Here is a 288358-nt window from a genome sequence, read left to right on the forward strand (position 1 = left end):
TGGTGTAATTTGTCCAGATAAAACCTGTCTAGAAATGACCTTATGGTCTGGGTATGATGCTGATAGAGGATACGCACACGCTTATGCTCCCACGATGTCAAACAGCGATGCTTGGCCAAAGATCAGCTCCATGGATGCAGCAGACAAGCACCCCTGCACAATCTGCAGGTCTGATCCTGCTCTGGGTGCACTCTCATGAGAGGTGAAATCAGTCCCACCAAGGAGAGCACAAGCATAGTCCCTGGCTGTTGTGGCAGCGCACACCTGGCAGCAATGCCAAACCTGCTGATGGCAGCGGGACATACGTCAGAATAGATCAGTGCCTGTCAGAGCACCGTGAAGACTCATCTCCTGTTTGGAAGTCCTCACTACCTTAATGCTGGAGAGTTTATCCAGGCAAGACCAGATTATCTCCAGGAGCAAATAGCGTTGGCACTTTCAGGGAGCCCAGGCCAGCTTCTACTAGCTGACAATCTGTCTGTAGGTTCAAAGTCAGTGGAAAAGTTTTTGGAGCATATTAATAATTGAAATTAGTGCTGAGGATATTCATCTTCATATGGATGGACCTCGGCAGTGTGAGGTGGGTCTTAAAAGGAGCATCCATGTGGCACCCACAAGGAGACTTGTAGTTGATACTTCACTACGCAAGGTAGATCCTCCGTGGCAAAAGCTGGCAGCTCAAGCAAAGAAGGGCTGCAGCCCTCAGGTGTCCCTCTGAGATGGAATTACCATACAGACACTTAAATAAAAATGAGACTGGCGCTCAAAACTGACATCACATCTCAATCCAAGCTGTGCTGATTTACACCAGCCAAAAAGAGACCCGACCTGCAGGGCCAAATCTGGCCCATGGCTATATCCAGGCAGCTGCAGTGATTTAAAAGCTCTGTCACTGTCAGTCACCAATGGGTCTCACTGAAAGCCAGATTTATCTTGTAATCTGCACTAGGAGGCGTAAACTGCTACTGCTGCTCCCACGCAAAATAAATCAGACCAACGCAGCTGAGAGCTGGTAGCTTCAAGCATCAGCCCTCGCTCTCCCGTCTCTCTGATTTATATGTCCTCACGCTAAAGTCAGTGGTGGCCAAACGCCGGCAGAGCCCTTCCCCTCTCGCCGACATATTTTACACCTCAGGTTAACGTCAGAGGGACTCCTCCTGGAGTGGGGTGGCACTGGGGTCAGCACGGGGACCTGCCTCCTCTGTGGACTATGGCCAAGGTGGTTTGTAAGCTCTTTGGGGGCAGGAACAAGGCTTTTGGTCAGGCTCATGCTATACCTGGCACCTCCAGGCTGCCAGTCCCCAGCTGGAGTCTCTCCATGCCGTGGTGGTGTGGGCAAGTGCTGCTGCAAGGAGTGCAATGGAGCGGCATTGCTGTCCTGCCCGGGGAGGGGACTCCGCTTTGCTTGGCAGAGCCTGTGGGAATGCGTGGGCACATGGGGTTAACTCAACCTTTAGGCTCACAGTTATTTTAGGCATCCTTCTCTGGTACTGAAACACAGGCTGACGAAACTCAGGAAGAAAGATAGTAGTATAATAACCACCCAAATGTAGTCACAGGGAATATATGCCTCCAATTCTTCACATCCCAACTGTGAGCTTATTATTTCAGCATCTCTCCCCTTTGGGATTTTTTCTTATCACATAAAATGAAGAATGCTCTTTTTTTTCAGTCCTGCACAGCACACACCTCCACCGCCCCATCGCTACCCTGGATCACTCACTTTGGAGAACAAAGCAAAACCCACAGGACACGGGTGAATGTTGAAGCCCACCCAGTAAAGGGAGTACAGGATTTTGGGGGCACATCAGCAAAATGGCGATTGCCACCGGTCCAACAGCCGTGGGCCATTGCAAGGGGTGATCCAGGAGCTGGAGAGAGGACGATGCCATTCACCTGGCCATGCCATGCAGGCTGGTGGCGAAAGCCCACGCCATTAAAATGAGTCTTCAAGGGTTGTGCTGGAGTTTGCGCATTCCTCAGTGTCAGGTGAAGCTGCAGGGGTTTGGCAGAGCGGATGCAGCTACGCCCAGTCCCTCCGCAAATAGTGTTGGCAATTTCAGGGAGCAAAATAATGTCCCGGCACTGCCAAAAGCCACAGTGATTATCAACAGTGTAAGTAATCAAGTAAAAGCACTTTTCCACATCTGAATGACCAGATTGTCAAGCATGCAAAGAGTAGTAGCTAAAATTGATTGCAGCTCACATGGATAATTTCTACCAGAATTATGTTATTGTATTGAAACAGTAATGCATAATGTATGGCTGTGCATCTCTGCAATAAACATTTTACATTTAATTTAGAAATCTCTGAGTCATTAGAAAAGTTCTCTCATTATGTTGCAGAGACCTTTGTGGAGTCAGAAATAGCAGAGTCTTTAAAAAAAAAAGTTAATGATGAAGGGAATCAGACAGATGCGAAATACCTGAGCTGGGAATGGGAGTAGGAGCCAAGCACTGCATGCCAGCCTGCCCCGCATGCCGTCCTGCGTGGGACAGCCCATCCTGGGGGGACCCGGCCACCCCACCTTCGGCACCCAAACCATGCTGCTGCACCAGGACGCTCCATGTACTGTCAGGGAAGAGACAAAGGAGGCAATTCCCCGGGGCAGTTCAGCGAACCTAACATTTAAATCACCTTATAGGGTTGCCTACATCTCTGCACTGGCTGCAGAGGAGACACCCTGGAGCAGGTGAATGGGAGGCAGGAACACCCCCCAGGGGCCAAGAGCTACGCAGAAAGTGGAGGTCTGTCCTCAGCACTGAAGGCATGTTGTCGTGCAACAGGCTCATAGCAGCAGAGGAAAAATCAGCATGTCTGACCCTGAAGCTTTTGCATATGTTTAACTTCCATGGGACTCAAATCCTGTGCTGGCTGCCTTGCACCCCAGGTGAAATTGCCAGCTGGGTGGAGAGTTGCACCCAACGTGCACCCAAGATGGTTCCCATTGGAACTTGCTATGAGTTGTGGGCTGGTACACAGAGACATCCGTAGTCACTGCATTTCACAGGAGGGAGATTCACCCCGTTCTGCATAAAAGTCACTCTCCTCCATGTGTTAGGTCATCTCTCCTTGCCAGTGCACAATAACTCTTCACATCTCCCAGAGGACTTTTTCCTTCAGTAGTTTTCCAGGGCTCCAGCATGAGGATCAACACCACAAGGGAGCAGCCAAATGGATCTTATTGTTTGGGTCCTTCCTCTGAGCCCTTCGTGCTGATGGCAGCTCATGTAGTCTGCTTGCCGCTGCTCAGCAGAGTAGATCAGCTGGACACGACAGCAAGCTTGTCCAAAACGTGGAGCTCGGTGCTTGATTCAACATGAAAACCACCTCCATCAGCTGGGGAACTAGGTCTGAATAGCCCGTGTGATTTTTTTGCCATCTGAAAATGGGACGATCAAAATGCTGCTTGCAGGTAGAGCCGCAGAATGTGGTCCGGCAGTGCTGCAGAGCACTCCGTGGACCTGTAGGAAACCACAGGTCCCTGAAATCAGTGTGCATTTGCCAGAGTCAGCAAAAGCAGCCTACAGACATGAACTTTAATATTTCTTACATTCATATACTCTTTAAATTGATCTCTTTTTTTTCTTCCCCCAAGTTTTACATCCTTGAGTTTTACTTGGTAATCTTTCGTCTCCATGGATAAGGAAGGTTTTAGGAGCTTTAGGATAATAAAAGCATTGGGAAAAAGAAAACCTGGGGTTTTCAGGTACTGTGAAGCATTGCCCAATGGCAGTTTGGAGATACAAGTGCTATTTCTAGCTCAAATGCTGCTCTGCCCTGGGACCTCTTCCTCCATCATTTCTGCTTCCACCTGCATGGAGGGGCTCATGCTGCTCCCCTCTCTGCAGAGGCACTTACTGTCCATCAAGGTACTTCACACAGCACAAAAGAGGCATTTTCATTATGAGCGTGAGGAAATGGAGATCTTTGCCATTATCTAAACATTAGCAGATTTGATAACTGTTGCTCTCGGATTCTTGCCCAACAGCCTGTGCAGCTTTCCATATAAAGACAAAGAGTCGATCGATATTTAGCGCAGCCACAACATGCTATTAATTCCTCCCCGAGAGGGGGTTTTACTAAAGTTGAATTACAGGAAAGACGTGCAGAAATGATAGCAATTCCAGACTTCAGTGGATATTACTGGGAAACAGGGTGGCTGTATGGACTTCCCACCTGCCATCAGTTACTAGCAACATAACACACTTCACTCTTGAGATGCACACTTAGTTTTGCATTAAAAATAAGTAAAGAAAGGAAAGAAAACCATAGTGATTATTTGTGTGTAGCTGATTGGCACACTTGCTGACTCAGCAAGAAAGGCAACGCAGCAGGGTCAATCCGGTTCAGCCCCTCAGCAAGGGGCTGTGTCTTTGCCCCCTCCTCCTGGAAGATGCTGCTTAGTGAGGCAAGGGATAAAATACAATGGGGTGTAACAGCAAAGCAAAGTGCGATTCTGATAAGGTCTAATAAAATGCAGTTCTGACGTACAAGGCCTGTAGGGAGCTCCTGTGCATGGTGCCAAAGCCTCATGTTAAATGCCTTAGCTAGAAGATGGGGACAATGATACTTCACTCCTCCATGTTTGAGATGAATGGAGAATGCCTGCACCACGCCTGCCCTGAGCAAGCAAATGCCCTCACCCCGACGACCACTCATGCGAGGGTCTGCTCAGCTGAGAGGGGAGGTGTCCTGATTTGGGCTGGGATAGAATTAATTTTCTTCCTAGTAGCTGGTACAGTGCTGTGTGTTGGATTTAGGATGAGAACAATGTTGAAGTTTTAGTTGTTGCTAGGTAATGCTTACACTAGTCAAGGACTTTCCAGCTTCCCATGCTCTACCGACTGAGAAGGCGGGAGGTGCACAAGGAGCTGGGAGGGGGCACAGCCAGGACAGCTGACCCCAACTGGCCAAAGGGACATTCCATACCATGTGACGTCATGCTCAGTACATAAACTGGAGGAAAGCTGGCCGGGGGGGGCCGCTGCTCAGGGACTGGCTGGGCATCAGTTGGCGGGTGGTGAGCAACTGCATTGTGCATCACTTGCTTTGTGTATTTTTTTATTATTTATTATTATTATTATTATTATTACTATTACTATTATTACTATTACTATTACTATTGCTATTTTAATTTATTTTATTTCAATTATTAAACTGTTCTTATCTCAACCCATGAGTTTTCTCACTTTTACTCTTCCGATTCTCTCCCCAATCCCACCAGGGGGGCGGGGAGTGAGTGAGTGGCTGTGTGGTGCTCAGTTGCCAGCTGAGGTTAAACCATGACAGTCCTTTTTGGCGCCCAACATGGGGCTCGAAGGGTTTGAGATAACAACAGATTAACCAGAGCATATTAAGGAATTTATATCTGTTAACAGTTCCGGGTCACAATATTGATTCATCTGTTCTCGATATTAGTTTATCTGATCTGCACCATGCTCTTTTTTTTGCTGTACATGTTAAAGATCGGTGTTGTTTTTTGCAGTTTGCTGTGGTCTGCAGTGATTAGTGATGTTTTGCCTAGGAGATTTGTTATTAAAACACTGGCCTTGAGCTTAATTTGGTATTTGAGCTTTGTACTGAAGCCATTACTGTACTTCAGGTACTACCTCGTGGAGACAATTAGCAATTATAGTTCTTCCTCTGAGAGGTTTTTTATGGAGGAAATGCAGAATGGCAGTGTCACTACCTTCTTCTATGATGTTTCCTCCTTCATTACAGTAACTTTTCAGTATCTTGAACATCCTTGGGCAGTTAAGATACTTCTGTTGGTATCTCTTGGGAATATTGTTTTGGTTTTGTCTAAGGTTAATAAGCAATTTAAGACTATCATCCAGAGATCTGCCCCAAGGCTGGATAGTTATGAGTGGCAGGGTGTGTGGGATAGCATGGGCAAATGCCTAGGCCAGTGGGCACCCCCAGTGTTTTGGAACTTCACCCCTGAGCAAGTGCAGAATCCTGAAAAATTAGTAGAATATTTGGAAAAAGTATGCTGTGACCCTGGCAACTCCAGAGAGACACAGATCACTGCAGCGTCTGGGGCCTGGCCCATGCCTACCGAGCCCTGTTCAACACTATTCAGTACCCTCAAGGGGAAGAGAAGGTCTCTGGATCTGATGATAAAATGACAGGCCCTGCGGCCACTCCGACCCCGGCAACAGGCCCTGCGGCTGAACCGAAGAGCCAACCCTTGCCCCCTGTACACAAGAAGAAATGTTGGAAATGAAAGTCAGCTCGTTTCGTAAGGGATGATGAAAAAGCAGGGCCATCACGAGGAGAGGAGGAGGAAGAGGAACAGCTCATAAGCGAAGCAGTAACCACCCGATCCCTATCCCTGAGTGAGCTGCGAGATGTGCAAAAAGATTTCAGTTGTCATCCAGGTGAGCACATTGTCACCTGGCTGCTCCGATGCTGGGATAATGGGGCCAGTAGCCTGGAATTGGAGGGTAGGGAAGCCAAGCAGCTGGGATCCCTTTCTAGGGAAGGGGGCATTGACAAAGCGATTGGAAAAGGGGCACAAGCCCTCAGCCTCTGGAGGCAACTACTGTCAGGTATGAAGGAAAGGTATCTATTCAAGGAAGATGTTATATATCACCTAGGCAAGTGGACCACCATGGAGAGAGGTATCCAGTTCCTGAGGGAATTAGCTGTGCTGGAGGTGATTTACAGTGACCTGAACAACGAGCAGTTATCCAAAGATCCAGATGAAGTCAAGTGCACACGACCCACGTGGTGGAAGTTTGTACGGAGCGCACTAGCGTTGTATGCCAACTCATTGGCAGTGATGACCTGGAAGGACAGAGAGGAACAAACGGTGGATGAATTGGCTGGCCAACTCTGGGAATATGAAGAAAGTCTCTCTTCCTCCCTCATCTCAGAGGTGGAGAAACTGTCCCAGAAGCTCCAGCAACTCAAAGAGGATAGGTCCTACTTCCCACCTGTATGTACCAGTATCTCAGCTATTAGGAGTCAGCATTCTTCTGCTCGAGAGAGAGGATGTAAAGGGTACACACCACGGGCCACCCTGTGGTTTTACCTGCACGACCACGGAGAGGACATGAGGAAGCAGGATGGAAAGACTACCTCAGCCCGAGAGGCACAGGTACGTGAGTTGCAAGGAAAAACAATCACAAAAGGGGGTTCTTCCAGAAAAATTGCTGCTCCAGTTTCTAGTGGGCAGTTCCTCAGACAAAGTAGAAGGGCTGATCTTACTTCTGATCTTAATGAAGAAACTTATGACTCATATTTACAAGAAGTGAGTAATGAATACTATGATGAGGACTAGAGGGACCCTGCCTCCAGCCAGGGGGAGGAAAGGGACAACCGGGTTTACTGGACTGTGTGGATTCGGTGGCCTGGCACATCGGACCCACAGGAGTATAAGGCTCTAGTAGACACCGGTGCGCAGTGTACCCTAATGCCATCAAGCTATAAAGGGGCAGAACCCATCAGTATTTCTGGGGTGACGGGGGGATCCCAACAGCTAACTGTATTGGAGGCTGAAGTGAGCCTAACCGGGAATGAGTGGCGAAAGCTCCCCGTTGTGACTGGCCCAGAGGCTCCGTGCATCCTTGGCATAGACTACCTCAGGAGAGGGTAGTTCAAGGACCCAAAAGGGTACCGGTGGGCTTTTGGTATAGCTGCCTTGGAGATGGAGGAAATTAAACAGCTGTCTACCTTGCCTGGTCTCTCAGAAGACCCTTCTGTTGTGGGGTTGCTGAAGGTCGAAGACCAACAGGTGCCAATCGCCACCACAACGGTGCACCAGCGGCAGTATCGCACCGAGACTCCCTGATTCCCATCCATGAGCTGATTTGTCAACTGGAGAGCCAAGGAGTGATCAGCAAGATTCACTCACCCTTTAGCAGTCCCATATGGCCAGTGTGGAAATCTAATGGAGAGTGGAGACTAACAGTAGACTATCATGGCCTAAATGAAGTCACGCTGCCTCTGAGTGCTGCTGTGCCGGATATGCTAGAACTTCCACATGAACTGGAGTCAAAGGCAGCCAAGTGGTATGCCGCAATTGATATCGCTAATGCGTTTTTCTCAATCCCTTTGGTGGCAGAATGCAGGCCACAATTTGCTTTCACTTGGAGGGTCGTCCAGTACACCTGGAACCGACTGCCCCAGGGGTGGAAACACAGCCCTACCATTTGCCATGGACTGATCCAGACTGCACTGGAACAGGGTGAGGCTCCGGAACATCTGCAATACATTGATGACATGTGGGGGGCAACACAGCAGGAGAAGTTTTTGAGAAAGGGAAGAAAATAGTCCAAATCCTTCCGAAAGCCGGTTTTGCCATAAAACAAAGTAAAGTCAAGGGACCTGCACAGGAGATCCAGTTTTTAGGAATAAAATGGCAAGATGGACGTTGTCAGATCCCAATGGATGTGATCAACAAAATAACAGCCATGCCTCCACCAACTAGCAAAAAGGAAACACAAGCTTTCTTACGTGTTGTGGGATTTTGGAGAATGCATATTCCAAATTACAGTCTGATCGTAAGCCCTCTCTATCAAGTGACCCGGAAGAAGAACGATTTCAGATGGGGCCCTGAGCAACGACAAGCCTTTGAACAAATTAAACAGGAGACAGTCCATGCAGTAGCCCTTGGGCCAGTCCGGGCAGGACAAGACGTAAAAAATGTGCTCTACACCGCAGCCGGGGAGAATGGCCCCACCTGGAGCCTCTGGCAGAAAGCACCAGGGGAGACTTGAGGTCGACCCCTAGGGTTTTGGAGTCAGGGATACAGAGGATCTGAGCCCCACTATACTCCAACTGAAAAAGAGATATTGGCAGCATATGAAGGGGTTCGAGCTGCTTCAGAAGGGATCGGCACTGAAGCACAGCTCCTCCTGGCACCCCGACTGCCAGTGTTGGGCTGGATGTTCAGAGGGAGGGTCCCCTGTACACATCATGCAACTGATGCTACGTGGAGTAAGTGGGTTGCACTGACCACACGACAAGCTCGAACAGGAAACCCCAGTCGCCCAGGAATCCTGGAAGTGATCATGGATTGGCGAGAAGGCAAAGATTTTGGAATATCGCCAGAGGAGGAGATGATATGTGCTGAAGAGGCCCCAATGTATAATAAACTATCAGAAAATGAGAAGCAACGTGCCCTGTTCACTGATGGGTCCTGTCGTATTGTGGGAAAGCATCGGAGGTGGAAGGGTGCTGTATGGAGTCCCATGTGACAAGCTGCAGAAACTGCTGAAGGAGAAGGTGAATCAAGTCAGTTTGCAGAGGTGAAAGCCATCCAGCTGGCTTTAGACATTGCTGACCGAGAAAAGTGGCCAGTGCTCTTATCTCTAGACTGACTCATGGATGGTGGCAAATGCCCTGTGGGGGTGGTTGCAGCAATGGAAGCAGAGCAATTGGCAGCGCAGAGGCAAACCCATGTGGGCTGCCGCATTGTGGCAAGATATTGCTGCCCGGGTGGAGAACCTGGTTGTAAAAGTCCGTCATGTAGGTAGATGCTCACGTACCCAAGAGTCGGGCCACTGAAGAACATCAAAACAACCAGCAGGTGGATCAGGCTGCTAAGATTGAAGTGGCTCAGGTGGATCTGGACTGGCAACACAAGGGTGAATTATTTATAGCTCGGTGGGCCCATGACACCCCAGGCCATCAAGAAAGAGATGCAACATATAGATGGGCTTGTGATCAAGGGCTGGATTTGACCATGGACACTATTTGCACAGGTTATCCATAAATGTGAAACATGCGCTGCAATTAAACAGGCCAAGCAGTTAAAGCCTCTGTGGTATGAAGGACGATGGCTGAAATATAAATCTGGGGAGGCCTGGCAGATCGATTATATCACACTCCCACAAACCCACCAAGGCAAGCGCCACGTGCTTACAATGGTGGAAGCAGCCACCAGATGGCTGGAAACATATCCCGTGCCCCATGCCACTGCCCGGAACACTATCCTGGGCCTTGAAAAGCAAGTCTTATGGCGACATGGCACCCCAGAAAGAATTGAGTCAGACAACGGGACTCATTTCTGAAACAACCTCATAGCCTATGCCTGAGTGTTTTGCTGTTATTTATTATGATCCCAATCAATGTGGTACGTGAGTCAGCAGGAATCTGTTTGGCTGTGGCAGAAAAGGCAGTGTCATGTACATGAGTCCAGCAATGAGGTTTTGTCTCCTACCTGGGAGGTCACCCACCGGTCCCAGTAGTCCCAGTGGTCCCACTGGCGGCACAGCAACAGCTGCCCGGGACACCTGACGCCAGAGCCGCCTGGCACGTGGATTTGGTATCGTAATAAAGCCGTCGGTGCCAGGCAGCTGCTTAGCAGGAATGCCAATGAGGATGCTGGGCTTTGGGGCACAGCGTGGCACAGGGGACCCTCATCCCTGGGGCGTCTGTGGATGGGGGCGGTGTGAGAACACGCAGCATGTGACCCACCCTCAACCTCCAGCATGCTCAGAGCTGGGCTTTTGATGGCCCTTGTCTCTAATTTGAGCAATCAAAGTGTGAATGCTGGGTGCCCTCATACAGCCTTCCTGAGTCAGTGGGGTGGGAGCGCTGTGGGGATGGGGATGTGCAAGTGGAGGGGATGGAGAGGAAAACAGAGACATCAGTGTGTGTGCATGGGAGGGGGGGGCACTTCAGGCACCACCTCATGTCCCTGCTTTATTTATTCCATGGAATAAATTCCACTTCCACATGGAAGATGTTTGAGGTTATCTGAATGTTGAGGTTATCTGAATGTTAATCTCTCCTAAAGAAATTATCTACTTCTGACTCATTTCTAAGAAACTTGGGCTTGTATGACCCAACTTCCTTTACAGTCATCAGTGAATTTTAAATTATAAACCAAGAGGACATAATTTTCAGTGAAAGATGCCTCCCGTGCATTTGTGGGTTTGATTTAACAGCAGGAAGACAATACTGAAATATTTGAGTCCATAACAATTAATGATTATATTCTGGGGTTTATAGCCGTATCACAGTTCCCACCATGGGTCCCCTTTGTTTTTTTGCACTGTTAACAAACACAAAGGTTGCATATCTTTACACCCAGTAATTGCCTCCACGTTCATGCTAACTTCATGGGGATGCACTGTTTTTCAAGATCAACGAAAGGCCTTGACCTATAAAATTCAATTTCAAATGGTAAAAATCCCCTGGCCACCATAGACGCTGGTGACAAACTAATGTGTTATGTTCCATAACGGTCTGTTTTGAGTACTGGCTTGACCTGTAAGTGTTCTGGATACAGCCTGACTAAAATGGGTTTTATTATTTTCCATTAGTGCCTGCCGCAAGAAAATCAACTGGCAGTCCACAGGGGAAATAAAAGTATTTTTCTCCTCTAGATAGCATCTGCTGCAAATGTAAATGGACGCTTTCCCAGCCCTCTCCTTCCTTCGGTTTCCTTCCACTCCTCTGATGTGATCGAATTTCCCAAGATTTGTGCTTCGGTTGCAAGCTCAGAGGCAGGGCGAGGCGGGCAGGCGATGCTCCCTGGCCCCCCAGGACCCACTGCTGCGGTTGAGTGATGCTTGGTCAAATCCCTGGCCGGGAGCTGGTCGAGGAGACGCACTGTCATGCCGAACTGGGCGGCACAGCAGGAGGAGTGCGGCTGAGCGTCATTTCCCATATTTGCAGTTGGACTCACTGAGATTAGGAACTTCCTTTTCTTCCTCTACGCTACGCACACTCATGCTGCTGTGCAGACCCATGCACCCACAGTATGCCCCATCATGCCACGCAATTTTGGGCATACCCCCATGTCGCGCGAGCGCGCCTCATTGTGCAGGCACTGTGGGACAGGGTTGATGGCACGCCTTCCCTGGCCTCATCTGCGCTCGGGCATCGCAGCCACACGGGGTACCGCCTGCCCTCTCCCAATGGAAACACCCAGCTACAGCCTGACCCTGCCTGGTGCTTCCTCCCTGTCCCAGGAGGAACGTGTGCTCTCGGGCGCTGCTTCCACCCGTTTTTTTCTGCCCCTTCCCAGAGAGAGCTTCCCAGCAGCACCCACCAAGCTCGTCTGCCCTCATTTCATTTCCCAAAACTTTTTTTTTTAAGGCAAATTATTCAGTTAAAAAAATCCCCTGGCATTAAAACCTGCCTCACGTCATCTTGTCTTGGTAAAACAATGACATTTTCCCCTCTTTGATGCTCAGATTGAGCTCCGCAGGAAATTTTACTACCATGACTCTTTCATCTCTCTCCTGGTTTGAAGATAAATGATCCTTGGACTCTTCTGGACCTGCATAAATCACAAAAGCAATCTACTAAGAGAGCTTCCTGTGGCACCAACTTCAGCTGGAATTGAAAAGGACAGTCAAAAATATGCATAGTGCTTACACAAAGAGTAGCAAAGCCAGGGTAATCCAAGCACCGTCTTCTCCTTTTGCTAAGCAGGACCATGGCATGGAGAAGAGGATGATGGTGGGACCATGGCACTGGGGCGATGACAGCCCTGGGACGCCATCCTTGGAGGCGCTGAGCATTACCAGAGAGAAACCACAAAATTGGGTGACTTCCAAGGTCACGGGACTTGCTCCCAAAGACAAACAGGTCCCAGTGCATCCTCCTGGGCCACTGAATTCGGTCCCAGGTGTCAGATGCATGTGACACTATCCCTTTCCTAACTGCATCCAGCTCTGCTTGCAACTTGCAGGGGGGGGTCCCCATTCGATCTCTGAACAAGACGCTGAGGCCAGGATGGTGTCGCCTTTGGGGACTCAAGTCTGGGGTTTAGGAGAGACAGCTCGCCTTATATTGCAAACCAATTTCCGCCTTTGCTGAGGTTTTTGTATGCAAGATGGAGAAACGCAAACGGCTGCTGCTGTGTTGGTCTCAGCATCAACTTTTCTATTCTAAGAAACTTCCCTGAGGGTCTGATGTGATGGAAATGACAACCAAAGCACCCAAAACTTGTCTCGGGAGTGGGGTGACAGCGTCCAGGCAAGACCTCTCCTGCTTGGAAACTCCATGAGAAACTACGGGGGAAGAAGGGCAGCACATGCCCCAGGGAAAAGCCGGTGGTTAATCTCACATCACCTCACTCAAGGCTGATTTGGCTGAGCTGGAGCTGGGAGCATGCAGGGAAAAATACCCCATGCACGGTGCTTCCTTGAGAGATGGCTACAGGGTGGGCAATGGTGGCCAGCTCACGCGCTGCCAGAGCAAATGTAGTTTCAGCTGCACCTGGAGTAAAGCAAATCCTCTGTTGCATGAAAGTTTGGGCACTAATGAGAGCATGGTCCTTGTCCCCAAGCGCAGCTGCAACCTGCCAGCGCCATCCCTCGGTCCCCGTCCCAGGGCACTGGCAGCTTGCAGCTGCAGCAAACGCTGCTCCAGCAGCCACCGATGCAGCAAGCAACTGCTCCTGGGTGACTTGTGCTTTTCCGTGGGTGGGAATGTGGGCTGCAGAGCTATTTTTGTGTCTCTCCTCGCTTTCACCCAATTGCAACTGGCTACTGCAAGACCCATCAACCCCGAGCAGAGCGCGTGGCATCACTAATGTAAAGCACCGTATGCTTGCAGGCAGGAGATGGGGTTTCTCACTTCTTTTTTTTGACTTAAGCAAATTTTTTAAGCCCTACTTGCCAATTAGTTGCATTGCTTGTCACTCCTCATAATTTGGGAACCTCTGCGGAGATCATTCATGCAGCGTTGCTCCTCATTAACGAAGGCATTATCTTGAAACTGGATTTAACACAGACCCCCATGACACTCTGTTCCTTCCAGTCTGATACAGCACTTCATGATCCTTTTTCCAGTCATAAGACTCCGATCCATGGCAAAATCATCTCAGTGCATAAACATACCCAGCTATTAAAATACCCTTTTACAATAAAGCATCACCACCCAGTACGGTGACCACCCTACCGATGAGTTACCAAGCACCCTTGATGTGTAGCAAGGAGCATATGTGACAGCTGGGACATGGGGACACCTGGCATAAAGCATAACAAATTATGCCCTCTGTTCACTACCTTGCTCCATCTCGTTTGGTGTTGCATGGGCATCCCTCACTATCCCATCTGCTTTATTCAACTCTGACCACCTTCATTTAAGAAGTAGAGAAACAGAAGCTAGTATGTCTCATGAGAGCTGGTTTTTGGAATAATTCTCCTTTTTTCCATCACAGAGCTGCAAACAGAAGCAGCATCTCACTCTGAGCTCTAAGCCCTTCTCCTTAGATAATCAAATCAATAACTCAAAGCTCTTCACACAAGTTTAGGGATTCCCACACCGGGATATCTCTACCGAAGCTTGTGAAAATCAGGCCTGATTTTAACGGCTGCTTGATTTTTCCCCTTCTCTTTTCTGACTTAGAAAAACTTGGAAGTGTTTACGTGGCATTTTCCACACATGGAATTACTGGTCTAATTTTGGTTTCTTCTGTCCTTTTATTTGGGTACAGCCAAATAATGGCCTCTCTCCACAGTGAATTTGTGGGAAATGACGAAGGGACGTCAGCCCGGAATGAAATCTCATGAGCAGGAGGAGAGCAGTCAGAGAAAATGGCCTGAAAAGCAATGGATGGAAAGACAGGAGGAGGAGGAGGAGGGATGAACATTTCCACTTCAGCAGGGTGTTGCAGGCACAGAAGGGAGAACACAGGCCATGAGACTTTGCTCTCTTCAAGACTGATTTCTGCAAAGTCTTTGTGTCCCCATTAACACTATGGTCACTGGGACCATCAGGCTCCACAGCTCACCCCTGAAATGAAGCTCTCCCAGCCTCTTACTGCAGCCCGTGGAAGCATTTGCCTGTTGTGCTCACCTCATGGGGGGGTTTGCAAAGAGGCGTGAGAGGATTTTCAGGTTTTAAGTGATTTGCACAACGTCTTCACTACAAAACAGAGGGACCTACATGAAATAAAACCTATGGGAGTCAAGGGAGGCTTGCTTGGGCTCCTATATGTGACATATTTGTAGAATGCTGCATAAAAATATGTAATTCTTTTTGTGCTGGTGCTATGGAAATTCAGAGCAGACTCTCACCTGCTGTAAATCAATGGATCTGATAAGATCTGCCCTCTGTGAAGTAGATCGACCTTCTCTGGCAGAAGAATATGATAAATCTACCAGTCCATGCCCACAAGTGAAAGATAAATACGCAGGACACAAGCTAGATGTATGAGACACAGGCAGCACATCCCTCCTGGTCTGTGCTTTCTTCAGGGTAGAACGTACGAGGGTCTTTGAATCTTTTAGTGACTTCATTTGCATGGTATGAAATCTTTAGGTCCTGAAAAAAAGCACGTTGCAATGCAGAAGATAGAGCTGCAAACTGGCATAACCAGTCCGTAGATACATCCCATACTTTGACATCAATTTTCACCGAGAACAGGGGAAAAAAACAAAAGTCAAGGTCTTCCATGAGCCCCCCGTGATGGCTGGACCACTGCTGTGATTCACTGAGAGCAGCCCACGAGGTGACACAAGAAGGGCCGGCAGGGCAGGGGTGTTAACCTAGGGACAGGGCTCAGAGTTGTGCGCTTGGGTCTTTTTCACAAACCAAGTGTGTTGATTTGGCAGAAATTTCCTCTTTCTTCGGGTAATTTTCAATGAGAAAAATACCGCTGGGCTTCAAGGCTTACTGAATTGCTCAGGGAATGAGTGCTGGTTGAGTCCAGCAACCAGTCCAGGAGGCTTAGCTAGTGGCCAACACCAGTTTTCTTGCTCAGATGGTTAGGTAGGTGTTTTCAGAGCTGGGGGACTACAGACCCAGCCTTCATCCTGCATTCAGTTGTGTGTTTGTGATTTATCTAGCAAATCTCTGTGGACTCTAGGGTGCCGTTTTATTAAAATGTCCTTTTTCCCTAACTCAAGAGGATGGTTACAAAACATACTGAAATTTGTTTTTCACTCTTTAGGGCTTCCAGAACTTCGTGCTCATCTATCTTATGTTATTTTTCTTTCTATTTGTGGTTTTGAGGTCATGGCTCCAGAAATGTTAACTCTTCAAGTGAAGTTCAGAGCCAAAACCAAATCCTTCTTGGAGGAAATACCGAAATTTCTACTGGTGCCTCACAGCTGAAAAACATGGAAATGAATACATGGTAATTGATCTATCTCTCTGATCAAAAGGTACCTCAGCGAAGTTATGTACTCATAGAAAACACTGCACGATAGTGTTGGGTGGATAGTGCAAACAAACACAAACTTTCCCACAAATATTTGCTTGTCTTAAATTAATCTGCTTGGCTCTGCTCATGGCTCTCTGGAGTTTATTTTCCACAAACATTCTAACAAGAGCTTGTTGGCAAGAATACACACAGAAACCGCTCAAGGTAATATCTGAGGAAACTATTTTTGAAGGTCCGTTTTAAGGCCAGCAACCCTAAAACCCTGCTATTTTCATGCCTTTGGACTTACCAGCCCTGAGGAAAGGGCAGCATTACCCTTGGAGGAGGCCAGGCACGGGGATGTGGCTCTGAGTCATGAGTCGGATCCTCATTCCCCCTCTGCTCTGGGTAAGATGTTGATTAACCAGTGACAGCTGGAGAACTGAGACTGCATTTCCATGGTCGGAGGAGAAGGACTCTGCTCTTCCCCGCTCCCTGCCTTTGCATGACGTGAAGGCAGGAGAACCAGGGATCTCCCTTCCTCCCTCGTCCTTGGATGCAGATGACAGCTCAGTGCTGAAGTCCTGGGTGGTATTGCAACCACAGGATGCAGCAAGGGTCCCAAACATGCAGGGTGTATGGCCTGGCTGTCCCCCAGTTTTGCCATCCCTGGTTTTGGCAGGAAGACAGTGGTGCACAGCCTGGCAGGGAGCTCCCCTTCCCTTTCCTTCCCTTTCCTTCCCTGGATGCTTAGGAGACCAAGATCCTGCTGGAGCAGGCTGCAACATGAATCCTCCAGGCAGTTTATATATTGCTTGAGAGAACCAAACAGCATTATTTTAAGTTAATGAACTAGTCTCCATATTCCTTGTAGCAACCACAAAGCGGCTCGAGTCAGACTTGCACTGTGAATGCAAGGCTGGGGGCATCTTCTCTCTTCGGTGCTTGAGCAATGGAGCAGATCCCCGGGGAAGCCCCGCAGTGCACTTAACTTGTACTGCAAAACTGGGCTGCTGGGGTTGCATCTTCCAGCTCACTGCAGAGCCTGACATCTTCAAGCCTAGCTTAATTTTGATTCAGAAGAAAATTTCTGAAACTCTGCTCAAAGCCAAAGGGAAGACCACTCTGGATAGATCAAAGAATTTCATTTTTATTGAGACTCATTTATTTTCTATTATTATAATATATAATAAACAATAAAACTGGAAAGACATTCCAGAGTGGAAAAAAAAATATTTCAGTGTGTTTGCTGTTTTTTCTTTTTTTTTTTTTAACCTGGTTACTATTTGGGGAAACATGCATGATTTTGAAAGCATTGTGATGGAAGTAGGTATTTCACTAGCAAAGAGTTTCAAACTTATCCTATCAGCTCTATTAACAGTACTTAGCACTTATTCAGGTATCTTAACCAGAGTTTCTCAAAGCACATTATAAAAGTATATCATTAGTCCTATTCTAGATTGATCCATCTAAAGCTGAGCTGGAAAGTTTTTAATTTCACTTCTAAATCACCATTGCCAATAGACCTCTGTGAGTTACACTTGCGCAGTCAGGAAACTAAACAATTTCTCATGACGTACATCAAAATTGGGCAGCGTGAACTGGCTACAGCCCCCTGGACAGGACAGAACACTGCACCAGCAATCAAAGGATTCTTCTCTGCCACCACCTTTCCATGGGGCCATTTTTTTCCTCCTCCTTTAGGCTGCCGGGTGTGTTTAGACTGGAAGTCCTCTGGAAAAAGCATGGTGGCCTCCCGCTGCCATTGCCACTAATGCTAGAGGGTGGAAGAGCTGTGCAAATCATCTCAGAACAGGAGATGTGACAAGGTCGAAGCAAAAATCACAAGCATTTTTGCGGAAGCGCTGCTTGAAAGCATTTTAACAACTCTTTTGGTTTTTAACATCTTTCAAAAAAAATTAAACAGCACAAAAATTACTCATTGGACTTACAGAAAAGAATGACTCTTGCAAAACATGATCACAAGCAGTCGTGATATTAGCAACTACCCCTTCAACATTAGGGTTACGTAGGCATTGAATGAGAAAGGCAGAAGGGTATGTTTGTAAAGGAAACCGATTTTTCATAGGTTACTCCCTCCACAGTGGGACACCACAGACTGAGAAGAGCTGACTACCCTTCCGGTAGCAGTAATGCAATTACGCTATTCATAGCGAGAGAGAAAAACACCGTTTGATTTTCTTTGCATCATAATCTGTTAACCTTGGAGTTAACCTTCCTGGACACAGCTCTGTTAACTTTTACCACGCTTCTCCAATTAAACTATTGAAGTCTGAGACAGAAATAGCTACCCACAGCTGTTACGAATTGATATGTTCCCTGATGATGCTTGGCACTGCCTGCAGAAAAAAGAAAAGTTTCTTATTTTATTCTTTGCCATGAAGTTAACTTTTTCTTTCTTTTTTTTTACTACTTTTAATATTCTTTCATTGCAAACTGATGGTATTAGACTGCTCTGCTTTGCTTTGCTTGGAATGGAAGGCAGACATGCTACTTGAGTACACTCCGTAATGGTAACTTCATATCTGATATTTTTGTTTTAGAAAAAGGAAGGGTGGAGGGCGCTCGCAGGGCTGCATAGCTCTAAGTGCATCAAGTTACACCAGAGCACGCATTGCACTTCCAGCACTAACAGGGAGCTGCAGACCCTTAGATGTCCTCTGCCAGCTGGTAATGATGGAAAGAAAGGGATAGATCCACTTGAGGCCAACATCCTGAAAACGCCTGCTCACATGCAGCAGCAGCCATGGTTTTAGTGTGTGCTCAGAACGGAAATCTCCAAATCTGCAAACGGCAGAAAAACGGCAAAATCCCCAAATCTGCAAAGCCACCTCTGCAAACTGTTTTATGTATGTACCAAGGAAACGTAGATCTTTAGAAACACATTAAGTGAGGTCTCTTTGATCTTTCCCACACCCGTTCAGGGCTCCTGCTCCTGACAGCTGGCCATCATGGCTGAAGGACATTTAAGCAGCGGTTGAATGTCACATCCGCAAAGTAAAGCTTTCATATCTGTTTTGGAGCCTTGGTTGAAAAATTAACTTAATTACCAACAGTCAGATTATGTCCTTGGGACATAAAGCATGATTAGAGAAAACAAAGTATGGGAAGATGTTTAAAGTGAGAACAGTGACAGCAAAAACCACACGAACTGCTGACTCGGTGGCAAAAACATTTCTACGGTACAGACAAAGCAGCCCAACTACCAGGAGAATCTACACAGCCCTTGGCAATGAGACGTCCAGACACAAGGGACTTGCCCGCAACCTTCTTGGACTACAAAATACCCAAACCTGCTCATTCATGGGGCCAAGCAGCAGTAGCGGCATTTTGGGAAGCCGCATCATTTCAGGGCACCCTAGGGTGGGAAACCCACCCACCCCAGATCCATGCACCCCACTCGTACAGCTGTGTCCTGTGCTGTCTGCAGGCTGCCCTCATGGGTGGGAGCCACCTGGCACACAGCTGCTTTGCCAACCGGCACAAAACCAGCCACAACCTTCCACCTGCAGATGGGCTGATGTGTAATACTGATGGGGCTTGGTTTTCTTTTCCATAATCTCCAATGTTGCCTTGATTCAGAACAAATTGAAGCATTGAGTGCCTCCAAAAGCTCCAAATAACTTGTGTTTTCTCATCTTATGCCCCCTGCTCCGTGCATTAGTCTTTTGTTTGTCTTCCCTTGCCCTGCATTGAGAGGAGCGATTACAAGTTGCACCATCAGCAGCCAAGCAAGGTCTAAGCCACAAGGAAGGATCTGAGTCATCTCCCTGAGAGAATATTTTAGCTATACATCATTGTTTGTTTTCAGGCAAACCAGTACAATTATGCAACATAAATTCTTTTAAAGCATTTGGGACTTCAGTTCAATTTAAAATCCTGTAGGTTTTATGGCCAGAATGAGTGATTACTAAGTGTGTGCATACAAATGAAGACTTAGGAAGAAGCATGTGGGGAGGATTAAAGGGCATGTGGAGCCTCATGTACACGCTGGGCAAGCTCCAGCCAGGCTGTAACAGAGGATGGGAGATCTGAAGAGCCCATGTCAAAAGGTGGGTTATGATATTTACGGCTCCAGAGCACAGTTTTGCTCTCCCAGTGCGGTGAGCGTTTTCTGCAAGCAAAAGGCCTGATTGCGATCTCCTGCAAGTGCCTTTCCATGGGCTTCAGTAGAGCCGTGTGACTTTGCCTAGATTAACTCCTGATTTATGCTGGCTTAAATGGGGATGAAAATCTGATCTATTTAAAAACAAGACTCGGTTACAACAGGAATAGAGTGAGACATTAAAATGTCTCCAATCTGAATATTTTATCGCTCCAGGAAAGTGTTAAGCCAGAGGTATAAGGCTGCCTGTTTGCCCTCGGGCAGGGAGGAGGGCCCGGAGTGGGGACACAACCCTGGCACCTTGAGCCCATTTGACTCCTTGCTCTGTCACAGAGTTGCCTCAGCCATTGCTGAGATGCTTTTACCACCACCCTCTGCCTCCTTCCCCTCCCAAGGCAGGAGACCGCATGGGATTTTTGTCCCTTTGACCTCACAGGGTGACAAAGGCCCCTGTCTTACCTTCCTTTTACTTTGCTTTAATTAATAGATGGAAAACAAATCCCTCCCTTCAAGCACAAACTCCATGCAATCCGTTCCTGCGTGAGCAAGACGCAAAGCCCAGGTGTGTAACCTCAAAAGCTGCATGCACATCCAAAGAGCTCAGCACCTGCGCTGAGCGCCGGCAGGACCTGCTTGGTGCAGAGCGTAACCACCAGTCCCGGGGCCGGTGGGGCAGGAGGCAACTGGGAGGAAACACACACCCAACCCGTCCCCCCCAGCGCCCAGCTCAGCCTTGGCACTCATCGGCACTGCCTGCTGTGGTGAAAAACGTACACAGTTATTAAAACATCACCAGGAGCAGGATGAAAGAAATCAGTAATTCAGCACTTGCAAAGAAAACCAAATTATCAGCAATAGTTTTTTTATCATCATCATCATCACTACTATTTAAAGACACAGTGCTCACTGTCGTGCTGCTATGTGAGACTCGGCCGCCACTGTACAAACAAGGTCTTGGTCCTTCTGAACTGCAGACCCCAGCGAGAGAACCAGGAGCTAGAGATGCAACAAGCAGAAAGCAAAGAAAAAGATCCCAAAGCTTGGCTTAACATGCTTTTTTTGAAATGTACTCTCATGGTTTTGGGAGGCCTGGCAAATAAATCAGAGTTTACAATGCCAGCTACCTATTTATTTATTTCTCCTTCTGTATAAAGGAGTGGAGTCTACAGTATTTTTTTTTCACTGTTTTTAGGGGAATATACAGACAGATTTGTATCTCCACATTCATTTTTTACTTACACAGATGTAAACTCCACTAAAGCTGGGGGAATTATTGACAACTGATACTGAGGCAATCCAAGGCCAGACTCTGACCTATTGATTTCCCCGAGATTGCACAGGACGTATGTAGTTCATTGCAGAATACAGTCTTTGTTTGTTTTGTTTATTACTCAATATATAAAAATGTGGAATAAAGAACAACGCCGAACTGCAGAAATGCCTGAGGATTTCTCTTTAATTGAAATCAGGACTGGGAACATCCTTGTAAATCAAGAGCAGTCAGCCTTTGAGAAAATTCATTGCTTTTGCAAAGTTTACTTTCAAATGAAATTTAGCTTTAACTCTTTGTCTCTCACACCGGCTCAGCTAAGTAATTTTTAACGATTTCTCTGAAGCGGCTACGTGCTGTTCAATAGTCTGAAAACTTCCAGGCACAACAGATGCTGGGCAGGATTCTTATTTATACTAAAGCTGTGAACAGTAGTTGAGAAAAATCAAATACACGCAATTATTGGAGATATTCCTGATATCGGTCCAAATCCATATTTTTAAAAAGCTGGATGCTGTTCTGAATCAGGATTTTGGTTCAGTCCATTAAGAAGCTACGGGCTCTCCTTGTAAAATTATGACCTAGATCTGAATTTTACTTAAGTTTGATGCTGCTTTAGATTAACTTTTAAGTCAGAGCCCTATAATTGCAATGCAGAGTGCAGGCCACAGAGAGCACTTAACTCGAACTACAGCCCTCTCTGAGAGCGCTTCAGCCCCCAATAAATGGGTGCCAACCACAGTAAGCAGAAGACACGTCTAAGCTCTGATGTCCTAATTACAGTCCCCTCATTTCCCACATTGGAGCTCCCTGTGCGTTATGAAACATCCAAACAACAGTGTTCCTGCTTAGCTAAAGATTTCACAATGGGACTTTCCTTCTTCAGCTGTATTTTTCCAAACTCACATTTTCAGAGGCTCTCGTTTCAGTGCGTTTATTGGATTGAGATGTCTCGTAATTATTTATAACAAAAGGGTTCGGCCTTCCAGCTTATTGTAAATGGACAGCACACTAAACGCCAAGTTAGCAGCAGCAGGCTGCAAGATGATCAGGCTATTAAGATTAATGCAACAAATTTGAATTCTTCCATCCCCTCCCTCCAGTAACCCATCTGCGTGTGTATCCATGTGGCTGGGAAGGAAAAGAAAGGGCTCCTGTGCTCCAGGATAATAGCGAACACTACCGAAGAGGAAAAAGGAAAACACTGTTTATCCCTAGCAGGAAGATAATTGATCTACAGTCTGCGCACAACTGGTCTCAAAGCAGCCAGTAGCTACACAGAAGAGACTGTAGCTAACCAGAGCCCAAACTAGCCTGTCAAACAAAAGCTTTATAGGGACACCAGGGAGAACAAAAGTAGCCCATTTCATTCCTTCATAATAAATCTTCCATCTTCATTGTGCAGAGATGTTTTGCTCCTGAGCATGCCATGTTTCGGAGCGGGGCTCGCCCCTGCCACCCCCACCAAAATGCTTGACGGCGACCCAGAGCATCCAGCCTGAGCCGAGCTGCTTTATCAGGCTTTGGGTTTTATTTTTGTTGTGCACAGCCAGGCCCAGCTGTTCTCCGCATCCTCAGACAGCGGCAGCTCCTGGGCTCCAGCTCTATCACTCTCTCTTTTATGTGCGCTAAAGGTAATAAAATAACCATTTCTAAATTTAACTAGCATTACATAATGCAGCTATTTATTATGTAAAGCTGCTGCTTACAATGCCCAGAATATTGATCACTATAAAAAATGCAATGCAGCTAGAGCTCGTATAAATTAATGTTACTGTTTTCCTTTCTTTTTGTTTAAAGGATCAATCAAAGATCTAATTTGTTCTCATGAATTCACCTCTGCAAAGCATGCAAAGCACTAGGCAGCGCATTGTTTACTGTCATTCAGGCTCGTGTGCAGCACTCAGCTCGGAATCTGGCAGAGGATATGTAAAGATGACAATTTGTTCATTATCCGAACCATTGGAAAAGGCAAATAAAGCATACTAACCTGCTTTATTTCAAATCGGGTCATTTTTTTTTTCCTCAGCTATAAAGCAGCAGTGGCAACCACTTAAGAATTCCAGCATTATGACTGTATATCATCATTATCACCTACAGTAGATTATGAATAGGTATTTTCTTACAATAGCAGATGAAGCCTAAGAAAATGAAAGATGTTTTCCTATTCTTTAGGCCTTTTGGGCGTAGGAAGAGGGATGGAAAAAGATAATTAAATATTAACAGAGTGAAGAGATCACTGAGCAAAAAACAATTAAATAGCACAGCATCCATTCAGCAATAACACCAAATCATGATGCAACTGCTGAGCGTGGGGTGACATACTAATCATGGATTAAAGGGACTGATTTGTGTCTCATGAGTATTCATGGACAAAACCTGATACGTGCAAACTGATCTCGGGGAAATATGTTTTGTGGGAAACATGAGGTTATACTAGTGTCTGAGCAAAATGATGATGGCTTTTCTTGACTGTGCCTTAGGGAGAAAGGAAGTATTTACCTTTTCATCTCCTATTTTCTTTTTTCGTGGAGTTGTTTTCGTCCTCTCTACAAATGAGACACATTTTTTTTCTCATCTACCTGCCCATTCTTGTACTTGCCTGTACAAATACAGGTGATCATAAAAAACCACTCCCATCATTTGATGTCACCCAGAAAATCAAAGGTTAGAATGAACCATGGAGCGTGACATCATGGGCAATATTCCTCTAACGGCATCCAGTAGCCAGTGTTTCTGAAGATGAATCACCCCTATAAACAGAGAATGAGATGGTGTAAATCCAGCCCCGTACCAGATGTGCTGTCAGCAATTGCACATGGCTCGTCACATGGGGAAGAGGCCATGGAACAGCAAATAGAAAAATGTTCTACCTAGGTGGGAGTATCTTTTCTGTACCATTAGAGTTGCCTGGCTCAGCTTCAGTGCCAAGATTGCTGTTAGTCATACAGTACTATGCAACCTTTTTTCTTCCAGTTACCTTCAGCTCAGGATGTAGGAAAAATAAAAACACTAATGGGCCAAATTATGGTCTCCTGGAGAAATTTCCTTCATAGGCCAGAGAAGACCCCAAGAAACCAATTACTGCAACTAGTCCTGTACTGAGAAAAGGTCAAATATACTAAATCGCTTTCTCTCCACTCACTCCACGGGGGTGAAGAAGGTCACAGCCCCCTCGTGGAAAGCCACAGAGCTCTACAGCTCTTCCAGGATCAGTCCTGTCTCCTACTCCTACTGCTCCTGGGCCTTGCATCATGGCACTGGAAGTCTTCTGCTGGCCTCCAGCCACTGCTGAAGCCATCAGGCAGGATACACAAGAGGAGTAGTGCTGCCAAGGCCATCTTAACTCCTGGAGTCAAGAATCAATGTGCCTTCTCTGCTCTGCTCTTCGTTCTCCACTCACATTCATCACTCACCGGCCACCTGCCTTTCCCCAGTCTCCATTCAGCCCCAGGTGTCTCTAGTGGTGTCTGAACACCAGCTATTGCCATGTAGGTAGGGGGCCATGTGCTTTGTGCAAAAGACTCTCGGGAAATAATCCTTCACAGTATTTTCCACTAAACTACTCTAAAACAAGGAGGAGGTCACTCGTGACTTCAGCGTCACTGAGGAGGCCATTGCTGGGTATCCTGAGGTGCCTGACTTACGTAGCTCCAGCCCTCGTAGAGCAGACTGGTTTCTTTTCCCCATTTTACAATTTGGAAAGTCCCCAATTCCTCCATCTACATCCTCATCTCTGCCATCAATCAACAATGTCGGCGCATTAACTGTTTGTTAATACTGAGATTGCTCTTCTCCATCAGCCTCTGAGCAGTTGTCTTCCTTTCAGCACAGTGAAAAATCCAGCAGCTAAGGCAGTACATTTTTATAATCTTAATGGAGCTCATACTTTAAAGTTTAAAGGAGCTTAAACAGTGGGAAAGCCCCTGTGGAAAATCCAGTGTTTTCATATGCAAGTCAGGTTTTTGGTTGTGTGTTAGCTGTTGTTATTTTCAGTAGCCGGTGTTTCATTTCTGTTCAGAAGCAAATGTGAAAAAGCAAGTGAGCAATTTATAATGAAATAATCAATGCTGGTGGTGAATTCGCTGGTGCCTGTGCACTTAGCCTTGCCTATGATCAGAAATTTCTCTTGGGGGCAGCATTTCTTACAGAGACAGATGGATTTATTTTCCGTCTTCAAAATGTTTACTAGCACATCTAGATCTCCTGCTCCAGCCATTCTGCTGGTTGAGGGCCAAGAGCTCCCCCTGCTAATGCCAGCAGGGGAGAGTAGAGGCATCATAAGGTGGAACAGCAACCCAAAGACAACCCAAAGGCAGGCCACTGGCCCTTTCACTTCCCCTGAACACCACCCCCCCCCCTCCCCCTTAGCAGCCCTGGGTGGAGCATTCATGAGAAGCTTGCAGTCCACCCAACCTACCCTTCGTGGGGCTTCAGAGCCCCTCTGTCCCGCCCAGGGTGGGCTTCATGGGAGCGCCAAAGCTCAGGTTGCCCCTAGTGACACCAAGTACCAGGGGATAACTAATGCTGGTGACTATCCGAAGCTGTGTTGCCACAGCAAGATGAAGCGTATGGAGCTGACTTTAGGCTGCCAAGAGCCCTAAGTCACCTAATGTCTGCCCACATCGCTTGCTTTAGTGCACTAGGGATGCCCTCGGCCTCAGGTGAGTAGTGTTTAAAACCTGTTTAGGAAAAGCAATAAAAATGCCACTGCCGCAAGCTCCAGTGGGCACAAGGAGCTGTCGCGGTGGACAGGGATGTCTTCTGTGACGAGACCTGTGTGCACCTCAGCTACCCCAGGGGCATGAGTGAGAGCCCGAGCCTCGGCATGGGCAGGACTCTGCCTCCTGCCCTAAGCCTTTAAGGGGCTTGTTTTAATGGTGTGGGATACAGACAGGTCTGCTGGTCAGTAGGCTGGGGACCACACCAAGCTGATGAAGAAAATGCAGCCAAGTCATGCTCTGTGTAGGTCAGATGCAGGGGGCTGCCCCACAGACATGCCAGGAGGTTACAGAGCTATAAATGTTTAATTACTTTCCCCATGTCAGTCCCAGTAGGTGAATGAAGCCCTGCAAGGTGGATGGGAGAAGCAGATGCAGTGTTTGCTTTAATGCTCAGGACCGTGGACTCTCAAACCTGCTGGTTTCTCAGAAGCATGCATCCAAACTAGGTGAAAAATATAGCTGAGGATAGCTAATTAACTGTGTGGCCGTTAGCAGTCCGTGAGGATTCAACCCTCCTGTGAACTAAACATGTGAAGAATATGGCTGAGGTTCAACATCTTGGAAAGACAGTGTTGATGAGCGAAGGACTGAAGAAACTAAGCTGCACATTGTGAGAGAAATGAGAGTAAGAGCAGAAGGGTGTTCCTGCAGGGAATAGTCCCAGAAACCTGAATGATTACACAGCACAAAATAAACTGAGGAGCTTTACATCAACAAAACTTCACAAAACTTGCCAGGCGGGATGTCAGGAGTTCAGTATTTATCAACAAAGCCGTGGGGACAGTTGTACTTACAGCTAGCCTAATCATGGGAGCTCCAAAATAGATGCTTCTGAAAGCAGGCAGAGATAAACCCAGGCCATTTTTGGAAACCGTCCTCTTCTTTTTCCCTCTCATTAGTTCCAGACCGTCTGGAAACTGAGGTGACTGATTTTCATCTTGCTTATGCGACCGTAAATCAGAAGCAAATTTAGCAGAGGCAAGAAGGTGATGTGGGTGTAGAGGGCTGGAATGCCTGAGAACCATCTTTATTGTTATTATTAAGCTATAACTGCATGTAGGACTATAAATCAGCCCACCCTGCTCATAATGGAGTGTAGGTAGCACTACACTTTCCTAACCAGCCTGAGACTGGTACGGTTTTGTGGCAACCCACACTAGCGAATGCCTGAGCTCCTCCTCTGTTAGGAAGAGCCGTGGCTCTTCCCTTCCCGTCAGTGGTGTGGCTGGGCCACTAAAACCCCTCTGCTTTCTTCCCTGACGTCCAGATCTTTGTCCCTGCCTGAGTTTTGCAGTGCTTCTCTGAGCAGACAGTCTATTCTGCAGACTTTTGGGCTTGTTAAATACAGCAGCTTTTCACAGGCAGAGCAGAAGACTTTCCTGCAGAAATGAAGCATAGCAAAGTGTAGCCTGCCTGAATTTATGCTGGATATGGCTGGTTACCTTTACTCATTGTCCATAGGTTTGGAGAAGATGAGAATCTTGCTGCAGAGACGTGCAGTTCTGTTTGGTGCTGTGGAAGATGCTTCTGGCCTTATATTCCTCTCCCCATCCATCCATCATAGGGCAATTTTCTTTCTTTCGTTTTCTTGCCGGTAATCCCCCCATCCCTGCTCTGCACAATGCTTCTTGCTCATATCAACAGCATCAGGGATCTAACCTGGGGTATCCCAGTGTCAAAACCACGAGGCTGAACTGACTGATAGAAGTCCCAGCAGCAGTAATCAAGCAGGTAGTGGGCTTACAGACATCTCTGCGTGGGGCAACGACCGGCAGGTGAGACAACATGCCGGCAGAGAGGGGTCCCTCGTCCCCAGCTTCCTGGGGCCACTGCCAGCCACCCTGGGCCACGAAACCATCTATGGCTTCTTACAGGACACTCCTGGGAGGGCCTCAGAAGCATGGATCAGACCTGCTATGTCTGGGTGTGAAACAAAGGTCATCTTGCAGCCTCCATATGTGTTGTAAGCTGATCGTCTTGGCTTCACGGCCAACGAAGGGGCCTCTTTTCGCCTGCTGTCTGTCTTCACATCCTTCGCTTCAAATGCCAGGGCACTGTTTTCCAACTGCAATACTCTGTCAGGTCTTGGGGGAAGGGCGAATAAGTCCTTATCTTTAGTATCATAAAAAAGAGCTACAGAAAACATCTTGAAGGGTGTCTAATCCTCCCCCTCTCAGTCTACATGAGTAAACATCCTCACTTAGGTGTGCCTTTTACCATATTAATAGCTACTTCCCTTTCCGTAATCACTGGGTTATTGCTAAAGAAATTGCAGCAATGTTAATAGCCAGTGACCCACAAATTCAACACACCACCAAAGGTCAGAGAGTTATCTCACGCAACGAACTTACTTTTGATGAATTGGTACCATTCCCTGGAACATTTTTACAGTGACTTTAAGAGCCATAACATCTTACCACGTGCTGCTTCAACTTTTTGACATGCAGCTAAAAATAGCAAGCACTGCAAAGCCTGGGAGAACAGCTTCAAGTTCAGATCTGAGCTGAAAATCCCCAGCGTTTCAGGATGTTCGCATGAGTGTTTTGATTTCAATGCACCATAAAGACAAGGTTAAACCGAGAAGTTTGGATATGAGTCCAGAGCAGGAAGGGGACAGGTACAAAAAATGGGTGCCCGCCTTCATCCTATTTCTATTTAAGGAATTGCTACCAAAAGCCTGGCAACTGATTTGAACGCAGAGGCCAACTCAAAACGATAAGTGATTAGAAGCAGATGCTGCTCGGGCTTCGGTTGCTGTGCTGTTTGCTGCCTGCACTGCGTCACCACACAGGTGTAGTCCCCCGTCTTGGGCCTTGCTCACCCACTATGCAATGTATAATACTGCTCGCTTGTCTCACCGGGGTGATGATAGGAGGGCATATTAGTGGCTTTGTTTTTGCCAAGCACTTTGAGACCCTTGGATGAAAGGTGCCATTATTACTATTATTGATTGTAGCGATTTGCTGGCTCTCTCCTAATTCACCACCCTACTGGGAAGGCAGACACTTGGGGAGGTTTTGAGCTCGGAGGAAAAACAGGCACTCAGCAGACGTGTACCAGGAGGCGTGACGAGCGAGGGGTGGTGTGAACTCTGCGTCCTGTGACCCCACGGAAGGCCAAGCCGGGGCTTACAGCCCTCTGCCATGGCCTTTCCTGCACTGCCCTGACTGCTTGGGTAAGGGAGAGGACCCCTGAGCTTTTTGTGTATCTGATTCCTGAGAAAATGTGGAAGCTTGGACCATTTTTGTTTGTGTTTCCAAAACTCCCCTCCAAAACACGTCTGCTCTTCTTTGATTTGGCCTGGCTAATCTCACGCGGCGGGTTGTTCCAGCCCCCCCGGGACGCGGGGTGACTGCATTCGAAGCGGCGAGGAGGAGGCTCTGCCTTGTTTACGTTTCAGAGCATGAATGCTAGCTTGCAATCCTGTGGGCTGTTCCGGTTATCAGGCATGGCACTGCTCTGCTGGCAGCTCCCCCATCTCGAGCTGTAGCGAGCGATGCGACGTGTTAGGTAATCCACAGTGTGGGAAGGGTGAACACCCTGCCATTTACTGGTTATTTATACACCCAGATTGGCTTTCTCTGCCTGCCTATTTCCTTTTTTTTAAAGCAGATTGTGAAAATTCAAAAGGTTTTTTTTGAAACCGTTCTCTCTCCCCTGGCCTGGAGGCAGCCAAAGGCATTTTCTCCTGTAGCCCCCACCGCTCCCACCGAAACCTCCAAGACACATTGCCGTGCCAAAGCCACTGTGACACAGCACCCCCACCACCAGGACGTGATGTGAGGGGAAGACTGGGGATGAGCAGAAGGACCACGGCTGCAGAGGTGCCAGGCAGTCCAGCCAGGGGAGAGTAGCACAGCGTTTGGGCTTTTCCAAGGGTTTAAGAGCTAAGGCTGGAAAATCAATCCTTTCACTAAGGCTTAAAGGCACATTTTGAGACTGCGCGTGCTGTGAAACCCAGGTGGATAGGTGCAGATGTTATTCATTGGGCTTGGATCGGACCAGCATGTCTGCTGCTCCACCGTTCTTGCCATCCACTGTTACATCTGCTCTATGCAGGCACTGTGGATCCCAGTCATTAAATCCAGGGCAAGTTCGCATGTGATGTTTTGGCGTAATTCAATCCAAGCTTGTGTTGTGTTTGCTGGGCTATAGACAGAAAAGACAACCATTACATAGTCCTCTTCTTCTACCCATCTATCCACTCTTCCTTTTATAACAGGGATTTCTGTATCATTTCCCTCACAGAATATTATCATGCAAACACCACCGAAAAAAGTAACAGCAGAGTGAAGTTTAACACTGCCCTGGTCCCGTTGTTCGACATGGATTAGGTACCCAGGCTGCTCTTTTCAGCCACAGAAGGCTCCTAGGCAAAACCAATAAAATGCAGAGGAAAACATTGTGCACTTGCACAATGTCTTTTGGGCCAGGAGCTCTCAACGTCATACCCACAACAATGAATCGGGCCTCACAACGCTCCTTTGGGGCGGATTAGCACAATCACACACTTTTTGGATAGCTATGTTAGAGCCAGTTAAGGTCAAAATCATTAATTCCAGTATGTTCTGCTTTGTGGTAACTGGATCAGCTCATTGGGGCACCTGATCTGTGGGTCACGGGGCCCTTTTCCTGACTGCCCACAACATCAGTATGAAGCAGGTGGATGCTCAGGCGTTCCCTTAAGCTATTTCCCAGATGCTGAAAAACACCGGGATTCTGAAGGGACTCACGCGGCAGAAAGTGATTAGCAGGTGAAGCAGAGAAGCTGGAAAACCCGATAAATTCCCAATGTCTACTTACTTCCCCCTGAGGATCTATACAGCGGAAAAAGTGCCCTCCTGTGGGACTTTTCTGCCAACCGTGGCCCCACTGGAGGACCTGTGTGCTGCCAGTGGCTCCCGTGGGTCCGTGTCACCAGAGGGCATCACTGAGACTCTGCAGAGCCCAAACTCGACTTGGGTTAGACCAAGAATGCTGTGGGGACAATAAACGGGGCAATTTCGTGGATTACACTGTTAACACTATATCGAGCCTACAGGCACCACCCTACAAGTACCCCTTGTGCCTCAGGCCCAGAGCTGCCTGCAAAGAGCAGCAGCAATCAAGATCGCGCAGGTGTCGGGGTTGGGACGGGAGCTGTACCAGCTGTGGAGATTGGGGCTGCACCTCCTGATTCTCCTCGTCACCACGTGGCCATTGTCCTTCTGCAGGGCCAGCAGCCTAGGAGTAATTAAAATTAAAAAAATAAATAAATGAACAAAATAAATGCATAAACAAACACTGATCCTCGCAATGCAAATTAAGGCCATATTGCAGGAGAAATTGAATCCAAAGAATGCAAACAGCCAACCAAACAAACAAACAAGCAGCAAAAGAAAACCAATTATTTTTTGAGAGAGTCACAAATGAGTAAACAAAACAATGAATGCCTCTGGCCTCCAGCATCCATGCACTGGCACTATCACAGCTCCCTGGGAGCAAGGCCTGGGCTTCCTTTTGGAGTCACTCCTGCCTCACCGTGATGCCCCTCTACCCTGTGGCTTGTTTATCGCAGATTAGAATGATTTAATTGTGACACACGGCTTTGTCTGATGGGCCTGGCACCATTTTTTTTCAGTTAAAGCCATACGTTAGACAAACTCCCAGAAGGACGAGGATTTTTTTCATTTTCCTTGTAGCATCCACTTTAGAAGAAACTAATTTCTCCCCCCCTTCTTGATTGGCCGTGCAGTCTTACAAGATTTCCCTGCATCGTTTGAAAACCAGTGGAAACGGTTGGTCTATTGTGAAAAACAACAGAGAGTTTTTAAGCTGTTGCATCACAGTTACCAGCTTTAGCTTCTCCAGGATGAAAATAGACAATAGCGAGAGGAAGGGGGTCCTGGAGATCTCCAGCTCACTGTTTCCAATTAGGAAGCGACTTCGGCTCATTCCACCACTGCAGCCAATCTTCGTTTGTAGCACAAATTGTTCGAATCCTTGCTCAGGCTCTGATTCAAGGAAACTTCCCTGTTCAGCAAAGCACTTCAGCATACGCCCCAGTCCTGCTGAAGTCAATGAGGTTGATGCAAATGCTCCAAGTGGATCACAAGCTTCTCGGCCTTCTCCAAACCAACGTCCCCCAGCCTGCGGGACAGGGAGGGTGGAGGGAGTCCTCCGGTCCCCACCATGCGGCCTCAGTGCTCCCTTGCACCACCTCTGTGGCTGCAAGACCTGACTCGAGCACTCTTGGCTCCTCGTACTTTGATCCAAGCTTAGCTTAAGCATAGGCCGTCCTGCTGCTTTTGGCACCTCATTGCCCAAAAGGGGAGTACAGTCTGCGTCGATCTGTGTGTTGTAATGAACCAGCCAGTGATAAATTTACTATTTACCCCACTCTTGGCTAATTTTATTGATTTTAGACAGGAATTATTCAAGCTTTCTGGCCGAGTACTATTCCATGTCAGTGCGGGTGGCAGGATCTGCCCCTCATTTATTGTCCCTCCTAGTTTATTGCCTTTGTTTCTCTTTTCACAGATTAATTACAAACATCTCAACTCTGTGGAGTGAACTCCCACTGTATGGTGGTTGTGTGATCTCAGCGCCATGAATTATAGATGCCTGACATATCACACCGAGCTATTATGATTTTTTTTCCACAAGCAAGCTATGAATTATGAAGAAGATCTATTAAATTTGTAATATTCTCTCTCTTTGGTATAGGAATGGGAAGGCACAGCCTGACGATGCCTTTATATCGCACTCCCCTCCCCCTCTGGGCTCGGGCAGAGCAGACAACATAAGTCGCAATACGGACTTGTATATTTAGGAAAAATGATTGATGTCGTAGAGGTGTCGGCCCTGGAGTCCCTCCTGTTAGTTGTGGGAGCCTATCTATCTCACAGGTTTAGTCGGATTGCTGGGGGGCTGCTGCGGGCCCGGGACCCCCTGCACGAGGGGCTGCAGGCGACATGGCCCCACAGAAACAGCACCATCACTCGCTCCCGCAGCCTCCCTGCTCCTTCCCTTGGCTTGTTTTGTGGGAAGGCTGGTGGTGGGGTGGGGTGTTTAAATGGAGGAATGGAGGGAGGTTTGAAAGGACTGTGAACACCAGAGGCCGCATGAGAAGAGGCTATGGACACCCAGAGACAAGAGCAGTGGCCCTCAGCCACCTCCTCTCTGCCATTTCCCCTCAGGGGTCTCCCCTCGGCATCCTCCCTGCAGCCATTTCCCTCAGTTGCCTTCCCCCAACCGCTTCCCCTCACCCATTTCCCCTCAGGGGTCTCCCCTCGGCATCCTCCCTGCAGCCATTTCCCTCAGTTGCCTTCCCCCAACCGCTTCCCCTCACCCATTTCCCCTCAGGGGTCTCCCCTCGGCATCCTCCCTGCAGCCATTTCCCTCAGTTGCCTTCCCCCAACCGCTTCCCCTCACCCATTTCCCCTCAGGGGTCTCCCCTGTGCCATTTCCCTTCAGTGGCCCCTCCTCAACCGCTTCTTCTCAAGGCTATCCCCTCACTCCCCCCGGGGCTCTCCCTTCAGCCACGTCCCCCCAATGGCTCTCCCCTCAGCCATGGCCCCCCAATGGCTCTCCCCTCAGCCATGGCCCCCCGGGGCTCTCCCTTCAGCCCCCCCGGGCTCTCCCCTCAGCCCCCCCGGGGCTCTCCCTTCAGCCATGTCTCCCCAATGGCTCTCCCCTCAGCCATGGCCCCCCCGGGCTCTCCCCGCAGCCCCCCCGGGCTCTCCGCTCAGCCCCCCCGGGGCTCTCCCTTCAGCCATGTCCCCCCAATGGCTCTCCCCTCAGCCATGGCCCCCCGGGGCTCTCCCTTCAGCCCCCCCGGGCTCTCCCCTCAGCCCCCCCGGGGCTCTCCCTTCAGCCATGTCTCCCCAATGGCTCTCCCCTCAGCCATGGCCCCCCCGGGCTCTCCCCGCAGCCCCCCCGGGCTCTCCGCTCAGCCATGGCCCCCCAGGACTCTCCCCTCAGCGCCCCCAGGGGCGCTCCACCGCGGGCAGCGCGGGCCGGGGGCGTTGCCCCGCCCCCCGCCTCGCGCCTCCCCTCCTCCCGCGCGGCGGCCCCGCCGGCAGCCCCGCGCCGTGCCCGCGCGCCGCTGGTGATGTCAGCGTGTTATTGACTCTCCCAGTCTGAATGACTGAGCACCAGGGAGGGGGCGGGGAGGCCGCGCCGCGCGGCGCCCGGCCAGGCGGAAATGGGCGCGCAGGCCGGGGCGGGGGAGGGGCGCGCCGCCGCCGCGCGGGGGGGGGGGGGGAGGGGCGGGCGGCAGGTGGGGCGGGCCCGGCCGCTGGCGGGAGGCGCCGCGAAATGGCGGCGGGCGGGCGGCCGGGAGTCGGCTCTCCGCTGCACCTCGCCGGGCAGGCCGGGGCGGGTCAGGCCGGGGCAGCCCCGGCGCCCGAGGGGGCCTTGTGCCCGGCGGTGGGCAGCCCCGTTCCCTTCTGGAAACATGGGATGGGGAAACGCTGCAGGCGCGTGGAAACCAGATTTACACCTTCCTGTGTTCGTAGATGGCCCTTAGCAAAACGCTGACGTCTTCAGAGGTTGGGGCATGAGGAGCCCCATCCAAAATCGTCTGCGTGTGCCCGGCTCCGCTTGTCAGTTGCTGCTGTCCGTAACAACGTAGCACTTCTGGCTGGCATCTGCGGTTAAGTTACCAGCAAACTGTGAACGTCCTTACCTTATCCTAAACCTCCGGGCTATGTCTAAGACATGCAGATTTTTTTCTGGATTGCATCTCTATGGTACGGCCTCTTCCATATTCCTGCCCAGCTCCCACTCCTACCCAGCCTGTCGGTGTCTTCCCGGCAGCCCGGTTGCTGCAACATCCTTTTTCTCTCTCGCCCTGACAGGTCCGAGCCTGCTCTGTTCCGCTCCATCCAGAACGCAGCTGCAGAGATCACCTTCCTTAGCCCATCCCGTTGACCGCGTCACCCTTGGCGCACCTCCACCAGTTCACCTGCTTTATCACAGCACACGTGTACGTGTCTTGTTCTCACTTTCCCAGCCAGCTGCGCTGTGCCCGCACCGTCTCTCATTCAGGATCAAATGGAATCTATCACCTACTTCTTCGGTGTTCAAACAAGCCATTTTAAGCTTTCTCATGTGTTTCCAACTTGGCTTTGCCATAAGGCTTACAATTTATTGCAGCGGTGAGGCTGCTGGGGTGCTGTGTGCCCCACTCGTCAGTGTTGCCTCATCCCATTTTCCCGTATGCCTCTTCCCATGCATCGCCTCCACACTCGTAGCTAGGTTGGAAGCTCCTTGAGATGGGGAGTTGCGTTTCTCCTTGGGAGAAAGGCATGGAAAGGGTGTGCTGGCTGCGGGGCACATTTCCCTGCCCAGCTTGGGTCAAAGCAAAGGATTAAGCAAGAAATAGCCTCTGCCTGTAGCGCTTGGTCACTACCACTGGTATTTTTTCCTGCCCAGCAAGCCACGGCTGGTGGCAGGAGCTGTGAGCAGTGCTGTGGCTTTGTCAGGCACGGGTGTCTGGAGCTGAGGCTTCTCCCCCAACCCAGACCCAGAGGATATAAATTTCTCGGGCCATTCAGATCACTCGGAGCTTCCCCACCGACTCCACGTGAGGCAGGATTGGACACAGGGTGCCAGCCCTCGCGGTGGTGGGAATCGCCTGCACTGAGAGCAATTTGCCCTGCTGGTGGGGTGTAACAGGCGGCAGCACAGTTCAATGAGGGACATGGGGAGAAGATGATCGCACTTAATTTTTAGGCTAGCTCAATGCTATCATTGCGAACAGCAGGCATCCATTCTGAGCATTTGGCCAATATTTATGGGATCAAATATCTGCTAATAGCAGGGAGGTTTAAATTGTGGGATACGGAAACACTCCAGAAGCAAATGCCCCAGTCTTCCTTTCAGTGCACATGCAGAGTGATTAAAGCCCAGACTCTCATTTACGACCTGAAAGCTGGCTCTCACGGGATAAAGCACAGGGAGAAATATCTGCAGTGTAGCCGAATCCTCTTGTCCGTGCCCAACAGGAAGGTAGGGGCTTTACCCGTGTGCAATGCCTCTGGGAGCTGTCGGAGCCAAACGAGATGGACACAACAAATGCCTTCTGGATATAATTGTTCACAGGCACAGCAGAAGGAAAGGAAGACTTTTATAAACAATTATCTATGCAAGCTGCAAGAGTAGCATTTGCGTTAGCTCTCCAGGGCCCTGATAATACTCCCTGAGACATGCCGAGATGGATAGGATTTATAAACTGTGGATGGGTATTTCCTACGTTGCAGCTCTCTCGGCAGTATTATTCCATGAAGCTCTCTGTAGAAGACATATATGTTCATGAAAACATTTTATAGCCCTGTTGTGCTGGGATTAATATCAGACAAGAAAGTCCAGACCACGTGTACTTTGTTCTTCCGAGCACATTTCTGAGTCCACAAATAGAAAGGAGCTCACAGGAGCATATGACTATTAAGTAACTAATATTCTTTCAACTTGATGCAATTTTGGCATTTCATACACAGTTTTCACAATAATTTACAGGCGATGCATTTCTTCAGAAGCACGCAGCAGTTATGTACGCTTCCAAAGACGGTGTCTCAATCTATAGATGTACAGGTATAAATAATATTTCTTGGTATATAAAAGCTATTAGTCAGTGTCGCATGCAACATTATGCATAAAGTCACTGGTTGAACCCAGTGAACGGTTTTCAGTCACCCAAAATGTGTTGCAGGTTGCCCTGCTATGGGGGTGTATCTAATAAGGCATCACACCTCCTTGCAGTGGTGGTATTGTGTAAAACCCTACAAACACCCACCCCGTCCTCGCCCCTGAGGTCCCCCGCACTGACCACTCTCACTCTCCTCCTTTTTTAGAAATGTGGTCTTTAGGAACACCTGTTTGTAGATGCTGCTTAGTAGTGATCACAGAGCACCTTCAAGTAGCAGAGAAGGATGTGAGTTGAGCAGAACATTTTTGGAAGTGGCCGTCAGTTGGATGAAACTACCAAGGGCAGAGATGGGTTCTCCATTTTGGTGCCTTCAAACCGGGCTGTACGTGCCTTTCTGAGAGGAACTGACTACCCAGCGCAACACAGTATAGGGAACTTACTGGACAACACAACCCTGTAACTGGAGGGAATTGAAGGAGATGTGACATTCAGGAGGTCAGATTAGAAACCCATCTGCCCTTGTGACCGCAAACTCCGGGGTGAGAGGTGATAGCAATATATCAGCTCCAGTTGCAACTACTGACACTGAACCAGTCCACCTCATTTTTGAAACAACTACTCTATTATACTCATGACAGCCTGTTTTGTTGAAAATGCCAGGATCTATTTCATGAATAACATATACGAAGACTGTGGAGTCAGAAGCTTCCTCAACAGAGGAAGACTGATTCATCTTTAACAGGCTAGTATGGACCCGTTTTGACTTACACCACTGCGAGAACAAGCAGGCCCATCTCCAGAGATCCGATTCCCCTTCCATAAGAAGGGGAATATTGCTGCCTTGCAATATTATCCACACACAGAACTTCTTCATGTGGAGGGAGCTGCAGGATTAGCATGGCAGAGCCTTCTCTCTTCAATATGATGATGAAATCTTCTTACACGCTTTGAACAACCCCATCAACATCTGCTCTCAGCTCCGCCACTGTATGACCAGAGTGTCCCTGTGCATTGCACAGTCAGTGGTGTGCAGAGCCTTTCCACCTGCCTGTGGGAACCTATAGTATCTTTAGGCCATGCCCTGTTTTAAGGGAGTCGGTATTTGAGGCAACCAAGGACGCACAAGCTACGCCTGTCTCGACTGCAGCCCTCTTCCCGGGCAGGAGCGCTGTCAGATGAGCGCCTTGCAGGGAAGCTCCTAAAAGGGGAACTGAACATGTTGTGCCGAACATGTTTTGTTTTACATTAGGCTTATAATTTTAGGTCTAATGTTTGGTTTGGAAGCTCAAAGCCATGCTCGAGCCCACAGCTGCCAGCTCTAGAGCAGGCAGTGTTGTAATAGTCATTTAATTCCTCTGTACTGTAATCTGATGGTGGGATGTGCTCCCAAGCTGCTTTTAGGTCTGACTGGGGAACGAAATCAATCACAGAATGCACATTACAAGAAAAGCGCTGTTGGTGTCAATTACCTAAGCTCTGCAAACGTAACTCTTCTAATTTCCTGTTAAATCAGTAATGTTACCAATCTCAGTCTATTATTTTAATTAGGACTGTGACTGCAGTTGCTAGGAGCTGAGCGAGTGCAGACAAATGCGAATGTGTAATTAGTCCCACAAACGAGTGGCAAGTTGAATGTGTCAACATCATGGATAGTTACAACATGGGGTGCAGCAGGAGGCCAAGTGATTTGGGCCAGATTCTGATCTCACTGGCCTCGGCGCCAGCCCCGGCGACTCCGCTGAGGTCAGAATTACACCAGACGTGAGCTGGGGTTAGGGAATCTGGATCTGGCCCCTGGTCATCACAGTTTCTTGGAGCTTCACCCTGGGTTATTTTTAAAATGTCTGTTGTCCCATCTTGTTTGATTAATTTATTTTTTTCTCGCTGTAATGCCTCCTCAGAGCCAATTATCCTGCAGCGAACGCTGCAGTCAGGTTAGCTGAACGTGGGTGTTCCCAGCGCCAGTCAGCATCGGATTCCAGCCCTCACCAGGGACCGGAGCTCCAGGGGTGGGTATGGAAATGCTTGGCTCCCTCCTCTCCCTTCCTAGCTGTGAAAGAAACCTCTCAGCTTCTGTCACATCTGACTGCCTCATGCATCCCAAGAACAGCCTGCGCATTGACAAGGGAGGCAGGCGTACCGACAGCAGAGCAGCGTTAGCTACCAACCTCGCCGAAAAAAATAAGCCGACAGAATCCCTGGCTAAATATAGAGCTGAGCTGGAAGAGAAAACAATGTGGCAATGCAGTTCCATCAAAATTAAGAATGAAAATCTTAAGCCGCTGCTGGTTGATGACCCCAGGCTGCTCACAGCGAGCACCGTATGCCCAAAGGTCCAGCCCGCCTCCAGTACATAGCGCAGAATGGCACAGGAGGGAGAACGCTGCTTTTATTAGCACTTGGCCATCGGTCAGCGGTCCACGCTCCACAAATAAACGAATGGTCTGGGTGCATGTCACCCCAGTTCACGTGTTACAGAAATAACACTGGACTGGAACCAGAGTTAACACAGCTGAGATTTGGGATGCAGCTGATTTTGAGAGAGGATGACAGAGCCTAGTTAGGCTATACCTGCCGTTGGAGGCAAACCTGATTTACAGCTCAATCCATCTTCTACACTCTAATTTCCCTGCTTTAGTAGGTGACTCTCCCACTCCACTTCACAAGGTACTTCTTTTGGAACAAATAGACTAGGAAAAAGTGAAGGGTTTAATGTATATTAGATGGACTGATTCAGTCACCTTTCCAAGACAAAAATGTTACAGAAGTAGTATGATAAAGAGAGAGAGCACCTTGAGGTTTTTGTGTGAAGGTTATTCAGGGGGGACCTGAGGACCATGTAGTGATACTGTGGCAACGTGACCATTGCAATGCTGTAGGTCCCAGTACCTCATTTGGGGCTGGCTATGGCTCCATGCTCTCACTCATGGGTTGGTTGGGTTGGTTTTTTTCCTCCTCTCTCGTGACTTTTAAACAGTGGTCAGGCACCATTACTGGATGCATTAATCTTTGAGCCCGGTTCCTCAGTGACGGAGCCTCTGCCATTGTCTTGTAACAGCCACTGTGATTTTGCAGAGGGTGCCTTACCTGAGCTGTTGTTTTCTTCCCACTTACTTTCCTCTAGTCCTACAGGAAATCATTTTAACCAAAACCACATTGCATATGCGATATATATAATAATAATAATCCATTGTTACTGTCACCGATGGGTTTTCAGACTTCAGCCCTAGCCCAAAGCATGTGTGTCCTTGTGACGGAAAAGCCAGCAGGCCACCGTCTGAGCAGGGAACAGAGGAAGGAACTGAGGCTCATCACTTGTGATGATCAGGTGCCTGGCCCATCCCAGAGAGAGCCCTGGATGGGGTGGCTGTCACTGCAGGCCTGTGCTCGGCCCCCGAGTTGTTGCAAGTCAACATACTCGTAGCCTGAATCAAAGAGCCCAGGAGCTGGGTAGAGCTCCCCGCTGCCTACACACACCACGAGACGCCTGTTTTGTGCAGGAAACACTTGTCTGTAGAGAATTGCCATCCCCACGCCCTTCTGGCCTGAACGCAGCATGGACACTGCAGGAGCCGCAGCTGATGGCATGCTGCAGCACGGCACGTGCTCCAGTGATCTGTTACTCCAGCTTTCTGCAGGAGGGGAGGTGTAAAGCAGCTGTACTGTCACAGCTCTGGGCTGGCTGGGCAGGTTCCTTCAACCGCCACGCAGCCCTTTGAGGTGAACAACGGTTACCCCGTGATTAAAGTCTGTGTGATGTCATGTATGTATAAAGACATCCATAGCCATAAGATTGTGCAACTAGCTTGTAATGTGCATGTTAATAAGGCTATTAAGGTTTACAAATATTCTGCTCTTCCTTACAGTTTATAATTTAATTAATTGCCAGTTAATTGTCTTATTTTCCCCCTGTGATTGATGTCACTGAGTGGGATTAGGCAGCATCAGATGACAGAAGACGGAGGAATGAATGCAGCATCCTATGACGGTATGAGAGGAGATGTTTTTATGGACAAATCCTTTCCGACATGGATGAATAGCTCAATGAGATATCACAGAGTATCAGCTCAATACATATTGTAATGGGATCATTAGTGGAAGTACCAGCTGTGTGAGGTTTGTATTCACAAGCCACGAGTAAGTAACAGGGAAATATTGGCTCCTTGGAAATGCTTGCCAAGCATAAATCTTTCCCTTTTTACAGAGCTGGTGCTCAGTTTGCATAAAATGGGAAAATATTCTCTAAGTCTTTAAGTGGGACTGCTCCAGCTACCCCTGAAGTCAGTCACGGCATGGGAGCCTTTGGCTCCTATGGTGGAGGAAAGGAACCTAACCGCAGCCCTATTTGGCAATATTATTCCATGGGGAAAACGTAAAGAGGAGGGTCTTCCATCAGTGTGCGTGAGCCAGGCAATTTCTCTGTCCCTAAAACAAGAGGCATCTATTTCTAAGCAGGGAAGGTGGGATGCCTGAGCAGACACTGTGTCTTCTTCTCTCCCAGGAACAGGATTTTGAGTCTCTCACCAGGCTTGTTCGCACCCTGCCCACCCCCAAATGCATGTTTGATTGACTTGGTCTGTGCACCAAAGGCGTCCACACGTGCCGGGAACATCACTCCTTCAGGTGCCATTATGCATGCAGGCTGGGGAAACTTGTAACCACGTCAGCCAAGTGGGTGGCTGATCCTCAGGTTGGCACTCTGCAGAGTATAAACCTGGAGATGCTGCAGAAAGTACTTCAGAGATTTTGCTTTCCCTGAGTCATTCTGGGTGACCAAAGGCAACCAGCTCTGAATGGGAAAGGCATGCCCTTAGCTCCCAAAGCCTGCAGTGGTGCCAAGCAAGGAGATCCAGGGTAAATGAAAACCCAGTCTTAATGCGACTTTTGACCAGACTTTGATCGCATTTCAACGGAATAAACCTGGAGCAATTCCAGTGGCTTTGGTGTGAGCGGGATCAGACTGTGAAACCGGGCTGAGCAGCAAATAACCTCTGTGCTCCCGTCTAAGTGGGTGTGTGGCATATGTGAACCCCTGCATAAATCGGCATGAACTAACTAGGTTATTTCTGAGGCTGTAATCAGAACAAAGAGTCAGCCAAACCGCATCCGTCCCTTTTAATTCATGCCTTCCATTTTGGGGACTTAGCCTTTAGAAACAGCTATCGGTGATTACATAAAAGAGATTAGCTAACATTTCTGCATAAATCAAGGCCAGCGCAAGATGTTTCCTACGCGCGTTGCGAAACCCGGGGCTTGTGGAGAGCAAGTTCCTCCTCAGGGAGCGAGGCTCCCCTCGCCCAGCACGGCAGGCGGTGCAGGAGCTCGGTGGGGCCAAGGACGAAACCTTCCTGCTTCTCAAAATGGCCTTTCAGAAAAAAAAAACTCTCAAAGAAAACATGTGCATGGTGGGGAATGGTCTGCCCCGGGTTTGTCTGGTGTGTTTTTTTTCACGAGAGCAGATTTTCTAGCCAAGATACATGATGGAAACAATGAAAGAAAGGAAGGGGAAGGAGAAAACGTTGTTGTAAACCAGATTTCCATGTGTGAATGCAAATCAATCTTGCTGTTAAAGGAAGAGCCAAACTAGAATGTGTTACATTTACTCTTTTAGCGCAGTTGCTAACAAAATATCTTGATGTGAACACTGTTGGATGACTCAACAAATCTTTGTTTCTTTTTTCATTTTGAGGCAATTTCATCATTTTTCCTCTGTTTGTTGCTCTGTTAACATGAAGGGTGAGGTTGTCCCAGTGTCAGGGAGTTGGAATTTCCCTTCCAGTGTTGTCTTACTGCTCCTCTGCTTTTTTTCTTTCTTTTTTTGCTGCAGGCCAGAGCAGATCTATAATGAAGTTGGTGGGTGAAGGCTCAGCCCTGCTCTCCCATTCGATCTGCCCTGGATAGTGCCAGTCCCTTGACGGGAGAGCGCCTGACTCGGCGTTGTCCTTCCACCCCATCATCAATATATCTGCATCCCGGCTTCCCTAATGAGTTTTTAAGCCAAAAATACCAAAAGCAGTCTCAAGTTTTTGATTCCTTCATTTTTGAGGAACTGAACTTGAGACACTGCAGCTGAGTTTCAATGCTGCTGAACACCATTAGCTGCTGAGTACTCATCGCTTCTTGAAATCAGGCCTAGAGTATCTCATAATGGTATTTATTGCTTAGAGTAGAATTGTGCTTCAAACCTGAGCAAGACCTGGGAGAAACTGAAGAAAGGAAGATTCACACTCCTTTCTTTTCAGGTGGGAAACTGAAATAAAGTGCAATTTAAGGTCTGCCATTTAAACGTACATTGGCTCCTCATGAAGAAACCACTACCCAAAGGCATTTAGTAATTTAAAAAAAAAAAGCACAAGGGTGCCCATTTCCTATTGAAATGTGCAGGAAATATGTGCCCAGGAATAGATCTGAAAATGAAGCTGGTTATCTTTCTTCATCCTTTGATCTCTAACATCTCTCAAAATCTGGCCTCCCAAGTAATATGCCCAAGGATGCATGAAATCAAGTGCTGAGTCTTTATCTCCTCCACTTGTGTGTCTCTGCACTGCAATTCACAACGCAGATACGTTCCTCCTCGGGACTAGTCTTGACTAATGGCAATCAACAAGACTAATCCCAGAAATAAGGACACTGGACAGACATTCACGGGGCAGAGGGGAATGAGTGGTCCCTGGGAAGCGTCCACGCTCCGAATGACACGACGGTGAGTGATTGTCCTGCACAAACGCCCTCCCTGTTTCCTCCCATCCAGGTTGCAGCTGCATCTGGCCCTCGATTCTCCCCAGATGTGTGATCAATTTAAAGATCTGTCCCAGTCCTTGACCTACACTGAGGACCACGGAGCTAGTAATTTCTGAAATAACACCCACAGAGAATCTGAGACCTTTTCATGCTAGAAATACCGCAGGGAGGAGAGTGCCTGTAGACACCAACCGCCTCTGTAGTGAAGGGAAATCTGAAGTTTCCCCTCTGCTTTTTCGTGCATAACAGCATCTGTATGCCTCATTTCCATCTTCACAGCTCCTGTAATTTACATAATGAACATTTGCAGAGCCTGAGATCTGGGTTCACTTTGTATCACATTTACTGTAGATGACCTTCAATGTATCATCAGAAAAGTTTCCCAGGCAATTTTCCCTAAGGGTATGAATGTGAAACATAAGACCATCAGGAAAGGAGAAAAGGGAATAAAATCAGATTTCTGAGATATCCATCATTCAAATTTATATTTTCTCTTCTGCAGCAGGACAAAAATATTTGACTTTAAAAAGAAGGAGTTTTGGCTTTAACAACTTGCTTCTTTAAAGCAAGTGTTGGTATAAGGTCCCTCAATAAAGTAACTTTAATTAGGTTTGCCTTCCTAGATCTGCAGAAAGAATATTTCCATAATAAAATGCATTTGAAGAAATGTTAAGTAGAGAAAAAAAAATAATCCGAGAGCCAGTTTTATTTGCATTCCTTCATACACAATGGCTATAAAATGAGTTTATCCATTTTGGTCCCCTGATCAGGTAATGAATCTGACAAAGTCTGGTGGCAAATAATTGGCAATCTAGGCAGAGATTCACGACTGAGGAGGAATCCTGACCTCAAGGGATAGGAACAGGACATCAGGGTGAGAACAAGCAGCTACAACACTACCTCTGCCTCCTCTGAAGGTGTCAGGTACAGTTCTGATTGCTCCTCCTGATAGTGCTGCAACAATCACAAGGTGATAAACCAGGAACTGACCTATTTTTGCTTCTGACACCCATCCTCAGCGAACTGTCCTTTTCAGCCCCCTTGCAAGTGCCAGCAGAGCGTGTCTGACAGCGTCCTTGGAAACTGCATCTCTAATATTATATTGAAGTTTATATTTTACTGATGTGGGGTAGCAGGATAGAAACTTCTACAGATGTTGGTTGGGTTCTGGATAAGCATAACTCAGGGATAATCCCTCATCTGAGGAGTGCCTGTGAGTTTTCTTTTTCTTTTCTTTTCTTTTCTTTTCTTTTCTTTTCTTTTCTTTTCTTTTCTTTTCTTTTCTTTTCTTTTCTTTTCTTTTCTTTTCTTTTCTTTTCTTTTCTTTTCTTTTTTCTTTTCTTTTCTTTTCTTTTCTTTTCTTTTCTTTTCTTTTCTTTTCTTTTCTTTTCTTTTCTTCTTTTCTTTTTTCTTTTTTCTTTTTTCTTTCTCCTTTCCTTTCCTTTCCTTTCCTTTCCTTTCCTTTCCTTTCCTTTCCTTTCCTTTCCTTTCCTTTCCTTTCCTTTCCTTTCCTTTCCTTTCCTTTCCTTTCCTTTCCTTTCCTTTCCTTTCCTTTCCTTTCCTTGTCCTGCTTGAGCTATCAAGCTGGTTATTGTTCACTGAAGCAATAGAGGATGCTTTGAAAGAAGAGGTGCATTTTGTAACTGACTCAGGACTTCTGTTTGCATAGAAAATGAAATGAAAGCTGAAATACAGAGACTTATTCTGGTGATGAAGAAAGGATCTCATGTCATGAGACTCTTCAGATAAAATGGATCTTAAACGCACCATGATAGGCATGCTGGAAATGCCTAAAGTAGATAAATCTGACACCGTTCCCATTGCCGTAGGCTGAGCATATATGAAGTATTGCTCTACACAGTAAGCTTGAGAAAGAATGAAAGCTTTTTAGAGTCCTTTGTTCTTTTAAAAGTGACCTGTGTGCCCTCCTTTTAGGGCAGATCTGTATATTTGCATACTGTCAGGTAATTACAACGTGAGCGGTATTAGCTTGTATCTTCCTACCTCTTATGTGTTGCAAGAGGTTTATCCATGTATCCTGTATGGCTTGATGCTACCATTATAGGGTCAACGTATGGGTGAAAACTACAATCTGGGTGAATCTTCACCAGCTTGATTCTTTTAGCGTGGTCTGGCTCTTGGACTCTAGTCATTAGCTTGGTCTATAGATAATTGTATAATTTAAGAGTCCAGAACATAGGCTGCATGTTGCAAACTTTCCACCTTGGGACGAAAAAGGAAAGAGGGGGGTTTGGAGGGAGAAGAGGAACATCTCTGTTCGAGGGGCCCTGTGAGGGACCTCCTGTCCTCGGTGGCTGCTGCGTCTGGCACAGCAAATGGGATTGGAAGAGAAGCGTGTGTGTGTTGGATGAGGCCTTTGGTATAACGTTATCCTGAGCCAAATATGGGTTCTCTGCAGCTCCCCTATCTGTCATCCTAAAATGGCGTGAATCTGCTATAGTTGCAGTTCAGGGCTGCTGGACCTTCCTTTTGGATTGGGAAGGTTTATGCTTTTAGTCTTCAAACCTCCCCAGATGGTGGTCGCCAGAGAAGCGCCGTGCTGAAGTCGCGAACAAATGGTTAATGTAGCTGCATGGCAGCCAGAGAAGCTGTTCCTTGGGCTTAGGAATGTTTCCTCCTTTCATCCTGCCTTTTTTTTCCTTTATTTTTTTATGGTACCATATAGTGTTTAATAATTCAAATATATACATAATCCAAAATAAACACACTAATTAACCTTTGTTTTGAGAAATTTAATTAGTTAATGCTTAGTCTCTGTTCAGATTCCAAACAGTTTGGAGTGGGAAAGGTGCCATGGGGAAAGCATGGCAAAATATGTTTAATGTTGAGCACCTTCAATTATTTAAGCAGTAACGTGGGCTGGACCAATTAAAAAAAAAGTTATTATACAGGCATGTACATGCCGAAGTATCTTCATGCAGTGTTCCCGAACTCCAGTCTTGCTGCAGAATGGTAAAATATATCCACACCTAAAGCAACTGTATGGAGGAGGAAGTGCAGTGGCTTAGGAGCGATTCTGCTGCTTGCCAGGAACCCCAAAACCTTCCTGCTGAGGCTCAGGGGACACGAGGGGTGAGGGAGGTACTAAAACTGTTGCTGACGGTGACTGCCCAGCCTGGCTGGGTGAAGCTGGAGGGCAAATCCCACTCTACATCCCCAAATAAACGATGAGTTTTCTGAAAGGTCAAATGCTGTGCTCTGACTCACTAGTACTAGTCATCTACAGCTCAAATGCCTTCAAAATATATTACTGTAGGATAATAATTTTACCCAAATACTCAAGCTTTAATGTTCTTCCCCAGCTGAACTGTAAATAAAATTATTTCCTAAGAGCACTTATTTGAGCTTGATTATTAAATACATTGCCAAAATCTGGTCGGTTAATATACTGCCTGCTACTTGAGCTGAAGTATCTAAAAGACAAAGAACGAAGTAAACGAAAAGGAAATCAACATTTTGCTAAATTGCATGTTTTTAAAAATCCTATAATTGAGGCTGCTACTTCATTTCCATTTGTAAAACAGATTGAGTTCCCTTCCATCTACTAATGGATCTGGTTTATCTCTGATACTAATTGCAGCATTTGCATGGTTTGCACAGGCTGCTGGTAACAGGACGTTGTGTAAGAAAAGTCAAACTGCTCCTGCTGAGCTCCGGGGTGTCACTTAGGAGTGATACTTGGCACCGAGCTCCGCTGAACTTCAAGCCCTTGTTCTTTTTCCTATGGCTCCAAAGTCTGGGTCAATCAAGCAAGATAAACTTGTTAATTCGTTGTCAGGATTATGTGCCTCAGGTCTCACTTGAGAAGCGGTGGGAAGGTTCAGGTGATAATAAAGCAACACCAGACAGTCTGGATGTTTAATTAAACTTGTCTGTGCTCTCTTTGACCTAGTGACTGGGCTGGAAATGTCACCAGAACAAAGGTTGCTCATGAGGTTTGCACATGGGCCCTTCTGCTGTGCAGGGCTTTGGAGAGAGGTGGGGTTTTGCAGCGTCTTTTCTCATTCTTTCACATTATCATTGGGAAGGGAATTGTGCTCTGAAGGTCTGGAGGAAAAGAAGACAAGGGGTTTTTTAGATGAATGAGCCTTTTCTTGGAACTTGCTGGAACAAATCTGTGCACACACCTGAATTAAGCAATTCTGGGCCTGGGCCTGGTGAAAACATGCTGCTTTCAACCAACCCAGCGCTCAGCTCCTAGTTAGCAGCCACTCAAGAGTATACTTTTTTTTTTATTGCTGAGGTGGGGAGGGAAAGCAGCTTTTCAGAGGATTGTACCCAGGAATGTAAGCCGGAGACCTCTCCCTCTCCCCTGCCCCACGGTCTCTGCAGCCTGGACACTTTTCCTGGTACCCACGTGCACAGATCTATGATAAAAGCCTCCATGGTGTTCTTCAGCCTCTAACACTGCATCGGTATCAACACACACAGAACCAAACTGAGGCTTCATCCTTTGCCTTCCATTGTTTCATTTTATGTTTACAAACACAGATTTTTTTTTTTTAAGACACTCTTGAAAGCAATCCATCAGATTCCCAGGGAGCTCGGTATGGCAGAGGGAGCCCCCGTTACAGAGTGTCCTTTGTGGAGCAGGTCCGCGGGCTCTCTGCCACTGGCACCGCGGGGGAGCCTTGTAATAACGACACCAGCATCGACCAGATGTCTTCTAGAGGATTTGGTTTCAAGATGCATGGCTGCTAGTTCAGGAGAACTTGTGGGGGGTTTTCTGCTCTAATATACATGATTTGTTTAAAAAGTTTGCAGGTGTTAGAATTTTTATTGAAGTCAGGGAGCTGAGAAATTATATCCAGTCGGTGAGGTAATGCTTGCTCCACGCAGACTGGGAGTGGGGAGTACACACAATCTGCATTAAATAAAGGGCAGCTGTGTTGCCAGCACAATTTTACACATATGAAAACTAATCTGAGCCATACCAAGCCAGAGCTCCGTTCCTGCAAATCCTTGTAGAGAACAAGAAAATCCACTGATTGCTTGCTGCTTTTCCTCCAAAAGCTGGTGGGGACTTGCAAGGCAGACCCTCCCTGCGGTGGTGGGAGCCCCTGTCCCGGCTGGCATCGCTCCATAGGCTGCACCCCGACAGCTGTGGGGATGAGCTGGGGGGATCAGGGATGCTGCTGCGGTGGAGCCATCCCTGCAGCTTGGCACGGGCTTTGGGGGAGCGGGAACAGCTGCTTCCTCTGTCATCACCCGGCTAATGCCTGTAACATGTGGTCCCGGTGGGACCCAGGTAGAGATGGGTCCTCGCTTCTGCTCCAGCTGCAGGGTTTTGCTCTCCTAAGCCAGAGAAAAAGGAGGAGAGCACACACCAGCAGTTGTTCCCATGGAGCTATTCAAAGGTTTTGGGTTTTTTTTCTCTTTCTCTGGGCTCAGTTTTGCTACTTGCTGAAGCCCCAGTAAAGATTTGAGATTTTTTTTTTTTTTTTTTTTTTAATATAGGTAGGTTGTGATGTCAGGATATGAGGTTGAAAGGGCAGGTCTGAGTCAACTCTCGGATGAATTCTGAGTATTTCCTTTCTACATGGATGAGGTCCAGGAATTTATTTCAGTTCAATAAACCCCACTTATTTCTGATGCTCATTCAAATAGACTTTGAATCCTTTGTGCCTACAGACCAGGGCTGGTCATTCAGGTTCTGCACAGCTCTCTTCAGAGAGGACAGGACATGCAGAGTCAGCAGGCAGAATATTTTTGGGGTGGCAGCTGAGGCGGGCTTTTTTATTTTTTTTTATATATATATAAAAGCAGGCCCACCCACTTTTGCCATCTGTACGTCTCTTAGTGGCAGGAGAAGTTTGCCATGTGGCGGTTGGGATGTGTGTCGTTTCCCTTTGGGTTTGCAGAGAGCGATGCACAACCCTGCCTGTGTCAGGCACCGTAAGTGATGGTGGTTTGGCAGATGGGGGTATTGGCTGACTGGACAAAACAGTTTCATTTGTCACATCTACCACTTGTCAGGATACAGCCTGTAAGACTCAGGTAGCATCCTTTCAAGTACTGTCTGTATCCAGCGCTTAGGGGCAGAAGGACCCTGGCGGACACGAGTACTGCTTTAGGGGTGCGGGTACAGGCTTTGTCCTCAGCACAGTCTCTCCAGGAATGTTGCACCTTACCCCCATGACAGAGGTTACAAAAATAGGGCTAAAATTAGAGCAAATGATGCTTCACAGGTGGAAATTTGTCCCCAGGGGCTTGCAGAGCTTCTACCAGCTGGGTCTAAGGAACGCGCAGCCACAGTGTGGGGCTCCGGTGCCTGCAGGGACAGCTGTGGGGGACCACGGTGCTTTGGTTGGGGCCCCTCTGCCAGAGCCCTCTGTGCCCCACCGTGCTGCCCCCAACATCCTCCGCATCTCTGGGCCTGGGCTGAGCAAGTCCCACGGGGTCTTTCAGCTACCTGAAGTAAATTTTCTCTTATTTCCCTCCAGGCTGTCTTTTCCCCTATTGCTGAATTTCGCTCAGCATAATGATTTCAAGGGCACCATTTTCAATTGCCTCTACAGAGCCAAAATTAATACTAAGTTTATGCCACAGTGTAGCAGAGCTTTAAGCATCCACCAACAGCGTGCATATTTCAAAATAATGTAATGGCTCCTAAACACAAATACTGCTTAAAAACAGCACCATACTCCACTGTAAATATCAGCAATGCCTGCCTGAACTGCAGCGCCAGTAATAATGACTCTGTTGGTAGTATTTATGTGCACATTAACATCCCACCGCGATGACCATTTCAATACCACCAGGAGCGTAAGCATGTGCGGACGCTGGGGCCATGGTCAGATACTGCTGTGGGGCAGGGAGAGGTGCTGGTCCTCGCCTGTGGGAGGGGAAGGGTCTGGTGGCACCACTGTTGGTGATCTTCCCTGGAAGAAGGTGTCTGGGGGATTTCTGAAAGTGTTGAAATTAAAGTCCTGTTTATGAAAAGGATGTGGCTGCAGCGTGTCTTGTTGCAGAGCAGAGGTTGTCTCCCTGGGGATGTGGCACTGCTTGTTTTGGAATGCAGATGGAGCAAACGTGTGGCTCTGTGTGTGCCTTTGAGCATGGCATGGCTAGAGGCCAGGATGGAGCTGGAGATCTCTCGATAGTGCTGGCCGAGATGTTGCTGAGATGATGCCGGCATGCTGTTAAGCTGACTTTAATAGTTTGCGTGCCGAGTCTGACCAGAACAACCCTCCCTCCTGATCCCCGTGGAAGCTGGCCAGACCTTGCCCGTGAAGGACAGGCTCAGCCCCTCGGATTGCCTTGCCTGGGCGCAGCACTCCAGAGGGATGTTTTGGGAAGCCTCATTTGCAGTGCGGCGCCTGTGCGTCCTTTGGCAGCAGTGATGTGAATGGCCAGGCTCTGACGGGGCTGGACCAGAGGGTGCTCGGCCGCATCTTCCCAGCCTGAACCCTTCTGTGATTGCACAAGAAACTGTGGATCTGTTGGGCTTGGCGGGGAAACTCCCTGTGACTCCAAATGAAGCAAGGCTTTGACTTGAGCTCTCCAGAGGTCAAAGCTGGAGGAGCAGCCGCCCTACCCAAGCCACGGTGAGGGCCCTCTCTCCTCTGTGCCGGAGTTACTGCTATGAAAGGGTTTCCACTGCTCCTCTTGGGAGACTTTCCTCTCCATCAGACCTTGCAGCAAGGAGCTTCTCCTGCTAGGAAAGACTCACTTACAGCTTGCATTTTTCTCTTTCCCTTTTCAGCCTTGTCTGCGGAAGGAAGCCCCTCTCCTCTTGCTTCCATCACTTCTCTCTCATTACAGCTCTAGCTAAAGGTTAGATCCAGGCAAGAAAATTTGGCTCTGCTTTCCTTGGTCCCTAAACCTTGTGGGCAAATTTTTGAGATGAAGAATTTTATTTGGGTTACGACTTCAGTGTATGCCCTTCTGTTTATGCCTTGCCCCTTACAAGGGAGATGGCCACATTTTTTTTTAAGAAATACATATAGGTGGGAGGAAAGTTTGTCAAAAGAACAGGTTATAAGTGATTGCCAAGACTATGGATTTACTGAGCACGTTCGCTGCCTTGAGCCGGTGATTTTGACTCTGTTTAGAGAGGAGCAGAGGGATTATAAGGACCCGTGTGTGCAAAAGTACACAAGACATTAATTATGGCGACTGCTTTGCGATACGGTCTAGCAAGAGCTAATGGACCACGAGAAACCTGTGGAAAATGTTTGCGAGAGCTGTCAGGATGTTTGTCTTACAAGCTGCTCTGGATGATCTCATCTCTCCCAACGTTTCAGAGGGCGAGGGGTGTGCCGGGTCAGCTGGAGGCAGCGGGCAGACGCCCCAGCCGTGGGAGGAGGGCAATGGGGTGGAGGCATGGGGTCTGCATGAGCTGATGCACAAAGAGAGGTCGCAGGGACCCGAGGTACTTGTTGCTGTGCTCTGCTGCTGGAGATGAAAAATACGATGGAAAGAGTATGACTTGAGGGCGTTTGGAAAGCATAAAATTATGTCTTTTCTTTCTGCTCCTCTGAAACAGCCTAAATAAAAAGTCATTTGCCATTGCATAACCAGGCAAGCGTGGAGCCTGGGGAGCAGCTCAGAGAGGGCAGCACTGGAGCCCCCGGGCGAGGGGCCACAGCGGGCAGGAGGGATGCAGCTGGGCTGGGGAGATGCCGCATCAATGCGTGCGAGGCAAGGATGCTTCCTCAGGGGAATTCCTTCTGTTCCCACCCCTTCTCCGCACCGTGGCTCACAGAGACGATGCCTGGGGGACCGACCGATGACAAACAAACAGGCCAAAAATGGTGGCTTGGTGATATCAGGGCTGGGGGTCAGCTCTCTGTCGTGATTTATAAGAGATCTTGCTCGCTGTGTCCCAGGGCTGCCTTGGCTTTTCATTCATGCTGGCGGTGACGAAGAGCCATGCTTAAACAGCATTACCGTGCTGGCACGGGCTGCTTTTAGGAGCAGGAAACCGCTCCCTTTATCCTCGCTTGATCTTTCAGACTGAAATATGTGCAGTCCCCTTGTTGGCAGTAAGAGCCTCCTAAGGAAAAAAAGAAAGGTTAGCAAGCAGAAACAGATGTTTACCTTTAACTTCTCGCTTTGTGTGAACTAGGGAAACTGGAGGAGGGAGGCGTTAAGGGAGGGAGGTCTGCAGTGCAGCAGAAAATGCTCTCTGAAAGCCTGAGAAAGTTGTGTCGGATTGAATCTGCCTTTCCCTTGACTTTGCTGTGGCTTTTATTTGGCCCGGCATTTTTTTATTGTTATTATTATTTTTTAAATGCGCTGTTCTATTAAGAGAAAGATAATTGCTTTTTCTTTCTGCTGCCTGAGCTTCTCAACACAGTTAAGATACAGAAAACAAATGCCTGGACATGAAGATGATCTAATAGGCACCAACCAGCCCAAGTCACTGTGGCCCAGTTTAAAAACATGGCACTTTTCCAGGAACTGTTTGTTTCTCATAATACGGTGATTTGTTTTTCTATATTGGTCTCTATAATTATCATCACACTGCGTATTCACTGGCTCTAGGTTCAGTGTAATATAAATCTGGAATTAGTCTACTGAAGTCAATGTCAGATACATTTGCTTTAACAACTAAACTAGGTCTCAGTCTCATTTATCCTACTGTAGCTCCAAACTAACTCCACCAAAGTAAATACAGCTTCTCTCTCACCAGTGTTCTCCAAAAAGTCCTTGCCGCAGTTCTTGGCTACACCTTCCACCCTTGTGCTAAACGGCACGCTGCTGCAAGATAACTCTTGTGGCATCTTGCTATGCCTTCACACTGAGCCTTGCTTTAAACCCCTGCTGAAAGCTGTGTGCGTTTGACCTAGCTGGAGACGAAAGGATGGCTGGGTCGGAGCCATCGCTTCCCTCTGTGCCACTGGCGATGCAGGTTGGCATTCCTTCGTTGCTTTAGTTCAGCCTCCTGCCTAAACTCTGGGTAGACCTGGGCTTAGGCTGCTCTTAAATCTGGTGCTTGAATCTTTTGTTTTTATCTGGACTGCCAGGTCGGGAAACGGCTTTTACAGGCCCATGAGATCCCTTGGTTTCTTTGTCTCCCCACATAACATGTGCCTGGTTAGTGCTGAATTGGGGTTTATCCTTAATGTCCAATAATTATCCTTCCCAAGCTTGTTTTGAGTAGCTTAGGGGGGAAAATTCAAAGAAAAATACTGGAAGGCAAAAAAGTAGGCCTGGTTTAAAAACAAACAACAAAAAAATCAGTGTTATTACTGTTAGTAGGCTTGACATCTGCTAGTCAAAGCTGTTGAATCGGAAATTTCAATTCTAAATCTTTGCGTTTTGGGATTAAACACGGGGGGAGCACAAAGGTCGCTTCTTTTCACTGTCGGGCTCAGTCCCGACTCTCTCCCCTCCTGGTGAGCTGGCTGACACCTGGCAGAGGCTGTTTTCATCCTTGGATGAGAACTGAAGCCATGCAGCAGAGCTGACCCTCGCAAGCCCTCCTGGACCTAGCATATGGCTAAACCGGCTCCGCTGGGCTAACTGTGTGCTGCACCCGTAACTAGATGGGGTCATCACAGCCCTGGAAATTTCCCCCCAAAATTCATTGCCAAAAAAAGTTGAGTTTTACATTCAGAGGACTCTACTTCTTCGTTACAGAAATATTATAGTGTCAGTGCGTACGTCTGCTGTGGACAGCAGCTCTTAAATGATGTGTGTGTCCCCTGCCCGAGCAGTCTGTGCTGTGCTGCCTGGCTGCCCGCATCGGCAGCGGGTTCCCTCTCCTGCTCGGGAAGGAGCATCCGAGGCATCAATGACTGGTCCCTGTCCCCTGGTGTGAGCCACCTCTCAGTTTGCCGGGGGGTGCCGCCAGCCCCAGGGGGTGACTGCACGAGCACCCCTGGACCTGGTGGGCGCACGATGTCCCTTCTCGGGAGGGATGCTGCAGCCTGCGCCGTGCACTGCAGTCACCTGGCACGGTCACCTGGGTGTCCCCTGGAGGTGAAAGGTTCCCTCCGGGTGTAGCTTTTTTTTTAGCAAGTTTCAGTTGGAGATGGCCACAGGGATGAGATGCAGCCTGAAAAGCAACAAAACACATGGGATAGGATTGATCTCCAGCCACACACGCTGTGAAGCCAATGCCAAAAACAGGGTGGTCATACATAACTGTCGTATCTGAGCAACGTGCTCTGTGGCCTCAGTTGTTATCTGGGGAAATGGGTGCTAAAGTTGGGGGTACAGGGCCTGCCTGCACAGCTGAGCTTGGGAAAAACCCTAGTAACTCTGGGGAACGTGCAAGAGGAGAGTAAGAGGACTGTGAATATTGAAGATGATGCTGAGGGCCAGGGAAGCAGCGGGCCAGCAGTCAAGCTGAGTTTGAGAAAACCTCTGCCGGCTGGACAGGGGCCGCGGTGGCTGGAAACCATTGCAGCCCCGCAGGCAAGTGCTGGGGGCACAGGGAGCTGGAGGGCAGACGCACATCGTGGCTTACCTGCGTATGCAAAGTCAATGGTGTTGGATGGAGGACTTGGCCTCTACTCAGATTTGCTCTTACATGGATATATGTGTGGAAATTATCATGGAAAACGCAGGTTGCTGTGCTGCACTCGATGGCCACGGTGCTGACCCGCCTTGGGTAGAGGGACCACAGACGGTCCCTGCTCTTCCCCTGGAAGCAGCCAAGCGCTCTCCTGCAGACTCCGGTAGGCATTTCTTTAAAATAAGGAGAAAAAAAAAATACAACTTTTCAATTTCTTCCAATTTTCAATTCTGGTAATCTGGAGAAATTCTGATATAGCTGAGGGATTTTATTTTTTTTCCCTTCTCAGATGGAGCCTGTGTACATCGATGGCTGCCCAAAACACGCCTCATGCTTCCCAGTGTTTTCCCCAAACTTCTTCAGTCGCTGCACAATAAGTGCACTTCACAGCTCTGTGCTGATACTTGGTAAGACAGCTGGAGAGAAGCTATTTTCTGATTTTCAGATACCATAGTTTATCTCTAATGCTAGTTTTCACTGGCAGTTTAAGAACTTCTTAGAAAACTCTTCAACTTCCCCCTTAGTACCAAGATGGTAAGAGGCAGAAAAAACTTATCATTTACTAGTAACCAGCAAAAAAGTTTAGAGGTTTTTTTAGATGCAAACTGGGGGCCTATTATTTGGGTTTTTTGAGATGACACGTGGCTCACCCCTACCCCAAGAAGAAAGGGAAATGATTAGCAGTCCTTTCTACTGCACTTAAAAAAAAAAATACCCAAAGAATGTAGAGTTTTTACTGAAAAGTTGAAACTTGAATATTTGGGGGCAAAAGCTTTCAATTCAAAGCTTAAAGTTGTGATTGGGAAATTTCCCCAAGGGGAGTTTCTCGCCGGGGAGTTTTGTTGGCCAGGCCGTACGTCCCGTGTCACCCCGTGATGCCCTTTCAAAAGGGAATGAAGATGTTCCCAGCCATGGTGCCTTATCAGGGATGAGGTTGGGCTTGGGAGCTCTCCCCATGACGGAAAAGGGAAACATTTTTTGTTAGGGAAAAAAATACTATTTTCCATAGGACAGCAGGCCTGTCTCTAAAGATTTCTGTTACAATAGCACCATTTTTCCGGAAAACATTGTTCCCACTGGCTACGTGCATCACTTCAGAGCAGAGAGCTTTTGGTCATTCCCTAAGCGTGCCCCAAACCGGCAATATCTGACCAGCTCCTGCTCCCCATTAAAATTCAAAACGCAGCCTTTCTCGCCATTCCTTTTCTCAGATGACATTTAAACCTGTCAGTGGTTACAACTGGTGTCATGTAATCTTTGTAACCAATGCAAAAATTGCTCTCTTGCTTCATGATGGCTTCTAAAAACAGAAAAAGAAAAAGGGTAGCTAAGAATGGACATAAATACACCAAAATGCCCGTGTGCTGCTTTCCTTGTCGCTGGTCTGACAGCATTTCCACTGTTGCTCCCCTCAGAAAGCAAAATAAACCCAGGCAGCAGTGAGTAATAACACGCAATAATCAGGGATCACAAATACATTTATCAGCAGTCAAACAACATGGACAATGTGTCAGCCCTGTCCCCACGCCACGTTTGGTGTCACGTAAGTATCATTACGGATAAGGAGACGGTGCTGGGACATGTCTGCTGAGAAGTCAGAGTTCATCCCTGAGACCAGCTGGAAGGGGATCCCTAAAGGGATCCTCAAAGATCCCCTGAAGAGATTCTTTCACCCACGGGCTCGACCCTGGCATTTTGGTGCCAGGCTGGTCGCATCCCTATGGGCTCGGGATGGGTCCTTAGGTGCCTGCTGGCATCCCCTGCCACGCGGCGCGCTCATCTGCCCCCTGAGAACGGCCAAAGCTGGGGGGGGCCGGATCCAGGCCACGGGGTGGTTCTGCACGGGGAGGAGGTGAAGGGCGGCAGCGACTCATGGCGTGACGTGAAACCCAGCAGCTCTAAGGCAGATACCTTGTATATATGGACACTTATTCCATATATAGTCTAGGTATAGAGTACCTGGGCATGTTTCTGGGTAAGCATACCATAGACAGCAACAGCTGACCTGTCTGCACACAAAGCCAGCGCTGGTCAGTATATGGCCATGCACCAATACTGCTTTGAGCTTTGAATACACATGTGAACCATTTTAATTGCTTTCATCTGGTATGCCCACTGGTAAACAGTGACCTATGGTTGTTTATATAAAGCACAAAGGGTGCTAGACAGTCCTATCGAGCTGTTTCCATTTCTCTGTGATTAATGTATTCAAGTCTATAGTCACTTGTTTTTATAAACTTCACAAACAAAAACTTAATGTTGATGTTTTGGTGCCAAGCTCAAATATGGGAACAATTTTATTCTCAACGCCAGCATTTCTGATGCGAGAACTGAAAGGCATCCAGAAATGCTGTGTTTTCACTGAATATTCTTCGGTCCCAAGATATAGCATTTTTAAAACATTACAGAAGCAAAAACAATCCCAGTGCCTTGAAAGCTTTTTATACTGACTCTGCTTCATGGAAATACTGACTCAGGGCCAAGTGGCTGATTATATCGTATGATGTAAGAAGGAGTTAGAAAGCTTAGCAGGGAATTAGAATAATGCAGTTTGTGTGTGCCTGTGTGCAGTGAAGGGAGGTACACAGCATTTATTAGAAAGCTTTAAATCTTTTGCAGCTAGCTATATGTTAGTCGCTTGCAAAACTATCGCAGACCCTGTTGAAAGCTATGGGGATTCGATGTTTGACAAGCTCTTAGCTGCTGAACTGAGCTTCTGGTTGAGATCTTTTCAGTTCATTTAAAAGCTGCAAAATCTCCCTTGCTGGGGTGTGGAGGAAGCAAACGCCACTGCTGCTGTGTAGACAAGAAAGAAAAGGACTTTGCTGTGTTATTCTTCTGGAAGGGGAATGAAGGATGTAGCAGTGTCGGGGGGTTAAAGTCTGGCCTGGCTTCTGCTGTCACACTGAACTAAAGGTGGAGATTTGGGGATTGGACACTGGAGTGGTGCAGCACTCCCTGGATGCGGATGCTGGCAATGGGAGGGTGCAATGCAAGGGAACCCCCAGCCCTGCCCCCTCCCTGCTCTGGCCCTCGCTGCTGGGAGCCATTGCACTGGGGAAGACTTTATGGTTTACTTTATCTTGTTGTCCTGCCAGGGAGAAAAGCCATTCATTGCAAGCATGAACTCTGAGATGAGTAAAAATCAAAGATGACCCAAGTGCCTGGAGGCATAAAACCAGCTACTGTTTAATGAAATGGAGCAGCACAAAGACACAGTTCACGTATAGATTTATATATACAGCAACACTGGCACTCAAACAATTTACGGAGCTCATCGCAAATTGTAAGATGGGGAAGCCTGGCTGTTGTCAACTGTTTGACAGGGGTTTGGGATGGAAAGTCCTATCAGAAAACCTGCCCTTGCTGTAGTGCTGTGATGACAGAACATGAAGGAGCTGGGGACACACCAACTCGCAGCTGCTGTTGAAGATCGAGGGTAAGTTGCTGCTTAAACATCGGGTCTGGCTGCAGCAAAGTACCTCTTGCTGTCGTCGTCTTGCCCTTGAGTAGAGGGGGCAATTACCCTGTAGAGCCGGAGGGTAACTTGCTGTCCCTGCTGCACCTGCAGGACAGACAGAGCTATGAGGCAGATCTGCTGCAGTTCGCTCCTGCTTTCTAAATATACGTATTATATACATACACGTGCATATACACATGCCACGGCAGACCATGCCGTCCCTTCCTTTGCAGCCGCCCCCGGTTCCCAGCAGAGTGGCTGTGAGTGGGCAGCCAGCTGCCCTCGCTGCCCTCACCCTGCCTGCCGCCGCCTGCCTGCAGGTGCTCCCGCTCTGCCTGCGGCGCAGCCCCTGCTGCCTCTCCTGCCCACAAGGCAGCTGCGCTCGGCCCCACGGCCGTGTTTTCTGCCAGCCGGTTACTGGCGTGGAGGGTGGATGAGGCTGTCTCATCGCGCCACTTCCCACCTCGAGTGAGTCATCGGACGAGCTGAGATGCAAGCACTGAACTATATTCGATGCCTGTATCTGAAACACAGGGTTCAAATGATGGTGCAGGTCATTAGGTCCTTAATTTCCTCTTTAATGGATTTTCTAATGCGTTTGATGAATAAATAGGTGCTCAATAGTAAAGAGAGATACCATTTGCAATCTTGGACTTGAAACAGGGCCTTAATGTTGCCATTATTTATGTTTACAGAAGTCCTGTAGACCTCACGGGAGGTGGAATACATGCAAATGCTGAAATGACTGGGGCTGGAAGCGGACAGCAGTGTCAGCCCAGGCCGCTGCCAAAGGAACAACTCGAGTGTGCGCACGGTTTTCGGAACATGAATGATCCCATTGATTCCTGATCGCCTGAGGATGCGACCCGGGCTGAATGCGTCTTGTGTTTGCACGGAAAGACAGTCCAGAAGGAACCGAGAACGTTTCCAAGCAGACATTGCTGAATGTTGCTTTGTATGTGCAGAGTACGTACCCCCAGCCATGAGCTGGGTTACCGGCGAGGGGGTCCTGGGTGCCATCATGCAAGCCTGGGGCTGTGCTCGGGGAGGAGGAGGTATGAGCAGAACCCTGCCTGTGTCCTGACCCTCTCTGTAGACTGGACTCAGCCCCTCAACAGGGATCACACTCACTGCGCAGGTTCTGCTGTCCCTCGGCAGCCTCCTACCTAGATCGGAGCTGTCTGCCCTGACCGTACAGCAATTTGAGCCTCTTGGTTTACAAGTACCACGTTGGTGCAGAGTAATGCGATTATACATTCACATCAATTTGTGTAAAGCTGGCAGCATCCTCGGTGAATATTGTTGTACCTCCAGTTTCTAAATGGCATTACTGTTAAGAGCAATGTATCATCATTACCAGCAAGGCTTTAGAGGATGCACGAGCAAAGTGTGATATTACTTAAACCTCTGCACGTACTGCGTGATAATTAATCAGACATGGGTTGGTTATGTTTTCACCTTACTCGGTAGAGAATAATGCAATGTAATGGAGCAGGTTTTTGGTTAAAATTCTCCGGTGAGCTGATCCCCCCCAGGTCAGGATAGCTGTCTCCCCGCATGTATACGAGAGCACCGCAGGCCAGAAGCCTTGTGTGAGTCTTTTTCTTCCTGCTGAAGCATCAGGTAGTGCCAGGTTGGTTCCAGAGGTGAGATCCAGCCCAGAGGACCAAGGGTCCCGTCCAAGACTGCAGACCCCCAGCCCTTGCTGGGCCCAGATGTCATTTGATTTTCGGGGTCTCATCCTGCAGCTACTTTGGCTACGGCGCTCCCTCCAGTCATGCTGTTGTGTATTAATAGGGGACAGAGCTGGCAGCAGGAAAGGGTAGCAGAAGCAGGCATTTGTCTTGCTGTCCAGTAAGCCACATAACGAATATCGATGCCAAGTGTAATCCTGCTTCAGTTAAAACTGTTGCTTTGGTTTGTCATCATTCATTGTTCGGAGTACAGCTGCTTAATGACAGGATGTGGGAAATGAAAAGTTTTTTATGTCCTCGTAGACTTTTGAAAATAAAAATTCCTGAGCAACGGAGGGAGAGAAGGCACTCGCACAGAAACACCTGGGTTTGAATGCTGAGACGCAGCCTGGCCAGAGCGAGCCTCCTCTCAACAAGGCGCAGGAGATGGAGGTTTTGCTCTTAGCTTTAAAAATAACCTGCTGTGTAAAGCCGGGCAGTATCCACGCCTTGGCTTTGTTTGCTTACGTTACACATCTGGTGCAGCTGTCTCTGCCCAGTGCCTTGCAGAACGGGGCCTGTGTTTGATAGGAAGAAATGAAAAATAAAAGACAAATGCCATGTATCTGCATGGGGCCACTTCTTTGCAAAATGCCCCGTGTCCAATTAAGTTAGCAAATGTTAGATTTCGATCCTAAATATAGGGGAACAGAGGGAATTATGCATACAGACTATGAGCAAGCGGATGAAATCTGAGGCGGCCAGAGGAGGCTTCATTAAGCCTGTAATGGAAGAGACAACACCAGCCCTGCCGAAAGCCGGGGTGCCTGGGGTGCCTTTTTAATTTTTGGCTCCATTTTAATAATGATCTTAATTTTCATACAGGCCACGGTGGGGCTCCACCCCTTCTGCATGCTAATTGCTTCTAGTTGACGGCGCAGAATTACCAGCGGGCGCATGATCTTTGCTCTCGGTGGGAACTCTCTTACCTGGGTGCGCTGCACATCATGTAAGCAAATAGGGAAGCTGACGGGTTTGGTGGGAGATGCATTTCATCCAGGCATTAAACTCATTTCTGGCAGGCACAGCCCTTGAAGAACCACTAAAGGCTGGGACATGGCCAACAAGTCTGCATAATTGCTAGCCCATCCCCTGCTTCACTCTGCCTCTAGAAATATTCTCTCTCCTCCTCTATGTATATTTATTAAGCCCTGTCCTGAACTATGTGAAATCAGTGTGGAATTTGCCTGAGGTTCCTCTCTGCCCGGCCCAGGGCTTCTCAGCAGTGTAAGCAAAATTAAAGGAGGTGCTGGGGTTGGGATGAAACCACTCCTGCTTATCGGAGAGGGAGAAAGAGAGGAGTCGGGGTGCTGCACTCTCTGCCCTCAGCACTGCAGGAGGGATGGGGAGCTGCTGAAATCCCCGCTGTGGGCTTCCTGCATACCTGGGATTTTCCATGTTTTACAATCTCAGATAAATGTCACTTTTTTTAGGATTATTTGATATATTCTTACAGTAATCTATTACCAGCAGATCACCGCCATGCTCATGACCACTCTCTCAGTCCAAAAGTTTTTTTTTTTGTATCCCTTGAAAATGTCTATTTCCAACAAGCCTACTGTTATCTCACTTTTGCTATTTTAAGTTCCGTGGCACAAAAAGGCTGACTCACAGAAAGCCGTGGTGTAGGAAATATTGGCTCAGCTGAGGAAATAATTCTCAGTTCATTCTTCCACTGTGTGCTTTGGGTTTTTTTCTGTCCCTCTTTTTTTTTTTTTGTGCGTGTGTCTTTTGCTCTCCTGTTATGGCACATATCTAGCACTATGAAAGATTGAGAGCTATTTCTAATGCACTGGTCTACCCAGTCAAATGTCTCTTTCTGTATATGCCCCGAAGTGTTTTATGTACCTGCTAGAAATGTTACACAGGATGCTCACACAGCTCATAAAATTTGGTCTCCTATTGGAAATGTTTTGTGGAAATATGCTGCTTAATCTACTGCAGCCATTCACAGTTAACGTTGTCGCAGTGCGCATCGGACGGGGTGAAGATTACAACCAGCTCAGGGAAGTTTGATATGTTATCAGAAGTCCTCAAGAATAAAACTGAAAGAAATGGATGTTCAGTGAAATGTAGATAATTGACTAAAAAAGGGGAAATATGGGAGGCCCGGGCAAAGTCGTCCTTCTGGCTGGACTTGTGCTGCAGTCAGCTCTTTCCGATGAGTACCTGCAAACACCCTTTCACAGCTGAGGGACTGTATAACATAAATCCAGGGTGTGCTTTAATTGAGTGTTAAGCGCATCAGTGATGTGCAGTGAAAGACAAGGCTGGAGATCCAGGATGAAATCCTAGCCCAGCGGGGTGGGGAAAAAAAAAACCCAACCCAACAACTGCAAAACCTCTATTGACTTCAAGGGCTTTAATCACTGGAGCAAGTTGTGTAATAACATACTGCAGGGTGTGCTTTGGCACTACCATGTGCTTCATTCATTTTACATTTAATATGCCAGAAAATAATGCTTAACGTCTTGTAGATGTGGATATAGCATATCTATCTACAGGAAAGCAGCTGATACCAATAATAGAATAAGAAAAATCAGGGACTTCTGAATGTACCTATTGATTTTTTTTTCTAAACCTTTTTGACACTATCATTAGCAAAACCTAATTAGAAGGTGGTTTTCAACAATTGCTGTCCTTAGGACATAAAGTATAGCCCTCAGATAAATAATATTATAATCTTTAAAATACTTTAGAAACACTAATTTACCCTCCCAATTTTCTTGTGAGATAGATAGATAATTATGTGTTAACAATAATATCATCATCATTAGTAGCTATGTTAGTCCTCTCTTTTTATAGATGGAAGCTCATGCCCTGATAATAAACAGCTTGCTGAAGGCCACATGAGGAGTCTTTCAGGACTCTGATCGGGAACCAAACAGCCCTGGCTCCGTCCTCTGCTCACATAAAGAACCAGAACAATGTAGGTGTAATGAAAGAAAAGCGGGGCTTTAAGTACGGGCAAGAAAAGGGAATCCTCTTCAAGTTGGCTGGATTCCTGGGCTGCCAGGAAATTTTAAAATAGTATGTGACAGAGATAAAGGTAAATACCTAATAAATATTATACCTTTTGTACCTTTATTTACTCTGCAGTAATTATACTGAGTAATGTAGATTATATTATGAATCATGATGACACTTACAATACTGAATTTTTGCAACCACATCCTGGCCCTGTGAGATAATCCGTTTTGATCTCATACGAGAGCCAGATACATCTTGCTTGAAACCTCAGAGGTGTGTGATAGCAGCTGGTACACACCCTTTTTCGTAACCTTGTTAAAATAAAACAAGTTTGGATTTGCTTAGCCATTGAAGGATTTAACATCTGAGTTACAACCCTGCCGTGAAGGGAACTTTGCCATTACCATGGAGTTAACAGGGCTCTCTTCAGTATTTCTATTTGAGAAGTAACATTTTTTTTCCATTTTAAGAAATGTGGATATTTACATATCCAACTGCAAAAAAAAAAAAGGAAAAACAAAGTTAAACCAATCCTTAGAGAGCGATTAAAGCCAAAAAATACATTTGTTCCCATGTCTCTAACTCAGCTCGCTGTGTCTAAACTAATTACCACAGGAACTCGGAGGCAGTCTGGTCTTGCATTGCTGGGTGTGCTCGCAGAGAGGTTGTTTAACAACAGCCTGCCTGCTGTCATGGTATCTGCTGTCAGAGCATCGCCTCTCAAGGAAACAACCCCAGTTCACATTGAAACTACAGCTCTGCACCTGCGACAACTAAACCCGCCGGGGTCAGCCCACGATGAGCAACGTGTTGCTTTCCAGAGTCAGGTCTGTATCAGCATCTTTCTGTGTTGTTCACTCATTTTTCTCTTCTCCACAATTGTGCGAAACATCCACAAATCCTCCTGGGGCCAGATTCTGGGTAGCAAGGGATGATATTCAGGGCTTTCAACATGACACTAATCGTGCCGGCTGGTGGCCCTGGGACAGCTTTCACTTTGCCCTCCCTCTTGTGCCAGGAACCGCTTTGGGAGCCCAAGGGGACGGTGACATCCTTTGCCCACAATGGCAGCCATCTGCGGCCAGGGAGGCCCTGGGACAGCAGCAATAAAACCCATTGTTTTTCCTCTCCCAGAAAAAGGGAAAACATGCCCCAGTGGGAGCGGCCGTTCCCCTGCAGGAAGACAAGGTGCAGGAGCCCTTGCTTGAAGGGGGCTGAAGCAGCTGGCATCTCTTCTCCTTTGTTTCTCTCACTTTTCCTTTAAAAATATGTTCCTCTGGCACTGATTTCGAGGCTCTCCTTGGTGTGGCACGTTCACACACACATTTGTGTTCCTCTTAAAGCCTTTTGGGTATGCTGGGCCTCTGGGGAGGAGGTCAGCAGCAATGAGACAATAAGGCCAATGGCTTGCCTTGGTGAATATCCCAATCCTGCAGCAGCCGTTCTTAACTTTGTCATCTGTGGGCTATGTTATTTTTTGGGGGCCTGCTGGTAGCTTTTAAAAGTAGAAACATGAAATTGCCCCTGTGCAGAAGGGCCAGGACGAGCAGTCCATGCCCCACTGAAGCTCTGTATACCAGGGAGATGCTAACAGGCTCACATGTCTTAACACCACCGATTTACAGCAGTGCTGAACGTGCTCTAAGGAGCGTAACTTGTGTCCTGAAATTTCTGAAAGAGCCACTTCATGGCTTTGGATCACACAGTTCATCCATCAACTGTCTATGAATGAGGGACTATTCACCTGGTCACGCTGTTCCTCCACTCTTGCTGTTTATTCTGGGAAGCAGAAGCCTTCGAGATCGATCTGGGTAAGTGTATCAATGTGATGATTGTTTTGGGATCGAATCCTCTCTGCCTTATGGAGATCTACAACGTCTCTGCGTGTATACTTTAAAGCAACCGATGAAAATAAAAAGTAGTGCCACAGGCACGTTAATCACCAACATGTTATATGTTTTTTACCATGTGTCCACTGATCAATTACTGATCGAATTGTACACCAAGGTAGTGGCAGATGCTCCCTACTCAGAAACAAGTCCCTTTCCCAGCATGTCCTCTCCTGCAAACATTGTCAGGAGCTGCAAAAAGAATAAAGCCAGTCCCTTCAAACTGGTGAACTTCCATTTCCTTTCTCGATATGTACTACACACAGACAAATAATTTAGAGAGTTTTTTTAGAAGTTGGTATCTTCCTCACATTAAAGGAAAACAAAAAAGTCTTAGCGTATGAAAGCCACTGGCCTTAACTGTTCAGTGCTCTAGATTCAGAGCTCACAGACACAGGGGAGTCATGGGGAAGTCATGGGGAAACTGCTAGGGTGTGGGTGTACCTCCCTCTCCTCTTTCCTATTTTTTTCTGGTGCGGCAGCATTATTAGGACTAAAGGTGCCTTTGTGGTTTGCATTAATCCACTTTGGGACGCAAACTGAAAGACGCATCTTCGTGGGGAATCGGACCGTCCGTGCAGGGAGCCCGACTCCAGCATTTGTCCCTCCTCTGCCCCAGCAAGCCCGGAGCCAGGGTGCTCCCCCAGTGGGAGCCTGCCCGTTCTTCCATTTAAGTCAACAGGGTTTAAGTCCCACTTGTTTAAATATCAGGTTTAACTGGGGCTTGCCTGCATATCAAAGGCAGTATGGTAATTTTTACGAGGGAAAGGGTTTGCCCTGGTGCTGGCCAGACTTGTCTCTGCTCTCCCTGTTGCACAAGGTGGTGCTGAGTCACTGCCATTTCTCACCCAGTAAGTGCTTGCATTTTCTTGGTGCTGTGTTTGTATAGGATGGGGTCCCGTAATGCATGCCGTAACTGGGGGAGCCTTTGCGTAAGCAAGAGCTAAAAATGAACAAAGAAAGAGCCTTCCTGGTTCGCCGGTATTTATGTATGCATTGCCACGCGTGGCAAGTTTCATTCTGGCACCTAGATTGTGTGGTGGACCGGGCTTGAACTGTTTTTTCTGTAGTCAGTCATCCAGTTCCTGCTGATGTACTGGCATCGCACTGGGCCTTCAGTCTCACCCCAATCTGCAAAAGATTTATGGATAGATATTATATAGATTTAACATAATACGATGGCTTTTATTATTTGCTGGAAAATGTTAATAAAAAACAAGTATTACAGATGCATTTTAATCCCTGCAGTGATTTTTGAGCAGAATGCATGAATTATTAATTGTTGTTATTGTTGTTATTGCAGTGCATACCTATCTCACAGGACATTGTGAGGATTAATTAATTCTTGTAAAGATGTAAAAGGCCATATAGGTGTCAAGGGTTATGACTAAAGTTCTTTGAAAATGGAAACCACTCTGTGAGTGCCAAGTATTATTATTTACGGAGTCTGTGCAGTGTGCTTGGTGCTGTGCAAACACTGGTCCAGTTATTGCAAATATTTGCGTATATGTGCTTAGTAGGCCGAGCACTTGCTGTTACAAGCATTTTCAACTATTTTAAGGATATGTCTTACTAATATGGCCGTGAGAAGACTTTCCAGTAGTTGGGGTGACGGGGCCACAGAACGTGAGCAGCCCTGTTACTGAAGCACTTTGAAGGCACGCTTTTATTCAAACATGTGGATGAACCAAGACCTCAGATCCGCTCCAGTTCTGCATCCAAAGGTTAGGGTTTGGTCCCATCTTTCTTGCTGCTAGGAGAATTTGGGAAAGGAAACGTAACAAGTTATTGTTTAAAAGCGCCTCTCCCGGCTCAAGGCAAAGCCAACTCCCTAAGCTCGGCTCACTCACTGAACAACCCGCCATAAACCATAACCTGCTCAACTGTCCTGTTACCCAACATCCGTTCTTGGAAACCCCTGAAAGCGAGAACCTCCCTCCCGTACTGTCTGGAAGTGGCCCCCGTAACTCTGAGCCCAGCTGTGTATTTGGGCAACAGAACTACAAAGTCTAAAGCTCATCACGGAAAGTAAGGCCTTTGTGCAGTCCTGTGAGGTGTTCGCTTTCACAAAGAAAGGGAAACCGGAACAAAATGGATGGGCTAAAATTATTAAAGCATAAATCTGCCAGAGTGCACTTTGCAGATTCTGCAGAGCAGAATGTATACTCGGGTAATCACCCAGTCGAGTACATCATCACGTTAAAAACGAGAGCCTAGCACCCTGGAGTCGTGACTGAACATTTGGAGAACACTAGACCACGGAAACCTTCAGCCAGATGACTTCAGTTCAGCACGCTGTCGCTGCTCAGCAGATGGATGGGAAGACGGTGTTCATAGTTCCTGTAGTTGTTTGACGCACACTTGAGGGGTTTTCCCTCCTCCATTTCTCACACAAGCTTTCTGAACATTACACCTCCTGCTCCTATTTCATGGACTTCTCACAGCTCCTTCCATGCCCTTCTTCAGGCCCCCGGTGTCCCGCAGTCCCCTATATGAGGTCCCTTATCTTCTTTCCTCTTGCCTTTGGCTATGTGCATACTCCCATTCCCCCTTCCTCCACCCATTGTTATTGCTTAACTTCTTTTACCTAGGAAATAAATCATTCAAGAGGTTAAACTCCTTTAGAAGCATGGACAGATGTAAGGTTATAATGTAGGAAGGTGTTAATGAATCCCTTGCCACCTTTTTCCTGCCTTTTAAATGTCCCAACTTTCAGCAAAGCAGTCAAATTTTGGAATTGGACTGGATATGCTCTTCAAAAATTATTGCATCTTTACATCTCTAAAGCAGACAACCTACACACCATTATTGAGAAGAGAAAGTTGCCCACCTGAACCATCAAAATCATTACAGAAATAAATGTTGAACATCAAGTGGTTTGCAATTACAAATATGCTCCCTGGCTTTCTAGAGAGACTTTGGTTTCCTCATGTAACTCAGGCCTCTTCAAGCAAATGGATTGAAGGCCCAGGGCCTTCTCAGAATTAAACGATTGTGCAGTACTAATGTTTTCTCCAAGTATTTAAAATATTATTTTTCATAAAAGAAGGGAAAGCGCATGGGCCTGACCCTGAAAAAAAAGAGCACTGTAAGGTGATCCTACACCCAGAGACCCACCCATCTGCTTTCATCAAGGGTTTGTGGAGTCAAGGGGTCCCATCTGCTTGTGAGACGAAGCACAGGTAGGTGAAATCTGCCCATGGTATGTCCCAGCCATTAGGCTGAAAGTAAAATCCACCCTTAACTTCGGAACTGCCACCTTAGGACTAGCGTAATTCTCCAGCAATGCTGAGCTCTGTTCACATACACACACACACACACACACACAAAAGAAAAATAAGAGCTACATTTGTGGCCCATCTCCCTACTTTCCTGTTTTGCCAGCCGCAGTAAAAGCAAGTTCTGCAGAAGCATGGTGATGTGGAGGCCCCATTCGGGCAGCCTCAGACGTGGGTTTACGCGTGTGGAGAGCCTTTGGCACAAGCAGGAATGACACCTGATGTTGCCGTCAGATCTGTGCATGGTTTGTGGTCATCGGGACTCTGCATGAGTGCCAATGTCCGGACATGAGTGTTGGACCAACGCCCGAGTGTGAAATGCTATTGCAAAACCATTTTAAGATGGAAAGGACTGCCTAGTGATGAATGTGGTTTTGATTAACAAAGCTCGCTTTAAAAAATATACAAACCTGCGATGTAAATGATAAATAGCATTTCAATTCCAAAAATGAACAGCACCCAGGTAGGACACAACATTATTACTGTAGAGGATTATTTTCATTAAATAAAATTACAGAGTAGATGCAGTAACAGTCCCAGGCGTAAGCTTCAAGCTGTGCCCCGCACCTGCGCAGGCCTGGATCCCCAATGCCAGGTACCATCGCCAACCGCGACGTGCTACAAAAAAGAAGTAAAACCACCATGTTAAATCCTGCATTTACATAAGCACTTTTGGCAGCGGGGCGCAATTAATGGCTTTCCTAGAAAAACTTCCAGGACCGCACCACGCCGTGCGGTCGCACGGGTCGCTGCGGGGCCTGCCGTGCCCGCCGGCCCTTCCCCGGCCCCCCGCTCCCTCAGGGTCCGACCACCAGCACCCCGGGCCGCGGGCGCAGGCCCCGGGCGGCTGCCTGGGCCCCGCACCCGGCGGCAGGCCCGGGCGGCCTCCCCTTCCTGTCAGGGCCGGCGGGCGGCCTCCCCGCAGCCCGCCTCCCCTCACGCACGCCCGGCCGCCGCTGCGCCTGCCCGGAGAGCGCGGGGGGGGGGTGGGGGTGCGTGTGGGGAGAGGGAGGGAGGGGGTCCCCCCGCCCCGGCCGCCGACCCCCGCGCTGCCAGGGCGGCGGGTTTGTTTTGCCGGGCAGCCGCAGCAGGCCGGCCCCGCTCCTCCTCGCCTGGCCTCGCCTCCCGGCTCCGCTCCTTCCCTTCCCTTCCCTTCCCTTCCCTCCCTTCCCTTCCCTTCCCTTCCCTCAGCGGCGGCGCTTTCTCTGGCGCCCATTTCCGTGCGGCTGGCCACCCTCTCCCCGCGCGGAGTGTCTGAGGGCCGCTGGCTGCTCCGAGCCGCTTGGCTCCTTCCCTTAGTAACAGCTTTTACATTCTGCCTCAATTCCTCCTCAATCTAAATCACACACACACACACACAGATATTACTTTTTTTTCCCCCCTCCTTCCTCGGGACTTAATCTCTAACCCCCCCTCTCTCCCCACCCTCCCCCTCCCCCCGGCCCCTGGCTCGGGATATAATTGAATATCACAGCACTACTCGCTGGTTATTTTTTTTTTCCTTCCTCCTCCTGTGTGTGTGTGGTGGTGTTTTTTTTTTTTTTTCCTTTTTTGTTTTTTTCCTCCTCCTCCTCCTCTTGGTGTGGACACCTCAGCTAAAAAAAAAATATTATCGATACATTTACGTGTGTACACACACACACACACAGAGACACACAGATGTGTATGTATATATATATGGCTGTATAAAAAAAGGAGGAGAGACAAACAGGGGTGAATTTCTTGTGTCTCCATTCCCAAGGAAGGGGGGGAGCAGCCGCTCCGCCGCCACTCGCAAGGTAAGGACCGGGGCGCTCCGCCGCCGAGCCCCCGCGGGCCGAGTGCGGGGCGGGAAGGGGCCGCGGCCGGGCCGGGCCGGGCTGGGCCGGGGGGGGGGAGGGCGCCCTGTTTGTCTCTGTGGCGGTTGGAGGCGGGAGGGGGATGGGCGCCCGCCTAACGCCTGCCGCGGCCCCCCCTCACCGTCCCCCCCTTTTTTTATTCATGCTTGTGGGGTGCGGGGGGGGGGGGCGCTCCCGTGGGTCTGGGTGGCGGGGGGGGTGGGTGGTTTGTTTTTTTTTTTTTTTAAAAGCAAACGGCACCCCTCTTCCCCTCCCCCCTTCCGCGCCGCTGGCCTCCCCTCCCCCCACCCGGCTTCATTTTTTTTAAAGGGTTTAGTGTGTGTGGGGGAAACGGCCTCGGCAGCGAATGGCACACGGGAGCCATGGCGAGCGGCCTATTTTTAGCCCGATTTGTGTGGAGAAGCGCCCTCCCCTCCCCCTCCCCGCATTTTTACTTATTGGGGGGGAGGGGGGGCGGGCCGGGCCGGGCCGGGGGCGAACTCCGCCGAGCGGGGGAGGGGCGGCTGCCCCTCCCCCGCTCGGCGGAGTTCGCCCCCGGCTCGGCCCTGCCCTTCCTTGGGGGGACACACACCCCCCCGAGCCGTGGCGGACGTGTGCTCCCCCCGAGGGCGAAGCAGCCAAGTTATTGATCAGTTTTCCTGCGAAGTTCAGGGCGGAACGTGAAATACCCCGCGGTGGCAGGGAGCGGGCTTGGTTTTGGGGAAAAAAACAAGCTTTTTTGCACTTCACAGGGACTCTCTCTTCCTGGGCTAATACCTGTCCGAAACCCTGGTGCAAATTGTGCATTGCATCTTTTAGAAGGGCTTGGACGGTTGATGCTATGTGTACATTTTCTTGGTAGAGGCTATAGGTCCTGCAGTAGCATGACATGTGGCTTGTTATTATTGTACCCCCGAAAGGGTTAAATTTATCGTGTTGTTCCAGGTGAATTTAATCTTTCATCACCGAATTTCCTTTTAAGGCAGCTTGAGAGAATAAAAGTCCCCCCTCGCTTGTCTTTTGCTTTATCCCCTGAACGGCAAACTTTATGTGTGCTTTATGGCAGAGGCTTGTTGCTGCAGATGACACGTGAGTCTGGAGGAAAGTTTGGTTTGTAGGTCGCTGTGTAGGAAAGTGAAGTTTGCTAGTGAAGTTTTTACTACTCTCCAGTGTGCTCAACTTCCTCGTTTTCCTGTCTGTGTGACTCAAATTCCTAACTGATTTATGGGGGGGATCACAAAACATATTCTTTCTTTATTATTAAGGCATGAGAGGCATGATCAGGAGAACAAAGTCTTTGTCGCGTAAAAAAAAAAAAAAAAAAAATCTATTCTGGGCTTGTCTGATTCTCTTTCCTGTCCTGCGGTACTAAAATAAATGTCTGAGGATGTTGAGCGTATGAACAAGGTCCTTTGGTGTTGGCGGTCTCTACCCTTTGGGTGTTCACCGAGGCTATAGTTTGTGCCCCTTTGAGAGAGAGGGCACCACTTGCAAAATTGATGTTTGGGTTTTGAGTTGTACCTGAGCTTTCGGGTGCACTGGGCAGTTTTGGGCCCTCGTCTTGCTCTGAGCAACCTGAAGACTCGTCCGCATGAGGCTCATGCTGGATTTGGGGCCTTCCTTTGGACTCATGTATGTTAACCGTCTTCTCGGAATACGTTTCAAATGAGGACTGATCCTGCAAACTCTTTTGTGTGTCCTTGAATTTAAGTAAGTGGGTACGTGTTTGTAGATGAGCGTATGAAGGGTTTTTTCCTCTTAGCCATAGAAAAAAAGGGCCACACGTTATGGTGATGGCGCTTAGGATGCAGGTGGTGCCCTGTAAATGATCGTAGCAAACTTTCTGTGGTTTCTTTTAGTGATTTTTTTTTTTTCTTTGCATTTGGTTAAGGTCTAATGGAATAGCAATGTATCATATTATTTACCTAAGATCACCTGAGCCTGTACACTGTCACTGTCTTTAAGTTTTCTTAGGGGAAGGTGGATTTGTCTCCATGAGAACAAAGTTCATGTGGTACTGTGTCTTGGGAACTTGGTGGCATGCCTCCCAAACTGTTATTGAGAACACCTGGAAAATACTTAGTTCTCACTCCACGAGGAAAGGGGAAGGAAATGTAATTTAAATGTATGAAAGCAGTTGGGGTTTGGCTTTTGGGCTTTTTAATTTATTTTTAAGACTGTGCAAGAGTTTATGATTTTTATTCATTTAAACGTGCACAGCCATAATGCATGTGCGTAGCATAAAGAATGCAATAATTACAGGAGATTCTGTTGCTTAAGCTTTTTTTCGCCCCCTTCAAACAGGTAATTATGACTTTTTTTTTTTCCCCTGTGAGATTTTTTTATATGAATATTTCTTTCAGTTTTACTCTATATATGGTAATTATTGATGTTTGTGTAATGCTTTGAAGTTGTAAGGCATGGTATAAGTGCTAAGTACCCAACAGCAGTACTTCATAGTCATTTTCCCATCATGAAAGAGTTTGATGCTAAAAAGTGCTACAGCCCTAAGCGTAAAGAGGCTCTGGATGGATTAGGGGAAATGGCCAAAATTGCTTATAATGTTGTTTTCGGGTACTATTTTTTAGTTAGGAAGAACAGATCTGAATAATGTAAAGCAAACTTGAGTTATTTTACCGAACTTGATTTTGGTTCTGGAATTTAATTTAACATGGACTTCACATTGAGTCAGAATGTGTTTGCTGTTAGAAGTTTTGTAGTGGCAGTAAAGATCCACATCCTACAAGGATGTAATCGTGCAGAAGTCAGGAAGTCCTGTAAAGAAACACGCACAACTTTGTGAACTTCAGTGGTCTAGTTCGGTTGAGTAAGCTCTGCAGATGTCTGTGAAGTTGCTTGCGGAAGTTAAGTGTGTTTGTATTAGTGGTGGGCAATAGGATGTGAATCTTTCATGACACTGATACTTTCTTGGTATTGCAGTGCTGTTAAGCACGTTGGGGAAATCTGAGGCAGTGGCAGGTGTGACACTTTTCCTTCACTAATCCTGTTCCTCTGCTCATCTGGAGTCCCAAGAGATAGCCACCCCCCCAGTTTTTGCTTGCTTTGCCTGTCTCTTCAGTCCCGCACTGGACCCACAGCTGTTCAGGGTCGTGGTGCCCGTGTGAATTCTGACACCTTGCTGGAGAGGATACTACTGGCAAGCGGAGAAGAGACAGACACAAACCTGCCGCCAGCTCTTCCCCTTCTGAACTGGGATAGGGAGGTTGTAAAGTGGTCTCCAGTCTCCGCTTCGGAGAGGAGGGCAAGGACAGGGTGTACTGCAGGACGGTGTTGTGCCAATACTGCAATACTGAAATGTATCATACTGAAGTACAACTCATTTTTAATCTAATAAATGTTGTTTATATTGAGAATTGTGATACTGTTATGTGTACTGACCATCCTTAGCGGGTGTGTGTTTGCGCATGCGTACACACACAGAGTATAGGGTGTAATAATGACTATATATTTAAAGCCCTAAACATCAGCTCATGCAAGTAGCTGCAGGTTGGGAGAGAAGTGAAAGTGTGTATGCACACTCTGTAATTATGCATGTTTGGCTCCTACAAAAAGTGACTACTGTGAGAATATACTCATTGCATGCTCATCTTTAAATATAAATTTAAGCGTTTGTGTTAGGTGAAGAAGTGTCAGAAGTTTTCCATTAGGAACTATGATTGACAGCTCTTTGCAGTGTTTTTGAGTTGCATTGCAGCATTAATGTAATACCTTCAAATTAACAGGTGATAAAGAAACAGTTCCTATGTTCCTGCTATTGATTTAGCTACCCCGTCCTAAATATGTGCAGCTTTCTAAGCACTGCAGTATGAAGTTAGATGGTCTTAATTTCTGTAAAGTAGCTTAATGAAAAGAGCGACTTTACTAGAAAAAGGTTCATCCAGTGATCCCAAGCAGAGTAGATGGAGAACGCCTTATTCATCTCATAATTGGCTTCCTCCGAGGTGAAGTATGACAATGAAATGAGGAATAAGAAATGTCTTTTCAGATGAAATTGTAGGGGAATATATTGGCCTGCTTTTAATTTCGCAAAATTGAATTAGCTAACTTGAGGTAAAAAGTAGCGAAGACAGCACAGTTGTCACTTCATGAGAGTTGATAGGTTGAGTGAAAAAGTATGGAAGTCTGGTCTAGAAATCACTCTGCCAGTTTGTGTGAAAACTGTGAACTTCTCCTCCTCGTTAGGGTTCTGCCGTGTGGTATCTATTCCAAGATGAGAAGGCTCTTTTCTTCCTTCTCGTAATGAAAACAAAGCTGAAATTGTTTATGCAAAATGCCCTGGAGTCTTCATGGCTGCGTTTGAGCTGGAACTTGAGTTTTCCTTTCGTTCTGAAGGATCTATAGAACCGTAACTCAGCTTACCCTCTGAAACATTCATTTTTAATACTTTACCACGTGGTTTTCCGTGACATCCTTTAGACCCTCCTTTTTATAGCGCTAAAGAGCCTTAAAAAAAATTCTTCCTTGATAAGAAATAAGTGGTCATTCCAAGCCGGAGGATGTGTAACTGCAGGGGAAAATGCACACACCTGTTGGGTGCGTAGGATCTAACTGGCTTGGCTAGCCAAGGAGTGAAATTGCAGGTGTTGCAGCTTACCCCTGCTCGCTTGCTTTCTTGGATGGGCTGATTGCTAGAAAGACTTTTGAGAATATTTTCTTACCTGTAGAAATAATAGTAAAAAGGCTTGGTGAATTGGTGTAACTTTCTGAAAAACCTACTGAAAGAACCTCTGAAGTGATAAGGAGTTTTACAGAATTGTCTCAGCTAATGTACGTGGCGTCGTTCAAAGAGTCCTCTCTTGGTCTTTGAATGTAAGCGTATGTGGCGTAATTCAGTGCTACGCAGAGATATTAGGGTCCTTCTAAACAAGTTAGCTTGAATACCAGAAGCAACATACCTAGGTATGCTATCAGACTAATAGGTCCTTTTTTCAGGACCAGTAATGCAAGCAGACTGGGTGTCAACCTGGTTGCACTTGAGCTGGTTCAGTGCCCGCATGTGGCCCTTTGTGGTGCTGTGTGTACTCCGCACAGCTCCAAGAGAGCTGCGCAGCGCGGTGTGGTGGGAGTGGATAGCAGGCCCCTGGGTTTGTGCTGTACTTCTGCTTGGTGCAAACATGACTCCTCTTAAGAGTATAAACTGGCATCTGCATCTGTAAAGAAAGATATTAATAGTCATATTTTCAAAGATGCTGAGTCCCCACAGTTGCATGTGAAGTTGGCAGTCTCTGTGTGCTTAACACTGCTAAAATCAAGTCTTGCGTGTGGTTTGCTGGCTTCTGCAAACTCCCGTGAGGGTGCAGTTTCTGTTTCTTTCTGGGAGCAGTATTAGTAAAAGGCTATGTTGTGTACTTTGACTTGTGTTTATTGTTGTAATTCTTAAGTCTCCATGTTGCAAAGGAGCAATCTTGTTTATTAGTAATGTCTAGCAGTAAAAAATCAGAATCATCCAGAGAAAAAACAGTTGTTTTTTTTTCTTTTATGATCTGAGATTCAGTTCAATCTTCGTTGAATGTAAGCGTGTATTATAGAGACTCTCTCTACAACCATGTGCCATATGCAAACATACTGAGCGTTATTTCAGATCACTGGAGGTGCGTTACTAGAAATTTTAGCTGGTGTGGTGAGAGTAGTAGGCCTTCCCTTCCCCCCCAGCGGGGCAATAGTTTTGCCAACCTGGCAAGGCAGGCAACCAGCTGTCTCCGCAGCTAATGCTAGCGCTCCTTTTAACCCGTTGGTGGGTTTGGGGAATGATTCAGTAGCTTCTCCAGCTGCATGTAGAGCTTCCGCTGAACCCCACTGACATCAGGTCAATGGTAGATTTTTATGAATTAGGACTGTGAAAGTGACTCTGGAAACGTTCCTGTTCTGTACGCAGCTACGTGCCTGCTGGCAGTGGCTATAGAGCATACAGAAAAGATCTCTGTACAGCCTATTCGTGGAGCATTTTTCCAAGGTTATGAGTTACGGATCAAATATTTACTATTCATGAAAATGTAGTGCTAAATACTGTGCCCAGTGCCAAAACCACAGAAATTGTCAAGGTTTAGAGCCCTAAATATAACCTATCCTAAAAGTTGTATCCATTTGACATTAACAGCCTTAAAAGTGTGAGCTCTTCACATGGGTGACCTATTGCCGGCAAACCCTGAGGTGGGAATTTGACTGATTGCGAGCACACACGAGGTGAATTCCAATCCCCTGATGGTTCCCTAAAAGTACCAGGCAAAGAAGAGACAGTTTGGTTTCCTGGAAGGAGTTGTCCAGGCTAGCTGAGGAGAGGAATAACAAGTTTTATAGCTCTTTCGTGTTTTTTGGACAGGCTGATTAATGCTCGAGTGTCAGCATGGCTTCTGAAAATACATTTTTGCCTTGTAAAAATAGCAATAAAAAGATTTAATTATTTTTCATTTATCATTGATACTGGTCTAACTTCCAGTCCTGTTGAAACAAATGAGAATTTTTGCTATTCGTTTCAGCAGTTGAGAGAGTGTTAAGTGTGGCTGAAAATTTTACCTTAAAATACCAATTGATCTTAACAGAGATGAGTCTGTCTGTTGACCCTCCCCCACTTCCAGGTCTGTTTAGCTCACAGAAATGGTGGGAACTTTTTCCTCTTTTGGGTTAAGTCTAAATTTGTGGGAAAAAATAGTTTTGATATAGCATAGACCTATGGGGGGAATAACAAGAGATCTGGGTCAAAAAAGTAGGACGTGCAAGATTTAGAAGCTGTTGAAGTGTATTTATTTGTCCTATATTAGGTTAAAGGAAGTATTGGTGATTTCAGTTTGGCAATATGTCCTTCAGTCTGCGGTGTTCTGTAAAGGGAAGACAACTGTTAAACAATGAATCACAGCTAATTTTTGTATGGTTGTCAACATTCTTCTCTAGTGCAGAAATTTTTGCTTGGATATTAACACAAATATGCATTCCTAAATACAGACTCTTAGCGATAAATTTTAATTAGGAAGTGCTTTGTAAAAATATGGATTTTTGCCATGATGATATTTGTGAATCTGTAACATATTTACTTTGGGGTTACGTTTGTTCAGATGTAATACATCTTTAATGTACTTTTAAAGCAAAGTTAGCACAGATGTGGATGGATGAAAATGAGGAACAGTGTTGTCAACCATCTATTAATGTTGAAGTCGAATAAATTGTGCTAGAAACATACCTTGTGTAGCAATGGATTAGCTGTTTCTTATAGCTAATGCAACAGATCTGGGGTTTAGAGAAGCAGGGTCTGTACTCGCTGTATAACGTGAATGTTTTGCTGATGCAGACGTGGTACCTGATTTTTTCACTTTATTTCAAATGCACAACTAAATTTCACAATCTGGTGTGTCTTGTTTAGACTGTAAATTTCTAGCGCTTTGTAAGATGAAAAAAGTCAGGAATATGAAACTTCAGTATGTTGATTTGCGATAAAACTTAAACAAAAATACAATGAAACAGCCTACTAAGCAGTTCTGGTGAGCTTAATCTGATAGCAAGAACGGATATCTAAATGTAGCTGATTAATAGAAACCAACTTTTTTTTTTTGACAGCTTTCACCGTTATAGTAAATATTTGTCACAATTGTTTGAGTTTTAAGAAAAATGCTTTGTGTTTCTGTGACTGTCTTCCAGGGCAGACTCTGAATGGCTGTTGATTACATTAGAAATATCAATGTGTTTATCTTACTGTTGGCAAAGTCCGTGTTAGTTGGTTCCTCTGCTGTCTACACATGGAAGGTTATTTTGATATGGATTATTTATTTCTAGTTCATCAAGGCCCTTTGTAAGATTCTTTCTTATAGTACATACAGTACACACTAAATACATTAGAAATTAAGTTCTAAGAGTGTCTTCCATTAAAACCAAACAAAAAGCCTCCTTGACCGTTCGGTCATCCAGTTGAGGTGCCTGGGCACCACAGCCCTCCCAGATATATTACTTTCTAGTAAAATAGATGGGCATTGCTTATGTCTTAAAAATGAACCCTCTGCTCTCTGTGTAGTTCTGTGGGCTGGTTGTGGAAGCGCCAAACTGAATATTCCCGTCAGTCTCCTCTCGTTGTCCCCGTGTCTGGGCTCATCACAGCTGTGGTCCCGTGTTAGAGAGATACTGGTTGCTTGTATGTACTGGGGCACAAAACTGGACTTTTGAAGACCCTGTGTGTCTTGACAGAAATGCTAAGAAGAATTAAAAAAAATATATGAAGGATAAAGAGATGGAAACTTTCAGAGGTAGCCAGGGAAAACACTTTTGATGTGTTTTGACTTGCTCTTTGATGCTATGGATGACTTCATAGGAGAGACTTGGAGGGTATGTGAAATGCAGTGTCAGACTCCGGCTAAGAGTACGACCATTATGTAGGCTGAGATTCTCCATAGTTTTAAATTACCGAGACTGTCGGCAGCAAGGCTTGTGTATGTTGGACATCGCTAAGGAGCTTCAGAAAACTGCGTTGATGGTGTTAGAATATGTAAAATCTTATTTGCGTGCCTTATGTGCCTCCTGTTTTCCCAGCTGTGATTTGTAACTACCCGCTTGTGGAATGGAGTTTTTTCAAGGTGAAAAGAAAGAAATGCACTGTTTTTAAAAACACATGTTCAGAGATCGGATGAGTCAGATTTCATTAGCATTAACGTTACTGTAAATGGTGAAAGTTTGGAACTGTAATGTACTTCCATGTGCCTATTGCTGCCTACTTTTATTTGTTAGTCTGATGCTGTTGGGCCTACTGCTGTTCTGTGTGATTAAAATAAACCCCCAAGCCCCCCTCTGTGTAATTAAACACAAGTGGTGCAAGATTGTACTGCTTTTTTCTTTCTAAAATTAACCCCTTCCAACAGTCAGTGTGGTCGTGCTCTCTCCTCTGCTTGACTCTGCTTCCTTGTCTGTGCTGTAGTGTGAATGTGGCAACTTAATGTAATATACCAGGGTGTTTTGTCTCAGTCCTGACAGTTTGCATCATTTTAGTATTATCCCTTCCTAAGGCTTTATTTGATTTTTCTAATCTCCCCCACCTTTTTTTTTTTTCCCTGGGCTTTCTATCTTCTTTTTGTCATTTTGGACTTTCTTTTGCATTCTCCCTATCTGTTCTTCTGTCAGTTCTTTAAACCAAATTGGTGCCTTTGTGTTTCTGTTCTCCAAGTTTCTCTGCTTTCTTCCCCTTTCTCCTGACTTTAGTTGAGTTTACATATAGGACTTGATCCTACGTAGCCTTCTTGAACCAGAGGGGTTGGATGGGTTTGGACGGTGCAGCCCCAGTCCGTGGCGGAGCGAAACCTGCCGGACTGCTGAGGAAGTCTCATTTTGCAGGCTGTGCTGCTGGCAGCCGGGCACCGAGCAGAGGTGAGCGAGGGGCCTGCCTGTGGGCAGAGGGGTAGCTGGGACAGGAACGCAGGGCAGGAAATGGAGTGGACAAGTTTTGGCAGTGCCTGTAGTTGATAAAAATAATCTTGGCTTTAGGCATAAGACATTGATTGAACCCTTGATGAAGTCAGCAGGAGGCTTTGGGGGGAGTTGGTGTGAGCGTTTAGTACAAATGCAAAAAGCTGAGGAAGTTTGAGTGAAAACCTCAGCACACTGTGAGGTTAGCTTTGGGCTTTTTAAAATAAGGGATTTTATGCAATAAATTTTTATTGACATTGTGACTTAAAATTAGCAAAAACAAAGTCAGTCATCGTGAAATCAGTGGCAGCCTTATCTTATTGTTTTTATTGTGGGTAGTGTTGACAAGTCACATGCCCCATTGTTCTGGGTGAACAAACACTGCTTTGAGACCGCGAGCTGGTACGTGCGCACAGGCGCCTTTGTCCTGTGCTGCACAGATGAGCGTGCGGAATTGCGACTTCGGAGTTGAAAGATTGTCTTGAAAGACTTCAAATCTAGAAACTGCATAATATATGAAATAATCTGTTGCTTGGTATTTAAGCACCATTTTTATTTGGTGTCTTGTTGTCCAGAACCTAAGAAAATAAACAGAAGAGTAATGCATCTTAAACTCTCGTACCTTGTTGCCCAGTGAAACCTATGGATAGCAGGCTTGTATTCTGTCTCTGAAGTAGATGTGCTTGGGACAGAGAGAATGCAAGATGTGCTTTTTGAGAAAGTTGTTCGAATATAAGCCCTTTACCGCAAAACTGTTAACACTTGGGATGATAACAGTGAACCTCATCTCTACTGAAGTCAGTTTTGTGGATCACCTCTAAATTACTCTTGCTGTTTATAAATTCCTGTAATCAGGGTATGTGTAGTGTAACTAAGATGGATGCAATAGAGACTGGCTGCAGGAGCAAACTTGGCATGTGGAGGCTGTGGATGTAGTCATCCAGCCATATCTGGGGGAGAATCCCATTGAAATTGCTGTGAGTTTTGCCTAAGGAAGAACAGAAAGATTAGTCTTCTCTGCCTACAGTGATTTTATTATGTTGTTGTTTTTAGTACATATTAATAATGCCAATGTAGCTCATTGTCTGGTTCAGTATTTTTAATTCGTAGAATAAGTTTTTGTCAGCTCGTAGTCTTGCTTTTTCCTCTTCAGAAACTGGTACTTGCAGTGTATTTTATACCAATACAAGAGCATTCACCAAAATGGTCTTGAATTGTCAGAGTGGGTATTACCAGGATGTTTTAATATGAAATGGCACTAAAGCTGGTAGAAATTGTCAAGCTGGTAGAAATTGTCATAGCTCCCTTGACTGTGTGTCGACAATGTCAGTTGTGTGTCTGTCTGCCCTCTGATATTAGAAGACTTCCCCAGTTTTGGTGGCTTACAGGCAATCTGTAAAATACTGCTTTAACTTCAATACAGAATGAATAGCAAGCTTTTGGCATCCTAATGTGGGTACTATACAGTAATGGAATATATCCTGTGAGTTACTGTTCAAGGTTTTCAGACTTTTTTTAGAGCACGGCTGCAGTTTGTCTACACAGTCCCTTCATAGGGACTGCTTGAATAGAGGCAATTATGGAATTACTTTCTGGTTATAAATTCTCTCTTTAGATTTTCATAGGCTTGTCTAGATCCATGGTGAATCCCCAGAGACACACCTTTGCTCCCCACACCCACAGTTTTGCTTTTCTGGATTGACCTAATATATCTGTATGTAACAGATAACTGCATTTACGTTATTTTTAGTTTACATCACTGAAGATTTTCTGTCCACATAATGATTAGGATGGAAAGCTGGTGTCAGGATTATCTGCTATTTCTGCCACTGTGTGACCTTAGCAAATGGATTAACAAATTTACCCGTGCACCAGTGATTTAATACTTCACAGGAGTTTTTTCAGACCAGTTCAGTACCCCGAGATCTTCTGGTGCGAGGCTGCGTAGCAGTGTAAACTGGCTTTTGTTTTACTTTTTAGGCTCTACTTACTTGGAGTTTTTAGTTTAGGCAAGCGCTCCTTTTGTGTTCATAGGTTTTGTGCTTGTTTTCTAGTTTTACTTTTATGTTGGACAAAATATAGTCCTTCACATTAGAAATATTTGCTGATAGTGCCCATACATGATGAAGAACCATGTTGAAATCAGGCTACTTGGTTCATATAGTTAGGCATGTTTGTGTCCTTAGTAATGTGGAAATGCAACCTTATATGAAGTTTTAAGATTCCTGCACTTTTTCCAGACCCTGGCAGCTCTTTGGGGGAGGGGAAAAGGCTGAACTTTTTTGGTGGAGCCACTTCAGGGATGGGTTTCAGATCACAGCTATGCAAGCAGCAGCTTGTCCCAGTGGCAGAGATGGGAGTAGGGATGGTGGGACCCCTAAACTGACCCTGCTGTCAGTGGAATGGGGACACAGAACGAAAGCTACAGGTGGAGCTCTGTGAACTTCTCTGTCTGGAAAGAAAGTTTCTATCCTCTGTCGTGGTTTGACTCCTCTGCCGTGCCGATACAGTGGTTTATTGTTCCTACAAACATTATCTCTGGAAGGATTGCGTTAAAACCTATTGCTATTTTGGGGGGGTATTAAAATGCAAGTGGTTTTGCTGAACCGGTTTACAGCATGACTCCACAAACGCCTGCGTTGTTACCATGAAGGTGGTGGTAAACTATAGCTTATCCGTAGGAATGAACCTATCTAATAGGTAAGGGTGGGCCATGGACTTCTTGTATCAGCTGTGCTATCAGACAAAATCTTCACAGACTGCAGTGGGCCTGCTAATAGCTAAGCCAGTCTGACACCAACCTTTCTGTATGTAGTGATAGCGTTACTCATACTGTCTTGACTGCTTGGATTTGTCCATATATAAAGTAGACGTAAGTGGTGACGTGATCTTTGTCATGTGCTTACAATTTCATTTGGGTAAGTCTGCTTTAATGACTTCCTAAATGATTCTTGTTTATACATTTATAGTTAAGCAAATTTACAAGCTTGTATGAAAATCTTTTTTTATGCCCTTTACTAAGAACCAGTGGTATCTTCCTTGTCAGAGCTGCATGCCCTGGGCAGATAGAGCGTTGCAGGTCTTGTCATGAGAAATGCTTATGCAAGATGTGCAGTCCTAACGTAGGATGTTGCTTTCTGGTGAGAGTTTCCCCTGGCAGTATAGGTGTCTCCTAAAGCCCATCGCAGTCCTGGTGAGCACAGTTGTGCTTGTGGTACCGATGAGCACATGCTTTCTGTGACATTGTCTTGTTTTCATATGTTGTTTGGACATTTTTCATCTGCTGGAAAATGAAACTTTAGGGAGTGTTTTAATTTTGGGAAATCTCTTCAGTTTGGGAATAGTACTTAAAGTTGTATACATTTGGGTTTTGCTATTGTAAATTGTGCTTTTATATTGTGACTTTTCTTATTTTCACCATACTCTACACTGAGAAGTATCCTCTGGTTAATTTAAAAAGAAAATCCTACTAGCACTTTAATAAATCCCTTAAACTTTACAAGAATGTATTTACACTCGCTAGGTAGCATGGCTTGAAGGTAAAAGTGTGAATTTACAGTGTGTTTGCATTTTTTTGGAATGACTCCAGAAAGCGTCTCATTCCTGTTTGGTATAATACATATCTATATATCAACAGATATAGCTGTTGATGTAGTCAAGCCCTAATTGTTTTTAAAAAAAAAAAAAAAATCACTTTTATGTGTGATCCTTGGGTACTTTTAGGAGAGCTGAGTGAAGCTCTTTCTCAGTTGAACCATTTTCTTGTATTCTGAGGCAGTCTACATGTTCTTCGTAAGAAATATATTATCACTCCACAGAAGTCAATTCAGGTTCTCTGGAAATGATCCAACCTTCAGGAAAGAAAAATATTAGTTGCGTGTTGAGGGAAGGGGTTTCCCTTTATTTCAGAATTTGCTTGTCATGTTTAGCAAGTAAGCCATTTTCAGATGCATTAAGGCTCTGCGAAACTAATTTTCGGGGCTGACAGTTTTCTAGTCTTGGGTTAAGCAAAAAGATTTAAATTTAATGTTTCCAATTTTTTTTTTTGTTTTAAGTAGCTAGGGATATGTACATTTGTTCAGTTGTAATTTGAGTGCCATGCATGTTTCAGGAGAACAGAAAAATGAACCGTTTAAAATGATGATGATGACGGCGTAGTGTTTTTTAGCCAGTCGTTTGTTTCAGTGTCTGAAGTGCTTTGTTGCCAGCTTAAATGTTGAAATTTACAGAAGTAGCCTTTGCTTGAAAGTCTTAAATATTTGTAATGTTTTGTTTATTTGGGTTATGAAGTTTTGTGCAGTTTGAATGCTGGTTTTTATTTTAGCTATGAGTTTTGGCAAAACACATTCTAGCATATGTAGTCAGTCATAAACAAGCTAGAGACCACTAATGTTTTAGTCCTGCAGCTATATCAAAGCGTATAAGGTTAAAATTAAAACTGTCTGAATGTCTGTGCGTGTGCATCTTGGACCTGTGCTCCACTGAGACCTTCAAGATGCTTATGTAAAAATTCTGTGCCTTCTATCATTAAAGCAGTGGCTATCTAAAGTTATTATGACTTTAAGCTTTTAATTGAGGGGGGGTTTGCAGGTTTCTAGGCTTGGTTTATGGCTGAAGACCAGCGCTGCACATACAGACTTGGCTGAGTTGGCTGCCCGTTCTCCAAAGCAACCTTCAGTGATTTTTTGCACTATTTAATGTTCTTCACTCGGGAGGGCAGGGAGTTGACAGAAGGCTGCCCTTTGGTAGTTTTATGCTCTTCAAAGTTACGCGAGCTGGATCATTTAGCAATCGGTTTCTGAAGTCTGCAGACAGGCTACAGAAGGGTGGAGGCAAGGTGCAGTGAAGAAGAGCCCCAAGATCAAGGACTCTTCTTTTAAGGCTGCTGAAAGGCATGTGCCGAGATGCGCAGGGAAGCGGGTGCTGGGTCAGGCTGTTGGTGCTGCTTCAGCTGCCCCAAAGGAAGTTTCACAGGGAGGACAGTCCAGACGGCCTCTGGCCCTGGTTAACAGGAGAAGAGGCTGGAGCCTTCTCCCGAACAGAGGGCTTAACTATTATGTGCTTGAGCACAGCACTTCTCCAGGAAACTGCCATGCTCCTGCATCTAGTTGAGACCTGCCCTTCATTTACTCCTCTCCTCTGATTTAACTACGAAACCGATGGTGTTTTTCTTGCACCTGTCCAGAGCGTCTCTTTCAGTGTTGGTTCTGAACCAAATGCTGTCTTTGCTCCCCGTCATTGCAATCATAGAGCTGCAGCTTAGAAATTATAATTTTTTTAAATATTTACACATATTTCAGGTTATTTTCCTAAATACTTTGTTTAGACTTTTAACATCTTAATGACTGAAAACTTGAGCTGGTTTTGTTTGGAACTGATTCTTCCTCAGGCAGCAATCAGACCTGAAATGTATTCCTCTAAAGTTTGTGAAGGGAAGGCTCTCTGGTAGCATTTCTGAGTTGTTGAGATTAGCTCTGAATTTCCAGATAATGTAATTTTCTTTTTTAAGAGCTCTCCCCCGCCCACTCCCCAGCAAGCCCTAAAGTATTCTTTGTGTGAATGTACTATATGATCTCTAACTATATGATCACATACCATTCCACAAATAGTGCAATACAATAGCATAGAATTATTTCTAGGATCTTGTAGAGGTCTATTCAGTAGACTACCTTAAACCCTGATCTTGCAAGTTGTTTTGTGTAAATCGACTCCTTTGCTTCCCAGAAGTGGTGTGTTTACTGTAGCTCTGCGTTAAAGCCCAGGTTCAGAGCTCATTATAGAATCAGGGCTTGGGATGTCAGTTTTGAAAGTTGCCATTTAACTGCTCTTATACAGCATACGCATATTAAGTAGGATAGCAGAATAACAGTGAAATTGCTCACCTAGGTCTGTAGATGAATTGCCATAATTAACTGCTTCTTCCCATGAATTGCATCTAACGAGGGCTGTGCTTTTGGCTGAAAATAAATTGCATAATGCATTACTGTTGACTAAATTATTTACATACCTTAGAGAGGAGATGGTATAAAAAGTCTGCAAAATAAGTGCTGGACCATTATGAAAATGAAATGGGGGGGGAGAAAGAATCACAGATAGAACACAGTGTAGCTGGCCTTCTCCTGGGTCACTGAGGAGTACTGTATCCTATTTGCAATATAGTGTGTGACTTAATGATTACATATTTATTGCATTGCATAACGTATATGTGGAGAAAGCAGAGTTAGATCTGTGCATACAGCCTTGGGCCTGCTCTTAAGAAGAGTGTATCTGTGGTTATAAATTGCTAAAAATGACATCTATTTTTTTTTACTGCATAACTGTGGTCCCAAAATATGCTGTCAGAAGCAAAATGTGGGTTAACAAAATAAATTATAAACGAAACTGGACAATTTTTGAAATGCTTGCTGTTCTGTGTTTACCTGTGAAGCATCCTTTGTGTGACTGTCGTGTTGTGAGGCAGTTCAGGATTTCTAGGCTGTATTAATGGCCTATTTTTCTTAACATCTTATTTAGCCAAGAAGTATTTAAAAAGCACAATATTTGTATCTGATATCATATTTTCATCATGTGGAATCCTGTAAGGCCCTATTTATTGATGCTTATTATAAAAGACAGTTCCACTATATAGAGGTTACTTGTATGATTCTTCTGGTGAATTAGTATAATAAATATGTGAGCCACTCCATGCATGACCATTGGCAACACCAAAATAACTGCAAGTGACTGGAGATGGGCTCAACTAGAGGTGGCGATTTGTGTTAGAATTTGCCAAAATAAGGCTTGTCACAACTTGTGTTTTCAATGGGTAAAAGCCAGTCCGGAGCTGTAGACCTTGATTCCTACTCTTTTCAGGTTTGCCTTTTTCTGGGACTTTGATTTGGGCCTAATCTTAGCAATCATTGACAAAACTTGAAAATATTCTTTGTTCCTGATGTTTTAAATGGAGAATGTCAAGGTCTCCTGTGCCTAGGGTTGTCCATCCCTCTCCTCTTGTAGCAGGGTTTTCCTAGTGAGAGGTGGGGCAAAGGAAGCTGCAAGTGGGGTCATGGCCCTCGCAGAAATTCGGTTGTTTATGTGACTGCATAGGGTTATGATCCCAATGGAAATGTGATTGCAATGGGGAAAAGCTTTGTAAAAACAACTAAGCTTGGGAAATTGGATCACGTTTATTTTTTTTTAAGTAGGCTGAAATATTTCATGATAAGGTTGGTATTGAATAGACTACCTTTTCTTGCCAAATTAGCTGGAATAGGTCAGCTGTTGTGATAAAAACAACAAGGAAAACTAGTAAGTTGGGGTTTTTACCTTTCAAGAAAACTTTTTAATAAGCTTTTATTTCCTGTTTAAGAACATGTGCTTGAAGTTTGGCAAAGATGTGACCTTTGTGTCAGGGGTGGGGATTTTTTTGTTTTTCTTTTGTTTTGGGCTTTTTTTTGTGTTGGGTGGGGCTATTCTGTAAAACATAAGTCTGACATAGGCAACCTTAATTTTTGCATTTCTAATACAATAGACTGTTCAGGCTAGTGAATCACTTACTGTAGAGGGGTTGTGTTTGATATTATTAAAAAGCTATAAATGACAAAGTAGCACTAATTGGTACACAAGCAAAAATGTAAAGATAGAATAAGCTTTGAAGTAAAATATGTTAATGTTCATCTAACATTTGTGACATAACAAATTATGACAAAACATTTTTTAATGAAGATGAAAGGATTGAGATTCTAAACATTGGCTGGCATAGTAAAGAACTCTAACTTAATATATTGCTTACCTGGATGGACACTTCCCATTCACTTTCTCCAAAATTTCAGAATGCTTTCAAACACTTTGTGGCACAATATACTTCATAGTGATGAGTGATTAACGCTGCTGCAAATATGTCCTGTGCAAAAAATACCACAGAGGAAAAGATTTCTTCCTTTTTTCTTTTTTTTTTTTTTTTTTTTAATTTTATTTTATGTCTGCTGTATTTACATTTTTAGAGAATGGTCCAAATTTAATTTACGGAAACAAGTTGGAGATTTCAATGGAAAAGTTGTGAGATTGCAGTGAGCAGAAAAGGAATCTGATTATGGTTAGTGTAGTCCTTCAGACGTGTGGTGAATCCTGAAGGCACTGCTGAAGGACAGAGCCTTTTCTGCTGTCCTTCTCCTGTTGTTGTTTGTCACTGAACTTCTGAGCTGTTATTTAGGAGAGAGGGATGATCAGACAGGACAGCAAAGACCTTGGAAACACTCTGCCAGAATCTGAAATCTGAACTGGGGTGTTGCGAATGCATATTTCCTTTTTGAGGACTGGGAGACGAGACTGGGGCCGAAAGAGTATAGAGGAAGGGGGGGAGTTGCATTAATTCGGTTTCTTTCTCTTCTCTTTCAAAGCATATCTGGGAGCATATTAATCTCTGAATGCTCTGATCACCGATTACGTGACTGCATTAAGTTCAGTGCCCTCCTTTAACATGGTGGGAACTTTACCAGCTTCCTATTTCTGTTTGTTAACAATCAACTATCTTATGATCATGAGGGCATTACAGAATACTGCCACCTGATGTGGCACTGCTTATTGCCTGTGGGACAGACAATCTGTCAGCTTTCTGATCACACGACAGGGCTTAGTTGTGCTTGATAGTGTGCAGTTATAACTTCAGTAAAAAAAAGAGGCAGTAGGTGAATGGATATAGAGATATGAAAGTGTGCATGGAAGTACTGATGTTATATTGTCTGGGAAGAGGGATGGTCACTTCAGTAACCTGTAGCATAACTGTCTTCATCCAACCAACCAAAAAGCCAAACAAAATTTGGAAGTTTTCGTACATGTCAGAAAAGTTTTAAGAGAAAGGTCTCAAAGGGGAAAAAATGAATAAATTTTGTGAAAAGCCTTGAGGCAGTGAGAACCTATTATGAAGCATGAGTAGAAGGGGCAAGGCTTTATGTTTAGGGTATAATTACAGATATGGAACAATTGTAAATTTGCAGGTGGGAAAATACGCTGCTTTGCATCATAGGCTGTCTAAGTCCCAGTTGAGCAAGGATGGAATTTGTCTTGGCTAACATCTGTTCCTTTCTGGAATAAGAGGCTTTAGAGGAAGGCATGAAATTTGAATATGATTTCTGTTTACCTCAATCTATCTCTTTCTTTGTATTTTCAAAACATATTTTACTTTATTAGGTTCAAAAATACAGGCTACCTATGCAAGCTGCTGGCTCCTTATGTAAGTAATCATATGACAAATACAATTAGATTGAACTTCAGCAATATTGAAATCACTTCCATAGGAAGTTGGCTGGCTGCCTGGACATGTGATGTCATCTAGGAACCACACACTCAATCTTGGACAAATGTCTTCGACACAGTCCTGTGAAAGTCACTGTGGCTGGGGATCTGGATGGAAGTAAGCTCTGAAGTCTGAGCGTTTACACCTAATGCCTTCCCAGGCATCTCCCTCCCCTTAGATACCTTCCTGCATATGTCTGAGTAGCCCTGCTGTCCACAGATGCAGGGAGAATAACGCCAATCCTTAGCCATTAAGCGTTCCTTCATACATAATGAGAAGTTTCCATTCAGCCTTCCAAACTCTTGTTATGTGGTGTAATAATCTGGGGTAAGGACTCAGTTGCGGCCAATGTAATTCTTGGTAAACAGAGACAAGGAATGATGTCTCATTAAAAAATGTAGTGTGACAATACAAAAATCATGTTTATTACAAGTTCTAGAGTCGTATAAATATAGATGCTAGACATCTGCTGAGTATTGCTTTAGTAGAAATACTGAAATCACTATTACTCAAGTTAATAAATTCCAGAGCTAGGAAGGAAAGTAGTGGAATGATGGGTAGAAGCAAGGCAAATGAAATGAGCAGTGGAAATCAAATGATGGGAGAGTTTTTCAAATGTATTTTCACAAGGAGGTAGTTGCACAACAATATTCAATGTTTTAGGATTTTATCTACTTGTTGAAAGGGCATGACAGAATAAACACGACTATTGAAGTCCTTGCATCAGGCCATTAATTGCGCTTTTCCTTTAGGTGGTAAGCATATATTGGGCTGGCAGTAGTGGGAGCCGCATCTGCAGAGCAAGTGTTGCGCGAACAGTGTGGAGCTCCCTGTACTGTTGGGTCAGTTGTAGGGGGATTCCCAAATTTTAGAAGGTTTTTATGTTTCCTTCCTACACATCTGCTGGCTTTGGTCTTGAAAGACCGTTAATGCTTATGATACAGCAGGAGTTGGGTTTTTGTGGTGGTTTTTTGTTTGTTTGGTTGGTTTTTTGTTTGTTTTTTAAACAGTGAATGCATCTCAATAAAATTCTCAAAAGGAAAAAAAAAAAGCGCTGCTCTTGTGTAGTGCAGTTCTAAGCTACTAAGGAATTGAGTCAGAGTCTAGATTTAAATCCAAAAGTAAGAGAGTAATTTATTACCTGTCTATACTGTCAAGCTGTTAAACATGAGCAAATAAAATGCCAATATATTGAAGAATGTTATGAATCTACTTTCACTGGAAAATTAGACAGAAATCTCTCCTGTCCAGATTGGTCACTGGTGGCTCAAACAAGGTAATAGTGATCCCTGTGTGACCGAGCATGTGTTCTTGCAGGATCAATGGTTTTATCAATTGAAGCAAGAGAAAAATAGAAGGTGCAAGCGCCACATAGTGTAGTTCCACAAAGAGATGCCAGTATTTCTATTTTTAATATCAAAGTTGGTTGAAATTAAGAGAAACTTAGAAATTATATCAGGTATATTTCAGACTGGTTTGATAGAGTTCTTATTCTTATCACTGATTTGTTTTGTTTTGGTTTTTTTGCCCTGAGATATACCTAACTCTTTTTCTTTCATGGGTTCACATCTTGTCCTCAGTTTATACCGCTAGATGTTTATCTGCTATATTTATCTCTTGAAATTTGCAAGTTATTCTGTTGACCACCACCTATCTCTCATCTCATGAATCCGTATTAATTTTTTTGCTTGTTTAGCAAAAAACATAAAATAATGCTGCACTGTGTTCCATTCAAACTCCTCCTTACTGCCTGAGCAAAAATCGGTTTTGATGGTAGTAGCATTAACTCAACACCTGTCCCTTCCCTCTCTCATGTTGGCTTTCCTCAATAAAACCCCATTCTTCGTCCATTTCCAGTTTAACCAGCAGCTCCCCCAACCCATTCAGCTTTTTCCAAGTCTAATACCAAACCAGATTCTCTATGGAGCATCCACCGATTTCTATGTTCTGACCCTACTGTTGGTATGATTTTTTTTTTTTAAGGGTATTGTTAGGAATTTTATGATAAAAATAATTGTGAACCACTCAAGCAGGAGGAGCAGGACAAGAATTTTTTTGATCCCTGAATCATTCTGGCTTGAGCTCTTTTTTTTTTTTTTTCCCCCCCAAAAGATACATTTTTACAATGTGTATTTTGAGGTGGAAAAATTGTAACATTTTGAATGCTGTCCAAACATACCAGAAAACTCATTGACTTCCTGACTGGGGGCTGGGTGTCTGCTTTGATGTTCTGTGGACACAGATGCTGATTTGTGTGTGTAAATGAAATAGTTGCATTCTGTTTAATTTGAATGGTGGAAATTATTCTAGTATTTAGTGAACCAGTATGATTACTGGAATGGGGGTGGCATGGGAAGACTGAGGGACTTCCATTATTTTTGGGGTAATTTTTATTTTGTGGTTCATTATATTGACTTATAATTAATTCACTGCAAGGTTCCTATAAAATTGCTTTGTGTGAAATACTATTTATTTTACCTCTTAATAAAATGTCCCAACTCCTATGATAGGCATGCAAATAATTGAAATAAATTATATGTGAATAATTATTTAAATAGTATGGAAATATAAGCGTGGTGTAATTAAAATGGCTGGACTCCATCTTATGAGTGTGCCTAAGCGGAGTCCTTGTAATGGTGTTTTTCAGCTCCATTTGCCTGTGTCCCGCTTTCACTCTGTTCAGCGTGAAGTTTAGCGGCAACTTGGGTCAAGCAACCGGAGCAACCCTTTGCATTAGAAACGTGTACCCGGACTGTCTTTCTAGTGATGCCACCGTGAGGATTTTAGAAAGACCTAGAGAAGAGAATACTGTTCTCTTTGCTGCCTAGATTTAAGGCCTCAGATGGTTTAAATCTGTAACTCTGCTGGGGTCAGAAAACTGATTGACTCCTGTTCAGTGTCAGGCAGGGCTGCAGCTCCGATCCCCTGTGCTCAGCGAGGAAGAATCCAAAATCAGAGCGTCGAGGTGGGGTTTGAGTTACATAGTGAACTTTTACTTGGATTTTGATACACAGACGAGTAAGGAAGGCTCTTTAGGACCCTGGTCGTAGGTGAGACATTAAACTATAGCCAGATCTGTGCCTTTCTTGGATATCTCCAGGTCCAGTTTCCTCGCATCGCTATGTTTTCTGAAGCTCAAAATAATGTCTTGTCTGCAACTGATATTAATCGTCTTACATGTATTGAAGTGTAGATCTGACTGTAACCCAGAACAATTGATCTCTTAAAATCCAACTTCACTTCCTATGAAAATGAGTGGCTCCCAGAGGAGAAAGGACTTCTGTTTTCATTTATTGCTCATGGTGATGAGACGTACTTCATAGCTTGAGAAGTCCCATCTTGTATTGACTTCCTTTGTGTCCGAGTTCATGCTGACAGTGCGATTGGCTTTGATCCCAGCCTTTACTGGGAGAAAATCTTGTAATGGTTTGGGTGGCTTGTGGACAGATCTGATAAGACACAGTTTCTTATGTTTCGCGAGCAGGTCAGGCTGGAATTGACAGTGCGTTTTAAGCATGGAGAGTGTAGGTATCACTGAAGGGAAGACAGCTCATGGGAAGAATTGAATTGGCTTTGGGAACAGCCCTGGAGTGAGAAACTATTGAAGTAAAGGCTGTGAAGATTGATCTTTTGGGGGTTATTGCTGGAGGATATGTGAAATATTTTACTTTCATTAACTGAACTGTATTTGAGTGTTTTCTTACTCCTACCTTATCTCTACACCACAATTGAAGGAAATTACTTTTTGTCCTTTTGGATTGCAGTGGGTGTGTCTGTTTAATAGCAAGTTTCAGGGTTTTTTTTAGTTGAGAATGAATGGTCCAGGATGGTTACTTAAGTAACATGCAGTGCACAGGTTTCAAAGTAGGAAGAGAAAGGTAAATTCTCAGCACATGTTTGCTCACAGTGGACTCAGTTGACAAGAACATTTAATGGTTTCACTGAAAACTGTTGAGAGCTGGGGGAATATTTGCTTAAATTAATTCACCACGTTAATTTCTAGATGACGTTGGGTAACATGGGTATACAGAATACACTGTAGTTTCACTCTTAGGCGTGGACTAGTGGATTTTTAAAGAGTGGTCTTCCCCATCTGAGAGGCAGTGTGTAAGATTGGTTGCCCGTTTGTGAGAATTTTAGACAGTCTGTAAGACAAAGTTGTTCTTGTAGAGGGGTCTATTTCTGGAGTATGTTCTGGAGACTAAGTTGGGGTGGCAATTTTTGTTGTCCTCATCCCTGTTAAGCTGGACAAAATAGTCAAATTTTAAGGCAAAAAATGTAATCCTATTTGGGAGCTAATGCGTTGCGTTATTCAACAGCAGCCTCCTACCAGTTAAACAGTAGTATTGATGGTTGCAGTACCATGCTTGAATTTATTTGAGATTAAAATAAGTGTGTGTGTTTGTGGGAGAGAATTTCTGGTGCTTTGTATTTGATACATATGTTCATTACAGCATATTTTTCATTTGTATGTCTAGTTTCAGACCTAGGCACATTACAGTTGTGATCCTTCAGAGAACGTGTGGTCAGAGTTATACTTATGTGCAAAGGCAAGTGGCTTTTGGTGGTCTTCCCCTAAAAAGTGGGGGTGCATGGAAGTTGGTGCAGATTCAGAGCCTGCAAGGTGATCTTGTGTTTTCCTGGTTACCTGCCATGGCAGTTTGTGTTCCTTTTTTTAATTATTATTTTTTTTAATTTCATTTAGGAAATGCTTTTTTTTTATCATGCTAGTGAAAGCAAAATCTCAGGAGGTCATGCTGAATGGTTGCAGTTATTTGTGCAAAATTCAGAATGAAATTTACCTTCTTTTCTCAATGAGCAAGAACACAAGAATTCAGTACTGATTGAGACCAGATTTCTCCTCCTATATCGTCATCGTTAATTACAATTTTCAGTTATGGCTTGGGGGGTGGTGGTGTTGTTAGTTTACCCAACGAATTAAGAAAAGAGTAGCGGGTGGAGAAGTGTGGTAATCGGGAGAAACTCTGAATCTTTGAGTTGTTCAGTCCAGCACACAAAGTGTTGTGTTTGGGTGGAGGGCATTAAATTAGTTTTCCTTGCTTGTGACTTCTGGTTCCAGGCTGTCTTGTGCAGCAGCATGTGGTTGGATATGAGGCAGGATGTGTTCTTGATCAGTGATGACTTTCTGTTGCATTTTATTGAGCTGCATGTTCCTGGAAATGGTAAGCTTTGTGTGGCAGTAGGAGATTTTGGTATTTTTTTCTAGTAATCTTGAGCAACAACTGTAGACAGCTGTACAGTTTCAGAGGGTAGGTATTTAAGAACCCCAAATCTCTACACTACAGTTCAAGCTTCCTGCAACAGTTGCCCTTAGTATGTGGCCAAATGGAAAATGACAATCCCATCTGCATTCTCTGTCACATTTTTAGTCTGATATGAAGACTAGATAAGTTATCTAAGCTACCTAAAGACCCAAACAAAACTAGACTTAGTCCAGGGCTCCATGTTCATGCTAGCAGGTGAGTCGGCAGTGTGCTTTTTGACTGTCTTATTTCCAGGAAATCAGCAATGGCATGACGTGACCGATATGCTGCCTTTGGAGGAGAGGTAGTGTCTGATCAAACCTGGCGTATGCCAGATCACAGCTGCTCCTTTTGAGCTTTTTTTTGTGCAAATTCAATCTGGCAACATAATTTTGTACCAGCTCCTCCCTTTGTCTTGCGTGGCAGTTTGCTGTGGTGTTTCACATTCAGCTGAAAGAGCCCTTGACCTGGTTCAGCTGGAGTCCTCAGTGTGGTTGCAGAGAGAATGGGAGAAGGCTCACGTTTGTGGCAAAAAAAGCCCCTTGCAATACAAGGAACAGTATCTGTCATTTGTAAGAATTTCAAATTATTGCAGTGCGAAGTGTGAGGAGAAACCATCTCTGGTAGCCAGTACTGGAATAAGACATCATATTTCTCTAGTGTCCTTCTCAAGCCGTTCAGTCTTCGGATATAAAAAGAAAAAGCATGTTGAAGTTTGTCCTGCAGTCCTTCTACAGTGGACCAATCTACTGCTGTGGATTTGATGTATTATTCATGAGGGTGCTGGATGAGATGTATTTTACTGACACAACCATGGGTCATGTACACTAGATGTAGTTCCTTTGTGTTCTCAGCATGGTGGTAGTCCGTGGTCCCAGGCTCTAAGACTCCAGGCTTCTGCGGATTTATCTGGTGTCCTCTGAAACTTCACAACAGCTGAAACAACTTCCATTAAACTTGAGGATAAGTGAGAGAGAGTTTGCTTAATATAGAAACAAACTCCATGATGTTTTCTGGATGTGAACTTCTGACACAGGAGCATGCAGTTAAGGTAATTTTAAAGAAATGAAAGTTATTTTGTGTGAATGGTGGACTCTTACATCTCTGTATGATTTGCTCGTTGGATCCCCTGTTGGCAATTCTCAATCTGTCCTTCAGGCTTGCACTTAATGGGTGAGTGTTCACTGCATATTCTCCTCCTAACTACCACAGGCGCTTGTTTGCTCCTGTATGGCCTGTGGCACTTATAAGTATGCCTCTGGAGTGAGGAAATGAGTAGTCATTAAACTAGAGGAAACTTGAAAATAGCTTGCTTCAGGCAGCTTATTGCAAGGTTGTTTAATTTTTTTTTTTTTTTCCTGAAGAGCAGAACAAAGCCGCAACAGTACAAAAGTTTTAAAGGCCTTTTCCTCACTGCTGTTACTTCTTTGTTTCTTTTTTTATTTATTTTTTTTTTTCCCCCGCATGTTATATTATGCAATTTTTGGGCTGTTATCTTACCATAGATACTGCTTTAGCAAAGATGAAAATAGTAACCTGAGTAATACCGTATGCCAGGGATGGCACTGACACCTTCACTGGATCAGTATATGAAGTTCTCACTCTCCTGTTTAGCAGTGGGATAAGTGATACGTCGATGTCTCCTCTGTGTTTTGGCACTAAATCCAAGCTGGGCTTTCTCCCATGCCCAGGGCATTCAATCACTCTCTATAGGCACATGATGGGAAGCGGTGGTGTTAACCAATGGTGTCTGCTGGGCTGTGCTCACTGGCCGATTGCACGTCTGGGAAGCAAACTGTATTCACTTAAACAGCAGACAGAGCCAGCCACTGTGCACTTGGTGAGCAGCCCTTGGCTTCACAGGAGCTTGAGCTACTGATTCCTGCATGGTGACGTTTGGTGACATTAGAGGTGAGGAGCAACCAGTTGTAAGGTGGAACCCAACTGCCCAGGGTTGCAAGGCTTAGCCTGCGAGGGAGAAGAAAGTGGCACCAGCCCAGGAAAAAAAGCAGGGAGGTATCAGGCATTCAGGGTGGCAAGATTTGAGGACAGGGAGACGGCAGCAAAGGCCTGGGAGGAAAAATGGCTGGAAAGTGTCAAGGCAGTAGAACAGAGGTGGCAGAGGGTGAGTAGCTGGCAGAGGAGAAGCTTGTTTCAAAATGACTGGGACCATTTGGTTTATGTTAACACATTCTACTTCACAGTTTGGGAGGAGTGCAAATAAACTAGGTCATTTCATGCAAGCCTTGTTAAGAGAAACATGAAAAAATGGCTAAGTGTAGTAAGAGAAACTATGGGAAACATCAAAGAGAAAATTGTTTGAATGATTTTATAATTTTTGAAGTGATTATTTTTATTGGATGTGCAATGTTAACTTAGTACAGCAGCATAGATTTTATTTTCCCTGATGCTATAGTTAATGATTATAGAATATCTTTCCTCTTTTGGAGACTGAAAAATAACAGTGGTCGAGTGTGGCTAGGGCTTTGGAAATATCTGTGACTCAGTAGGCAGTAGTTCTTTAAACAGATGTGAGATCTCAGAAAGGGGTATAAAATTATTTAACCATAGAGGAGTGAAACCATAAAACCTTTCAGTGTGTTTACCAAAGTTCTTACAGGTTCACACTTAAAGGAAGGAAAACCAGTACTAGAGTATCCCATTAATTTGTGTCTCAGTCAACTTAAAATCTGTACCAAAAATGGATTTCCTGACTTAAAGTTAAAAGTATGAATTTATTAGTATGTAACTGCTGTGCTGTGTGTATCATGGGGAAGTTGCTCATCTAGTGAATTAATGGAGGCATGCATGCTGAACTTCCTTACACAGCCATTCCCTTTTGCTGCCTATAGCAGGAACTTGATCGCTGTTTTCCTGGTCTTGCAGAATAAGGAATTGGACCAGGAGGCAGATTAGGCTCTGACAACAGTTGCATTAGAGCTGCTACCAAAGTGCACAGGAACCAGGTCTGTGGCTTCCCTGCAGGTTTCTGGTTCGTCACAGCTACCTCGTCATCCTCAGTAAAGTTCAACCCTTGAGAGAAAATCTAACTTTTTTTCATGGTAGTAAGACAAGGTGTGGAGACTGAATAACCATAGAAACCGAGGGAGGATTTGACAGTCTTCAGTATCCCTCACTGTCCTTTCCCTTCTGCTGCCATGGGCGATATGGAGCATCTCTCTTTTCCTGGCAGCAGAAACTAATAGTGCTGACACCTTTCTTTGTATACTGGACTCAGCATCTTATGTCCTTGAGGTAGAACAATTCCAGAAGCCTATCCTGCTAACGAGAAAACAAGCTTACTTCTTTTTAAGTCTTCACTAGAAACTTAGTGAAGTGTCTGCTCGGGTTCACAAGTAAAGTAATCTCTGCAGTCAGAATTAGCAGTGGAGGAGTTTCATTAAACAGACGAGTCGTCTCCAGTTTGGGTGGCAGGAACCCAGCAACAGCTGAGTGAGGTGATGGGAGAGGTTTGTAAAATCGGGAGCATTATGGTGAAGGTAATCAGGGAGTGATTGTTACTCTAATGCAAAGACTAAAGGTGTCAAATGAAACTAGAAAGTGATGTCCAAAATAAACAGTTAAGTATTTTTTCCTAGAATATTCCTGCAGAATTCTTTGCCTCAGAACATGATAATGCTAAAACTTTATGTGAATTCAGAAAGCCATTATATATATTCATGGAAGAAAAATTCACCTGGAGCTACTGAACACACAGTTCTGTAGCTGACATGGAAAAGGAGACTTTTGAAAAGGGATTCAAAGGAGACTTGTGAATTTGGGAGCACCTCTTATAATGAGCACTGTGTGAGAAAGCATACTGATGCTCATTAGAAAATATACTGATGCTCATTAGAAAATATATCAAGTGCATCATTAGCCATTTGGAGGTAGCTGAAGTTAGCTCTTTGGTACCAAATCAGTGATAAGCAAAGTGCAAAGGCCCTTCTTGGCTATTAAAAGAGAAGCCTGGTAAGTGTGTTATGTTTGAGGTATTAGAAAGTGAAGCTGGTGAAGGAGTACAAAGAGATGTGGCAAGACAAAAGACAGTGATCTTTTCAGAAGGATCCGAAGTGGATCTGAGTGGGGCAAGTTTTGCTTTTTCCAGGACCAGCATAAGCTCAGGCATGAGATAATGAAAGTCTGGATAAGAACTTTAGTTCGATGGATGGATGGAATAGGCCATGTTTTAGAAGTGCTATGCAGAAAGAATTGCAAAAGTTAGATATAACCTAGTTAAATCTATAGTCTCTATAAAGATAGAGGCATATAGACCAGTAAAAAAGTGTGGGTTTTTTAATGAGTGGCACTGATGTTTTGCATCTTGTATATGTATGTACTTGAGCATTTTGAAGATGTACAATCATAGTCTCTAAGCCTATGAAAACACTTTCAAAATAAGAATACTTTTGTTTTTTATTGCCATTTGCTTAAATTATAAGGAGCCCTGGAATGTACACTGAGACTTCAAGAAGTAAAATGGTCTTGCTTTTCTTCGTGATTATTTAAGGAGTAGATGTTCTGATTGCGCAGGCTTAGTTAAGAGGATTTCTATTGAAGAGCAATGGAAATTGAATGATGGTGTATGTCAGCCTTTCAGCTAACATTCCAAGTATATGCTTTAATTAACCTTTTTTCTTCCAAAATGATCACTATATGACAATATGTTGTGATCTGCCAAGTATTGCTCAGGTACATGTCATAGGTTCTTTTCTGAGACCTTAATTTGTGAAAGTTTGTGATATTTTTTCATTTTTTACATTAGGAGATTGAGTTTTACTGTGGGAGGAAATTTTACACTAAGCAGATATCTAACTAAAGAGAAAAGAGAGGGATTTTGCAGGTATTTCAAAATTCTAGGAACACTATAAACATCATCCTGCCAAATTAAATCTACTTAAACTCAGGTTGTGGTTTAAACCTTAGGTTTTAAGAGAATTCCTTTTAACAACTCTGAACTTGATTTTTAGCGACATGAATGTTAGAAGCCTTGTGCTCGTACAATTAAAATAATGTCACTTAGTTCAGTATGCTTGTATGATGAATGTTATAATGTATCTTGAAATATTAGCAGGATGGGATGGGATGGGTTGAAGGTAGGGCTGCTGTTCAAGCTTGGGAAGACATTAATGTTAAAGTTTCTTGTCTCTTTTTCTTCCCTCCAGATGCTCATGGTTTAACCTCTAACTTTCTCTTTGTGCAGCTGCTCTTCTGTTTCCCAGCAGAAGATAACTTGGGGGGGTGGGGTGGGGGGTGGATATTGGTTACAGTGTGGGCGCATGTGCTTAGCTCACCTTGTGTCTAGGGGAAACGAAGCAGGGCTCTATGTCCCCAGTACGCTTTGTTTTTCATGCATTCAAAATGTGCTTCTATATAAAAATATTTAAAAGTGTGTGTGCATATATACATATATATATATAAAGAATAACGTGTTTATATGAACATGTTTCTTGGATAGATTTGCTTTGGTTTGGGTTAGAAATAGCAATTATGTGTTCACAAATTGCCTATTTCATATGCCCAGTGTACAATTTTTCCAGTAAATTTGTAACAGTTTGCTCAGTTCCAAGCATGTGTGAGCATGTGCTGTCTCTCCAACACATTCAGATCTTTGAATGTGGAAATAAATTAATTTGGTTTTGCGTGTTAAGTACCGTATTAATGAAAGTTCAAATAGTGACTTATATTTATGGGACTTTGCAATTGCTTGATTTTTAACATGCTTGATAAGGAATCAGAGTTAAATACAAATTCAAGGAACTCCTTTGGCAAACGAGCATAGATGCTCGTTGCAGTCACCATGTGACACTTTTTCTTGCACATAGTATTTACTTTTGCAGCATGCACTGTAGAATGTGGCCCTTAAAGTGCCAATCATGGCTTAATTATAGACACAGTAATCACAATTTTCAGTTATTTTGCTGAAGGCTCTGCACTGGCTCTCTCTGAAGACAGAGTGCACATTCTGGAAGCAAAAAATCTGCAACTAGCAGTACCTGCTGGACATGGATGTGCTGGCGTCACGCTTTCTACCAGGGCTACTTTATTTTATAGAAGAACTGCCGAAATAATGTTATTAAGGTTTCAAAGTCAAATACTCCAAAGGCAGTGAATAGACAGAATAAACCATTGTAAGATCAAGAAGGCCAGCAAGTACAGAATGCCGCTGGCTGGTGCTCAGCTTGCTGCCTGCCAAGACTCACAGGCTCTTCTCAGCAGAGCTGCTCCCTGGCTGGCTGTCCCAGCCTGGGGCAATGCAAGGGCTCTTCCCTCCCTGGAGGCGCACTCTGCGCTTGTCCTTGCTGAATCACAGTAGGTTCCTGGTCCCTCCGGATGGCAGCCCTGCCCTCGAGCATAGCTGCTAGTTCCCCCCAAACTGTTATCATCTGCAAGCTTGATGAGGGTGCACTCCCTGGCTTTCTCTAAGTCATTGATAGAGACGTTGAATGGGCCAGGTCCCAGGATGGATGGCTGCAGTATCCCACATGTTACTGGCCTCTGGGTCAGTAACTGAAGAACCTATTAACCACTGCCCACGGAGACCAACCATCCAACCAGGTTTCTACCCATCTAGTGGTCTCTCATCCAGACGGCAACATCCCATATATATCAACTGGATATATGAATATTGTGGCAGGCAGTGTCAAGCCTTGCTGAAGTTGGGGTAATAGCCTTTACTGCTATCCTTTTTTTTTTTTTTTTTTTTTTTTTTGGGGAAGATGGGACAAGATCTACCTTTCCGCAGTCACGGAGGACCCCCTCAATCTCCATGAGCTTTCTAACATGATAGTGGCCTTGCTATGGCATTGGCTCTCTGCACCCTTGGATACAGCCCATCTGGTCCCATGGGTCAGGTTGTATCAAATAATCCCTGATATGAGCCTCAGACTTATCTCCATCTGCTGTCACTAAATCATCCACCTCCTTCAGCAACAGGCCCACTTTTTCCCTGTTTAGCCTTTTACTATTATTTGCAGCATTAAATGTCAAACTATTTGCTAAGCATTTTCATGAAATGATGATTTGAAAAGTTATGGTTTATCAGTGAAATGTAACGCAGTATGTGTGTTACACCCCAATTATATGTGCATTAAGTGTTCTCATAAAAAGTCTAAACTGAATTTTGCAAATTTTTATTTAATTACAGACTTACATTTCGGGATGTATTAGGCCAAACACAGAGTGTAAGGGCATTCTAGACTGCTCCCAAAGATCTACCGGTTGCTTTGGGAAAACTTAGTTCTCCTTGTCGTCAACCTGATGAAGTTTACAGGACATTTTCCTACAAAAATGACAGCAGCTCTCCTTTGACTTCTCTAGCTTATCTGAAAATTTAATTTTAAAACCATAAAATCTAATATTCAAAATAACTTCCTGTTAGAGATAAGTATAAATATTTTTCATTTTTATTTAATATTTAAAGCAAGTGCATGAATGTTTTAGTGTATGAATGTGTGCGTTTGTATACTACATAGAAAAATACTCGGCATATATGTGTGCTTCGTTCATTTTACTGTTATGAAAAAAAAACCTTGTACGTCTAGCCAGAACAGACTTTTACAGTAAAACCTAATGCAGCGTGTTCATTTGTATGGGTTGCCGCAACTGGAATTTTTCAAACACATAATGTGGTGGTCATGATAATGTGTTTACAGAGTGTAAAATTTCAGCTTGAATTATGATTGCTAAAATAATTGATCATCAGCATTTGTGCTTTGCATAAGAAGAAGAGTTCAGGAAAGCTGAATATTAAATAAACAGCATGTTGGATGAACAGCACTTCTCTTTCCTCACAACTCATCAATGAAACAAAAACTAAGAGAAGGACATGTATTCTTATTGCCACTTACTGTCCAAGGAGCATAATGATACAATCTTTACGACCTGCTAGAACTGTATGCTTAAAATAAATTTCCCATTACATTCCTCTCAGTGTTAAAATACAGTCTTTTGACCAACAGATACATTGTGCTAAAAATAAAACTAGAAGGGTCTCTCTTACGTAGTTTCTGGTTATTAAATAATGTGTGCTCTCTCCATCCCTATCCAGCAGGCTCTTCTGTTTTTTCCAAAGGCTTTGGGAGTTCCTGCATGAACTCAAGGAGTTGGTAGATGCAAGGGGTGAATGAACAAAATTAAAGTCCTCTCCTTAGAACTTCTCACTGGTTTTGATCATCTTGCAAACGAGTAAAAATGTATAGAATTCCTGTTTGTTTTAAAACAATATTTACACTGTATCTCAGATACCTACAGTAGAGCATTCAAACATCAAACAGGATCCTCCTTCTATGGGAATTTTAAGTTCTGTAAGTAAAATAGTTACAGAAACTGTTAGGTTTTAGAGATAACTTTAATTTGTGGAAGTCAGTAGTGCATTCAATATGTTTGATCAACCTGTATTCTGGGAACGTAATCTTTTAGAGAGGCAACCAAAGTACTCTGTAGTGTGCATGGGCAAGGGAGAAGGATGGAATAAACAGCTCTCTGGTCAGAGCAGAAGAGCATAGTGAAACTCATGCTTTGTTTTGATATGGTGTGTTTTCTGCTCTGAATAAAGAAATAATGCTGACTTGGGGCTGGAGCCATCAACAGTGTAATCGGTGGAAATCTTTTAGAAGATGTTGCATTAATCTCACAGAGGCGTTTACACCCTGGTGTCTTTGTTTTCCTGGAGCACTGTAGCTGTGAAGTGTGAGAGTGATGCAGCTGCCACAGAACCAACAGGTTGCAGGAGTTTGGATACAGGCGGCAAAGACGGGGAATGCGTCTAGCATGGCATAGGCAAGATGAATACAGGACACCACCCCACCCGCCTTTTTTTTTTTGTTCCCTTTGGCAGTCTCTACTATCTCTAGTACATCTCTGTTTGTGTGCCAAAATGATCAAATCAGTAATGATCACTTTCTTGGGGTTTTTATAGCTTTTCTTGTTTGTTTTCCTTAAGGAGTCCTTCAGGGCTTCTAAAGATCTAATTTCTATTCTTGTGATAGCAGGTGCCTTTGATAATCTCCTTTCTCCAGTCTTGATTATTCTTTTTCTGTGTTGTTTGTTTCTTCCTTTTGGCAATTACATCCTCAATTTTGGATTATTTTAAATTTCTGTTGCTAAAATCAAAACATATCGTCAGTAACCGTCTTTCTGCATTTGCCGCTTTATTTTTGTGGGGCAGCAAGCCCCCTGCCCTTTTGGTGTACAAGTTGTCCGCATATGGTAATTTATATTGTCTCTTAACTGCAAGATATTTTTTGTTCAGTAAATTATTCGTGTGTGTTTGCAGTCGATCATTTTTGTTTAATAGCATTTTCTATTACATGGCACAGCAGTGTCCTAGGAGAAAAGGATTTTCTCCTGGTGCTCTAATGAGTTGTTTTCTTAGCTTTCCTGAATGGTGTCCCATTCTTAGAAACAGTCCAGTAAGTGTCCTTGTGGTGTGGATATACATCAGGGTTTGGCAGATTCATTCTGCCTTGTTTGGAAATTTCTCAGGCACTGAACTGAACAAAAGTGAATCCGACAGCAAGTTGATGGAGCCAGAGTGGCAATTAGATGCCAGGCCCGTCTTGCTGGATCCTTTTATGCACATTCTGCTGAGGGACTCCAGTGTCTGAGCTCAGTTACTTCACAGAAGGAATGACTTGGCAGAACGTGAATCCCTGATGTCTCCAAACCAAGAATGATCAGAAATGAGACTTTGGTGCTACGATCTAAAGATTTTTAAAGCTACTATAAGTAAAATCCTTCCAAAACTAGCGAAAGGGTTGTATCTGCTGATCAAAGGGTACTGCTCTCTTCCTTTGGCATCCCCAACCAGTGATACTCAATGCAAAGTGAATTTTCAGAAAGCTCTTTAAAAATTAAAAAGCTAGGAGGGAAAAAGCCCAGAGATAAATCCTTAGTGATCACATTTCTTTAACAAAAGTCTTTACGTGAAATGAGAAAAACCCAAATGCCCACTAGAAAACAATTTCTCTGGCATGTATTCCTTTTACCACATTCCCTATTTGAAGATATGGGAGGTTTAGAAATACTTGATTTATAACCTATTCTGTTTCTTGCATGAAGATCTGTTTGATTTATCCCAATGTTTGCTACTGTACAATTTACCGTATTAAAAAAAAATATATTATTGATTTCTGCACCTTAGTTATCTTATGGGTTGTATTGATCTTTCAGGGTCCTTCACATTTTTGAAGTATGTAAGACAGTGAAACCTAAATTCAGAAGGGGGTTTCTGAGATTTTTTTTTTATAATGTATATAGTTTATATTATTACCGATTTCCTTATTTGCTACCATACAAATGAGAACAAATTTATTATTCTTCTGAAATTGTTTGTAGTTAAAATCAGTCCTCTTGGTCTAGTCATTGGTGTTTCTTACTGATGTTCCAGAAGGGATACAGAGGAGAAACTGTAAAGAAACTTCTGGATGAGACATACAAGTTAATTGTCAATGAGTTGAGATTTTATGATATCCAAAGTGAACTTCTAGGGAATGCTTGCCTGCAGAAGCAAAAGCAAGTGTGGCACTGCTGCATATGAATTACAGAAGTCAAGTATAAAGAGATTAGTTTTGAATGCATACCAAATACAAAAATAATTGCAGGTACGATTAAGATAGGCGACTTTATGTCGCAATTGCCCTCTTATTCTCTCCTTTCTCAGTGTAATTACTCTAAGATTACTACAGTCTGGATACAATTTTGTGTTTTATTTAAATATTGAATGTTTGCTGGATTAGAATTAAATGATAAACTTAAAAAAACCAAAACAAAACCTGAAGAAGATAAGACTGCTTTTTCTAATTATTGGTAATGCCTAAATATTGACCTCTGTGTTTCTAATTTTGTGATCTGTGGTGTGTTAATATCAATCACTGGAAATAAGGCTGCAAAATTGACCATTGCAAAATAGATCAGGCTTATAAATTGTGGATATTTGACAATCTGCTGTATGTTAAAATTAATTTAGAAAGCAGTACTTTATCAGGACAGGAGAAGGAGCAATTCCAACACCTGAGAACTTGAGAACGCAGTTTGCAGGTACTGTACATTGTTCAGTGCCTGCTCTTTTTCTTCAAGGGCTGATTTGATTTCTCCAAGTGTAAAGATGAATGCGTAGAGGATATTACAAATCTCTCTCTTCCTCAATGTAAATCCCAGTGGGAGCCCTGTCACTGCATAATCAATAGGCCTGTGGCATGAAGCCTTGCCGTCACCTCACAGGAGGGCAGTGATGCCCTCTGTGAGGACCCTCTCCTTTCAGTTCTGCATAGCCTCTGGACCTGCCCGCTGTATTGGATGCTCAGAGATTGGCTTGCCCCTACATCAAAGAGCTTAAACCTGTGTTTGTCAGCAGTGCTCGGTACTGGCGGTTTGGAGAGGTTCAGGCTGACCTGAGAAGCAGAAGCAGCCTTGCTACACACGCAATTTCTGAGAGTTCATCTGTGTGTAGTGTGAGGTGACCATTGCTTCCCGTTACCCCTCTTGCTGCCCTGTTCACTTCACTGGGGCAGTTGTGTGCTCCTTGTGTTACATCTCTCTGCAGAATTTGCCTTTATCCTTAAACTACAGGTATATTATATCTTTGCTTAGCACATTGCAGCTTTTATTCACAGTTGGGACGCCAGTGCCATCACAGTACAAGTAAGTGTAATAGATGCTGTCACTATATAAATGATACTCTTTTGTTCAGCAGTGTAGAAGTTACAGTTTTCCAGAAGACCAACATCTAAGAGCTCCTGATCTGTCACATGGCTGCTAGAACAGAGTAGTTAAACTTCCTTAATCGTTTGTTCAGTGCTCGCTGTTTTACCTCTGAAGGAGCACCAGCCACCTCAGGATATGGGTATGTCCTGCTAGGGTTTTCATTGGATCTGTTTTCAATAACTTGTATCCAGAAACAGAGAGACTACATATTGCTGCATGCCTTTGCTACCCTATTTAAAATCTTTTTCTTTTGAAAGTATTGGACTGCTCTTTGAGTATCAAGGCTTATTAGAGATGTTGCTTTAAGGAGGTCTTTCAAGCCTTAATTTACACCTTTGAGTACTTAATACCAAAATAAATGTCTGCTAGGCCCAGTGTGGATCAAAGTGAAAACAACTTAATCAACACACAGAAGCCCTTGTTTCAAGTAATTGATTGTAATTTTGTTTTGGATTTAGAGAAACCAAACTGTCGAGAAAATAACTGTGCTGTAATCTATTAAAATGTTTGATTTGTGTTGAGGAGTTGTAGTAAAATTGGTATTTCTTTTGCTAATCAGGCAGGTCTACTGCTTTGCTCTGCTTTCGTTAAAGCACATAACTTAGCCTTCGTTTATACAGATTATTTAAGTTTTCATGACTTTTTATGAAGTTGCAAGTTGATGAATAGCATGTTTCTTATTTACTGTGTCAAACCGCATTTAGATGAAAGCGGGTATCTAATGCACAAAATCTTCACTTGTTTTTACTGTTGCAGTGTACTGGATAAAGAGGGACTATTTATGAAAACTTTTGCATTTAGAACTAGGAAAAAGTACTACTTTAAGTAGTGAAATGAGCTGATTTTGTTCTTCAGGATTTCAGAATTAATGGGGGTTTGCCCTCTTATAATTGGCAGATAAACTTCTCATCCTTGAATGTACAAAGTACATTCAAAGTACTGAAGCTAGCTGAATACAAACTAGTTGGGGTATTAAAAATAATTTTATGCCACTGTAAAAGCTTACCACTTAACACTTGTAATAACTGCTCTTTGTGAATGCTATGTCTGAGATTTCCAAGAGTTCCATCAGTGGTTTAGCTTTCTTTAAAACTTTATGTATTAATTGAATATTTAATTTGTCTGAAATTATTATAGTGGCTTAAATCATATTTTGGTATAGGTTGCCAAAATTTGAAATTGAATTTGAAATTTAAATTTTAACTCAATCTTAACAGGTGGTATATCTTTAGAAAACACCCTGGCCCAGGTGGTGCTGTTCCTGCTGCCCCGGGCTCAGCTCTGCCTGCCCTGCAGTGCAGCCTTGAACTAGCATGGGGGTCAGCGGTCCTGGTGTAAGGCATTGTGGAGAGCATGAAGTAGCGGTTTCCTGAATGTGCTGCCCTGTGTGTGTGGCTTTGGGTCAGTCTGAAATACCAGTTTTAACTTCTGAAGCTGTAAATAGTTTGATATTGGGTTGTACTCTGGCCATCACTACTTTTCAAAGACATGAGAGAGAGGGTCTTGAATTATTTTTGCCTGTTTGTCTCTAGCAATCCATAAGTTACTCTATGGAAAGTGGAAACAGCTATGTGTGATTTCCTGTAAATTGGGGTTGCGTCCCCAAGTTTTGAAGGTTCTCCTGTGCTTGAAGGATCTCCCATGTGACTTGATGCAGCCTTTCCCTCAAGGAGCTTTTACAAGAAATGTGGCGTGTATCACAGCACATGCGCCCTCTCTGTCCGATTCGGCCAGCTGTTTTAGGGTGTCAGCGAGACTTCTGGATTTCTCTGTTTCTCTCAGATCTGGTTGATATCAACCAATGTCTTTTAATCTCAACCTTAAAATTATACGAGCCAAGACAAACCGTATCATTGCAAAAGCTTTGTTTTCTTAAGAGAATAATAGTCAGCGCACATACCAAAGACACTGCAGCAGGGTTCTGTTGTTGTCAAAGCACAGTGAAGAATTTCGGTTAGAGAGTAACAAAAGATTTTTTTTTTTTTTTTTTAAATAGAAATTTTTGGCAAAGATGAAAAAAATACTCTGTAAAAAGAACAAACAGAAACATTTCAGTGGTGTTCCCTCCTCTTCTTTTCTACTCCCCTCATGCCATGGTTCCCTGGTGAGGCTGTGGTACTGGGCAGGAGATGCAGCCCAGCTGTGGGAAGCCAGCCTGTGCCGGAGCTGGAGCTACTGTGCTCCACTTCTCTTCAGGCATCGTTGTTTATTTTTGTTTTGTTCTAGTTGGTTAAAATAATAAGCAGCGGGGTTTAAAATTTATTGTGTGGTATCTAGAATCTGTAATTCTAGACATAATTAATATTGATATCATAAAAGTGTCTATGCTCTGTATCTTTACCAGAATTTTTAAGTTCACCATGCCTCACTTCTGGCTTTTTGGGTCTCTCTGGCCATGAATAACTCAGCTGCTTATCTCAGGCAGTGCCCATACCTTTCCTTTGCAAGAGAGTATTGGAAATGTTCCCATGTGTGTCCAGGCTGTGAGTAGCCACAGTGAAGTCCATCTGAATCTTGGTAATTTCATTCAGCTGATGGGGCAATAGCAGGGGCAGTGCTGCAGCTGTCTGTTGGGAGGCTTAGAAAATGTCTTTCCTTTAAACTTGATCTATATAATTGTTAATTCATAGTTAGCAGTGAGAAATGGTTAATTTAAAAAAGGAAAAAAACCAATAACACAGGAGGGTGTGGGTGGAGTGCCTCAGATATGACTGCTGAAATTACCTCACTAGGTCAAGTCTTCTGGTAACTAAGGATGAGCAGACTATTTGGATCCTCAGTAGTATCTTTCTGGTTTGTTAATCAAAAGAAATGCAAATGTTGCCTTTAATATATTGCAGATACATCTCTCTCTCTAAAATGTGTCACATGAGAGATTTTTACATGGAGAGTTACATGTGAAATCAAATTCCCCTATTGGCAATTTTGTTACATACTAAGAAAAGCAAAAAGCTGAAGCCCTAAGTTGCAATTGCAAGCCAAGAAGTAAACCTCTCTCTCTTTACTTTTCCCGTCATATATGTGCATATACTGAGTTTCACTATACCATGTTGCTAGAATTCACATCTGTTTCCTTATCTTACTGTTTATGGCTATATAGTGTGTGCTGGGACAGTGGAGTTTTAGGCAGTGATGGGAGGCTTCGTAGATCACTTTCATACATGTATTACTAACACTTTATTGTTGCTTCTCTGACATGAAGTATTTGCACTTCACTGTGGTTGCATGCCTTCATCCACACTCATCTTTGCCCTCTGAGGCCATGGGTGGTCTGTGGCTGGTCCATTGAGCCAGTATCTTCAAAATTTGGTAAGAGTCTTTGGCATGTGTCATTTTGAGGACTGGCAATAGTCCAAATCACTTAAGAATTTTGTAGTGAAGTCCTTACACACTGAAGCAATAAAAAATTAACTCTTCATATGCAGGCTAAAATAAATGAATGTAGTTTCATATTTATTTTTACTAGTTTACAGGAAGATATTATTAGAAACAGAAAGATAAAACTAGTAATGTTTTCTGAATCATTGCATTAACAACGATTCAGTTAAAAATTTAGTTAAAAATGCCACAAAGAAATTAACTTGACAAAAGAACGAATAGTGCTAATTGCTCTTAAACTGAGCTTACTTAGTCTACAAATGTCGCTAGCAAAATAGCATCCTTTTCATTTTTGTGGGAGGGGGAGAGTCGGTGTGTCTGTCTGTGGTGTGCACAACACAGCCTGCTACACGTACAGTCCAAGAGGGTCAAATGAGACTTCTCTAAAAAGGTGTCAAAATCAGTCTAGTAGTAGCATTCCTGTGACAATATGGCAAGTGGATTTATTTCTGGGTAAAGTTGGTGTAAAAAAATTGCTATGTGTTAAATGGGTCAGAAGCACTAGTGTTTGAGAGATTTTTGTAATTCTAAGATTTTGCTTGTTCCTTAGGCAGTGCTAAGAATGATAAGACACAAGAAAAAGTCTGATAAATGATTGCAGCTGTACAGTGTCATGCAACAAAATATATATATATTGAGCCTTGTTTTTATCTGATCTGGTAAACAGTCTCTTCTGAAGTGCAGCAGCTTGTAAACCTAGGTTGTTATTACTTGTGGGCTGATGGAAGGATACATCATTATTGGGCTGTCAAGTGCTATGCATTTATTACATAGTGCTATATAGGTTCTGCGTATCTATTAGATAGTGCTAAATACATCATATTGTTCCATTTTAAAATCCTGCTGCTGACTCTGAAAAGCATGGCAAAAAAAGCATACTCGGAAAGCATGCTTAAAAAAAAAAGGGAAGAAAAACCCTTGACTAGGTGTGACTGAAATAATATCTACAGTGTTCTGTTTGGAGATGAACCAGGCCCCAATATTTGACATGTCTGACATGGAGGCGAAATACTTTTGCTAGGTGGAGTATTTTTGACAAATGTGTGTGTGTTTGATATTCCTCACCCGAGCATTTGTCACTTGTTTTCTTGGTTAATGAGTGTGTGTTAGCGTGATCACAAAAGACAGTAGCAAAATGTACAGCCCTCCAATTTGTTCTTCATCAATAAAAAGAACTAAATATCTGTATATTCAAACTGAAAATAGAGGCATAGCTTTTTTCCTTTTAATTTTTTTAAATTTCTAGACATTCATCACTTTTTTCTTTTTTAAAAATGAAAACTGGGCTAGTCCATGGATGCTTTAGTAAATCTGTATCAGAGCAGCAAAAAACATGCAAGGAGCAAGTTATTTCAGTGATGGTAGCTATCTAGCATATCTTAAAATTAAGGTGTGGGTAAATTTTATATCTTTCACAAGTTGGAAGGTTAAAGTTGGTTTCGCCCCCGCCCCCAGACCAAGACTGGAGGACTTGAGTCTTTGTTACTTTCTCTGATCAGTCTAGTAGATCACATTGATAAATGTGAGATGACATTTTAAAAAAACAAACAAACAACAAAAAAACCCAAACCCACGCTTTTCATGAAGTCTTGACAGCAGTTGCGGAGAATTCTGCAGGCAACTGCAGCAGCAGAATTCTGTAAATGAAATTCCCAAATGGTGAAATCCTATCTTCAGCCTATTCTAGTTTGAACAGCGAGATTTGCAGGATGTGCAGCTCAGCCAATTTCAAATTCCTGGTGTGAAACAATCAAGATAAGAATCAAAAAGTAAAGAAAGGGAAAAGCCCTGTTAGATCAAATGGTGTACACTAGATGTCTCCTTAGGCAGAATTACTCCTTCCAGAGTCCTTACTACTCTTGCTTAAAACAGCCTGTGCTATGGGGCTCCTGTTTTTTCTGGTAACTATTCTTCAGCTGCATGATTTTGTTTTGAGGAAGTTTTTCCTGGTTATTTAAAATGTGTTTCCAGCTACATCATCTTCAGTAGATTTATCTAAAACTAGATCTTTTCTTGCCCTTGACTTTTGCTCCTGTTAAATTGCTGTGTCTCTTCTCCTGGTCAGAGATGTTACTTACCTGTACCTGAGACCTGATCCGTTAACAGCTTTCCAAGTTACCAGGTAGACTTTCACTGAGATTAAAAAGACATTTAATGCAGAGGGTAGTAACTAGTTCCATTTTTGTATTGATTTTGAAAATGATAAATAACATGCTCGACAAAACTCATTTTTTCTGGGATACTTTTGAAGATGGTGAATTTAGTGTCAGTTCTTCAGAAAAGCTTAAGAAAGCTTAAATTCAAGTCATTCTTGATAGCATTGACACATCCTTTACAGTTACTATTAAGACATACCCATTACAGAGAAAACAAGATGCTATTAACCCCGTTTACAGGGAGCTCTACTGAAGAACAGAAGAGAAAATAAGAGTGGAAAGGTGAGACACTGAGAAAAGTATTAGTCAGATTACTGTGGAGATAAGATTTAGAAGTTAATAGCTTCCTGAATTAAAAACTGATATGTAAGAAACAGAGTTCTTTTGTAGGTGTGAGCTTATGCTGATGAGCACATATTGGCCAATGCTCTTTCAAAAATAGCCTTGAAATTTAATGGCGTTATTTTAACATTTACTATGTTAGATGCTCTATTGTCCATTTCACATTCCTAGATGAACACTTTTATAGATTAACACCTTCAATAACAATGTGTTAAGTGCCTTTTTTTTTTTTTTTGGATGGTATGCGAGTAGTCCATAGAAGTGGATCTGTATTACTGACCACTCTATCAAGATGGTAACACTAGAAAATCAGAAAGGGCAGGAGGGTTGGAAATGCCATGGGAGACTTCAGTTAATCCCATGCAAAGTGTGTGGTTGTCATATCAAAATGTAATATAGAGATCAGGTAGCTGTTTCGTGCAGCAACTGGTTAAGGAAAAGTTACAACATGGGAGTGGGGTATACTGAGGTCTGTGGAGTCATGAGAGCCATGGAGAGGGTGAATAGGGGACAGAGGTTCCTTTTGTCTTGCAGGAATGTCAGGTTAAGCTACTAAGAGGCAGATATATAAAATTGTAAAGAAAGATGCCAGCTATTCTTTTTCTGAGCAGGGAGCAGACCTGTAAAACTGCTTACCAGAAGATGTTCATGCTAAATGTTTATGGGACTGAAAACGTTGATGGCAGATAATTCCTTTGGGGTTACTAAATACACAGAAACCAAACAAATTGTGCTGTGAAAAGTCATCTGAGTGGAAAATAGCTGGAGGCTAGGAGATTATTTAGGGGACTAGATCATGTTGGTGCTGTTTTCACTCTTCCTTTGGGCATCTGCCTTTGGGTCACTACTGGAGAGAGGGTAATTGGCCTTATCTGGTATGGCCACTCTTCAGGTCTCATTCAGGTCTCTTGCAATTTTGTTTGGATAAAATTTTTTATCTTGTGTAAAGGAAAATACAAGGTGCTGGGGAACTAACACTAGCAAGTTTTTTCACTTTTTTAACTGTTTGCAAAGTGGCATAATAGGTTGTCTAATCACACTTCCACTTGTTTGTAGGATAAACACCTGCTATGTGTTCCTCTGTACATGTAATACATTAGTTCAAAGGGGCTATAAATTGAACTATACAGCTGCAATGACTGTAGGAAATGCAACAGAAAATATTTCCAATGAAACAAAAATACTGACTTCACTCATTTTGGCAACAAATTAAGTTTGCTTAGGTTTTTTTGCACCCATTTGCAATAAGGAAAAACACTTTCCTACAGTAGGAAAGCCCAACATAATTGAAATGTTAATTAACATAATGAACAGCATTTTTAGGAAAAGCTTTTTTTTTTCAGAACAGACCACCTAGGGCAGGAGGTACACAGTTTAATAGTTTAACTGCATACATGTAGATAATCCCCACTTTACTACTTATGACAGATTTGAATAAGGGCACCGTTAGGTTGTTATCAATTAATCATAGCCTAGTGACAGTCTTTATGAGACCTCTCTACTGTGGCTTCATTTCCTGATGCTCATCAAATCCTTTGAATATGCTGTCATTCATGAATCAAATATATTTTCCTTGACCATGCTTATGTCCTGTTGTTAAAAAAAAAAAAACAAACAAAAACCCAACAAACAAACAAACTCCCCAAAAGGTGAAGAACAAGTGGCATGATTAGATTAGTCTAATGCTGCTGTTGATTAATGACTTTGATCCATTTATTTAATAAATGCTATTCTCCATGACCATACTGCTAAAGTAAATATTTTGCTATGTTTATCAGTACTGTAGGCTGCTTATTCTTTGGAACAGGTTTTGGTGTCTCTTACTCTATGTATAAGTCTAATATCGATGCAACTATTTCCCTATTCAATCAGTGTGACAGACAAACATAGTTTCTCAGCTCTGGTATCTAAATGGTTTGAAAAGACAACAGAATAATATATATATATTTTATACAGTTAGTGTCTGTGTTATTTCTGGTATGACTCACATTACCTAGTACATCATTCCATGTTTGCTGTGAGATTTTTGTGCTGGGATCCCCGTTGTCGTCCAAGGCACCAGGCATCCCTTGGAAACAGAGGTGTATTTTGACGATGGAACTATAGGGCAGTGCTGTTCCTGCATTTCTTCCCTTTCAGGGCTGTGTTCCCTCTTCCTCTCTTGAGTCAGTTGTGTCCTCTTCTGACCCTGTAGTGAGATGCTTTAGGAGCTGAGTGGTAGAAAACTACTAATTTCCATTCTTTAGGGGAAAGGAAGTGGCAAGAGCACCCAACTGGGAGTGGGTAGATGGGGGGTACCGAGGTCTCCCTGCGCAGTAGCAGGTAGGTTTTGGCTAGGCTGTGACTTGACAATAAAACTAAACCAAAGCCTTCAGGTGAGCTACACCCTCTGAGCTCTTACGGACAAGAGGCAGCTTGTTTAGGAACGAGCGTGCTGTCCCTCTGCCATTAAAGTTTTTAGCCCCTGCTGCAGGGATGGCTTACCTGCTCGTGAAGCAGGAAAGCTTGGCATGGTAATGAGAGGCACAGTCTTTTTTCCTATACCCTCGTCTGCAATTTGTCACAGTTCAGTAGCTGCTGTGTTAGAATAAGTTGTCCTTTTAGCACAACCAGTGCATGAATGAGGACAGCCCTCTCCGGGTAGGTTTTAACTCCTTGTGAGTCAGAGCCCTCATATAACGCTGCAAAATTACACTGTTAGAGAAATGATGGGAGCATGGGAAGGGCAGAGGCAGGAGGGTTTGTAGGAAAGATGATATTGTCTACTGGTGGTAGGGTGTGGAGATGTGAAAAAGGGAGAAATTCCTTGTGTGTTGCCTGGTCTTGGGCAACTTGAACTGCTGCTTAATCACAGGATTTACATGTATAGAAAGAGCTTAATCTGTAGGTTATTTGTGTGAAAGTACGACCAAGACAGAATTTTTATAGAAAGGTGGTGCTACGGCATGAGTACATTATGCACCAAATGTCACTCAGTTTTGACAAATTCCTGGGCAAATGAGAGGGGACTGTAAACAGAAGTGCAGCAGCTTTTGATGAGCAGTATTTTTGGAAAAAATATTTAATTATTCCTTGATACGTTTAATGGATGATTTCAGGGCAGTCAGTGTTACCTTTTTTGGCAGCGTGAGAGGCTTACATTTTTCTCTGGCTTTGCACAAAATAATAATAGTAATAATTTTAGGAAGAATCTGGAATGCTTTATAAACACCTTATTTTAGGGGAGCTGCATCGGAGGAACATCTGGAGTGTATGAGCCCAAGCTCCACCACAAACTTTACTTTTGACCTCTGGTATGACTTTAAGTTTTCAGAACTTTTTTCATACCTATAGATTTTTAAGTGCTTTTGAGTATTAAAAGTAACTCATAATTCTGAGGGCTATATTAAAAGAATTCTTGGATTCCAATTCTTCAGACTGTGCTATTACTTTCTACATGCCCAATATCACAAGTAAGGTGGATTTTTAGAACATTCTGGTATACATCTGTTTTTAAACCCAATACTTTTCTGCAAGGGCAAATATTCTGCAAGGCACTCCTACGGAAGGCAACCAGCTTCCTAACGTGTTCTCAGATAGGAAGAGAACCACAACTTCGAGAACACTGGGTGTACGCGATGTTCAGGGTCAGTGGCCACAGCGGGACTTCTTGAGCCTGTTAACGTCAAACTGTCTGCAAACGCTGTGTCTTGCAGCAGAACCCAAGTCCTGCTGCATTGTCTAAATGTCCTCTGCAGCTCATTAGCTTGGCTCGACAAAAATGTAGATTGAGCTTTTACTCTGAAAGAATGCCCCATTTGACTTCTGGTTGCCCAAAAAAGTGAGGATGATAGTGGTACCAGTCGAGGGAAACACAGACAGGGCTTGAATGGTGGTTACAATCATTAGGGTTGAAAATAACAAAATATTGTCTTGTCCTTTTGTTATCTTTGGACATGTCCTTATTTAAATGTTTTGAGCCCAGTTCCAAATGTGATGTCTACTTAAAACATGTATCCCACCTCCCAAACCATGGCACATTTGAGACAGAATTTTAATGACTTCAATAAATTAAGCTCTTTAAGAAACATGTACAGTTGTGCTTTTGCCCCACTGTAACGATTCCTGATGCTTGCCATAATCTAGATTGGTTCTTATGCAAGGCCACCATTAATCCCAAAGCAGAGGAATATCTTGTCCTGAATATCTAAAAACACAGACAAGGCAGGCACCGTTAGCAGAAGCAGGGAAAGGGAAGAAGGTATTTTTTTCCAAGGAAGCAGTTTGAGCTTTGTTCCATATCCCCAAACTGGAGACCAGTTTAAAAGTCCTGGTAACCTTGCAACTATCAGTTCCCTACAAACACATTGCCATGTTGACAAAAGCAGGTGCCTGCCTCTGTCCAGCTGTGAAGGCTCATCTGAGTTAACGGGCTCTGCATGGTGAAGGGAAGGGTTGTCACTGAGCAGCACAGCTGAGTCGATTTGGCAAGCTGGAGCAGGCTGAATTAGTATCATGGGAAATATGGCTCTTCCTACTTTGAGGAAAGGGAACGGAAAAGAAAAAATTCTGATTTATTCTTTTTTTTTTTTCTTAAAGTGGTATATTTTGTTTGTGTCTTGGTTCAGTTTTTAGGTATGTATTTGAAATCTGTAATAAACTTATTTAGAGTAATGGAGTGGCCCCTAAATACTATACATCATATTTTTTTTACACAAGGGAAGTTTTTTTTGCTCTCTTTCTAATTTGAGGTGAGTCTGCCAAGAGCACCCAGATTGACAGGCTGTTATTCTCAGTCTTTTCTCTGATAAATCTTGCAGTGATGAATTTAAATTTAAAACTCTGTTCTAGAATAAAACCACAAAAATTATTTATCAACATGCTACTATTATTATCAATATGTCACTAGTCATCATGTCCCCTATTTTCAGAAAACAAACAAGCAACACAAATTAGAAACTACCTTGAATTTACATAGGTGGGCCCCCATCCTAGATGTAGCAGTCTGTGAAGGTGGGATTTTGTGACTACTCTAGAGGCCGTAGTCCCTTCACGTAACACTCATTGCTTTGAGTAATAACTATTTATACTCCTTCTCAGTCTAGAGACTGGATTTAACTTCATTTTCTAGGATCTCTTAACTTTCAGTTTATGTGAATTCGGTTACTTACTAATGAATTTCATTTAAATGCCTTGCAAATGAAATCGTGCTGCAGCACAGCACGCCCTCCCTCCTTCCTCAGTGGTACCAACTGATTGGTATTGACAAGATTACTCTTGTGTGTTATGTGTTTTTAATAGAGCTGGCTAAGATGGTTTCCTCTACAGCAATTTAGCTTCCTTTCCTTTCAGTGGGCTATAAGCTATGTTCTGTGATTGTCTCAATTCTTGACTTTTATAGAAATTGGTGTTTAAACTTATATATAGCTGCTACAATATTCTTTTGCTCTGGTCTGATTTTTCCTGTTTTTCTCATTGCACAGTGAATCTTGTTTCTGTGCACTTTTGAAGACTGGTTCCTATATCCGGATGATCTTTTCCCCAGAAAAGTGTTGTCTGCTTACCCAGTTCTTATTTTTATCCCCTCAGATATCCTGTTTTGTTTTAATAGTTGGTTCACATACGTCTGTAGACATACAGGTGCTTGGTATATGAAAGAGTATTTCTGAAGCGTGGAAAGTTGTGCAACTTTTATGTGATATGAATATATGTGTTAAACATGTCTTTGAAACATCCAGAAAGTTAGCTTGCATCAGGTTTTTCCATATTTCTGATGTTTGGAGAACAAGTCTTATGAGGAGCGGCTGAGGGAACTGGGGTGGTTTAGCCTGGAGAAAAGGAGGCTGAGGGGAGACCTCATCGCTCTCTACAACTACCTGAAAGGAGGCTGTAGTGAGGTGGGTGTTGGTCTCTTCTCCCAAGTAACAAGCGATAGGACGAGAGGAAATGGCCTCAAGTTGCGCCAGGGAGGTTTAGATTGGATGTAAGGAAAAATTTCTTTACTGAAAGAGTGGTTAAAGATTGGACCAGGCTGCCCAGGGAAGTGGTTGAGTCCCCATACCTGGAGGTATTTAAAAGACGAGTAGATGAGGCGCTTAGGGACATGGTTTAGTGGACATGGTGGTGTTGGGTTGACGGTTGGACTCAATGATCTTAGAGGTCTTTTCCAACCTCAGTGATTCTGTGATTCTATGATTCTAATAAAGGCCTAAAGATAGAACAAAGATCAGGAAATAAAGAATTCAACTGACAGAGAAAAACCATTTCGGATAGAGTTTAGGAATATAGGTGGATATGTCTCTGGGCAGGTCTCAGATACTTTGAGTGTTCCCTGTTGAGGCTTCTTGTAAAACACTCTCGGTGATTCCCCCCTCTATCCGAGCATACTCCAGTGCTGTGCCACTGCTGTGCTCGTCCAGTGGAGTGTTGGTGCAGTTTGTGTGTGTTATTTTGTCACTAGGAACTCTATTGCTACCAACTAGTTGTAGGTAATGACAGTTTTTAATGCTGTCTTGTGTGTGGTCCTGATTTCCGCCCCTGCCCCTGCCATGTCTTTGTTTCTCTTGAATTTTTTGAGTTGGTATTTATCTCAGTTCAGCTTCTCTGTTAGATCTAAAAAGCAGATGTTATTGTAGAAGTGCTGAATTGTTTAAAAAAAATTGCCATACATCACTGTGGAACTGTGATTAAAAGAAATAACTTTGATTTTCTCTGTTTATGTTCCAAGCGTGGCAGTGGTAGAATCACTGCTAGTTTTGTATATGCCTATTAACCAAATGAAAGGAAGGATTCGATGGAGTGATTAGTTTTCAATTTAGGCTTTTAAAACTATTGTCTGATGCTTTTTGCAGCCTAGTTACTGAGTGGAATATCCAGGATTTAGTTATTTTTAATTCTGTTTTGATTGGGACGCTCTTTCCAGATACTGAATCCAGAGAAAAGCAGGATACTCGAGAAGCATTTAGAAGAAAAGATACTGTGCCCTTAGAAGGCTTTTGTAATTCACAAAGCACAACATCTAATGACTAAATTTGTTGTTAAAGCTCAAATAGCACCAAAATCTCAGAAAGTAGTATAAACAGTGTGATCCAAAGAGGATTAGAAGAAAAACATGAGCGCACAAGTTCACCTGAGGAACAGAAGCAATTCAAAGCTCACGCAGAAAACATCGTTTTAGCCATAGTGCGAACCCAGTGTAATTCCTTGTGTAATGGATGGGTAGGAGAAAATAGTGTAAATGATGGCGTTTCTAGAAGAAAATGGTTAAAAATTTTTGTAAATAGCTTTTAGAGAAATCCTTGTTTTGAACTGATTGTGTTTGGAAACAGGTAAGGAATAATGTTAGTGTACCTCTGCACTATGTGTTTATAACCAGATTTGTCACTGTGCAGTGCCATGGTTGTTTTTATCTGTGGTTTGTCTTTGTACCACCAAACTATTGTTTGTAATAAACCACAGTTTATTACTCAATTGATAACAGCAGCCCAATCTGAGCTAAGCAGCATGAATTGGTATTTGCTTTTTTGGTAGCTGGTTTGGTGTGTTAGTTTTGGCCCTGCAGATGGGAACTGCCTGTCTTGTGCAACCTGTTTGCCTGGACCTTTTTGCCACCTCTGCGTGCAAGCGTGTCTTGAGTTTATGGCTCAAGGCATTGCTGCCACTCTGTGCACCGCAGCGGGATGCTCCTTCCGAGGCCATGATGTTGGGCGCTGTACTGAGCGTTTGGGCACAGTGTCATGGGGGGACACAGGCATCAGGTGTGTCATTCTTGTGCAGAAAAACCTGGTGTGGGAAAAGCTGGTGAGCACTGGCTGGGAGCAGGTTGGTACACATGCAGCAAAATCTTACTTCTTTTTAAGTCGAGGGCAGCAGCATTCAGTTGATGCTGAAAGCATTAGTCATCAGTCAGTGGTCAACCCTCCAGCCCCTCCAAGATGAAGGATCCAAACTCACAAGCTACTGTGCATTCCCCAGGTGTGCTTTATCAACTTCAAGGGCATCTGGTGGATTATTTTTAAGTGTCAGGTAGTGTAGCTGTTAGTACACCTGGTCACCTGTTTAAATCACCATAACAGGTCAGTATATAAAGGTGAGAGTCTAAAATCAATAAATAATAGCTGTCACCTGCATTGTTTCAAGGTACATGCCAAAATGGCAAAATCCAATAGGATAAATTTGGAAAGAAAAAAGCTGCTGATGAGGTGTTTGTACTCAGTACTTGATTTTGAAGAAGGTCATTGCAGAGTTTTCTAAATGTTTACGTGTCATTTCAAGCGCTCTTATTTAAAACTGGAGCCTAGAACCAATTAACGTGAGTGAGGAATGAAGCAGAGTCAGTGAACCCTTTCTTTTCTCATTCTCTGCTCTCTTGAGTCTTTGCTTGCAGCTTCTTTCCGTGTCACTGCCCTGTTTAGATATAAAGTGAAGGGCAAGAAGCCTCTTCCACGGATCAGACGGAAAGGTTTCCCTCTCTGGCTTCAACGATAAGTGCAGCTCTCAGAAGATTGCACAATGGCAAAGGGGTGTTGGAAGGAGACAGTTTGAGCAACGTATACTGAAGAAAGCCTTTTTTCACTGAAGAAAATGGTTTATGTTTGTGCAATCATCCTTTTATTTATGTTTGCCATGTTCCTTCCCAAATGAAATAACCCAAACCAAGCGTCACACTCAGAACAGGGTAGCAGAGCCCTCCTCTGCCTTTCTCTGCACACAGCTTTTATAATGATTTAGTTTGTTCTCAAAAGAAGAGTGCAAATATTGGTTGGTTGGTGTGTTGTTCCGTTTTTAAGGAAAACTCTCATAAGCAAGTAATGTTTGTTTATGGGGTCTGCTGAGCGAGGTGATAAAGCTTTCCCTTCTCTGCTAGTCTGCAACTCTGGCTATGGAAAAAACAAACTTTCTGAGTAGCTCTGCATAGGAAACTGTGCCACTTGAGGAGTGCAGTTTTCCTCAACCTATTTACATAACTTCTGCGGCACCAGTACAACTAAGCAAGGGAACAAGAGCATGTTTGCAAATTCTTCCAATTCCCAGCATTCCTGCATTCTTCAGCATCCTCTGCAGCGCCTCTCGCTTGCACTGTGAAGGTTATGCACTGTGAAGGTTACATTTCTGTCTGCCTTGGTAGTGTGGTGGGATCTCTAAGAATAAAATAAGCCTGACTGCTGCAGCTCTTTTTTTGGCTGGGTCCAAAAATGGCTTTATAAGAAGCCATTTCCTACTGGTTGAGCTTGAAAATTGCACGTGAGAGCTTTGTGTTGATCATGAGCCCTGAAAACCATAGTTATTCTTTACTCCTAGTAAAGGTTTTTGAACACAGTTTACAGATGCTTTGTAAATAGTTTAATCTAAAAATAGTCGGATAATACTTTTATTAGTCACCCATGTCTATCTGTCCCCTTTCCTGCTCTTTGAGTGGGTGATTAGATTACTTCCCAATGAGAAAAGTAGTCTGGCAAGTATTTGTATGGAGAGCAACCACTCAGAAACATTAGTGTGAATAAAAATTGTTTGTCATTAATGAATAAAAATGGATGTTACAGTGGATGGAGTTAACACATATTTGGACATCAAAATGTGTTTGCTTATACTTAACTATTTTATTGTTGGATGCATGAAATTATTATTGATATATAAAGAAAATTACTAAAATGCAGGAGAGCATGGATTTTTTTGGATTATGTTTTTGTTCGGTTTTTGAAGGTGGGAAAGATTTCTCTTGAATATTGCACTAGGAAGATTTCTATTATGTACCTGTTGTCAAATGTTGCCAGCAACTAGTATGAGCTGGTTTTTTTTTAATTACTGAGGTCACTGCAGGAGTTGGTAACTATCTGGGTGCATGGGCACACCTGGGTACATAAACAGAGTTATTTAGTGCAATATGTGTTAGGAAAACAGATCCCCCCCTCCTATTTTTTAGTGGATGTAACCATTTTGGAAGTCAAACTGCTGGAATGTTGATTTTTGTTTAGGGCTTTTCAGAGTGTTTAGATGTCGGTAGCTGAGGTTTATTTCCAGAAGAAATTTGGCATGGGCAGAAGATACTGTACGCTGCCTACTCTGCCTAGTTAACTTCCTGAAGCCTTTGCTGGAGGAGAGCTAAGGCAAAATCCAGGCATCAGGATTTTTATACGCAGGTTGTTGGTTTGGGGTTTTTTTTTGTGTACGCTCCTGCTGAATGGATGCAACTGTCTAGAGGTCTGATGGTGTAAGTATTCCTTCAACAGGCTTATTTGTTCAAAGTTCTGAGTTTCAGGCTCCCCGCAGGAGCAAGTTGGTGTGATGTGGGTAGCAACAGGATATATGCAGAAGCCCAGCTCTGCGTGCTCTTCTGTGCCTGATCGCTGCTGCTCTAGGCTGTACACAAATTCAGTGGTAATCACTCAGCTCCTTGAACAGAGTAGGCCGCAAGAGCCGTGCAGGCCTATGCTTAGTAATGTTTTATTGTGTTAACACCACCATTTTCAAAATAATAAAAAATAATGTTTCCAATTTTGTCTCCTTATTTCCTTGTCAGCATCACCCTTCTGTGGCAAGAGACACCTGAAAGGAAAACTTCCGCATATCAATGCACTGCCAATGGTAAGTACCTTTTTAACTGACTAAAGGCGGTGTGGTTCCTTCCTGCAGATACACCATAAGCCGTCTTGTATTGCAAATAGTATTTTTAGAATAACTACTTTTTAGTACACAAGTGGATTATTTTAATGTTTTAAGAAACATCTAGACCATTATTCTGTTGGATAAAAATATTAAAATTGTATCTGGATTTTATCCTGTGGAAAGTAGGGCAGCATGTTAACTTTGAAGCGAGAAGTGTGACTTGACAATAACACAGCTCATCCTGTTGGTAACTGGTTTTGCTTCCTCTTTTGGCCAAAAACGTGTCTCGGGCAAGCTGTAGCAGAGCTAAGTGCTCTATTGCCTCCACTTGGGTGCTCTCTGCAGTTTGTTTCAGTACTAACAGCGTCTCCTATTAAAAAAAATCTATGCAGTCTCAGGTGTATTTTGACATTTGACAGTGTAAGACTAGTAAAGTTAAAATCTCAGCTCCTGTAGAAAGGGGCTTGGTTCATGCAATCTTCTTATTCCATCTCTGGAATATTACTCAGTGTTACAGACTATTGGAAGTTCATATTTGCAGACTGTCTTTATGGTTTACTTATGCTTTCTGATAGTTGTGCGGGTGGAAGGCAGAGGTTAGGTCTGAAGAGGAGGACTGGAACTTACTGCTCCAGCTTTGATCAAATAAGCAGTTTTGGTGTCTTGTGTTGTCACAGTTAAGGTGTACTGCAAGAATGGTAATTGCAGCATTAGGCTTAAGAAATAAATGCATAAAGTGCCAGTCTGAGTTTTGTATTTCAAGCATCTCTAGATCATTGTGCTCAGTACAGAAGTTAAAGGGATAGTATTTCTAACCACTAGCTTTGAAAACTCAATTTGGGATCTGAGAGCTGAGCTGGGTTCCTTTGGTTTGCATGTGGGCATGGATCTAAAGAATATGTAAATAAATTATAGCCTTACTTACACCTTTGCAACTCCACTGTCTTTGCCCTGTGAGCAAAATGACACTCCAGGAGAGTTTGCTTGGATGTAACTGCTTTACTTTGAAACATAGTAAGTAATTCTGTTGACTTTTGAAGACATCATGGAGTGAAATGTAATGTAGCATATATTTGGCACTAAGTAAAGCAAATATATCTCTGAAATCAGAAGATCTGCACCAAGTGTGTATGTCATTTAACAGCCTGATGTTTAGGCTCAGGGTTGATATCTGTAAAGTTTATATTGATTTGGGATGAATTTCAGCTGGTGCAAACGGATTTGTTGAGTGAGAAGGCATCGTTTTTACCTGGTCACTTAGCCTGGTATTTTAACTTTCCAAAACTGAAACTAGCAGTGCACTACGCCTTTTCTACTATTGCTAAATTTTCATTGTTGTTGTTGACCTTTTTCCAACAAAAAGCTACTCTGATTTCTTTTTATTTTGTATTAGTTGAGCATGTTTTTAGTTATGATTTAAAATACAGGTCTGTATTACTGCTTCTCTTAAAAACATAACTCATGCCATATTAACCTAGTCCTTATACTTAATAAAATTTTAAAATACTGAGAGACTGTATTTGAAATGTTACTGCATTTTGTTCTAATTTTCCCCCTACAAATGATATTAGAAATTCAGAATTGCGCAGTCTCAAGGGCATGCTAGTTGTTACAGTGATCATAAAACATACTCAACTGTTACTTGTAGTGAAGTGAAATACTCCCCACTCTTTTCTTTAAGGGCTGCTTTTGTGCTATAAGTTGTTTATATTTTATTATTCTAAAGATTTCTAAACAATTACTCATCCCTTAATTAACTTTGAAACAGTTTGAATGTAGATTTAAGAGAGAAGCTAGACACATCCTTCATCATCTCAAAAGTAATCATAACTTAATCTAGTTTGTAGTAGAAAAGACTTTTATAGGTTTTTATTATGTTGTTTTTCTCTCTGATGTTTGTAGACAAAGTATGGGCCAGAGGTTGACCTGAAAAAAGCAGTCTGTATTCTTCTCCCAAACAGGACTTGTTTTAACTTGGCTACCCATGTTCAATACATATATTTGAATCAGAAATTCATTTCTGATTCTCTTGAGAAATGATACTAGCATTTTGACCATTTTTTTAAATCATGATTGTCAGTTCCATTTCTTAGTACTAAATAAAGTAACACACAGAAGTTACACATCCTCTTTTGTTTTTTTCTTTGCTTTTCTATTTTAAAGGTAATTAAAAATGCTTATTTTTTGCATCATATATGATATGTTAACTGATAACGAAGTAGGGTAAAACATCAGTTACTCCTTAAAAACATATTGTAATTGTTGGCAATGTTTTTTTAAAATAAAATATTTATACTGTGATACAGCCTGCTAAAAGAGAGCATGGCTGTGTTAGTTGGTCTAAGTTCTCCTTCCCATTCTTCCAGTCAACTGTAATGTTACTCAGAGTATCAAAGGAGAGATGCAAAGGCTTAACAAAAAAGGCCTGTTAAGTGAAGGAAAATTAGCATATAATGCTACTTTTTCGAAGGTTCATTTAGAGGCTGATAACTGGATAATCCATGTTTACAAGGATTAATGAATGTGTTGGAAATTAAAAATTGAAAGTCCTGGACCTTTGGCCTAAGCAAAAGATCACGTCAGGTTTTCCGCAAAGGTTTTAGCAAATTAATTGTTTTGTGATGTGATGGAGCAGGTAGCTTACCTGAGAGAGATTTTTCCATTGTACCTTGCAAGGTAGATGGAGCAAAACAGTTTGCCTTTCTGTCTTCTACAAGTCATTGAAGCAGGCCTGCGTTTGTGTGTGTGTATGCATAAATATGTGTGGCTATATATGGGTGTGCTTGTGTATGCATGTATCTATATACATATATATGTATATCTACATATATAAAAAGGAGTGTGCAAAAACCAGCAACTTACAGAAAGCTGGGAAGTATCCGTTTGTGACTATCATACAACAGCTTGCTGTGATGGATTTAATTTCGCAGGAGGTAACCAAAAAGGGCTATGGAAGAATCGAGCAAGAAAGGCAACGTGGCGGCCTTCTGAGAGGCGTCCTGAAAAACACTATGCCTGGCTTCTTGGCTCCATCTCTTACTGCATGGTTAGTTTGACAAAGATCAACACACTGATCAGTTAAAAAGCTCTCCTGCAGAAGAGAATAGAGGATGTTACCATTTATTACAAGCTGACCCAGGCAAAGTCTGAGGATAGGCAGTGAGCACAAAGTTACTTAGTTGCCAGGAAAGCAGGGTTGTCAACAGCTAAGTCATGTCCTCGTGGTCTCTTGAGGGGAATACAAAGTAGGTGTTTTAAATCCGTTCTTTTCAGTGCTGTCTACTTCTAGGTGAATATACTGTGTTTTGAAGGTGTAACACACCCATTATGTGTTATGTCAGCTGTTCTTACATGTAAGAGACTTGTTATAGGAGAACAACTCTGCAGGTGCTAAGTCTCTTGGGCCAGGAAATTCCATGGGAGCAACACTTCAGTGTGATTATCTACCCACTGGATTTAGCCCAGAAACGGCAGGAGTAGTTGGAGGAGCTGGCGAGGATGAAGAAGTCATTCCAAAGAAAAAGGCATTCAGTGAAGGGATTGGAAGATGTCTGCAAAAACTTCCCCAAGACTGCAGCAAGACTTTTTCTTCGAACCCCTTTGTGGTGTCTTCTGTAGCGTCGTCCTGTGACTTTACCATTCCTTAGAAGACAGCTGAAGGAATAAACGAATATAACTATTAGCCTGTGGTTCCACAACAGCTAAACCTGTTTAAATGCTGATCTATCTGCCAGGTTAATCTTCTGCCAGTCCTTTCTATTAAAGAAAGACAAGCAAGGGAGAGAGCAGGAGCCTGCACTCGGGACTGGATGAGTTGGGTTTGGTGTGGAAGCCCTGCCTCTGCCAGCACCTGCCAAGGGCAGCAGGAGGTCCATGCCACTAGCTCCAATGTTTGCACTGGAATTGCAAAATTGACTTTGTTTCAACAGGAGCTGAATGTTATCTCACAACTATAAGTATACACGAAAGAATATCTGCAGGTGGGCAGACCTTTGAAAGATGGTAAAGCTGAAGGTCGGTTTTCATTATACTGAGAACAGGGACCCACCCCTCCTTTCAAGAGTTTATGAAACTTGACAGTACTTAAGATGTTGGCCGCAAGAGACATGAATAGTTGCTTCAAAATAAATAACCCTGCAAGACTAAGGCCCTTATTCTTCAAATGCATACACATGTGTGTACATGTATCTTCAAGTGTTGGAATAGTTCTTTTGAGATACAAATAAGGAATACTCGCGTGCATAAAGTTAACCAAGCTTGAAAGCACTTTCAACAGTAGCACCTAAAAGTGCTCATGAAATTTATTGTTGAGGCTGCTGTACAGTTTATGGGGTACAGCTTTAAAAGGAAAAAAAATATTTCTAGCAGCTTCTGAAATAGTCTAAACTAAGTTAGACTAAGTCTAATAAAATTTTGGACTGTTCTGCTCCTTCTGAAATCAATGGATGCTATTAACAATGAAGGAAGGTGAAGTGCAATGTATTTTGTCTGATAATTGGTTACGGCTGAACAATTATATTTCAGAGTGTTCATCCATAAGTTCTATTTATTGGATGAGCATGAATTAGCTGATCTAGTGGTGTATGTGTTGAAGAGGAAGTGCTAATAATGTGATATAGAAGAAAAATTGTGTGGTGTGGTAGCGTGCATACTGTGATAAGCATTAAAAATTTTATGTACTACTGCATTCTGATCCATTTTTGGAAGGTTTTTTTAATATTCTATTTCTGTACAGAAAGCAAGTTAAATACACTAATAAGATCCCTTCCTGATTCAGAGAGAAAACACCCCTTGCCTCCTTTTTCTACCATTAGTTCAAGTTCACTACTGAATGAATCAACTGAAAGGGAAACTACTGTCCTTAAAAATTTTAAGAAGTGGTGGCTCTATTTTGAAGTAGCATTTGTCAGAGAACTTTCTCTGCTGATTCTCTAAGCATTTTACAGTTCAGAAATAAGCTTTGACTAAGAATTCTCGGCAGAATCATAAATATTTAATTATATAAGCAGCCGGGATATTTAGCCTCTGGCAGGTGCCCAGTGCAGTGCAATCACAAGAGCAAAGGGAACTGGGCCAGGATCTCAAATTAGGGGAACGTCCTTTAAAACAGGATGAGGACCATTGCTGTTCTTTGCCTATTGTCATTCCTAGGTTTTAAATCTTAAATGTACCTGAAAAGAGGCTGTTTCTGCTGCAATAGGTTGTCTTATGTTACAGCTCTTTTACTCTGTGGTTTTTTTCCTTGTTGTCTTCCTCCCCCTTCACCTCCCCCGCCTTGGGTTTTTCTGTCCTTACTACTTTATACTAGTTTTGGTTCAATAGTTAATAGCAGCAGTAGTAGTGCAGCTAGCATTAGATTATATCTTACTTGATCAGCATACCATCTGCTTTAGAGGAGAGGGAGATTTTGTTTCTGCTGTGGGTTTGCTGCCATATGCCTGTGGTGCAGTTGCGTAACCTGAAATGACCCTTTTCCTGCTCTATTACATGAAAGAATTAGAAATACAGTGTTAAATGTTCTTGACAGTGACTAAGTTTGTTGTATATTAAAAAAATTAAACTGGATATTAGGTGTACGTGAAGTAGGATGTTGTAGAGAAAAACTAAGGACAGGCTCTTTTGTGTCTGAGCATGTGAGTGTTACCTTCCGGAGAAGAGCAGGGCTTATTTCACAGAAGACCATGTTAATGTGTGACTTGTATCATCAGGTCTTGAACCTGGTTTCCTTGTTGTCAACAGAAAGTTGGTATTAGTTCAAGTCAACAAAAGTAAAAGCTGCCCTTAGTTTCAGTGGTGTTGATGCTGGGAGATAATGAATATTACTGCAGAACAACAGGAAGTCTGTAGGCTGGGGGGAATGATACTGAATAAATGGACTTTTATTTACTTGGGAGAAACTGAGACGTGCTGGTCACCAAAGACCAGGGAACCTGTGTCTGCATGGCCATCAACATGGATGCCAGATCTAGAAGCCTGTACTAGTTCACCATATGAATAGAAATAAAGATCGTAGTCACTGGCTTAGTGCACTCATATTTATAAATGAAGGTTAAGTGGGGTATTTTTACTGTGATTTAAAGAACATACATAAAAAACTATTCAAGACAAGGGATCTGAATCCTTCTGAGGTTGATATTGAGCATATGTATGCAAGATCGACATCCATGAATTTAATATTTGCACAAATGGAGAATATTGACGTCAAATGTGAGCTGTAGTTAGAATACTTGTCCTCATTAATGATATTAATGAAGTTTTCCCCTTTCATTTATTTTCTTTTGGCTGTAGATGGACCATATTTTATTATGGTCTACGTGTGTTTTTAAAAATGTTTTATTGTGTTCAGGTGCTTGACATCTGTTTCTGAAAAAAAAAAAAGATAAACCCAGTAGCATAAATTAATTTCAAGTCCATCATAACAATATGAAAAGGACAGGACTTTAATAAAGAAAGAAACTGGCAAATGAGCTTTTACAAAATCGGACATTCCACTCTTTTGTAAGCTTGTTTTCTCTATTAGCATAGTTGCCACTTTTTGTGAAAACAGCCATGCACTTCTGGTAAAGAGAATACAGTAAGTCAAATAACATGCATGTATGATGGACTATGAAGAAGTGATTTTAAGTGCGTGCTTATTAATGAGAATCTAGAATAAAGCCAGCATTAGTTAAAATGAATAGAGGGCAGATCAACTGTCAGAGGGGTTTCTTTTTTCATGAATAAAAGGAACAAATTTAAAACTATCAGGTACATAACACACAAATTAAGGGGAAAAATAGATGGTCAAAGGTTAAAGAGGGAATGAAAACACAAGTTTTATGGTCCCAAGATCAAATGAGGCATTAGTTAATTTTCCTTTTTTTGGTGCAGTTCACCAGGAGTTCAAGTACTGAGTGATTGAACTGGAACAGAAAAGAGTGCCAGAAAAACTGATTACTAATAACATAAACAGAAAAAATAATCAAATGAACTTAAGACTTAATGTCAGCATTGCACATTAAAATGCATTTTGAAAGGCTGGAATTCCATCCTAGTTGCACGGAACCTGATTTACATAGAAAACAAATTTATAACAGCTATTCTTGCAACAGTTGATAAATTATTCTACTAATGAGCCGTCAAAATGGATTTAACCAAGAAGTGGATGAGGCGCAGAAGATATTTTCTGGAGACTGACCATCTGGGAGATGGGAAGTAACCTGAGGAGTAGGTAAGGGTATTTGAACCCAAGAAAGCACTGTGAGGAGGTGACTGTTAATGACATATATTGCAAATGGTGCTGCTCTCTAGGCAAGATCATTACTGCCTTTTCTCCTACAGATTTCATGCTTTTTACAATAAGCAAGTAACTAGTTTGCTTATGAGTTTGTCGATGTGAATGCAGCTTAGAACAGACTGTTGGCATACCTTTCCACTAGCCTAATTTCCCAATTTCTTTTATATTTAACTTTTTATTTAAAAAAAAGCAAACCACAAAACCTTTTGTGCTGAATCCTTCAATTTCAGTTATTGCTAAGATATGTGCTATGCTGTTGCAGTTTACTCAATTCCTGGTTCAAAGTCCACCCCACTCAGTGGGCAGGCTCTTGGGTGTCCTGGTTTTTGGCTCAAGCTGAAAGCTGCGGTGAATTGACTGTTGTGGAGCGAAGTCGCTTTCATTGACCCATCCGGTTTTGCTCCACTGTTCTCTTTGCCTAAGCTGACTGAAGTTTCTCAGCATATCTGCCTCCTCGTAGCCTACAGGAACAAGCAGTGCCTCTTTTTTGTTTTTTATTCACACGTGCTGTGCTTGTCTCTGTGGTGGTTCATGTATGCCAATTGAATTTCCTTTTTCTTCTAACACAAACTAAATAAACTACTAATTTTTGTCTTGTAATATGACTGTGTCGTGGCAGTTGCAGGGATTACCCCGCTGAGGTTGAGAATACCCCTTGGACTGTTACTGCTTCTTATTTTCATCGGACTGCTTTTCAGTCATCCGCAGTTGGATGTGGATTGTAGCATATTTGGAAAAAGAATGAATGTTATATGGCATAACGTAACTGTGATCCTCTGAAATATCCTAGTCCTAATGCCCCAGTGTCTGGAGGTCACGGGAGCTCTGCCTTTGCATTGGGAGGGAACTGAGGAAGGATTGCTACTCTGTGTTTTGTGTGTGTGTGCATGCGTGTGTCTGTATATATATATTTATAAATAGAGAGACTTAGGCACATGGGCTTCATGGACACCTATAGTGGGATCTGTGTTGTCTGTCTTTAATAAAGTTGTTCATATTTTGTTTTAGACAAAAGAATAAGCTAGAGCTAATCTGTCTAGACTGTGGTATGATGCTTGTTCCAGCAATATGTTAGAAATTATTCATTAAAATACTGATGAAATGTAGAAGAACTGTGAGGTGAATAAAGAGCATATTAAAGGGAGGTCACATCATTTTGTGCTCACAGGGGATGTGCTGTGCCTAAAGGAAGTTAGTTGTCTTAAGAATTGGTCTTGGGCTGACTTTAATGTATTCACTAATGTACTTGGCACCAAAAGTAGGAGGGTGCAATAAAATTTGCCAGTGACATAAAGTTAGGAGGTGCTGTCAATATAGACAAGGAACAGAGTATCCTACAGGAAGAGATGGATGATCTTTAGGACTTGAGTGGAAAAAGTGGACTGAAACTTCATAGCACAGGATTATGGTTGTGCACTTCTGGATAGATGTGAATTTTGCCTTAACCTGGGTGCTGATCTCTTGAAAATGAGGAACGGAAAGACTTGAGTATGTTAGCCAGTAAAATCAAAGGATATCTTTTCTCTAGTACCCTGCAGCTCTGAAAAATGTACTCTTAAGGTCTGTGAGGTGAAGAGGTACCTATGGTAGAAATAGGAAAGTGTTAATGCATGTGCAAGGCAGCACTGCTAAATCCCTGTGTGTAACGCTGAACTACTCTGGTAGACCACGTTCAAGATAGATGAGTGTAAAGTGGAGCAGGTGCAAAAGAGGACTATGGAAACGGTGAAGGAAGAGCTGAGTCCATCTCGCAAAGGGATACTGCGAGGTTAGTTGGTTTATCCCAGTAAAGGGAAGTCTGAGGGCATATAATTGCCTTCTCTAAATACATAAGGGGTTGATAAACACTTGAGTGAGTACAACTAGTTACTATGTTAGATTGAAGACAGCACTGGGACAAGAAGAAACGCGTATGTCTTGGCAAGGAGTATATTCAGGCTGCAAATTAGAAAACAAATCTCATCCATCAGGGGAGTAAGATTTTTGGGATAATCTTCCCATAATATGATGGGAAGCAAAATAGCCTCGCTAGTTTTGAGATGGACACTTGTTAATACAAACTGGGCTCAAGGGGGTAGCCCAGTGGTCTTCCTAACAAGCACAGTTTGTTTGTGGGATAAGACAGGTTTTGTCTTTGAAAGATAAGAAAGCTTAATTTTGTGTAACCTGGAGAGAACATCAGCGATCTTTCAGCTATGTTGTTTTGCCAGATTAGCAAGTTTGACACATACAGAAGTAAATCGCGTCCTTCTGTTAGGGACGTGGGACAGAAACTGCCGCCTGGGAGAAAACAATATAATGAGTATGAACATTACAGTTCAGCAAATTCAGAAGCACGTAACAGGTCTTGGACTCATTTTTTGTCTGATTTGGAAAACAGTTTACGTTAATCTGTTATGTAAATGTCTTTACATTTATGCTTTGAAAAGGAGTGTTACGTACGTAAATTCTGAAGCCTTCCAAAGAGAACTCATGGCATCAGTACATAGCAAACCTATGGAACAAATACTTGCTTGGGGTTCCTAAGCTTCTGTTGTTACCTCAAGATTGATCTGACTTTTTGCACAATTCACAAGTGGAGGAACATCAGCAAAGGCAGAGTTTGAGCAGAGTGTTACTGGAAGTGCCAAGTTACAGCTGCGGTGGGTGACATCTACTTAAAAAGATCTCAACTATGCAAGACTCATAAGTTAGGAACTCCAGTGCTTGGTTTTGAAGAAAAAGCATTGCAGCTTAAGTGAAGTTAATTGTTCCACATATTTTTGTGACTTGTAACTCATCTGGTGGAAAGTCCACAGTGGTTTGTAGGGCACAGTGCTCTAGGTAGGGAAGGGAGCTTGGAGATCCCAGGAGGAGATCTGGGTCATAGAATAACACTTATTTCCTTATTGTCTTGCTCTGGCAGCATGTCATTTGTGTTTTGAATCGTGCTACCTCCCTGGGAATCTTCCATTGGAAAATGAATGCATGTCAGAGTCGTTATATATTTAAAAAAAAAAAATCTAGCCCTGCCTCACATCTCTCTGCTGGCTACACCCATGAAAATTGCCTAGAGGTCAACTAAAAGGGCCTATTTGGGAACAGAAATGGGTGAAACGTGGCTGCCTGGTGAGAGGTGTTCATAGCCCTTCCTTGGATGGTTTACGGGAGCTGAGTATCACTTAGGACAATTTGGAAAATAATGCTGTGGCTCGTTTACACAAGCAACCTGCTGCACACTGTGTCAGGGTTGAGAAAATGATAGTATGCTGTTACTGTGTGCATGGGTTTACTGTATTTGAAGAGCAGTTTCGTGGCTGTCTCTACTTTAAATTCACAGTGTGCTATACAGCGCCTCCGCTATCATACGTTGAAATCCTGTGATGAGTGGTATAATTAGGAAGCTTAGTTGAAGAATTGGGTGGGGGAAACACTTACATTCCTTAAGTATAGTGGATTTGTCAAAAGGTAAAATATTCCCTGACTTGCTGTGTATTCCTAGAAGAATTTCATGATGGACATCTTGGGTTAAATGAAAAGAGCAACGCTGTCAAAAAGCAGGAATATACTGAAAGGGGGAGGGGGACAATTGTTTCGTAGTAATAGGTGAATGCCAAAAAATCCTCCAAAACAGAATGTTTTCAACAGGGGTTTTTGCTTCCTTTCTCCTGTACTAAGTTACAAGGAGAGAAGCAACTGTAGGATCTGTAAAGCGTGGACTTCACTGTAGGAAATGCATCTATTTATCACTTCTAACCAAATCTAGGCGAGTTGTATGGACTTTTTAGTAACACCTAGAAAATAATTTGTTTTGGGAATCTTAAATCTACTAAATATTTGCTGAATGAAGAAAGAATCCTAGACAGGCAGAAGCATGTGTAACGTTTTGCCTCACACTAGGATAATGGCTGTAAATTTCTAGAGCTTCAGCTGTTTAATAAGGCATTCCCTAACTCAGCCCAACAGCCAGAGCCAAGAACAGAAAAAGCGCCTGTTCCTGTGATGCTTTTTCCTTTCACAGCCTGTTTCCTCACAAAACTTTCCTGCTTGCTGGGCTCTAATCTAGCTCAGTGCCTCTATTTCTGCTGTGTTCACTGGGCCTGAGCAAGGACCTATCTGTAGGAAGCTGTTTGCTGTATGGTTAGAAAATAAGAGAAATCGCATTCTCTCACTACTAGCTGTATATAGACTGTTTTTTCCAAACGCAGAATAGACTTGTTATATAGCTTTTTATCTAGGTTTTTTACACATAAACCAAGGGCTAGCATTTAATCCTCGTTCAGTACTACACATATTTCACTTCACTGACCAGAGAAGAAGTTACTGAGTTTAGATAAAGATGGCAATATTCAACATTGTATTTATGCTAACGCAGAAACAACTAGCACTTTCAGGAATGACTAGAAAAGCTGTGTTACATCTTGGCACTTTCATTATCTTTGAAGACTCTTCAGTGTTTTTTGCCTCCTACAGAACAGGAAATTTGTTTTGTTTTAATGGGATGGGCTAGGAGGACAGATTCGGCAGCAGCAGTGTTGCAGACTACCTGGAGGACCTTGGTTGGCAATAAAGAGTAGCAGATGGTCTAAGGAAAATATATTAAAAAAAACCAACAAAAGTCCTGCACAGGAGATTTCGTTGTTGTTGTTGTTGACATTTTACTTTTATGTTGTTTATCGACCTTGTTCTGGTTGGTTAGATTACAATCTCTTCAGCACAGGAACAAAGTCTTATATGTTTATGCAACGTTAGCACAATGGGGCCCCCATCTTGAAAAACGGTCTTTTGGATGCTGCTGTTATTCAGATCAATAGTGGTAATAATAATGTTTATAATGTCTGGTTTTAATTGTTGTGAAGGTTCCTTGAGCAAAAAGAGAGGTGCCTGAAATAGAACAGAAAAATTTTAAGTGAAATGAGTAAAATCCCCATGATCTGTTGCATGTGTTGTTTTTTAATTGGGTTTGTGTTTTGTAGATCTTTTTGTACAGCTCCATTTTGTCCAAGTGCGTATTACCACATCAGGGTTTTTACAAGGGTTTGTATCAATGCACACTGTGATTTATACTCGGATAGTAAAGATAATGACTACCAGAGGTTTTCTGGTTTTATATAATCCTGGCCTTGCAGCCTTGTAATTCACTTGCTGTCTTGTCACTGTTTTGCAGTGTAGATAAGCGATACAAACTCTGCACATAGACTCGTTTGGCTTTTCCTTCTCTACAAGTCATCAAAGCACACCTGTGTGGGTTGCCACCCATTCCCCTGCACGCATCCCTGCTCATTTTCCTCTGAGGCACTGATTTGTAGTAGCCTTGGTTTTTTTCCTCAGGTTTCAGTGTTGCAAACAGAATTGAGGGGCAGAGTAAATAGGGATGAACTTGGTTACGTATGGCTATGCTGTGAAAAACTCAGCTCGTTTGTGTCTAGAAATTGGGTCAGGTTTTAATTGCATTGTTGGGGGTAGTTAGCGCTTAAATAGCTTGCTTCTCAATATAAAATGGAACAAAAATGGATCTGCTATTATCTTTTTCTAGAACTTATAAAAATATGTATGTATACATGTAAAGTACTATAGGTCTAGAAAGCCCTACAAACCTTTAACTACTTGCAAGTGTTCTCAGTTTTCTTCTTGACAAAATGAGCTTTTTCTTTTTTACCCTTCAATAATATATGTTGTGGCATATCTACAGTGAACCTCTTTCTCATCTGTGTTGCTATTCTGAATAGACAGACAAGTTTGCTTCACCTGAGGCAGAAAGTAACATTTTCGCTATATTTTGAATAACATTTGTAAGAGTCTAGCAGATTTAGGAGCCGAAATTGAAGTCCATGATCACTTGACAGTGCTACCTCATTCTTCTGCCTCTGACTGCCTTCCATAGCCTGAATCATGCTTTTGCCCTCATCTTTATCCACAGAGGTTGTATAAGTGAATAACCGTGTCTGCTTTTCTTGCTGTACTGCACGGGGTCATTGGATTTGGCTCTCTTCTTAACTGCAGTTCAGATGAAGGTTATGATGGCAAAGGATTTATTGTTTCTGTGGTTATATAATAGAATATTCAGTTATAATAATTTCAATTCAGTTAATATATTAACTGAATTAATTTGGTTAAAGTCAGTGGAAAGGCAGCTTTCCTGGCATCTTTGAGGGGGAATACTCCTACCAAGAGATGCACCTAGACTGACCGAGAAGTCTGTGGTTTGTCTGGTGGAAAGCAGCCCTCAGCAGTGGCAGCGAACCCGTGGGATACGCAGTAATCGTCTGAAGACATAGTACTTAAAATGGGTGTTCATCTATTAGCAATAGGGGTTAAGTGTCCATTATTGGCTTGTTCTTTTTCTGTGGTTTGAAGAAGTTTTTGTTGTGGATTTTTTGAGTCGTTTGTATGAGCCAGGACTTCCCAGAAAACCACTTGCCTTCATCTCCGTAACATACCCAAACCTCTAAATTCTATCCCTATTTCTATTAAGATTAATTAAACCATAAAAATCATGTCAATGTCCTTCCCTCTGTAAAGCCAGCTTTGCCTAGGATAAGTGTAACTAAAAAATAATTTTAAAATTAAAATAATCTTTCCCTTCTGTGGATAGTGTTCACATGTTTTAAGATAAGCTGTTGCAGTAAACTGATTTGGAGTAGGAGAAAAATCAAAAGATACGAACTAGGTCTGGACTTGGTGCTGGTTTGATATAAAGCAGACGGTGTGAGATTGATTGCAGTGTTACAGCTACAGAGGCAAATTTGCTTATCAATAGCGGGGCTCCAGTTTTTATTCATAGCTATAAGACATGTGGATCCCCACAGCCATTGCTTGAACGAAATTTGCTGATAGTGGAGAGTTTCACTTAGCTGGTCAAGTCCACCCTAATCCTGAAAATTTTTAAATGATCTCCCTAAGGTTTAAATATTTTCAGCATATATACAGGAAAAGCCCAGCAAGGGATGGATGGCACCGTGTTCATCTTTTCTTCCTTATCTCCTTTTAAAGTACCTCACACCTTTCCTGCTTACATGTGTGACAGTTACTAGAAAAAATAAAATGTATAATGGATATAAAAATATGCCATGTGATGAAAGTGGCTTTGGATCCCAGCTGGCTTCGTATTTTGTTTCTTCTTGCAGATCTTGTTTCCTTTTCTCAATTTTGACTCCTCTAGATTTTAATAGTTAGTGTTAAAGTAAATTTTAAGATAAAAGGAAAATTTAGGAAATTGGAAAACATAGACAATCCTGTTCCCAGATAGCAAATGATGATCTTAATAATTCAGGATTCTCTTCACTCCCCATGGATTTAAAGGTGAATCGACAACGTGCAAAATTAGTTGCAGCTACAATTGATTTCTTTGTACAAATACTTTGGTATGCATAAATACATAAGAAATTAAACAGCTGGCACAGGGCCCCTGGTTTTGTGCAAATCTTAAGGCTAGGAGGATGATTTTTTTAATTATTATTTTTTACAAGAATAAAAGAGCTAGCTGTAGAAGGAAGTTCTGTAAAAGGCATTATTAGGAGGAGTGTGCTCCTGCAAGCTGATGGAAAGTGATGTGACTTTTATACCAAGAGGAAAGACGAGCAGCAACGATTACTGTGTTTCTCTTCAAGTCTATCTTTCAGACATTTCTGAGTATTCCAAATTAATCTGCTATAAAACTGTAAAATAGACTATTATTCACCCAAATGTGAGCACAGGTCACCTCTTGTTGAGGAGATGGTGTTCCTTAGTCTTAAGTTTGTTTAGAGAACTGTTTCTATGTAATTCTTTCTCTATTTCTGTTTCTTCTCTATGGCAGACATACCCGAAACAATGAGTCCCACTTCTTTCTCAGCAGAAGGCTTGAGGCAATTTAGCGTGTATTGCCAGGGTTTCTCCTGCCAGCTCTCCATCTTCAGTGAACCTCTGCAGGATGCTCTTTTTTCCACTTTTTCTGCAGATAGTGTCAGGCATCTGGAGAGAGAAAGCAAGGAGAACTGTTCTGAAGGCAAATCGCAAAACACAAACCAGAAGAAAACTCAATGGAATAGGCCATATTCTTTAAAAATGTAACTCACCGCAGTGACTTTTGACTTCCTCTTAAATCCCCAACATGGTCTAGTTTTTCCAGAGAAGTCCTGAATTACATAATTTGCAAAAGCTGCAGATAAGAGGCGTCCCATGCTGATTGCACTCTACTTGTTTTTTCCATGATAGAAGAGAAGCCGGAGAGGCCACAGAGGGACCTCTGCATTTCAGTAGGTGGACAGGTATACAGTGTGTCTTCCATCTTGGTGAGCTGGCAGTCACCAGGGGACTTGGTCTGGACCCAGTGTGGTTTTGTGCAGGGTATCTTAGGCAGGTGCATACACCTTCCCCCACTGATTGATAAGATGTATTGTTAGAGAGGTTTTTTCCTTTTTGTTGGTGACTCTTCCATATGAATACAGTCTGAAGATGGAGTAGTATGTTGTATCGCATTTCACGGTGCATTGCTTGTAGTACTAGCAATCAAAGCTAGTCTCTGGATGGGAAATAATAAAATCAGGTCCAAGAATTTATTACCATCTCCTGGATGCTCGCTTCTCCCAGCATCACTGCTGCACAGGACCTTTTAAGGTACGGCTGTGCCAGTGTCTGACCCAGCTTCATACCAATGAATCACTTCACACTACTTTTCTTTTTTCTTTCTTTCTGCGTAGACTTCTATATGGAAAAATGTTTGCACCAGCTCATGTGATGTAATAAAGACTATTAAAATCTAATATGACTTTTGTACGTATAGTTGCCTATGATGAAAGTTAGGTGTTAATTTGGGAAGGCACACAATAGGGGTATTGTAATTTAGCAGTGGCTGACACGTCTCTCAAAACTCAAAGTAGGTTGTACTATAAATATAGTCTCTTGTTTTGCAATTGACATTTTACTAGTGGGTGGCTAATTGCTAATTTGAAGGGAAATAGACCAGAGATCTAATATTAATAACTAATTAATAGTTATGCGGATATTTTAAGTCTATTTTTCTGCTTATTCATAGGCATATATTATTCATCTGTGCTGTGTATCCTTCTTTGCATATATGTTTAATTCTGAAACTTTTGCTTCAGTAACATTCACGCTTATGTGCCTTTGCAGTCAAAAGCTTGAAAGCAAAGTTGGTCGTGTTTCTCAACCACTTTGAGGATGGTGATTTCAAAGTCATGGCACTTAAACTATTTTAAGAAAAGCCTCCCTCTTGAACCAAGGCCTAAGAGGAAAGCCAATGATGCGTTGCCTACATATCACCTTAATTAGTGAGTCCTAAATCAGCATCAGTACTATATGTTTTCCTGTGTATACAGTAAAACATAGGGCAGTTTTTAGGTCTCTGTTGGAAGTGAGTAGCTCATAGGCAAACTGAAGAGGAATAAAATAAGAAAGGGTGTCTTACAAGAAGCTTGATCCTTTGGGATCAGAGTAAAACATACATCAAGTGCACATTACTTCTCACAGCACACGTGTTACTATACCAAAGAGATGTTATGTTCTGGTTTGCTTTGATGGGAAAAATTTCCACATAGGTTTGTATCTCTTCTGTCTATTCACCTTGCCTCCTGCCTTCTCTCTCCCACTTACACTCATCTGTAAATTAATAAGTGTGTGTGATACTTGTCCTTTTAATGAATTCTTACATGAATTTATAATAAGGCAGGAAGATTATGCGAGAGATGCATTATACGTTGTATGTGCTTGATATTTTTAGATCTGTTTTGTCACATATCCAAACATTTTTAAATGCATTCCACTAAACTTGATAGAGCAGTGCTGCAATACACCGGGCTGTGACTGCTGGCTGTGGAATTTGTGTGCGTCTTCTTTGCATCTCGTCCCTTTTATGTGAGTAACTTTGCTGTGAGCGCTCAACTCATGGGGAACAAAAACTGTTTCCCTGCTATCTGTAGACTTTATGTTACTCATTTAGCTAGCTGTCCTAGGAGGTTTAAGCTGTGTCCTAGAAAGCATTTGCTATTGCAGGGTTAAAACCCTGCTGGCTGTTATCTGTGAAACTCACCTGTTAATGGAAGCATCAGTGGTACCTTCGACCACGCGATCCATCTTCTGCATTAAGGTCTTCTCAGCATTTGTTGCAAGTGTGGAGAAAAACCCATATTAGTGCCAAATGTCTAACAACAAGCAGATGTACTTTTTTGCCTTTTAATACCCTGTACTTTGGAGGGTAGGGTGCTACCCAATTGTAGCTGTTGGTACAGCTACAGCTGTTGTAGCTACCAAGCTGTTTGCTTGTTGGGCACAGTTATCAATGATAGAGGAATCATAGTGTGGGGCTTTGAGCTTTCATAGCCCTCCTGGCAACTGCCAGTGTCCTTCCAAAGGTGATGAGCTCTTTGTATTTTATGTCTGCTGACGGTCTCCCCAAAGCTGTGTCTGTGTGTGTATTTCGGCGTAGTTCATGGCATCATAGTTGTGAAAGAAACAATTAAGGATAGACAGACTCTCTGCAGCAAACTTCTTGTTTCCATTTTCTTGCAGATGTCAAAAGATTTCGATTTTAAGGTGGTTTTGTTGTTTCCGCCCCGCCCCCCCCCCGGGCCGGGCTCTTATGTACTCTACTGTGCACAGTACAGCTGTGGGCAGAGAACCAACCCAAAACTTGTGTTACTGATACAGCGAGCTTAGCTGGAGAGATTGGTGCTTCAGGCATCGCTTGGAATCCAGGCCATTTTAAGAAGTGCTTAAGGTTCAGTTATTCTCCATTGGTAAAACGCAGCTGGTAGCGTTTGTCCAATTCACAGTGGACTGAGGAAGAACTGACACTGCTAAAGCACTCACCTGCTCTGGTGATGAGTGTTGTATATGGAGGCAGATAATGAGGCCCATGTTTAAACTCTGCAGGACACCTGAAGCATGATTTCTCTTGTTTCACGGTCAGTTTGAAGCATGTTGGGAGTGACTGTCAGTGGTTTGTTTTGCAGTTTTTGTCCCTGTATGTTTTTCTGACTCTTTTTGCATGACAGTACTTGTTTTCATTTTCAGTTCCATGTGACTCAGGGAATATTGTATCTATGCATGTGTTTATTGCATAGAGTCCTGTAGTAACATAGTCCTGTTGATTTCACTGTAATCATGAGAATCCGTCACAAGGTGCATACTTAATCTGCCAAGATTCATAGACAAAGGTTCTGTAGTAGTTTAAAAAAAACCTCTAATACATTAAAAATTTACAAAAATTCTTGTGCATTTCAAGTGGCAACTTCAATGTTTTCTCCTCTGCTGAGAAGCATATCTGCATCTGGGCAATCCTGCTTGTCCTTGTAGTATTTACTTGCGAATCTTTTCTATCAAAAATAGTAAACCGTATTTGTCCAAGTACTAGGATAGCAGGCCACAACACTTTAGGCATCTTAAAAATTACCTGTATGCCAATCCTGGTACTGCAGCAAAAGCATCTGTCAAATACCATGCTCTGGGAATATTAGGCAATGATTCCTGTACAAAGTTCTTGTGTTTTGAACTGCTGCCGATATACCAACAAATTCAAGGAACGTCAAATGCCCTGTGAAGGATTACAGGCTAGGGCAGTAGACAGTTGTATGTGTTGGAAGCAAACAAGTTAAGTTCGTGAGTAACTGTCACACCTACATAAGTTTTGAAGTATGGAACTTTTTAATGGCTGGGTTTCTTGCTTGGTTTGGATTTATAGACTTGGAATATATTCTTCCATCTGAGTGAACTTTTGACCTTTTTTCCTCGAGTTTGTCTCGTGTTCAGTAAGTATCTCAATACGTGCTTCTATGTCATTTACAGGTCTCGAGATGGTATTTTCCTACACAAATATGTAACTTTCTGAATAGCACCAAAAATTAGTGTCCTTTTGCAAACATTTTTTTAATCTCGTATTATTAAAGGCCCATTGAGTCTGAAAATTAAGTAGTGTAACTTTCTGTAAACATGCATATTTTTCAGTGTAATTGGAAGATGTTTTGGATTACTGTCTTTAGTCCTATATAGCCAAGAAACCAATTATAGGCATGGTTAGAAAGCGATAGCATGCATTAGTCAGATTATAACAAGACTTCAATAATGTAAAATTGCTGCACAACAAATTAGTTTGTATAGATTTTGACAGTTATTGCCTTTAATAAACTAAATTATTAAGCAATACACAGCTGCAACGCTTCCAAAGTTGGAGAAAAATAGACTTATTTCCTTGTCAAACTCTTTTCCATAGAGCAGGACCATGGGTGTTGATAAGCCTGGTTTGAGTTGTTCAGTTGACTTTGTGAATCCGTCTGTCCCAAGATGACTTTTGTTTCCATAAGTAGATGATACACAGATTACAACAGCTACTTTAAAGACTTTGTTAGGCACCTTCTTTTTGCTGTTAGTCCTGATAGATGCATTCACAATCTTTTGGGCTGCCATTTAGTAAACTAAGGTTTGGGGTTTTTAAAATGTAATTTATGAATAAATGGTGACTAGATTAATGCTGCCTGTTTATTTTTACTACAAACCTGAGCCAAGAATTTAACTTGAGTCTCCTGAGAGAGTGCAAGAGCTATCTGTGTTGTAACTCCATATAACTATTGAATTGCAACTCTGAAATCCAAGAACCTGTCTTTCCCTCTAGTAAAGTGTTACTACAATGCTATAAAATAAAGCAAAATCTACCTAAATTCTAGAAATCAGGCTATTCAATCAGTAGCTTTATTATGCTTTCGTGTCCTGAGCTGTGTTCCAGCTGCAGGTTTGAGAACCACTGTGGCTGCCAAACAAAATTTGTATCTACATTGGCAAGTCTCTATTTCAGTGATATGGATTAATTAGATATGACATAATTACGATATAACCTGCTTTCGGTCCAATTTAGGACCAAGTCCCACTATTTTTACATGCATACCCAAGCAAATTAAAGCCTAGTTTGACGTGTGTGCTCCATCTCAGAAGTGCCACTTGATATTTATTTGAAAGGAACCGAGGCTCCTGCAAGACACGGTCACTGCCCGGCAGTTTGGCTCTTCTCACAGTCCAAGAGCAGCAAGGGCAGACCTTATTTCTGAGTGTCCTTGGCTGCTGTCGCTTGTGATGTTTCAGCTCTCTCACTTTTCTCCTGGAAGAACATGGTGGCACCGACTTAATGGGTGTAAATGGAAAGATGGAGGCTGCTCATTTTCTGTATTTGTGGTGTGGGTGAACCTCTGGTCATGATTTCAAAGGCAGGCACGAAGTATATAGCAGCCTCCTGCTCTGGGAATGGTGACAGTGATGATGGTTGATGCCATAAGATAAGCTGCTAGAGGTTATGTATAGAATGGCAAGGAAAAAAAACATTTATTTACTAAATTTTATAATGGTAAAATTGAAGCTTTTCAGGAATGAGAAAGACAACCAGCTTTACAGTGCTTTTGAGTGGCTTACATTTTGAAGGCTGCTTTTTTAGGAGAAAGAAATACAAGCTCCAGAGATCATTTTTAATGAGTATGCGAAGTAGTGCCTGTAGTATTCGCAACACCAGTCATGAAACACCAGTCATGAAACAATACTAGTGGAGGCAACCTTTAAAAAATGAAATGCTTCTGCCCTGTAGCGTGGTAAAAATCATTCCTGTGTTTGATTTTTTTCACTGAGAATATACATATAAAACTTAAAGGCTTTAAGCCAAGTAGTTTGAATTATGATCAGACCAAAGAATTGGAATATCTCTCAAATAGAAAGAATGAGAATTTCAGTGTCTTGTTTCCAAAATAGTCTGACCAAGTAACTTTACAGAAATGTATACAAGTAGTGTCCTGTGATAGATGGTACTTCAGCAATCTATGGAAAAAACAGCAATATGCATCAGCTCTGTGGAGATATGCTACAAAATACTAAAGAAAAAAAAGGGAGAAAAGGAAGACAAAAAGCCTGTCTTCCGTGCATGAAGAGTAATGGAACAATAGGAAATGCAAGTCACTTTTGCTCCAGTTCTTTAATTCTTGCATTGTTTTCATTTAGTGTTTGAAAGACATATCTCATCTGAAGAATGCACAACACAATAAAGCTCAAAACCCTGTCTGCTTAATATATGCACCAGTCAAAGCTCATGTAGATGTACATACTGCTTCTTCCTTGATGTGCCCTCAGCAGCTAGTCAAACGTAAGATTTTTTGAACACCATCAATGTATGCTGAAAATATCCTCTGCACTGGTAATGTATGACTTCTTAAAAAGTTAAAAGAATGAATTATGGGAATAACAGTGGCTAGGGAAGAGAAGAAAAGATGCGCGTTCACTTGGGACGTTGCCTTGAGGTAGCCAAAGCAGAACATTAATGTTTTACAGATAAAGATCTTAAACTTCATAGTTTCATTTTCAGAACCTGGAATAACTGTTTTGCTAACAAGTAATGTTTAATAGTACAGTTACACTTGAAGATGCAATACTGCTGAAGCTTTGCTTGTCTGTAGCATTTTAATCCACGTCTGGTTGTCATCTGCCTGGGGAGCTTTATGGAAAATGTTAGGTGTCTGGGCTATAAGCTTACGGGATAAAATTTTCCTGGGGGTTTTTTTCTTGAGTATGGTTATGACCCAAAGACTTTTAAACTTTTGTAATGCTCAAACTTCCCTGCATACATTTTTCAGTATCTGAGTAGTCTTGCTCAGAGTCCTTTTCGCCGGGATTAGGGCTGTTAGCGATTTTGGAGTCTTACTCTGGGATGAGTGTTTCTGTTTTCTCCTGAAATTACTATGTCTGCTGTTATCAAGGAAATACCACTTTTATCATGTTTACTTTGTGATCATAAATATTATTTGGTGAATTGTGATCTTAAACTTTGCATGTGATAAATGATTTATTGTCAGTTTAACTTCTGATGCTGTGTTTGGTTGTACTGTGTGTAAGCTTCTGAATTACAACAAAATATTTAGCAATCAATGCAATGCTACTTGAAAATTAAACAGATTTGCTTACATTTCGTAGAGTGATTCTAAGAGGCCGATGTGAATTTTTCAACTCAAGACTTTGGTTTTCTCTAAGCTGCCTCCTGTTAGTTGTGTTTTTCTCTCAGGTGTGGCAAAATGGGATCTGTGGTGCTGTTTGCAGAGTCAAAATGGAAAAGCAAATCTTGTTTTTGTAGATGAACCAACCCTTATTTTGTTAATGCATTACTTGGATTTCAGTTTCTCTGCTGCTGACATTTATTGGTTGGTCGGTCTTTGAAATAGAGGGATTAGAGAGAATAAGTGGTGGTGAGCAGATCAAATATCTTAGTGGTAACATTTGGGTTTATGCAAATGGACAAGAAGCAGACCAGAAATTATGCTGCGCTCATAGGACAGGCTAAAAATAAGGCCTTATTCATGCATTGAGCTCTCTGAAGATCCAAATGCATGCATTGCTTTAAGTTCAAGAGAGAGACTTACATTTTTATTTAATGTCAGTTTATACCGAATTCTTTTTCTGTATGCACGTTTCATCACCTTAGTAGCAGTCTTTGCTATAGTCATACTCATCATACAGAAAGAAAACATCATCAAATAATACTAACAGGTGGTCTAGTGGGCAAGACAGCAGTAAACAATACTTCCTGAAAGTAGATCATTTCTCTCTCCCTGATGGGCCACATTCAATTTATAAAATGCACATCAGTACTTTTTATGAGCACATAATTTACTTTTTTTGTCTCTTTTTCCTCCTAACTACACATCATTTAATATCAAAACAAGCAAAAACCCTAGACAGTCATTCAAATAAGAAATGTTACTTGTTTGTTAAAAATCCATTTTTGATTATTTTTTTAAAAAAATTGCATTGACTTAAGAAGTCCCGATCTAATAGTAGTAAGGATTTCAGTTACAAGTCATGGAAGAGAAGAAATCTGTAATGGAAATTGCTGCCCAAAAGCTTGGGAGGGTTGCAAACTAAGCTATCATTTTAAGAGAATAAGTCAGTCTAGTTTGGATAGCTATATTCCTTTAATTTAGAGAAGTACAAGACACACTTTCCCCTTATTTCTTTCAGTTAGAAAAATGAAGAAGGTTGTGGAAAAAAACCGACCCATGAAATAGGTAAATAGGACTCCGTGCTGATCAAGGAGCACGCCCTAGTGGCAGGTTAATCCAGCGTGGCCTTCTCGGGTACCCTGTCTTCCAACTTCACTGATATTAATCAACTACTTAAAGAAAGAGAGCAACATTTTCACAGAATCTTTTTAAATTTACCATTTCTCTTGCTGTCCTGTGCCAAAACAAGTGCAATATGTTTACACATGGCATCATCACATGTATTGGTGGTAGTGTGATAAAATTCCTGCTCTGTAATTAATTTTGAAATAGGGAAGTAATGTATATTTTTGTGTATGATTTTTAAATGCATAGATATTTTAAGCTGCAGAGGGAAAGATTTCATGCTCATGATGTACAAATTCTTATGGAGTGTGAGCATTTTAGTAACAGATACAGTCGTTAAGGTTGCCAGTTAGCGTCACGTAAAATGTTAGGTTCTCAAAATCATCCACATTTTTGCAGTGTGTTCTGTTTTTGTCCTCTCCCTGAGGCTGGTAAACCTCTTTAGCCCTTCTCCTCCTGCTCAACTCTTATTTTTTCTTTAATGAGACCGTAGGTTTGCAGTTTGATTATTTTCAGATTCTCTGAAATACATGTAGATAGGCATCTTGTAAGAAAGAAAAATAAAAGACTAAGCATGTAACTACGAAGCAATCCACAGCATTACCACAGAATGAAAGTTTGAAGAGTGGGTATAGTAAGGGAAATTCTACCCTGTGATTGATTATAGGTGAGCACCCTGTGATGTGCTTCATTTCATCACATCACTTGGTAGGAATATAATTAAATGTGAAGTTTTTATCCTACATGCTACAAATTCTGTTCATGTCACTAACTTATAATAGAGAGGATATGTTCACTTTTTTTCTAGGTAATGTGTAAGTCTTTGCAGTACATGCAATAAATTTTACTCTTACTTACTGATTTGAAACAGGATAAAAGTGTTTCCAAGATAAATGTAATTTAGGGGATTCTCTGGTGGTCACATTATGTGATGTGAGTGACTGCAGAAGTAGCTGGCTGTTAGGATCCATCTGAAAAATTACTTTTGTCACTTAGTCATTCTTAAAAGCCCTGTTAAGTTGGGCCGTGCATTTAATTCTTGCTGTGTGCCTCTCAGCCCTCTCCATCCCATGGCAAATTAATTAACTGTAAACAGGTTTCCTCTTGTTGTTGTTGTTGTTGTTGTTGTTGTAGGGAGGCTAATGCAACGACGAATTTCTACTGTTCTGTGTATGTTGTGTTTTTGTGTATGCTCTGTGGGGAATTGCAGAGGGGAAAGGAATTCCTCTTAAAGAAGCTTCTGTTGAGGGTGTGATGGTACACTTCTTTCCTGTAGGACCTCCTGGTTCTTTCTCCTGTTTGCCATCATTTTGGGGGTAATATCAATTATTCACTTGAAACAGTTTACTCTAAATGAATGAAAAATACTTAATGTAAACATAAACCACACAAAGTTCAAAGCATGTAAGTGTTGAAACTTACTGCTCCCTTTTGTTTGTTCAACCAGCAGGATCAGCATCCCCTTTTAATGACCTTTTGCAGTATCATTCATCATGGAGTGAAAATTTTATAAGTGTGTTAAACTTTGCTTCTGATTTTTTTTTTTAATTAAATTTTAGCAATACAGTTGATATATACAGTTAGGTTTGCAGAAACGATCAAGGCAGTACATAATAGCCTAGCAAAGAATTAAAATTACATTAATATAGGGCCAGGACCTTTTCACTTATCTTGTGAGCTACTGTCAGTAAGTGTTGTTACAGCGAAGGATGCTTTTCAAGTCCAGGGTGGTGGTACTGGAGTGTTTTTCGTAGAAGTGTAGTAATGAATAAACTGACTTTTACTGTGAGGAAGCTGGTGATCTCAGTATTCCAAGTGATGCTTTGTAGCATTTACTTCTCACACCTCTAGGTCATAGTATTTATATCTTCTGATTCTGAAAAGGAGAACCATTAATATGTAACTATTAATTAAATATTAATTAAACAAATGCCGCAGTTTCCATATATGTGGAGGAGTGTAATACCATCAGCGTTCATGGCATTCCCCCTTCTCTCGCTCAGGGCTCTTCCCATAGATTTGAAGACTACGACCACCCAGCTGTCAGGAAGGAGGGAAGGAGCAGATACTGGTTTACTTGCATCTCTTAAGAATTTAAATAAGGAAAATGACCGCTGACCAAAATATTCTGTAGTTCCTCAATCAAAACAAGGAAAAAAAACATTAAGTCTTATTTAGCTTAGTAACAGACGAAATAATGCAGGGTTTCTTAGAGGTCAATGATTATTTTTAAGATGATGGAAAGTCTTAAATGCTGTGTGCTGTTTAAGGCATGTATTGCCTTCCTTGGTTTTAGCCCTTGTTTTAAGGAGGTCTTTGGGAAGTTTCAGCATTATTTGTAATGTGTTTTGTGAGCCTTTGTGGCTGGAGTTTATTATTTAGAAAATAGTTTGCTCTTTTCCTGATCCTCTTCCATTTGGGGCAGGGTTATCTGTTTTACTATTAAGTATGTCGTGCTTCAAACAGCATTTTTTTGATACGAGGATTCTTTTCTTGCAGTGTCGGGACAGTATTCCTGTGCTCTTACTTTCAAACCTTTCCCTTTAATACCTTAGTTTGCGTAAGATCACTCTCTAATGATTTCATCTGTAATGAATATTGGTGATAGGAACCACTATGTTACACAACTGTAGGATCAGTAATTGTTCTGATCACAGGTGCATAATGTACTTAACTCCTAGAAAGTGTTTACGTTTTGAAGTTGCTTGTGGAAATTTACTCCATGAAGGTAGTTTAAGGATTCTTTCATATAACATGTTCTTTTTAATTTGTTGGTGTTAAATTCAGATCCAAAATGGTCAATTTTGAAAACACCGGCTAGTTTGATCGTGGCCTTGTGTTTCCTATTTTTTATCTTACTATTGAGTCATTTTAGTTGTATACTTTAGCTAACACTAAAATAAGCTACCGCATCAATACTTTGCCGTTTGTAAACTTTAATCTGGATTCTCATAAAGTTCCCTTTTGTCAATATGAGCAGCCAAAAAGAACAGAAAATCCATTAAAGCTAATGCTCTATTCTGTGCTAGGGTTTTGTTTTCAACTAAAAGAGTGAGGAAAGAGTTGAAACTGCGCCTGTAACTACTTAAACATGTTCCATGTAAGTAATCAAAAGATGGTCTTTAATTTTTGTTCATTTATTTTTTTATCGAAACATACGTTGTAATCAGTAGGAAACTGAATGTTGTTTTAATGCTTTCAGTATTAAGACTGGTAGAAAAATAGCTTTTATCCTTTTTTCATCCTTTAAAATAAATATTGATAGAAACTATCATAATATGGTTTGTGTTACAGGTGGTGTAATACCAAGGGCTGTACTGCTGCCACATCTCAATTTTGTGGGGTTTCAGAGAGTAGTTCTGGTAAGGACACTCAATGATTTATCTATTTATTTGTCATAAAAGTGGACTGATAGTTTGGTACAATTTAGTATTAGTAATTGCAATTACGTGCATTTACAGTATTTTTTAGGTATCAGTTTCTGCAGTCAGCTGAATCTTTACATTAAGTGTTCTTTTATTCAGTGGTCTTTAACAGCTCCTTTTGGAGCTGTTAATGTCTTGCGTAAATCCATATTAATTTTGTTAGAGTTGTTATGATATAACACATCAATTCACAGCATGGAAATATTACTAAATAGATCTTTTGACAAAGCACCTTGTAAAAACTGTATTGTCTACTTGAAAAGTGGAGTCACTATTGCCTCAGTGTGTATCAGTTTTTAAAAAAGGTGGAAAAATTACTGTGTTTTGATAATAGTATTTTTTTTTTTCAAGTACTAAAGTCTTGGCTTCCTAAAGGAAAATATGAATATGTGGTTCAAAGGGCAAATATCCAGACTGTGTGCTGTTACTAGTCTCCTCTTCTTAAATTTAACGTTTAGTCATGATTTTGCAATTGTTTTCTTCAAATGTAGGTAACTGCAATCCCTCTATCATTTCTTTTGATTTTGCATACTTTTCTTAAACATATTTTCTTATCTCTTCTCCATGGCTAGAGTTACAAGGGAGATGAAATTACCTTACTTTTTCTAATAAAGGGAAAATTCATTCTGAACCAGTCTATCAACAGTCATGCTTAAGTATTGTGCAAGAGCACAACTGAGTATTTGTTCTTTCAGCAGTAGATAACTGATACCACATTTGTATCTGTAGAATTTTTAATATAAGCTGTAATTTAACAAATGTCTTGTGGGTGTAGCAGATGTCTTTTCTTTTTTCCTTTTTTTTTTTTCCCTAAATCCCAATCCCTTAAAGTTTTTTAAGCAAGCTTTAAAGCTCTATTTGTGTACTATCTTAGGTCTAGAGGGCACTCAAAGACAGAGGGAGTTTGTTTTAACAAACCTTATCTTGCAAGTAGACCCCCACAAGGTAGAGAAGGGTATTGCTGACTGTTCTTTATGGCCTTGCTCTTGCAGGGAACTATTGTACTGACTCTGCTCCAACAAATCACTTAAGCAATTGAAGTCAAAGGGACTAGAATATGTTTAAATATTCTTCTGGATTGATCTGTATCTATGTATACTTTCCAAACTCTTTTTTTGTTTTCTAAAAACAAGGTGGAGTACACAAGAACTTAATGGGATTCTCTAGTCAACCTAAGAAACTGGTAGTAGGTCTTTCTGTTTGAGATATTGGGGGGGAGGGGCGGGGGGCTTGCTTGAGAAGGCTCTAGAGGCTGATAGATTAGGGAAGCAAAAGGATGCTATCTGAAGACACAAGTGAATTGGTGTAAAGACTGAAGCCATTTTCCCTGCTGTCATTGCATTAGATTGGTCTATCTAAAATATTTCGGCATTGTACTATTCATACTGTATGGTTTCCAGCCCTATAGGTACATAATACCTTGAGCATGCACAAGTAATGCATGTGAGTTTCTAAATCTTGGAGTGGAAGAAAATAGGCTTTTAGATTGGCTTTTAGATTTATACGAGAGAAATGGCATTGTGAAGTTTTGAGTAGCATTACTCAAGAATGTTAAACGGCAATTCTGCAAAGTAAAGACATCACAGCTTTATAAATATTGTAAGGAAAGATGATGGGAGCTCTTTGGAGTCTGAGAAATACTGAAAATTTTTCAAAATGTTGTGAGCAATTTGTGCAGTACTTATTAAAGTATAATGTCATCTGGAGAAGTCATGGACTTCTTCCTCTCTATCATCTCTTTATTTTCAAATAACGCTCCTATTACTGGAAATGGGTGACCAGAATTTTTCTTGTGTGGAACCTGATATTCCAGTGTTTGAGGTAAGGTAAAGATAACCTAACATGGTGGGTTTCGTTTTTTGAAAAGCCATCCTATCTAATTTGTTTAAATCTGAACTAGCAGAAGTAGTTACTGTGATTGCTTAATTCTGCAAAAGATAGAGTAGAGGTCATTTGTGGGACAATTTGAAGACCATTTCAGTGCAGCTGCCTATGTAATAGTAGCCTGCAGTTATAAGACATGGTGTATTTCCATCTCTGCTGATCTTTTAACTTGACTAAGCAAAACTCTTTTCTCTACACAAAGCTATGATCATGTCTCCAACTGCACCAGTAGAGGAGACTGTTTAATTCAAAATAGCACCTTCTAATGGAGGGGGGGGGGGGGATCCTTATCAGACAGATGATGTATCTTCAGGTTTTGAATAGTTGGCTTCAAAGGGGATTAATTCAAAAATTAGTGAGAACAGATGTCTGATGTTGGCCTAAGCAGTCAGAAAGAAGAGGAAATGTCCTGGGTTTGAACTTTTTATCTTAATTGGATCCTTTGTGACTTTCAGCCCATTTGATAAGAGTTTCTTCAGTAGACTCTGCTGCTTCTACTGTACAAAGCCAACAGTATTAAATTTTTAAGGTTTTTATGTGTGTGTATAGGCACTCACGCAAGCATTTGCTTACAGCTTTGAAGGATGCTTCCCTCACAAAACAAAAACTTTATATACAACAGGCTGCTTTGGTGAGGCTTTTTTATATCCCATGTGCTATACAGAAAAGCAAAAATAGTGTTCTTTTAAACCATCTTTTAATATTTTTTTGAAACTTACTGCATATCCCTCTACAGGTGTGTTCAGGTTCCTTTTACGAGTCAGACCCTCTGTACAGTGCCAAATTAGCAAGAAGAACATTTGATAAGCTTCTTTAATCTTCTAAGATCAACAATGCAATTGCTTCTACAGATACAGGTGACTTTACAGTGTGTAGGAGCTGTCTGGGGCTGCGTTATGGCAGGCATGTTCATCAGCTGTCTGGGAATTTTTCCTTCACAGTAGTATAAATATGCCTCTAGACTTAAACACTGATGAAATATCAGAACTTGGCATTCATTCAAAGTTGTCCTTTGTCTAGGATAATTTGAGTTAGGTAAAATATTCCATTTTCAACAGACAAGGAAAGAAGCTTGTTTTTATTTCTCAGGGTGTTTTGTAAAAGAAAAGACTGCTTTTGATGATTCAGGTATTGGAACAGCTCCCAGTAAAAAAAAAAAGGATATATTGCAGGGTATGGAAAATCTGGTCGAGGATGATGACCGTATTGCATGTCTTTTCCATGTATTATCAGCATATATGCTATTCTTAATATTCTGCCAAAAGACCCTTGATACAGCTTCATTTCGAGAAAAAAAATAAGCAGATACTGAAGGCAGGAAGGGGGACCAACTTAATGTCTAGACAACCTTTGGAGGCATGAGTGAGTTTTTCATTAAATGTATATACTTGAAGGGAAAAATCAATACTATTTCTTAAGGAAATTCAGGTATAGCTAATACAGATGGAGACATTCTCTGCCAAAATACATAGCACTAAGGCCTAGACAGTATAGTTTTTGCTCATGACAACTTACACAGTCAAACTTTGAGGTGTGCTACAGAGTAGGATGTAGAGATGTGGAGATAGAAGGTGGTTATTGTAGCAGAAACTGAAAATTATATAAATTAAGGAAAGAGATACTTGCAGGCTTGGAAAACAATCTGGCCCTTGTTGCAGAGTTACTGGGGGCGAGGTGTTTTTGTTGGAGCTACCTGTGTCCCGGTGAGGGTCTCGTGTTTGCAGCTCAACTTCTTGTGTAGTTGAGTGTCCGGTCCCACAGTGGAAGCTGGGGCATGGGCTATGCAAGTCACTTCATTGCCTCTCTTACTCTTTGTTACTGCCTTGTTGCCTCCTAGACCATGTTTGGCAGAGGCAATGACAGCCGTGAGAGACCAACGATGACAGAATGGTGGCCCAGGAATGCCCAATCTTTTATTTCAGTAAAAGTAAAGCAGTACTCTGCCCTCACAACCTACGCCAACAGCCTTTATAACCTGCTTCTGGACTGCCATTTCCAGAGCTGTCTCAGGCACACATGCCTGCTTGCCCAGCTGCCTTGACTGGTGCAGCATCTCTGAGATGTTGCTTGGGTTGCTGTTGCTTTATTTCTCTATTACTTCTTAATAGATCACATCTGTATTGCAGGTTGGTATATAGTGCAGTGAAAGAAGAAATGAGAATTTTACATTGGTCTCACATTTTTGTTATTTTAAGTTGTAAATAGAAAATAGGACAAGTCTGTTGATCATGCTGTGTCACAGCCTAAGACAAATGAATCATTCTGCGCTGTCTGTGGCTGCAATCAGTCGTATTCATGAGTGGCCGTGCCCAGTCTCCTTAGGAGGGCTAAGATCATGGACATTAAACTCTTACTGTAATACTTGATTTAAATGTAACAGATAAGAAAAGCTTTGACTCGTTGAATACCAAAAATAATGTTTGTCAGACAGTGTTTTTGTTTCTTAATTTATTTCATGGGGTTTGAGAGATGCGTCAGCTTGGTCTTAGAAGAACCCAGAAAAGGCAAGTACTTCACATCCTGTTCTTCATTAGAAGTCAATTCCAATAAGGCTTCTAAGTGATTTAGATGCTTCTGGAAAATTTAGCTACCTAATTTTAAAGTCCACCTGAAGTTAAATCTTTAGGTGCTAAAGTAGGTACGGTTGGCTTCTGATCCACTTCAACGGTCCATTTTAATTAGTACATCTCTCTTTTCTGAGGAATGCTCTGATTTAATAATTTCTTTCTGCTAATTAGTCTTTAATTAAAAAAAAAGCCTAGATGAAGATGGTTTCATACTGCCCTTTTGCACTCGGTCTTCATTGCATTGGTAACTGATTTCTGTCATTTAGGCTCAGAGACTACCATTTGATTATTCTTGAACAAAGATGTGCTACAGTTCTAAGGCAGCTTTTAAAGACTCAGAGCTGTGGTTTGCACTTTTTAATACTGTTGTTGCATTTGGTTTTATTTGGGAATAAAAGAAAGTGGTGTTGTAGGTGGTATCAGTGGAGTGGTTATGAGGAAAGGATGTCTTGTTTTGCAGATTAGCAATCTAATAAGGCAGGGATAGTGGAGGACTGTGGGAGTAGACATATCTAACGTAGATTCACACGTTCTTTTTTTATAGTCATACGACCAATTACAGAAGCATGTTATCTATTATTTTTGGTTTTGCGAAAGGTGGGTTTGCGAAAGGTCCTGAACTCATAATGGTTATTTACCTGTAGATTCCCACAGGCTCATTTCAGGCTGCTTTAGTAAACAGGGCTGGATGTGGAAATGCTTGGGTAAAGAAAAGAGTTGAGTTTTTAATCTGAGGGTAAACTTTCTTAAGCCTTCTTTAAAACTCGCCATTCATGCATAATGCTGCAGTCAATCATGAGTTACACATCTTTAAATCTTTTAGGTGGGCATCTTGGGGCTAGAAAGAACTTGTCAGTTTACATTTAATTTATTCCAGGCTTTAGGATATGTTTCATGGCTGTAAAGAACTTTGAACACTAAATATGATGAATGTTAGCACATATTTTCAATACCAAATTCTGCTATCCAACTGCAGTTAGATTCTCAACATGTTTAATATCTGGGTTAATAGAGAAAAACATGTCAAAAGCACAGTGTATTTCTACTATTAACACTCATAAGTACCAATCTACCTGTTTGCCATCAGTCCACAACTCATCAGTAATATTGGCCTTGTCCCAAGTAGTCAGAAGTAGTCAGTTTTTTTATTTAAAAAAAAAAAACGAAAAACCAAAACCAATAAAACCCTGCATTCTTAGTATAATAAATTCATTGTTTTCCCTATCCAAAGGGCACTGTTTGCTTTTTCTTCATCCTAATTTAAGAAATAAATAAATAAATCTGGCCGCCTCTTCAGTAAGTAGCAGGTTCTGCTGTAGTTGCTCTTGATTAATGGCCACTAAAGCTGGAGATGATATCTTTCCTTGTTAACTTTATATTTTCCTGACTTGAAATTGTAATAAATTGTAACTGAAGGATCTTCTCTGTGTCCTGTGAGGTTGTTAGGGTGTTTTTTTTTTCTTTTTTTCACCCCATTATGGTATTTTCTCACAGGGGTTTTACATTTCATCCTTCATTTTTCAGAAACAGTGGACTCGGAGCTTTTAGTATTCAACAAAACATCTGCCTCAGGAAAAAATTGGCAGCTTTCATGCACTCACAGAGGAATTTCAGAAAAATTATTTGTTATCCCCAAACTAGATGCTGCCAGAGTACATAGTTCCAAAACTTCTTTTCTTATGGGAAAGGCATATAAGACTAGGCTTAACAATGGGGAAATAAGCCGGGTTTATTTGCGTTTAGAATAGATCAAACCCTCTTCACCTGCTCTGTGAACAGAGCACCTCGTTACTGTCTCTCTTTTTTTCCCCTAATCAAACTGCATGTTTATATCCCCAACACTGCGGAAGTTATATGCTATGCCTGATAATCCAAGGTCTTTTCTAAAATAATGTAGGAGTTGGGGAAGATGCTCACACACAGAGAGAGCACCCTTTCTCCTGGGTCTTCCACTGCAGGAAAAGCTTCTCTTGCTCCGTTTATGTGGTTAGTATTATTTATAGGGTAGTTCTGTCAACTTCTATGCTGAAAATAAAACCTGCACTTGATATTAGCTTTGTAGGTGCTAAAAAAGCTGAGGTGAGAGCGTTCAGGCTCATACACCAAGGGCAGGGCAAATGAGTGAGTGGATCCTTTGTTGGAAAAGGTCATGTTCGTGTAGCGTCTGTGTCCAGACCAATGTAAGTGTGTTTGGTTTTAGTTTGTCTTTGGTCCTTTACTGGGAAAGATGAACCAGGCCCCAAACACCTGCAGGAATTTAGGGTAATTACCTGAGTAATGATAGCAACCTTAGTAAAACATAAAAACCTAGCATTTCATAAAAGAGGCCCAACCCATGAGGCAGTGGCACTCTAATGAGTGTTTCAAAACTTAGACTCTAGCAAAATGCATTGCTGTACAGCCGAATGCTCTTGGATCTCCTAGGTAAGGGCTGCTTGGGTCCCTACAGGCTCAGCCTCGCAAGTACCAGGGCGCACCACAGAGGAAGATTTGTTTTGGTTATGGAAAAACTATAGATGTGCAGTATGGAATGGACTTCAGCAAGGAGGTGCCCAACCTTATGCTAACATGAGTTGTAGGTGTCAGCATGGTGCATAGGGGTGCCATGAGAAGATGCTGGTTGGCTCTGGCAGGTGTGCTGTTGTCCTGGTTTCTGCACTTGTTCAGACACTGCTAACTCCGATCTCTGCTGTGCTTTGTTACTCTACATAGGTATAACTCCAAATCACCTCAGTTTGTTGTTGTTATGGCAGCATTAAAAAAACTTCCTAATCAAGAATGAGGGAAGCCACTGCGGTAAATACACTGAAGCGAGTCAAACAAAGTCCTTTCTCCTGCAGGCACTTCAGAACGTGACTCAGGACACAAGGCTAAACAAACAAGGACAAATAAAATGAACAGGGCTTAGCTGGAACAGAAATCACTGTTATTGAAGAAGAATTGAATTTTTTTCAACCACCAGAGTTTATTTGTGCAAAATGTTAGCAACTCATATGTTGTAATGGAAAAGTAGTGAAAGAAGAATGTAGAAAAAGAAATGACTGAAGGAAGTACAGATAAAATCAGTGCTCTTGAAAGCGGTAGGAGAGATGAATTCAGGAGTGCAAAGTATGTGTAGGCAGTGCATTTTGAAGAGGTGAAAACCAGGCCAAATGCGTGACCACAGGCTCAAGATCATATGTCAGATCAAGAGGTGAAAGCTAGAAGATGGATCACCAGGTTGGGAAAGATAGCAAGTACAGCAGATAGAAACTATAAAAGGGTGATGGTATGGGGAAATGGAAGAGGAGTCCATACACCCGTATGAAAAAGTCCCCAGTCAAGATAGGGATGCTATTGTAGGAGTGTAGAGATATCTTTCCACAGATGCTTGTATGAACTACATATGCTGTTTTATTACAATCAGGTAGCAATATAAATATTTTAATCATAACAAATAGAATCCATGCCAGGCTACGTGGTCACTAATCACCGCTCCACAATAAGATTTCCAGAACACAGAAAAAACCCCAAACCACAAGCAGTTGAAAACCAACTAATTACAAAAGTCTGCCCAAACTTCAGTAGTTTTTCACTGACAAATAAGTAGCATTAGTCCAAGCTCAGAATGAATCTTTTTTTGTGAGCCATCAGTATGCAGGGCAGCAGCAGCAGCAGCATAGTGAAAAACTGTGTCACTGTTAGTGCACCAATATCCATCAGCTGAAGCGATTGATGCAGATGTAATCACTGTCTCTAATAGAAATAAAGTCAGGGTAATGGAACATTGTCACAGGATCAATGTCTCCTGTTTTGAAAATAAACCCCCTCAGCTTTGCCTTTGCATTTATGTACCAGCAGGTGACCACATCATTCAATTCAGTTGACACAGTCCCTTAGAACCCTGAATGATCTATTGTGGGAACATCAGGAACAATGTATTGGAAAAAATGGAATGTTCTTGATCAAACTTACAGGCCACGTTATTCAGTGAGTTTTCCAGCAGTGAAAATGAGAATAAATCAGCTGAGAGCAGAAACTTAGCACAGTATGGAGATCTTTAACTCCGTTTAACTGTTTAATATCTACACGTTTTTGATCAAAAAGCTTGAACCATAGTACTTCTGCTTATTTTCAATGGTGCGTGGTCACAAATAGAAGACGTTCTTTGGATGTTGCCCCTCCCCTGCCTTAGTCTCAGCAGAAGCCCTTGATGGGGCTCATTTTGACTGACTCAAGAGCTCTTCTCCATCAGTTATTTCTCTGAAATTTTTACACAGTTTGATCCAAGCAAGGATTAATGGGTGTGCTCCCACATTCATGCATAATTAATTTTTTGCTAAGGCTTTAATGCAGCACAGGAGATTAGCAGTCATATAGTTGCATGCTTAAAACTGGGTGCATGCTGAAGAGGTATATTGCATGGGATTTTAAACAACGTAGCAGATAATGCTTCTTCCAGTTTTCATCTTTCTTGCACTTGATTCCAGCAACCTACCACTATGCTGTGTCTAGATCCAGAGAATACTAGTAGGCATTTAATAAAGCCATTTAAGAATTTTACAAAGCCTTCTTGAGGCAGGGTCTCTAAGTTTGATTGCAAAAGTCCTAATTTGTTTAAATTAGGTATTCCTGAAGGATTGTAACTCTATCTAAAGGGACATCCTTCTAATGGCCTAAGAATGGAAGCTCTACAGCTTGCTTGATGTTACCACTGTTCCCGTCATGGCCACTCAAATAAGAAAATTTTCCCTTTTGGGGGACAGATGTCTCTCCCTGGAGTAATGACAAGCATTTGTCTGGTACTTCCCTCTCCATTACAGAGTTAGATATATTTAGCATACAGAGCCTAGAAGGTGGACTTTGCAGGTCATCTTGTGAAGTAATCCATACTGGCCAAACCGATACTACTGCTTCCCCAGGTAAATGTGCTAATTCTGGTCATCAATCAGAAGCTATCTGTTTCTAATCAGTTTTAGAAATGCCGCAGTTCCAGTTTTGCTGCTATAGGCATCTGCCCAGCTTGTGTGCAGGTAGGACAGTCTAACCCTGAAGGTCATCCCATCAAGCCAGAGGTTCTTCCTTTCTGAAAAATGCCTTTGGTCTGGATTAGGTGTTTGATCAAGGAGAATTTTATAATGTTTGGTTATATTTCCTGGTGTGCTCTGAAAATTATTTAAAAGAGGGTGGTGATTTAACTCTTTAATTGCTACTTCTGGACAGTTTTCATTTAATCCTAGTTTGCCTGTATCAGTGGACTTGAGCTCTGTCATTAAAAGCCCTCTCCTTGGCTGCCTTCAGGGGAGCGAGACAGGATGTTTGGGCTTCGGATCTTGTGGAGACTCAGGGAGGGATGGCTTTCATGAAGTAGTCAAAATTGGGGCAGGACTTTCTGCTGGTGGTTTTACTGGCATATTGGTGCATGTTCTGAGCAGCTGGGTTTGGCTTTTAAGTTTTGAAGGAATAACTTATTTGCTCCTGAAGAAAGATGTGTCAGAACTACTTCCATTTCAACAGGGTTGTAATTATCATACAGAAAAGTTGTGCCTGGAAAGAGATGTCTGTTTTCATTGTTCCCCAAACAGTTGAGAAGTCTTTAAAACGCTAACATACAATACCTCTTTGCTATTCTGATACAGGAAATAGGGAGAAAAATCTCCCCGAAACATATAATTTCTTCTTGTGTTGCACTGTAACAAGGAAAAAAAGAGGTTTAAGAACCTAAAGAGCATTGAATAAAGTGTCAGTACCAGAAACATCCCAGTTTCTTTAGTCAGTGTAGGCATTTACAAAATATGGCTGCCAAGAATCACTGCAAGATGCTCTATAACTGTCCAGGAAGATGTATTTTTAACTCTAGAATGCACAGAAGTTTGCAGCTTTGTAGCCATAGCCCTGGAAATACAATACTGAATATACTGTCGCTTGTCTCTCTGCTGTAACATCCGGAATCCCAGTCTCCTGGGTCACACAGCATATGACTTTGGGGAGGAGATTCATAGTTCAGTAATTAAATACTACTTTGCTCTAGGCAAAACCAACAAATGGGCTTCATCTGCAGCTTATTTTGTAATAGTACTCAGGACTGTGCTTGGTGTTTCTGGGGACTGAGTACTTAGATAAGTAGACAGTAACTGTTATTTTTAGCTAAGGTTTTGAGTGGTTTTGGTTTTTGGTCGTGTCCCCCCCCGCCCCCCCCCTTTCAGAGTTGTAATTCTTTTTCTTCAGAAAATTTCAGACTGGCTTTGTCATCTTGTATGCTTCATACTCTCAAATTGGCACAGAAAGATAGAGACTGTTGCCATAAATTAGGTCACTAAAGCTGAAGTACAGAATACAAATATTTATCGCCTGAGCTAAGGAAAACAATTCAGATGAGGAAAGAAAAAATTATTTTTTTAGTATTCGGAAATGAAGCTGTATTCTTGAGATTAAAAGCAAAGCAGTAGAGTTAAAAGATGAACATAAGAAGCATCTCTTGTTTTAAATTGCTAGAAGGAAAACTAGCAAAGCTTGATCATATGGGAAATCAGTCAGAAGGTTCATTAGGTAGAATTACAGATAATTTTTTTATGCAAGTTCACATTTGACATAGATTATTGAATCTTAAAAAAAAAAGGGCACATTTAAATAATAGCAATTTAGAGACGGGTAAAAATGCAGAAAATGAGATAACTTTCATTTTGAAATATATTACAACAAAGCTTATGCATTTAATTTAAAAAAACGTTTTCCTTTAAATTCAAAAGGTTAGAATGAAGTCCTAATTGCAGATTGTCAGATAGTGGGAGAACGTGAATAAGGGCTCATTTGTATTGTGCCCAATACAATATTGGACCCCATCTCTCAAGTGAAGATGTGAAAGAGCAAATAGAAGTGTTCAGAGCAATTAGTTGATACAGTTAAAGAAAACTCAACTTTTTTTTCTTCTTTTTAAAGTATGAGAAAATGTTCATTTTGGTTGAAATTGGTGTCTAACAAATTCTTACACAGAAGGATGTACAACATGGGTCATACACTGCATGCTTGAGATACAGGAACCACTAATTTATTTTATGAGTTTTCCTTTATAAACCATTTCTAAAGGGCTATATATAACTCTTCTTTGGATGTAGTCTTACTGAGTTCAGCAGACATTTGGGGTAGACCCACCGTGTCTTGGGAAAGAGCCTTTGGAGAACGCTTTCGTAAAACAGCAGCCACCAGCAACAGCGTTTTGTGGAGCCCTGGATTAAAACTCCAATTCTGCAAGCTACTCACACGCCAGATTTGGTATCTGAATGAAGTCCTGCTGAAACCTCACAAATCCAGGAGTTTGCCTGATTTGAGTGGTTGGATTTAAATAGCACCCTTTTCACTTGCTTCAGCACCTCTGAGTTGATAAATAAAAGCAGACTTGGTGGCATTGGTGCCTCACTGTCTTAATCGACCTGGATGCAGTTGGAGAAGTGGTGGAATTCAGTGTATTGGCACTTTCCTGGGCTATAGGGTATTGTCTGTCCCCTGAGCCACCATGACAGCAAACACATAGCTGTCGAGTTCAGCAGATAGGTTTGCCAGGCTGAGGGACTCCAGTTAGTTGCAACACGTAATGAAGAAGAATTGTGTATCATGTGCAGGACTTCATTTTTATTTTTGAGAGAGGTAATACAGATATAAAGCAAAATTATAATAAAACTTTCCAAAGGACTTGTACGCACCTTCAGGTTTTTTGGGTGGAATGAAAAAACTGCGCCTTCCCAGGTTGGGTCATATAATTTGCCTTTTTTTTTTAACTGTCAAGGTCATTAAAAAAAGGAAGGTTCTTCAGCAGCACTTTTAAAAAAAAATAGTATCACTGTCTATGTGCACACGTGCCGGCAAAATATTTGTCCGGATTTCTTGTGAAAGAGGGAAAAATAAAAGGACTAGTGACAATATTCCTGTTGTAGGAGATTTATTGTTTCTGTAGCCAGACTTCTGTTTTCCATGGATAAATGTAGCAGTCTGTTTATATCTGAACATTAAACATTTTTCAGAGCTACCCAGAGCATTAGCTGTTCCCTTTAACATATCATAATTAGTATCAAGCTAATGATTGGTATGTTTTGGGGAATTATTATTCACAGCAGCCTGCCAGGTTTTTCTGTTATTCTACCTAATTAGGATGTGTTAGAGCCCACCTAAAACTGCAGAAATATTACTTTCTTAGGCTGTTTTTTGATGATACAATAAATCTAACTGTAGTAAATGTACTATACATTATAAAACTGTGATTAAGAGATAGAAGGTGTTAATCTGATGTATAAACTTTTGCTGCCAGTTCAGATTTGTTTAAAAAACAAAAAAACAAAAAACAACAAAAAAATACCCGGCCAAAAAAACTATTAGGCCAGGAGCCATATCGGGCGGCATCTGTTCTCTAGCATTTGGCATGAACCTGGAAGAAGAGTACAAAGCTAGTGTAAACATGCAGAGTAGAATAATAATTTGTCAGAAATGCAATCAGATTTGTACTGTTGGGCACCCATTAGCCTGCAGATCTGGCGTTCGTGATAGTGGAACCTGATCTTGCTATAATAGATTTTACTTGTAAATTTTACCCAAAGTATGAAAGTGTGTGAATGGTCCTCAAGGGGTGGAGAAGCCCGTATGAGACCCCGCATGCTGGTGTGTCTGAGTTACGGTAGGCATGTTACAGAAATACAGGCACATTTTTGCTATGTGGAAGCTAAGTCAGAGTTGGTGTGTTGGCTCTGGGACAAGATACCTCATTTCCTTTGAAAAAAGTAGTTTCCAAATGACTTTTTGTGTGATTTCTGACATGGATTCAGAGTTGGAACGAGTGGGTCAGTTTGTCTAAAGCACAAACATGCGTCTTGTCTGTTCCTGACCTGTGGCACATCTAGTTCTTGAGTAGATCTTGAGGCCGGCATCTGTATAGAATGTTGACTTTTATTTTATGGCTGATACGTTTTATGCCTGATAAATTTTGGGAGTTCAGGGACTTTCTATAGCGACATTAAAAATTACCTGGGATATCTTGATACTATGCTGACTGTAATTGAACAGTGGTGTTATAAACCACAGGCTCATCCTCCAGGAAGGGGATCCTACAGATAACCAGTGCCTGTGACTTGGTGGTTTCGGATGATTGAGGGTGACAGGTTACCTACACTCTAATACGGTTTCATTGCCACTATGACATTGCTGAGCATTGCAGGGACACGTGGGTTGAGAGCCTGAGAAGAGGCGTGCTGAAGTGGACTTTGTTTTGAGAAGTCAGTATCAATCCTGGTGTGGTCCAGGGACTGGAAGCCCATGAGCAATTTGGGCATGGTTCATAAGCCCTTGTGCACATCCCTTTTTTTTTTTTTTTTTTAACTTGTTTTTTTTTGTGTGGTTTTCTTGGTTTGGTTTGGTTTTTTAATTTAATCCTAGTTTTACCAGTAAGGAATCTACTTTACATGCACTGCGACTGCTCCAAGGCGCAAAACAAAAGCAGGGGCAAGTGGGAGAGATTTCCTTTAAAAGCGCACTTGGAGCTAAAACAGTAGTGTGGGTGCATTGTACTTTGCCATATTTCCTATAAATCCACAGAATGTTTTGAGGAAGACTTGGAATTTTTATAGGGGCCAGAAAAAAGGGCGTCAAGGATCTTGTTCATTTTCAGAATGGATTTGCGACATACAGGTACAAATACCTTGAGATATTTTTAATGGGCCCTTTGCAAATCAGGCTAGAAATCTAAGACTGGTAGGAATTATGTGTCATTCCTACTTATTTTTGGCTCATTTTTCTGTGTCTTTTCAGATATTTAATTGCTGTATCTAAAATAAAGAGCAATATTAATATCTATTAAGTGCCCAAAATAAGTAGTCGATTGCACGTGGAAATAGTGGATTTTGGGGAAATAAACCAGAATTAACGAAGTAGATTTGTTAGCATGTGGGGTATGTGTGTATATGCATGGGTGCATACATAAAGATAACTCTTTTTTTTTCTCCTCTAATTTTCTTCTTTTCAGCCTTTCCTCCTCTATTCGTGTTTCTGTCTCCATTTACATGACGCCACTTTTAAGAAATCTTCTCCGTCACCTCCCAAACAAGCCCTGGGGCCGTGTTGGGGCATTAGGGAAAATGGAGTTCAAGTGGTTCGTAGGTTAGCAGGTTTATTTTCTTTCCCATTACTGTTTTTCTTTGGCAGACATCCTTGGCAAGTTGTAACTTCAGCATGAAGTGAGGGGGTGGCTGTGCATGTTGAGCACTTGAGAGCAACATGGCTGGTGGCTTTGGGGTCGGTGCCACTGACCCCACCCACCTCCATCCCACCTCTGCTCCTTTTCACTGTCATCTCCTCACTGCCACTATCTCGGGTCATTCCCACTGGTTACTTCCCAGGAAGCTGTGAGCGAGAAGGAGGGAGGCAGCACAGTTCCTAGGGCTGGCAACAGCAGCAGCTTCCCTGTTGCATGCAATGGGGTTCACGCAGCTCTGCGCTGCTTCTTCAGCTGTCTGCAAAGTCTGCTCCCGGGGCTGGAGGTGGCCACACTGCAGAGCCCTTTGCTGGGGGATGTTTGGCTTTCCCCCTAGTTTCGAGGGTCAGCAGCATAAGCACGGCAGCCAGAATCAAGCCTGGTATCAATTCAAAATTTGTCAAAGGGAAATAATTATTGTATCTTCTCCTATCTGTACTTCTGCTGTATTTTCTCTTAAATGTGATAGCTTGCTTTTGGGATGGGGAGGAAGGTGGTTTGGTGTTGCTTATTCTTCTCACAATTCCTCACTTCCCTTGGCTGTCCGATAGCTGGGTGATGGTTGTCTCTGGGGTGCTGGCTGAGCAACTGGGCCTGTGATGGGGGGGAAAATACAGAAACGAGTTTTCAGAAAATTTAAATAAGCACCAAAAAAATGGATAAAGCAATATCTTGGTAAAAAAATGGAACCTTTCACATGCTTTTCAGTTTCATGTCCTCATCGGGCAAGCCATGTATTTATTGAACACATTTCTATGTTTTTCTAGTTGTCACAGTACAAAAGCCAGTGTTGCACTGCCATCTCTTGATAGCCAGGCAGGACAGCATGTGGCAGTACTCCTTGCCTTACCAAAGCATCTTGTGGAAAACACTTTGAACCAGCCTTGAAAAATGATACTCAGTTGACTCGGGCAAGGTGAATAACACTTTTGACAAACAAGCAAAACGTTAGCTTTTTTTCTTTAGCTATCTAGTTACATAACAGGTGGATTTATGTGGCATCTCCACAATTCTGCTTTAGGTGGGGAGCACTCTTTATATTAATAAGGCAGGTCTTCTCTATGTAGCACATAGCACTTTCATCTGATTTCTACATTTTGATCTATCTTTTTGGATGATGCAGTGAGATTTTAAAAATCAGTAACAGACCCATGAAACAAATACTACCTTTTGTGTGTGTATGTAATGTAAAAAGGCTTCTCCTTATGAGTCTTAAATTTAATTACCTCTTTTATGAAGAAGAATATTGTTCCTCTTCCTACAGAACTTCTCTGTAATAAGCAGTCTTAAGTAAAGATGGCTTGCGCCAGGTATGACAACAAAACATAGCTGAATAAAATTAGTGTTTTGTCCTGCACGTGGTAGAATTGGTTGCTAACGCATGAAATGGCTAAAAATGACATTCATTTCACACACTGCTCAATAACCGAGCCCTCAAAGTATATTGTAATTTGGCAGGTATGCCTTGTATGTGAGGCATCACTGGGGTGGGGTAGGGTAGGGTTAGTATCAATGTACCTTTCTTTACAAGGTGTGTTGCACTATCTAGAAGTTACTGTACTGAAACAATTTTTCCTTTAGAAATGAGAAGGATTTAAGTAGCTCTGCATTTTTATTTATTCCCTTAAGAAACTAAAGCCATCTTCCACGCCTTCGGCAATGCAGTATGCTCAACCTGCTCTATAAGCACGAGATCTGGGTTTCTGTGGATGCATCCAGCATCGTGTACAGCCCCCTGTTTCCCATGCGGGATAACCCTGGCTCTCCCACTCGGGTCCCGCTGGTCCCAGCTGGGTCTGAGCCCTCCCTGCGTAGCTCTTGGACTGTGTCATTTTTCTTGTGCCCTCTCCAAACCGAGCGGGCAGTGCGCACTGCTCTCCCTTCTACCCCCAGCTATTAGCTGTGTGGGTGGCTGCGCAGCTGGGGTGGGTTTGGGGGTGTCCATGTGCTCATTGGCTCACCAGGGTTCCTGTGTGGGTTCGGGCAAACGCACTCCTTTTGATGTCTGAGTTTATCCTGTAGCCCCTCCTCTTTGAGGAGTTTAATTGCGTCTTTCCTCTACAACTTTATGGGACTTGTAGGAAAGTCACATCTTGGAGAGCTCTTCCCACTGTCAAATTTGGTTGCAATTGACTGTAAAATTCAAAAGTTAGGTGATAAGAAAGAGAGTGTGTTCATTTTCTCCTGTTTCCTTGGGAAATCTTGCTAGGAAAAGATGCCTAGAAAGAATATGTATGGTAGCTTTATAATGCCAATCATAACCTTGTAGTTGTTGCTTACTGCTGTGTTCACTGCGGTCCCACTTCGAACAACAGTGGTTAATGGCCTGACCACACAGCCATGTAGCAAGATTTTTATTTTGAACAATACAAGAAAGCCTCTTCTCTAGTCCTTTTTTTATATCAGATCCAGGTCAGACTTTGTCAAATAGCAGTAGGAAAGTTGCTTACCTTCTCAGACTCCAGTTCCATAGAAGAAAACGATGGTGGTGGGTGGCTGGGTAAAAACCTTGAAGGTCTGCTGATGAAAAGTGCTGGGCAGATGCTAGGAACAGGAGATAGACCTTATTTCATACTATGTTCTGGAAGCTGATGTTTTTACTTGTTTACTAGTTTTCATGGAAAGATCAGGATCTTCAAACAGTCAGAAGTCATGAGAATGTTCTCAAAAATGAAGCTTAAAGTTAGGAAAAATACTGTATTCTGTCTCTTCATCTTAATGTTTCAAAGACTCTTATTGCTTCATATTTTCAAATTTGTTATCAAAAGTATATATAGTCTGATACATTATTTGTCTTGCTAAATATTTACCATTAATAAAATCAAGGGAAAATTGTGTACATATATCCATCAATATTTTTAAAGGATTGATTGAAAGCCTAGAGAAATGTTACTAAAAATGGTCTGTTTAAAGCTTGTCTCTAATTTCAAGAATTCCTTTTGCATAGCATAAGTGTATGGCTGAGACATTTTCTAATTTTTAGTGGAAATAGCTGAGCTTTCTTTGAACAGATACAGTGTTGTAGCCCATATTGCACCTTTTTACTAGAGGAGGAGTACCTGAAGACTGAAGTAGAAAGTAAAAGTGAGAACTTGCCTGGATACCAACGTGAATCCAAGTTCTCGGTCTTCTTTAGCCAGGCAGAGAGAAATCCACATTTTGAAAAATGTGTTGCCTAGCAATAATGTTGATTAGATGAAACTCACTTGATTATTTTTTAAAAACCTGTGAAATGAAGCCTTTTTAGTACTGGTATTAAGTGTCATAGTTCCCCTGTCCGTACCAATTTGTATCATTTGAGAATCCGGCCCTTCAATATTTAATTTACTGACCTTTATGTTGTGGTGAGACAAATGACTCTTTTTAATGACTACAGTAGACTTATTTGCATTATAAAATAAAACCATTGTCTATGCTGCCAGGGAGCTACTTACTTTTATAAATATAGCATTTGTTTAGAAATATGTATTGGGTACTAAAAATATTTAATTGACCTACTTTTTTATTTTCAGGGTTGTGTCCTTTGTTGTGACCTCATGGTTTAACTGGGAATAAAGATGAGTATAAGTAGTGATGAGGTTAACTTCCTGGTATATAGATACTTGCAAGAGTCAGGTAAGTTTTTATAATTCTGGTTGTTAAACAATGCATAATTTATTTGGTATTCATCTGCAACTGGCTTTAGCAAATGAGACATTTAATTATTTTGCCAGTAGGCATGTGCTTCTGTCTGAACTGTTTCTTGGTGTTTCTTTTCAACAAGAGAATGAATTCCTGCCAAGTTACCTTCTGTAACTTTATCACATTTAGTCATTTGGAGTCTCCAGATGGCAATCAACCAACTAAGGACTCACTTGATTGCTAGAAATGCATTTTCCTGGAGACCACTTATCTACAGGGTGACGATGACACTTTGCACCGTTTTCTTTGGGGCTACTTGAAGAAGAAAAAAGGATGACCACCAAAATACTGTTTTTTCCCTGTTCTGTCTTGGAGTGATGGTGCTCCTGTGTGCTGGTCTTGCGTGGCTGAATTCCTTGCCTGGATGTGACTGTGGGAGGGCAGATGTTGCTGTATTTCAAAGGAAGATGTGGTAACTGTGACCATATGACTTGTATAATTTGAATCTAAATACAGATAAACAGATTTTTTTACAGGAATAACTCTTAGGTTCTCAAAAGCCTCCCTCCCTGCAGGACACTTTCTTGGAGGATTTTGTCCTTTGGTGTCAGGCTAGCCAAAGGCCCCTGCTTCTTAGGAGTAAGAGCAAAAGACAGTTGAATATTGTCAAACTTGAAAAGAAACTTTTTTCCTGTCGTATTTGTCCAATCTGACTGTGTCTGTAAAATACAAGCAAGAATGCAGTAGTGTTCCCTTGGACAGTTTATTTCTAAAACTTCCCAAACCCAGTCGGATCAGCAGTTTGAGTTTGTGTTGCATGTTTGGGTTTCTAGATGCAGCCATATGGCTGCAGGGGGTTTTGTGGTGGTGGTTGTTCTTGAAGCTATGTAAGAGACAACCTTATCTTTTACTTACAGCTATGATATTGATTGCTTAAAGCAGCCTACGTTTAGAACAGGTAGATGTGACTGGAAATCGGGGCATGCCCCAGTAAATGAACAAATGATGATTGTCAGCTGGCAGGAGGGAATATGATCTTAGCAATACATAAAAGAAGTCTGCATATTAAAGCAAAAATAAACTCCAATCTTAAGGTAACAGCATAAGGGTCAGCTTTAATATATATGTTACCTTGCTGTTTCAACATCTACTGATTCTTAGTTTTGTTTAGTGACTGCTGATGGGTGGCTTCAGGCTTCTTGAAAATGCATTTGACTGTTGCAACATCTGCCCACTGCTTATGTCCACTGCTCATGGACTTCTCAAATTGAGACAAAGAAGCACCAGAAGCAATGGTGGATGGCAGAGTTTTTCAGTCTCTGCTTGTCAGAAGAAAGCAGAAACTCATTGTTCTGCCTGAACTTACTGAAAACTATTACACGTTCTTATTCTAGTTGCAGATTGCTTTTGTCACAGAAGCCAAACTTACAAAATTGCTGTATTTTTATTTGAAAGTTTGCAGGCAGCTTCTTAGTTACTTGACAGCAAAAAAAAAAAAAAAAAAAGTAGTTTAAGAAAAAATTCCATGACAGTAAAGTTAATTTGCTGAAAAAACTGGTTTTTTCTCTAGGTTAAATTTGCCTTTTCAGGGTGATCAAATAAATAGCAAGCAACTACCAGCGCTGCACTATAACATGCTTGCCACTTCTTAATCAGTGCACAATACTGATGTAGTTCTAAGTGCCAAAACATACACCATTATGACAGCACTGTACCATGAAGTGAATTCTGTTCTACGTACAGATCCATTTCACTTTCATATATAATAAATCAGTGAGTAAAAATAACAAGTGAGTCTTCGTGTCTTGGAAATATATATTTTATTAAATACCATATATGATACAATACATATATATATATAGTTCGAGAATATATAAATATATGTAAATGCTATTGCAAATTATATATTTTATATTTTTATATTTACTCATGCACAAATGTTTTGCCAATGATACTGTAATTAATAATTGCTGTGTTTATATATAAACTTTGGTTTTTTTCTTTTTGTACATTTAAAGTAGAAACATGAGGGAAAAAACAGAGGTGTTTTGATGAGGTTTTTTTGTAGTTCATAAGCATGCTATAACTTTATATAATTTGCTTAGGTTTGTAAACAGACGATCCTACAGTGCTATGGCAAGTAGCATTGTCTATCTATAAATCAATTCTGATGTCTTTGCCTTGTCTTTAGGGTTTTCCCATTCAGCATTTACCTTTGGTATAGAGAGCCATATCAGCCAGTCTAATATAAATGGTGCTCTGGTGCCACCAGCTGCTTTGATTTCCATCATCCAGAAAGGTCTGCAGTATGTAGAGGCAGAAGTCAGTATTAATGAGGTAAGGAGGCTTTGCCTACAGGAGCATTAAGTCCTTGCTTGCAGTAAGTTTGAATGTTAGTATTTTTTCTTAACTTTCTTGTATCCTATTTATCTACTTTTACTTCAGATTCCTTACTGCTGGTGTTCACCATGACTCCAGTGGTGGAACCAGAATGGAGTGACATAACTGGGTAGGGGTTCTGCCCAGTGCAGCCACACAACACCAGGCATGGTGTTCTAGCTCATTGCTTAAAGGTCCGTTGTCTGTAGAGTTTTTACCCTAATATAATGTTGTAGTAAATCCAGACAAGTGCAATAAGATAATCATTGAGACAAGTAACCTCTTAATTTTTAGTTTTGTAGACTTGCACTAGGGAGGTGGGAGAGCACTATGCAGCTCTCATTTGGGTGATGCGTTGTTATAATGAAGTAATGAGAGCCCAAAGGCAAGGTTTCCAAATAGAGAGAGGGTTTCAGTTTGTGGCAGGAAGGATAAGGTATATGCCAGTTTGCTTTTTGCCTCTGCTGGCTAATTCATTTTGAGTAGGAGCTATTAAATTTGATGTTTAAATGGTTATTCCAGCAGTACAGAAAGCTATGTATCTTCCTGCCTGATGCTGCAGATACTTGCTCTCAATTTCCATTCTCATTTATGCCTGGAAGGTTAGCAGCTTTTGTATGTGTCAGTTATATTACAGAACAAAACTATTTTTTTCACTAATTCTGTTCTCTTTCCAGTCTCCCTTATGTCTGCTTTTTATGTGTAGTTTTCATAGTCCCAGTGAAGCAAATCCTTCCCCTTCGGAAGCCTCAGAAAAATAAAGCAAGTGATTGGAATAGAAGAAGGAGACCCTATATTTATTGCAAGGAATCCTTCTAGCTCCTAAAAATAGATCCTTACAAAGCCCTAGCATATGTATAAGGGTATTTTTAACTGGGTCTTGTCCATTTCAGGATAAAATTCTTCCTTGTTGTTTGAAAGCATGCCAGCACTGTTTAGAAAAAGGAAGAAAACTAGTCAACTCTCCAGATAATATGTTTATGGAAAGTATTAGTCTAATAGGATAGAATAACTTCACAAGCCAGTGACCTGACTTGCAATGTTTGCAGCTCTTCAAACAAACCATTAGATTTTGTTGCAGCCACTCATGTTTGAAATCATATTCATAGATAGCTTACAGAATTTTTTGGTTTAGCAGACAATTTAGCAAACTCAAAGCATATAACTTTTGATTCCAGAAGCTCTGCGAGAGGCCTGTGGTGGCTTTTTTTGCATATTTATGGTGGCCACTTCACTTTAGACTAAAATTCCAATCCTAACCACAACAGTGATGAGATATCACTTCCAGCACCATTTGTAAACTATTTTATTATATTAAATCAAAACTTTTGCTTTAGTTTTCCTTGGAATTTTTGCCCATAATGTTAATTTGTACTTGGTGTTGTCTTTTTTTTCTCCCTCTGCTGTAATTTAGGATGGTACCTTGTTTGATGGTAGGCCGATAGAGTCTCTCTCACTGATAGATGCAGTAATGCCTGATGTGGTACAGACAAGACAACAGGCTTACAGAGATAAACTTGCACAACAGCAGGCAGCAGCTGCTGCAGCTGCAGCCGCGACTAACCAACAGGGATCAGCGAAAAATGGAGAAAATACGGCAAATGGAGAAGAGAATGGAGCACATACTATAGCAAGTAAGTTGAGACAGAAATGACCTTAACCTATGTTAACGTCATTTCCTTGTCATTTATCATAGTATGAGCTCATAGTACGAGCTAGTAGGCAATGAGGTAAATGTACAGAGGTACTAGTAACCCTTCAGCTTGCAGAGAATACCTTCGTCACAGGTGATACTTTAACAGATGGTGTCTCAACTTTGACTGTCCCCAGTCTGATATTTGCAATTGCAGGAGGAGAGGCAAACTTCTGAATTCATTAATTCACAATATTCCATTGACCAGTGTCACTTCCAGTACTACTCCTTTCTCATCATCTGAAGGTTTTTCACAGGAGTCTCTGAGAGCTCTTGCATAAAGAGGAAAAAAAAAAAATCAGAGGCAAGTCTTTAAATATTGCATCTTCTCCGCTTTGTCCCCTGTACAAGGAATGAGGAGAGGAGTCTGCTAATCCGCAGCTGGTTAAAACTGAGCATTGCTTGTGAAGCTCTGCAAACTACTTTTGACATGTTCTGCTAACCCCATGAATTGGAGAGCTGTAACTGGCCCTCTGTAGGACAGACTTCCTTGTCACGGTTGCTGAGACAAATCCTGTGTCATTCGTCTCCTTTATCTGTATCAGTTTTCATGATTTGCTATTCAGAATTATTTGATGCAACTGCTTGCAGGTTTGTTTATTCATTGGTTCTATTTTAGTCGTGACTGGGGAAACGAGTGAGTTTCATTTGTCATTACTGGTGAAAGGAACGTACCTTACAATCAGGCTTAGTATAGAAAAGTTCAGGTCAGGCATTAAAATGTGATTTTTTTGAAAATATTGTTCTGGAAGTCTGAATTACACATTTGAGAGGGGGAGTTACAGCTCTTGCTGTGAAAGCACCTGAAGAAAAGACATTTTTGAGAAAATATTCATATCAAGCCGTGTACAAGTTTCGCATTTTACAGCTGATTTTACTAGTTTTTTTCATTATTATATATGATAAATAAACTGGAAATATAATCTTTGGCTTAAACAAATAAGCTGTCTACTTCAATGCTTTCATTTAAAAATCTCAAAAGAATATTTACTTGTTAACTGTGAACTGGATAGAGTAAAAGTAAACTTCAGATCTCAGCCACTGTTAAATGTGATGTACCAGCAACCCCTACTGGCTGGTACACCAAATTATGTTGGCATTGATTCTCTTCAGTTGAAGCAATGTTTTATATGGTGCGCTTTCTTAGAAATATGCATGTTCTAATAGCCTTTTCTGTTTTCTTACGCATACAAACAGTGACAGAAACCCTTAATGTTAAATTAAGCAATAGATGTGAAACTGTTTGTTTAACCACAGTGAATAAATATGGAGCAGGTGAACTGTTCAGAATTTTTTATATTTTGCATTTACACTCGGTGTGAATTTATTTTTAATAATAGGAAATGATTGATAGTAGCTGCCAAGAAAACTGTTTTGTCAGTTGAATTACCCCCAGTATGTTTTACAGAACAATATGGATTCAACATCACTTCCATGCAGAAAGCTATGTATTGCCACAATTCCACGGTAATTACTGATGCAGTTTAAAAAGCTCTGTTATCAGTTTACCGTATCACCAAATGTTATTATATTAATTAAAACCATTTTGTAAATGAAGTGTCTGAGATGTAGATTTAAAACCTGTTTGACTGCAATTGGTGAAAAGAGATTTTTGAAAACGAATGTGTCATAAACATATTTTTAAAGCACAAGATAGACTAGTAACATATTGTACTACGCGGTATCATGCCTGAAAAACTATGAGTATTTTTAACATCAGCGTTTATTTTTTAACATAGCAAAAAATTAACTTTTGGCCTCAATTTTGAAGTTCCAAAATTAAACCCATTTGGATGCTGACATTTAGAAGGGCTAAGAGCTTTCTCACATTTTTGAAACTCCCCATCTGTTTATAGTACTTCATAAACTGGAACTGGAACAATAAAGGAACATTACAGCTTTGCCAAATTTTGATCCACATAAATTGTGAATTAATTGTTATGCTCATCCCAGAGGAATATGAGCCATACAGTAGTTACAATGTATTGTCCCAAAATATTAAAATCCACCTCTCTCTACTGTTGTTTCCCATAATGCAGATAATCACACAGATATGATGGAAGTTGATGGAGATGTTGAAATCCCTCCCAACAAGGCAGTGGTGCTGCGTGGCCATGAATCTGAAGTATTCATCTGTGCCTGGAATCCCGTTAGTGACCTTTTGGCCTCAGGGTATGTGCATTAACCATGTATGTACGTAATATCAATGCTCATTGGCATACTTCCGTATGTTGATGGTCACAAGTTAAAATAATACCTGCCCCAACGCCCTCTACATCAAATGCCACAACGTTTGCTGTTTTGAAAGGAATACTTGTTTAAAAGGAATTAAGTGGGAGAAGGAGTTATATTCTCATTAACTGTTTTGTAGATCTGGAGATTCGACAGCACGGATATGGAACCTCAGTGAAAACAGCACGAGCGGCTCTACGCAGCTGGTACTTCGACACTGTATACGAGAAGGAGGGCAGGATGTACCCAGCAACAAAGATGTGACATCACTGGATTGGAATGTAAGTAGAAATGGCAGTGCTCAAAATACTCCGAGAAAATCGTACCTATAATTCTGCATAGTCAAATTTTAAGTGACAGCAACTGTGCATCCTCTGCTACAGCTCCTGAAATATTTCTATTTTTGAGTTGCATTGTAATTTCTTGTATTGTACTTCAGGGACTTCTTTTGAATAAGTTGTAGTCAATGGAATAAATATCATAAATCTTATGCAGATGTATTCTACCTGAAATTTGCTTTGTGCTCTTTAGCTTTGAGTTATACAGTAAAAATAAATAAATAAAATAACCTTTTTGCTGGCAGAGTGAAGGTACACTTCTAGCAACTGGGTCTTATGATGGCTTTGCAAGGATATGGACTAAAGATGGTAAGTGAAATACTTTTAATTTCTAGTATATTTTCCTGTATTGTGGCTCACAGCATAGTTTTTTATTTTTTTAATGTATTCATATCAATATAAATTTTCAGGTAATCTTGCCAGCACCTTAGGGCAACATAAAGGTCCTATATTTGCGTTAAAATGGAACAAGAAAGGAAACTTCATTTTAAGTGCAGGAGTGGACAAGGTGAGATAATCTTTGGTAAAATTAAAATTCTTTCCTTCACCGTTATAATCTAATTGTAAGCATAATAGCAAAGCTATAGAAAGTGAGTAAATTAAACTAAAGGCATGAGATGTAATTATGTACTTACAAAGAACTTGTTATGCTAGCTATGTTTCCTTGTGTTTTATGGTAGTTTACTGAGATATTTTAATTTATTAGATTTCAGTGTCCCTGGGTCTCTTCCCAATTAGGTTAGTGTAAGTTGGAAAGTAAGTGCATTGAACTCGGGAACATTAAACCTTTGTAAAACCAAATAATCTAAAATTTAGTGAAGCGCTTTATGCAAAGCCTCAGAAAAAAATCGTACTGGAGGAATAGGGTTCAGACTGATTTGGGTATCAGTCAAGCCTGAGAACGATTAAAAAGGTTAGAGCTGGAACATAAGAAAAGTCAATATATCTGACTGGGGAGGTGCCAGTAGCGTAATGCCATGAAGCTCATTGTTTAACTGTGTTTTATTTCACACCTCTAAACAAACTTAAAGACTCACAAGGTCTTTAAATTCAGAGCTGTTGTTAGTGTGAGAGATTTTATGAATGGTAGAAAGGGCACATAGTGATGAAGAATAGACTTAAGATGAATTCAAAGAATAGAACAGACTATTCAAAGAGTAAGAAGAGTTTAATTTTTCCTCTGTAACTGATTCAAGGTGCAGAAGTAAACACAGGCTTTCTCTTAGTGAGACTGGCAAACTGCAAGCTCAGTAAGACCACAGGCCCACAATACTTAAAACTGGCAGTGTCATTGTAAAGTAATAGTTTTTTTCCTTTATTTATTATTTTTTTGCTGCACGCATTTAACCTGGTTTGCTTTAGTGCCCAGCTTTATAAATGCTTGTGCTGGCACAAAGGAAGGAAAAGTAAATGTCTCAAAGCGTGGAAAGGATGGGTTTCTTCTTTTGGCAGCTGTGATGGCTTATGCCAGTTTTTAAATCTTTGTGGAGATACAGCTTTAATTTGCAGAAGAATATTCTGGAGGAGATAGAAGCCTCGTTTCAGTCAATAAAACTCCTTGGACAAAGCAACTGAGATTATGCTTTGAAAAATATTCTGCATTAGCAGAAAGATTGACCCAACCTTATGCTTCTTTTCCATAAATAATTTGTGTGGTCAGTTCAGGCTTCCACTGAATTCAGTGTCAAAATTTTCATTGATCATTGAGGTAGGTCAACAATATTGGCGTATAATATAGTGATTATAAAATACTAATTTTGTCATGTAAGATTTCTTTCATCAGAAGGCTGTCAGAAGTATTGGCAGAGAACAACTCAGAACAAATTACACCCTTAAATCAAATCTTTCAGATTCTTAAGTATGAGACTAATTGTTTATGTAAAGATCTCCTTAGGGACAAATGATTATTTTAAATTACAATTTGAATATACAAGTATTTGAAATTAAAATAGGTGTGTGGAGTGGGTTACAAGAATATAAATAGGACTAAGGAGATAAATCTATTTCATTTTTGTTTATGAAAAAAAAAAGCCCACAACCCCCTTCTTCCCTCCAGACCCCAAAATGTTGTGATTAAACACCTTTCTAATATTGCAACACATTAAGGCTTTCTACTGTTGTCTGTATGTCTAATACCATTTCCTTTAGTACTGGGTAAAGCACTAGAAATACATAATTGGGAGCAGGTTTGGGCAATGGGGAGTAGGCTAGGTAGTCTGATACATGTGAATGGGGGTAGTTGTGGGGAAATTAGCAATTTGTACAAGTTTGTTTATTGTTTATTTATCTGTTTAATACAGACCACAATTATTTGGGATGCCCACACTGGTGAAGCCAAGCAGCAGTTTCCTTTTCATTCTGGTAAGTTTTGATTTTGATCATTCAGGATTGTCATCTGAAAAGACAAAGAAAGTGTTATTTATTAAAATAAATAAAAAATTCTGAAGTTTATGGTGCTTATTTACACCATTTTAAAGTCTTACAGGCAGTCTTTGGATACTGACTCCCATATTTGTAGTCTTATGAATTTTGAGAATGTAAACAAAGATAGAATTGCTCTGATTTTATAACTGTAACTCACAATTTTATTGCAGTTCTATGGAAGTCATAAGAGATAATCCAAATATTACTGACTTTCTGTAGTACAGTGGCAGACAAATCAAGTGGGTGGGCCACGAAGGATTTCTGTTTATCAGCTAAGGACTGCATTTGTCATCTTCCCGCTACAGTAATCCCAGCTCTGCATCCCATTGTTCTGCGCTGCCTGCTGTGCTGTCCCCAATTTGTTTGCCCACAAACCAGCTGAAAGGCTGTTCACTGGCCAGCTGGGATGAGAGTGCAGCCTCTCAGGAGGTCAGACAAATTGCTTTGTGGGCTGCATGCTGTGCAAGCCTGCCAGAATCAGCTGGAAAATAGAATAGAGAGGATGACAAACATGTCATTGAAGGGCCTTTAAGAAATGTGTTTCGTTTCCACTTATTATTCCACTCACACTACATTTTCAGTGGCATGACAACAATCAAAAACATCAATTCTTGATTTACTCCAAGCAATTCTGTGTGCTATCTGCCATAAATATCTTGGCTTGATCAAATGAAATATGTTGTCCGTGATTAAGCTTCAAGTTACCACACCTTATAATGCTGGAATTAAAGAAAGGAAATAAATCATTACCTTTCACTGGCTGCCATCTATCAGCACAAGCATGGACTGTTAGTGGAGATGAGCTCATGCATGACGATGTGTTAAGTTGTGGGAACCTGTTCCTTGTGCTGACTCTTGAGATTTATTTATAGATGACTTAACTACAGCTTGTTGTCCTGCTGCACTTTCTTCTGAATAACTGTTTCATTTCAGATATGTTCCATGTTTTAATGACTTCTATTAAATTTTGTTTCATTTCTTTGTGTAAGACCGGTTTTGGCTGCATTTCTCACTGTTCATAGTGTTTGATTATCTTTAGAACTGCTGTAAAATTAATGGTTGCTTCCTGTTGGCATTTGTTCTAAGGTGGTGCATGCTGAATTTGCAAATCAAACTCCTGCAGAATACATACCATAGTTTCAAATATCTTTCTTTTTCTTTTAGCACCAGCATTAGATGTTGATTGGCAGAGTAACAACACATTTGCCTCTTGCAGTACAGACATGTGTATTCATGTCTGTAAACTAGGACAAGATAGGCCCATCAAAACCTTCCAGGGTCACACAGTAAGTACTGGAAAAATAAAGTTGCTATATGATATTTTTATTAATGAGAGATTGGGGGCCCAGTATACTTGTCAGTATACAGCACTTGTGTAATTGTTGGTCTTTGGCAACAGGCAATAGATATACATACGCAGGTGGTCATAGTTAAGGTCATATGGTAACTAGTCTCTATCATTATTAGAACAATTCTTACTCCCATGTGCAGCTTTTTTTACCAGTGCCAGGATGGCATAGCAAAAGTGAGCTTTAGAAGAACAAACATGGTAACTTTAAGACTTTGCTATGCACAGCCTATGTTGTGTAAGAGTATGCATGGGAAAATGTGATGAACAGATAGCAAAAAGTTGTTGTTATTGAAGGCAAAGCTAGAAATTAAAATTAAATGTTAAAATACTGACAGTTATACAAATACTCATAACTGCTGTCCAACTTTATCTTTTGTAAGCTGTCATTTGTAATGGAAGTGAAGACTCCAACTTACTCTCACTGTTCAATTTTAGAATGAAGTAAACGCAATCAAATGGGATCCAACTGGTAATCTTCTGGCATCCTGCTCTGATGATATGACTCTAAAGGTAAGGGGAGTTCTGGTACTGGCTCTTGTCTTTGTAGGACTCTGGAATGCAAACCATTAGCTCGAGCAATTCAGCAGTATCACTGTACTTGCCATGTCGTCTAATATTTGTTCTTTCCTAATATAACAAGATTAGGCAATCTTAGCAAATCCTTGTTAATCAGAGCCAAGCTTTGGTCCAGAGAACTTGTTACAGGCTGCCACCCTAAGACTTGGAGCATGATTTATTAGGTGCTTTTAGCTGTTTACAGAATCAGGTCATTAATCATTAAGCTGTCACACTTGATGGTTGCTTTTGGTTAAAAGGAAGAATTGGAATGCATGTCGTGTAACACATACAAGAATGGGTGACTAGCTCCTTGCCTGGTTTTCTTCTGTTTTCCCCTTCTTTCTAGTTAAAAACTCTGGCATATTGTTTCTTAAGAGACTGTGTGTACTCCTTGGTTTTTCCAGTTCATCAGGAGTCATTCTGCAGTTTTCAATTGCACCTACACTTTTCCTCCAAATAATTCATAGCAACATGCTTTCTTGTAGAACTGGGGTAAACTTCTGAATGCAGAGGATACTGTAACTTACACATATGACTTCAAGGTGCACTAGAGATCCATAAAAAAATACCACCAGGTTAGATGCGCTAGAAGAAATGAGGCTGTTCATGCCTGACAGGCCTGTGCTGTTTCCACGTTACAGATGCTTTTCCATTACTCCCATACTGCTTTATATTTAGTAGGTGCTTAGCACTATGTTTAGTAGAGTTTCAGGATATGGTTTTTTATGTTGACAGCGCTGTCCTACTAGTAGCCCTTGGGATGGCTATTTCCATCTAGCTCACTGTTGTTTAATCAGAGACAGGGAATGGCTGAACGAGTAGCCAGATATCCCCTCCTGTGCTGGCACACAGTCAGGCACTTGCAGTGGAAATCACCTTATCTAAATATAAACATTTAAGCGTTAAGCTTCCAGTCTAAAACTAGATGTCTAGACATCTTTAGTCAACAGAGTGTCTAGCACCACTGAAAAGCAATTCATCCTTTCTTAAGTTAAGTGTCTAAGTCACGTGTGATGAGTAAACCCCTGAGAGCATCAGTCATTCTCCGTTGGCAATGGATGGAGTCAAAGTAGCCAGCTTAAGCTAGATATTTAATACTTAAACAGCTGAAACTCAGGTGAGATGAATTCCAATTTAGAGCTCAAGCTGCTGCTGCTGCATCTCAGTGAGTAGAGAGGTGACAGCTGGGAACATGTCACCGTTTGTGGGCTCAGGCAATTCAGGCAATTAACTTCTTGGTAGCTGTTTTGATTTCAGCCCAGCCTGGAAAGAATTTTATCATTTTGTTCAAGAATAACTGGAAGACCAATTGCTTGTAGATAAGTCTATGCATCACTAATCGCTTGTGGATCACTTAGTTTTCAGTGGCAGTAGGAATGAATGTCAGGTTTTGAAGCATATGGAAGATGCCTAGTGATCGATTGATTTATTTTTCTCTCTTGTGACGCCAACTTGATGTTCTCTAGGGCAGCTAATATGGACTCTTTTCATCTATACTAGTTTTGGGAAGAGAAGCTAGATTTTGATCCTGTCAATTTAAACTGGAAATACAATTTTAATTCTGTCTGCACATTGAAAATCAATTTCCCCTTCAGTGAGGCACCAGTTCTGAAAAGTATCATTCATTTAAACATACACCCCAATTGCATCTTAAATACAGTTGAGCTTAAACATGCTCCTGTTAGCTTTTTCTAACAAGAGGTGAGCTAAAAGCACTACTAAACCAGGTATCATTAAAAAAAAGCATTCGGATGATTAACTACAATATCAAGTTTCACATTTAGGAAAAGGTATAAAAGCCTTCCAAAACCCCCTCTGTATGCAATGCAAGCCCTTAATAGAATAAAGTTATTTTGTTTGTTGAAGGTTATCATGCAGGAGTTGGAGTCCTAAGGAACTCCTCCTTTGTATGAAGTCCTGAACAAACACCTGGCAATGCAAATCCTAATAAGCCAGGAAAATGCCATAATGTTTTTTGCAGTATGCATCTATGGCTTTGAATGAAAACAGAAAATTTCTCTACTATCCCTTTATTTCACTCAATCTGTGTAGCAAGAAGTTCACTTAAAAATAGGACTGTGATATTTTGTCAACTCAGACATGAACATATACATATTGCTCTTCTCATTTTAGCATCTGTTATCATCCCTGCACTTTTCAAGGGGCTTGTAGTTAGCACATGCAGATTGGCTTCTATAGACAGTACCTTTGTTACTCATTAATCCCATCAGGTACTTAAAACTCAAAGACTGGAGGGTACTGAAATAATTCTTGTCATAATTACTCTAGAAACTCAGCAGTCATAGTAAATGTTTTGAGTGGCCTAAAAGGCAGCAGTCAGGCTGCAAATGATAAAGAAGAAAGATGTAAAATGTATTTTAGTACAATATTGTGCTAAATGTCTTTGTGTTTTTGTCTGTTTTTATCATAGATCTGGAGTATGAAACAAGACAGTTGTGTCCATGATTTACAAGCACACAACAAAGAAATTTATACTATCAAATGGAGTCCTACAGGACCAGGAACAAATAATCCAAATGCCAATCTTATGTTAGCAAGGTACTATTTAATCCTGTTTTTAAATGCCTGTTAAGCATTATTTTTACTTCACTCTCTATATATGTAGGTTTACAGAATGTTTTGAAGCATGTAGGATACTTTATCATATTGTGTTTATTTTAGAAACAAAAATATGTCAAATTGAGATGTAATTAATCTGTGTTTTTTCCCTTGACAGTGCATCCTTTGATTCTACTGTTAGGTTATGGGATGTAGACAGAGGAATTTGTATTCATACTCTGACAAAACATCAAGAACCTGTGTACAGTGTAGCTTTCAGTCCTGATGGCAGGTACCTGGCCAGCGGCTCCTTTGATAAATGTGTACACATCTGGAATACACAGGTATAGCTCTTCTGTCTATTTAGAAGTTTGTGTTTCGGTCTTTTCCATCAGCACCCTTCCAACCTTTGCTCCATCGTGTTTTCCGCCACAAAGAGCTTTGCCTTTGCTAACATGCTGATTCGCTTTCTCTTTGTTCTAAGGTTACTTCTGTTAATGGATATACATTTAATTTCTCTCTTTGAAGTGCTTGCCTATGGTGAAGTAATAATTGTCTTTACGTTATCTTTACTTAGCAAACAAAAAACCTAAAAGAACCCCAACCAAAAAACCAACAGAAACAAAACGTATTCAACAAAGTGTCTCCAATGGGTTGCATCCAAAAATTGTCTTTGTTAACTCTGAACTTTAAACTCCTGATAAAACAGGTTTGCTGTGAAAAATGATGACTGGATGTAAACATACAAATCTGATAGCTATTTCATTCAATTTCACTGAAAAACGAGAATGTAAAGTGAGAGAAGACGATGATGACAAAATGTTTCTACAGAACTTTCTTAGAAAGGTCACTATTACTTGTTTTGTATTTCTGGCAAAAAAAGGGCTGACTGCAACTGAAAGTCTTAAAGACCTTGTTGTTAGGCAAGATGTGATCTCTGACTACTGGGAATTGGATATTAGTTTTTGAAAGGCTCATTTTAGTAATTGGAAGTAGTCATAAACATCCCCAGTTTTGCTTGTCAAACACAAGAGATCAAGATACGATAATTGTGTTTGTCACATCCTTTAACACAGTGCTGAGATTGTCCACGAGCCTTGCCTGGAACATTTCCTCTGAGAATTTCAGCTCTTAAAAGCAGTGGGGAAGTTTTGCATGTTGTACAAATTTTACTTGTTTACTTGGATTTTGTTGTGTTAATTACATGTTTTGTCCCTTTTTAGACAGGTGCCCTTGTTCACAGTTACCGGGGAACAGGAGGGATCTTTGAGGTTTGCTGGAATGCAGCAGGAGACAAAGTTGGAGCAAGTGCTTCAGATGGTTCAGTAAGTGTAGCTTGACATTCTAACAACAAGCATCTTCTGGAAATCTTTTGACTAACAATGGAGACAAAATTTCCTTCTGTAGCTGAAGTTTAATACAGCTAGCTCGCATGTAGATTTTTGCATATAAGGGTGCTGTAATGTTGAAAGGGGAATATGTCTTTATTCCAGCTTAATGCATTATTGTTTTAAACCCTCAGAAAATCTCAGAAGGTGAAGATGCCTCTAATTTAAATTTTCTATCCCTACTGGGGCTTACCATGGAAATGTGTTCATTGTGGCTGGCCTTTTCATTATAGTCTGGAAACAAGTTCCTTTTTGCCTCTTTGCCCTTTTCGAGTGAAAATGTTCAGTGTAGGTGATATTATTGTCCTATGCACGATAGGAATGAAATATCTTCTGCATTGCATTCAAAAGAAAGAGCAGCAAAACAAAGTACAAATTTCTGAATTCTCAGAATTAAAAAGCTCTTAAAAATGACAAGAGCTATATGTAAATACGAGTCTGCTTCCATTGCTTAGAAGAAGCAGAGAATAAAATCATATGTTTAACTAATTGTGAACGCACCCGCTGTCATCTCAGTATTGTATTGTAGCATCACCTCCTATAGGTCTTCTGACAGTGTCCTGCAAAGTACTACAATAAAATATTAATGTGCAGTTCTTCGTAACAAGTACAATAGTCGTTTTTTGCTTGCCTCTCTTTTGCCATGGTTTTAAAAGAAGGGAGAAGAGAGCCTAAGGAAAAGCAAAATTGGAATAAAATAAGAGTGATAAAGGAATTGTATTTTGAAGTGCTGTAGCTTAAAGTAACAAATGTCAGCAAAAAGCAATCCTGGTAGCTTTGTAGTCCAGAGTCTCAGGTAGTATCTTAACACACATGCCAAAGTGTTCTCCTGTCCTGCATGCTCCATACTGGTAAGTGAGACCGCTTTGTTAGAGTTCAGAATAGAAAATAGGAAGTTCTGAATTTTAAGTAGACTAAATTCTAGAGAATTAATTTTGATTGGTGTTTCATATCATTTTAGTCTTATAAGTATAGACAATATCATAAAAGGAACAAAAGCTCAAGGCATATCCCGAGTAGAAATTAATTATCATTCTACCCTAGATGACCCTTTTATGTACATGCTGTGTACCCTTTCCAGTCTTCCAGTTAATTTGACCCAGGAAGCTGATTGTACTTGCAACAGATTGGTTTTCATTTAGTTTTTGCTCTTTTAAAAATATCGGGTTTATTTTGTTTTATATCGTTTGCTAGCAAAAGCCCTCCTTGTTCCCTCAGTTTTAAATATACTTATAGCTCATAATAACTAAGCAAATAGAGGCACATTTGAACAGTTTGATGACTAAAATCATAGCTTTTATATGATTATATTTTACTAGTAGCTTTCCGTATCTGACAGAACTAGAACATTAACTAGTTGTTAATGTTCTGATAGTAATTCATTAGGCAGCAGTACCCTTAGCAGGTCTGGGTGGGTGCTCATAACCAAAGTGCTCAACAACAGATTGGGGGGAGAAATCACCAGGTAAGACATGCAAGATGAAGCTTGCGCAATCTGTTTCATAGGTTTTGCTCAGATATTTCACACAGAATTGTACAAACGTGGAATATTGTGCAATGTGCAATTTCTGTATACGTATTTCTTTTTCTTACAGGTTTGTGTATTAGACCTACGGAAATAGCGCTACTAGTTGGAAGCCATGGACCGACTATGAATGTGTACATAGCCAAAATGACTGTCCCTGACCCATGTACTGCTATAGTCCCAATTGAACCATGGCCAGTCCACTACAGCCAAACATAAAACAAATATATACATATACTGTATATAAAAAAAAAAAAAAGAGAAAAAAAAAAATTACACCCTGAAGAGGATGACAGAGTTTTGTCACAGCTTGTGAATCCTGTTCACCAAGTGCTGGAATCTGCTGTGCCCCAAAATAACATTTAAAGGTTTTGGATATGAAAAACAGAAGAGAGAGAGCGAGAGAGAGAGAAATATACCGTATACAAGAACAGACCCATATACATACCAAATTCAGAAGATACTAATGGCAGCCTTCATTACCCCTTCCCCCCTTTAAATCCATGATGACAATGGATTGTGGGGTATTTTTCTTTTCCTTCTCAGTAGTTGAGCAGTTTGTGTGTACAGAGAAAATGGACTTACAGAAATCTGCAGCAGTAGTTTTTTCTTTGCTTTTAAACATTGGGTTTTCTGTTTTGTTTTGGTTAAGTTTACGGATGCATGAAGTAAGGGAGTGAATTATTTTCTTGTTTATATTTTTTTCACCTTGGAAAAAAATGTTTCTTTGAAACATATTTTAATGCATTCTTTGAAGAGGTAGATTGAACCTGATGATGTTTGGTACATTTTGTGGCTCCCAGAGCACAATTTTGTGAACAGAGGGAGGGTGGAAAAGGGATTATGGAGAGAGAAGAGAAAAAAATTCTTCAAGGCGTGATATTTCACGTCCTGCTCACCTACGAAGTATGACAGTAATGGGTATAATGCTATGTTTTATTTTCTGGTGACGTGGCTGAAATGCAGTAGTTTCTTATTTGGGACATAATTCTGCCAAACTCAAGAATAGAAGGGCACAAAAATACAGAAAAGAAAAATACAGGGATGCAAAAAAAAAAAAGGACAAAAAAAGAGGAAAAAATGCATCTTCTGTTGCTTTAAGACCATAGCTAAAATATGGTTAAATTGTGCACTATTGTGAAAAGGAGCAAAGTATAGCTGGGGGATCGTTTTTAAGAGGTTAAGATCTTTCTGGACAAGGGCTCATGCCACAGCTTCTCTGAGAGTTGCCCATCATTATTTGTAGGAGCTTAGATGTATAATTGTAACCAAACTCCAGTATTAAAAGTATCTCATGTAATTTTTCTTTATTAAAATAAAATCTTTGGCATATATTTGATAACACTGCCATTAAGAGGCAAAATGTTTACTACCTTAGATTTAAAAAAAAAATCTTAAACAGAGGACTTGCTTCAAGTTTATTTTAATAGCAGTGATTCAGCTTATTTAAAAGATGAATACTTGCACTAATTCCCCTGCTGCTCCAGTCCTGCAGTTTATTGTATCTTGTGACTACATTTTTTTCCAAATATAGGGTAGATGTAAGCTGCTATTTTTTTAATAATCACTACTATATAGTGTCTTTTACTCTGTTTACAATATCAAGTATTTTTCTTACAATGACAGATGTATATGGCAAACCTTTTTCTGCTCATGTGATTAAAAGTATACTGATAGTGATTTTATTTGTAAATGATAGCATGAGGTTGTGTTTATGCGTATGTGTAGTCGAAAAGGTTGCATCATGTCTTGCATAAGATTCCAAGAGTGTAAATTTATAAAAAGAGAGGTTGTCAAATTTATGTCACAGGCATTTTACTTAAGGAATGGTTTATATTACAGAGCTTTGCAAAGTTATCAGTTTTATAACACTATTTCAATCACAAATAATTTTGTGGCTTATGATTGCTAGTCTCTAACCTTTTTTTTTTTCCCCCTGTTTTGTTTTTTTTTTTTCCCCTCCAAGTTAGGTATAAATTGATTTAATTGAGATAATGCAGCTTTGACATTTTAACCATTGTTCTTTAGGCAGTGATTTCTGCTATTTCCATGGAATAAACATGACTTGAAGCAAGTCTGAGTTTGGCTAAGGTAGGGTAGCAATTTGCCAGCGGTAAAGAGAAGTCAACAATACATTCTTTATATATACCCCAGGATTATAATACTATCATACACAGCGTTTAAAACCAACAAAAAGTCATATCCATAAAGGCAGTCATCCGCGGTGGTTCGGTGCCAGCTATTTTTAGGGTTTTGGAACATATTACAAATGTTTAGAGCAATTACCCTGTGAGTTACAATATGTAGGAAACCTAATATATTGAGTGTCTGGCACTTGAAATATTGCTTTTATTGCTGGAGGTCCATGACTGTGGCTGACCTCTGTCATTTAATGAAAAAAAAAGATAAAAATAAAAAAAAAATTCTGTGCAATAATTTTAAACTGTGCTCCCAGGAATAGACACAAATGTTTTGAGTATGTTTAAGCTGCATTTTTCGTTTAGCAATGCATTTGTCAATTGCACTGAATTTAAATCTGAAAGTCAGAAGTGATTCTTGATAGTACTTTTGTATTTTAATATGGACAGTTTATTCATTTTCATAAAAGTTATTGGATAATTCAGCCAATCTAAACAATTGTGGTGGAATTCTGTGACATAGCTGCAAAATCACACAGCCATGTTTTAGGGTATTGCCATTTTCCTCTTTCTCAATCATCAGCCGTTTTGGTTGTAATTCTAGTTGCTTAAGCATAGTATCACATATTCAGAAATAGGTAAAACAGAGCTTCAGTATCACAGGTCCAGGGTTTTCAGGTGCTTGAAGAACAGTCTAGCAGGAACGTCAGATCTGTCGACTTGAGTGCTCTGGACGCGCAGGCTGAGACCCCCCAACCTAGTGTTAATCAATCAGCAGTGCCCCACTGTAGTGGAATGACGCCAGTTTCCACTAGCAAAGGATCTGGCCAATAGATATTTTATTGTTGTCCTTTACTAGCATGCCACAGTGCTGCTCCTGCTCACACCTCTTCTCGCCTCTTGTTTTATACACTGTTAAATGCATGCATGCAAGGTGTGCTAGGTTCTGTGATTATGTGAAGCAAAAAGAAGAAAAAAAAAAAGAGAACCATGACATTAATTATTGTCTTTTATAGCACAAAGACCTCGTATTCAATAGTGAGGTAGACTATCCAAATTGTTCCTTTAAATTGAGTATGCCAAGTGTCAGTAAGACCCTGACTTTGTATAAACGTATACACATGCTTAGTCTTGCATACTGAGTAATTCTGTTGCGCCTGTTTTCCAAGTGTAAAGGCAAACGTGTGCATAAGCCTTTGCATACATTACAGTTCCTATTTTTTCCAGTTCAACACGTTAATGGGCAAATATCCAAACAGAGGATAAAAGGAAGGGGAAAAACTGGGCTCAGAATTAATGATGGAATAAGAAATGAACTGCTCTCGAGTTAGCCGTCTTTCTATGCATCCATCTCAGAATCCCGTTTCTCATTTCTGCATAATTAGGTCCAGGTTTCTGTAGAGTTCCTCTTTTTCTATTTTTACTTTACCTTTTCCTGCATTTTTAAATTGATGTAAAGATTCCCAACCGGTGGACTTTTTAGTGTAGTTAAGAGAATATCTAGGTCCTCATAAAGGCTTTTTTAGACTCTTTGTAATGTTGATAAACTCAGTTTATTCTGGGACTACAATTGTGCAGGGTTATTTAGCGTGTCTACTAGATGATTGGAAATCTTATATGAAACACTAAAAGTGCCTCTTTTTCTGGGTTGGGTGGAGGGAGGTAGTAGTTACCAGAGTCAGAATGACATGGCATTTTGAAGCATGTTTCTTGATTTCATGACACTTTAATGCATCTTGAGAGAAAGGCCAAAGATTTCTACCAATTTTAATTAATTTTCATTTTAAAAAGCACTCCTTTTTCCTTACACTGCTTACCTCATGCTAGGGTATTTAATGGGACATTGTACCTTCGAAATGTTCTTTGTGTTTAGGAAGAACAGTAGGTGGCATAGGGTGGTTGTGCCAGTTTGCCTACGGAGCGAGCTTAGCAGCTGATTCATTTAGTTCTGCTGAATGAAGGAATTTCGTTAAAATCACAAACTGGGTTTTTCAGCTTGTAAATAAAAGGTTGTATGTTTTTTGTCTGTTTAGCGAAGAGGAGCCTTGGGACCCGATTTTTTCCAATCTTTACTTAACCAGAAATCCCATTGTCTTTCACTTCGTGAGAAAACCTTGCCAGAATAAGCATTGGAGGCGTTGGGTCTGTGTCATACCGTACAGCGTGCCGCGTAGGTAAAACGAGCCACGTTTCACTCGAGCCAAGACTCCCCTTGGCCTCGGTGGAGGTTTTGCCAGAGCAGGGCCTGCCGGATTTAGCCCAGTGTTCCTTTTTCATTGACAAGCATGATAGCTTCTCCCTTCACAAAGTCCTGTAGAGCCGTTCCCCAGTGGGATCAGTTTCACACTCTCCAGAAGTCTGAAGAAAGCAGAAGCAACATTGTGGCATGTTAGAAGCAAATATGGCTTCGGGAGACAGCAGTAAATCTCCATCAGGATCCCTGACATTTTCCATAGGGAGAGAGCCGTGGAGCAGTCTTCACTTCTCCCTCTAGAGAAAGCTCTGAAATACCACGTTCTGTGAAAGTGTGGCTGTCTTCACTGTCAGTCTGATGGAAGGCAGACGAACCAGGAAAATCTGCCATTTTCTTGTGGATTGCAGATTTAGTGTTAATAGTGCTTCAGATCAGTAGTTTCGAGTACATAATTCGCTTTCTCTGCCTTTAAGTTTGAAGCTTGACAATAACTTGAGGCATGTTTTTGTTTTGTTTTCTTTTTTAAATAATCATTCATTTTTACTTCATAATGTTTTTTGACATTTGTGGGTAAATACAAGAAAACAGTCTGCATGTTGTTGCTAGTCCAGTGTACTTTGCAATCTTGTCCTCAACAGACTGCAGTGTGCAGAACAGTAATTCTAGAATACAGAAGTAACTTTCTCTCTCTCCTGACATTTGACATTGTAGTTGTAATGGTTTCATTTGGAGTTACAAATCCTTTGGGTCTAATTCTGTGAGCCTACCTATAGCACTGGATTAAAATGTCTGCATCATTTCTTCAGTTATCCAGTTAAATTACAACTGTTGTAAAAGTGTAAACCAGCCCATGACAGTTTTTTGTACTTGTTTAAAGGACTTTTATTGTTCAGTTTTCATGATTATTGTCTAAAGACGACTGATATAGATGTTCTATACTGTCCTGGACCATGTTAATTACACTTTATGATGTATTTTGGTTCTACATCACAATGATTTGTCCCCAAGGCCCTTATATCCCTTCTAGGCACATTTTCTGTTGCAGTTTCCCTTTGCATTGTATTGCTTTGACAACTGTAATTTGAATCAGATCTGAAAGAGGTCCAGAATAAAATATATTTTGATATTACCTTGGCTGAATGTAATTTTAAATGCTTGGTACGGAAGACTTACAGATGATTACCTTGGGGAAGTGTTAGACTAAAACACTATTTCTAATATTTATTTTGGCACATTTTCATGTAAGACAATATGTAAGAAGCAATGGGAGGTAATACATTGTACAGCTACATACTCTTTATGAACAGTAGACCCTCTGAAAACGGTGACGCTATCCTCTGCCACCATGTACCGCTATGCGTTTGATTTAGACGAACTGCTTTCTTACGCGTGCGTTTCACGTGCTTCATCTTCTCCTTACCCATACACTTGTGGAAGAGAAGCCGAGCCTAGTGGTGTTCACAGCTACGCTCCAGCTGTTTAGAAGACTTTGGAGGCGTGGGAGCAGGCTCCTGTATGTAATGCAATCTCACGTCAGAGAGATCCGTTCTTACGGAGCAATTCAATTTGGTTATGGAAAGGAATGTTATTTGTGTTACTGTATTTCAGGTATTTGAAAGCATTTGGATTTACACATGAAATAACATGCACCCATCTATACATAATGATGCTTTAATTCCTTTAGAATTGTGGGTCGTGTCACAATCCAAGAGAGCGAACCCAGATGGTTTATTTTCAAGGTCGCTAGAACTTTATGGTGAAACTACTGCTTTTTCATGTAGACTATTCATTTGCTATAATATGTTCAAAAGTAATAGCTTTCTTATTTCAGTAATGTTATCAAAACCAATTTATTTTAACATGTTGAAACTTGCTGTTGAAAAACATACGTAATGGATTAAAAATGGAGGAGGGACTGTATTTTACAAGTGTAAAACCAGTCTTGGATTCCCTTCACCTGGAGTCTGAGTGCACGTCAGGATTTCTCTGTCGCTATTTCAATTGTGAGAGTGCAATATGGAAGCAATTTCATGGTTTTGAGACAGACTGTTTGTCCTAACTAATGTCACGATGCAGAAAGTTTGTGTCTCTTGAAATGTTATTAGCGCAAATGCTCCCCTCTAGAGTATGGCCACCCTGAGATGCAGGAACCACAGAGCGGTGTTGCGATAGGCGGATGTTAAGCTTGCATGGTAGTGATGCCCACCTCTGTTCTGTGAGGAGGAGACAGCGTTCCAGGTATTCCAGGTGCATCATGCCATTACTGCCCAAATCTTCCCTTCGAAGTTCAGTTATCCTCATGCTATAACAATCCGGGTTTTATAATTCTGTAGGAACTCGTGATCTCAGGTATTCATAAAGTCCGTGTTCCCTACCTCTAGGGAAATCATTTAATGGAAGTCTAAGCAACATCTTTGGTTCCCTGATGTCAGCACAGGGCAGCTGTAACAGAATAATAATTTAAGAGGAATTTATCGATGATTCTGTAGAGAATGATGATGCCCCAGTTAGTACAATTTGTCCTTAAGGAAAGCTGACCAGGAGATCTGCAGTGCAGAGGCTTTCTTATTTATCTGACTAACTGAAAATTGCTACCATAAAGGATTGTTTGAAGGATTAAAAAAGACACGGGTTTTCTTAATAGATGAAATGTGAAAATGTTCAGCTCCTAGATTCATTCTTCAGATACCAAGTCAAGATTTTGCTCTCAGGAAGACGTCAAGAAGTCTCAATAGAGGTCAAGTACTTTCAACAGACTGTTTCCTTGTTTCCACAGAGATTTTTCTGACTTGTTCTAGATGCTGAGAACCCTGATTTTTACCTTGAGAGCTGCATTTTGAGCTTTCTGAATTACATGTTCTTGAACATTTCAAGACTTCTTCACTGGACTGGTGACGGCTCAGGTCGAGTTCTCCCTTGACTGCTAAGAGAATGAAAGGTCCCTGCTCACAGCAACGCTGAGGGGAAGTTTCCAATGACTTCAGTGCAAGCGGAGCTAGGGCAGCACTTCTGAAAAGAAATGTTGGTGGATGAAGGGTTTGTTTCTGACAAATATTAAAAATCCATCTATTAAAGACCATGTTTCCCATTCTACTGTATTGAAGCGCACATATAACAAATCTAAGGTACCATTTGCTCTTCTTGCATGTTATCTCAGCCTTAATAGAAAAAAATTAAATCTGCAGGCTCCATTTAGTTTAATTTCTACCTTTGTCCCTGCTGCAAATGTCTTCTGTTGACAAGAACACCTGAAGGTGTAGGGTCAACCTCTAATAAATGCCAGGCACAGGCACACAGGTAGGGTGTAAGTCATCTGAACACGGCTGTTGGTTCTCCAGAGCTGTATTGGGTCTTTACAATCTTTTTCTTCCTCACAGAGTTGTGGTGCTGCATAATTTGCAATCACAAAAGCTATTAGGAGCATAATGTCTGCTAGCTGTTACACTTGAACTGCTTGTGGCTTTACACTTCATAAATGTGGAGAAAGACTTTTACGATACAACCACCATGCACTCCTAATACTTAAACTGGGAGCCGCAGTAGATTCTGACATATATCCCTTAATTTCTTGTAAGTGAATAATTTTGTGAGGTAGGACATTCCTGCCTCAGGAAAATAGTGAAGAATTGCAATTACTGATGCTTAGTTTACTTTTTAAATTGTTATTTGACAGTTTTGCAGTTCTTTCACTTTCTATTGCCACATCTCATCTATCTTTCAGTTTGCTTGAATACTGCAGCAAAGCCGGATGCTGATTAGGTGGATAGGAACAAACTGCTTTCTAGCAGTAAGTAATTTGAAGCCAGAAGCCAATTCCCAAGGCAAAGAAGTAGGAGTGTGTAGTTTTTCGCAATTGTGTTGTTTACCATCTCGTGCTCAAATCAGTAAATCTTGCTCTGTGTGCTGAATTAAATATTCTATTTTATTCTATTAAATAGTTCAGTTCCTGCAGCTAATTTTACAGGAAATCATTCAATACAGCTTTTATAGAGAACAAATTATAACTTTGCACTGTGTGTTTTTAAAGCAGGGAAATTTCCTTCTCGGTACCTGTTGGAAATACCAGTTAGAGGCGTAGTTTGTTGCTGTTGCCTGGACAGCAGGTATGCCTCCAAGTGTGGGGTTTAGGTACATGATTTCTTATCTAGAGCATTCAACTGCGAAATACTTGTTGACCCATTTATTTATTTATTTATCTCGTGGTTTATTACTGTTTGCTTGGCTGGGTGGATAAACCAACTCACTGTTTCCATCAGATGCTTTTCTTGTTGCAGGTAAGTTATGCCTCTGAATTGGACAAGCAATAAGAAATAATAAGCATGAGGATAAGAAACCTGTGCCCATAGTGTTCTGTTAGTTTGAACATCAGCCCATTTCGTGGCTTTCTGTGTCCTTTGCGGCTGAATCGCTTTTTATATGCGTGGATACAGGAATTAGGAGAGTTCTGTCTCTCCAGCTTTTCAGCCATTTTATTCCACTTTATTTAGGAGGACTTTTAAATAAGCAGGATCAAATTGAATACTTTTGCTTTTGGAGGTTCTGTTTGAAAATAATGGGGTCATCAAATAGTGAGGAAGGCAAGGGGAAATGACCGCGGTTGTAGGTCTCGAAGAGAGCTCGGCAGGCTGCACGTGCCTGTTTCTGACAGAGAGCTGCCAATCTGGTCTCAAAGGCTTTCCTGTGCAATCTATTCCAATGCTGCCATAGCCTTAATGTTAAAGCACTTTTTTGTCTAACCTGATCTTCTTCGTTGCAATTAAAACCCGACTATTCCATCCACCCTGAATGTGGGGAGAAAGAAAAAGCTGTTTTGTTATTGTTCACAGCAGCCTTTTACATATTTGAAATCTGTTGTTGTGTCTTTTCTTCTTTAGGCTGAGCCGTCCTCAGTGCATCTTAATCCATTCATCAACACCAGCTGCTCTTCTTGACAAACAATCTAATGAATACTGAAATAAGAATCTTGTTTATAAGAAATACCGTCTCTGGCACGAGTAAGGAAGAGGGGGGGAAACTGTAAAAATGAAATACGACTCCGGTTTTGCAATTCTGCTATAATAAATACGAACAATGGCTCAGTAATTTATGGGGTTTGTATTACTGATGTCCCAGCAAGACCCCATTGTTCTTGGAAGTTTTATGTAAACACCTTTTTTCTCTTCTACAAGCCTTCGTTTGCGTTGTTTCCCCTTCCTGGTTTTCAGCTAGTGACAGGTTTTGTCCAGAGTTGCCCAGCAGTTCTATGGCAAAGCTAGGAATAAAATTCCCTACTCTGAAGGCATTTCCCCCAAAAAAGGACAGAAGACCAGGCTGAGGGTTGTATCTGCCCATGGTTTCCACCTGGGACCACCCTCCCAAACCAATACTGCTACAGAAATGTTCCAGAAATAGAATGGGAAGGGCACCCTGGGAACTGGAGATGTACGTGATGCCTGCGCTGAAACAAAACAGACAAGTGAATTCATGAAATGCTCCAGTGATATGCTAATACACTTGGTAAGAGTACTAAGAAAGCGAGAAAGAATTTTTGCTGCTTTATATTAAACGTGCTTTCAGGCAATAAATGTTTTTTAATGTGATAGAAGCAGCCTTGACTGAAATATCTTTTTATCTCATGGAGACCTACATATTCCTGGTTTCTGACCACACAGCTATTTGTCTCCCAAAGAGCTTCTTTTAAATAGGCCAGCGTCACAAGGATTCAAAAATAACCAAATCTATTGCAAATAAAAAGCTTTAAATACATACCACTTTTTCGAACTGGAGAACCCCAAACACCTGCAAACTAACCGAGATGTCATTTCTCAGCTAGCTGAGACTGCATATAAATAATTTCAATCCAAATGGAGATTTTGAGGGAAAATCTAAGTTGTAAAAATCAAATATCTGAAACTTCTCTCAAGTACTCTGCTTAGCAGTTGCAGCTGGCTGCAGCCCTGACCACTGTGAAACAGCCCTCGAAAGGCCACGAGAGCAGCTGGCTCCAGGTGTATTACTTAGATGGCATCTACCCGTCCTAGGTAAGACAGCCTCCAGCACGTGTTTGTGGGTACAGAAACAGTTAAAACCTCCCCAAAGGAGAGAGAAGGTTCCCCTCTGTGAGCTGCTTCAGCTCACTGACCCAGCAGAAAAACACTGGCTGGTTTTATTTTGTATTTTTCCCTTTCCAGGGTAGAACAGCAGAGATGGAGGCAGCGGGATCGCCCAGCAGCAGGGTGGGCTGTTAGACCGGTGCAGCTGCTGCATCTACCTCCACCCATAGCAAAAGCCTGACACGTGCTGAGATTTCTGGATATATTCACCAGCAAATGGGCACCTGAGGGTGCTCTCGTGTCTATGGGTATGCAGGGAATGACTGAAAAAGGGTGAAGGGGTATAAATTGTACTTTCAATATGCAGATCACTTCTAGCTCTGGGTTACTACCTGCTCTGCTCTTCCCTGTGTTGGGGAGCAACCTGAACCCTTCCTCTTAGGGGCCTGAGCACGACTGCTGCTGCTGTGGGGAGTAAGTCAGAAGAAAAGACATCTCTCTTATCAGCCCTAATTGCGAGAGAGATTTTAAGGATCCAACAGTCTCAGCAGTGGTGGAAGGAGTTGGTGTGTACTGTATTCTCAGCTGCTTCCATATCCCTAAGGAGAAATGGAAACTAGAAGAGGAGGTTTTATTAGCATTATTTTATCACTGCTGCTGAGCAAGAAGGATGTGTTATTTTCCCATTACATTTTTGCGTCTCCACTGTTTTCCAAAACTGGCTACTCCAGCTGGGATTGCTGCAGCAATGTTATACTTAGTTCACGATGAGCTGCAAGATTTTCTTTTCCTTTCCACGGTGTTAGGGCAGTAGTTATGCTTTGTACAGGCTCCTAAGCAGTCACAGTCCCGGGGCAAGAGCAAGGAGCATCCGGCAGAGCAGCGCAAGCCAGGCACCACTGCATGCCCTGCAGCTCAGGAGCTGCCGCAGGGCGTCCCAGCAAGACTCGCCTCGTATTGAAGGCCATTTCCAGAAACTCAGATAACAACTTGGTCTGGACTGACAGGGATGGGTTTTAAGTTTCAGGGTGCAGGTGTGTGACTCTTATGAAGGTACCCTAGCACCTCTTCTGACCTAGAGCGTTGCTGCTTGCACACAACTATCCAGTGTCCAGTTTGTTTAAGTTCAGAGACAGGCTAAAACAGCAATGTGGTGTTGCGAAGATTTGTGTTAGCTGAACTAAACTACAAAGAGGAAACAGAAAAGTGTCTTGGAATAGGAGCAAATGTAGTCAGTAAGATTCAGAACATGTGTGTTGTTATTTCCCATTTCCTGTAAGCCAATTTACTGTACTTCCAGCCTTCCTTCTCCTCTATACAAAACAGCAGCCGGAGGAGTCATTAAAACAAAGATTGGATCCCAAGATTGCCTATAATTCAGATACTTCAGTGATAGAAAAATGTATAGTTTCAAGAGAAAGCATGTGCAAGTACCAAATCTCACCAAATTGCAGAGATGTTAGTTTGTTCAAACCAGCCCCTCTGTGCTTTAGAGGAAACAATTTACTACTTTAGTAAATAAACACAGCTGTTAAGAAGTTAAGATTAGACTGTCAGATTCATCGTCTGCTGAGTAAATGATAGTGTACAGGCCTTCCTTATCTGCAGAAGTGAAGATGCCGTAGCACGCCGCAAGTACAGAAAAAAGGAGATTGACGGGCAGATACAACAGATGATGCATTGGGACCACAGTCCTTTCAACTGAGGGGTGGATGGAGTGCTCTTCCGAAGCTAAGTCTGCTGTTACAGCAGGCACATGCACGTGTGTGTGTGTGGATGTACGGCGGGGAAGGAAAGCAAGGTTAGGACTGCGTGAAGAGTACCATGCTGTCGGCTTTGCAGAACGACAGGGCAACTTCCACAGGCACAGTTGTCGTTGGAGATTGGGGTCAGCTACTGCGCACTTAAAGACCTTCCGCTCGTTTCCTTGCATTAGTTTGTCTTGCAGGAGTGCTGCCTGTTCCCACCGTTCCAGCTCCCTGGGGCACAGCCCATGGCCATTAGCATTAAACGCAGGATTTAAAGTGATGTCTGTCTGATTAATATCAGAGGCAGTCTCCCAACCAACAACAGGGAGGGGTATTTGAGCAATGCCACATTTTGCCCTTCTCATCCATAAATATTGTACCCCAGGAGTGTGGAAGGAGCTTTCCCTCTTGGTATTATAGACATTTCTAGGGTGGCTGACTGCCAGCTCCATGAAAGTCAGTAGCCAAATCTCTGGGAACTTCAGTACAACAAAATTTTCATCCCTGTCTCTGCGACTTTGGCTTTAAAAATTTATTCTAGATATTTGGTGTGACCTGTGCCTCAGACAGTGGTTGCAATTCTTCATTCAAATCTGGTGCTTTCCTGTCATTTTTCAGTGGCGTCCTGCTAAACTGTGCTGCACCTTTTCCTGAAGCCAGTGCCATGGTTTAAGTGTGTGGTTTAAGTTTTGTTTCATCTATTTTTCATCAGCCCAGGAGACTCTCCACAGGTGCCAGGAGCTGCCTAGGAGCCCAGTTCTTTCTTCCGAACTCCCTGCCTTCCCCATCAGAGGCTGTGGCAAAAGCTCTGTTGATTTTTCTGTTTGTTGCCTGTCCCTGCACCCTTCAGCAATAATATCCTTCACTGGCCTGTTTCTCTGATGGGCCCGTTTACATTCCTGCATCTTCTGCTGGTTTTGGACAGCTGCTGAGTCAGTGATTCTCTTTTCCAGCTGCCTTAAGAGACGACATTTCCGTACAGCAGTTCATCTCTAAGACTGTCTGAATTCTTAATCTCATGCCTGAAAACACCAACACGCTGCTGCCACGGAGGTGGTTGAAGCCTTAAAATGAGCATTATTGCAACATCGTTAGAAACTCTCTGCAGCACCCTCGTGGCTCTCCGGTAGTCCGATGGCCAAGAGATGCTGTTTTGGGAAGCAGCAGTGGTTCAGCCCAGCCAACAGATCTTGTATCTTCTGCTCCTGGGAGAGCTTTTGCCTTGGTCTGTCTATGTTTGCTTTCCCTCAAAGCTTAGTGGTGGAGGCTGAGGGAAGAGGGTGGCTTTGCACATGCGGCAAACCCTGACAGCGAGCTGCTGCTGGGGGTCAATGCCATCTTCTAGGACATGCTGCACACACCTGGGTTTGCATGTTTTAGAGACAAGAAGCAGGTGCTGAGAGGATTTGCAGGCATTAATCAAATTGGCTGAGCGCTGGGTAACCTGTCCAGCGATATGCCTGTGTTCCCGTACAACAGTAAAGCCGGCAACAGGTCTCTGCATCCACTGGAATTGTCATTTTTCTCTATGATACCCATCTCGGCATTCCTACTTCTCTGTCGATTATTAAGCCCTATCTTTTTTAATCCCCCTGCTACTGGTTGAGGTAGACCTCTGTCTGAAGTAGGATTTGTATAGGAAATCAGCAACTTCAGTGTTAACCAAAGAATTAACAATTTTTTTTGCATTGAAACAAGCAGTAGCTAAGAAATTAAGGGTGACACATTTTGCTTTATAATCATTCCTTCCATTTTTCCCTTGAATGAAGATTTGGGGGGTTTGAGGTTTTGGGTGGTATGAAGGGCTAGCTACTTAATAATGCCTGGTTGCTCATTTTTGAATAATAAATATCCATATAAAAGTGCATAGGATAAACATCCATGACTAATAGCAATTTAAAACACAAACTCATCAGGTGATTTATCTAAGTGATGCATGTTGGATTTTTTTGAGATACAAGTTGACTGAGAAAATGAAGTTGTTCTATTTCACTAGAAAATGTAATAGTTACTTATTATTACTTAATTATTCCATATGTTAATGCATTGCTGCTCTTGCAGCTGCTGGCAGAGAAGGGCTCCTTTCAGGCAATGGCATGCATGCTAATGAACCCCAAGGTTTGTTTTTCTGGCTTTTACACTTGTGCTGCCAGTCCAGCTGTTTGTGGCCCCGGATAACTATAGCAGAGAATCCCGTATTTAGTGGAAACAACATCTTTTGATGACAAACAAGTTCCCTGTTAAATGTCATAACGACTGATGTGAATTCAGTGTGTGATGTGAAGACAGCCGTGGAGACTTGTTAGAGAAATCAGATGTGCCCTTAAAAAGCATGGGAGGAATGATCCAGACAGTCGATTTAATTTTTAGTTATTGTCATTCATAATGCCTGCAGGAGATAAAGCTCTGTTCTTCTTCCACCTGAGAGCCTTACAGCTCTAGGAATCTCAGACACGAGTCATCCCTATGGCATCTCTCGTGAGTCCACACTGATGTTTACGAAGTGCTCGTACCTCATAACCCACGTCTTTCTCTTACAGACACAAGCTTTGACTGTAACACTTTGTTCAGGACTCAGTTTCTGCTGCGTTTATAGCCCCATCGTTGTGCCTAATATCTGCTTAAGAGACTATTTCTGTTTTATTTCCATGCTTTTGTGTTATTTAAAGGAGAGCTGCCGGTACATTCGTTGCCCTAAGCATCAGCACAGTGTATTTAACAGGTGTCACTTTCCCAGCCTGCGGCTCTGTGGTTCTGCACATCCACCAGCCACCCAGGCTTGTGCCGTGTCCTTACATACACGCCAGCTCATCTGTTCTGGATAGGGCGTTCGTGCCATATTGGCTCATTTTATGGCTGCTGGCCTTTAAAAGCAAAGTAGAGAATTAAAAAAAAAAAAAAAAAAAAAAAAAAAAGGGAAAAAAAAAAAGAGAGTGTGAGAGAGAAAACAAGCCAGGCTCTGCTCCTGTTTCTTTCCAAGCCCTATTCAGACCTCGCGCATCTTACACAACTCTTCAGAGGTATGTAATTATCTGGCAAAGCCATGTACTTTGCTATCCCTTCTCTGTGCTGAGAGAAAGCTGCTGAGCCTATGCTCCTTCTGAAAATAACAGTAATAAAAAAAAGACTGTAAAGGAAAAGATGCCGTTCCCATGCAGAGTGTGCTTGTTTGGGCAGTTTGATGTCCTATTTTTATTATAAATATAATTGAATTTCCAATAGTTACACGTGAACAAATGTCATTTGGGAATAAAAAGAAGTAGACGTATGCTAATTGAAAGCTCTGATAATTACACAATCTTCAAATTAATTAATGAGCCAAAGGCAGCCAAACATTAGCATTTAGAAAGTGCTTTGCTGCATTAACCACTAATGAGTTCATTTAAATCTATCATGCAACCCATTTTGGAAAGCATGAGCCATATTTAATCATATTCAATCAGATTTAATAATGAAATCCTTAACACCAGGCATTGTTGATTGTGAAATTACCATAGAATTTTGTTTGTTAAATACAGGGGATAAAATATTGGTATTTATTATTAGCTGAATTGTACCTTGAGAGAAATGTGGAAATAAGATACACATGTCCAGGTAAGAATATTCTTAAAATAAGTGAGAAGTGGCAAAGGATATTGTGTGGTTTTTTCATTTGCTGTTTTTCTTTTCATTAAATGAAAAGAATTTATGTTACTTTTGAGAAATGAATCAGTAATTTCCCAAATATACTTGGGAATTCCATGATAAAAGAAAATATTTTTGCTTAAACTATTTGCTATTTTCAGCCTAAGCAATTGCGGTGCTGCTGTTCATTGGCACAGCTCTGCTCTCCATTTCGTTCCTTTAGAGCTGAAATAACACAAAAGAAGTCACAGGAGCTTCTCTGCATTTAAATCAGAGTTACCGAGGTGGAACCTCCGTCCATTGCCTTTTTGCAGACAGTCTAATTTCTGGTCCCATTGAAAGCACCGTGCACTTTGTCATTGGACTTAATAGAGCAGATAAATCACCATCAGCTGAGAAAGGAAACTTCCTCCACCAAATTTAGTGGAGTTACTACTAAACTCAAGACATTCTTTTGGATAAAATGTCTACAAAGTGTTTTGTTGAACGTTTCAGCCAGATAGAGCTGTTTCAATGGAAAATTTCAGCCCAACAGTTTCTTGCGTTTGAGACTACACTGGCACATGCAGCAGCCAAAGGTTAGGTTGCCTGCCTGGCGTGTGGCAGACTGCAGTGAGGATACCAGCAGAAAGCTACCCTGGCATAGGAGCTATCCTGGCATGGGATTCTTCCCATTTTTCATGAGAGGTTTTGCCAGGGCTCAGTTTTGTTCACATATCTTTAATTTTTACAGTGGTTATTTGGTCCCCAGGACAAGCCAGGTCACTGGAGATCAGCACTGGCCCCCCAAGACTGTACTAGTACAGCACAGTCCTGCTACAGTAGCACTGGTGATGAAGTTATCATAAGAGTAACAAGCAAGGCTTAAAAAAATATGGGACTCTCCAAGGGGCTTGTTCCTATCCTTGTCCTTGGGGACAGGTTTATTAAGAAACAGAAGAACAAGAGGCTGAGATTAGAACAAAATCTGGCAAGAGTTGTCTGCCCAGCTCTCTGCAGGTATGGGAGAGGAAACCTGGTGCGTCCTCCAGCTCCCTCTAAGCTGCCCTTTGAGATTTCTGCAAGACGTCTGGTGTCCCTCTGAGATCTCTGCTGACTGCTGCGTGATGTTTCTTCAGGTGATCTCTAATGCTTGTCTGCCCTGTCTGTTCATCGAGCTCTGGAAGTGAAGGATCTAGGAGCACGTACATAGAAGGTCAGATTTTCTTTTTTTATTGAAAAACCAAAGCTGGAAGATTTTATTAGAAGTTGAGAGGTTTTCAGTCTTTGGGTCTTGGAGTGGAAGTGGTTTCATTTTCTTTCTAAAAAGCTGGAAAGTTCCAGAAAAAATGTAATCCTCTCCCCAAATAAAAAAAAACTTATTTGGAAACACCTTTAGTAACAACTCGATTCTCTTTAATTTCCATGTAAACGTCTCTGTTCTACCTCTTATCCAGTGATGTTAGTTCAAATTCAGCTTCCCATTTTTGTGGCTCAGGTCAGGGAGAAAGAGATTAATTCATTAACCACCTGTAAACACCAATAAAAGTACTCTTAACAGTGCATTTCACCTGAGAATCTCAAAGAACCTTACCAGCAGTAAAATGCAGGTGAGGAGATAAAATGGCCCAAAAGTCACCCTTTTATTGAACGTGTCTTGACACCCTTCACAATAATTTCTTATCAACATCATTGTGCATTCAGTGGATAAGGGAATCAAAGCAACTCGCTTTGGGGACAGCACGTTATTTCTGTCCCACAGCTCAGAAGAAACCCAGGAATCCTAATTCCCAATCTCTTGGTGTAATTATGAAACCTTCCTTAGTGAAACGTTAGTTGTAGGAGTCACTCCTTTGCATCCTAATGCATAAATATCCACCAGTTAACAGCAGCATAATAGAATAAATTTGCCAGGTCTCATGAAAATACACTGACTAAAACATTTGATTAGGACTAGTTTAAGACTTCAGAAGATGTCTTTAGCTGCTAGTAAAGATAAAAGCAATCATAAAAACTAAGTGACTCTCAGTTTGAAGCTGTATTCTTAAGCTTTTAAATGCTTTAAAATGAGATTTCTGTATCCACACCAGCACATTGCCTCTAATTATCACGTACTTTTTGGTACAGCACACTTTACAAGTAACGGGGCACAGTTTCAGGGCGTCGTGTTTTTGCAAGCTGAAAGCCATTAACATTTTAGAACTTCTTCACAATGGGAAAATTGCACTGGTATAAGGAGTGGTTTTTTTTCTGTGAGTATAGTTAAACCTGTGCCAGCCAATATGTGGGTGTTCATTTTTCATTTAAGAACTGTTTATTTTCACTTAATTTAAATCAATCGAGAATGCATTCAAGTTGAACTAAATGCAGTCCCTTGAATCCCAAACGCATACATCCCTATAGCTGTTTGTACTGCCTAAACTTTATTGTTTCTGAGGCTGAAGTAAACCAGATTGATGCAACAACCTGATGCAGACAAAGCCTTACTCAGAAACACCATGCTCACCTCTGACTACCCAAATACTGCCGCCTTACCCGGGCTGATCTTGTAACATGTTGCTTAAAACAGGCCATGAGCACGGGGCATCCCTGACAGGAAGGGTGCGGGGTCCGGCTCCAGGCTCTCCCTCTTCGCTCACTCTGGATGTTGAGTTACACCAGGGCACGTACACAGCCAGCCCGAGAGACACGCAACGTATGCAAAGGAAAAGGAAAGGACACCACATATTTAATTATATGGCACTCCAAAGAATGATCTCATATTTTCAAGCAGGTTTATTTTAAGTGATGTGTGAGACAACCTCATAAGATGCTCATATAGCAGGCAGCGTGTGTCAAACTGCTTTGGAAATATCCTACTCACCTGAAATCACATGTAAGAGTATGACTACCAAATTAGATAGCCCCTTAAACATTCGTTCCTTTTGCAAGGTTTCTCTCTCACTTTTTCCTCTGAAGGGATGATGGGAAAATCGCAGGCCTGCTAAGCTGAAGCAGGGAGAGCTAACCTTCCTTTATTTCTAAATCAAGGCTGTTTTCCCCTATTGAGACAAATGACAGAACAAGAGGATGTGACCAGTGACATCTGATTATTCATGACTCCGCTTGTGATCTTAATTCCCTTATTAACCTGACCCCATAAAATAAATCAGACATCAAAATGTCGACAGAGGTGACTAGAGCAAAAGCTCCACAGGGTTATGCCCTGAAAGATCCCTTTATACGCTATTTACTTTTCCAAGTGTTTGCTAATCTACTGTTAGCTGACAAAGCTGGTTATCCAATTCTTGCAGGTAACTATCATAAATACTCGCTAAGCCACTACCTGCATCTACTGCGAGGTTGTGCTGTTATTAAACTTTGTATTTGCACGTGGAAAATAAGAAAAAACAATCCTCAAACCGTTCCAGCCTAGCAAAATCCCAGACCTCCGTCCTCCTTTCTGCAGGACCAGCCACGGTGGTGTGGCACTGCTGGGCATGGGGCTCCCATCTCTGCAAGAGCATCTCGCTGCGTGCTGCTGACCCACACTTAGCTCTCAGCGGTCAGGGCTTGTCGTTGCCAGCTGCCCCCGTGGCTTTGGCCAGCCCTGTGAGAGCTGCCGGAGCATGTTTGAACGTGCCCTTGTTGACCATGTTACACTTTCCTTCCACGTTTGTGAAAATGTAATTGGGGACCAGCGTCGGCAGCTGCATCGAGCACCAGACACTATCCGTGTTGAGCAGGTTTCTGGTGTGCTGGGTCACTGCAATGCTGGCCAAAGAGGGAAAATGATAAACTCCTGAACCTGCATAAGGGCACTGGTGGGGAGACTGGAAAAGCTGGAGATTTCCCTCACATTTTGCTATCTGACTGGGGTGAGTAGTATACAAGAAATCTTCATCTAACTGTAATGTTTCCCCAGATCTACGCAATATGTTTCTGCTCTCACTTGTTTGAGTGATGTTGTTCAGCTAAGCATCTAATTTGGTTCTCGGGGTGGTTCATTAAGACAGGATTCATGGTGCATCGCATCCTGTTCCCATCTGAGATGCCCTTAACATTCAGGCTGCTCCCATGTACTGAGCAAGGCTTATGGATTGAGCTCAGGCTGATCTGCGCTCTGGTTACATCCGCGATGTTTTAAGCCAACCTGGGCAAACTTGGTCATATCTAGCAATATGGGGCCAAAATCCAGTACAGCCCTACTGTGAGAGTCAAAGCTTCAGAGAAATGGTACTGTGGTATTGTCATCTTGCAGTAAATGAGTGCTGACTCTTGTGCCCGGATACATGGTCACATGTGAAATAGAAGAGTTGAAATCTCTTGCTTTGAAGTGAAAAACCTGTGTGTCTTCAAATGCCAGAACTTCAGAGGTGTTTGAAATCCAGATCAGGAGTTTAGTAGCTTAAGCCTCATTCCTAATTGAAGTAAGTGAGAGCGCCTATATTCTTTACTAGTGTTTGGTGTCATAAGTATCTCCATTAAGTAGCAATTAAGCTGCTGGGATTTGGGCTGTATGCCATTATAAGAGGTAATTATAAAAGAATTGGATTAATTAGTTCCTGAATTATTTATGTAGACATAAATATTGCACATGAGATCAGTATTAAACAGGATACTGGCATGAAGAGAGGAAGGGAATGATACATTGATTTATGCTATTTCTTTAGTTCTTCCTCACTAAACTACTAGAAAAGTTGAAGTTTGTTAAAAACTAACTATTCCCACTGTTAATGTGCATACATCACCTTATCAGCTTTTATAGAAATATACTCCACTGATAAAGCCATTCTGTGTGCTTTTGTAATCTCTCCAAGTCACCACAAATAAAAAGCACTGAGAGTTCTCTCTTGTCAATACAATGAAGTCAATCTTCTGTCTGTTGCAGTATAATTTAGAGCTAGGGGAAATGACTGATTTCACAGATATTAACTTTATTGAATATACAAGCAACAGATGTATTATAGGGGAAAGAGATTTTGTGCAAGCAGCACAAAGAACTCCAGCAATCAGCAAATTCAATCTGCTTTTGACACTACAGCGTTCCTATAGTCTAACGGTGCTTGTCAGCTGTAAAAATAATATAATACAAAGATGTGGCAAAGTAAAAACAAGGCAGACTATTTAGTATGCAAACAGCCAAGAATCTTAAATGGGAGACATTTATGAAAACAAAAAATATGGTTTGAAATAAAATTGTCATCTCTAAATTTATCTATTTTCATGTTTCGGGGCACAACTTGATGGGGTCAGGAAGAAATTTCCCGAAAGGTAGAAGACAGTGTTGAAGCGGGAAAAGGCCACACTGCTCCTCACGGGGCAGTCTGAGCAATGGAGAAAATGTGCCTGGACCTTTGTGGTCCTTCCTACAACCACCCTAGGGTGACCAGATTGGCTGGCGGGAGTAGTTACCTGATATAAATATATTAATCATGTTTAATGGATCTCTCTTTTGCCGTCTTTCTGTAAGATAGATGGAGAAACCTTCTAACACTGCAGTGGTGGGTTCAGACAGGGGAGGTGGTGCATGCAATGGCTGGCACCCTGGGGAAACCGGCAGTCAGGGAAGATGGAAAGCAAAGTGTCAGAGAGGATCTTTCCCTTGTCAAAGTGGTCTGCAGCGGCAGGCGAGGAGCTCATGTAATGTGTGCAGGGAGCCAGGCTGCCTGCAGACAGACTGACAAGCAGTTTTGTGGAAATTAAAATTTTCTCTTGTTTTTCTGAGTCTGCGTTGCATTGTAGCTGGTTGCCCTCGCTGCTTCTAGGAGCTGTAACCAGCTTGTCTCTGAGTGTATTTGAAATTTTGTGCATTTCTGAAATGCGGGACATGAACTGCGGTACATGGGAAGAGGTTTTTTGTGTTCTCTAGAGGAAAAGTCTTGGGGGTAATATTTTGGGCCATGACCCACAGCATCAAACCCCACATTTTTCAGCCCTTTCATGGGAGCTGAGATACTTGAAAATGACATGTGAAAGAAAGTTGGGACCTGGAATAGCACAGTCTGAAGTTTCTTCGGTAGCAGTAAGCATAGAAAGAAATGGAAATGCTAACAGACAGCTTCTGAGAGGCCCAGTTTTTCAGCTTGATTTACAAGGCTCTCAATGTGCAATAAATCACCCACTCCTAATTACAAATTAGCACAGTCTGAGTGGTTTGGTACAGCTCTAGAAGTCGAGATTGAAGTGACCGGTCTCAGCCGTATCTGCACTTGGTGATTCCACAGAGGAGATGATGGTTATTTTCTGGGCTCTTACTTCTGATGGCTACAATTTTCTTCTGAGCTGTCACTTGGGTGCTGGTTTCTTTAGTTTTAGCTGCTCAGTCTTCAGCAGAAGACAAAGCAAAGGCAGCCCCAAGGGTACAGCACGGGTGTTGTACACATCGTAATTGTGGTCAGCTCTCTCACCACAGGCCTCATCTCCCTTTCAGGAGCTCCAGAAGAGCAGGATTTGCACCATGTACCAATAAAGCAACGGGTATTGCTGAGGCTGAAGTCAGTCTGGCCGTTACATGTGGAGCTGGTCTAAAACACAGGCTGGAAGAGTCACCTTGTAGGAAAGGCAGTATTGTTAGTGTTGAAATCTCAGGTTTCTGGCAATCTGGCAATTTTTAAAGGAGGAAGTCAAAACAAATCATTCTGACTTGCTTGTGTAAATTAATTTCATTTTGGCTTATTAAAATGGTCAATCTGTTTACTATTTTGCATAAGACAATATTTTAGGATGTTTTGACATTAATGAAATGAAATGGTTCAACGTTATGGAAACAGAAAAATTTTGTGTCTTTGTCTCATGAAAGAGCTTGCTTTTCTCTTAATAGTGATTGTAAATAAATTTTGAGATGTCAGTATTTCCCCTGAAATTCAGAAATTCAGCTTTCTGGAAAGCTTTCATTCTATATCACATGAAAACTTTCCTGTACCGGGAAAACTCCTGTCACTCTTTGGTGATATTTCAATCTTTAAGTCACCTTCCCTGGTGGAAAGCAGCTAGAATAAAAGCCAGGTTTAGGGCCTGGGAATTCCTGGGTGTAACTGCTGGTGTGGAGTTTGCTGGTGGGACATGTGGAGTGATATTTGGGCAAGTGAGTCCTTTCGTCTGTGTCTCCAATTACCCACCTGTTAAATGGGAACAGCACTCATTATTCAGTGTGTCCTCAGGAAGCACTGAGGTTGGGCTAACACTCCCCAAAAAGCAATTCTGAAGTAAGACACCATTCAAGTGTGCAGCTTGACCTTTATGTAGCCTTGAATCCTGCTGGCTTCATGCTCACTTTAGTCCCTGGTGATGTTGAATGCCCTGGCCCCATGCTAGTTGTGATCCTGCTTCGGGTTGTGAGCTTGGAGGATTAATGGCACCTCACTTTGTGGTCTGGGATCACCCTCTTCCCTCCCAACTGGCTACAACAGAAAGGCTTAAATACACAGACAAATACAAATGGGGTCTGCAGACAAATGTAAATATTTGTACAACGCATCTGTGAAAGCCAGTTGATAGCTTCCCAACTGCAAGCCAGCTTGTGCCAATATGGGGAGCAGGCTGCTCCTGGGCATATCCTGCATCTTCTCTCTGCTCTCCCGGGCTGGCAGCGAGGTGCTGTGGTGGCACATTTGTTCCCTGAGATGGGTGAGAAGTGGAAGGGAAAAGTTTGTGACTGGCTTAATACATGTATCAGAGACTCACACAAGCCTCTGCAGCAGTCATCTGTGTTCCCACGTCATGTTTAGGAAACTGAACCACAGGGCAACTCACCCAAAATCACAAATACTCACTCCAGACCCTGTGGATCAGCTTGTTTGTATGTCCAGGTTGTGATGCTGGGGAGGGACTCTGAGATCAGCCATGGGAGCATCAGAGAATGGCTGAGAGTTAAATATGAACTTCCATTTTTATGTTCCAGCTCTTCTCACCTCAAAAGCCAACAGTGCTGCGTAGTTAAGAGACTTCAGTTGAGGACCTAACATATATTCTTAGGTCCCTTGGCCTATGGAATTGGATGACACCATTGTATGTGAGTGGCTTAAACCAGTATCTTTCACACTACCTTTAACTGATACAATTTAAACACTGATACAGTCCAGTGTCTCAGATGGCGGGTTGTGATTGCTCAAGCAATGCAAAATGTTTGGTTTATTTAAAAAAAAAAAAAGGTGGAAAAGTGGAGGGGGTGAAGGGGTATCAGATGGCAGCAGTCATTCAGCAGCTCAGATGGAGAAGTGATATCTGTAATTACTGGTTGCAAATGTTTACGCTATCCAGGATACTGCTGACTCCCTTTAATTGCTGGAAGAGCTTAGTTCCTGCAGAGCACGAATTGAACATAAATGCCTGTAACAGTCATTTCTGCCAGCTCTCATGCCGATGTTTTGTGGATGAGACAAAGTCCATTGGGAACTAGGAATGGGCAATCACGCAGCTCACTTCCACTTGTCACCTTGGCTTGCAGCTGGTTCTTTAGAGGTGTTGATGCCCCAAAGCCCAAACTCCTCTCCACGCCTGAGCCTACTCGCCTGTGGCCCATGGGGCTGAAGGAGCCGGTCCCAGCCCACCGCCCTGGCTTGGATGCACAGCCCTGTGTCAGGAGAGCTGCTCAGCCACAGGGCAAAACGTCTTATAAATACAACGCAATTGGTCATGGCTCTTCCAGGTGTCGAGGTGTCTGTCTCAGGAGTGAAATCCCGCCTGCCAAAACCGATGGTGAAATCGGCCTCATGCATGAGGGTGCTTCATGCTCCGCTGGGACGTCCCTGGCCTGGGCAGCTGTGAAAGGCAAGAAGCTCCGTCGGAGAGTTTGGTAACTTAGTATTATTTATAATAATATAAATTATTATACAGTACGATGGGTAGGTGACTGCTGGCCTCCCTGGCACCACGGGGAGACCGCGGGCTGTGCTACGGCCATGGTGCTGCGGGGGCCCTGGTTGTAAAAATAATGTTATAGAGTCTTTGGCCTTTTTTGTCAGGCGAAGCTGGCGGCGGAGGAGGGCCCGAGCGGGGCGCTGGAGGTCCCCCAGCCTCCCAGCGGCGGCGGGCGCCAATCTCAGCTTCATTTTGCCCGCCCCGAGCCGAAGGGAGGGGAGCTGGCGGCCGGCGCTGCTGAGGGGGCTGAATCCCCGGCGGGCCCCGCGCTGCAGCCGCCGCCCGCCGCCGCCAGGTGGCGCCCGCGCCCCGCCGACGCGTCGCGGCGCCCGCCCTCCCGCCGCGCTGCTCCGCGTCCCTCCGCGCTGCTCCGGGGTACCGGAGCCCCTGAATCATCCCCCAAAATCATCCCGCAGGTGCGGAGCGGGGTGCCCGCTGGCCTTCGGGGCGACGTCAAGCACTTTGATGTTTACTACGGACCCAATTCCGCAGGGTTTCGGGCAGAATTGCTTTCCCGCCGCAGCTCCGCGATTGAGACTTCAGGCGTGACAGGAGCCGCGGGAGTCGGTGCACGGAGTTTTTAGCCGCGACCCTGATGGATGCCCGTTGTCACCGCTGAGGTTGTTTGAAGGTGCAGGCGGCGTCTGCCGAACAAGAGGCTCGCACTTATTTCTCACTTGTTAATACATTACCGCCGTGTGTTGCCGAGAATCGTATTTGTCTTCCTGCCAGTACTACTGCTGAATTGCGGGGAAGAATATAAAAAAGCCTGGAAAACCTTTTTATTGTATAGTTAAGAAGCTCTTTGGAAATCAGTATTCTCGAGGGACACTTGGTTTGTTGGGGTTTTTTTTTCCAAATCTGCTGAATATCTGCCTGGCTTGAAAGCCCCGAACGGGGGACACTGAAGCAGTTGCTTGTGTTAAGCTGTATTTAACTTGGGGAGAGGGGGTGCAGGTTCCCTAACAGAAGCTGGGCTCTTGTAAGACAGTGGCTTTCTCTCTAAAGTATTATCCCTACCAAAGCAGCAACGCTTCCTGCTAAATTGGGTTAGTACATAACTCCTGACACTCTGCCGTGGTGGGAGCAAGGAGCTGGACTGGTGGTAAAGGTTTCCTCTTCCAGGTCTCAGTTTTGGCCCTGGATCTCCATGTCTCCTCCCCTGCACTGGAGGAGTCCTAGGGGAGCCAGGAGGAAGAATGGTAATGATGTTGAGTAAAACTCACATTTTTTGGTGGCAGGTGCGGCTAGGAAACGCCTATGGCCAAAAATACAGCATTGCTTAATGAGCAAAGATGACGTGCATCACCTCGCTGCTTAGTCTCCTGGTGCCCCTTAGGGAGTTGCTCCTGGGAAGAAAAGGTGAGAAAGGGGAAACTTTTCCTGTTAGGAGAAGGGATGGATCTGCCAAGGTGTGGGATATCTCTATGTTTGTCTGCCCCAAACCCAGTGCTTTCTGGTGTCAACCATACTTCTGTACTGCTCATCTGCTGGGTGATCTCCTGGGGACAGAGCCAGAACAAGGGATCACACGGGAGACCAGCTAGAGATGGGGCAGTGCCACCCCTGAAAGCCCTCCCTAAGAAAAAGGCTCCTCATCCAAATTACCAGGGGCCAAGGCGATGCCTCCCTCGTAAGCCTGTTGTCCCGAGGTTGTGTGGTGGTACCTTGGGCTCCAGCTGCAGTTGGACAGGACACAGGTGAGCTGGAAATGCTGGCATCTCTGACCCTGCGGTTGTCACTCGTCCGAGTACACCAGGGGCAAAGGAGAGCAAAGCCATATAACACATAACAGTCCAGTGCAAGAGCTAAGTGTAAATCTTGGCCTGTTCAGGACGCTGGTTGAGAGAGTCCCTTGGGAGACAGTCCTGAAGGGCAAAGGGGTCCGGGAAGGCTGGATCTTCAAGAAGGAAGTCTTAAAGGTGCAGGAGCAGGCTGTCCCCATACGCCGTAAGAAGAACGGGCGGGGAAAACAACTGGCCTGGCTGAACGGGGAGCTTTTGCTGAGACTCAGGAAAAAAAGGAGAGTTTACCACTTGTGGAAGAAGGGGCAGGCGACTCAAGAAGAGTACAGGGATCTCGTTAGGTCGTGCAGAGAGGAAATGAGAGAGGCAAAAGCCCAGCTAGAACGCAATCTGTCCGCTGTCGTTAAAGACAACAAAAAATGTTTTTACAAATATATTAATGACAAGAAGAGAGCCAAGGAGAATCTCCATCCCTTATTGGATGCGGGGGGGAACATTGTCACCGAGGATGAGGAAAAGGCTGAGGTACTTAATGCCTTCTTTGCCTCAGTCTTTAATAGTCAGACCAGTTATCCTCAGGGTACTCGGCCCCCCAAGCTGGAAGACAGGGACGATGAGCAGGATGAAGCCCCCATAATCCAAGAGGAAGCAGTCAACGACCTGCTACGCCACCTGGATGCTCACAAGCCTATGGGGCCGGATGGGATCCACCCGAGAGTGCTGAGGGAGCTGGCGGCGCCAAGCCGCTCTCCATCATTTATCAGCAGTCCTGGTTAACGGGGGAGGTCCTGGACGACTGGAGGCTTGCCAATGTGATGCCCATCTACAAGAAGGGCCGGAAGGAGGATCCGGGGAACTACAGGCCTGTCAGCCTGACCTCGGTGCCGGGGAAGATGATGGAGCCGGTTCATCTTGAGGGCGCTCACAAGGCATGAGCGGGACAACCAGGGGATCCGGCCCAGCCAGCACGGGTTCATGAGAGGCAGGTCCTGCTTGACCAACCTGATCTCCTTCTATGACCAGGTGACCCGCCTAGTGGATGAGGGAAAGGCTGTGGATGTGGTCTACCTGGACTTCAGTAAGGCCTTTGACACTGTCTCCCACAGCATTCTCCTAGAGAAGCTGGTGGCTCACGGCTTAGACAGGTGGACTCTGCGCTGGGTCAAAAACTGGCTGGACGGCCGGGCCCAGAGAGTTGTGGTGAATGGAGTCAAATCCAGTTGGCGGCCGGTCACGAGCGGTGTTCCCCAGGGCTCAGTTTTGGGGCCGGTCTTGTTCAATAGCTTTATCGATGATCTGGATGAGGGGATCAAGTGCACCCTCAGTAAGTTTGCAGACGACACCAAGTTGGGCGGGAGTGTTGATCTGCTCGAGGGTAGGAAGGCTCTGCAGAGGGACCTGGACAGGCTGGATCGATGAGCCGAGGCCAACTGTATGAGATTCAACAAGGCCAAGTGCCGGGTCCTGCACTTCGGCCACAACAACCCCATGCAGTGCTACAGGCTTGGGGAAGAGTGGCTGGAAAGCTGCCCGGCGGAAAAGGACCTGGGGGTGTTGGTCAACAGCCAGCTGAACATGAGCCGGCAGTGTGCCCAGGCGGCCAAGAAGGCCAATGGCATCCTGGCCTGTATCAGAAACAGTGTGGCCAGCAGGAGTAGGGAAGTGATCGTGCCCCTGTACTCAGCACTGGTGAGGCCGCACCTCGAATACTGTGTTCAGTTTTGGACCCCTCACTACAAGAAGGACGTCGAGGTGCTGGAGCATGTCCAGAGAAGGGCAACGAGGCTGGTGAGGGGTCTGGAGAACAAGTCTTATGAGGAGCGGCTGAGGGAACTGGGGTTGTTTAGCCTGGAGAAAAGGAGGCTGAGGGGAGACCTCATCGCTCTCTACAACTACCTGAAAGGAGGTTGTAGTGAGGTGGGTGTTGGTCTCTTCTCCCAAGTAACAAGCGATAGGACAAGAGGAAATGGCCTCAAGTTGCGGCAGGGGAGGTTTAGATTGGACGTGAGGAAAAATTTCCTTACTGAAAGAGTGGTGAAACATTGGAACAGGCTGCCCAGGGAAGTGGTTGAGTCACCATCCCTGGAAGTATTTAAAAGACGTGTCTATGTGGCACTTAGGGACATGGTTTAGTGGGCATGGTGGTGTTGGGTTGACGGTTGGACTCGATGATCTTAGAGGTCTTTTCCAACCTTAATGATTCTATGATTCTATGATTCTATCTCAGGAGCTCAAACTCTCAGTCCCAGTCTGTGACCTTTAGAAACCTTTCCAAGCACTGGTTCACAATGAAAGACTCTTTCCACAGTATTTTTAGCTTTACTGGAAGAAACAGACTTTATCCAGAAATTTTCTAAAAGAGGGGAAAAAAGATCCCTGGCCTGTTTGTGTGATATTTCTAAGTCCATCTCCAATACTCTGCAGGAGGCAGGGTTAAACAGGTGAAATGGGATGCTGTGCATTAAAATTGCAGCTGAAACCTCCTGTCACTCATTACAGCCATATTATTCTGCACTGCTCCTGACAATCGAGGGCTAAGGAGAAAGTGCACAGAAAATTGTAGAACAGACATCTAAAACACTTAATGGGGCAGCTGTGACAAAAAGGAATCTCAAACCCCCACTTTTCCCCCTTTCTGGCGGTTGTGAATGACTGTCACAAGCAGCAGCTGAGGTACAGGGCTGAGGGACCCCAGCACCAAACTCAGTGTCCCAATGCAGGACCTGCCATCCTGGCTGGAGCATGGGGCTGCATGCCTGACCAGCAGCCCTCTGTAGCATGCCTTCATTTCTGTCTCAGCCCGTTGCCCTGTGGAGAAAAGATGAACATTGTTTAGCACTTCAAAAAGAAAATAAAAATTTGCTAGATCATATAAAAGTGGGAACCCAGCTCTGTTTTCCAAAAGCCTCAGAGAAAAGACATGCCTCGCTGCCTCTAGATTAGATCACAAATTTTCTGGCTGATGGCAGCATCTTAGTGTTCACCCTGAAGGCGAAGATCTGAACAAATTACATTTTACTGTCACAGGTTCATGTACCTGTGCTGCGTTCCCACTAAAGGCAAAGGAACATACCTACGTGAAATGTGGTGGCTTTGGGGAACCCAGAGGAATCGCTGTTCTTGGGAAGGTGCAGTGGCAAGCAGTGAGAGAACCATTGCTCTGTGTGGGTGGTCGATAGTCTGTGGCACTTAACACGTGTCACCAATTTGGTGAAATACAATACGCTGGGGAAGAAAAGGCATGTGATGGATACATGTGCTACAGTCTGGAATCACTCACGTAGTTTATTGCTGGGCCCTTTATTCAATCAAATTCTTCATAAACATGGGAAGCGCTGATGTTGACATATGCTATCTACTGCATCTACGGATGTGCTTCTGCATCTCTTCCCTTGTCAAAAGCATTGTCATCAGCCCGAGATGTGCTCCAGCAATGCTGAGTGATCTTGCTCATGGGGTCTCTCTCTCTCCTTTTGTATGCATGCAGCTCTCGCTGATGCTTATGCATCAAAAGCAGGATCAGACCCTCAGGAAGCACAAGGTGACACTCATGACAAAACAGGAACAGATGCAGATGCGTTTCTAGTCCTGACTCTGAACTCTTCCTTTGTTCTACTAATTGATTTTTTGCTACCGACATTTTCGGTAATGAGGATGTTTTCTGAGCAGGAGGCAGTGACACTTGTGCCCTTGGCTGTTCTCAGCTCAACAAGCTGCTCGTGCTCTGCACAGGTATCAGAGTGGGCCCAGGACTCCCACAGATCCAGACCATGGGGCACCTTGCCTTCAGCTCCCGATGCTGCAGATTTCTGCAGAATTCAGGTGTGTTTGATTTTATAGGCATTTGATGCTCCTGATGAGAGAATGCTAAAAATCAAGGAGGTGGATGTGCCCAAACTGGGCAAAAAATGCATTTGTTGTTCTGAACAGCAGCCCTCACTGGAGAATATCAAATGCAATTAGGTGTACCACACTCCTGGAAAATAACTCCTGCCTGCTCCAACACCCCCTCCTGTGAGACGTAATCCTCAAAATGCCCTTTCTGTAGAGCTCTGCCCCTCTCTGTTGCTCATCCCATGTGGCACATAAGACCTTGTCTTTATTAGCACAAACATGTTCTTAGGCTGATGCTACAGGAGACCCTTAATGAGGGACAGGGCAGCGCAGGGTTTTCACAAGCACCTGTAGACAGCTGTGAATGCTCAGCTCCCTCCCAGGCTTGAGTCTGGCCACATGAATACAATAAAAACCTTAGCTTAGACTTAAGGCTTTTGCTTGTTTAGTTGACATGATTCAAGAACAAACTTCTCCCCTATTGAAGACATACCCCAAAACTTCCCTCCCGTTGCCTCTTTTAATCCCTCCTCCAGGCAGCTTTGACCAGGATGGCTTCTCGGCAAGTCTGTGTCCTCGAGGTCCTCACCAGCTCCCTGGAGCAGCTCTGCTTTCACAGATCCATGTAGGACTGCTGCTTGTCCTGGTGTGCATCCAAGTCCTGTCCTGGACCTGCTGGGAGCCGTACCTGTTCAAGAGGGATTTTCATATATAGGACAGTACTCGTGGCTGCGGCGTATTATGTAGGCTGGGAGAGGAATGGTTCGACTCTATCTTTAAAATAGGGAGGGCACGCAGTAACTTTGCTCCTCTGCTCTGCCCCTGTGCAGATGTGTATGCGTGTGTGTGTGTGTATATGCATAGGAAAGGGATGTCTTGTTTTTTTACAGGGAGGCAAACCAATTTTGCAGTGCTTTGAGAGAGGCGAAGATAATACCTTCTCAAACATCCCTGAGTTAATCCCAAATGGTATTGCTCTCTGAGTTTTTATGTTTGTTTTATGTGGACGGACTAGGGAATTTCACAACCAAACTTCAAAGGTTAAAACTAGTGAAGTCAGTAGGAAAATATGTGAATTTAACCTTTGGCTGTAGCTATGTAAACCACTTAATTTCATAAAGTTTGCACTGGAATGACAAAAGGTTTGTGCTTTCTGATTGTCAGAAGGACATAAACTTTGAGTGTGGGGAGGAAGAGAAAAACAGAGCTCAGGGAAGTGCTCTTTAGAGTTTGCTTGTGAGTGCACGTATTTGGTGTGAATTTTTTCATGACAATGTATATACAAATAACTTGACCTTCTCCAGGACTCCCCTGTTGTGTAGGATCCTGCTCTCCCTTTTCTGTGCATTGATGAGAAACAAGGTGTAAAGGCTGGTGGTGCTGGGGCAAGGACCCCACCAGTCACCGTTGTGCCCTCAGGGCTGGCTCAGAGAGGAAAACCATCTTTTGGCTTTCCTGAGGGCAGTTCAGCTTCCGTGCATCCCTCCCAGAACCTCTTTAGGACAGCTCCAGAGAGGAACTTCCTGGAAATATTTGCTTTCCTATCCTGAAGATTTCAATGAGAGAGGCCTCCGAAGATCAGAGCAAGATACTTCCAGTTAGAAGAGGTATCGCACTTGGAGTGTGATGTGCGGGCTCAGTGGTCACAGTCCGGCAGGTTGCACACATGCAGCATGGCCCCAGGAACAATGGATGCAGAGCCACAGCAACACTCACTTGAGAAGCTGGACAAAATATTCCCACAGTAACACTGAAATGCATTTTGCTGGCAATTGTTCACATGCCCAGCCCTTCCATATGCAGAGCTTGGCTAGCACATAGCCAAGAGGAGTGTGCTGAGGGATCTCTCCAGCATTGAGGGTTTGCTCCTGTGTATGCCAGTGGCAGTGACAGTTTGTCTGGCAGGAGTCCCTGCTCCTCAGTGAACACGGTCTTGGGTGGGCTGATGCGAGGCAATGCTGCCCAAACTCTGATCTGCCTAGCTGGGAGCCAGCTCAGACCTGGACACGATGCTGGGCTTAAGCAAACACTCTGTGGCCATGGCTGGAGAGCTAACCTGAGTCCGGTCACTTCTGAGTGTGGGCACAGTATGTTTAATGGAAAAGCTCTATAATGACACACTGTATATTTTCTGCTATGCCTTATTTTCCCAGGAATAAAGAGGGAATAAAATGTCTTTTCTCCATCTTCCCATTATGTTGCATTATTACAGCTGCGTTCCTATGGGACAGAAACTCAGCTGCCACAATGTGCAGGTACAGCAGAAGAGGGACCTGACATCAGCCATGGGTCACTGGGGTTGTTTTAGAGCAAATAGGCAGTAACACGGTTGTTGTTGACTGTATCACAACAATATAAACTGAACAGCTGCCATCGAAGTGGTTCTGCTGCAGTTGTATCACCTAGTCTAGCAACTAAAAATATACCAACAATAAAGACTAGTCTGGTTGCTGTAATCACATTATTTTTGGCAAATCTCAGCTTTCATTAAAAAACAGAAAAGAAAAGGTTAAGTTTGGCTTCCTGAGCCAAAGAAAAGTTTAAAACGTTAAGCAAATATGACCCCGCATTTGAAAGATCAGAAGTTAGTTCATACCCAGAAAAGCAAACACCACCCACAAATGATTGTTAAATGGTGTTATCATTTATTGATTTTTTTTTTTTTTTTTTTTTTTTTTTTTTAAACTTCATGATTTTAAAGACAGCACCGTGATGCTTGGGCAACTGCAGTCAAGATTTTGATCATTGAAAATTGGTAATGCTTTGTAAACTGTTACTCAGTCAATGAAGGTACTTCACAGCAGTTGGAAAGATCAAGATAGATCTTGGATTAACTGTGTTAATTAGTGCTAAATACAAAAAGCACGTGCATTGACCGCCTTGCTGAGTTTCCATATCGAGAGCAAGACAAACTGCACTGGTATTCTTTTTTCTGCTCTGCTTGCTACCTCTGTGCTACTGAATTATCCAAAATATCTACTGAGTTTGTACTGATTATACAGTTTCTTGTGGTGGATATTTGTTATGAAATTTACTTTATTTCTTATGCTTGCTGTCTGAACTCATATTTATAGGAAAGAAAGGTCCTTTCATGCCTCTACCAAGTTTAATTTTGTACAAATCCTCTTTTGGGGACATGAGCAAGACCATGATGACATAGGTGTGTCTGTGACTGTACTTCAGCATTAGAGTTTATACATTAAATGCCCTAGATGGAAATTACTTAAACATGTGAATGCAGTTGTTATATTCATTGAGTAGCAAATGGGTGAAACATGATGTGAGCCATCTTGCCTGCCCCTGCAGCCGTCTGCTGCCCCATGGAAATGAGCAGCAGGGACAGAATACATGTACTGTTTTGGCGGGCGGGGTGTTTGGGTAGGACTGCTTGCAGGGGCAGAGTCCTTCAGCGGGCAGGTGGCTGGGAGCAGGACCAGACCTGGCTCCCGTTCAGACCTGGCACGGCCACTTGGCTGAGCTCTGGGTAATTAGGATGTGGCCACATTTGGGGAAGTCAGGGATGAAATTCAGCCATCAAACCGTTGACACGTAACAGAGGTAACTGCAGTCAGGAGTATTGTGGTCAACAGAGGGAGATGGGTGTCTACAGAGGGGATTTGGTTTCCCAAACAGCCACTATTTAAGAGCCTCAATCAGGTGCCTGAGACTAGATAAGGCAGACCCAGACTGAAGAGTCAAAAATACCTTTAAAAGCATGGCATTTTTTTGTCTACACCATAATTTCCCTGTGTAGTGGAGGCAACGCAGAGGTACCTGCCTGGCTGGAGAGTGAGGAAGCTAAATCCATTCATATTTAAGAGACTCCTTCTCATTGCACATTTGGGTAGCTAATGTCTTCCAGCATCTCTCTGCTCCCAAATTCCCTCATCCATAATTCAGCCACGTTTTGAGACTGGGGCGTACCGTGATCCTGTACAACTTCTGCACATCAGAGGTTGTGAGCAGGTGTTTTTTTTTCCATGGTGCTTAGAAAAATGAACCCATACCCTGACCACGAGATGAATTGGTTGTAACAATGATTCCACTGACGTTAATGACAGGCTCAGCTTCTGCTGGCATTTGCACTAGCGTAACTAATAGCAGAGCTTGCTCTTCACTCCTTTCTTGGCTGCAACCATTCAGCTCTGTTGCTGTAGGGAAGGGAAGCTATTCAGGGTGGCTGGCTCACACAATGACAATAATGATAGCTGTAATATTTTACATGTCTTCTGTTAACAGTCTTGTGGGCAGGAGGGAAGAGGGAGGATATGATTTCTTTAAGCAATACCTTTTTAAGTGGGAAAGTATAACTAAAAAAGTAAGGTTTACCAGGAGCAAGTTAGAGTTTACTATTAATGTTGATTAGTTTTGTTCTTTCAGCTTTTGGAGTGTGTGGCTGGGTGATAAGGGATGTGCATGAATGTTTATTTGATTAGAGCCAGCAACTAAGTCCAGAGGGTGGTTGCTTTTGCTAGGTACTTTTTAATAACCAAATAATTTCTTTGGTATCGTTTCACAGACAGCCAATATGAATTGCATCATTTAAGGCAGTCGTCTACCTCCTGGGGTTGTTTCCAATGATGTGATGATTTTTTCCTGGCTTGTTTGCTCATTTTTCTTCATGATGAGAAGTGGACTGTTGCTCTCTGATTGGAAAGAAGCTTTGAAATACCTGGCTCCAGCTTCACTGGGAGATATGTAGTAATTAAAAGATGGCCAGCCCAGTTGGGTAATAGTATGTAAATATTCAGCTCTGATTTCTACTTAAAATGTATCAGATAGATTTGTGGGTGAATTGAATGCTGAGGGGATCAAAATTATTTTTCTTCTGAGGTAATCCCAGTCTGTAAACGTTTAGTCTCTGGCTATGCAAAGAGAGCTGCCCAAAAAAAGTGACTTTGAGGCAAAAGCCTGAAAAGATCTGACTCACAGCAATTGCATGTGATAAACTGTGGTCCTGGAGGGAAGTTACAGTGTCTGTGAACTTCAAGATGTACTCTGATTCAAGGGAGTTTGTCTTGTGGTTGCCACCCCTCTCTCTTTTCCAAAACACATATTTCTTAAAATGGCTAGTATATAACTCCACTGCTGTATGTATATAAGTAATCTCATTTTCTTCAACAGAGCTCCGTAGCTAGATGAAATTACTTGTGTGTGTATGTACTTGGAGGATTTGGGCCAGAGCATTGACTGAAGCTGTGTTCTCAAAATAGCAAGTTTTACAAGAAAGTCTGCTTACTCTACTAGAAATGTGGTTGATGGCATCCAGCTCTGCATTATGTCTCTGTGCTGAAATGTGGTCTTTGAAACTTCAGAGGATTGTGCATTTCCAATTACCTGGGATGCTTGTACAGGTTATCCTGTCAGCTAGAGGCAGAAAAGGCGCTTTTCAGTTGCAGAGACATGCAGGAAGTTCCAAGTAAATTAGGAAAAGAGCAGATATACTTGGCCCTTGGAGATAGCCAAGACGTGTTGGGTCCTGCTCCGTTTCGATCATGTGAGTCACTTTGTTCCTTTTGCTGAGGGGTCCCTGCAATTGTACCGCTTCATCTTCATTCAAAATAACCCGGGATGGAAAAGTTGAGTAAACCCGAATTGGGGTTCCCCAGCATCCAAGGTCAACTCTCATCATATATGTCACTCCATATAGGCATTCTAGAAGTATAAAGAAATCATTCTTATATGGAAAGTAAGCCTGACTATTTCAAACATTTTGGGTAAGAATAAGAAGTTGTTTTTCAGTGTCAGTGTTTTATTTTGGGGCATATTCCACTGCTTCTGACGTCTTCACTCTCAAGTCAGAGGTACTAGACCCTTCAGCTTCTTTCAGCTGCACACTTCTATATGTTCCTTTTCACTCCATGTTAAAAAAAAAAGAAAAATCTTCTATCAATTCTGTGTCTTCCCGTAGTCATCTTTAGCCACTCTGGAGGGAAGAACTATTACTATAATTTTCCAGTTTGGCTGTAAGAAAATAGCATCGGTACTGAATCAGGCATGGCTGTGCAGGAACCGAATGGTGCCTCAGCGAGGCTGGTGGTGCTGAGAGTCTGTCGAAGGCAATGGCAAAACCTACCCAGGATGTCAGTGGAAGTGAGATTTCTTTTGTCTAGTTGAGGGGTCTGAGAGGGAGGCATGACTCAGGCATGCCGTTGTTTTTGACGTGCCTGCATCTAGTGACTGCGATAGTGCCATGCCAAGATGTGTTGATTTAGAAGTTGGTCCTGTCCATAGGATGCCCCAGTCTTCTGCAAACTCTTGTTTAAGTGAAGATGGATGTATTTTGTCCAGTTTCCAAGGTCACCTCTGCCCATGGGATTCCTGCATGTGATTCTTATTTAAAGGACAAATTTCCACCATTTTTATGTGGGAGCAACAGGCACTGCAGAGATCTCTCCTGGTCTTGAGCTAACTCCTCTGGACTAGCTGTAACACTTAGATAATTTAATGTACAAAGCTACATGAACAACCATAATGACAACAACCTGAAAAGTACTTTATACTTTAGGAACAATTTGGCCAAGGCAGCAGGGATACTTCTGTGTAAATATGTCATGAGATCAAGCCTTTTAATGTTCATGAAAAGACAGGATGTCAATTTAAAGTCTCGTCTGTCTGATGCATCTGAGATCTGCTGATTTATGAAGTACTGTAAATTGCAATCATATAAGCCTGTAACACTCTGGCAGCTATTTAAATAGCAAAACTTTCTTCCAAAAACATGATATATGGAAGACATAAAAGTTTTAAAGCAGGAGTCTGCCGTAATAAGGAAAGAGTATTAGCATTCATTTACTGACGAGAAAGAGCTGATTTTCCTTACAAGAAATGCTCCTTCCATAGCCACCCCATGCTTAGTGTTAATCAAATCATAGCTTTTCTACTGCTAAGATCCCAGGTAAGATTCATTTGCAAGAGAGTTGGAAAAGGTTAATATTCTCTGAATACTTGGGTGACAGAGCTGACAAGTCAGGGCAAGCACTGAATTTCTGGTCCCCAGTAAAATCAAAGGCCAAACACTCATTTGCTGGTGAAACCAAACAAGTACTCACGACCAGGAAGGAAATGGAAGAATGGCAAAATAAATCAAGCTGAAGTTTCAGTTTGCAATGGGAAAGTCCAAGGGCCAAATGTCACCTTAAGTACACTGCCGTTCGCCAAGGTTATTCTATTAAATCCTGTCTACCTCCAGACGTTTTTTCATGTGGTTGCCACAGGAGGAGGATGCCAGCAGGCAGAAGTGCAAGTTCCTGCCAGTTTTAGGTGCATTAGATTGGCATTTCTGAGATGATAAGACACACGAGTGTCATCAGATGGGAATAAGGGATTCGAGCAGTCTGGCTAATTCACTCATGTTGGTGCAGAAACCTTTGTTTGTAGGTAAGCTGAAGTCTTCAGCATTTAAAATAGTTCTCATCTTCAAGGCCCCAATGAGAAGGAAATGACTGTTTGTAGATAGCCATGCTCCAGGAAGCAATGAGGAGTAGCGGAGCACAGGACAGAGGTATGCACTGATGTGCTTTTAATATCAGAAACTAATTGCATCTCAGAATAAGATAGATAGTGATTTCCTATGTAACATATCATAGATAGTAAAGATATTTACAGAGAGAAAAGCATAACTAAAAGATAATTCTTGCTCTTTAACCTTTCACTGTAATTGCCCCCCCATCAAGAGACTGTTGAAAATGAAATTATTCTGTTTAACTGGGATCCTTTTTAGTAGACTAGATCAGCTTATAATTTTGAGCATCTTAGGAGGATAAATATCCTGTGTAAAAGGATAGAATTCTTGTTATTTTATAGATGTGCTACATGTGCTTATCATCCTAAATGACTGGCCCAAAACTGCACAAGACATCTGCAACAGGGAGAGACTTGGAAACACATCTCTCAAGTTGGATGGGGATGACTCTGGTCTAAATGAGGCCAGTTTGGTAACGAGGGTAACTAAGTCTTGGTTGTGGTACTGTGAGGGGAGTGCTGGGGTTTGGTACTTGTAAACTCCCCAGTGGGAAGGAGTATGTTGTGGCACCTCTTCTCCTAAGGAAGTTTATGAGGTTTCTTGCTTTTAGCACTGACAAAAGGTTGGAAGGAAGAAATGAAAATCCTGCTATTAAATGCAAGCCTAGCACTGAACACTTGACTGTGCTGTGTCATCTGAGGATAAATGAGGCTGCTGGAGCCTCTAAAATAATTGCTCACTAACAATGCTAAGTGCAGTGTGCATCTTATCAAACAAAAGCCTGTCTCTTTTGTACACATAAGACTCACATTTAATTTCCTTTAAGCCCAAGTCCCTGTTATAGCATTATCCTTCAAGTGTAACAAGATAACTGCTATGCTGATATTAAGATTTGGAAAGGCCACTGAGAGGCCTCTGGGAATTGTGCTGTGGAGGAGAAGAAGTCTGAAGCAGGGAGGGTCCACACATACAAGCTCAGCATTTTGCATAGAAAGGTGTCGTTAAATTCATTAAGCCTCCCTTGTCCTGCTTTCTTGTGCTGAAGGAGGAAAGGGCTGTCATTGCTGCAAGTGTGCTTTATTTATCGCTGGCTTAGTCAGGCTGTTCGTAAGATACCAAACTGGAGGGAAGACAAACCTGCCTGATTAGTCATTCCTGGGACCAGTAAAATGATGCTTGTTTAACCTGCAGGCTGGCTTGTGGGGCACAGGTATATACTGTCCTGTGTGTCACATGCATGAGTTGTACCTCATTTAATTCTGATTTCAGTTTTAAGTTAAAGATTCTGAAAAGGAGATGCAAAATATTTGGCTGAACATATGGTGCTCTCTTCAGAGGCTGATTATCTCCCCATCTCCAGGCCAGATTCTCAGCCAATATTAATTTCTATACCACACCTAAATTTAGGGATATAAGAATTTGACTCATAAGCTTGCATTTCTCTTCCAACACAGGAATTTTGTACCAGTGCAAACGTTCAGTTTTATTGGATTAAAAGAGTTGAAGACTGAAGTTTAAATGGATTTTTACTCTATCATTATGGTGCAGAATCTAGTAAGCATTACCATGCAACCTGTAGCCAATCTTTATCTCAGTCATGTCAGGACAAGCATGCTCCTGTGCTTTAGACAGGGTTTGGAGAAAAGCCCGTATTCTATGTAAGTATCACACTCAGGGCCAGATCTCACAAGTGATCTAGATACATGCGATGCTATGGAGAAGAAAGCTCCTTTGAAATCTGGCCCAGAGAAGACATTGGTGGGTTCATCTTACTCCAAAGCTCTGTTTTTGCCAACTAAGATTCTTGAGACTTGTGTGCTATAAAAGGTGAGAAATTGCCAAAAGCATGTCTGGTATTGTATCTGATGCTTTTTTGCAACTTCTCTGAAGTATTTTTTCAATTTCTTCTCGGCTGTGTGTCTTGGTGTATCCTCTTTGCACAGTCAGATGCACCCTTCCACCAGGCTGGAGACAGTGGTATTAAAGCTGATAGTATCCTCCATATGATAATGTCCGACCACATCTTTCAGAGACTGCTGAAGAAATATTTCTTGTGGCCATTTTCTTTTAGGTTTATACTGGAGACTGCACCTCATAACATCAGCCTGAATCCTGAGCACTGCCACAGAGCCAATCCTGAAGGAACAGATGGGTCACTTTAATAAAATGATGATGTTTCCCTTAAACCTGTTAGGAAGAAGAATATTGTTTTGGGGCAATGATTTTTCTTTTAAAGCTTTAGGACAGCTTTTGGTGTTGCTTACAATCCTGTGTTTCCTCCCACAGGATTTCTCTTTTGGGCTCTTTCAAATGTGTGTGAAGGCCTTCCAATCAACATGAATAGGCTAAATGTGGAATCATTTCCAATGCACTGTCTTCCGAAGCATTGCATTTTCTGCCTTTTGAGCTGATCTTCCAGTTGGCAACAGAAGGCAGCACAATAGTGTATTAACTTTATTGTCATGACAAGTCACTTCTCTTAAAAGCTTTTTCCCACAGCTAAATTCCCAAGCTGGATACTTGGATTAAAAAAAAAAAAAGATTTCTTCATTTGGAGCCAAATACATGGTCATTGTTTTCAAATACCTTTTAGTTACTGATGTGATGTTCATGCACAAGAATGTATAGATTAGACCATAAAGGAAAACAGGACTGCTCATGCTTGGTTAGAATTACTGCTTTGCACAGCAAATCATAAATATCACGTAATTTTGCTGCCATTGGTCATATAGTTTGCTCCCTGATATTTTGAATTTTGCTGTGGCAGCAGCTGAAGTTTTGTGCTCCAAATCCTCGAGTGTCTAACAGTAAATCAAGAAGAACCTCTGGTAGCTGAAGCATCAAAGGTTCATGATGCGCAGCTGAGCCTGGTGGCTCGATTTCACAGAGACAGGGGTCTGTGAAAAATAAGTTCCTTAAAGTAGGCAGTGTCAAGCTGTGACACACACAGAGGTGTTTTATTCAACTGCATTTAGGTGTATTGTTGGTTTCAATAGGTATGCACTGAGGTTTTAAGTTTCCTGTAACTGTGAGTGATAGGTGGGAACGCCAGCATGGGAAAGTGGAGAGTGGTGGAGCAGAATTCAAGTGTGTGCTAGTGCCAGAGCACTTGCTCACATCGAAAACAGCATGGTCTGTATTTGAGTTAGATGTGGTGGAACTGCAGCTGTGAAAACGTGGCTAGATATTTTTCACTCCTACGTAGAGCCAAAAAAGCTTAAACTGGGACTTGGATATTGCAAGTTTGCACTTAAGCTCCTGAGAATCTCTATTAGCAGCCATGTAACCATAGATGTATCTGAACTCGGAAAGAGTTTGACGTCTCAGCTTAATCGTTTGTATGCAAATTTTGGATCCACAAAGAAGCTGCTCTATTTCTCTCCGCTTCAAAGCTCAGGCTGGTTTGGGCACCACCTAAAAATGCCTTTTGCAGGCACATCAGATCTCCCTTGGCACAAACCACAACCAGGACAGCACATGGCTCTACCTGCAGAGAGCAAAGCCTAAAATACTTCAAAGAAAAAGACTAAAAAAATTGTCGGAGGAGAAAGGTGATATCACCTGCTCTACATGAGTGTGTTCATAGGGAAGGGAAATCTCCAGCAAGGACGGGGCTGTATGTGATGTTCATCCCCTACAGGATAGCACATGTATAAATCTATATAGCACATAGATAAATCTATGCCATTGACTTTGCTTTCAGAAGTTGTTCCGTGTTCATACCAAAGGGAAGACTAGTATGCTGCTCTACTGCTTTGGTGATTTATATTAGACTTGGAATAAGGCTTTAGGCAGTTCTTAGTTGCTTTCAACGCCAGCCAGAACTGAGTAATTCCTTTGCCCCATGTGTGCTTCACACATCAGTAGCTCAGGTCACATGCTGAGTTTGTGCTTCTTCTGGTTGGTTTGTTTGTATCTGGACTCTCAGTATTATCAAATTCTCTGAATTCCTGAAAATTCTTTTGTTGTTTTCCAATAATCCTTTGCTTGCCTTAGTTTTCGGCCAACCCATTCATTTTCCATCAGTTTGGAGGAAACAGCAAACACATCTCCCAGAAGAAAAGCTGTCCTTCGACTGTAGCAACCACCTGAGAGGAGGCTGAGGATCACTGCAAATGAGGAGTTTGGGGGCCACAGCAACAAGATACATGGAGATGCGATTGGTACTTGAACAAAGTGAGAGAGAGAGAAATGGTTTGCTCCCAGGTTAGTGCTGTTTTATGCTCTACTTACGTTAAAAAAAAGAAAAAGGCTCAAGGATTTGTGTTTTCTTTAGGATTTTTACAGTCTTTCAGATGACAGTAGCGCAAAGCAGGGGAAGGTGACGCGCCCTCTCACTGATACAATGAGGGACCATCATCTACAAAACCCATGTAGGACGTAAAATGAATGTGGTGCTCAGTGTTCAGAGGAGGTGCTGCTTGGTTCATAGGCCTGGTATTGAGGCATCCTCACCTCCTGTACATAGTGTTTCTAGATAATATCCCAAGGCCTTAGGCATAACTTATCTGTATTTCATAATACCTGGAGACAGTAACCAAAAGCCAACCCACTGTGTTATGGCCTCAGCTAGGAGCTTCTGAAAAAAATTACCTTTTATTAGTCACCTAATTAGCATAAGAGGAGATTTGATTATCATAAAAGAAGAAAGGAGTGAAAAGCAGAGTATGACCTGCCCAAAATGACAGCCTGCGAGTGAGAGAAGTGGGGTGCAGCCCTGAGCTGAGCCCCTGCCCCTGCTTTTCTGCACCACCCGCAGCGCACAGCTCGGAGGATGCAAGCGAGGTTCTGCTTTCCTATTGCACGCCTGTGTGTTCAGACAGCAGACCTGCTGGATTATGAGTTTGTGGCAAATGAATCTGGAGGACAGGTTGATTAGTTTATGACCAGTGTCCTAAGGCAGATCAGCTCCGTCAGCGCTACTGCTTACAGAGTTTGTCTAACAGACTTAAAGACATCCAGTGATGAAGACTGCAGTTCCCCTGGCAGTCTATTTCAGTATTTTATTTTTCCCATTGGAGAGCTTTTTAACATTTAACATGAATCTACTTTGCTGCGATTTAAATCTATTACCTCCAGATCTATCCACAGCAGAGCAGGCTCTTCTTCAAATGAAAAAAACCCCCATGTAGTTCAGTCTTTGTGAAGTGTTTTTCCTAGACTCTTGGTCGTTCTGGCCTTCCTCTGACCTTTCATCAGTTGGTATCCCTATGGCACAAATGTGGACATAGTGCTCTACCTGAGACCTTATTAATGCTGAGCAAGGTACTGAGAGGAAGGATTATGGGGTACGGTTTGTAGACTATCCTCCTGTTAAACCCTTCCAACAGGGTGCTTGCCTTTTCCACAAACCATCTTCAGCTGGTAAGCCACAACCCTCAGATTAATTTTATTTTATTTCTTTAAAGGATTTCCAAATAAATTCAGCCATTGATTATTCCTACCTAAGGTAATGAACAGTGTACATCTCTTGGTTGAATGCCAGAGATAATTTTTCCTATTTCTTAAAATAATTTTGAATTCCGGATGTGTCATTTGGTGTGACCGCAGTCCTTCCGGGCTTCCTCTCAGCTGAAAATTTAATAGCGTACTCCACGTTCCGTCACCTTAATAATGAATGAAAATATTGAACAATATGAGACCTGGGAGAGGCCCTGCAGCACCCACCAGTATATCCTTGCATACTGAGATCGTACCATGGATGATCACTCTTTGGATACAGTCACCCTGTCACCATCTGCTTACCTTATCACATGGAGGAAGTTTTAACAAGATTTTTTCCCTAGTTTGAGACAGGTGAGTAAAAGAGTGTTGAAAGCCTTACTTTGAGATCGATGGTATCTACTGTTTCTCACCTCCAGAAGGTTTGTTACCTGCTGTAGAAATAAGATATATTTCTTTAGCATGTTTTCCTCTTAAATCTACTGCTGACTGCATCTCATTTCCTTGTTATCTTCCTGATTCTGACAAATAGTTTGATTTGTTTCTGCAGGAACTGGAGTTAATCTGATTGATTTATAAATCTCCCAGCTACTCCTTTTATTCTCTTTTTAAAGAACTGCACTATGCTTTTTCAGTCTTTCAGTAGCTTACCCCTCCTCTATAGAATCGCAAAGATGAATGCTAATAGTTCTTCGATTGCTTCAGCCAGCTCTTTCAGCAGCCTCGGTAATGTTCATCAGGTCTTGTCTGTCTGAAAATTTGCTCATTTCTCAAGAGTACTAATTGTGGTGACCATTTACTTGCAAGGTGACACTTTAAGTAAAGGTTGATTCAGAAAAGCCACTGAAATCACATGACTCCCTTCTGTAGATAGCTTTCCTCTGTTCATCATTGACAAATCCTTTTTCTTTGGTCTTCCTTCTCTTCCTAATGTTTCTTTAGAGTGATTTCTTCACCTCTTTTACTAGTTTGATCTTGCCGTGTGCCTTGATCTCTCTGATTTTGTCCATACACTATTTTTTAGTCTCTACTATAAACACCTCATCTTGTTCTTGCTCTTTGTAACTTCTTTTCTTAAACTGTCCTGGCTTGTCCTCCTCCCACACTTATTTACATGAATCTGCTTTTTTTTTAGCCATACAGTAGACATTTTCTGACGTTCATCCATCCATGGTCTATCTTCTCCATTCTCCCCTCCCCTCCACCCAAGAGACAAGAGCTCCTAGTTGTGGGCAACCGCTTCGTGATGCCTGTCAAACTGGGTGACTTACTTAGGTGCCTGACAAATTACAGAAGTTAGCGATCAGACTTTTCTAAAAATGTCTCCCTTCTTTTAATTTGGCAGAATCTGTTTCCTAAACTGAAACCGAATTTATAAGTATTTCTGTGCCCCTAAAGCCACACTCTCTAATGGTTTTACTGCTTTCTGAAAAAATTTCACCCAGGTCTAATTACATTATTGGAAACGGTTGAAGCACTATAATATATGGGGGGAAGTTTCTGTGGTGTTTGAGAAATCCTTTATTCAGAAACAGCCAAAAAGGCCATCTAATGCTTTCAGGAAAGAAACTCTGAAGAATTTTTCTAGTTAAAGAGAGTGGAAAAGAGTCATGAGAATACTTAACTCCAGGGTGCATTCAGGAGAGAGATGTGGGCTAGAGAGATGGAAACCGTGCTTGTTGCAAGGCAAAAAAATAATTAAAGGTCAGAAAATAATTTGTAGTTCAACAGCAAAAACTCCTGAAAGCTCTTCATTCCTTCATTACCCTCTGTGAAGTAGGGCATTAGCACTCCATGTTGCCCTAATTAGTTTACCAGACCACATATTCCAGATAAATTGTGCTTGCAATTGGCCTGGTGCTTGCTTGTGATTAACATGGCATTCAGATGAAAAATTGAATGTCGTGTGAGCACTACTCCAAGCTCAGTAAATGTCAGGCAGTCAAGACAGTTTGGAAGCAACGGCCAAATGCAAGGAATAAAAGCATGAGCTGTGCATAAGAGAAGCCTTCTGGAATTTCTGGCACAAAAGAAGGGGGGATAGAAGCAGAGACAGTCTAGTGAGAAGCTGTAACTTAAAATATTAATACTGACAAAGAACAGAAGAACAACTCCACCTACTTTATCTCAAGCCATTAGCTTTGATTTAGTGCAGCCAGGGAAGCCTTTCGGTAGTTTCCATACTATCTTCACACTCTGGCTTAATAGCATTTGTTTAAATGAGGAGTGGACCCTCAAGCAATATTTCTCTTTAAAAGGCAAGTCCCAGCACAGAGTAATAAGTAAACTGGGAACAATATATTTTAAAAGAAGAAATAGATTCTGCCAACTCAATTTAAGGAAATATTTATTACACATAATTTCTCAGCTGTTTTCTGAGTAAGCAATATAAAATGATCCTTATGAACAGCAAAATGGAAGGAGGGAAAAAGTCTGCATCACTATGGGGAGTTTAATCTTCTGTGTGTCTGCTTGTCGTTCTAAGTGATGTCTTTACTTATATGAACTAAAGACATCTACCCTGGTTATCTCAGAAATTTTAGTCCCCAGAAGACTTTCTTTTTAACACTAGCATGCGCCTACATCCTCCCTTTCGTGTTTTGCTTTCTAATAATTGTCCAAAAGCTCCACAACTTTAAGGGAAGGAAAAGTATGCTAGTCTTGGCTTGGCTTGGCAATTGAGCCCCTGACCAAATGTTTTTCATCCCACTGAGTTGCAGGTGTGATGACACTTGGCAGAGCGGAAATGGAGTTGTTCTATTTTGTGCTCACATTGCTACTTTAGTCCCAAGTGAGAGCGTCGTTTGGTATAACTTATTAAAACCCACATTACCAGTTCCTTGCAGTTCATAGTTGCTTGTAACTGAGTTTGCTGCTGTTGGTCTCCTCTGACAAGCAAGTAGGCCAAGTGTGAAACACGGGCTTAAAACATGTGCATCACATAAAAGTGACACAGTTCAACAGCCTCAAAACAACTGCGCTTTTTTTCTTTATATAAACATGTTAAATTGGTATTGAGTTTCCAGGGCATCATTTTATCCATAGCTAAAAATACAAATCAGTGCACCACATTTTGGAAGATTTATCTCAGCAAAATTGTTTATATGTGAAATATTTCCTACTGAGTGTCACAAATAATAATTTAGTTTAGAATGTGGCACCCCACTGAACCAAAAAGCACTGCTGTGGAAGGAAGATGTCGCTCCCTCCCCTCTTTCAAATGTCCTGCTGACTTCTTGCTTTCCCATCACTATGAGCCTGGTAATCCTATTGCAGACCCAGACACAGAGATTTTACAACTGCATTATTAAATTAGCTTAGTACTTCCTTTCTCTTACCTCCATGGAATTATGATAGAATGCTCTACATCTTGTTCCTTTTTGTATTACTTTTATTAGTCACAAGAACATAATTGAACTGATAGACACAGTTTCTTAGAAATTGATACAATTTATTTTTTTAATGCAGTTACCTGTGGCTTTAAATTCTATTCTTTTTGTTAATGCAATCAAACACCATGTTTGCTTTGCTTTGCTTATTGAAGAGTCATTGCTAGCCTCAGAGCTGATGATTTCAGTGTTATTCTGCTTGCCTGTTTTATTTCCTGTGGACTTGCTCGTATTTTTTTCATCTCTCTCTTTTATGGGAAGACTTTCCAGTGAGTGTATCTTTCTTAGCTTAGTTCTTGGCCAAAGAACTTGCACAAATTGTGCAAGTATGGACAAAGACTGGTCCAAATCTGCAGTACTGGGAATATAGTGGACAGCGTGGTGATAAATTCATCAATATCCAAATCTAGAAACCTATGATTCCCATCAATATGCAGTGGGATGGGTAATCCCTGTGGCTGGGAGGACAACGGGAGGGTCACTGGTGACTCGCCTCTCACTGTTGACAGGACAGCATGCGTGGGGATGCAGCATGTGGAAAAGGGTAGATAATTCTTTTAATGACTTGGTAAATCATAAATAGATTTGGACACGAGCCGTATTCGTCAAGGCATTGTTAATTCAGTTCTTACTGGTCAATCCAGTACCTCCAAAGACTGCCAGACAGAGCAGTAAAACCGCAGGTCACTGCTCAGGGGAATGGTTGCTGGAAAGAAGGATTTCTTCCCAATCACTGCTGCCCATCTGTGGTCCTAACTGCCTGCAAGGGCTCTGCTCCTGGGAAGGAGCTGGGGGGAGAGAGGACAGTAAGAGATCTGCAAGCTATAGGAATTGGTCACATGCGGTGATGACCAAGTGGTCACGTACTACTTCATTGTCTCCTTAGGCCAAATAATACATCTGGCAGAGCAGCTGCAATGAGGACACTAGCAAAACCCTGGTAAAGGAGCACGGGGTCCTTCTGGGATGGAGTTGTAAAGGTGGATTTCACCTTCCTCCCTTTCTCTTACAAAAAATGCTATTCCTGTGGAGATCAGCACTGAGTCATTTAAATAAGGAAACAGAAAGTCGTGCATGGAAGGGAGTGTTCTTCAGAGGGTATTTGAAGCATTTTATATAATGGATCTATCAAGCAACCAACTGAAAATGAAAGGGGAAAGAAAATAAAAATGTTGACATAGATTGCCCCTGATATTGTGGAGGAACTGCAGTCATTATGTTGGACATGCTATAAATACATAACAGAAAACACCCCCTGTGCCTAAAGATCCTATGATCTAAGACAAATGAGTATATAAGGCAAAGGAGGAGTGTTGCTGCTGGCAGGACAGGCTGCCGCCCAGCCCGGGTAATTTCCTGGTCAGTTGGAGGTGCGGGGGATGCTTTATAGGACAGGGGAATTTCAGGAAGGGTTTGAAGGAGGACAAATGACATAGTTTTGCAAATACATATGAGAGGTTTAGCACAGAAGGAGCCAGGGCTCTCTTGACTTTTACTAAGTGAAAGTGCATAGAGGAGACTTGATGGATATCTCCACAAATGCTAGACTCTTAGGGAAATGTAAGAGGACAGCACTTGAGCCAGCAATGACATGGGTGGGAGGGAAGTGGAAACACAAGGCTGAAACGAGCATAAAGGGTAACTTCGTGTTAAGGTTGCCAGAAGCAGAAGAAAAAAAAGCATGCTTTCTGAGGGAGAAAAAACCAGAGCTCTTTCAGCACTGGGACACCCCGAAAGACCGTTTGACAGACTTGCGAACAAGGACTTGATAGCGAGTGAGCTGGTGTGCAGGCTGGAGCCAGTCCTTCACCGCCTGTGCAATAGGTGGACCAGGTTATATATCACATCCCTCTGATTTGTGTTACCTAAAAGCACTGAGTTGGCTAGTGGTACTGCTGAGCTGTAGCACTAAGTGGATTAGCAGCGTACTTAGTATTGGCTTGTTTTATCCAACAGTATTGTCGTTTGCAGTATGGAGAATGTGAATGGCAGATCAGATGGGAGTTTTTTTGTCATAATGTATTTCAAATTAGTCTTTAGAAATTAAGATTTACATTTTGGGCTCCTTAGCTCAAAGCTTCTTCTCTCCCCAGTACTGTGCTTTCCCAGGCAAAGTAGAGGCTGAAAGTCACCGTTATGCTGTTGTATACATTTTATCATCATTCAGGTGATACCATAACATGGGGAAGTTCAGCAGGTAACCAGAGCCTAGGCAGCACGGGCAGTGCTTCTTTAAACTGTTAGTCGGTGTTCATCTTTTATCTTCCCAAAAACTTTAATGCAAAATGGCTTCATATTCTTTAGAGGGCTAATGGTGGTTGGGACTACATAACTACCTGCTTTTTTGTCAAAAAAATAGTAACTGAGAATGAAAAATTTGGGACTGAGTAGTGCAGCCAAAGCTCCTGGTATGGATATGAGAAGAGCTACTTCCAAGGGCTCTGCTGGTGCTTTGGGATTTCAGTCTGAGTCCTTGTGCCCCAAGACACATAGCTGTCTTTTCCTACTGAGCATCCATGTGAGTTTGCATCCTGAGAGTCTGTGATCATGGTGCAAGAAGGAAAATGAAAGCTAGCCCAGAGAAAGGGAGGTGGGCACAGGAGGCTTATTTTTGAATGCAAACTTTTTGGCTGTGACCAAAAAGTGTTGCAATGGAAAACTGTCAGCTTTTTAGTAATGGGGTTTTTTTTATTGCAAAAGGAACACTATGTGTACCACGTACAAAGTGTTTTGTAATAAAAGATGTCATTTAAAAAGTCAGACTTAATTTATTACAAGGACATAGTGCTGGATCAGAAATTGAGCATATGATATACCTTGCAAATAAGAATGAGTTAATATGAGTACAATTAATGCAGGAAGGAACTTGTTATCAGACACTTACTGTTTGGTTGTCCCCCCACCCTGTTGTTTAGAAGAATGTATACAAAAAGCATTTCAGCAATGGAAGGGAGAGCAATTCAGTGATAAAGTGAGACAGATGAGAAAGGAAGAGGTTTCTAAGCATAGTGGGTTTAAATAGTAAATCATAATGTGCCAGTAGCAGTCAGATTTTTAACACTGAATATAATAGCAATATGGCTCTTCTCTGTCAGAGCTGTTTTTATATCAAGAACGTTCAGTTCTTGGGAGGGGTACAGATTACAATTAAAGCATTTACTTCCCATGTTGAGTCCCCTTGAGTTTTGTTTCTCATCACACACAACAATAGTGTGAATGAATTAGATGTCATCACTGTTTGTGCTTGTGTGCGCCCACAGAACTCTGTTGGAAAAAGCTGCTTGAACTTGTTCGCTGCTGATGTCCTATGGAACATGATAATTGAAATATGGGTATGGTAGGCGTGGTACAGAAAATCTGACACTATCACAGCAAGGCTGCTCTTAATATAGCTATCAGAGCAGGGGATAGAAGGGACATTCGGCTGAAGTAAAATGTTACAGATCAATTTGTGTGCTTTCTGAAGAACTAGAAATAGGAATTGCTATTACAGGCCAGTACATTTTAGAAAGAAACCCCTGCTCCCTTGACCAGTCTCTTCATATCCTTTGGTCAATTGCCATTCTTGCATTTCTTCAAATTCCTGGTGCAAATTATGCCATGCCATAAAGAAAATAATCCTCAGAAATGGTTTACTTTTCTTCCAGAAGAAAATAAAATTCCAGCACTCTAGAACTTTGGCCAAAGCTCGACACACATTTTAGAGTGATAAAATGTTCGAGGAAGCAAAGACTACTTTATGGCCCACACACTATATGGCATCAATTCTGGTAATTTGCCCTGGTGCCAGTTGGCTGGAAAGAAACAGTGGCCATGGAGACTATGTAGCTTTGGTAAGTAGTCCAACCAACAGTGTTTAGAATAAAAAAACCCCCAAAACCCCACAAATAAAAGAAAAGAAGAAAACAGTCACTTCACTAGCAAATAACTAATTGATAGAATTGATAATTTAGGAATAGCACAGATTTTTGAGCCAGAATGTAACTGGGTCAGAGGGGAGAAATAGTGTCTTGTGGTTTGGACGTTAGGTATCCTAGATCATTGGAAGAACGAATGGATGGAATGGATGATATTGTAAGGTCTATTGGATGGGAGGTGTCTGGAAGCATCTGTTGTCCTGCTGCAATAATGGTAACAAATGGATTTTTGGAGGCCACGATAGGGACACGAGTTGATTTAGAAAAAAGGACAACACACAAACACACATAGACCCACTGTGTTGCCTTTCCAAAGAGATTTGCTCAATAGAGTGATGGGTCTATAACTAAAACTTTCTGCAGTTTGTGGTTAGGCAGCTTGACTTCACAGCAGAAGCATGGTTGGAAAAACCCAGCACACTCTGTGCTACGCTAGAGGAAGAAGTCAGCGCAGATCCAGAAGACAAAACCAGGCACCTTAAGACGTGGAACTGCTCATGTGTTTCTGCCTCACTGAAAGAGAGAATATAACCTAAAAACCACCAAAACGGACAGCTTTGAAGGATAGTTTGCTTTTATCTGGGCTATGCCACTTCACTGAAGAAAAAAGTCAAATGAGAGCTTTGGCAAAAGGAGCCATCTAAAAATACAGCCTGTGAGAGAGAGTGGAAGAGAGCTGCCTCACACAATGTGGACGTAACAACCATCCTGGTCTCATGCCTCTTCTCACACTGGGCAGTGGTGAGCTTTGAGGTGGCCTCCACAAGACACACTGCAGGTCCATGGCGGTGGGAGAGGAAGGGAAAAGTTGGGCTTACCCTTCAGCTGTGCCCACTAATTCCTGCCTGGTTACATTTGCCAGGCAGACTGATGGGAAGGAAATCTCCTGCGTGCATGTTAGTCAGGAGTAGCTTCAGTCAAGTCTTTGGTTTGAAAACAAGACAGTGATGTTAAGTTGGTGTATTTAATGAAATAATTAAGTCCCAGTTGCTGTCATCCTTAGTCAGATATTGTGTAATGGTCCCACACACTGTGAAAACACTTACAGGAATCAACAATGCTAAACATTATTTAATGTGATCAGTGTGGCAGGCAAAAGCCACTCCTTCAAAGTAATAAATCATATGACATTTAGCTACCTTTATCTTGGCAAGAAGCCATCAAGGCTTCAGGCTTTCATGATGTATAAGTTGCTTTTGAAGAGCTTTTGCATTAGGAAGAGTGGGTCTGCAAATGAGGCACAACGAAATTCTGCATTTATTGTATCTCATGATAGGCAGATTAAATGTATCTAGGCTGCAAAGCAACTGGTCTTTAGTTTTTATCTGTATACTTCATCTGTGATTTTTGCTTTCTTCAGACCCACTTTTGTCTTTCCGGTGTTTTAAGTTTTTTTTACCCTCGTTGCCCACCTGCAATTCCAACTCTGTTTCCCAAGAATGGTAGAAAGCTTAGATCTACTGGGATATGTTAAGGGAATTTATGTTTTTTCCCCCACATAGTGCTATGTTGGCCCAGCAAGCAGTGACATACTCGTGTTCACATTGGGCTCCATTGGCTTCGGAGTGGCACAGATATGAAGTGAAAGAGTGTAGCTGTGCAGAGCTTTGGTGGTGCAGGGACAGGGCAACATCACCCTGCAACAGTAGAAATGCAGCAGTATTCCTGCTGTCTTTTATATTTGATTAAATGTCAGATACGTGATGGGACTTGTAATTCTTTTCTGGATGGTCCCACTAAAAGAAAAGGCTGTATCTGATGCATAGTCAACAACATTAGGCAGGAGATCAGGAGACAGGAGATCAAGATCTTTATATACAGTTTGGGGTTACAAACATGCTGGAGCACATCTTCAGCGATCTTTTGCTGGGAGAAATCAAATGTTAAAAGCATGCAAGAAGCAAGGGCACCTGGCACTATTGTGTGACTGGTTTAGGGTATGTGCTTGCCATAAGCCCGGGTGAGAGTCACTGCTGTAATTGTTATTCAGCACAGAAATTGGAAATGTACTTGGACTGCAAGTAGTCTGACCTGTAGAGGAAACCATATCTCATGACGTGCTGAGTGTTCCCTTGGGTGAAAGGCAGGAAGGAGCGGGGCGCATCCAGTATTTCACTGTCACATCATCTTCCTGCTCTGCTAATGTAACCAAGAATCAGCTGCAGAATTTCTTTTCTGCTCAGTTAAAGAATTATTGACCATGGCCTACGCATTTTTTCTGAAGAAACATCATAGGTTGAACTGTTGGCATCAAAGCTTTAAACTCCTGTGTGGTGTTGGAAGTGCCCCTAAGTGGCCACTGATGAATTTGGTCCTCTGTTTATTGATGCTATTGACACAGGCATTTTTCCCTGATAGAGACCTCAATTTTACACAAATCGTCTCCATAGTAATTGGTGATAAATCATCTCCACAGTAGCTGGATTTCCCTGACATGTAAAATGCAGTATTTTTACTCTCAAGTTGTTTCGTTTCAGTCAACTTGACCGAAATAACCTTTTTAGTACTAAAAGCAAAAAAGCATTTTTAAGAACATTTTATGAAAAGTCAAACATTCAGATGAGAAAGCTCAGAATTAAGGATGCACATGAACCTTCAGGTCAACTCCTGGCTTGCACTGTCTCTGGTCTTTGATAAATTGTCACTTATTGCCTTCTCCACTTGCTCTCTTGTCGTCCTATGGGGATTTACACAGTATTTCTTTCCACTCCTCACATTCAGTGTGTGGCCTTGAAAACTGACTTTTTACTAACTATCCAAATGCTGCATTGAATAAAAAGTCACTTACTCATTGCATTTCTCTAGTGCTTTCAATATTATTTTTAAAGCTTTTATGGATATAAATGAACATGTAACACTTTTCAGAGTAGCAGGTGACATTGCTGTTTTACACTGGGGGAACTGAAGCCCAGAAAGGTCAAGTCTAAAATTGTAGGAAAAGTCACCCAGTCTGGGATTTCTAGACTGAAATGTAGAGATCTTTTTTTGTTTTCTTCTTCTTCTTCTTCTTTTTTTTTTTTTTTTTTAAGACTTCTTAGCATTTAAAACACAGCTATAATTGATCTCAGCTGTTACAAGTCCTGCCAATCTGACTGCAAGTGCCCAAGTCCAGGCAGCTGGAAACCAGGAGTGGTCCCATGTGAGATGAGTGCTTGCCAAATATTGCAGAGGAGTTCTGGGTCAGAGGACGAGCAGATTTCCATTCTCAGGAGTGGCACTTCAGGGCTGAGCTGTGAGATAATAATTTTTCCTTCTGCTGTCCTCCTCACTCCGTATGTCCTGTGGTTAGGCACAATGCAGGTTTTCCATGTGGGTGAAAGGCTTTGTCACATTTATTTACATTTGGGAGCTGTTAATTTGTGGTTTTGTTTTCAAAGAAGTATGGGTTTTTCTTTATTGAGCTTCAAATAAATTTTGAATTGAATTTTTTTGAATTTAAGGGATTTGTAAATGTAGGTGCAAAACATTTCTGATTTTCTCTCTCCATGCCAGACAAATGAAATGACATTTGCTTACTGTATTATATGCTGGAGTAAAAGCATCTTTGGGAGTACCAGTCTATTCATTTTCTTCATAAAATTAATCAATAAAAGTTGTTCCAGATAGGCCTATTTCTTTCAGTTTCCCAGGAGATTTCCTGTTCTTTCCTCCATGCTGTCTGACAAAAGTCACACTAAAAATCAAAAAGAGACCCCAAAGCAATAGGGAAGCTACAGTCACAGAGGTACAGCAACAATTAAAACCAGGCTCATTGCAGATGGTGAAGGAGACAAACACAGCCATGGAGAAAAACAATGCTTTCCACACACCAGAAAAATTACTTACGGCAAATCTTTAGGTTGTATTTCTCAAAGGTTATTTTAAAAGGCTGTGATCCATTACTTTTGAATGCGATCATCAAAACTCATTTGAGGGTTTAGTTGAAGATCAAGATCCTGCATAAAACCTTTTCCCCCAATAGGTGAAGTTATTGGGAGTAGGGCTGGCAGGATCTCTGAACATTACTTACCCATGTCTCATAATTTGAATGATAATAGATGTTCTGGGCAAATCTAGTAAATCAGGTATGCACTGGCCTGTGCACACACACCGGAGGGGTATGAGTGCACGAGTATGCACATATATTTGCCGTTATTGGGTTTTTTTTATCTTTCTCTGATGATTTAGCAATATCTAAATGCAGCAAAAATGTGGATGAAGATCATTATTACAAGAGTTAAATAGTGCTGAAATTTTTAAATCTTTATTAGCAGACAAAATCCTGGAGCATCGTTCTCCCAGACGGGAGTGGAGAGGCACAAGTGGTAATTAATCATTGAGGGACAAATCTGTGTCAAGTACTTGCTTGTGCTTGGCCTTGACCCACTGATTCTCCAGGTGAAGAGTCAGCTCGGTGTGTGGCATGATTACAATATGTAGGATTGTTTTGGAATAAAGGAGCACAGGTTTTTTTAGATTTTAAAGCTCTCAAAAAAATTTTTTTTAATTGGCAGTAAAACAGTAAGGCACTTAAAATGCAAACTATAACAATAAACAGGGCTTTGCTCTATATTTATGGCTTGTGAATAAAGATTGCACAAAGATGGTAACTTTTAATTTTGCATTAACCCAGCTCCGTTCTGCAGTAAGCAAGGCGCTGAGCTCGTGTGATGGCAGTTTGGTGAGCCTCGCGTGTGGGGAGAAACGAATCAATTACTGTCTGCGCCTTGCAGTGGGATGTCCCCCGTGAAATAATCTAAACCTGTCAGATTGTGACAGCTTGCTCTACCTGCACAAATAACACCACTTTGAGAAATCAAGGACTGCCGATATTGCTGTGATAGATCTAAAAGTGCACACTGATGTGATCTGCTGTTTCATGCGAGATGACATTTAAAGCTGCTAGTATGCTGAATATTTCTGCTGCATCAGCTTATCATCTAAGAAATGTGGATCGTATTTTATGAAAGAGTTCAGCATTGAACAAATCTCCATCTTGTCTAGCTCTGATACTTCAATCCTAATACATGAAAACCTGATTAAAAAAAGCCTCCCATACTTTAAAAGCCACAACAAGCTTGAGCAACTGCCTGGAGAACATCCTTGAGTATCCCAAAGATATGTGGTACTGAAATGTGGTGTCCACAAACTCAATTACAGCATGCACAAACACATGTACTGGAGCACTTCCCATCTTCCAGAGTCCTAGAGATGTTTCCAGAGCACTCAGCCGTATCCTTTGTGTTTGAATAGAGCTTGGCAAACGTGGAGGTTTTTTCAGTGTTTTGGCCAAAATAAAAACTGAAGAGGAAAAACTCAATTTAGATCAAAGCAAGGTGGCTATCATTGATATTTTTTAGTTTTGCAATGAATGGAGAAGCAGTGACCAGGCTTGGAAAAACTTTGCTTTGGTTATCCTGAAGCAATTTGTTCAATGCAAATTAAAATACTTGAATTGCATGGGGGTTTGGTTTAGTTTTGTTTAAACATTAAAAAAAGACATTTTAAAATGAAAAATGCCACTTAAAAATGAAAAGCTGAAAAATATAATTTTCTTTTTTTTTTTTTTTACATTCACTTTTTTCTGATTGAAATTATTTTTCATTTTGACAAGGTTTCACAAGTAGTTTTATCTAGCTGTATTGAATTCCCATTTGGGGATGAATTCACTTTTTGTCAAGACATTGTCTTCCCACCTTCGCCTTGAAGATTGCTGGCAGAGCTGGTGGGAGATTGGAAAATGTTGCTGTTACTGTGTCCTGGTTTCGGCAGGGATAGAGTTAATTTCTTTTCTAGTAGCTGGTACAGTGTTTTGGATTTAGGATGAGAACAAAGTTGATAACGCACCGATGTTTTAGTTGTTGCTAGGTAATGCTTACACTAGCCAAGGACTTTTCAGCTTCCCATGTTCTACCGACTGAGAAGGCTGAAGGTGCACAAGAAGCTGGGAGGGGGCACAGCCAAACTGGCCAAAGGGACATTCCATACCATGTGACGTCATGCTCAGTACATAAACTGGGGAAAGCTGGCCGGGGGGGCCGCTGCTCGGGGACTGGCTGGGCATCGGTCGGCGGGTGGTGAGCAATTGTACTGTGCATCACTTGCTTTGTGTATTATTATTATTATTATCATATTATTATTATTATCATTTTATTTCAATTATTAAACTGTTTTTATCTCAACCCACGAGTTTTTCTAACTTGTGCTCTTCCAATTCTCTCCCCCATCCCACCGGGTGGGGGGGAGTGAGCGAGCGGCTGCGTGGTGCTTAGTTGCCGACTGAAGTTAAACCACGACAGTCCTTTTTGGCGCCCAACGTGGGGCTCGAAGGGTTTGAGATAATAACAGGTTAACCGGAGCGTATTAAAGAACTTATATCTGTTAGTAGTTGTGGGTCACAATGTTGGTTTCTCTGTTCTCAATATTGATTTGTATAATCTGCATCGCGCTCTTTTTCCTGCTGTACATGTTAAAGATTGGTGTTGGGTTTTGCAGTTTGCTGTGGTCTGCAGTGAATAGTAATGTCTCGCTTGTGAGGTTTGTTTTTAGAACATTGACCTTGACATTAGTGTGGTATGTAAACTTCGCAATGAAGCCGTTACTGTACCACGGAGATCATTTCGTGGAGACAACTAGCAATTGCAGTAACTTTTCTGAGAGTTTTTTTACGGAGGAAATACAGAATGGCAGGGTCACTACCTTCTTCTATAATGTTTCCTCCTTCATTACAGTAATTTTTCAGTATTTTGAACATCCTTGGGCAGTTAAGATACTTCTATTAATACTTCTTGGGAATACTGTTTCGGTTTTGTCTAAAGTTGGTAAGCAATTTAAGAATATCATCCAGAGATCTGCCCCAAGGCTGAATAATTATGAGTGGCAGGGTGTGTGGGACAAGATGGGCAAGTACCTAGGCCAATGGGCACCCCCAGTGTTTTGGAACTTCACCCCTGAGCAAGTGCAGAATCCTGAAAAGTTAGTAGAATATTTGGAAAAAGTATGCTGTCACCCTGGCAACTCCAGAGAGATGCAGCTCATTGCAACGTGCTGGGGCCTGGCCCATGCCTACCGAGCCCTGTTCAACACCATTCAGTGCCCTCAAAGGGAAGGGAAGGTCTCTGGCTCTGACAGTAAAACGACACGCACTGCGGCCACTCAGACCCGGGCAACGCGCCCTGCGGCCACTCCGACCCCAGCGACAGGCCGTGCAGCCACTCAGACCCCGGCAACAGGCCCTGCGGCCACTCAAACCCGGGCAACACGCACTACGGCCACTCCAACCCCAGCGACATGCACTGCGGCCACTCAGACCCCGGCGACATGCACTGCGGCCACTCAGACCCTGGCGACATGCACTGCGGCCACTCCAATCCCGGCGACATGCACTGCAGCCACTCAGACCCCGGTGACATGCACTGCGGCCACTCAGACCCCAGCGACATGCACTGCGGCCACTCCAATCCCGGCGACATGCACTGCAGCCACTCAGACCCCGGCAACATGCACTGCGGCCACTCAGACCCTGGCGACATGCACTGCGGCCACTCCAATCCCGGCGACATGCACTGAGGCCACTCAGACCCCGGCGACATGCACTGCGGTCACTCAGACCCCGGCAACAGGCCCTGCGGCCACTCAGACTCCAGTGACATGCACGTGCACTGTGGCCACTCCAACCCCGGCAACAGGCCCTGCGGCCACTCAGACTCCAGTGACATGCACTTGCACTGTGGCCACTCCAACCCCGGCGACAGGCCCTGCGGCCACTCAGACTCCGGTGACATGCACTTGCACTGTGGCCACTCCAACCCCGGCGACAGGCCCTGCGGCCACTCAGACTCCGGTGACATGCACGTGCACTGTGGCCACTCCAACCCCGGCGACAGGCCCTGCGGCCACTCAGACTCCGGTGACATGCACTTGCACTGCAGTCACTCAGACCCCGGCAACAGGCCCTGCGGCTACTCGGACTCCGGTGACATGCACTTGCACTGCGGCCACTCCAACCCCGGCGACATGCACTGCGACCACTCCAACCCCGGCAACAGGCCCTGTGGCTGAACCAAAGAACCAGCCTGTGCCGGTATCAGTCGCCCCTGTACACAAGAAGAAATTTTGGAAGCGGAAGTCGGCTCGTTTAGTAAGGGAGGAAGAAGCTTCTTCTAAAAGGGAACCGGAGGAAGAACTGTACGAGTACCCTGGAGAAGGGCCATCACGAGAACGGGAGGAGGAGACCCGGCCGCTGATCGGGGAGGAGGAAGAGGAAGAACTCATAAACGAGGCAGTGACCACCCGATCTCTATCCCTGAGTGAGCTGCGAGATATACGAAAAGATTTCAGCCGTCGTCCAGGTGAGCATATTGTCACCTGGCTGCTCCGATGCTGGGATAATGGGGCCAGTAGCCTGGAATTAGAGGGTAGGGAAGCCAAGCAGCTGGGATCCCTTTCTAGGGAAGGGGGCATTGATAAAGCAATTGGAAAAGGGACACGTATCCTCAGCCTTTGGAGGCGACTCTTGTCAAGCGTGAAGGAAAGGTATCCCTTTAAGGAAGATGTCATATGTCGCCCAAGCAAGTGGGCCACCATGGAGAAGGGTATCCAGTTTCTGAGAGAATTAGCTGTGCTGGAGGTGATTTATGGTGACCTGAACAATAAACAACTATCCAAAGATCCAGACGAAGTCAAGTGCACACGACCCATGTGGCGGAAGTTTATAAGGAGCTCACCATCGTCATACGCCAATTCATTGGCAGTGATGACCTGGAAAGATGGAGAGGAACAAACAGTGGATGAATTGGCTAGTCAACTCCGGCAATACGAGGAAAGTCTTTCTTCCTCCATCGTCTCGGCTGTGGAGAAACTGTCCGAAAAACTGTCCCGGGAGATCCAGCAACTCAGAGAGGATAGGTCCTACTCCTCACCTGTACGGACCAGTATCTCGGCTATTAGAAGTAAGCGTTCTTTTGCTCAAGAGAGAGAATATAAAGGGTACACACCACGGGGCACCCTATGGTTTTATCTGCGTGACCACGGAGAGGACATGAGGAAGTGGGATGGGAAACCTACCGCAGCCCTAGGGGCACGGGTACGCGAATTGCAAGGGAAAACAATCACAGAAAGAGGTTCTTCCAGGAAAATTGCTGCTCCAGTTTCCAGCGGGCAGTTCCCCAGAGAGAGTAGAAGGGCTGATCTTACTCTTGATCTTAATGAAGAAACTTCTGACCCATACGTACAAGAAATGAGAAACGAGTACTGTGATGAGGATTAGAGGGGCCCTGCCTCCAGCCAGGGGGAGGAAAGGGACAACCGGGTTTACTGGACTGTGTGGATTCGGTGGCCTGGCACGTCAGACCCACAGAAGTATAAGGCTCTGGTAGACACCGGTGCACAGTGTACCCTAATGCCATCAAGCTATATAGGGGCAGAACCCATCTGTATTTCTGGGGTGACGGGGGGATCCCAACAGCTAACTGTATTGGAAGCCGAAGTGAGTTTAACTGGGAACGGGTGGCAGAAGCACCCCATTGTGACTGGCCCAGATGCTCCGTGCATCCTTGGCATAGACTACCTCAGGAGAGGGTATTTCAAGGACCCAAAAGGGTACCGGTGGGCTTTTGGTATAGCTGCCTTGGAGATGGAGGAAATTAAACAGCTGTCCACCTTGCCTGGTCTTTCGGAGGACCCCTCTGTTGTGGGGTTGCTGAAGGTCGAAGACCAACAAGTGCCAATTGCTACCACCACAGTGCACCGGCGGCAATATCGCACCAACCGAGACTCCCTGATTCCCATCCATAAGCTGATTCGTCGACTGGAGAGCCAAGGAGTGATCAGCAAGACCCGCTCACCCTTTAACAGTCCCATATGGCCAGTGCGGAAGTCTAATGGAGAGTGGAGACTAACAGTAGACTATCGTGGCCTAAATGAAGTCACGCCACCGCTGAGTGCCGCTGTGCCAGACATGCTAGAACTTCAATACGAACTGGAGTCAAAGGCAGCCAAGTGGTATGCCACAGTTGATATTGCTAACACGTTTTTCTCAATCCCTTTGGCAGCAGAGTGCAGGCCACAGTTTGCTTTCACTTGGAGGGGCGTTCAGTACACCTGGAACCGACTGCCCCAGGGGTGGAAACACAGCCCTACCATTTGCCATGGACTAATCCAGATTGCACTAGAACAGGGTGGAGCTCCAGATCACCTGCAATACATTGATGATATCATCGTGTGGGGCAACACAGCAGGAGAAGTTTTTGAAAAAGGGAAGGAAATAGTCCAAATCCTGCTGAAGGCCGGTTTTGCCATAAAACAAAGTAAGGTCAAGGGACCTGCACAGGAGATCCAATTTTTAGGAATAAAATGGCAAGATGGACGTCGTCAGATCCCAATGGATGTGATCAACAAAATAACAGCCATGTCTCCACCAACTAGCAAAAAGGAAACACAAGCTTTCTTAGGCGTCGTGGGTTTTTGGAGAATGCACATTCCAAATTACAGTCTGATTGTAAACCCTCTCTATCAAGTGACCCGGAAGAAGAACGATTTCAAATGGGGCCCTGAGCAACGACAAGCTTTTGAACAAATTAAACGGGAGATAGTTCATGCAGTAGCCCTGGGGCCAGTCCGGGCAGGGCAAGAGGTAAAAAATGTGCTCTATACCGCAGCCGGGGAGAACGGCCCTACCTGGAGCCTCTGGCAGAAAGCACCAGGGGAGACTCGAGGTCGACCCCTAGGGTTTTGGAGTCGGGGATACAGAGGATCCGAGGCCCGCTATACTCCAACTGAAAAAGAGATATTAGCAGCATATGAAGGGGTTCGAGCTGCTTCGGAAGTGATCGGCACTGAAGCACAGCTCCTCCTGGCACCCCGACTGCCGGTGCTAGGCTGGATGTTCAGAGGGAGGGTCCCCTGTACACATCATGCAACTGATGCTACATGGAGTAAGTGGGTCGCACTGATCACACAACGGGCTCGAATAGGAAACCCCAGTCGCCCAGGAATCCTGGAAGTGATCATGGATTGGCCAGAGGGCAAAGATTTTGGAATATTGCCAGAGGAGGAGGTAACGCGTGCTGAAGAGGCCCCAATGTATAATGAACTACCAGAAAATGAGAAGCAATATGCCCTGTTCACTGATGGGTCCTGTCATCTTGTGGGAAAACATCGGAGGTGGAAAGCTGCTGTATGGAGTCCTATGCGACAAGTTGTAGAAACTGCTGAAGGAGAAGGTGAATCGAGCCAATTTGCAGAAGTAAAGGCCATCCAGCTGGCTTTAGACATTGCTGACCGAGAAAAGTGGCCAGTGCTCTATCTCTAGACTGACTCATGGATGGTGGCAAATGCCCTGTGGGGGTGGTTGCAGCAATGGAAGCAGAGCAACTGGCAGCGCAGAGGCAAACCCATCTGGGCTGCCGCATTGTGGCAAGATATTGCTGCCCGGGTGGAGAACCTGGTTGTAAAAGTCCGTCACGTAGATGCTCACGTACCCAAGAGTCGGGCCACTGAAGAACATCAAAATAACCAGCAGGTGGATCAGGCTGCTAAGATTGAAGTGGCTCAGGTGGATCTGGACTGGCAACATAAGGGTGAATTATTTCTAGCTCGGTGGGCCCATGACACCTCAGGCCACCAAGGAAGAGATGCAACATATAGATGGGCTCGTGATCGAGGGGTGGACTTGACCATGGACACTATAGCCCAGGTTATCCATGAATGCGAAACATGCGCTGCAATCAAACAAGCCAAGCGGTTAAAGCCTTTTTGGTATGGAGGACGATGGTTGAAATATAAATATGGGGAGGCCTGGCAGATCGATTATATCACACTCCCACAAACCCGCCAAGGCAAGCGCCACGTGCTTACAATGGTGGAGGCAACCACCGGATGGCTGGAAACATATCCTGTGCCCCATGCCACCGCCCGGAACACTATCCTGGGCCTTGAAAAGCAAGTCCTATGGCGACATGGCACCCCAGAAAGAATTGAGTCAGACAATGGGACTCATTTCCGAAACAACCTCATAGACACCTGGGCCAAAGAGCACGGCATTGAGTGGGTGTATCACATCCCCTATCATGCACCAGCCTCTGGGAAAATTGAACGATACAATGGACTGTTAAAGACTACACTGAGAGCAATGGGTGGCGGGACGTTCAAACATTGGGATACGCATTTAGCAAAGGCCACCTGGTTAGTCAACACTAGGGGATCTGCCAATCGAGCAGGCCCTGCCCAGTCAGAACTTTTACATACTGTAGATGGGAATAAAGTTCCTGTAGTGCACATAAAAAATATGCTGGGGAAGACAGTTTGGGTTATTCCTGCCTCAGGCAGAGGCAAACCCATCCATGGGATTGCTTTTGCTCAAGGACCTGGGTGCACTTGGTGGATAATGCGGGAGGATGGGGAAGTCCGATGTGTACCTCAAGGGGATTTGATTTTGGGTGAGAATAGCCAATGATCTGAATTATGTGATGTTAAGTACTAATTATAGTTATAATAGTTATACTAATAATACACAGATATACTAATAATACTAATAATATTATATGCCATACTAATGTTATTACAATAAGAATCACCCAGACTAATGAAGAATAACTTCAGTGAAACCAAGCAAAGCACAGTGATGATGGTACCAGAACTGACTTCAACATGGAACAATCCAACACCACATACCATCTCCATTTTTCCTGCCCTGAAAGATTATTATGACAGATGGAGCCCGAAGTCATGGACTAAATGAACTCACCGAACATTTTAGAGGGATGGCCCACAGACGAAGGGAATGATATCTCTGTGTGTGTGTGTATATATATATATATATATATAAAGGGGTGGTGATTAATGAAAATGTACTGGAAAATATGAGACTTGAGCATGACGCAGATGGTATAGAATAAGGGGTGGATATTGTCCTGGTTTCGGCAGGGATAGAGTTAATTTCTTTTCTAGTAGCTGGTACAGTGTTTTGGATTTAGGATGAGAACAAAGTTGATAACGCACCGATGTTTTAGTTGTTGCTAGGTAATGCTTACACTAGCCAAGGACTTTTCAGCTTCCCATGTTCTACCGACTGAGAAGGCTGAAGGTGCACAAGAAGCTGGGAGGGGGCACAGCCAAACTGGCCAAAGGGACATTCCATACCATGTGATGTCATGCTCAGTACATAAACTGGGGAAAGCTGGCCGGGGGGGCCGCTGCTCGGGGACTGGCTGGGCATCGGTCAGCGGGTGGTGAGCAATTGTACTGTGCATCACTTGCTTTGTGTATTATTATTATTATTATCATATTATTATTATTATCATTTTATTTCACTTATTAAACTGTTTTTATCTCAACCCACGAGTTTTTCTAACTTGTGCTCTTCCAATTCTCTCCCCCATCCCACCGGGTGGGGGGGAGTGAGCGAGCGGCTGCGTGGTGCTTAGTTGCCGACTGAAGTTAAACCACGACATACTGTCTTGTTAAGAGAGGGATCATCGAGCCTTTAATGTCTTATTGCTTTTAAAATCTTATCCAAAAGATGAGTGAATGAGCTGCATTTCCAGCCACAACAAAATATACATTGATCAGCTTTAAGAGGACATTGCCGAGAAAATGAGACTTAAAGATCTGTGAAACATCATTCCTAAATTGTCTGTTCATGTTATTTCTTTTTTTGTGGTTTGAGCACAGCTATAAATCTAAGTAAACAGCATCTAGCTGTCTCTCTGTTCTAAATATAGTGCAACAGAAAGAGAAGTTTAATTTCTCCTTAAGATCTCTTGAAACTTATTGTATTTTTGAAACATCATTGGTTGCCTTGACACTGTGACAGTAGCCACTTTTTTTAAAGGGGCATTTGCTTGCTTAGAAGAAATGCAGTTGACCTTGATACCTCAGTGGTTTCAGTAGGAAAGGATGGTCAGAGGCTAAAGTGGTGGCTGACATAGGAAGCAAAGGCAGTCCATAAAGAAAAAATTTCATATTTTCTAGCATTCTGATAGAAGTAAAGAAGCAATATTGAAGTGAATGACCTGCGAAGAGCAGGTAAAGAGTGAGCGTGACCAAGGTGTGAAGGAATACAAAACTGGTCATTGTGATTGACCTTTCTGAGTTAAAACAGCATCAAGAGGCTCAACAAGGCTGCGCTTCTACCATGCTGCATGTTGCAGGTGATGCAGGATGAGAGACTTTTCCCTGAAGAATTTACAATCTCAAATGACCGGCTAAAAGGTGGGACTGATGCAGTATTTGTCTTTCCATTTGACAAGAATCTTTACCACAAAGTGTAAAACAATATGTCCAGAGTAAGAATGGGGCAGAGTTGGAAAATGAGCAGATTTGTTAAGATTCAGTTCATTGCTTTGTTGCCATAAGGTAATCCATCTTCCTCTTTGACTTATGCTGTCATTGACTCATCTTCCTCATTGACTTATGCATTTAATCAGGTGCTGAGTGAGTATCTTACTTTGAAAATCCAAACTAATAATGGACATAAAAATCGTGGTAAATAATAAGATGCAATAAGACAAGTCATATCTTTCCGAATGACAGCATGATGAACTGAACTTAAAATGAAATCCTATCATGAACAGCCATGGCCCATTAGACAATGAAATTTCTTTTTAAATTGACTTTTTAAAAGCACTTTGCAAAAAGTGAAAATGAAACAAAATTACACAATATTGCAGCCAGATCCTAGTAATCTTTCGGGGTAAAAACCAACTAGCTTCAGTGAGTATTTTGCTTGAGCAAGGACATAACCTCTAAAAATGTCAACTGTGAATTACATGTCATCGAAATCATTTCAGCAAGATTTAACAGCTAATATCACCATTTATTGTCTACAATAGTGTACCCATCAAGAACAGACGGAAAAAGAAATAAAAAGAGAGGGAGGGTTTCTTTGCTTTTGGTGATTGCTGCTTTACGTGGATCACATAGAACAGGGAGCAGCACGAGGTCTCCAGCTGTTAAACACTACATGTTTTGAAGAAAACATTTCAGGAACAGCAAGCGGGGAGGTTTCCCAAAGACAACCAAAAGGAGGTGCAGGGAATGGAAATGACTGGGAAGGTGCTTGTTTTTGTTGGTAAGTGTTCCACAATAACCCTTTTATAGATCCCTGTACTGTTGTCGTTGTCATCTTCAAAGCAAATTAAACACAGCTTTCTCATCAGCAATGATTATGGCAAACTGGACCTGGCATGAAAACTTAAATCATAAAAAAATAATAACTGTAAAGGTCCAATTCTCATGGAGGACCAGGAGGATGTAGGTTCCTATTGCTCATCAGTCCCTTTGGAATCATCCAGCTAAAGGTGCTTTGAAAATGGGGCCACAAACTCGTAAGTGCCCCAAGCACTTTTAAAAAATTTACCCTTCATATTTTCTTTATTTACAATCTGAATGTTCCATATTATTTTGACCTCTTCTATACTAGGTATTAACAGCATTTTAGCCATGAGAGAAATAGATTTCAATACCTTTTAGAAAAGTTTCTTTTGCTTCTTTTGAAGAAAAAGGTGCACCGCAAATGCAAGATTATTGTTCCAGCAGTATTTACAAAAATAGTAGATATACAAAGAAAGTGTATTACATTATTCTAGGAATGTGGGTTTGGTTGTGGTTTTTTTTTTTTGGTGGTCTTTTTAAGAAGGAGCATCTGTTCTATAGTAATTTCTATGCTTGGGTAATTCATCTAATGATTACGTGGATGTTGGCTGGAAGACAACACAGTACATTATAGAGGAAGCTGTAAAGAGGCTAGTAAACACAGGCTTATGTAGTTTTAAAGGAGGCAAAAAGAAGAAAAGGTACTATTCTGATGATACACAATGCTGGATATCATCAGTCTGCGTTTTTGAAAGAGCTGCATGTGTAGTTGCTGTCATTGTTCCCAGCGGGAGCTCTCACACCTTCTTTTGAAATCTGACCATTAGAGATTATTTTGATCCATCCTTGAGTGCGAATGTAAAAGCTACAGTAAATTGTTTCATCAATACTGGTTTATAATTTTAGTCCAAAGTTGTTTAGAGTGCTTGCATACAGGGAGTAGCTCTGAATAGAAGGTAATTGTGTATCTTATTCAATGTACGTATCTGGCATACGCTGTTTAGAATTGATATTTGGGAAAGGAAAAGTGAAATGGAGAGGATGCTGCCTGGAAGACTTACGTGTTTTTAAAGAATTGGTTAAATTTTAACTTGGGTCATTTGGACTGAGATAAAATGGGAAAGAAAGGTTTATTCTCATTTTACTGTGATGAAAACAGACCTTGATTCAGGTGTCACTTTCCATGCTAATCTGCTGCCTTTACTTTTGTTGTTCTTGGTTTATAGCAAAGGAAAGAGAATTGGGACTATAATGTTTGTGTCAGCTGGTAACACGGGCTTGTAGTCAAAAATAATTTTGCTGGTCAACCAAAGCATTTGCCAATAAATTATCAAATGCCCAGTTCTTTTGACCCTGAAACTAGTTATTCAACTACTGTAGCAAGAGCTATGAAGCAATGAAAGAGCAACTTGTCCTTTCATTTTGCTATCCCATATGGTTAAGCAAAAAATAACTGGTTTCTATCTTCAGCAGATCATAGGAAATAACAAGCTGGTACTGAAATAAAGCTCCCCAGTAGGGCTAAGGATACAGTACCAATGTGATAATAAAAATACACTAAGCATGTTAAACAAAAGCAAGCTTTGGCAGGAGTCCTAGAAGTAGCGAACTGAGCTAGATCAGCCTTGGCTAAAAGACTAAATGGAGTCTGCAATATTTAGCATAAATAAAACTCCCTGCTGTAGTTCCAGTTGCAGCCTTGGAGCTTTTAAAACTCTGCCCATCCTTTAGGCATCTTCCTGCTCCCAGGATGAATTTCATCAAGAAACACTAAGCTTTTAAAACAAAGAACAAAAAGGCAAACAAAAAACCAGTGTATACAAGCCTTTTAACCTGGTGAAATTTTAGTTGCATATTATGGGTTAAGCGGAGGGAAATGAAGGAAGAAACCACACTAGCATTCTTGAATGGCAATGTTGTACATGAAAGGAAAATAAGTCACAATTCAGAGGCAATCTTCATTGTATTTCTACAAGTAGTCCCTTGTATAACATTAAGCATAAGGGGCTGAAGCTCAGACTAGCATCCTTAGAATAAGCTATTGGGATTGGTTGAATCCCAGTGCCACTTCAGTGTGCTTCATTCATTAAACATAAACCAGAAATAAAAGTATAGCTCTGTGTGCATACGTGCATGCTTTGGACTAATGCATTAATGGCTGCAGAGCACTATTGAAGGAAGCAGGCAAAAAAATGTCTCGCAGTAACATACCAGCTGTCATACCAGGTGACATGGAACAATCATTTCAAAGCAGTTCCTTGGAAGTTTCCATCACTTAGACGTAGCCATTGCTGATGCATAAGGAAACTCCAGATCACCAGGATGAGGTTAGTGATTTTGTTCTCTAACAGTTGTGTCCCTGACAGAGGGTGAAGAGGTAAGGATTGTTAGTGGGAAGGGATGACTTTTTCTCAGGGATGTGTGAATCGGTTGTCAAGACTGGCAGGGTATGGAGAGGGGTGCCATGAATGTCTGATTGCGCTTGGTGGAATGGGAGTGGGGAAGTGATGCTCACAGAAGAGAAATTGGAAAATTTCTTTTGGTAGGCTGAATTGAGTAGAAACTTGACTGAGGAGGAATAACAGCTGGATTTGTGAGAGAGCATTTTGGAAGTAATGGGTTTTGTGTGTAGAGCTAAATAACCGGTAATATTTTGTATCTGAAAGTGTGTACAGCCAGCTTTTAAAAATGGAGAAGAAACATCAATGAAGTCAAAGCTACTATTCTGGCTGCAATAGCTGCCAAGGTGACATGGGGTCCCATAAGTGGGATAAGTGAAGAAGGAATTAGCAGGCCAGCCGGAAATGATTTAGGCAGCTGTCTCATCCCTTCCCCTGCAGTAACTTGTGCGGGGAGCATTGCTTCCCTTATTTCCAACCATAGAAATCTCAGCAGGCAGCAAAATTTCAGTGAAGAAGAGATGACAGCTAAGGGAATGGAGTTCATAATGGAAACAATGAAGCAACCTTATCTTCAGCACATATTTGTGCTCCCATAATATATATCTGCTATTTTATTTTATCTACATTAGTGAAAAATAGTGTCAAATTTGTTTTTAAGCCAGTTCCTGGAAGAAACAATACATATGTGATTGTTGGGTCGTTTTCCTCTCCAGTTACCAGATGGCAACTTTTGAAATAGGGATAGAAAGTAAATTATATTCCCACAAGCTAATTGTAAAAATTGGCATCAGATTGAGAAGGAGAGGCCCAGATTAGTCCTCGAGGAAAAGGCAGGCTGAACTCTGGCAGCATACGCTTGTTCTGTGGGAGTCGTTTGCTGGGGAGTGTGTTTGCCTCCAGACTGGTTTCAGGAAAGATTGTTTCTTACCTGCAGAGTTCACACCTGGGGGCAGAGGAGGAGTGAAGGGGAAGGAGGGAGGAACAGCATTGCTGCTAACAGGGAGTGTGGGGGTCAGAGGAGAAAAGACACAAATCTGTAGGGAACCAGGTTTATGGGTTCTGCTGCTCGAGGAACATCGACTTGTGGGATAACACCCCAGAGTAAACCTCTGGCTGTTTGTTTTTCCTATGGAGCAGGTGAAAATAGAGCGGATTCCTTTGGATTTCACCAGAGCCCAGCACAGTGTTACTGATTCAACTCTGCATGTGCACCAAATTTTTTCAGGTTAATACTCTGTAGCCAAAATGATCAAAGCTAAGGGCCTTGAGTTAGTCTCAATTTAAGACTTAACTCCTATTTTGTCACATAGTGAACTGACTTTCTGAGGATGTGAACATCCAAATTCCACCAAAGTCAGTGGGGATGATCAGCATATTTGAAATGTGGGTCCTATTGTATCGAAGCATGGCTTTGGTAGTCTAACTTGATGGCAACAGGGTTTAAAAGTATGCACTGTGTGCACTTCCCTTCAGGCCTCATCCTGTTATTTCTCATTTTCCATAGCTGTGCCCTGCCATGGCACTGAAAAGAACACTGCTTCCTATTTTAGCTTTTGCTCCACAGCTGAATTAGGGCTGAATCTGCAGAGGTACAGGGTGACAAGCGTGGAGCTCGTCTTGCCCTTTGCACCATAACATTTGCTAGGTCCTGCCACAAAACCCCAGACCTGCCTTTGTGTTCCCAGCGAGTCGCAGGAGAAGCATGAAATTCTGTTTCACCAAGACGCAGTGTCCGGTATGCCTCTGGCTCCCCAGCCAAGCGCTTGCCTCTTTCATTACCCTTTGATGTGTATCCAGCAAGAGCTGTCACCCCGCAATACAACCGCGGCGTGCTTGGTCCTCTGTCAGCAGGGAGGAAGGGTCTGGGAGGAGGTAAGACAAGAGAGAACAGTCGAATACGAGCACAAGGAAATAAAAAGAAAAATAGCACATCACAAATAGCGATCGCCGTACATTCCCTATTTATTCTGTTTTCCTGACTGTTGTGCTTGTCTTAAAGCTTTTGGAAAATACAGAATTCTTAAAAGCATGAATGGCAAGTTTTTAATCAAATTCCTACTAACCTGTCCTTTTGATCTAGTCTAACATCGTTTTCTGTAGTATTTATCTGCCAGCACGTCTCTCCATCTAGTTTTGAACTGCTATAAATTGAATTTTAAGTAGTTCCTTTGCAAGACTATTTCATAGTCCGATATCTAAGACAGAAACCCTTCCCTTTTTGCCATCTCCCTACCTAAAGTTGACCAAAATATTTTTTTAAGTTTCTCCTGTCACTCTGTGTTTGTATTAAGTTTTACATTTGTTTAATTCTCCCAGCACTAAAAAATTTCCTCTGCTGGGGAAAATGTTATTTTTACTTTCTCTTAATCATTCCTTATACATGTACTTCATTTCCATGAAAATGCACGTATGTTTTACTAAAAAGGGCTATTTCTTTTCTTTTGCTAGAGCTTATGGAGAAAGGTGTCTCACATAAACCCTTTCCTGGTAATTCTGAAGTGGATTTTTAACATCAGGATGGAAATAGATTCCTAATAAAAAAAATCCCTCCATCCTCAGTCTGCAAATGGTTAGGAACTAAAATGTTTACATGCCTGTTATTGCCATCACTTATACAATCTAATTCTACAGTGCTGGGACCACCACTCTATAAATTTCAATTATACTGTTAGTAGCTCTTCAGTGCAGTAATTGGTACATTCACTTTATCTAATGGAGTATTTTTCCTCTAATTGACTTCAAATTTATCATATAAATGTCAAAGCCAAATTTTCCTATAATAACCTATTATCTCTGCTGTTCTAGCTCACTGCACTCACGAAAAACAGAGCAATAATAATCTTTTGGGATAATGAAGGACAGCAGCTTAATTCACAAAGTGCTGAAAAGAATGACAGCTACTTCTTACCTGTCAAAACCAGAAACTTTTAATATATTCATTTAATTAGACTACAAGTCCCATTCACATGATATTTTTCCTCTCACTATAATATAAGGATGAATCCAGCTTTTGCTAGAAAATGAGAATATCTAGTGTTTAGGTGATGGACTTCCTATGAACATATTTTTAGACAAGTATTCCCATTATCAGAGACTTTCAACTTTCTCTCCTTACTCTATATAGTGTAATCAATTGTAGCACAAGAAAGAGGCTATTATACCATGATACAGAAGTGGCAAAGAAACAGAGAGAGGGGCTTTTTAATGTGTAAATGATTTTTTGAGAATAAATATAGGGGGGAAAAAATGATGCAAGTATACTCATCAATCCCATAGATTTTACGTAGGACCAGGTAAGACTGAATTACCATATCAAGTTCCAGAATAGAGATTTATAGTTAATTAACTTTGGAAGTCTAGGGTGCTGTATAGAAAGCCATAATAGTGAACTTGAGAAGGGTAATAGAATGGTAAACTCGGCCTTGTATCTTTTAAAATTTCTTACTTGTTTGAAGACTTTTGAGGACATTTTCTGTAAGATATGTGGCTTTGGTGCTTCTCCTCGTTCCATCATGAGGCAGAAGGAATACAGTACCAGGGGCTGGGTCACAACCTCATGAAGCCAAAGAGTTGCCGCAGCAGCTGTTTATGGGATTACTGTGCTTCTGCCACTATCAATTACCAATATTATTCTCCGTCATTGAAAAGCAGTTACCATTGACAAGTGTGCCTACCCCTCGAAAGGAGGCACCTGCAGAAAGTAGTTCCCTCCACTCCTCCTTCATATTACCCTGTCGTGTATCTGAACAATACCTGGACAAAAATCTTTCTGGATTTGTCCTTGGAAATGAATAAGTAAGATGAAAACTCTCCCTCCTGAGAAATACAATTACACTACAATTATGAACTTTTTCATTTTGCATGTGTCAGGCAACATAGATGGAAACTGATTTAAGTTCAGGTAAGAGGCTAAATTTTAATGCCGAGATTTTATGTGATATCTTCCCAGCTTGCCCCTTAGAGATGTAATTAAGATTTTTTTTGTGATTTTTGTTTGTGATTTTTTTGGACAGAAGTATCATACATTAACAGAGTAGCAGGATTCAGCATGCTTGCAGACAGGAGCTATACATGCAAAGGAGTCCTGAGATGTTACTTGGACAAAACTTCCAGAAAGAAAAGAAAAGGGTACAATCATGTGAAATGGCAAGCTTTGGTACCTTTTGTATATGCCATATGGCAAACCTTTACATGGCTTTATCTGAAGAGTAGGAGTTTAACCTTCATAAGCTGAACTTATTGGCTAAAAATATTTTCTGCTTCTTCAGCTAACGAAAATGTACTAGGTGAAAGCAGTGGATGTTATTTAAATTTTTATGTAGAAGAGTAGAAGGAGGTAAAGGTTCCTGGAGTGGGCTGGAAGCATATAAAGATTCATCCTGCAGGTGCAATCTTGAACATGTAAATGCAATACCTAAAAAATAAAGGATTTAAAAAAAAAAAAGTCTAAGTGTAGCCCTGTTGTACAGAAGTGTGTTCCTGGCAGATTGCGCCACTCCTTCCTAGTGTGAGGAAAATGATCTACCCAGCAAATATGAAGATAAAACCTATCACCAGCTTGAGAGTTATAATTGGCTCAGTTCCACCTCATTGTTCACCGCTATTCTTTTTTTAAAAGCTGGTCTAACAAAGAGCACTTTACAGGAAAACCACGTATGTGAGTATATCAAACCAGCAAAGTCCTCTTGACACAGATACAACATACACTGGTATAACATATCCTTCAAACGTTGAATAAAATAAGGCACTCGTTTAATTGCAGTTTTGCTACTATCCTTGTATCTACATGGGCAGCAGGGATGACACTGCCTCACCAATGTAGTCTACCAGTAGCGTTTAATAGGGACATAGCCTTACAGTGAACTTTTTGAGAATATAGGGCCAAGCATGGAGTGCATATGGGATAAATGCTCACCAAAGAACATTGTCTAGGATCTGCACTTAGAGGTGCAAGTATTTACATGATCTGTAGCCTCTTTTCCTTAAGTTTTAGCATAGCAATTCATTTAGTGACTTGTATCTTTCAATGTGTATGGATACTAGAAGTGTTTCTTTCTTTGTTTCGGTACCTGTACATAATACCTTTCCCCAAACTTCACTTCACCATGTGATCTTGGCAGAAAATCTAAAGAAGGTGCAGAAGCACCATAACTCTACTGAAGGCTTTGAGGGGAGTGATGGGCCACCAGATAGCTTTCTCACTCCTTTGGCATGTGGGTGGCTGAAAATCTGTATCTCCAGTGTTTCAAGCACCCCGACACAAGTTACACCCTTAGCCATGAGGCTGTCCTGAAATTTAACAGCTCAGGAATATTAGGTCTCTCTCAGTGTACTGAGAGAACTTTATACATTAATTAATTTGGGCTACCTTGGACCAATAGTTTGTGACCTTTGGAGAGTTTACATTTCATTTAATCCCATGAAGCCATTGTATTGATTGGAACCAAAGGGACAATAAAAGTCTGAAGTACTGTTCATTTGAAAACGTGTTGACAGGTGACTATCTAATCAAGTCTTTTCTTTGGCAAAATCTGTTAGAAGCAGATGATATTCCCTTTATTGAAGGGGTTGCACTCCATAACATATATCTTAAACAATTTTGGGTTTGCCTTTTATATTTTTTGCTTCCAAAAGTGAATATTTATATCCTAAGGAGGCACAATTAGTTTTTAATATTCATTCTTCTCAAGAGGAAGTCCCAAATAAATGGCCCAAATGGCTTAGCTAATTACGCACAAAAATAAAGGTAAGTTGAGCCCTAAGAGATTTAAGAGTTATTGAGCCAGTTTCAAACATTTTCAGGAGCTAGATTTTCCCTTATCCCCATTATTTTACTGCATAATGCAAGTACTGTCACTCTAATAATAGTTGACTATAATATATCTGCAGAATGTTGGCTGAAGAAACACATTAGACAATTTTAGGGGAAATGTTCATCAACCCAATTTCTTAATATTATAAAAACCAAACTGAAGTGCACATTCATTTTTAAAATGGTAACTGTTGCTAATATTTTTTCAAAGTGCTTGAAAATATAGAAAGAACACATTCAATGCACTCAATGCATAAATGTCTAAAAGTTCAGAGGTTTTATTCAATTTGGACTTGTCCAGATATATTAGATTGTGAATGGAAAGTTTGTATGGTCTTTTGAGGTCTCCTCCTTCACTTGCCCTTTACAAAGTCTTGGCTCTCTTGCAAACTCATTGTTTCATTTTCTTTATACAACCAAAAGGACGGGGGTGGGAGCTGTCCTAGAAACCTTCTCTAGCAATATAAATGATTAGTGGAATTATTAAGGAGTTGGTGGTCAGGAGAAGAATCTTAGACATGAGAAATGAAAAAAAAAAGTTACAACAGGAGAGGATAGGTGCAGAAGATCAAAAATTGTAGAGGAAAAAAATAGTAGAAAAAAGACACAAAAAGGCAAGGAGTGAGGCATTCCTATGAATATGGTTTCTAGCTTCTCCAGTAAATCTCTGTGGTCGTTTATCAACCACTACTGAAGTTGATTTGACAAGTGCAGAAAAATTTCTTAGATATAAAGTGAAAAATCTAATTTGTTAAGAATTTAACTAAAGCAAAAGGACTGTGCAAAGCCTTGAAAAAGTATAGTGTGGCTGTACAGAATGAATGCATATTCTCCTTTATGGGTTGTGACAAGCATACCCAAGCTCATGTGTTATTTGTCTCTGAGGTAGGTATCCTGTCCCCACTGTGTCCTGCATCTTACCATTTAACAGTTAGATAGTTAAGACAAGGTCTCATTGTCATTACTGAGGATGAGTGACATAAAAATCATGAACTGGCCTTTTGGTCATACGTTGATTTTTACTGTTTCCTTTTGGATTCCAACCAAAATATGGTAATAGTTTAACTATATATGAAGTATAGAAAGCATCCATGTATTTCTCTTTCAAGGAACAGAAATAATGTTGCCTAGTAGTAGCCTTGCATTTCTCAAGATCCAAGCATGTGACACAGCCCCAAAATAATTTAACCCCATGCTAAGAGCAACATATTTACAACAGAATGAATCAGGGCTTGATTGATCTTGCAAATTCTTACGTTCTTACAAATAGGGATGTTTCAGTACAAGGTCTGCTCATAGCTAAGCATATGCTATGCTGCAGTTTGCTGTAGGTTTTTACCTATTCACATGTCTGTAACTTCAGATACATCAAGAGTAAAATGGAAATTGTATGCCTAAGTACTTCATGTAGCTTTGGAAATACCAGTTGTCTTTTATTCTTACTTTACCAGAGGGCCAAGTGGCTTCCATTAGCAGAAAAATGATGGTTCTTCAATTGGTGTGGGTTGAAAAGACAATTTGAATTGACATCTACTTTTTTTAAAGCTTCAGCTGTGTGAAATAATTGCCCCTTTATGGAAGAAGTCCTGTCTCAAACAAGACAAAAATGAGAACCCCAACTTCCCACATTAAAAAAAAACCCCAAAACAAAACCAAACCCCAACCAACCAAAAAACCCCACCCTCTAGAGAATAAATTAGACCTGTTGCAGCTGAGCCATTATGATTTTAGATAAACTTGTTGTTAATGGTATAGTAAAGGGCATCACTAGTCATAAGTATAAAACATAAGCAGCCTTTTCAGACTGGTTCAAATGACTTCAGCCTATTCTTGCTTAATATCTGCCTGTGCAAGTACTGCAACGAATATCTAATATATGGTCACCAAATATTATACCTCTATCTTTTCATGTCAGCGAATTTCTCCAGATTGAAGAGACTATCTTATACTTCAATGAGCCACATACGCATATGGAAGAGAATGAAAAATTTTCCATTTCTATACACAGAAGAGGCTGAATTAAGTCTAGGCAATTAAAAAAGGAATCCATTAACCCATTTCCTGTCATTCTGGTTCTGTATGAGTTATTAAATGGAAAATACAGTTTTAGAAAGGATGACTTACAGGTATCTCTCTATTGCAGACCTTTACGAAGAGTAAAATAGGGAAATGTTTCTCCAGGAAGCTGTGCCAGATAGGTGTTTTGACTCGCTCCTTTTTATAGTGCTGAAATGAAGCTAGATCAGAGAAGAAATTTCAGTTTCCCAAGGAAAAATGGAAAATACACTGTCAGATGTCCAAAGACTAGGTATTATATACACAGAATATTATCTAATTTATGAAAATGTGTGTGAGTGGAGCTTTCTGAAGAGTGTCAGGCCCTTTGGATTATTTGGAAAATTTTCCCATCTTTTTGGGAGAGAGGTAAAACTGGAAAGGGTGTGTGATCCTGATAGATCCTGCAACTGTATGTCAGAAAAGGGCTTTAACTCCTGCCTGTTGTCTTCCATCTTCATGTGCAGATGTTTCAACAGCCTGGCTTGCCATCAACAGTGCCCAGTCAGATTCTCCGGTTCACTGGACACTGGCAGTGCTGGGCTGGCATCCCTATTCCTGGTATGGGGCATTCCTGAATAGTTTTGGTTCCAGCTGTTGCCACATTGATCACCTTGTGGCCTCTCTGTGTTTTGGCAAGAGATTCAATACACGCTGAAGACCCTGGAGTGCATTGAAAAGGCGCTCTCCTCCCCCCCCATTCTCCTTCCTCTCTTGGGTCCTGTACTCTGCAATCTTGTGCCTATGAATACGTTTATGTATATAAGTATTTTTCCTTAGCAGTGTGAAGAAAATATACTCTTGTGTAAGTATTTGCAGATTGAGCCTTAAATCTGCAGTGTAGTGTTTCCCTGTGCTGTTGAATATTTATCATGCTTTACCCCAGAGATGGCTGTATTTCAGTGAAGAGCTGAGCTGATATATCAAGGCTAAGAGTCTTGCCAGAATTTCACTATATGTGTAGTCCTACCGAATATAACGGGGCAGTAACGTAGCTAAACTTGTTCACCGGTGTAAATATTGACAGGATCAACTCCTGCTTCTACAAATGTTCAAGGGAGAAAAGACTATTATTGATTTGTAGAAAGAATTTGTGAAGGAAAAAACCATGAAGTATATTAAAATATTTGTAAAAATTACTTTCCAACTGAATGCTACAGTAGTGCCTGAAAATTTTTTGAAACCGAAATAGTGTTTATTACCAAGTGCAGTGATGAACAGTAAGAGGCATTGCTCAGGAGATGTGCCAGCACCACAAAAATAACTTTGGCACTGGACCATTTCTTCATCTGTGATATTTATCATGGACCAGGATATTCAGGATCTTGATTGTGAGTTCATGCCGTGAAATACAATGAATGTAATATCTAGAAAATGAAAGAACAGATGCAGTTGGGTTGTATAATCCAGTGCAACATCCATCACATTGCAAAAAGAATAACTGCTGATCTTGAAAGGTAAGAATATATGGAGCAGAAATGGTCCAAATTTTCACTGGATTGAAAAGAAATGCATAATTTCACAACCTATGAAAAACCACGATGATGTAGATTATAATTTTATTTGTTCTTAACAGACACAAGAGTCTGTTGCCACATGCTATAAAACCTGTCCTATGTCTTTCGAGGTGTCTAATTCTACTGCAGTTGATTCTTACTGACAAATGATGTAAGATGGTATGAAAGGTTGATAAAGAAGTTCTTTATTAAAAAAAATATTACTTTTATATTCTGTAATTTGAAAAGCAAATAAAAACATGAGTGTCTTTATACAAGGGTAAACCATAAACCGCTGTTTTATGTTATTTGCATTGATTAAATGTTTTTAAAATCATTTAAATCAGTGCAAATGACATTCAGATTTTAAACAAAGAAAATGATGAGAGGTATAGGTCAGCACTTTTCTTTGGTAAATATTTTGGATTATACTCATATTGCTTACTGCAAGCAATACAAATAGATGTTGCAAAGAAGCAGAACTACAATGTCAGCTCTTTATACTCAGCTTTATGCATAACACTGTATATCCCAAAATTTCCTGTGCATGTGAGTGAGCATGTACATTCACACTCAGTAATCTATTCAAGATGCAAATTCATGAAAAAGCTCCTTTTTAAAAATAAATATAATGTGATTGTGCAAGAAAATTATCAGTTCCATGTGTGTAGATATATAAACAAATGATGGCCTCTAGCTCAAAGGAGAATTTGACATATAATTCCTGCAGTTCAATCTGGTTTTGGTTTTAGTTTTGCCTTTGAAGGCAAATAGGTATGAGGGACATTCATAATAGTATTTGTGTCTATAGTCAAGGACATACTTTCCTCAGGGTGGAGGGAAACTGAGCAGTCTGTGTCTTTTGGATCTCAAGATGGATAGAAGAGCTTTGTTTTAACAGGAAGGCTTTTGGTAGTCCTTTTGCAGTGTTATTTTGCATTTTGTTAATAGAATTAATGTACAATGAATTCTGCACCTCAAACCTTCTATGTATTCTTTTGATTCGGGGTGTTGTTTCCCAGTGCGAACAGATGTAATGGTGCAATGGACCTAGGTGGTTCCCCAAGCATCTGCTGCAGGCTGCTGTCAGACCTAGGGTGCTAGATGAACCTTCGCTCTTATTCTCTTCTTGAAATCCCTTGATGCTTTTTTTTTGAGTGTGACTAAACTCCAAAAGAGTGAGGGGGTTTTCTCCTCATTGGTTCTCACCTCCCTAATGAAAATACTTCAAGGAGTGAGCTCTTGAACTCATTAGAAATCAGCATCAAAACTCCCACTGATGTTAGTGGTGTTGAATCAAGTCTCAAATGGACATGTGAGTGGTATCACACGTAGGAAAGGCAGACTTCATCATACTGGGTTTTTGACTGCCCACAGTAGGAAAAATGCTCAGTATTCTCTTCTCCCATTGATTCCCCAAGTTCTTTATGGGCAATTCCAGATAATGAAAAGCAGGTTACAGATATGTATTTGAAATGTGTATGTTACTAAGTATTTATTTAAAGTTTTATACTGACTGCATAGAAATCCAGGGAAGAGTCTCCAGATGTTGAATATGCTGTACAAATTCAATGAAGTACTCGTGTATTAGCATCATTGTCAATTGTCACGAGCACGAACAAATTCAATCTTTCATTGCCCATTGTGCTTGAGTACTTTGACTTAATGATCCCCATCTTAGAGAGAACTCTATTAGTGCTTGCAGATGTCACTGTAAATGTAGGGGTGAAAAAAGCTTTAGGGTGTGAAGTAATCAGGCTGTATACTGCTAGTCTCTTGCGGTTAGTGGAGTATTTGAAATTCTCAAATTAGTTTCTTTTGAATGAAAACTGAATTTTAAACTCCTGCTTACAATTCTTTGTCACTTAGTTAATAAGGCATGCTTGAGGGTGGCTAAATTTCATCTTCAGGAAACTTACAGGTTTTAGAGATTCTAATTTACATCACATAATTAGAGTATCATGAGAGCTCTGAAAGGGTGCTAAACCTCTTACAATGCTTGATCAATAATATATTGCATCTTAACTGCTATGTAGAAAAGATTTTCCTTTGTTAGTCCAGGTGTTTTATGAACAGATGCTTCCTTTTAGGATCTATACAAGTCACTAATTTTTTTTTCCTCTTTGAATACAAAAATCTGTTATACATTTTCACTGACCTTGTAACTATCTGTCTGTTCCATTGAATGGACTGTATTAATGCAACTGTGATGTTCAAGGTCAAAATGCTGTAAATAGTAATTCAGTACTCTGCAGAGTCCCAGATGATGTCTGTGTGTAATAAGGCACAAGAAAGCTGAAATGATGACATTTTGCCCAAACAATCTGCTCAATTCTATTGCTGTATCAGGGACTTTTGATGTCTCTGCAATGTCATCTAAAGTTTCCCACATTGTTTTAGAGGGTTTTTTGTGCATTTCAATTATGGCTTTTATTCAGCAATACCATTTAATTCCCTACAGTTGCTTCAGTTTGACAATCTCTGATTTAGCTGTTATCTATTTTGCAGCAATGTCAAGAGCGGCACGATAAAGTGGGCTACTTTGAATATAAACAGGATCCGGACAGTTCAGTAAAAGTTCTTTGCATGTTTAATTCCTAACTGTCATGGTATCAGCAAAAAGGATATAAGAAGATTTAAGATGATCTTGGTTCACTTCCTTTAGCTCACCTAAATGCAGTCCATTAAAGGGTTTATGTTTTATGCATATTAATTGTGCTGCATGCTATTTTTTGTGCGGCAAGACAAATTAGAATTGGATTGAAAATAATTTTAGCCATATTTTTGCATTATAAGGGAATTTGCCCTGTATAGATGGCCCAGATGAGCTCTGCATGTAATTGAAATGATAACTAAACTCTTCAGAACCAGGTCAGTTTACTGAGGTTGTCATTGTATCAATTATTTCATATCTCTGTGGAGGATGCAAAATTAACTTGCTCTCTGTTTGTATATCAGACTATTTATATCTATAGCCTCCAAGTGGAGAACCTGGTGAGTCTAAAGTTCACATCTTCCTTGACACAATTTAAATTTACTTTCCACTAATATAAGTAAAAAGAACATCAAGTCAGTATCACAGACAGTTACCCATGGATGGATTTCTTTTTTAAGAAGACGTATACAAAATATGCAAAAAAGGGTACTTTAAACTTCTCTATTTGAGAGCTCCAGTTCTAGAGTTTCTTTGAAGATATAGCGTGTGCTATTACCATTGTGTATTTTGTTTGGAACTTTATTTGGCACCATTTTTGAGTTACCTCTCAACAGCAGCTGATGGAAACTTCTAGATCTTTGCATGGGTGTGTTTGCTTTATCCTTAGTGGGAGCTGCACTTGTTTTTGTTAAAATTTTCTATTTATTAACAGTGAGAAAGGCTGGGAACAGTCAGCAAATTTACAACCTCTCAAGTAACACGGGCACAGTGACAAGTCAAAAGTTAACTAGTTGTTTGTGGTTGCTGCTTAATGAGAGGTTACAGCTGCATGGAAAGTGGTCGGGTTAAATGACCATGTTATTCTTTTGATTTCCTTGTGAGATGCACAGACCATATCCTATGTTTTACTTGTTATCTAGGCAGTATGGCATGATATGGATGGAAATACTGGTCCAGTGGGAAGTAGTAACTGATACACTTGCAAGTATCTTAGAACACTGCTGGACCCTGAAACCAAAGAAACAAGCACCCATGTACTATTATCTTTCTACTACTTGCATATCTGTTTCTCTAAGCTCTTGGGGCATATGCTGTCACCAAGGAGGAATGTCCAAAGTACAGAAATATTTCTGCATCCTATCTCATTTGATTTCTCCTTCATTAACAGTAAGACCTGGACACTTGCAAATCTGACTCTGTGTTTATAGAGTTGGATTTCAACCTGATAGATTCACTCTTTCTAAATGCTACACCATCAGGGCTTAATTATAAAATAATTGCAATGGGTGCATTGTTTGATCTGTCATGCATATGGTTTTCACTATTTTATGTCCTTTTGAGAGTTTAAGTACTGGAGTCTGATGAAAATGAAGCAATAGGACTTGAAATACTTTTTTATTCTCCTTTTGACTTAGGTCTTTTTTTTAAAGCAGCAAACAAAGTTCCCAGCTGATTAAAAGCAAATTTGAAAAGTCAGTTTAAAGATAAATGGCCTTTTCTTATTACCTTTAATTTTGGCTGAAGCCAGTCCTTGTTGCAGATGAGCTGGCTGAAAAAACAATGAGATATTTTTTGCCATTTTTTGGATAAAATGCTTAGTTTATGCTGGAAAGTGAAAAGGATATTGCATTTTTTTACTAGGAAAAGTAGATCTTAAGAAATAGATGGGTAAGTCTTGGGACACTGTCTTCTAGGCATACTGTAGCTTAATAGCCAGCATGTGTCGTGGTAAGTAATGCATCAGAGGAATATTCCTAATGGGAAAGAGTAAATCACCTCCAGCTTCAGCAGGGGTTATCCGGGAAACAACAGCTGTTCATGATTAACTTCCACCAACTTTTACAAATAAACATTAAGGACCTGATTCTAGTCTCATCGCTCTTTAGAGTAGCTTAAGTCCATTGTCTATCATGGAGGTTTTCTCTGATTTACATCAGAGAGTGAAGAGGACCAGGGCTCATAACCTCTGAGCACAGCAGTAGTATCACTGTTGCCCACTGTGCGGTGACAAGTGACGCATGGAAAGCTTGCAGGGTCACAGCTCAAACCTTGAGTGCTTGCCTTGATTCTTTGTGTATTGTTGAATCGCAGAACTGTGCAGTAAACTATGTCAGAACAAAATTCTTCTTTGTAATAATTCTCTCATTACTGAGTTGTAGGCTGGCCATGAAGGAGGGGAAATAGCTATTCTTAGAGTATTTAGACCATTATTCCAGCTTTACTTGGACAGATAAAATTCTCCCTCCTGCCTCCTTCCAGACTCTGCATTTGTCTTTGATACTGAACTGCCCAGTAAGAACCTCAGTGCCCGCTGGGTCATGTATCCTGGGGGTTGATGTATCTCAGTATCCAGCTTCAGTGGAGGCAACAAAAGCTATTATTTGAAGTGGGCATGTAAGCCTGGCCACTTTCTGTAGTCCATTCCCTTTGTGTGTCCTGAACATCCACAATTGTTGGGTCAAGGATGCTCTTTTTAGTGTCTGGTTCTGGACTTATTGTCCATGAACTCGCCTAATCCATTTTTAAACCTGCTGTTACTGTCTGCTTTGATAAGCTCGTGTAAACAAATTCCAGTAATTCACTACCAGCCGTGCAAAAAAGTACCTGCTTTTATCTGCGTATCTCATGCTAGTCTGAGTGCTTCTCATTGTACTGTTGGGGGGTTTGGTGAATAAAGGTTCTGCATTCACATTATCAACGGTGTTCATGACTTTGTAAACCTCAGTCGTACTCTTCCCCAGTGCAGTGAGGAGTACATTTTATTTATTTAATTGGTGTTACAGGCAATGATATCATGGTTCACTAGGTGATAGATTTTGTGCTTTTCAGCAGCTCTTACTTTAATGCAGTATTTGGAAGCAGGAATCTGGCAGAGCAGCCCACTGGGCAGCAGGATCAAAAGCTTAAAACTGGTATTGCAAGGGGACTTGTTTGTAAGAGAAGTGTTCCTTGAGGAAGAGCCATGGCCAGTGAAAATTCAGCCTGGGCAGGGAAAACTGGCAGCTTAGTGGCTTGTAAAAACCATTGCAAAATTATATTGTGAAAGTTGCTGAGTTGGTGTCTGATTAAGCTGTCGAACATATGCTTCTTCGTTCATACCTTTTCCCCTGCTCTTCTGATCTGTCACCGGCAAACTACATTTCTCTTTGCAGAAGCCCCTTCGGGTCAATATTTGGGGTGTGTGCCTATTGCCAGCCAAGGACCAAGTTTCTCTACAACAGCATGAAGGACAATAGGAAAGATGGAAGTTAATGAAATAAATAGTTTGGTAGCAGTGAGAATATTGTTACAAAAGAAGAGAGCTTATTATTTTTCAAAACCTTTCTGTAAGCTGAATGCAATTCTGTAGTGTTCAGAAAAGCAGAGTGTGAGGAAGTGGTGAAAACTAAGTGTAATTAAAGGATGAATAAGGCTGGATGATTTTTTTTTTTTAAGGTTTTTACACAGAAGTTCTCCATCTGCAGCTCACAAACCACCTGTGAAATGTAGGAGGTTTCTGCTGGCTTACAGCCAGAAGCTCTTGTGTGCTGAATATGATGTACAATACGCCTACTCCTAAAATTGTCTCAAAATCAGTGTCACAAAAAATTAAAGAAAAATAGAAAAGCAATGAAGCCTCCTGGGCTGCGTTTACCCAGTGACAAAATGCAATCAAAATAGGATTCTGCTCCACAACAAGCCTCCTCCCATCCCACAGGACAGGCAGTGCGGGAGGGAGTCATCTCACTGAAATTCAAAGGGCCGGGGTAGGGGCGAGGACAGAGGAAAAGGGAGCATGGGAGCTGGGGAGCTCTCGGGTGGGAGTGGCTACGGAGGTGATCTGATGCTGGAGTGAGAGGAGAGGGAGAAGTAAGAAGCCAATTCTCTGGAGTTGCACTGAGGGGGGAAAGAAAGAAAATGAGGAGGCGAAGGGTAAGAGGACAGGTACTGATCTGGTAAAGGCCTGAGTACAGGAGAGGGAAGTTGGAAGTGGCTGAGCCAAAGAGGAAAATGAGGGATTAGGTTGGGGCTGTGGGCAGAAACCCTGGGGCGATGATTGGGGTGTGAAGACAGTTAAAGAGGAGGAATAGATCTAAAGAGGATGTGATGGTGGGAATTAATATTATTTGATAATGGCATTTGAGTTAGGGTTAAAAATCCTAAGGAGAGGAAATGAGGGCCAGGAAAATGCAGAGACATGGAAAGTGAGGCACAAAAGGGTCCTTCCAAAACCTTGAGGGAGCTCAAGGGAACCAAATTTCTTTCTTCTGTCTGCAAGTATCTGTGATATCCAAAAGCAAAATTTGTGTCTCATCCCCTTTTAAGAGTTACTTCCAAAGATTAAAAAAAAAAAAATCCTAGAAAACAGTGCTATATGATCACTGAAGCTGCAGAACAAATCATGAAAAATGTTACAGAATGCCAAATTAATGTCCATCTTCATATGGATATTAGGTTACTATTATGAGCAACATTATTATGTTATTTTTTCCCATTTTTGGGGTTTGTTTTGCCTTTTTCTAATACTCTACAAAAATTGCAGATGACAGGCAATATATTACCCAAGGTCTCATCCCTTAAAACTCGATTTCTGCTGAAGCACAGTAGAAGATGCTTATTCCATCTCTCTGTCCCCTTGCCCAGTAAAAGTACTGGCTCCTTATGTATGGATGCAGTTGTGCGGAGAGTACATTCCATCTGCTGGAGTTCGTACGACTGTATCTGCACTAGGAAATGATCTTCCAATGGGATTTAACAACTACAGGTACTGAAGAGAAGCTGTTGGTTGCATTTATATGTCTTATGTATGTGTCACATGCTTGCTCTAAGAAATGTAGAGGATCTTCCTTGTGCTGTCAGCTCCTACTTATGTGCATTTATAAATGAAGTTACTCTTGATCTCCCCACCAACCTGCTTACTGCAGAAATGTGTGTGTTAGCTTATGCAAAAAATTAGGTGGAGAATCACATAGGAAGTAACTGAAACTATCAAGTCTTTTAAAATGGATGCCAGTCATTTGGTGGTGGTGGTTTTTTTGGGTTTTTTTGTGGTTTGTTTTTTTTTTTTTTACAGCCTTTAGATACTAGCCGTAGTTGTTGTGAACTAATGAAGGAGGTGTTCGTGGTTGAGGAAGGGATGTCAAAAGGAAGCAGTTGCTGGGAGTCTGCCTGGGTGACAGATCCATCTATTTTCTCCTCTAAGAGCATCACATACACTTTAATGAGGGAAAATGCCCATCAAACTCTGCAGCTTCAATATGACTTTAGAAATGAAATGAAGGTAGATTCAGAGAGGTTGTTCAGTCATTCTATGATTTTTATTTTTTTTTTATTAACTGTATTAAGGCTTTTTTTTTTTTAATAGGATCATCTTCTTTTATGCATTTCATAGCATAACCCTCCACGAAACCTAGAAGGAGAAGAAAAAAAAAAACCTCTGTGATAAAATTTTAAAGTGCAATGTTTTCAGAAGTCAGGGGGAGTAATGATGGGGGAAAGTGATGCAAAATTTCTTTTGACAGGATGATGACAAGAGACGCGACTGAAGAGATTTATGTATACTTTGGGAGGAAAAACCTAAACTGATACATCTGATGGCTGACTTGGGATGAGTCATTCACTCTTTATTTGCAGTGAAAAGCTACTTTAATGATTTTAACATTTATCCGTTAAATTTTTCTCCTTGATCTATAATTCAAAATGCTATATCATATCCTTGAAGGTTAGGACACACGTTTATTTTAATGTGGAAGTGGATCACCAGGTTGTTGCATTACCGTGCTAATCTCAGTGTTGGGTGGAAGGTTTTAGTCAGGACCGAACTTCTGTGGAAAAAAGGCTCATGCCAAGGCAATTCTGGTGGAAGATATTTAAAATAATGATTTCTGATGCTGAGTCACAGTGTTGTCGCAGCGCTGTTAATAATAAACTGGGAGAAGATTTCTCTTGCCATATGGGATGAGACTAAATAATCCAACGTCTGCCTCTGGTATTCGATGGCATTGTATAATGTTATTGCGCGAGGCATATACATTTCCACTTCCCTCCTATCCCTCCTTAAATGCACAAGATAGATTTTAACTATCTGAAGAAATGGAGTGTTGTTAGAGAGAGTTGTCTTGATTTCTTTTGGAGGCTGTGGCAATTGTCGAGGCTTCCTTCTCTGCCTCAGTCACTTGTAAGGAGATTTAGTTTAACTGTGTTAAATTCTGTGCACATGCGCGTATTCAGAAATAAAATGTCTTTAATTTGATTTTAACTTAAATTGCTTTGGAAGTCAGGTAAAGAAAATTGAATCAAGGCATTTTTAATTCTTAATACAAATGTCTGAATAATGGTTTAATGCAATTTAGCTAAACCACTTCAGAAATTCATTTGGATTAACCCTTTTGCTTCCATGCTGACAAACTTGGAGAGTGCTCCATGGACACTCTCTGTATGGCATTAATAACAGGGTGGTATTTGGGAATTCAGAAGAATTTTGGCATTAATTGTGAATTCTGTATATGTATTCAGATGAAAGCATTAACCTGCATGCTGACTGGTAATGAATCATCGCTGGGTTTTATCGGTGATGTTTGCCACCATTTCAATGCATTCAGCCGCAATGCACTAAACAACAGTGGGGATGACACGCAGATCTTAGACAAGTCTCTCTCTACCTCTGTGTTAAGATTTCAACCCATACAAGACTTTGCCTGGTGGGCCAGAGAAAAGCATGAAGCTAACGTCCTAGGATGGGCTTTATGAGGCAGCTAGGAGAAAGTCCTGGTTTCGTTGAGCCACACAAACCCAGCCTAAGCCGCCCCGTGCTGACACTGAGCAAACCGCTGCGCACACCGGCTCTTGGCAACTTGTAGCACACATCTGCTTGGGTTTAAATTAGGTTTTGGTCCCCCCCCAAAAGCTCAAGGGTACTTCAATTTGGCCATTTAGGCTGTCTTTCCTGATAAATGCCTCTGCAGTACGTCTTCCTGAGTTTATTGTCTCCAGAAACACTTTATATAGGAGAAAACAGAATTCCTGTGTTGTTTTATGCCATCTGAATTTGTCATCTTCATCCTCCAGTAGGTAAGATTACCTTGCCTCTCACCTCCTTATGTGTCTCTATCCTTTGTGTCACCTTCTTCAGTGTGTCACCTATCCCTGGAGGAAGACTTAGTCTTTCCCTTTTCTACTAAACTTTCTAAAATTGCCCTCCTCAGTAATAAATTGGTGCCAAATGTATTTCATAGCCTTCCTGTCCCAAGTCATTTGGCAGCTATTTTAAAAATAAGATTGTATAAGGATTAGCAAAGTCAACTATCTGTAAATATTTAAGATGACTTAACTAATGGGGAAGATGTAAGGCAACACAGTGACTAAAGCAAATATTTAAAGTAGAAAAGTAGTGGAGTAGAGTTGCTTTCTATCTCAACCAAATAAAATTATTGAACAGCTATCCTGGTAAATTTTTTCAAAAATCAGTTCATTCTTATGCTAAGACAAGATGAGGGAGTTAGATTTTAAGCTGAGGGATTTGCTGTCATACTTTGAACAATAACCCTCTCCTTTTTGCTAATATTGTAGATATCTTTGCACGGTATAGTTCAGACACAGCATGTTTAGCTGAGGACTATAGCATCACGCTATAGTCAGACATGAATAAATCTAGCTTCCACGTCTGCCTGAAAACTCTACTGGGAAAACCCATTAAAATAAGGAAAACTGAATGAGGATTTTATGATGTTTGAGAAAGCTGCAAACCTGAGATAAAGAATTCACCTTTTTTTTGTGAATAGGCACAACATGCATCTCAGGACAAGCCTGCATTTACTTCAGTGAAATGTGGATTAAAATGAACATGGATGGGAAATGGAAAATATCACCATTTCTAATCATGCTGTTGTCTCATTAAGGATAGACAACATCCTGATTCTAACTGAGAAATTATTCTTTTTCTGTTGCAGAACTAAGAACCTCAGGCTGGCTGAGTGAAATTTTCCTTATAAGAATACTTCAGTGCTAATGACAATAACAATAAGGAAACCAGCAATTCAATACTGGAGGATGCTGCTGAGGAAACATTGACATAAGGGCAGGTAATTAGCGCTGCTGCTTCCATTAAAATTAGGGGGAAAAAAAACTGAAATGGAGTCACTGGAGCAAAGGGATTTTTAAATTGCAAAGAAACCTTATTTACACTGTGAATCCAGCTGAACTAAGTAAGCTAATCAATATGATGAGCAAATTCTATTAACAATACAAAAAAACCTGACTGAATAATTAAATTATAGCAAAGAAGAGTAAATATTTTGAGGAAAGGGACAAAGCTGACAGAGCCTGAGTTGGTCAGTGAAGTGGAGCTCTTCAGCTTTTTTCTGCCTCTCTAAAATAGTCAAAGACATAATACTGCATATCACTTTGAGCAGTGTAGAACCTTTCGCTATTGCCCAAATGAGACGGGGCATACGTGTGGGAAATGGGAAGAGAAAAATGAATCTGCTTGAACACCAGAAAGAATTTGATTCAGCTGAAGTTGGAAGAAAATTTCAGGTCAGGCTTGCAGATCCTTGATGAATAATTCTAATAGAAAGTAGACCTCAGTGGACCCAGTTTTCTTTTTGGTGTAGCACCAGTAAAGCCCAGTAAGTTAGAACAATGATGAGTTTGGCACAGACTCTTCAATGAATATATATGGAATTAGCCAACTGGTAGGTTTTTTTGCAAATTCCAGGTAGCCTTTTTATTAATAAAATGATGATTTTTTTTTTTCCTACCTTTGCTAGCAATAGAATTTTTTTCTTCCAACTTTGAATGATGTTATTTGATTTAATGGAAAATTTTGAACCTCTTTTCAGGTTAGGGATGGGCTATTGCTCTTTTTATATAGTGCCTAGAATAATCTGCTCTTGATCTTGATTGGAGCCTTTCATGGCTTCAAATAAGTTGAACTATTTTTCTTGCTTATACCTTTGCCTTTGTGTCTGGGGAACTGGGATGGGGAGTAAGGACTCGTTTGGGCACAGTGGCCTGCATGCTGGGCAGTAGAAGAATGAGTGAATGAGAATTAACAAGTTTGGTAAAAAATAGAGATTTTCCTTACAGCATTACCAGTTGCAGAAAAAAATCTTTTTGGTTTAATCTGCCTTTTTTTTTTCCTTGCTGCAATCAAATAAAATGCAGGGTTTAGTTTTGTGTCAATATGAAAAGTAATTAGCATAAATTGTAAACCCACTCTCTTTCTGAGAGTGCTAAGTTTTCTTATTATTTCTCTTTTAAATGGATTCCTAAAGGGGAAAAAATCAGATACCATGGCATAAATATTGCATTATACTTAACTGATTTATATTTATAAAGCTAATTCCACTACTTAATGCAATTCAAACAGGAAAAATGCTTCTCTGTTAAGGCTGTTTTAGAAGTTGGATCAAGCATGCCAATGCAGTCAAAATGAACTGGGGTTTCTGGCCCGATTGTCTCATTTTTTTACATGGCCTCTTCCCATTCTCTCATGTTATTTTTCTCAGTTTAGTAACATACTCCAGTGAATTTCTTCTTGGCTAAGAAAATAACTCTCTGCAAAATATACATCTGAGGTGACAGCTGCTTCTGACCTTCATGCATATTGTATTATAGAGCTGGTCAACTTAGAGCTCTGGCATATTGGAAATTTAGCCCTTGACATTGTCCCTATATTGAGGTGAGGACATGTGGAAATTGAAGGGCTTTTCACAGCGTAACATAAATGGCTAGCACAACAAGGCTGATCCTTCATAGTCACTTTGGTACTGGATAATGTCATAGGAGGTCAGGTGTATTTCCTGATATAATGTGAAGTGCGTCAAGTTACAGCAGGGATTAATGAGGCCCTCTAAGAGCGCAGTTTTTCATGGTCTCTTTTATTCAGAAATGGAGTTAGTTGTTAGTTTTCAGACATTAAAATATGGGAATCTTAATTGAGATATCTGGTATGTGCAGCTGTTGCTGAGTATGAGTTAGCTGTGACACAGTATTAAGAGCTTTCATGAGCCACGGATTTGAAACTCTCACCAAGCAGGAGGGAGGTAGGAGCTGCTTAGATAAACTTCATCTTAACTAGCTCAGAAGCAGGACAGGAAATTGTAAATATGAAGTGCGACCTCAGAATAATTTCTAATTATTCTGCAATTTGCAGCAGAGCAAGGAAATACAGGTGGGGTCTGACATCTGGCATAGTGACCTGTAACAGTGACTTGGGGCTGTTTGTTCTACAGGATGAGTTCAGATCACAGTTCCAGGTACCCAGACAAGTCACTCCGTCTATTAGTTCTGTAAATGTAGATGTTGCTGTGTTGTGCAGGAGGTGGATTAGAGTGAGAACTCTGGAAATTTTCCTTGTAAGACCTGCCTAAGGCTGAGTATAGTTGTTCCTGTCTGGCACAGAAAAACAATGGCTCTTTTTGGTCTCTGTAATCACACTTCCTACACGTAAAATTGTGAAATCGTCCACCTCAAAGGCTGCTGAGGGGACTAACATTTGTAGAGGACTGACATTGATTAAACAGAAAACTGCATAGTTGTGCAATGTATCGCTATTGAAGAAAAATGGATAAGCTTTCAAAAACAAAGAAACTGCATTCTTTTATACTGTAGTATATGGGGTCTTGCTGTAGCCTCTTCCTTCCATCTGTAGTCATACATGTTCCACTGTCCCATCTGCTGCTGGTGTTTTCTTCTGTGATAGGACTATGTCTTATTCATTCATAATAAGGCAGGACCATGTAGTAGCTGTGAATATCTGAACAGCCTGCATGAGAATTAGTTGTCATTATTTTTATCAGACTTGATTTGCACCCATTCAGAGACATTACAATGTTTTAACCATGCCAGGATAGGTTCTCGTGTGCTAGCTACAAAAGTGGATGTGCGGATGAACCTTTAGTCCAATGGAAGCTGTTTACATGTGGTCGTGTTACGGTCCGCAGGCAGAGAATAAAGGAAAGTTGAACACAAACGTGCCTCAGATTAATACTGCTAAGGATGTCAGAAGGCAGACAGGGACCATCTCTTACAGAGCAGGCTCTGCTCTCCACAGGCACTAAAATAAAGGTTTCCTTTGGCTCACTGCTTTTAGGGTCCCTAGGGTTTCTGTTTAGGACTGCCCTTTTGCTCGTCATCGGAGGGTGTCTTTGAACCCAGTAAGAGCAATAATGTTTAAAATATTTTTTTCTCTCTTTGATTAGCCTCTCTCTTTTCAAGAATGCAGTTAGATACTACATAATTTTTCTAGACCAGTTTTTGAGTCCCTTATTTTATTTAACAATTCTGTGATATGGTTAATACAACGTCTCATGTTGGATAATTTATTTCTTCTCTGGCATAGAAAGCCATTAGCCTTAACTATTTATTCAGTAACATTTTTGTTCTATTTAATGGTGTCCAATCCATCTCTGGGATTAGCAGTGTGAATGCTAACCAAGCTTTTGCAAGTTTTTCCCAAAGGCCCAGTAGAAGTTCATATTTTATGTAAAATATAAATTGTAAAATATCATATATTTTACAATTGTAATGCAGAGTTATTCATTGCCTATTCAAGAATAGGCATTTATCACAGCTTTGGCTACTGTAATTTTACCATATTCCAGCCTAACTGCCCAAGGTTACACTGGTCAGAGCATCATTATTCTGCTTCCCCATTGTGACTTACAAGCAATTGAATTGGGATCAGGGCAGAGGCAGCAAGAGGTTGGCAAGGACATCTCACTGCCTCTAATTCACCAGAATGGCGTGAGCTCCATGGACGTTACAAGACCTAGTCTATACAAAATCATGGCAGTCAGCCTCAATAGGACAGATACTTTTAATGAGAAGCTTAGTATATCTGCTTGGTAGATAATAAAGTAACAGTCAGAGAAGCCAGATTTGGGTAAAAAGTTGCACCCCTTTACATGCTGGATTGAACTGGTAATGTGTACCTAGTGCTTAGGACGTTGCACACCAGAAAGACTGCGTAAAATAAATCCAATGCACCAAACAAACAGGGGCAGCAGGAGGCTGGAGTCGCCTTTGTTGTTGGCTGAGCTGCTGAAAGCTGGCAGGGGGCTGGAGCTGACATGGTGTAGAGGAAAGCCAGCTGGCGCAGTGAGCAGTACACACCATGGCACAGTAAGCAGCCCACACAAGGATCAGTCTCGTTTTTCAAGGCACCTACTGAGTTGGTGCTGTATGTACCCTGCCTTCCTGGTGTATGTCATTATAAAATATGCAACGGATGCGTGCTCCTACCTAACCGCTTAAATGTTGCTTCCAACCTCTCTCCCTCATCTCTTTTTCCAGGCTTATGTCAGCAACCCCTTCCTAACCTCACAGAACTGCCACTTCTCATGTGGGAGCGCTCACCACTCTAGTGCCAATCGCTGACCGTGACCTCTGGCCATCTTTCCACCTTATGAACTTCCTTAGGGACTTGAAGGTGTAAATATCTTTGTTGCCTTTTTTTTACAGGTCTGAATTCCGCCCCCCCCCCCCCCCCGCCCCTGTATTATATCTGTTGACTTTATAACTGCCTTAACTTCTGTAAAGCATTTTGGCATCTAGAATGTGTGAATGTATGGTCTTTCAGTAGCATTTTAAAAATTAAAATTGGAAAAATTTCTAAAGATCACAAAAGAGGGAAGGTAGCTTGAGGAAGGTGTGAGGGTAGACTTCTGGACACTCTCCTGGGCATTGCTGTAGACACCGGCGTGGTGTTGAGCGTGTTCCTCTGAGCATCTGTTGAGCGTGAATGTCCATGCCACATAAGGGCACAATGAGAATTCTCTCTTCCACGTGGGAGATTTTGATGAGGCAGAAGAGGCGCCTGTTTCTGAGTTTGTATATTTAAGTGCCTACAGCAGTGCAAACCAGAGCCTAGAGGCTTTTAGCCCCTTTTTAATATATAATTACTGCTTCTATAGCATAATGAAAAGTGTTGCAAAAATGAAACAATGCCATACAATGGCAAATTCAATAATTTTAAAATTGTTTTTCTGCAAATAATTTCAGAATTCTGAGATATATAATCTGCAAGAAATATACTCTGAGATGCAAGTCCATTCACAAATAATTTTTAGGCAACTGGTGATCCTTAAGCAGCATGTAAATTGTAAATATTATAATCAACACAAACCCAAAATTGGAATTTGTTTTCTATCAACATTCCTCGTAATAAGGGCTTGAGGTTTTTATGCAGGGCAATAAAATGGTCCTGAAAAGACTCAATGAACATTCTCAAACACTAATTTATTATTATTTTTCTACTATTAATTTAGTAACAACAGAGCCTCACCAAGGGAGAACACTGCCACCACCATATCCTCTAGATATCATGACCTAGGCTACTACCATGGTTATCTAAGGATTCATGTCTAGATAGCCACTTGTTTCTTTTTGTGACAGTAGTGAGGTGGTTACTGACAGTATCCCAGTCAAAGCTGTTGTAGTGACAAATCTCATCATTGCTGTAGCTCCCAGGACTCCACACTGCAGAGGGATATTCTCCAAACCTGTCTGTCATTTCTCGGCTGTAGCAGAGATAAGAGTTTCTTCTGTGCCATTCTCTGAAACCTACAATGTTATACCAGCTGCTTGCAACAATACAGAATCAGATGGGGCAAACTAAGTGGCAGGTTAACATATAAATTTGTGCCCTCCTCAACATCTTCAGCATTGTTACAGATGCTGTCTGTTCACAGCTCAGCTGCTGGCTTCAAGTATTAACTGACATCAGCCCAATCTGGAAAGTCTCTTAATGGTTTTAATATCTTAATGCTGACAACCGCCTGCTAACAGCCTTATTACTATCCTTAAATATGGGAAACTGCCAGTTTTGAAATAGAAATAAATCAGCTTTTTTGTCATTCGTTTGTCTCAACTAGATCAGTATGAGGCTGCCAGAAGAGAAACCTGAAACCAGAATGCTCCTCTGCATGTAGCAAATTAACCCCTTCCTCCCCATTCTGCTCCAGAAATGTGTCTCCTGGACTAAGAATTTCTAGATAGAGTTGTGAACATAATTGATTTTCTAGTTTGACCACCGAAATGAAAAATAAAAATATGTTCAGCTTCATTCAATGTGATCCCCCCCCCCACACACACCTCCCCCCCAACTGGCTGTGGGGTTTTCTGCATACATAGAAAGTGTCCATCTCAAATTTGAGATATCTTGTCTGTGTTATTGTTGCTGATTCTTTTCCCCTCTGATTTACTTTTTTCTTCGATTCTCAGAAATGAAAATGTCTTGCAGCATTCTGGTCTTCCATGAATTAAAGTCAATAAGCACTTTTTCTGACATCAAAGATCACACTTTCAATCAGATTATTTCATTCAAGTTGCCTGCTATGACCTCTCCAGCTTTTCCCCAGTACTTATTGATCACTGTTTAATTCTGTTTTTCTTCCTTGTTGCACTAAAAGAGATTTCAGTGAAGCAGCCCTAATTCAGTGCTCCTCAATAACATATCATCCCCGTTTATGGTGTTTCTTGGGGTGCTTGGTCAGCTAACACAGCATTTGAGCCCTGAAAACATTTTCTTTCATTAGAATAATGCTAAATGTTGTGAAACCAACTTCAGAATTAACTCTAGAACACTAAGATCTCTAAATGAATTGATGCTATCTTGAAAATCACAAATATTATGTCTTTAGGACAGAGGTTAAACAGTGGGGTTAAAATTAAGCAGCTGCCTAAAATTAATCACTTGCATATGTGCATTTTTGGCTCTCTGGACAGTATATTTAGTACTTGTGAAGGGATCTCCATAGTCTAGTGTAGTGAAAAACAATTTGTGTTGAATAAATCCTTTTTCAAAGCTGAGAAGACAGACAGATGCTGAAAAAGACTTCTCTGAATCATCTGTAGAACACAAAATTATAAAATTTTTGTATGACCGTATGGAAATGTAACTTATGTCAATTTCTGATGAGCAACTAAATCAGAAGCCCCTTCTACTTAATAATTGTTTCTTTTCATCCTAATTCAACTAGATTGAAGGAAATCCCTCAGCTTTATAACTTGCTAGACAGTAGTTTAATATACTGCTTTTGTTGGTGAGCCATACTATTACTGGATAATTTGTAAAATAGCAGTTTGTCAGGCTGATCAAACAGGGCTAATTTTGGACACTTACATTTTCAACTTCAGTGGTTTCTATTCCTTGATTGCAAAATTAGTCAAGTAATGGAGAGCTTCTGTGCTGTAAATCCTGTAGATGGCAATGTTACACTGGTATAAAAATGAGTGGGAAACGTACATCTCAATAGCTTCACTCTTTATTAATCAGTGAGGAAAGGCATTAATAACAATTCAAGATACAGTCTCTGGAACTGCTGCAGAGGTAAATATCTATAAACACATCATTAGTATTAAAATGTAAGCCTGATTGGATCACTGTTGTTTGTTCTTATATGGACTTATTGAGGAATCATGCTTGCTAGGTTTTTTTACAGCAATTCTGTATATGGTTCAACAGCAGCCAATCTGCCCAAATACTTACCTGGTTTAAACAGATGCCATTCCTTTGAAGAGCTCATCGTCATCTAGGAGAGCCGTCGTTGTTCCAGTTAAAAGCATTGGCATCCTGTTGGACCAGCTCTGACCCTCTCCTGGCAATAATAGTAAAGTTTTTGTCAGTTTTTGCTTACTTCATGGACATATTTTATTTCATTTACTTGCTTTTTCTAAATGTTTTGTTGAGTCTCATTTTGCTTGGTAGACAGTTTCATCACTTCCTTTGCATATAGATTTCGATCCAGTCAAGTACTTAAGTATCTGTACATAAATGTCTGAATTTTCATAGCATCAATTAGACTATTCAGAAATTGAAAATTGCACATATCTTTAAGAAGCTTTGTTTTAAACCACACACTTTCACCCTCACTTTCTTGAAGATATTCTCTGTTTTGGGAAAAAAATTAGTTAGCTCACACAAAAAAAGAGTGAGTTGGGAATCCAGTCCCTGCGCTATGTGAGTTAAAAATCCAGTCACAGAGCATGCACAGCAAATATTCAAAGCACTATCCAGGACAGAGAGTTTATGAGCAATCATTAGGCAGAAATATATGTGAACAAACCATCTGTTCTGTAACTTCAAATAATGAACAAAGTGGCCAGAGAAGTCAGCACAAAGGAATTTTGTAAACCAGTGATGGCCCTAAATTAACCAAATAAATTATTCACTGTGAAATGCTCATCCGGCTCAACAAGCATAGAATTGAAAATACATTTCTTGAGGCCAGGTATTAAAAAGCTTCATATAAACAAGCCACTACAGTTCTGTAAGCATCATCACGTTGCAACTTTATTTGCCATCGTAAGTAATACAGTTGTGAAATAGAGTGTTTTATTTAGAGGCCTGAGTAACAGTCTGCAAATCACATAGTTGGATGTGACTGTTTCATTTACTGGGTGTACGGATGATTGTGCACAGAAAATTATAAGCATTAATTTTGACTATGAATTAAAGTTTTTCTCTGAAAAGGTAGTCCACAGAATATATACACTATGGTGAAACCTGTACTTCAGCTGGGAATCCCCTTTGTCTTAAGTGACCTTTTGCAAGTATCCCTAGGGTTTTCATTGCAATTTTGTTTGACCTTTTGTTAAAAAACAAGGTCTTCTAGACAACTGATATTTGGCAGAGTGATTACTTAAGAGGGGATTCATTGCAAAAGATTTTTAAAGGCACTGATAGGAGCAGGGCACTGGATAACCGTCAGCAGCACACAGAGCTGCACTATGTTGTGACTCAACACACATGCTGTACATTACTAAGCTTTTTTTCTTGACAGAGTCAAGAAAATAAATCAGTTTAATGCTCAGGAAGAGAAGCCCAGCCACCAGCTAAGGTGGATGGATTAGGCAATCGCACACTCCCAGCTGCCCCGCTCAATCTGCACTAAGAAACTTAGCAAGTATGCATGAAATGGGGATATACACCGTGCCTTCCTTTGGGACAATGTGGATGGTATGCTCTGCTGGAGAAAATGACAGTTTATTCAAGAGATCAACACAGAGAGGAAATGGAAGGAAGAAGTCCATCTCTTGTTCCCCGCTCGGTCGCTGGCTGGCATGACATAGTATATGGAGGGAAATTGCATGTACTTAGGCATTTGGGAGAACAAAATTTGAGGAGGAAGCTGTAAAACAGTTCAGTGCTGGTGAGGCTTGCTTTGGAGACTGGTATTTTACACAAATGTTTTTTTTAACCTTTAGAGTGAATTCCCATCTGATGGTAACAACAAAAATGCCTCTAAGGCTTCTGGCAAAGCTTGTACGTCTGTGACTAAATCACATACCTGACATAATCACACTTCTTTTTTGGCACTGTGTATTTCCTTAAAATCTGTACCAAACATTCAGTTTGCCAGCTTCCAGGCCAATTCTCCTACAATGGTGTCAAATTTCACATTTTTATATCTCCAGTCACATCAATGACTTTACATGAACAGCAACTTGAAGAGAATCGGTTCCTTTCTTTTGTTTTTATCTGATTGCTTTCTTGTGTTCATAGAAATATGCTATTGTTGGAAACACAGGATAACTATAAAGTGATATTTCTGCTCAGGCTAATTCTAGTTTCCTTCTCTTTCTTGACTGTATTCTAACCTCCAGTGGAGTGACTGGTTAAAAAATAAAGCTCCCTGCCAAATTATTTTTTTCTATAAAACAGTTTCTCCGCTATGATCTGGCTATATGCAGGAGTAGTGCTCTGTTGAAGGCAAACCCTACCACAGTGAAATGAGAAGACTGAACATAAGTAGTGGGGAAGGGGGTTGTTCCTGGACAAAGGGGTGGTTTAAGATGTTTTTATTTCAAGCTCAAGTAAACTTGAAATTGTGGTTAGCTACATTCTGATGAAAGAGTAAAAATTGAGCGCTTTTTTTTTGTTAATTACATTTTGTCTATTTACTAAAACTTTTCCATTTCCTATGGGTATCATAGCACTAGTGAGTCTTTAAATGGATTTTGGGCCTAATCAGCAAATGTGTGTCTTCCCTTCAGCTTCAGGTGCCTGGCTTAGCAGTGAGCCCCTAACACCAGCACAGCAATTGTCTTTCAATCCTCAGCCTCATTTCACTGAGCGCCTTTTTTATACCACTCAAACACCATTACCATCAGCGATGTACAAAGATATAAAGGAAATGAGAAGCTATCTGGTCATAAGATTAGATATTATATGTTTATAATATGTCTCAAGGCTAATTTAAATAAGAGAAAGTCTTTCCTTTGTCTTCAGTGAGTTTTAACTCAGAAAATTACTGTGAAACCAGGTAAAGATGAGAAATCTGTAACTAACAGTCTCTTGAACCTCTGTCTGAATTTTGAAATTAGTCATCTTATTTTCTTTCTAGAATAATTTGATTAATTTGTCTCTTGGAGCTGAGCCACTAATTCAGGGAACAAGTGATGAATTTAGTTTTCTATTTATGGACAGTCCTTTGAGACGAGATAATGCTTTCACACAGCTTATCAGTTGGTTTTTGAGGTTTGTTTTCTTTTTACTTGTTTCACTCTTTTCCTGGTGAATGGCTTGTTGTGATTATTTGGTAGTCAATATTTAACATGCAAGTCTTGTGGGCTCGTTGTGATAAGTCACACAATGCTGTAACTGTCTCTGTATTGAATAAACATAGCGCAGAAGAGTCTGAAGCTGTCCCTGGGACTGTGAAAGTCTAAAGGAGAAACAGCAACTTAGAAAAGAGAAAGGGACATTTACAAAATGTTAAAACTATTTTCCTGGCTTCACCAGATAGGCCTTGCCTAAAGCATAATTCCTTGAAAACTTCCTACTGTAAGGTTTATTGGGACGGTGCAGAGTTCATCTATAATTTTCACTGTCATATTCTACACAGTAATTACTTTGGGTGTGATATACTCATGAATGTACAGCAGTCAGGTCTTAATCTGGATCATGGTTCTGGCCCAGGCTTTTTGGAACAGTGTACCCACAACCTTTCCTGAAGCTCTGGAGAGCACGCCGCTTACTTACAGTGACCATATAACGTTCCGTGCCCAGCTGCACTGGGCATGTGCATGTATGCAGTGTGTCCAGCAACCCCTGAAGAGTTGTTCTCATTCTGCATGCCTACAGACACTTATTTCTTGTAACAGTGCCTTTGAGAATAAAAAAAGGAAGCTCACAATGGATGCGTGTATTGTGGTGGTCTCAGTTGTGTGACCTTCTCTTATCTGGACACTTAAAAGAAAGAGTGAGAAAGGAATAAATATGGATTTGTATGAAAACACCATCGAGACTTAACAGAATCAATAGAAGTCAGGTTCCTAAATTATTCTGGAAAATCTTACCTTTCCTTTGTGAACGAATACTGTTGTAATGTGTATTAGGCCAAACGGCAACCATTAAAACATTTTATGCTTTGCAAAGCTAGGATGGCTTGAATATTGATATCATCTTTTCAGTGAGAACAATACTGCACTACAAAAATTAAATATCTGTTATTCCTAATTTGCTAGAAATGATTGAAGTATCCCTGTTCTGAAAGCATAAGTGTATTTCCTTTCCCATTCTCATCCTTCCCAGAAATTAAGAAATGATCTCTGAATCACTGAGCGTATTTTCAGCAATGGGCCAATTTGTAGGTGTTGGGTTTGTAAAGAATCCCTGCCAAACCATTAGAAATCATTTCAGAACACAAGGTGGCTTGAAAGTAGCAAATTGATGTGATAGAATTAAATATATTAAGACACAGTTTTATTGTGCCCCCTTTGTGACAAGTTGAGAAATACCAGATACCTGCTTGTAATTATAGACAATATCCAAGTATATTGTAAAAGGAGTGGATGTTAGAGGCATTCAGATTTAATTACAGCCTTGTTTAAGAAAAAGCTCTAGCCTAATTGCAGTGTCATTGTTAGACTGTGGGGAAATTTCCACCGTGGTAGACAGTAGTGTTACATCTGTAAGTACAGGATTTTTTTTTTCTTTTAAGGAATGTTAAGTGTGTAATACAGGCAAAAGAGGTAAGGAGGTATCTTTGCTGAATCATCTATTCATTTCTGATCTTCTTGAATTACCATTTCTTTTCAAACACACCAGCACCCTACAGGGGCAGACTTCTTTTCAGGAATGCTAAGTAGAACAAAGGAAAAAAAAATCCGTGTACTATTTTAAGACACACTGTCATGCTACCCATCATGTGATGTGATTTTTGGCACTGAAATAGAGGAATTATAATGATGATAATTTTTAATTTGGTCAAAAAACAATAATCTTGGTAAATATGCTTAGTTAAATGGAGCAAAAATGTGTTTTTTTTAAGCCAGCTCTTTGTGTTTACATGTTATGTAAAAGTACAATGGCAAGTGTGATAATAATAGTGTAGAAGACTCCACTTTATTGTATGATACAATTGACTGAATACTCATTATATTCAAACACATATTCATTTGGCCTGATGTTAAGCGTCAGCATTGCTTAAAAGAAGCATTATTCTTCTTAAAAAAAGACATGAGTTGTCTCATACTACCATAAAAAACCCTATTCCATAAACTTTTAAATGCTAGTCATGTTTGTACATCTCACTGCTCTGTGGTTTGTATAGCATCTTCTTCCCTTTGTCTATTCAGATTATAATGTCTCTAAGGGCTTATTTTTAGTCTTCTGTGTAAAAACAAAAAAACAAACATCCCCCCCCACTTCTCACACTGCAGAAATATAAATAATAATGGTACTTCTCTTTAGAAAACACCTCAGATATAAAACTCTGTGCCAAAGTTTCTCTTCCTACTTGCTCTCACAGGTTTGGGACATGCCCTTTTGGGCAAGACTGCCCTTTTGAAAGTTTGAGGCTAGATCTAATCTAGTCCTAACACTTGAGGGGATAGGTAGCTCTATATTACTATGTGTATACATATATCTACAAATGTGTATTGAAAGATATGTATCTCATTTTATAAATGACAAGGGTATGCAACATCAGGAATGAAACCTGAACAGCGTATGGGATTAACACTTCTCAGATGACCTTGGCTTTGTTAATGTTTCAACCTTTGAATGTCTTATTTCACAGCTTTGACTTTTTCTGTCCAAATGTTAGCCGCCTATTTGGGAAAGAAAATGCCTAATTTCATTTTAGATTTAAGTTTTTGACTTTTTTTTCCAAAAGGATAGGGGAGAGAATTTGAAGGCAGTTAGTATTGTTTATGGTCTCTAATGGAAATGCATGTATGTGTTAGATTAATTTTTGTGAATTATGTTGTTATATATTTTAAGGCTGAATCTCATGTTTTTGCTTTCTTCCTATACTTTTGAACACACTGAGTTTCTTTTGAACATTTGATTTTTTGATCAAGTTTACAGTTCTGTGTAATTTATTATTTTTACTTAGACCTTTCAAAAGTTAGGTTTCTGTCCAAATCCACACTTTTATCAACAACTAATTGAATTTGCAGGATAAGATTACAGTCATTTGAGATCTGTAGATCTGAAGTGCCGTAAATGGTTTTATTGCCATATGCATGGTAGGCTTTATGTGAAACATTTGAAGTTTTTTGCTGCTTCTCTGATCTGCGTTTCTCCCTGCGAATATACTGCTAGGCCTTTTCAGTTAAAAAATGGTAATGAATTGTCTGCATGGACATGTGGATTTGAATACTACTACTGGATTTATTTTATTAACTACAGTATGGACTAAAGAACTTGAAGAGCAGAAACCCATTTAGTCACTTGGGGCATATATACAAGGAGATTTAGGCATCTCTGAAATAATTTCTGTGGATCTGGGCCTTTGTGGACAAAACCAGTGTCATGTCTCAAGAAGTACATTCAAGTAATTAGAATAGCCCCTACATTAAAAGTGTGTTTTGTCTCAAATAATAAGATGGGAGTGTTTAATATTCTCCCAGTAATCCAGGAGGATTCGTGACTGTGGGCAGAGCCTGCTTTGTGTGAGACTGCTGAGGATTCAGGATCATTTCTCACATGCTCCATCCTTTTTCATTCTGAACAAGTTGTGTGAATAATTAATAGCCTGTAGACTAAAGGTCATAAATGGTTTGCAACAAATAATTCATGCAACAAACTTAGACTCTCTTCTGCTTCCTGAATCTCTGCGAAGGGATGGCCATTTACTCATGTTGAAATCCACTGAATCTTTTGCACATTTTTGGTTGTTAATATTAGTGGCACAGTATATCTTGCAGGGCATGCCGGGCAAATTATCATTCTAATGTTAATACTCCATAAGTTTCTTTATTGAATTTGATGCAATGACAGAATCGTTAACTGCAGTCAACTGTTGATTTCAGTAGTTTACTGAAAGTAGTTTTTGTGGTTTACTTGTCATGCATGACATTTAAATAATATACAGAATCATTTGGCATGCTTAATAATAATATTGCAATACATTTTTGTAATGGCTGTTACTAAAATACGTGTATTGGCAACCTTCACTGGTACCTACTCTATTCTCATCTCCCTGAAATAAAGTGTTTTATTTATTTGCAACACCTGGAGAGCTATGAGAAAGATATTGTAAAAGCCCATCTGGGCAAGTGAGCAGTAGAAATATAAATTATAGTGCTGAAAAGCCATATGCATGAAGTAAAACTGGAGGAGCTTTTCGGTATTTGGCCATATATTTTATAAAGATGTCCTTTTGCCTGCCTTGAAACAATAATGTTGCTAGGTTGGTTATAAATGATACGTGGTTCAGAAATGTAGCTCCTGAAATTTTTCATTTGTTATTTCACTCAAACGTTTTGTCTGCAGATGCTTTGAGCCTGCTGTTAACAAAAGATAAGCACTGATTCTTAAATTTTTATCAATGACTTTGAATATCATTAGTAGAAATCTACCTACACCATAAAAAGTGATTTAATATCTCTTCAGTCTCTTGGTCCTCACGTTGTAAGGTCAGATCCACCCCAGTGTTGTGAATGGCAGCTACCTTCCATAGGTTTTGGTGCTGGCAATGTATCCTTCTGCCTTTCTTCCTTGGCTCCTCATTTCTCATGGTCATCTTCTCATCCCCTGCTTGTCTGCCGGCAGAACCGACTACGGTCTTTGGTCTTCAACTCAATGACAACACTTTTTCTGAGAATTCTGGTCTGAATCCAAATTGGCTAGTTGGGTTTTATCCCCCAAATCTACATGGTTCCACAGAACCATTTTTTATTACCTTTTTGCCTGGATATTCTTTTTGTCCTGAGGCTCCTTGGGATTTGAGGATGCTCTCTGGGTAATGCCGGCAAAGCTTTCTTCGTGGTTCTTTTCAATCCATTTCCACTCCTGTCTTTTCCTGTTTTCCAACTAGCAAACATTCTAAACCCTGGGTGAATACTGAAGGCAGGCATGATGATCGTGTTTATGTGATTTTTAAAACATGGAATTATCTCAGAAATTACATTTTCGGGCTCTCTGCTTCTGTGTGGAAAATGTTGTACTTCAACAAATGTCTGCAAAGATGTATCAGTATAAGAAATGGAGGGTATTTCAAAACAGTCAAAGCTTTATCAATACTTGAGTCCAAATAATCACAGTAATAATTTTCCGTATACCCAGCACAGCACTTGAAAGTATGGTAACTCAGGGAATTATAAACTCTAGAAGAAAAAAATTGGCAAAGAAACCTACTGCCAGAAAAAAAGAAGGAAAGAGAAAATTCTTTAAATGCCAAAAAAATCCTGTCTAAACCCTGAGATATTCTTAACTTCCTGCTTTTAACTACAGCTGTATCTTCCTGCTACACAAAAGAGAGGGTATTTTTTTTCTTTGCAAGAAAAAATACTTTAAAAAGATGTCCCACATGAGCTTTTTAATTTTATAATCTGCCTAAGAATATCTTGCTTCCTCCTGTAATTTTTCAGCTGATTAGAAGCTAGCCCGTGTGTTCTTACCAGCATACAGGATTTGTATTAATAGAAACAGCAGCAGATCCTGTTGTAATGAAGGAACATAGACATGCAGAAATCTTTTTGGGGTTATTTAATTGCTTTGAGAGTTGGGGGTGGGGGTACTTTTTTAATATATATATATTTATTTATATATATTTACAGCCAAGGCCAACCACCGCAAAACTAGCACAGCCAATAAAATGTTGCATCAACACATTGAGCTTCTTTAGCTACATAACGTCCCAAATTTCGGTGCCAAAACGAACATTGTCTTCTTGTTTCTGTCCCCCAGACAGTCTCATCTCCAGTGCTCCATTCTTGTCATTGCTCGAACAGATGCTGAATGTAGATCTGCTGTTTTGGGTATGTTTAAATAAGAATATGCCTACACTACTACTTCCAGAATATTTCAGACTTCCTGAAGACACTGAGTTCATTTTTCCTTTACATAATTTTCCTCTGTTCCTTTTGCAGTTGCCCATTCTTTGGTGTATATTTTGTCAAGGTGGTTGTGTTTCTTTCAGTTTCCCCAGCACCTGCATCTTAAAAAATAATGGTGCTAAGAATCAGAAGCAGGTTGGTTTCTTACACTGGACTCCTTTTAGAGGCCCTTTGAGCCAAATGACTGTTGAAAGCTGAGAGTAATGGTTTTAGAAGCTGTATTCCTGATGTGTCTGTCCTAAACTAAGGACTTTGTATATTACCAGGACAGTAATTCTTTCCTTTGTTCTACTTTGTGTATCACTCAGGGTCCCGTCTGTATGTCTTTAACTCAAGAGCATACCCAAAGTCTCAGGCAATTCTTAAACGTTCAAATAGGTCATCACTAAACAAAGCAGCTAAAGGATTTGTGAAATATAATGTGTCACTTACAAGAGCCTACTTTAAGACCTACTGAATT

The 288358-nt window shown here is 42.0% G+C and overlaps 1 protein-coding gene across 3 annotated transcripts; it reads left to right on the plus strand.

Moving 5' to 3' along the window:
- The first annotated feature begins 69826 nt into the window (after positions 1-69826).
- Positions 69827-189245, plus strand: TBL1XR1 (TBL1X/Y related 1). 3 transcript variants are annotated; one of them, XM_076341347.1, is made up of 17 exons: positions 69827-70145; positions 122202-122266; positions 148922-148989; positions 167229-167331; positions 169529-169674; positions 171131-171350; positions 173449-173581; positions 173781-173922; positions 174225-174288; positions 174390-174487; positions 176280-176340; positions 177568-177689; positions 178190-178264; positions 180744-180871; positions 181050-181215; positions 182095-182196; positions 183855-189245. In XM_076341347.1, the coding sequence occupies exons 4-17, from the start codon at positions 167274-167276 to the stop codon at positions 183879-183881; spliced, it is 1542 nt and encodes a 513-aa protein (XP_076197462.1). In that variant the 5' UTR covers positions 69827-70145; positions 122202-122266; positions 148922-148989; positions 167229-167273; the 3' UTR covers positions 183882-189245. The 3 variants fall into 3 exon arrangements, with proteins under 3 accessions (XP_076197462.1, XP_076197461.1, XP_076197463.1); XM_076341346.1 differs by lacking the exon at positions 148922-148989; XM_076341348.1 differs by lacking the exons at positions 69827-70145; positions 122202-122266; positions 148922-148989; positions 167229-167331 and adding an exon at positions 169783-169910 and having other exon boundaries at positions 169613-169674.
- Positions 189246-288358: the final 99113 nt, after the last annotated feature.

This window comes from Aptenodytes patagonicus, chromosome 6 (assembly GCF_965638725.1).
Source record: "Aptenodytes patagonicus chromosome 6, bAptPat1.pri.cur, whole genome shotgun sequence".
NCBI lineage: Eukaryota > Metazoa > Chordata > Aves > Sphenisciformes > Spheniscidae > Aptenodytes > Aptenodytes patagonicus.

Coding starts and splice junctions, on each gene's coding strand:
- TBL1XR1 (XM_076341347.1), top strand. CDS start 167,274: ATGAGTATAAGTAGTGATGAGGTTAACTTCCTGGTATATAGATACTTG. Junction 171,351..173,448: donor TGGAGCACATACTATAGCAA/GTAAGTTGAGAC, acceptor CCCATAATGCAG/ATAATCACACAGATATGATG. Junction 177,690..178,189: donor AAACCTTCCAGGGTCACACA/GTAAGTACTGGA, acceptor GTTCAATTTTAG/AATGAAGTAAACGCAATCAA.